We start from the raw sequence: 288,358 nt of genomic DNA on the forward strand, positions 1-288,358 counted from the left end.
GAACCATATCAACTCTGGTGAAATGGGCATAATATGTCCCCTTTAAAGCTGCACAATTCCCAGATTCCCTCATTCTGTCTGCTTTGTAAACAGAGCAGCCAGCTACTTCGATTGTCCGGGATGCTGTTGTTCAGCGAGGAATGATAGTCACAAAAAGAGGCGTAATCCCACTCTGATCACATCCATCTGGTTTGTAAGAGACCTGGAGTTGGCGAGGAGCAGACTCAGGAGCACTGGTCAGTATGGGCTAGACTTAAGCAAACTGAGAAGCCCTACTTGCCTCCCCCATTTCTGTGGTCTTAGGGGTATGTAAGATCTCCGGGGGATAAAAGAAAGGTTGAAACTGAACCCCATGCTGGCTTAAATGTAAACATAGGTTTTTCTGACCTGTCAGTCGTTATCTAACTTTGTTGGTTTCAGACCAGATCACAGAAGTTGAGAATAGTAAATGGTTTGTACAGTATTTATGTTGCACCTTTCTAGTCTTGATGACATACACCCATTCATACATTGCATCTATTAGCAACACTTTTTTGCCCCCTTCTAGCTCAGCATCTTGCCCAAGATCACTTCGGCATGCAGATGGGGAAAACAGGGATCGATCTGCTGACCTTCTGGTTGGAGGACGACCACTCTACCACTCAGCTACATCTGCCACATAATTAATACAGGGAAAAAAAGCCAGTTTTCTTCCTGACTGTCTCATTTGCTGTTGTGGGTCATAAAGAGGCAGCAATATTAAAATGAGACCATTTCATAACCAGTTAAAAAACACTTGTAGGGGCCTTAACAAATCTTTGACATTTTGTCATGTCTTCTCGGGCTTGTATCTCCATCTAGAAAATGTTTCAATTAAACCAAATACAAGACAACTACGTTGTGTTTAAAATTTTTTGTTTTAATTTAGTATTACAATCCACATGAATAACACACAGGTGGTCAAGTATAAGTACAGCTGTTTTAGGTTAGTTACTGTCACTATCTAATATGGTATCTGCTGAATACATAATACCTTATATTGCTTCGTAGTTTCTAAATTAGTACCTTGGCTATGAAACTTATATGCCTTCAAACAAAACATTTGTTTGAATACCACAAACAGTTCAGCCTAAAATAGTAGTAAGGATTACTGCTGATTTGTCTGCAGACACAAAAACATTTAATTAATCAAACAGGTATTCAAACCACTTTCAATCATATTTGACCTTACAATTCCACCGTAAAGCTATGTACTGAGGATATGGTGCCTGATGCAATGGATGGATGGATAGTTAATGGAGATGACACAGAAGACAGGTTTAAAACATACAAAACACCTATTGAAAACTGACTATTGTTGGAGAATCTCGACCCCAATGAATTAAAACACTAAGAGGTCCAAAGTCAATAGCAATGGACCTCTTAAATCTCACAGGATTAGTTCAAGTAACGGCTGTTCGGGGCGGCAGTGACACACATATTTTAACTTTTCAATCTTATGCCAGCAGTTGGTAATGAAACCAGGACCCTGACTTGTTATCAATCTTTTTTTTAACAATTACATTTCCCCCACCTCAAACTGGTCTTTTACATATCGAAACCATAGCAGTGACAGTTTAGATGGATAAAATAGCTCTCAATCGTTTGTGTAACAGTTATTTCTAATTAGAAGGTACTGATTTTTTTAATTTAGGACTGCTGACAGTCAATAAGAATTGACAATTTGATTATGTGTTTGGAGGGTTGCTTGTCAAAGATAGAATGTTAGTCTTAAACGATAGAACATTCCAGCTGCCTGTTGTATTCAGAAGTAATTATTAATCTAGTTTTTATTAAGTCACATGTAACATAGCAAAACATTAACTGTCGTGGCCATTTTGAGCTATGAATAATATTACATTTACTTGCTGCCCATGTCAAAGGTGCAAGATATTCTCAATTTGATATTTCCATAATCTGGATTATGTAATAGTTGCTATGCCCTCAAATTCTGATTGAGGCCCCCCTCCCAGCATATAAAGAAACCGGTTGACCATAATTTAATGTAGCATCAACAGGGACTAGTCAAACCTGTCACCACAACTACAGCTCATTTGGTCATCGCCATAATTAGAAGAGCAAAACTTGCTCTCTCATTGACTGTAACTTGGATTTATGAATAAAAGTTTTATTTACAATAAAAAATCTGTGATTGTCTGACTTGTCTGTCTGTGGGGGTAGTGTTGAAGTGTTGCAAATGTTAAACTATAGAAGGCCAAATTAAATATAATTATACATAAACGCCACTACTATGAATATCTTTTATCACTCTGGCCATCAGTGAGATCATCATCTATCTGCTCAATACTAGTAATATGTTATAGTATTTTGAGCATAATTGGCAAAAACAACAATGTTAAGGGTTTAATTGGCTTTTTCAGGAGCTGCGGTGGAATAGTGATTAGAAAAAGGGACATCAGACTGGAAGGTCCATGGTTCAAGGCCACGAGTGACAAACAAACCTGGACCAGGAGGATGGACCAGACCTGTATCTGTTCGAGTCCAAGAGGACAGATGGACTCTCCCTATTTCACTGTCTAGTTGCCACCTTACTCCCCTAACATCTGCTTCCCTGGCGCTTTCCAAAGCTGCCCACTGCTCCGTGTGGTCAATGTGTGTGCTGTGTTCCGTGTACTGTGGTCACACGTATGGGTTAAAAGGTACACTTGAAACAACTAGCTGACCAGTTCCATGGCCTTGCTCCAGTTAAGTGCCGTGAACTGGCATTTGATTACGCAGAGAAAAACAATATCCCTGTCCCTGCCAATTGGACAGAGAAACAATGTGCAGGCAAGCTAGGGTGTGCAAGAGATCACATGAATCATAATAATCATAAATGTGCTTAATTGACCAATCCCCATGATTCTGTTACTAGTCCAATATTAGTGGTTGTCAATCTAGCTGTCGGGATTTTAACTATTACAACATGTGTTGTTATGGTAGTTTTAAAGTGGAAAAAGTAAGTGGACCACTTTACCCCGTAGTTGGGGTAAAGTGGGACACAATACCACTTTTTTTAAAACAATCATATTTTCACTGCCCTTTGTCCTGAAGACATTCTGATCATTTCCATATCAGAAAACATCCTGAATTAATGGGAAATGTGTAAATTTTACTGATATATCAGTTAAGCTCGCCTAGAGGGGAGCAAATGTAAAAATTTTCCCACATTACGCCGCTCTCCCCTACTGTATATATATATATATATAGTAGGGGGTCCCTGCACCATCTCTTGCCCAGTTTGGGGGTCCTTGGCCTGAAAAATGTTGAAGACCCCTGGGCTAGATTGTTGTTTTAAAAAAATATCTAAAAACACTGAAGCAATACACTTTGTGAAAACCAATACTTTCGTTACTCTCAGAACTTTTGGCCACAGCTGTATTGTGGAAAAAGCAGCCATTTTGTTTCCTTCTGTCCAGTAAAAGCTATGGCCCACCAGCAATCCATAGGGGGCTGCTGAGCCGGACTGTGAACTCTAGTATGCCCTCTCTGCCTCTGCTCCATGCACAGCTATTCTGCCTGGGACAAGGTTTTAAGGTATCTGTTCTCATTGATTCCCGCACAGATACCAACCTGATGGATACTCTACCTCAGGGGTGGGCAATTCATTTTCTCGAGGGGCCACATGAGTAACATGGACAGTTGTGGAGGGCCGGACCAATTAGCTGAGCTCAATTCTACTCATAATAATTTGATAAGCTTCTACAGTTAAGAGTAAATGTTATGGTTAGGCAATGAAAAAGTGAGGCAGGCAAAGTAATAACGCCAACATTATATCACACTTTAATCAACATTCACAACAGTTGTGAACAAAATATGCAATTTTTATGTTTTTTTTCTTGTTAAGTGAGAGAAATCTAGTCTGTTTTGGGCTTGAACAAGTGTACTGAAGTCAGGTTGAATATCTGAGGTGGATATGTGAAGGACAGCTGACAGGTGATCATCAGTGAGAGAGGATCTGTATCCCGGATTTGTTAAACTTCATCACAGAAAATGTTTGTTCATATATTTAAGTAGAACCAAAGAGAACCAACATCTTCTGAGCGTGCCTCCTGAACTCTTGGATGTCCTTGTCTTTTTTTTCACAAAACTCTCCAATCTCTTCTCTCAGGTCCCATACTGTTTTAAGCACTTTGCCCAGACTGAGCCATCTGACAGCTGCGTGTTAGCCTATGTCCCCATGTTCAGTCTCATGCTCCTCCAAAAGCGCAACAAACTGTCTGAGATTCAATGCTCTTGCCCTGATAAAGTTAACTAATTTAATTACAACATCAGTAACATGATTCATTTTGAGCACTGACTTACACAACACCTCCTGATGTATAATACACAGGGTTCATACACATTTTGACCAATGGATTTCCATGACTTTCGATAACTGTAAAACCAACTTACCATGACCAAACATTTTGTATACATTGTTGTGCAATAGTAGTAGTAGATTTGACGTTGGCTAATTATTAATAATCATGAAAAATGATTATTAAAATAAAAATTATTTATCAAAAATTATTAAAAATTATAAAGCTATTAATTAAGAATAGTAAAATAATTAATTAGAAATGATACGGTTATCCATTAATAATAGTTAAATAATTAATGAAAACAATAAGATTATCAATTAAGAATAATACAATCTGTATCATTGCTGATAATTTTTAATTATTTTTAATAAATCATTTTTATTTTAATAATAATTTTTCATGATTATTAATAATTAGCCAACGTCAAATCTACTACTACTATTGCACAACATAAATGGTGCCCCTGCGTGAGGCTGTATCATAATACTGTGTACAATGATCCAGAAATAATTTTGACAAATTTTTTTCTTTGCAAATTTTTTTTTTTGTATTTCTAAATCCCCCTGCGCCTGTGCCAAGCAGGTATACTATTGCCTTGTGTATCCATGGTTGGCTGCTTATTGCATATTAGTGGTTGTGTCATCTCAATGCACAATAATTATAATTAAAAGTTTTTAAGAGAAAAATAATTTTAGAAATGTATTTCTCTTTGAATTTTCTTTATTCTTAATTCCCTTTGCTAAGCAGACGTTATGTATAACTATGGTTGGTTGCTGACTACGTTTCAGTCGGTTAGTAATTTTTTTTTATTGGAGAATTTCTGCATGCTTTGAATTTCAAGGAGACTAACTAGATTTGAGAGACTAGTTTCGAGTAGACTAGTTGTTAACCAACTAGGTCTAAAGGATTGAGCCATCGAGCTATCCTACATAGCGCTTCTATATAGACACAGAGTGAAGCTCACCTGTGCATCTTGTGTAGTGTTTATTAAGTTTTTATCCGCTTTAACCTAAGCAAGCTTGAGTAGCCCACCAGGTGCTTTTCGCACTCAGGAGATGAGTAGCATGGACCACCCTGGGGTAAGGGCTCCCTCAAGGCCAGACCACCTGTCTGAGACAGTCGCCAGTCTGAGCAATTTTCAGAGTAATGCTATAATTAATTTTTATCCGCTTTTATCTAAGCAAGCTTGAGTAGCCCACCAGGTGTTTTTCACACTCAGATGATGAGTAGCATGGACCACACTGGGGCAAGGGCTCACTCAATGCCAGACGACCTGTCAGAGACAGTCGCCAGTCTGATACATTTTTCTAGGGATGAAGTGAGTTAGTTGAGTGATTATGATTTAAGTTAATGCGATCAAAGGATCGAAGAACTGACCATACACCTCAACAACACCACTAGTCAGAAACTGAGTTCATCCCACGTTCTGGGTGACCTGGCACTCCTCTACAAAAGAGGGCCAAGCGACAAGCCCAATAACATGTTGATGCGCTCAGAGTCATGCTAGCAGTATGCCTGGCGGAGCAAGAACATAACTCCCACAATCGGTTTAGATCTCATTATATGAATACCTCTCAACAGAGAAGTTGTTTTTAGTTAATACAGAGATGTGTGGCTGAAACAATGAGAGACATTGTGCCACCTGTTCCTTCAGGCTCTCCTAAGAGACCAGACACTGATCCCCATGGGCAAAACTAAACAAAACTCCCTCTCCCATCCACATCTGAAAAGGGGGGGGGGAAATCCCAACTCCAAACAGAGAGATCACTCAAACCCCTCACATCATCAATAGTTGCATGTCTTAGACCCTCTGTCAGTAAATTGTATAACGTATGTTCAGGTAGTGAACCTTTTTAGACCTCGTTGAGTGAATCTTGAAGTCCTCTACCACTACGGTTATGCAGCCCTCCCGGGTAAACTTGGCAATTCAGTCTAGACAGTGCAATTTCCTATATCGGTAGATCTGCAGAACCTAGGAATAGGATTCATCATAAATTTACAGATTAGCGAACAACAGAACGTGATTCGCCGTTCTAAATGTTGTGGTTTGACAATATAACACATGTTTACCTCAAAAACACCAGCACATACTCAAAATTTCCTTTTGTTTCCTTTTTCCCTTTTCTTTCATTTCACTCTTCACACAAATTCATTGGTACGTTGACCATTACTGCCGGTAAGCATTGTAAAATTGAAAGTGTGTGCCGTGCTTTACATATGTGTTATTTTAGTCTCTCTGCCCAGATTCATGCCTCTGTCTGCCCAGACAAAAGTATGCCTCTCTGTGTCCAAATTATGCCTCAAAGACATTTATGCCTCTCTGCCTCATAATGAACTACTTTTCACTGCTTCAACTCCACTCAAGGATTACCTCTCATGGATTATCACTGGACTCTCGACCATAGATTGCTCTGGAGACCGGGGTCACAGCCCACTCTCCAGACCAAAAGGGGGAATGTAGGGCCAGAGCCCAGAGTGAAATGACCATTAACACAAAGGCCTGTATAATCAAGGCCTTGTGGAACATTCCGATCCACCTGTGAGTACTTTTACCTGGCAGTTTCGAGAAGCCCCAGAAGGTTTCAAGACCCCCCCAGGAACATTAGGACCCCTGCTGGGTCTGAAGAGCCCAGGGGCTGACCACCAGATACTGGAGCCGAGGGTAAGACAAAGGATTGTTCAACTTTTGGAGGGAAAACATTCTCCAGCAGGCCCAAGAGTCACCCCCTGGTGGTGGAAAATGTCCTCGGAATGCCTTGGGACCCCCGCTGAGTCCCAAGTCCCGCCCACTCAGATCGATTCCTGACAATTCAATTGGCCGATGTCCTATGACCACCTCCTCAAGGAGGAGGACCTCTCAGGTAATTTAAAAGCCCTGGAACCCCAAAAATCTTCCTCATTCTCCCTGCTAAGGACTTCAACCAGGGCCCTTCCGGGCCTCTCAGATGTTCCAGCTCTAAAGGGGGCAACTTTAACTTTTAGTTTTATCAGCCATTTCCTGTTCTCTGAAGACGTCAATAGACCGTTCCCGGTCTAGCTAGATGATTTAGTTGCTAAAGGAGGCAATAACCACAAAAGTTTTATTTTTCATCCCTAGCTTCTATTTTCTTTTATCTTAAGTCAACACTTATTTTGAAAGACTATTTTTGTTTTTAACTTGAAAAGGCCGCGCAACAGGAAGCTCATTCGCCGGCCGAGACAAAGACTTTTCTTTTCCACGATCTCCAAAACAACTGTGCCACCGCTGTTCATCACTGCAGAAGAACGACGTCATCCCGTTAAGGAGCAAGACGAATCCGCTCCTATTCGGCCCAGCCGACGCCGCTGCCACAGAGGAACCAGCGCCACCGAGCTTGAGCGGCCACGATTATTCACTGGACTTCCGGAATATCCGCGCGACACGCGCATGCAACACCGTGAAGGTCACAGTAAGAGGCTTATTAATTGTCTGGGCAGAGAACTAGTTTAAATACTTAGCGTGTCATTCATTTGATTGTATGTTTGTTTGGAAGATCGCTGATCTGTTTTAAGCCGTGTAACACGACGAAACGATACGTCACTTCCGGTTCCTTGTTTACTTTGTCGAATGTTTTAAAGTGCCTGGCGCCGTGACAGAGAGTCTCCGGCAGCACTGTTATCGTCCGACTAATGTTTTGCAGAGACTTAACCTGTTAAAAGATCGGTACACAACTCCAATTTGTGTACTGAGTGGTGAAGTCACTGTAGCTTGTCTCAGACGATGTTTCTGATCTCTCTCTCTCTCTCTCTCTGATCTCTCTCTCTCTTTTCTCTTAAACCTGTTGTTACACACGTCCCGACCTACACTTACACATTTCATGTTACGTGGATAAATCTAGATTGAAAAGAGACTTAATTCATCTCGACGCCGTTGGCGCCAGAACCAGGAGATAAGAAATATCTTTGTCTAAAAAGTTCCTTTGTGTAACTGGCGACCGACCGCCATCTTGTCTTCGACCTCATGTCGTCACCGGGGTCATAAACCTCCATCTTGAACGTAACATCTCGATCTCGGCCAGACTACGTCACCACGTGATCTCGTCATACGCCATAGCCACTCCCCTTTCTCTTTCTTACACACACACAGAGACACAGAGAGGCAGACACACACGACCACACACACACGTAGATACTCAGTATTACATGTGTGACAATTGTGATAAGTGCTGCTGCTGCTGTTGTCATCTTTGAAATATTGGAGTTTGTTAAATGAAGAGTCATTGAATAACATTAACTTTATTTCCCTTTTTAATAAATACTTTTGTAATTAAAGTATTTGTATTTCTGTGATTATTTGTACATATGTATGTGAATACAGCTGGATTACTATAGCCTGTGCTCGAACTTAAAACCCTTCATTGTTTATCATATAATCATTAATATTGAATATTGAGATTATTAATATAATTTATATCATTTGAGACTGATATTTAAAGATTGACTTGTTGGTCCCTGTAACCAGGGTGGTGCCCCGCAACGATAAGTAATAATTACAGATTCCAGTTTCATTCTTAATTGATAATTTTATTGTTTTCATTAATTATTTAACCATTATTAATTGATAACCGTATCATTTCTAATTAATTATTTTACTATTCTTAATTAATAGCTTTATAATTTTTAACGTCAAATCTACTACTACTATTGCACAACAGACGTCTGTTGTAACCCATGGCATGTACTTTTCCATTTTTAGCCAAGCATGGTTAAATCAACACTTCCCTGGCATAGTGCATTATCCTGCCTGCTTCCCCACGGAACATTTCAATTAGTACAAGATAGTATGCCTGCTTATATTTTGAGCGTATTTCTTTTAAAAGCATATGAATTAATTAAAACTCAGCGTAAATTACCGACATGAAAATATGAATATAACAAATTTCAATGACTGGAAATCCCAAAATAAGGGAAATAAACATTAAACAATTTCATGACTTTTCCAGGTTTTTCATGACTGTGGGTTAATTTCCTTCACTTTATCTTGCATCCGCTTCAAAAGTCCGACATTTTCCCCTGTCAGATTTGGACAGCCATCGGTTGTAACAACTGCCAGTTTGTCCCATTTGAGTCCCAGCTTGTCCAAGCATGCAGTTACCTCTGTGAACAAATCACTCCAAGTCGTCGACCCTTTTATTGACCGCATTGCTCCCAGCTCCTCAGTAAAGTCAAAGTCTTTCGTCATCCCACGTACAAAGATGAGTAACTGGGCTGTGTCGCGGACATCACAGCCCTCATCCAGAGCCAAGGAGAAAAAGTCAAAATCGACTACTTTCTTTAGCAGCTGAAGCTCGAGATTTCCCGCGATGTCCTCGATCCTTCTCGTTAAGGCCAATGTATGCTTCTCCGTTTTGACGGACACGGACAGATAGGACCGCCTTCTCCAACGTGGAACGCCCTCTCCGGGCCTCTCCGCGGCTCCTCTGAGAGCTTTTCGTGCAGCTCTCATTTTTCTAACTACACGTCGAAATGGCGGAGAGCCCACGGATAACCCTTGGCTGTGATTGGTCAGCTAACGCCAGCATTTCGGGACCTCAAACTTCCTGTTCCATTCCCTACATCACAATAAACCAAAATCCCAACTACGACTCTATGATTAATGTGACAAGTGTGTTAAGCCAGCGGCGTTGTCCGGCTGACGGTGGCTGGTGAGAGCACTTACGGCATGTGTGTACGGTCACATACGGTTATAACAAACTTTCATAGCGGGGCTAGCGGGCTAGCCACCATGCTAACTGCGGTGGGAACAGCGCAAAAACCCGCTGACTTTAATCCCAAGGCTGTCATGACACTGTTTCTCAAACACCGTCAGGTTAGAAGCAAACACTTGGTAGTAGTTAGTATCGGGTGTCCCTGCTGACTGTGTGTGGAAGCTGGGGGGAAGCTAGCTGCCTCCGTGTAGCTTCAAGCTGTTGCAGCTGTTGAATTAGCAACGCAGTTTGGAAACAAGACCGGGGAACCACTGCGTTAAGACACGATAACATAAGCATTTTGACCCGCTGGGTGTCACTTTATTTCAGCAAAAACTGTCGCGTCATCAACATCCTTTTTCTGTTAGTTGCCATCGTTCACTGTGTGTGAGGAGCCGGGAGGACGTAAATAAACCAGCGTGGACTTCTTCTATATACCTCATGAGGTAGGCTTCTCTGAGCTCGACTTCCGTTGCGCCATTTACTGTTCTGGCGGTGAATTGTTTTCACAACAAAAAGGCTCGTAGAACTATAAATCAAAAAGGGTCCGTCCGCTCCGTCCGTCAGTCCGCAACGGACTCGGAGAAGCATATAGAGGCCTTTACGCTTCGTCCGTAAAAGTCTCTCCGTGCTTTGTCTCGTAGTGGCGGTTCAAATTGTAATCCTTAAAAACAGCGATCTTTTCTCGACAAACTAAGCACACAGCTTTCCCTTTGACTTCAGTAAAGCTTTCCCTTTGACTTCAGTAAATAAATACTGAGCAGTCCATGTCTCGTTAAAAATGATAGGATGATGATTGGATGATAGGATGATAGGATGATGATAGGATGATAGGATGATAGGATGATAGGATGATGATAGGATGATAGGATGATGATAGGATGATAGGATGATATGATGATAGGATGATAGGATGATGATAGGATGATAGGATGATGATAGGATGATGATAGGATGATAGGATGATGATAGGATGATGATAGGATGATAGGATGATATGATGATGATAGGATGATAGGATGATAGGATGATGATAGGATGATAGGATGATAGGATGATGATAGGATGATAGGATGATGATAGGATGATGATAGGATGATGATAGGATGATAGGATGATAGGATGATAGGATGATGATAGGATGATGATAGGATGATAGGATGATAGGATGATGATAGGATGATAGGATGATATGATGATGATAGGATGATAGGATGATAGGATAATAGGATGATAGGATGATGATAGGATGAGATGATAGGAAGAGATGATGATGATGGATGGAAGAGATGATGATGATGGATGGAAGAGATGATGATGATGGATGGAAGAGATGATGGAAGAGATGATGATGATGGATGGAAGAGATGGCAAGAGAGATGATGATGGATGGAAGAGATGGGAAGAGAGATGATGATGGATGGAAGAGATGGGAAGAGATGATGATGATGGATGGAAGAGATGGGAAGAGATGATGATGATGGATGGAAGAGATGGGAAGAGATGATGATGATGGATGGAAGAGATGATGGAAGAGATGATGATGATGGACGGAAGAGATGATGGAAGAGATGATGATGATGGATGGAAGAGATGATGGAAGAGATGATGGGATGATGGGAAGAGATGATGGGATGATGGGAAGAGATGATGGGAAGGGATGATGGGATTATGGGATGGGATGATGGGATGATGGGAAGAGATGATGGGATGATGGGATGGGATGATGGGATGATGGGAAGAAATGATGGGAAGAGATGATGGGATGATGGGAAGAGATGATGGGAAGAGATGATGGGATGATGGGAAGAGATGATGGGATGATGGGAAGAGATGATGGGAAGAGATGGGAAGAGATGATGGGATGATGGGAAGAGATGATGGGAAGAGATGGGAAGAGATGATGGGAAGAGATGGGAAGAGATGGGAAGAGATGATGGGAAGAGATGGGAAGAGATGATGGGAAGAGATGGGAAGAGATGGGAAGAGATGATGGGATGATGGAAGAGATGGGAAGAGATGATGGGATGATGGAAGAGATGGGAAGGGGTGATGGGATGATGGAAGAGATGGGAAGGGATGATGGGATGATGGAAGAGATGGGAAGGGATGATGGGATGATGGAAGAGATGGGAAGGGATGAAGGGATGATGGAAGAGATGGGAAGGGATGATGGGATGATGGAAGAGATGGGAAGGGATGATGGGATGATGGAAGAGATGGGAAGGGATGATGGGATGATAGGGGGATGATGGGATGATAGGATGATGGGATGATAGGATGATAAGATGATGATAGGATGATAGGATGATGATAGGATGATGGAAGAGATGATGATAGGATGATGATAGGATGATGATGGAAGAGATGATGATAGGATGATGATGGAAGAGATGATGATAGGATGATGATGGAAGAGATGATGATAGGATGATGATAGGATGATGATGGAAGAGATGATGATAGGATGATAGGATGATGATAGGATGATGATGAAAGAGATGATGATAGGATGATAGGATGATGATAGGATGATGATAGGAAGAGATGATGATAGGATGATAGGATGATGATAGGATGATGATAGGAAGAGATGATGATGATGGATGGAAGAGATGGGAAGAGATGATGATGATGGATGGAAGAGATGGGAAGAGATGATGATGATGGATGGAAGAGATGATAGGATGATAGGATGATGGAAGAGATGATAGGATGATAGGATGATGGAAGAGATGATAGGATGAGATGAGAGGATGATGATAGGATGATAGGATGATAGGATGATGATAGGATGATAGGATGATGATAGGATGATAGGATGATGATAGGATGATAGGATGATAGGATGATAGGATGATGATAGGATGATAGGATGATAGGATGATGATAGGATAATAGGATGATATGATGATAGGATGATAGGATGATGATAGGATAATGATACGATGATGATAGGATGATAGGATGATGATATGATGATAGGATGATGATAGGATGATAGGATGATAGGATGATGATAGGATGATGATAGGATGATAGGATGATAGGATGATGATAGGATGATATGATGATGATAGGATGATAGGATGATAGGATAATATAATGATAGGATGATGATAGGAGATGATGATGATGGATGGAAGAGATGATGATGATGGATGGAAGAGATGATGGAAGAGATGATGATGATGGATGGAAGAGATGATGATGATGGATGGAAGAGATGGCAAGAGAGATGATGATGGATGGAAGAGATGGGAAGAGAGATGATGATGGATGGAAGAGATGGGAAGAGATGATGATGATGGATGGAAGAGATAGGAAGAGATGATGATGATGGCTGGAAGAGATGGGAAGAGATGATGATGATGGATGGAAGAGATGGGAAGAGATGATGATGATGGATGGAAGAGATGGGAAGAGATGATGATGATGGATGGAAGAGATGGGAAGAGATTATGATGATGGATGGAAGAGATGATGGAAGAGATGATGATGATGGATGGAAGAGATGATGGAAGAGATGATGATGATGGATGGAAGAGATGATGGAAGAGATGATGATGATGGATGGAAGAGATGATAGGATGATGATAGGATGATATGATGATAGGATGATGATAGGATGATAGGATGATAGGATGATAGGATGATGATAGGATGATAGGATGATAGGATGATGATAGGATGATAGGATGATAGGATGATGATAGGATGATAGGATGATAGGATGATAGGATGATGATAGGATGATATGATGATAGGATGATGATAGGATGATAGGATGATAGGATGATAGGATGATGATAGGATGATAGGATGATAGGATGATAGGATGATAGGAGGATGATAGGATGATGATAGGATGATAGGATGATAGGAGGATAGGATGATGATAGGATGATAGGATGATAGGATGATGATAGGATGATAGGATGATAGGATTATAGGATGATAGGATGAGATGATAGGAAGAGATGATGATGATGGATGGAAGAGATGATAGGAAGAGATGATGATGATGGATGGAAGAGATGATGATGATGGATGGAAGAGATGATAGGAAGAGATGATGATGATGGATGGAAGAGATGATAGGAAGAGATGATGATTATGGATGGAAGAGATGGGAAGAGAGATGATGATGGATGGAAGAGATGGGAAGAGAGATGATGATGGATGGAAGAGATGGGGAGAGAGATGATGATGGATGGAAGAGATGGGAAGAGATGATGATGATGGATGGAAGAGATGGGAAGAGATGATGATGATGGATGGAAGAGATGATGGAAGAGATGATGATGATGGATGGAAGAGATGATGGAAGAGATGATGATGATGGATGGAAGAGATGATAGGATGATGGAAGAGATGATAGGATGATAGGATGATGGAAGAGATGATAGGATGATAGGATGATAGGATGGTGATAGGATGAGATGATAGGATGATGATAGGATGAGATGATAGGATGATAGGATGATAGGATGAGATGATAGGATGATAGGATGATAGGATGAGAGGATGATGATATGATGATAGGATGATAGGATGATGATAGGATGATAGGATGATAGGATGATTGGATGATGATAGGATGATAGGATGAGATGATAGGAAGAGATGATGATGATGGATGGAAGAGATGATGGAAGAGATGATGATGATGGATGGAAGAGATGATGGAATCTTTCTTGTCTTAACGTGGGCTGACATTTTTGCGGACTAATAGCTAACTCACATCTCTTCTTAACTCCGTTCGCCAACACATCATCTGCTCGCGGGCATTCAGGATGTGCGTCAGGTAAATGTTTAACCCTATAAAAGAAATGTTGTTGTATTCTTTGCATGATGTTCACTTATTTACGTGTGATTCCTAATATTCCGTTGACCTCACGCGGGCCGGTCACAGACAGCCAAAGGGCCGGATGCGGCCCGGGGGCCGTACAATGCCCAGGTCTGCTCTACCTACTGATCAGCTGGACCTTCACCGGGTTTCTCTGGAGAAACCAAGGCCGGCCCTGGCAATGTTAGAGCCCTAGCCAAGATTTCGGATTGGCGCCCCCCCCCACACACAAATTATTTTGTAAAAATCGAAATATATAATAAAAAATATACAAAAAGTCTGAAAACTGCTGTACTGACTGCTAGACTCCACGCCGGTTCGGAAGTAAATGATGATGGTCTTCACAGGTGACTGACCTACGCAAGCCTATAGCCGCCACCCCCCCACAAGAGATTGTGTGCTTGTGTGTGTCTGTCTGTTCAGACACAACTGACAAATATGTGGATTAAGCACATAATTAAAGATGATGAAATTTCATAATGTGGGGGCAAAAGTCGGGGGAAATTGAAACTCCAGGAGAACAGCGGGGAAATCGAAAGTATGGGATGCTTATTCGATAATTTATATAATATATAAATTATATAGTTTAAACTCAATTTTCTGTGTGTATCTGGCCTGATTCGCTCGCGGCGAGCGGAGAAAATAGCACAGACCCAGAAACCATCGCTTCAGATCGCGAGCCGACAGCGGAGCGTCCCGGTGCTTCTCGGGGTCTCACAGTACTTCGCTACCAGTGCGAACAGCCCGATTGATTAACGGGGGCGGAGATGAGGCGTACATCTTTTCGAGACGCTTTTCGGCGCTTCTGCCTCTGGTGTATCTCCAGGGTTAGAGGATGATGGTGTGACGTTACTGCATTGGTCAACATTGCATGTCCCTGAATGGTCGACTCCTGTGCACGGTTACCCACCAGACGGATCCTCTTCGCCTGGGCATATCAGGTAACCACTTTGAGACTATTCCCTTTCACCTGATCAATGCTCCCGCACAACCTGTTGTTGTAGGCTATGCTTGGCTAAGGAAACCCTCATATTCTCTCATGTTGTGTGCCCTAATTCTGCCTGCCCCTCCACTTCCAACCTTTCAGGTCACTCAACACAGCACTCTCATCCTCTACCTCCTCAGGATCAAGTCCTGTCCATCCTTGGTTTCCTGGCTACAGGTACTTTTCAGAGGCGAATAGCAGATTGGGCTGGGATTTCACAACCTTTTCTGAACCGTGTTATCCCGAAGGTTTTAAATGGCATCATTAGGCAAATGCCCCTTTACATCAAATTTCCTTATGATGAACAACATCAGAGTGATGTGAAGAGGAGATTCTATGCCATTGCTGAAATGCCAAATATTGTTTGAGAAATAGACTTTACCCACGTGCGCATTAAGGCTCCATCTGCAGACACCATGCAATTCATGAACAGAAAAAACTACCGTTCAGTCAACGTGCAGGTAATCTGTGATGGTGAGTACCGCATCCTCAACATTGTAGCTCGCTGGCCAGGAGGCACCCACAACTCCTTTATTTTAAACAACACAGTGGGAATGCGTTTGGAAGCAGGAGCTGCAAGGGCTTGTCGGTGAGTATCTTTTGTTTTATATATAATTAAGCGTAAATCCTCTATTTGTTTATGCTACAATGTGTTATTATGCTTAGCTGACTGGAGATATGGCCTTAAACCTTGCTGATGACTAATTTTGCCAATGATGTGTGCTATAATAACATACACGCCCACACATGCGCCGTGATAGAGTGCACATTTGGGCAGCTCAAGGGTCGCTGGATTAGCTTGGACACATCTGGGGGAAAGCTCCTTTATACACCTGAGATGGTGTGCAGAATAATCCTGGTGCACTGTGTCCTGCACAATCTAGCTATCGCTCATGGTATCCACTTACCACCCGGAGCAGAACCACAACCAGACAGGCAATAAAACGCATAGCCAAATGAGGGGCTTCCTGGCAGTGCTGCGGTGCTGTCTCGCTACACCTTAAAGCAGCGTCTTTAATGATGGTAAGTTAAAATGCCTGATTTAAAAATGTCTACTGAATAAAGTTATTATTAATAACTATCGAATGAATTATTCACTTTTCCTTATGGTTTTATCCTAAGTTTTCTGAAGCAAATGACACAAACGCACATTCACTTTATTTATTTATTTGCAAGGACATCAAGTGTTTCATTTATGTTGTTTATTCCTGTAGCTATTTCTTTCACTGCATCCAGGGGAGCCAGCTGGTTTTGCAGATTCTTGTCGGTTAGGACGAGGGCATGCTGACAAACTCCGGGAAAGAGGACTGGGAAGTGGACTGTTTGGCTGGCACTGGCAATTGGGAGTGAGAGGTCGTCTGAGCATCATCCTTTGATCCTGAATCATCCTGGCCAATAAATTATATTGTTTAGCCTAATTAATTGTTTTAAGTAGCAATCCTATTTTCATTGAAATATAAACATTTTCTGATTGAATTGAATTCGTTAATTACAAAAGACACAAGAAATTGCAAATTTCATATTAAGAATTATGAAGTAAGTAACCTGTTGGTGAAGGTTCTTGATGGATGTCATCACTTTCTCCCTCACTCCTAGAGCAGACTCCACTGACCAATTATTGCTGCCAGCCTCTCATCCTGGGCTGTCAGATCTAGTGGTCCTTGTCCTCCCCCTTTTTGCTTATTTTTCTACTGGTCTGCAATTCTTTTTTTGGCATCTACTTTAATGTCAAACCATTTTTTTTTTACCTGTGCCACCGTACGAACCTCAAGGGACACAGCATTCACTCTCTCGGTTACTGCAGCCCAGGTTTCACTCAGGTGCACACGCTACGGAAATGTCAGGGGACACATGATGAGGCGGTGGACTAGTGGCAGACACTTGGACTATGGGCAGAAAAGGTCTCTGGTTCGTCTCTGGTTCGACTCCACGGAGAAACAACAAAAGACGAACAAAAGCTAGAGCATGACCAGAAGCACACATTCAGGTAATGAGTCCAGGTATGACAGGACAAAAGGAAGCTCTGAGCGGACGATGCTTCAATTAAACACAACACTGATGAATATTATAAAGGTGTAATCAATTGTTAAAAAAAAAACGTAAACAGCCCGCTATTCTTTACTTTATGGGCAAACTGTATACACTAAGAGACTGTAGCTCGGTTGTACTCTATTAAGTTTTAGGTCTCTGGTTCGACTCCACGGAGAAACAACAAAAAGACGAATCTGGATTGATCTGTCCAAAAATCCAAGAGGATTCTCCCTACCCTGTCTAGTGCCCCTGAGCAAGGCACCTAACTCCCCCAACATCTGCTCCCCGGGCGCCGTACATGGTTTCTCACTGCTCTGTGTGTCCTGCACCAGATGGGTTAAAAGCAGAGGTTAAATTTCCCTACCTGCATGAGTGTGCCTGTGCATGTCTGTGCATGTGTTTGGGACAAATAAATGCATCTTAATCTTAATCTTAAATACACGGAGCTTCTCTACCCAGCTTCTCCCTCCTTATCACATCAAAGAAATTATCTCATCAATACATGTTACTGACTTGACTTCTACCCCCGAGTCCTTATGGATAATCGTCCGCAGATCCAGGGCCACGGCTGCGGCCACATCGTGGATTATGATGGTGAATTGCGTATCAGAGATCGTGATCGCAATGGCAGATTCTGTATCATGCTGGCTGATCATTATAATAATGGCGGATCCTGTATCTTGTTGGCATCTGATGGTGGTGGTGGACCACGATCACGGTGGCATCTGATGTCGGATCCTGATCAGTGGATAATGATTGTGGACTATGGTGGCATCCGATCTAGATGGTGGATCATGATCGTGGTGGCTGCTGACCATAGACTATGATTACAACAAGACTGCATGATATACAATATTTCTACTCAAATACTTTACTAAACTGACAATAATCCATCAACTCATTGACCTTCCATTATGCTACAAAGTGTTTATTTTAATCAGTGCTGCAAATACCCTTATCTTTCTGATGTTCTCCTTTACACGTGGCATCTATTGCACTTCTGTCCATCCTGGGAGAGGGATCCCTCACATGTGGCTCTCTCTGAGGCTTCTACGTTCTTTTTACCCTGTTATAGTAGTTTTTCCTTACTCTTGTTGAGGGTTAAGGGCAGAGGATGTCACACCGTGTTAAAGCCCTATGAGACAAATTGTGATTTGTGAATATGGGCTTTAAAAATAATATTTGATTGATTGATTGGTTTTTTGAATACATCTGCGTGGCCAAGCGGTTGAACTCTTGCCAAGCCAGGCGGGCACTGTTTTTTAAGCGCTTTAACTTTTCCCTCTACTACCGCCAAGGATCTAAGAACAGCAAACCTGATGACTTGTCCCGCCAGTTTCAGCCAGCTATTTATACAATAGTCACAGAAAGCATCCTTTCTGGTGACCACCTGTCTCATCTGCGCCATTTCTTGGGAAATTGAAGACAAGGTTAAGCAATCGCACACTGAATATCCTTCTCCCAGTGCCTGTCATGATAACCGCTTGTATGTGTTGAGATATCCATGTTTCTCTGTATCTTGTGATTATATTTTACCTATATCCTGTGAACAAATATTAGCTGTTTAATCCATATAATCAATAATGCTACAACTGTTTCTTATATTTGGAATGGTGTATATCCTTTTGACTCAGACGCAGGGTCAGGCCCAGAGCACGACCACAGAAAGAGCAGGTGTCAACCTGAATGTCAATCTGACCCAAAATATAATTCGGAGAAAAGTGTGTGATGGAAGTTCATCTTGAGATTTGAAATAATGAAAGTACGGATGCTCAGAAAAGAGAGAGGACGTGCCAGAACTAATACAATGAGGTGCTTCATGAAACATGGTGAGAAAAAGATATGAAATCCTCCTGAAATGTTTAATCTGCTGGGTCTCTCCACTGTAGCAAGCTCCCTGTTTGCCAAGGCCACAGTAGTGGGACACCTGGTCAGTTGAAAGTGATGTGCTTGCAAAAAACTGCACTTTGAGGAAACAGTGTACATCTGGCCAATGGCTGAATTCCCTCAGGGAAAAAGAACCGCCTCTGTGCCCACCCTGTGTCTGATTATATATACTGTGGACTTAGGATTGAACTGGGCTTCTTCTCGACATGATCCAGTGAACCTGGTGACGTGTCCGGCTTAACCCCAGAGACTCTCTGTAAGTATTTCATTATTTTACAATAAATGTTCAATTTCCAGAACTTCATGTATAAGTGTCTAATTATTCCTTCTCAAATCCTGGATCAACAAACACGTTTGTCAAATCGCCGGAGGCGAGGTCAAGTTTAGTGCTTGGCGACGACATATGTTCCTGCCACCCTGCGATCTCAGGTTTTTCAATGGGGTCACTCATCCAGCTTGCCTGTCACCCTGGAGTGCGACACACCTTTGCCCTGCTGCGACAGCGTTTCTGGGGGCCCTCCATGGAAGAAGACACAGGGAAGTTCACACAGGCCCCCTTTGGTCTCCTCAAACCCTTACCTGTTCCTCGTCGTCCTATGTCACACATCTCCCTGGATTTCGTCACCGGACTTGATAGTAACACATTAATCCTCACCATTGTAGACCGCTTTTGTAAGACTGCCCAATTCTTGACTACCTACTGCCAAAGAAACTGAGAAGATGCTAAATCAGGTGTTTTGTCTGCATGGCCTTCCCAGGGACGTCGTCTCGGTTGGGGGGCCCAAATTTACCTCGGGTTTCAAGTCAGAGCTCTGCAGGCTCCTGGGAGCTTCATTCAGTCTGTCTTCAGGGTTTCCCCCCCGAGTCCAATAGTCATTCAGAACGAATGAACAAGGAGTAAAAACTGTGGTAGGCTGTCTCTCGTCCTGCACCCTTCCTCCTGGTCCAAACAACTCATCTGGGTCAAACATTATATATGATCAAATAGACACTCAATTGAGTAAATGTAGCCTAACATTGCTGACATAGCTTTAGACAAAACCAAATGCACAGTCAAATACACAAATAAACAGTATGTCCATGGGGCATTTATTAATTCCACACCAGGGTAAATAAGGAAAATCTGTAATATTTGCTTAAACTATTCTATCTTGGAACTCTAAACAAATCCCACCCATTCAGGCTATTCTGCTCATTCACTGACCCACAGTGTTGCCAACTTGGCGACTTTGTCGCTTAATCTGGCGACTTTCCAAATCCTCATGGCGACTTATTTTGGCAAAAGCTACTAGCGACAAATCTAGCGACTGGTGTTTTGGAGACTCTCATGTTACTGTCCTCAACGAGCAGCGGGTGCTGCCGTGAGCCCCTCCGCCATCCCAAAGCACTCAGAGGCGGTCAGTCTCCCAGTAGCCTTGCGCATCAGTCCCAGCTGCAGTCAGAGCAGAGAAGAGACCCACGCTCCGTGTCCTCCAGACTGCAAATGAAATCCACGTGCGCAAAGCCGCTGCTGATCTGGCTTACAGAGCGGGATGTAAGTGTCGATGTATCTTCACTGTCACTGGAAAACATGAGTCATTGAGTTCAGTCTCTTCATCGTCGCAGAGTCCACTTCGTGATGCATCTAAGAATCAAGACATTTCCAGATCTCTAGTGTGGAACGTGGTGAAACTGAACCCTTTCAAAACTTGCTCTGCCAGAGTGTCTCTTTTGGATCATTTTGCCGGTCCCAAGCCCGGATAAAGGAGGAGGGTTGGACTTAGAGCTAGCAGTTCCGCGCCACTTAACAGCCTTTTGATTAAATTGATATTCTAACATTTAACAATACAGGACAAAATTGATTTATGTATGTGGGTCATTAAACAGCATTAAAGTTGTTTTGAGAAGTGATGGCCTATTTCAATGGCAAGATAAAAAAATAAAAATAAAGAATCAACAGAAGAAAACGGAAGCGTATTGCATTCACTTGAAAAAAAAAAGTTATGTTTTTATTTTATTTAGAACTTATCTCGAATTTTCCAGATAATTATCTAAAAAAACTGAATTTTGTGAATGCAATACGCTTCCGTAGAAGAAAGCTCATTTTTAGTTCTAAACATATTTAGGGTGTTTATTTCTCACTTTTTGTACGTCCTACAGCGACCATTACAATTCTGCAAATTAGGCAAAGACGTCATTTAGCGACTTCCAGCGACTTTTAGGACAGCCAATAGCTACTTTCCTTAATGAGGAGTTGGCAACACTGCTGACCCAGCCCCAGAACTGTTTGGTGGCCCCCCCTCACCAAACCTCTGGTGTAAACCACAAAGGTGTGATTCCATTTTTCATATCCAATTTTCATAAAGAAAACAATTATTTCAATATAAAACGAGTTCCGACTAAATTCCTAGATTTTGAGAAAAAAATATTGATGTAAAAAATTGATGTTTAACTTGTACTACGTAAAATAATTAAGATCAGCAGTACTTGTATACCCTATCCCTCGGAACCTTGTCAAAGGTGTATAAGCATATGCATATAAGCAATATCAATCTAATTTCCACACCTTTTAGTCAAGTGATGGATTATATCATGGAAATAATACAAAACATACAATTTAAAAATCAAAACACTCACTGCCACATGCCATCCACTCAAAGCAGATAAATAAATATTAAGACTATAAGATACACATTTTTTAAGTCAATCCGGTTACATCAAATGACCTGACCAGCACTGTGAAATATTCAGACAATCAGATGTCCTCTGGAATATCTTGAAGATCTGAAAAACAAAATTCAAAAACAATTTAGTCCAGTTCCCCAAAAGTGACAAGACCATTGTGTCTTGATTCTATAATTAGATACATTTCAAGTAACACAACAGTACGATATAATAATGAAATACCATGTATTTAGGGCTTACACACATTACAATCTGGTTGTTATTGTAATTTGTTTGGTACTGCTGCTTGAATTTGCCAGCAAATAACTTTCAGACTTCACACCTGACCTGAGGGGAGGAGGATGAATGTGTTATAAAGGGAATGGTTTTGTCTTTGATCTAGCCCTTCTGTCAAGTAAAGATATCAGACAAGGAGAGCTGCTACTCGACAAATATCAAGGTTATAGGGTTATTGTAATGACATTGTTGAGATCTTAAATAAACCAATGCTATTGATTGCAGTTACTAAAAATGACAAACCTATAATATCCAAATATTTTTATGCTAATGTAGGTGAATCAATGATATTTTAAAAATAAAAGCTTGGATGCTCAGCATTATTTCATGTATAGCAGTTGTCTGTAGACAACTTCACTCACACACACACACACACACACACCAGGATGATTTGTTATTAGAGGAGCAGTTAAGTTCAGTAACATCGCTGCTATACGTGGGTTCAATAAAGTGCATCGTGTATCTTCAAAGAGGGGGGGGATGCAATATGAAATTATGTGAAAACACGGGATTATCATACAAAAAAGATTGCTAGTGCAGTCGCAATCTTTTGTTCTAAGGTCATTGTGATAAAAGTGACCATAATACATTGAAATGATATTAAACTACGATTTTACAATCACTATTGTAATTTTTAAATCCTTATTAATGGAGAAAATACTATATTTGTGGGTCTCTCTCCCAACTCGCCAGTGATTCGCAAGGTAGTCTGGACAACCCTCAGCCTGAAGTGTGGGTCTAAAAAATCTATGTTTTGAGGGGTATAAAGCCCTATCCCTTAGCCCTACCCCTAAGCCTTAAATCATGGTCATCACACCAGTGAACAAATTCATCAGACCAATGGAATGTTCCCTAATCATAAATTTGCTGATGATGTTGTAATCATCAGCTTACTTTATGATAGGAAAATCTCCGTCTCTTCACATCTCTGATGCAAATGGCTGGGCTGGGCTGTTTAAAATACATTGTCCTGGTTTACTTTATCTGATCCATTTTATCATTGTGTTTTCACAGCCTGAGCCAACACAACGAGGCAGCCACTGCACATTAGGCCGATACTCGTTGCAAGTCCGGATTTGCAGTGCGGAAAATGACGACATTATATATAAGTAACTGTTTTTGTGTTATTGTTTATTTTGCTGCGGATCTTCCAATGGTGATGCAGCGAGGCTATTTCCGTTTATTTATAATATGCTCATATAACTCATGTGGTTTTCCAGCTGCCTGTACTATGACATAAAAAGACACACTATAAATCGGCTGCAGGTCGCAGCCGATGACCTTCTCAGCTGACCGAATGATCCACTGCAGTCTGCCCTTATCCTTGGCAGTGGAGGCAGCGAACGTGAGGATGGACTCAATGATGTCAATGAATTTCTTCGGTTGCCGCAGGAAGAACATCCTCTGCTGGACCTTCTTGATGGTGGAGGTGATGTTCTCCGCCCACTTCAGGTCCTGTGCAATTATAGTCCCCAGGAATCTGAAAAACTCCACTGTTTTATCTGGGGAGTCGCACATGGTGAGGGCGGCGGTTTGGGATCAGCTCCTCTTGAAGTCTGCTACCATCTCTACAGTTTTCAAAGCGTTCAGCTCCAGGTAGTTCTGGCTGCACCAGGAAGCCAGGCTGTCAACTTCCTCTCTGTAAGCAGCCTCGTCCCCATTGGAGATTAATCCAATTAGGGTTGTGTCGTCTGCAAACTTCAGGAGTTTGACAGAGGGGTGGCTGGAGGTGCAGTTGTTGGTGTAGAGGGAGAAGAGTAGAGGGGAGAGCACACAACGTTGTGGGGCTCCAGTGCTGATGGTCCGAGGCTCAGGGACAAGCTTGCCCAGCCACCCACGCTGCTTCCTGTCGGTCAGGAAGTCAGTGATCCACCTGCGGGCTCAACTTGTCTCGGAGAAGAGCTGGGGCGATGGTGTTGAATGCGGAGCTGAAGTTTACAAACAGGATCAAAGAGTCAATGTGCTGGAGGATGAAGTGTAGTCCCATGTTGACTGCGACATCTACAGACCCGTTGGCCTCCTTAATCTCCTTGCCAAACGAGTATTTAGCCAGTCTGAACCTATCCACGTCCCCACTCTTGAAGGCCACCTCTTTCTTCAAACGAAGCTGTTTGAGTTTTGCTGTGAACCAGGGCTTGTCGTTGTTGTAACTGACCCTGGTACGTGTTAGAATACATCTGTCCTTACAGAAGCTGATGTTTGACGTCACAGCATCTGTGTATACATCAAGGCTGTTGGAAGCAGTTCTATAAATGTCCCAGTCTGTGTTGTCCAGGCAGTCACGCAGCTCCTCCACAGCTTCTCTGCTGCTCCAGTTCTTAGATCTCAGCACAGCAGGTTTAGAAAGTTTGAGTTTCTGTCTGTAAGCTGGGATCAGATGAACAAGACCATGGTCGGATAGACCCAGAGCAGCGCAGGAAACTGCATGATAAGCCTTGCTGATGGTACTGTAGCAGTGGTCCAGAGTATTCTTCCCCCTAGTCTGGCATTTGACTAACTGTTTGTAATTGGGGAGTTCGTTATTAAAGTCCCCAAGGACAATAACAGGGGAATACGTGTTCTCTCTCCTTCTCTCCACTCCTAGTATCTACTCGGCGAGTTGACGTTGAGCCTCGCACACATCAGCTTGCAGTGGGATGTAAACTCCGGCTGGGATAAAAGAGGTGAATTCACGGGGAGAGTAAAACGGTCTGCAGGTGATGAAAAAAGATTCCAGGTCAGGAGAACAGGACTGTAAAATCACTTTCACGTCGCTGCACCAGCCACGGTTTATATAGAACCAAATTTCACTGACTAGGCCAGCTGTGTTTGTACAATATTTGTGATGTATGTAAAAAAAGCTTTGACTCAACATATACCTTGTTCATGTTTTTTCCCTGTACAATATGTTAAACATATAACATCAAGCATCACATGAATGAATGTATAATCTTCATTAACTGCAGTGCTTTTGGTAAAGGCTTACTAATAAATAATAATATATATTAATATATAAATTATTAGTAACAACTATGTATTAATTATTATTATTAATATTGTGTGGGAGGGGTTTACCCATGTGTGTATTACAATGACCCAGGGTGACCAATAGCAGCAGATCTACCAGCTAATCACAAGTGACTTTTCGTTTCAAAGGTCTGTGTTTTCATCCAACGGCTTCACTCCAATTCATATGCTAATTAGATCGCACCTTCGCTCCACGTCTCCCCCTTCTCAAATAGAGACTGTGAACAAGATCCATTTGATCAACATAATTGAGTTGGGTACTTACGCTTCTCAGGGGGGGATCAAATTTCTTTTGAATTAGTAATTTCTTATATCAAAAACTGATAGGCATTACACAGAGCAAAGCACTCAAAATCTGAGTGGTGAAATGTATTGAATTTCAAAACTTTGATGAAGGATGAAGTACTGTGAGTAGGGTTTAAACCTATTCGTCCCTTATCTGAATAACATTCCTCAACTTTTCCCTTATGGTCAGCTAGCAATGCAGCTGATCCAGTTTTTCTACCTTACATCCTCTTTAACTTGGTAGACTGACACAAATTTAACAACCAACAACTACAACAGTAACATGATCAGACTGCAAGGTCTGTGTAAATCATTATACCTCTATTCATGTAACAACAAGATAACAGGAGTGGACATCATCCCTGTTTTTTGGAGTAATTCAACAGTTGGTCAGTTCCTACACATTATTACTCTACAGTTAGTAATAGGGAAACATTTTATTTTAAATTAAAAGATTGTGCCATACCTGTTTGACAAACCAAATTATAGCTTCCAGGGTAATTAATATCAGAGGAACCATAACCTAAAAAAATATGATAACTAAGTGATGAATGTTAGTATTCGTCTTGACTATAATCAGACCTTTGGAGCTTGCAGATGCTGTCCCATCATCATCGTCTGATGTCATGTCTACCTCCACATCACTTTCATCCTGTGCACCATCTGATGGGTGGATTGGCTCCTGCCTGGTCCGTAGGGTGTCAGCTATGACACACCTTCCTGGTTGCAGAGATGCAGGCTAAGATAGCAAGAAAGGGTGAAACAGCATGTAGAATCCCTTTTGGTGCTATCATGTACTGTGAAATAAACCTGCTAATGAATGTAAAATGTTTAATTCTTTAGCAAAGTGCTTAAGGAGCAACCCATTTGAGATACCAAAAACAGTTTCCATTTTATGGTTGTACAAGGTCTCATTGGTTCTAGATTTTGTCTGACAGAATAAGAGCCCTTAATTTAACATGATATCATTACAGCTTTCTCTCAGTTTGGGATTGAGAATATTTTAACAAAATTATCTAGATACAAAGTGGGGCTATGGAGTTTGATAGACAAATGTGTTTACTAAACAGGGTGTGCCTGAAGAAACAGAGATAGTGAGTTGCAGTTTGGGAACTGATCAGGTACAAAATGTTGGTATAAATAAGCCTACTGATAGTATCCCTTATTAGTCCCTTTATTTTACTGAACTGCCATACAATTGCTCTTACTTGAGAAGCCTGCTCCTCCAGCTGCTTGGAGTCAGGTGCAGCCCTGTTGCAGACCCTCATGTTTCGAACTTGTCTCTCTAGCTTGGCCCGGGCCTTCTCGCTGTCCTTGAACCGGTTCTCTGCATTCCGCAACCTCAGCAGTTCTTCCTGTAGCAGGCTGTGTTGTCTCTGCAAAAGAGTTAGCTCCCCAATGGTTGATCCTACACTGGTCTCCCGATTTCCACCATCTTGCCAGAGAGGGCGCCATACTCCTCCTACAGCCGGCACAATGGTGTCCTGTAGCAGCAGCTCCAAGATGGAGTCTTGTTTGATGATAGCACCCTGCAGGACATGAGAGAGAATCCATCTTCAACAATTTTAGAGGCTGAAAATTTACATATAAATTAAAACTGAGGGTGCATTTGTTCTGTACAGTGTTCTGATCTCTTTGAGGAAATAGAGTTTTGTTAAATGCAGGGGACAGAATAAGACAGCAACAAAGAATAAAATATTTCCTGGATTTTAAAGTAACAGAGTCTGGTATATATATATATATATATATATATTGTGGCATCACAAGAGGGCAGGTTGTAGAGGGGCATTATGTGCCTTACTCTGGGAGAGGCGGCCTCCCTACAAAATGGCTGCCGGGAGGACCGCATCTCCCAGGAGGCACTGCTGGAGGAGAGGGTCCAAGCTCTCAGGCCTCATTAAAGCTGGAGCACAGGTGTGGGGGCGAGAGAGGAGAACAAAGGAGTGGAGACCTAGCCTGGATGCCAGACGAACTTAGCCCTGCCCACAACATTTTTGGTCGGGCAGTTCGGTCTGGAGTCGCTCCATTGGGAAAAAATTATGGCCCGACCGGGCCAATCAGATTGTCAGGGCGGGCTTTATACGATGATTGACAGATGATCAACAAACCAGGCTGCCGCTGGCGAGCTGAGATGTGTAGATGCTGCCATTGAGTCTGTTTTAGAAGACATCGACAGCGCATTCATTTTGAAAGAGGAACACAGAACGTGGAGGCAACGCCAAAGCACCGCGCTAATCCCTATCGCCCCGGCGCTTGGCTGTTCACAACAGACGCTGAAGCGACGCTGAACCGCCGGGCAGCGCTAATAATATCACCCGTTGATCCAGTAGATCGCTGCACGGCTTTGTGCCAGTCACACCGGAGGCTGAAGCACCACGCTGCGCCAAGGCTGCCTCGCGGTGCTTCAGCCTCCGGTGTGACCGGCACAAAGTTTTAACATGGGAGTGGATGGGTGCCAGCTGTTATTTAAGGCTTGGCGCTGCGCTGAAGCGTCCGGTGTGAGTAAATAACTCACAATGCGTTGCTTAGCATACGTCACATACTACGTTGCTCTGATTGGTTGTAGGTCTATCCAATTGAGCGAAGAGGAATTTTACTTCCTGGTCAGTTGAAACACGCCCCATAATTTTTTCCCAATGGAGCGACTCCAGACCGAACTGCCCGACCAAAAATGTTGTGGGCGGGGCTAAGTTCGTCTGGCATCCAGGCTAGTGGAGACCACCAAGAAGCAGGAAACAGGAGACGTGGACAAAACGACTGTGGAAAGGAACCATGTGAGGAGCAACTGGATGGAGGACATATCCTTATAGTTTGATGAACTTTATGTTTTGCTTCGAGAGAGACTTTTTGTTATTTAATAAACCAGGACTTGGTTTGAAACCTTTTCTTGACTTGTCTTTGCTTCTGTGATGCACTGCCCTACACCCTTTCTAGTGGTTAATCCTCTGGTGATACCACAATATATATATATATATATATATTAGTGCTGTCAGTTAAACGCGTTATTAACGGCATTAACGCAAACCCATTTTAACGCCGGTAAGTTTTTTTATCGCAAGATTAACGCAGAGCTGCCAACTCTCACACGTGTGTGTGTGTGTGTGTCCTCCCAGATAGCGCACCGGTCCGGCGGCTCCGCCCACCGCCACAGCGCACTCGCTCAGAGAGACACAGTGAGATCAGAGCTCGTTCACGTGAAGTCGGTCACGCTCAGTGACTGACTGCCTCTTAACTATGGAAACAGTGAAAACACCGTTTCTCTGGTCTCAGCTGATCAGAGATCAGCGCCTCAGCGTCTTGATCAGAGCAGAGGCTGCAGTTGGTTTCTACCGATCTTCAGTATCTGTGTTCGCCTCCAGTCTGACCTGCTCTTGCTTTTTGTTTTAATATTTCGCCAACTAAAATATATATTTTTAAGCTAATAGGCTGCAGCTATATGTTTGTATTTATTTAAAAATAGGGTACTTCTTATTTCATACATTTTCCACAAATATGGGGAGGACTCAAATAGCCCTACAAAGTTCTGTGTTTAATTTATTTCAAAGTAGGCCGACACTTGCCTGTGTATTTTGTTTGTTTGTTATTTTGTTGCTTGTCTGTTTGAGTAGCTGACTGAAAGCAAAGAAGTAGTAGGCTTACCTTTTATTGGTAACCTAACTGTTACGGTTCATTGTTTCTGAAATAAGAGGCCTGACTGCTATGTTCACAGCAAACTTGAAAAAAATAAAATATTAAGCCATGGTTTAGCTGCGGTATAGGCTGAGTCCTTGTTTACCTGAAATGTGCACTTTATAATTTTATTTTGTATCGCCCTGTTTGGCAATGTTGTTTTTCAATAAAATAAAACATTTGCATAAAGCAAGCCAATTCACTTTTCCATGTTCTTATAAAAAAAAAAAATTATGGAAAAAAAATAAATGAAGGGACATTTAGAATAGATAAAAATTTGCGATTAATTGCAATTAATCGCGAGTTAACAATGAAATAAATGCGATTAATCGCGATTAAATATTTTAATCGTTTGACAGCACTAATATATATATATACTTATATTAGGGCTGTCCAAATTAACACGTAAATACAGGATGAATAATTTGTGGAATTACTGCCTTTTTTTATTGCATTAACACATGCGCAGAATGACCCGCTCAACGTACCAATACCCGCCCCCACTCAATCGCTCAGAGCGGCACACACAGTGAGATCATAGCTCGTTCACGTGACACGGTCAGTGACTTTGCAGAAGACTCTGCTCTCACTTGAACTAATAAACACTCATCACTAGTTATCAGTACCTGATCAGCTTATGAAGTCACTTAGTGTTTGTTTGATTCTGTCCAGAGTTTATGAGGCTGCATTTATTTATTCATGGATCCTAATTGGCGGCAGTGGACAATTACTGTGGACTATAATGGCATCCGATCTTGATGGTGGATCATGATGATTTAAAGCTAAAATAACAAACATCAAACGAGTTTGATTATCACATTTTTAACAGAAGAGGCCTCTGGTTGTGTTTAAGATAATAATGGGCAAGAAAAATACGCGCGACTTTATAATTTTTTTCTGGTCTCCACACAGCACTGCTCTACACTCTATCAGTGCTCAAATGACACACTGATGACCTTTTTTATAAAGCTGTTAACCCCTTTGCATAAATCATTTTAGCTCATAAGGAGTCAAAAACTTAATTAGTCTCAGACATATTTTAAAGCTTCAGAATAGGATCCCATTCATTTAAAAAATCATTAAAATGAATGATTAAATATGTCATTAATGACAGCCATAGCTCTATTGGTTTAGGTATAACCCCCAGAAGTGTGCATTTGGACTTCTGGGGTAACATACTACTGGACTTCTTGGATTCAGGCAGAGTATATTATTTAATAAGCTTCTCTGCTAGATTACTATTGTATCTACTGTCTTAGGTTAACTAGAATGATAGTTGAACTGTTTTGCCTAACCTTGAATTGTATGTGATAGGAGCTTGTTTGTTTATTGACTTTGTTTACTGCTTATAGTTTCACTCAAGTGATTGAGAGTTAAAAAAGGAACCAGCTAAGGTTAAAGTGCTTGATTTATTTTCCAATTCTATTAAAGACTAAGCTCTATTTTACTTTCTAACTTTTGAGGTAAATAGACTTGGTCCAGAAACAGTTTCTGGCAAATTAGGGGCTTTTGTGAAACTCACTGATTAAAGTGACATGTTCCTCTTGTTGTTGAGTTGGCCCATTACTGGCCCATTACCACCAGGTGCCTGATTGCCTCATTAGCAGGGGGAGTGGTCAGCACAGCTGTAGCCAACCATCGTCAACTCTGGTTTAAAACCAGGAATTGTTTGGAGCATCAGCGAAGACTCATCGGATGAAGACTCATCGGATGAAGACTCATCGGATGAAGACTCATCGGATGAAGACAAAGGAGTCTTCGGTGGAGGCTGAGTATAAAGCTGCTGTTTCCTTTTTATCTTGAATATGTGTAGACTTTCCGTGCGCATTACTTCTCGTAGATACTATAGGCCTTGCACTCGTTCACAACCACACCGTAACCTTTCCTCTCTTATCTATCCCACCCGTTCCACACATACCCAGCACCTTGTCACAGGGGGCCTATGGAACTGCCAGTCAGCTACCCACAAGCCAGACTTCATCTCTGGCTTTGCTACACAGCAATCACTTGACTTCCGTGCTCTCACTGAGACCTGGATCACACCGGACAACTCATCCACCCCAGCTGCTCTCTCCACTGCCTTCTCTTTCACCCACTGTGATGGCACATTTTGTATTTAGATAAGTTTGATGAAAGATTGACAAGTATGTATAGGGGAAATTATTACAAGATGCTCTCTGTGTGGTTTAGACTGGTGAAATCCTTTGTGCTGATGTGTATTGCCTGGAGACTCCTGGTCCTGCTGCTGAAACAAAAGGGTTTTCACAGCAGGGGCCATCCTACTGTCTGCAACAGAGTGACTATAGGTGTTAACGGAGCAGACGACGGGGTCTGAGAAAACGGGGGTTTCACTGAGAGAAACAGGTTTCCACACTGAGCAGAGGCCTGATGTAAATGTGTTGTGAGACTTCGAAGGGGTCCTCATTCAGATTGAAGGTGACCAAATCTAAGCCTGAAGAAAACACTCAGAGCTGATTGGATAAACATTCTGCCTCTGTGAAAGGACGGGCTTATTTAGTATATAGCAAATGTGATTTCATTGTTCAGAGCCATTGACTCAAGTCTGAAAGTGACGAGAGTGCTCTGGCCCCTAGCCGCAGCTAGGTTGAATTGTATGAACCAGAAGATAATTCTTTGTCATGTTATGTATTAAAAATCCCAATACACCCACACACCCAGACCCACTGGTAGGGGTGGTGGTACAGGCTTACTCATCTCCCGCAAATGGAGTTTTTCTCTTTACCCACTTCCACTTTTTACCCCCACGTCTTTTGAATTTCATGCTGTGACAGTTCCTCATCCGGTACAATTAACTATCGTTGTTCTCTTTTGTCCACCAGGTTCTCTGGGAGATTTTTTGGAGGAATTAGACGTCCTCCTGTCAAACGTCCCAGAAAATGGCCCTGCACTTATCCTTCTGGGTGACTTTAACATCCAGACAGACAAGTCAACTGACCTATTACTTTTACTGTCTTCTTTTGCTCTCTCACTCAGTCCTTCCCCTCCTACTCACAAAGCTGGTAACCACCTTGACTATATTTTCACCAGAAACTGTTCACCATCCAACCTCACTGTAACCCCACTTCATGTCTCCGACCACTTCTTTATCTCTTAAACTCACCCACTATCTCCAACTGATAACCCTACCACATCCACAGTCTGTACCTGTCCGTCGCAACATTCGTGCCCTCTCTCCTGCCTTGCTAGCCTCCTCTGTTTTATCAGCCCTCCCTTCCACTGACTCTCTCACTCATGCATCCTAACTATGCCACAGACATTCTCCTTTCTACTTTGTCCTCCTCTCTTGACTTTGTCCCCCTCTGTCCTCTCACGTCACGACAGGTCCGCAAGTCCTGCCTAGCTCTGTGGTTGTCTGACTCAGTGCGTGCCGACAGAGACACTGTGCGAGCATCAGAAAGGAAATGGGAGAAATCTAAACACCTGGACGACCTGCTGGCTTATCAGTCTCTTCTCTCCTCTTTTTCTGCCTCTATTTCTTCAGCCAAAACCACTTTTTACCAAACTGCAATTCAGTCCTCATTTTCTAACCCGAAAAAACTCTTCTCCATCTTTTCCAACCTCCTTGACCCCCCCCCCGCCTCCTTCCTCCCTTCTACCAAGCCACTTTGTCAACTACTTTACAAAAAAGATAGATGACATATGCTCTTCATTTTCTGATCCTCCTTCTATAACTACATTTCCATCGTCTTCTTCGTCCCCTTCGCTCTCCTCTTTCACCCCCCTACCACCTGCCCCCTTGACCCAATCCCCTCTCACATTCTCCAGTCTATCGCTCCTGACCTTCTTCCTTTTCTCACCCAACTTATCAACACTTCCCTATCTACTGGCTGTTTTCCTAATTCTCTGAAGGAGGCAAGAATAAATCCTCTCCTGAAGAAACCCACCCTCGACCCATCTGCAGTAAACAACTACAGACCTGTCTCTCCTTCCCTTTGTTTGCAAAACTCTTGAGCGCTAACTTTAATCAACTCTCCTCCTATCTTAACCACAATAACTTTCTTAACCCTCACCAGTCTGGTTTCAAGGCAGGTCACTCAACTGAGACTGCCCTCCTTGCTGTCTCTGAGCAACTTCACACTGCTAGAGCACCCTCTCTCTCCTCTGTCCTTATCCTTCTAGACCTCTCTGCTGCATTTGACACAGTGAACCACCAGATCCTTACTTCCTGCCTTCAGGCTCTGCTCTCTCCCTGCTCTCATCCTACCTCAATGACCGCACTTATCGGGTAACTTGGAGAGGATCGGTGTCTGAACCCTGTCTTTTCACTACTGGGGTCCCTCAAGGTTCTGTCCTGGGTCCTCTCCTCTTCTCTCTGTACACCAACTCTCTCGGCTCTGTCATTCACTCACATGGCTTCTCCTACCATAGCTATGCTGATGACACCCAACTAATCCTGCCAACACAGGTAGCAGCACGAATCTCTGCCTGCCGACATCTCTCAGTGGATGTTTGCACGCCACCTGCAGATTAACCTTGACAAGACTGAACTACTTTTCCTTCCAGGGAAAGACTCTCCCACCCACGACCTGACTATTAACTTGACATCTCCCTGCGACACTCGACAGCCAACTATCCCTGACTGCCAACATTACTGCAACAACACGTTCCTGTAGATTCATGCTGTACAACATCCGGAGAATACGCCCCCTTCTCACTCAGAAGGCGGTGCAGGTTCTGGTCCAGGCCCTGGTCATCTCACACCTAGATTACTGTAACTCCCTCCTGGCAGGTATACCTGCTAGTGCCATCCGACCTTTGCAGTTCATTCAGAATGCAGCAGCTAGACTGGTTTTTAACCAACCTAAATTCTCTCACACTACTCCGCTCCTCTGCTCCCTTCACTGGCTACCAGTGGCCACCTGCATCCCCTTCAAAACATTAGTACTTGCGTACCATGCTGTGAACAGATCCGATCCTGTCTACATCCAGGACATGGTCAAACGTTACACCCTAGCCCGTTCACTCTGCTCTGCTCCTTCACTGCAAGCTAAACCCACATCAAAATCATTACTGTTTGCTGTCCTGGCTCCTAAATGGTGGAACGTGCTCCCCATCGACATCCGGACATCAGAAAGTTTACACATCTTCCGCCGCAAACTAAAAACATACCTCTTCCGACTATACCTTGAATAAAAAAAAAATTACTAACACTTTCTGAAACTAGCAATTTAGTAGCCCTTAGATGGCACTTACTTATAGCACTTTGTAGTTTTGCTTTAAGGAATTGTACTTTCTTGATTATTGTTGTTCTTGGTTTGTACCCTCGGGGTTAAATGCAATTGTAAGTCGCTTTGGATAAAAGCGTCAGCTAAATGAAATGTATAACCATTCTTATGTCTGTCTTATCATATTGTCAATCATGTGTGAAGCACTTTGAACTGCACTAAACTACATGAAAGGTGCTATATAAAGTTTGATTGAATGAAGTGGGTGAAACCTACTCACCTGGAGTGCATGGAGATAGACACTGAGATTCACCAGCCTTTGACAGATCTCCTGTTAAACACAGAAAGCATAGTTATTCCTGAACTGTCTGTGCCACTCATCCGGGGTCATCCGTTTTTCATGAAGAGAGCTGCGTGTTGAACAGTTGAAGTTATAAGAGACGGCCCAAAAAGGTAAAAAAAAACAAGAATCTCACAACAGCACAAATTGAAGGCATCGGAGTCTGGAGACACAAAATACACACTTCTACGTAGCGTTACCTCAAGATTGAGGATGTTTTTTGTTTTTTTTTACAAATATGTTTATTGAACTTTTTATATATTGACATAACAACACTCAGTACAACATTGGTCTAGACAGTCTATACATACACCCAATCAGTGCAATGACAACAAGATAAAGACAAAGAGCCTAAGGCTAGCCAAGGACAACATTCGAGAGCACTGAAGCCACTGTAGAGCTGGAAAAGTGAAGATATGGAGTCCAAATGTTCATAAACTGTCCCTCTGAAGATTGAAGCAGACAGGTCAGGTACTCAAGGGGAAAACATTCCATAATTATCTTGTGCCAGTTCGATTTAGTGGGGGGTTTGTCGCTTATCCAAGACAAAAAGATATTCTTCCTGGCTGCATATGTGAGGATATTATACAGTATGGCAGCGTTGGCATCCACAATAGTATCCTGACTGGTGTAACCCAGGATTAAGGAAATCTTTCAAAACACCCATCCAATATACTTGTATTTTAGGACATGACCAGATACAATGAGTATAGGTGCCCACTGAGATTTTACATTTTAAACATGCAGGCGAGAGTTGAGAGTTGAGAGTCTTTTGTTAGGAGAGATTTGTAAACGGTGCACGATCTTAAATTGCAGCAATCTGGCACGGTTACATACAGATATTTTCTTTGTTTGAGTCCATATCTTAGTCCACTTATCCCCATCAATATCTATACCAAGTTCACCTTGCCACTTCTGCATAACATCCTGTACATTTATCACATCAGTCTGGCTTAAGACATTGTAAAAACGAGTAATGGATTTCTTAGTTGGGCCAAGGAGGAGTAATTGTTCAACAGCAGATGTAGTGGCATCAATATTAACAGTAGTTTCCCTGTTTATGAAGTCCCGGATCTGCAGGTATTTGTAAAAGTCATGCCTGGGAAGATTATATTTTTCTTGAAGTTGTGCAAATGACAACATGGATGCACCCTGAAATAAATCACGCATCCTTTTTATCCCTCGAGATGTCCAAGTGCCAAACCCACCGCCCACCATGCCTGGTAAGAAGTTAGGATTGCCCTGAATTGGAACCAACGAAGATGTTAGACCAGACCTCCCTTCAAGCTTTTGTGTAAAAAAAACCATGCTTTTAAAGTATTGCAGATTATAGGGTTATTTTTACAATGGCTCCTGGCTGACTTTAAGTCCTTGAAGGCCAAAAGGCCTAACAGGGAGCCTGAGGTCTGTGACTTTTCTAAACTCAGCAGATCAGAGGTAGGTTCCTCCTTGACCCATTCTGCTATGAATCTCAAATGGGATGCCAGCTGATACCATCTGATGTTGGGAAGATCTAGACCACCCTTCGAACTGGGAAGTTGTGGTTTCGCTACTTTTAGCCTGGGCTTTCTCTTGTTCCAAATGAAGTCACTCAGCCAGCCATTAAGCAGCTTCAGTACTTTGCCTGACAAGAGTAATGGGATCATCTGTAGGGGGTATAACAATCTTGGCAAAATATTCATTTTAATAATAGAAACTCTACCAAGCAATGACAAGGGGAGTGGAGCCCATCTGTCCAGGTCCCTCCTTATGGAGTCTAGGAGGGGGTTAAAATTGGCCTTATACATTCCATGAAATAAAGGTGTGATATGAATACCCAGGTAAACAAAACCTGTTATGGACCATTTAAATGGGAATGAGGGTAGTGTGTCAGTTCTATCTCTAAGACTTCCCATTGGCATAGCTAAAGATTTTAAGAAATTGATTTTATAACCCGAAAAATATCCAAACAAAGTAATTACATCAACTAGACGTGAAACAGAAGTCTCAGGCTCCACCACATAAAGCAAAACGTAATCCGCATAAAGAGAAATTTTATGTTGGATCCCACCCACATTTATGCCAATTATGTCAGAATCTTGCCTTATGGCCTCAGCGAGAGGTTCTATTGCAAGGGCAAAAAGAGCGGGACTAAGAGGGCAGCCCTGAGGTGTTGAGCGATGAACTGGGAAGTTGTCAGACCTATAGCCATTGGTGATCACTGCGGCCATGGGATTTTTATATAATAATTTAAACCATCTAATAAAATGTCTACCAAATTAAATTTATGCAAGATATTAAACAGGTATGACCATTCGACACGGTCGAACGCTTTTTCTGCATCCAGTGAAATGACCATGCTATCAATTTCCTGTGTCTGACAAATATTGATAATATGTAGGAGCCTCCTAACATTGTAACTAGAACTTCTACCTTTGATAAAGCCGGTCTGATCCTCTCTAATAAGGAAAGGTAGAACTTTTTCGAGACGTACTGCCAATATTTTAGATAGTATTTTGATGTCCTGATTCAGAAGAGCAATAGGCCTATATCCTGAACAGTCCTCAGGGGACTTTCCTTTTTTTTAAATTAAGGTGATATCGGCTTCTCTTAGTGACTGAGAGAGGCTACCAGTGATGAAAGAATGATCCAACATTTCCAAAAAGAGATCTAAAAGCACATCCTGAAATTCTCGATAAAATTCACTGCTCAGGCCATCAGGCCCTGGTGCCTTGCCTGACTGCAGGCCTTTAAGTGCTAACAGGGCCTCCTCCCTGGAGATGGGAGCGTTTAATTCACGTTTTTGAGAATAAGAGATGGTTGGAAGGGTTAATCTTCCTAAAAAGGATTCCACCCTATCCGAGACTCCCTGTGGCTGATCCGATTCATACAACCTAGTGTAAAATTGCCTGAAAGTGTTATTAATGTATTTGTTATCAAAATGACGGGTGCCATTCCCATCTAAAATTAAAGGAATAACTTGCGGGTCCCTTTTAATTTTGGTTAAATGAGATAGATACTTACTGGGCTTATCCCCATACTCATATAGCCTTTGCTTTGAGAAGAGGAGAGCAGTCTTAGCCTGTTGGGTTAGCAAAGTGTCTAGAGCAGCCTGTATTGCGCATTTCCTCTGCAACAGTAATGGGTCTGATGTTAAGTGAAGTGCACCTTTAATATCTGCCAGTTCTTTTTCAAGTTTTAGTTGCTGTTCTAATTGTTTCTTCTTTTTCGAGGCCGAGTAGGCTATAATTAAACCCCTGACGTATGCTTTTGTAGTTTCCCACAGTAAGGATGGGTTGCTAGTAGATTGTGAATTAATAGACAGGAATATCCTAAATTCACTTTTCAGATGAGAGATAAATTTGTCATCTTTTAGGAGACGCGTGTCGAATCTCCAGCGTTTACTTCTTGCAGATTCTATGTCAAGAGACAATTCAAGGAGCACAATTGCATGAACACTAACCACTATATTGCCTATTGAGCAGGAAGACACAAATTGCATCACAGACTGGGGTACGAAAAAATAATCAATCCGTGTGTGGCATTTGTGAGGAGGGGAGTAAAAGGTGAATTCTCTATCAGACGGATGCAATACTCGCCATGTATCAACCAAGTTGATTTCCCCACAAGTCGATAAGAGGGCCTTAGCCTGGTTTGACAGAGGAGAATTTCGTGGGGGATGTCTATCAAGTCGAGGATTAAGTAAACAATTAAAGTCACCTCCCACCAAGGCCAATGGCGAAGTTACTTCAGCAAATTCTGAGAATGCTTTAGTTAATAAGTCAGGGGAATAGTTAGGTGGGCAATAAAGATTCATAATAGTAATTTCTTTGCCATGTATGACACCATTTATAATCACAAATCTTCTGTACTTATCTTTTATACACTTTTTTAATTGGAATGGTAGATTCTTGTGTATCAATATAACAACCCCTCTGCTATTGGTGGTAAAAGAGGAAAAGTACACCTGGCCAACCCAACTGTATTTAAGTTTAAGATGCTCATTGTCCTCTAAGTGGGACTCCTGCAAAAGAGCCACATCCACCCCCTCCCTTTTCAACAAAGAATAGACCTTTCTTCGCTTCACATTACCTTTTAAACCCCTTATATTCCATGAACAGAGTTTTAACTTATAAGGTGGCATCATTCTATTGGTAAATATAATTTAGGCAGTTTATCCAAATACGTCGACATGGTACACTGAATGTGGAAGACCAGTACTGAGCATGAACTACAAGTAACAAAAACAAAACACATGAAACTATAACAGTAAGAAACTATGCATGTAAAAAAAAAGGAAATATTGAAAGAAAAGAAAATGGTTAATGTAGCATTGCAGCAATCCCAATGCAGCAATCCCCCCGCAACCTGGGGAAGGTTGCGGGGGGATTGCTGTTCCGTAAGGCGCCTTCACTAGGGCCAAATGTGGTTCTCACAGCACACAAACAGAAAAGAAATAAAGCAAGTGACATCACCCAGTTAACCGGGGCTCACAGCAACACCCAATTATTACAAGATAAACAAAAGTTTTCAACTAATATAAGCCTCTAAATGTAAATCGTCATCTACTCTTAAATCAGCTGGACTTCCACTGAATGAATACTGGTGTATTATTAAGCAAGGGGGGCACCTTAATACATATAATGATGACGAGTAATCATTCATATGCATGTAAGATGTATCATAACAGAGTATAATCACCAGTATATATGACCGAGTGTCAAAACTTAGCTCTCATATGGTCGGAGAATCCGTCATTCCTGACGTGCTGCACTGGCTGCAAAGGTCAGAGCCTCTGTCGGGGAGAGGAAGGTTTTCTTGGTGCCATTCAGAGATACTTGTAACTTTGCAGGGAAGAGCATGAAGTAATCAGCGCCGATTTGCCTGAGACGTTGTTTAGCTTCGTTAAACTCTTTCCGTTTACGAAGCACTGCGGCAGACAGGTCATGGTAGAAGGATATTTTCCTTTCCTCCAGGGTGATATCCCCGCCCGCTGCTTTTCTCCGTACTGCTGCCATCACTCTCTGCTTGTCCGGGAACGCGTGGAAGCGGATGATGACGGGGCGCGGCCGCTGGTCGGACCCGGGCTTGGGCATTAGAGAGCGGTGAGCCCGCTCCAGCTTCACTCGGCTCCTTTTAGTATCCATGCCGAGAAAATCCGGTAGCCAGTGTTCAAAGAAGTCCAAAGCATTTTCCCCCTCGATATTCTCTGGCAGGTTGAAGATGCGGATATTTTTCTAGCTACTATACGCTACTATACGCTCAGCGTGCGGCTCGTTAGCGGTCTCCAGCTGTAGCACCCGAGCCTCTGCTTCATCCAATCGGTCATTAGCCCTCTTCAGCTCGGTAGTATGAGAGAGAACTGTTTTAGCCAAAGGCTCGAGTTTGTCGTTAATAGCCATCATTAGCTTATTAGTCATCAAATCCAGCGCTTTAGCGAGTCCAGGTTCAAGTTCGGCCTCCTCCTCGTCTTCATCATGCTCACCGCCATGTTGGGCTAGCTCCGTAGCCGTGTTGTCAGTTGGCTGTCGCGACTTATTCTTTCCCTTTGGCATTGTTTGACGTTGTCTTGTCCAGAATTTTTCGAGAGTCATACTACTGCACTGGTTTTATAAAAAGATAATGTAGTTTAAGAGAGAATGCGAAATATATGAAGGGTGTTGGCGGAGCTCCCGCAAACCCGACCGTCTCCTAGTCCGTCATCACGTGACCCCGAGGATGTTTTAATAAAAAGTGTGCTGCTATAACTGACGCGCTGAATGCTGTGTGCTGCACAGAGCTGTGCACTAGAGCTGAGGACATTTCTCCATTCTTAGATGCATGGATGTGGAAATAAACACAATGACTGACATTTACTTTGTGTTTGTTTGATTTTCTAGAGTTTATGAGACATGTTTAAACCTGCTACACAACTGGAGACGCAACGTGACGCGCACAGTCAGACATCTCTTTTAGGAAAATCCACATTTGATGTAGCAAAATCAAACCTTAAATGTTATCTTGACATTAAGATAACTGTACTGTCATACTGCAACAGTTGCTTTCTAAAAGTGAGAAAATTAAGGAATACTTGCATACCAGCTTACCCAGGGGCATTTCAAAGAATACCATGAGGCTCAGAATACTGGTACACTTTATATTAAAACAATCCCAGGTTTCTCTTCAGCACTGTAGCCAGGCTGACAGAGTCACACATGCACCGAACCCAGTATTCCTCGATCCCTAAATAGCAATATCTTATCTGTACCATAGTCCTTTAAAATAGCAGTAATCAAACACCTTCTCAAAAAACCCACCCTAGACCCGGAGCTTTTAGCCAATTACACACCAATATCTAATGAGTCTGTCCTCGTCCTGCTAGATCTTAGTGCAGCATTGGACACAATTGACCATCACATTTTATAACAGAGACGAAAACAGTTAATTAACATTAAAGGAACCGCCCTAGACTGGTTTAAATCTTATTTTTCTGATCGCTCCCAATTCGTGCAAATTAATGAGTCATCTGTGCGCACCAAAGTTAACCTTGGTTTTCCACAGGGCTCTGTGCTCGGCCCAATTTTATTGTCATTATATATGCTTCCACTAGGAAACATTATCAGGACACACTCGGTAAATTTCCACTGCTATGCGGATGACACCCAGTTATACTTATCAATAAAACCTGAACAAAGTAATCAATTAACTAGACTTCGAGCATGTCTCAAGTACATAAAAACCTGGGTGTCCCGCAATTTTCCCTCATTAAACTCAGATAAAACAGAGGTTATAATACTTGGCCCTAAACACCTTAGAGATAGGGGAGAGCGGGGTAATGTGAGACACCCCCTGTATCTAGGCAACGGAACACATTTGTGGTCATGTGCCATTATGTTTTCAAGCCCCTCCCATTCCCCCTTGCCATGTAGGAGAAGTTGGTGCTGGTGCTGTCGTAAGTAGGTTTTTTCACAAAAATTTGTTTTTTGCATGTGAACTTAATCAACTGTTGTGTCAAAACAAATTGATTCAGGTAGAAGAACTTATATCATACATGTTGATGAACTTCCAACATATAAAACCATGTGGTTGATGCTAGCTGAAGATTAGCCTGAATTGCTAAGAGATGTTGTTTTTTCAAAAATGTTGGCTGTGGGGTTAAGTGAGACATGAATCACAAGTTAAGTTTAGTCTTAAACATATTTTAGTGTAATATAATATATAATGTTTTATTTTTAATGTCATAAACATTGTAGAAAAGCCATCATGCCAAGAAACTACACCAGGAAGACAACCTGGGGCCAAACACCGCTCGCAGAGATGGAGAGTGCAGCCGCTGAGGTCATGCAAGGAAAGAAGTCCTTAAGCAAAGCTAGAAGGGATAGAAATATTGACAAGACAACCCTCAACAGATTCATAAAGAAAGAAAAAGGAGAAAGGGGAAGTAAAATCAGTAGCCTGGGGTGCAGTAGCTAAGGCAAAGAGAATATTAACAGATGAGATGGAGGAGGAGCGGTGGTCTAGTGGCAGAAACTTGGACTATGGGCAGAGAAGGTCTCTGGTTCGTCTCTGGTTCGACTCCACGGAGAGACAACAAAATTGGATTGATCTGTCCAAAAATCCAAGAGTCTCCCTACCCTGTCTAGTGCCCCTGAGCAAGGCACCTTACTCCCCCAACATCTGCTCCCCGAGCGCCTGTACGCGGCTGCTCACTGCTCTGTGTGTACTGCACAAGATGGGTCAAAAGCAGAGATTAAATTTCCCTTGCATGTGACTGTGCATGTGTTTGGGATGAATAAATGAATCTTAATCTTAATCAAACACTTGAAACAACTAGCTGACCAGTTCCATGGCCTTGTTCCAGTTAAGTGCCGTGAACTGGCATTTGAATGCCAGTCCCTGTCCCTGCCAATTGGACAGAGAAACAATGTACAGGTCAGCTAGGTTGTGCAAGAGATCACATGAGTCATAATAATCATAAATGTGCTTAATTGACCAATCCCCATGATTCTGTTACAAGTCCGATATTAGTTGTGGAATGTGTGGTCCAGACTGGAATATTGTATATTGTAATTCATTATTATCAGGCTCTAGTAGGAAGTTGTTAAAGACCCCTCAGCTTGTCCAAAATGCCGCAGCACGTGTCCTGACGAGAACCAAGAAAAGAGAGCACATTTCTCCAGTATTAGCATGGCTACACTGGCTTCCGTTTAAATCTAGAATAGAATTTAAAATTCTCCTCCTCACCTTCAAGGCCCTTAATAATATGGCACCATTGACGCCATTTTACCTTAAAGGGGACATATTATGCCCGTTTCACCACAGTTGATATGGCTCCTTGGGGTCTTAATGAAATGTCTGTAACATTTTTTGGTCAAAATACCACAAGGATAATTTAAAACAGCACCCTTTTTACCCTGTCTAAAGCAGCCTTCCTCAGATTGACCCGTTTTGAGTGCCCCGCCCCCCCCCCCTCTCACCGCCCCGCCCCCCCTCTCACCAACAACCCACCCCCCCTCTCACTGCCCCGCCCCTGACACACACACACAGACACAGACACATCTTAAATCTCCCCTCAGCATATTTAAGGTTGTAAAATCATTTTAAGTCACTGTCCTACACATATATTTCTGTATCCGTTTGTTGTGTTTCTTCATTGAAGCTACAATTTTCAAACTACTACACCTTCTGATAAAGATGTACATTATTTAAATATGTAAGAGCCACTATGCAGCAAGTGTGTGTGTATAGTTAAATATTTATGTTGTTTTGATATTTTCTTATATTGTCCAGTTTTTGTAGTTTAAGTTTTGTGCAGTTGAATTATATTTTGTATGTTGTGTTTTCTATATTCAAGTATATTCTGTTTTGAGCGCTTTTTGCGTCTTTTTTGCAACAGTTTGAAGAGGCCGTAAGGCGGTTCTTCATATAGGTGCGTGGTGGAGCCAGCGCGGGTTGGTTAGTGACGCGCATGAAGAGTGGTGAGTGAGGAGTCTGTAGGAGTAGACTCAAACAAGTTTTGACCGTGAAATATACGCGACATTTGTGTGGACTGTGCGGAAAAATGTGAATGACATTTATCTGAAGATGATGGGAAAGTGATTGTTGACGTCAGTGATAATAGATAAAGTGACTTTGTGACCAGCATGGAATTAAGGCACACCAATCTTTGATAATGGATCATTTGAACGGTGTTTCTGAACTGTGCTGGAAAGGAAAATAAAATCCATCACTTCAAGTGGAATCAGCCTCCTGGATTCGTTTAACGTTGGGTTACAACGGGACGGGGTCTGATGTTTGGACACGAGTCAGCTGTGAAATTACTCCTCAGACACAAGCAAGTGGCCATCGTATTGGAACTTAGTGGAGTGGCCACTACAAAATACATGCATTAGATATGTGTGTATACACTGTATAATTGTATGTGTATATTTATTCATACAGGGCATATATTCTGAGCCCGCGCACACACACAGACACACACAGACAAAGGAATCGTGGGGGGCTACAGCTTTGGAGGCCAACACTGCTGCAACTTTTGCGGCACAATGCAATTAAAACCCCGGGTATGAGTTTATTTTAAAGCGAGCAACGGAGGTGGCAACGAGCTGCTGGTGACCGTGACCGGTTCCTGCAGCTCGGGGTGCGTGGAGCAAATCTGGACGGGCCACAAAAGTTATAAGGCGCAGCTCTCTCCCCCCCTCCTCCTCTTCCGCTTCGCCGCCCGGGCATCACAGGAGGGGCTGTCTGCTGAGCGAGCGGACAGCTCGCTTGCTCCTTGTAGCACGGTAGCACGGGTACAATGCAGCCGGAGACCGGGGGGGTCCTGGAACACGTTCCGGTGCTATTTTCTAACAAAGCTCCACAAACAGCTGTTTTAAGTTATACCTGCTGTTTCAACCGGGCGACACACACAGAAGCAACGACTCGGGTTAGCCTCCGAGTGCATTGTTTTCACACACACACACACAAGCTACGACTCCGAGAGCATTGTTCCTCCACTCCGGATCCGAAATGGGATCTCTCCCCCCACCTCCCAGTCCGATGCTTCCCGGCCGGGGTTCCACATGCAATACTGCTGTAAATACGTTCACAAGCAGCCATTCCAGAAAGGGCTGCAACTTTAAACACAAACTAACAGCAAACTAGCGTTAGCCCGCTGCTGCTAACCGTAGCGGGACACACACAGGGGACACACAGGCTGGAGATTTGTCACAGATCGATAATGATCAATGATGAAAATGAGACATACCCTGCAGACGTGGGGAACCCTGAGCCGGTGAGACATGTGCGGCTCTCAGGTGTGTGAAGTCAGCGGGAGCATCGCCAGCCTCGCAGTGAGCCGCCCGGGTACAGCCAGGGACCAACCCGTCACCGAGCAGCCGGCTGCCCGCTGCCGCTGCCACCAACGCCGGCCGGCAAGCCGGGCACTGATTGCTATGAGGCTAACGCCACCTAGCTTCCATGTCACCGTCAATTACCGAAACAAAACAACAGCTTTTCTAGTTGAAGACACTCACTGCGACACGAGACACGCACTGTCAATGCTCCCCTGTCCGTGGGGAGATCCGTCAGGCGGCTGCTGCTAGCCGCCTCGAGCTGAGGAGGGTGCTGTGGCTTGTAACGTAACCCGGGGGGGGGGGGGGGGGGGGGTATGCCATGTAGACCGACTGTGACGTCAATTCTGGTCGTATTCCCATTCGACGCACTCTATCGTATAGTTTCTTACATAGAGAAACCACAACAAATCGCGGGAGTTTTTGGGACGGTAGACATGCCAGATATCCACATTAACGTGTAGAAGCACTACAAACGTCGATTTTTCATAATATGTCCCCTTTAAAGAGCTGTTAGTGCCCTATCAACCCACAAGAGCACTCCGCTCTAGTGGCATCCGATCTGGATGGTGGATCATGATCTTGCTGGCTGCTGACCAAAGATGATTGCAGCAGGACTGCTGGACATATATTATTGAAATTATCCTTCAAAATGTTTACCCTCATCATTGCTGTTAAAACATTGATCTTGATGATGTTTTCCTACACTTGACATCTATTGCACTTCTGTCAACACTTTGTCTGTTTCCCGCCGTCTAGCCTGTAGCTGGACATCTACAGTCACGGTAAAAGCATTTATGTGTGGTGGAGTCTAAGTTAACTGTGATAACATTTCACACAGAAACACACTTTTACAATTTAACTAAAATTGCTTGATTGCAGTGATTGTCTCAGAAGGTTATGCAACAAATTATTAAGTTAAAGGTGCCATCATTTTTGTCCAGGCCATTTTCATTAGTTTGTTTTTGTAAATAATTCTATTAAACGACAATTCATAAGCAATGTTTGATTTTCATTAGTTAATTTTCAGTTAACTTTTATTTATTATTACTTTTGTCAGTTTCAAGTTATTTCAGTGACCAGTATGGGCTTTTCCTCTTTAGCGGAAGGGTACCAACAATTTTGTCTGTATCATATAAATTCATTTAGGCCTGAGCACCGATGTTGGTAGGAATGGAACGGTCCATAGGAATCAAGGTACAGGAGACATGTTTTTGTGGATATTATATACAGTGCCTTGCATAAGTATTCACCCCCTTGGACTTTTTCCCATTATGTACTGTTACTAACTGGAATTCAAATAGACTTAAATGAACTTTTTCCCGTTTGATCAACAAAACATGCATAGTACATTGGAGGTGCTAAATACATTTTATTGTGACACAAACAATAATGAGAACAAAAAAGTTTACATCTGTTGGGTATTCACCCCCCTGTGTCAATACTTGGTAGAACCCCCTTTCGCTGCAATTACAGCTGCAAGTCTTTTGGGGTATGTCTCTACCAGCTTTGCACATCTAGAGATGGAAAGGTTTGTCCATTCTTCTTGGCAAAAAAGATGAAGCTCAGTCAGATTGGATGGAGACCGTCTGTGAACTGCAATCTTCAAGTCTTGCCATAGATTCTCTATTGGATTGAGGTCTGGGCTTTGACTGGGCCATTTTAAGACATCAACATTCTTTAATCCAAACCATTCCTTTGTAGCTCTGGCTGTATGTTTAGGGTCATTGTCCTGCTGGAAGATGAACCTCCGTCCCAGTCTCAAGTCTTTTGCAGACTGCATCAGATTTTCTTCAAGGATTTCCCTGTATTTGGCTCCATCCATCTTTCCCTCTATTCTGACCAGTTTCCCTGTACCTGCTGAAGAGACGCATCCCCACAGCATGATGCTACCACCACCATGTTTCACTGTTGGGATGGTGTGCTCAGGGTGATGGGCAGTGTTGGGTTTTCGCCACATAGCCAACATAGCCATAGCGTTTTGCATTGAGGCCAAAAAGTTCAATTTTGGTCTCATCTGACCAGAGCACCTTCTTCCACATGTTTGCTGTGTCTCCCACATGGCTTCTGGCAAACTCCAAACGGGATTTTTTATGGATCCCTTTCAACAATGGCTTTCTTCTTGCCACTCTTCCATAAAGGCCAGATTTGTGGAGTAGACGACTAATAGTTGTCCTGTGGACAGATTCTCCCACCTCAGCTGTGGATCTCTGCAACTCCTCCAGAGTAACCATGGGCCTCCTGGTTGCTTCTCTGATAAATTTTCTCCTTGTCCGACTCTTCAGTTTGGGTGGACGGCCTCCTCTTGGTAGGTTTGCGGTTGTGCCATATTCTTTCCATTTTCTTATGATGGATTTTATGGTGCTCAGAGAGATGTTCAAAGCTCTGGATATTTTTTTATAACCTAACCCTGCTTCATATTTCTCCACAACTTTATCCCTGACCTGTTTGGTGAGCTCCTTGGTCTTCATGATGCTGTTTGTTCAGTAATGATCTCCAACAAACTCTGAGTCCGTCACAGAACAGGTGTATTTATACTGAGATTAAATTGCAGACAGGTGGACCCTATTTACTAATTATGTGACTTGCAAATGTGACTTGTGAATGCAATTGGTCGCACCAGATCTTTGTTAGGGGTTTCACAGTAAAGGGGGTGAATACATATGCACTCAACACTTTTCAGATTTTTATTTGTAAATAATTGTGAAATCCATGTATTATTTCCCCCCACTTCCAAATGATGCACTATTTTGTGTTGGTCCATTACATAAACTCACGATGAAATAAATTTTAATCTGTGGTTATACCATGACAAAATGTAGAAAAGTCCAAAGGGGGTGAATACTTATGCAAGGCACTGTAGCTGTGGAAAAGCATTTTTGAGGACCTTAGGTATGCTTAAAAAACGCAACAAATTATTTTAGAGTCAACTTTTTTCTCTCGGATCTTTTTGGCAGTGGGGCAGGCCGACTACCTCAAACTTTGTTTTTAACAACCTGTCTCATTTTCATATAATGCAGTGTGTCAGACTTTTGTTATTACTGCATTTTAAGGATCCAGTATATCCGACACCAACACGTGTTCTGAGTGACCGTATGAACCAATTACCTCCTTCAGAGCAGGCCATCACTGTGAAGATGGATAGCGTTTAGATGCTTTTTGATAATGGCAATCTGGACATCTCCTTTGCCCTGGCCACTTTTACATATGTTGTAATGCAAAAGCTAAAACTGTTATTGTGATCACAAACACAATGGGAAAAAATGCTGTTGTCAAGCAAGGTCTCTCTTTCATTGTGGGTTTGAACTACTAATTCAAATATACATATGTATGTATGTATGTATGAACAGTATCTTGTCCATCAGCTCACCTTTGCTGCACAGAAATCATGGGCTCCATTAATCAACAGATCCTGATTACCTGAGCAGAGACAGATATAGCAGCCATTCAGTTGTCAACTAACTAAATTCATATATGTGACTATTCAAGCTAGTGAAACAGAGAAGATGCTGTTTTTACATCATTAAACTTGACTATTACTAGCATGGACCATGGCACAACAATATGTGATTTAAAGCTTAAAATGAAAATTTACATATTGGATGCTGAGGGAACATATGGTCAAATCTTATCTACAGTGTTTTATGAGAAAATATGTGGGACTCACTGGCTTCTACCACGTTGCGGTTGTGATGGCATAGAAGAGGGATGTCCACACTGGAGCCCAGAAGGACTTCACTCAACTTGTCCACTGTTGAAAAACACACCCAGACACACACAAACACACACACACACACACACACACACACATAACAAACAGACATTTAGATGGCATCTCTAACACACCACTAATTGCCTTCTAAATCAATAGTGATAGAAAAACCTGTGTTGATTAAATTATCTTAGGTCAATTAATTAGCCAGGTTAGTATAAAACATAACACTTTTTCGGCCACATAACCTAACTGAGACTGCTTGGAAATAGTTGTGGTTTCAACACCTTTAACAGACAATACCCTAGCATTTCAGAGCAGAGAACACTTCTTGTTTAAAATAACTTTTCGCTGGGTCTTGTGACAACTGAGAAATTGTTGCAGGCAAAGTAATGTCCTGTTGACTTCTTTTCATTTTCACATGTAAGCTGCATTCTCCAACTGACACTATAACACTAACACCAGTTCACCAGTTCACTACACTTTACCAGATAGTCAGAAACCCTAAGCAGCATGCAAGTTTTAACTACTTCTCTGTTATATGGTTGCACATAAAAAGCCAATTATTTGACAATATGAATTTGGGTTTATTCAAAGTGTTGTGGAGCTCAAATTTTTAAATACATATTTTTTGAAAATGCTGATTTGTCCTGTCAAGTGATTCATGAAAGAATAAAAACTGTCAACAATGAATAGAAGCATTTTAAGCTTTGATACAGGTCTTTTTGGAAAGTGTTGCAGTTATTAAAGTTCGTCCTGTCCAGTTGGTCTTTAATATGAACACCTCCCTTGCAAACAAACAGAAAACCATACTTTGTTGTTGATCAGAAACTTGGTGTGTTACCTTCAGCTGTGGCTTCCAGTAGGAGTTTTTCTGCACGGGGAGCTTGGGGTGTGTCTGCCCTGAATAGGTAACGTGTGATGGGAGGCTGTAGGCCCTCCTGACCACTTGACACCTCTGCCAGCTCACAGAATACTGTAACCCTCTCTTGCAGGAGCTCAAGCATTTCCTGGTCCTTGTGATGAAGGTCAGCTGTAGTTAGGTCAGAATGAATTAATCATGAATCTAATGCAAATCTAAAAAACATGAAAACAATTCCTGCCTAATCTTACCCAGTTAACACTCAACGCCTATATACTGCATTGTGACATGATGCACACTCCTAAAACACCCATGAGCATGTATTACACAGCCCTACTACACACATAAGCAATAATGCACTCCAAGGTCTAATGCTTTCTACACAGCGACAACACAATGTGCATCATCACACTCATATGGGGTGCCGTTTGTAAAGTAGCTAACGCTGAAAATAACAGCAACATTTTGTCACATTTAGCTTCAAACCATGTTTAAAAAACTGGTGTGAATTTTTGAGTCACTTTTTTGCACATTTACAACAATATTTGTCAACTTAGAGATATTTTAAATATTTAAATCCAAATGTTAAATGTTACACATAAATGTTAAATCTAAATGCTAAATCTAAATCTAAATGTTAAATTTAAATCTAAATCTAAATGTGAAATCTAAATCTAAATGTTAAATCTAAATCTAAATGTTAAATTTAAATTTAATCGTAAATCTAAATCTAAATGTTAAATCTGAATCTAAATCTAAATGCTAAATCTAAATGTTAAATCTAAATCTAAATCTAAATGTTAAATCTAAATGTTTCGGGTGAATCTAAATATTTAACTAATATGCAAATTCAAATGCCGGTAACAGGAAGCAACAAAATAAAAGCTTGAGGAGGTCAGAGTGTGTTTATTGTGGCAAATAACGAATAAATTTATCCGGGGAAATGGACTCTTGGACATGGATTATCGTGATATTAACTACATAAAATAACAAACACGTTTGGAGAGACTTTATTTGAAGAGTACTTTGAGTTTTTAGTGTCACTTTTATGAAGGATGCGGGACTTATGACCTGTAGCCCCTATAGCCAGCCGATTCATTCATCGACATGTTTGCAGAGCGACCATGGCCGACAGGAGAGTGTACCGGGTGGAGGCGGGCGTACATGACAGATCAGTCAAAGTGCCCCCCCTTGTGGCTGGCTGTAGTGGCTACAGGTCCCGCATCCTTCATAAAAGTGACACTAAAAACTCAAAGTACTCTTCAAATAAAGTTTCTCCAAACGTGTTTGTTATTTTATGTAGTTAATATCCCGATAATCAGTGTCCAAGAGTCCATTTCCCCGGATAAGATTTATCGTTATTTGCCACTATAAACACACTCTGACCTCCTCAAGCTTTTTTTTTGTTACTTCCTGTTACCGGCATTTGAATTAGCATATTAGTTAAATATTTAGTTTCACCCGAAACATTTAGATTTAAGATTTAGATTTAGATTTAACATTTAGATTTAACATTTAGATTTAGATACAGATTTAACATTTAGATTTAGATTTAACATTTAGATTTAAATTTAAATTTAACATTTAGATTTAGCATTTAGATTTAGATTAAACATTTAGATTTCACATTTAGATTTAGATTTAGATTTAACATTTAGATTTAGATTTAGCATTTAGATTTAATATTTAGGTGTAACATTTAACATTTGGATTTAAATATTTAAAATATCTCTAAGTTGACAAATATTGTTGTAGATGTGCAAAAAAGTGACTCAAAAATTCACACCATCATTTTAAACATGGTTTGAAGCTAAATGTGACAAAATGTTGCTCTTATTTTCAGCGTGAGCTGCTTTACAAATGGCACCCCATACACTCATACCATGGCTGCTACCTATAGGAAATAGAGGCTGTTTTTAAATTGTATATTTGTTTACTGTTGGGTTACTCATGGTATGTAAGTTACATCACCGAACTACCGTGAATTGTACCCCGAAATCTAAACGTCTAATTTAACTAAGTTGCAAGTCGAGACGGGGTTATTCATTGTTCTCATGGTTGCGTCAGCTGTTATAACGGGTTAACATTTGGATACCTGTTTGTCTGTGTGCTTACAACATGTTTGTCAAAAAGTTATAACTAACAGCTATAGCCAGCACACCAAAAAGGGTGTAGTTGTTGCCTTCTGTGCTTATCCAAATGTATCAATTGTTTGCTTTGACGAGAGATGTATAAGGTTTTGCTGGTTTGGTGTAAGGCAGACACTCATTTAAATGCAAAGACACATCATGAAATTGTGGTCTAATTCCCAAAACTCTAAACACAAATATGTGACTGCACACTCATCTTCACAAGTGGCAAACTGCAAAGTTAAAACCAAACTCTATAATCAAAATATGAGCAGATATGGATTTCCAATTATGTAATTCCTCACTGTACAGCAGGAACCTAAAGCGAACATTTAGTGAAAAAAGTAATTCTACTGTAAAAAACTATACAACTGATGAAATGGGCAGAATATAGAGGGTCACAGCACATCATCTGCAGAGAATCTCAACATTATTCCACATGAATGCACACGTAGCCAGGTAGATAAATAAAGAGTTGAGTGTGACAGCTGATAGTTTTTTGTCCACTTGCATGAGTTTTCTTAAGTTGCTGTGCGTTGAGCTCTCAGAGCCACCGTAAAATATAGTTGAAGGCTCCACTAGTAATATCAGTACACACTTCTAATCCCTTTGCCTGAGCTAGGACTAGGATAGCCACGATGAACCCCACCTTTAGCATCTGCTAGCGCTTTCATAATGCGGGAGAGGCATGAGGGAGCGATTTCAAGTCCACCTTCCTCTTCCTAATCCGACAGGTTACAAAGATAGAGACACGTGATGGCGCCACTGTTAGTCAGATGGGTCTGTTAGTCATATCTCTAAGCAGCTAGGGTAGCTGGTTGCAACTCTAGCTTTGCCGATAAAAATGCTGGTGGGAAACCCAGCAAGGTTATCAATAATCAGAAAGGAGACAAACCTGAGTTGGTGCACGGTGTACCTCAATATCCTTGTCCTACTGAGAGGTGCTTGCCATGAGGTTTTAAGAGTGAAATAGCCAGCACCCTGGCTTCCCTGCCAATGACCTCTTCAAAAAAATGTAGGCTTTTGTGGCTGAACATTTTCTCTGAGGGGGATCAATTGGTAAGACAAGCATTTGAAAGATATGACTGACTTGACTGCAGTGTATAAGGCCCTGTTAAGACATCTGTCTCTGGTAAGCCGATCATGAGTGGAGAGCTCTGAGTTCATCACTTCACATTTGGCATTTGACTATGTCCATGTGTCTCCTGTGACAACTTGAGATTACATCTAACATTCTTCCTCTATATGTGAACAGTTACACCAGATATAAACAATGATTACATGTCATTGTTTGTATCTGGTCCAACTATGCAAAGAGTTGTTATAATGTGTCTGTATGTAGTAAGGAAGGAATGCATTCTTTTAATGTGGAAAAAAAAGATTATTCTATATGTGGCAGTCAATGTTGATATCAATCAATGCATGAGAAATCCTGAGAAGAGTTAAAGGGGACATATTATGCCCATTTTACCACAAGTTGATGCCATGTAAGATAGACTCCTATTTCGCTTGTGACGAGAGAAGGATATGGAAGCTCATTCGCAGTCACTCAAGCATGACGTATCTGACATAGAGAAACCATCAAAAATCACGGGGGATGTTTTTTTCCAGAGTTTTTGGGTCGGTAGACATGCCAGATACCCAAATTAACGTGTAGAAGCACTACAAAAGTGGAATTTCCATAATATGTCCCCATTAATACTTTCAAATCATAATGAATATGGTGGACCACCACTCGTTTATTTTATTTATTTTTTCAAAGTAGAATAATGTACAGTATCTTTATAATGCCACAGATATTCACTCAGCCAGTCCTGGATCTTTTCTATCTCTCTATCTCTTCCTCTCGTACAAAAATACACAAACACATTGACAACTAGGTGTTTCCGGTACAGGCCTTTTGGTTTGGTACACACATTAAAGCCTCTATAAAAACCCTTTTGTCGCTCATTTCTGCTTTGACATAGTCCAAATAATTCGGACTGTGTCAATGCAGAAATGAGCGACATAGGTGTTTTTATAGCAGCGGACATTTGACCGCTCAAACACACACTGAAAGTAAACAAGCTCCATTACAAAGTTCCCTCTCGTCCGCATTTCAGTCTGCAAGTCATACCAGCCCTTTATAAACCTCTGTCCCTAGCGTGAGAGTGTTGAGTCTAACCTTTGAGTCTCCTCAGATGGGCCTTGTGCTCAGTCTCTATTAGGGGGAACTCCTCTCTTGATGGACACCTAAACACACAAAAGCACAGACCAAACAAATCCTGTTATCAGTGAGGAGATTGATAGAGCATTGTATTGGTAAATGTTATTTTAGATGTAAAAAATGTACTGATACATATTGGACACTGAAACAGGAGGAAGAGATACAGCAATAATGATCTGCTGGAAGAGGCTGCATAGTTAGCATTACATGTGCATGTGTTAATACAGCCATTCATTCAGCTGAGAGCAGCTTGTTGGCTGTGGCCTGACAGAGCCTTTCTGCTATGAGTGACAGCCAAACCTCTGTTCAAACAGACAAATACATGCATGTAGCTCTCTGTAACAGAGAGACACATTCAGCAGGTTATGGCCGTTTTAACATTGGTTTATCAAGTTTACCTATCCAAAACATTACTGATATCAACTTTCGTTATTCCATTTTCAGATATCTACAATTTAATTCAACTAGTGTTCCACCTAGGCCATAATTGAACTTTATGATATTTACAAAGCCATTCTGACCAGTTAAACTTGATTTAAAGTATCTTGAATTGACGCAAATTAAAGGTATCTTGAACTCCAATTTTAATTAGTCCAACTGGAATCATAGTGTCAGGGTTATGTTAAAGCAGGTGGTCCCAAGATGCAGAGTTTTAAACAAAAAGTGTCCTTTTAATGGAAAATGTCCTAACAGAAAGAAAGAAAACACACTAGCAGAAGAAACTACAAAATAAAACAAAACACAGGGAGTGGGAAAACACGAGACACAGAAACAACTCATAAACAAACATAAAGACAGGGATATACATGAAACACAAGGAGGTAATAATTCAACTGAAAACACTCTTCATAAAGCGGCGGAAAATAAACAGTCAGCAATCATGACATAACTATGACACATACATATCTGAAACTGGAATTAGAGTTCAAATTAAGTTGACAATATCCCTAATACTTATAGAAATAGCATTATACAAGAAGATTAATAAGTTGTTTTTATATGTATCGCTGGAAAGGATGTTGCTTTTACCTTTTGATTAAACTAGTTTATTAATAATCAAAGTAATAATCAACACATTTGATTATCAAAGTAGGTGTTCATTACAGCCCTACTATAAAACCCACTCGTTCCTGCTTACTGGTTTATTTTGGCTGATTGAATTGTTTTTTGTTGTGCATAATAGGGTTTTAACACAGTAATGCAGCTCCCCAATGCCCAGGGCTAAGAGACTGAAATTTGGACTGTGCCATCCTAACAGTTATTTACTGGTGTCAGATTGGAGAATGTTTAATGCTTTTCATTTTCTGCCCAAATGGTCAGATTCTGTGGATAAATCACAGTTCCAAACTTGGCACATTAAGAAGTCTGTCCCCAAGGATAAACAACATTCAGATATGTGTCCCCAAGCATTGTGGAGATATGACCATATTTCTGGTCTGTATTTATATGTCACAGTTTTGGAAAGCAAGAGGACCAAATTGCAGGAGCCAGGTTAAACAATCAAGGTGGCCCCGTCCTTAGCAGCACCACTGCACTGAGGCATATTACTCTGTTCTGGTCAACAATTCACCATAATCAACATACATTGTCATGATCAATGCTCGCCATCAGGGTCCACCATCGGCTGCCACCTCGATCATGGTTCACCACAACTATCACAATCATATGCAAACACGATACAGGATCCGGCGTTACAATCACAATCTCTAATTCGCGATCCACCCTCATAATCCACAATGCCCTGGATTTGCAAACGATAAAACACAGGGACTCCGGGGAAGAAGTCAAATCAGTAACATGTATTGATGAGACATTCAATTCTTTGAAGTGATAAGGAGGGAGAAGAGGAAAGAGAAACTCCATGTGTCATGTATTCCACGACATTCTAGAGCTATAGAAGCATAACTAAGAGTAGGTCCAGACAAGCCTGTACCAGCTCTTAACTATAAGCTTTATCATAAAGGAAGGTTTTAAGTCTACTCTTAAATGTACAGATGGTGTCTGCCTCCCGAACTGAAAGTGGGAGATGATTCCAGGAGAGGAGCTTGATAGCTGTAAGCTCTGGCACTTACTCTGCTTTTAGAGACTTTAGGGACGACAAGGAAGCCTGAATTCTGGGAGTGCAGTGCTCTAGTCAGTGGGTTGATATGTTACTATCAGCTCTTTAAGGTAAAATGGTGCCATATGATTAAGATCCTTGCAGTTGAGGAGGAGAATTTTTCATTCTATTCTAGATTTAACCGGAAGCCAGTGTGAAGCTAATCCAAAAGAAATGTGGTCTCTTTTCCTTGTCAGGACACGTGCTGCAGCATTTTGAACAAGCTTCAGAGTCTCTAAGGACTTACTGCTGGAGCCTTATAATAAGGAATTACAATAATCAAGTCTGGACGTAACAAAGGCCTGGACAAATTTTTCTGCATCTCTTTGATATGTTGCTTAAGTGAAAGAAGGCAGACCTAGAAATAAGTTTTAAGTGAAAATCAAAAGAAAAATCAAGATCAAAGATGACTCACAAATTCTTGACTGTTTCAGTGGAAGCAACGGCAATGTTGTCGCAGCTACTGTATATCCTTAGATAATGTATCTTGAAGATGTTCTGGGCCAAGTTTTGGAATCTCTGTTTTATCTGAGTTTAATAGGAGAAAATTTTAGGTCGTCCAGTTCTTTATGTCCTTGAAACCAAACATGCTTGAAGTTTAGTTAATTGATTACATTGTTCCAGTTTATTGATAGGTATAATTAGTTAGTAAATTTAAACCAGGCTAGGATGGTTCCTTGAATGCCAATTAACTGTCTCGTAAAATTTGATGATCAATAATGTCGAATGCTGCACTAAGATCTAACAGGATGAGGACAGACACTAATCCCTGATCTGAAGCTATTAGAAGGTCATTAGTGACTATTGCCAGGGCTGTCTCCCTGCTGGGATTAGATCTAAATCCCGACTGAAAGTCTTGTATAGATTACTTTCCTGGCGAACACACACAGCTGGTTGGTTACAAACTTTTCGAGGATTTTAGACGGTAAGGGGACGTTGGATATTGGTCTGTTGTTGGCTAACATCTCCGGGTCCAAGTTTTTTTTTTTGATAAGGGATTTGATTACAGCTAGTTTAAAGGACTGTGTTAAATATCTTGATGATTATGATATTGGCGCGTCGCCTCTTCTTCAGCAACTAAGTTCAAACCCTGTGTTGCATCATAATCTGCGGGAAGAACTTCTGTCTGCAAGTGTGTGTGTCTTCATACACGCAAACAGATAATCAAAGTTATGTAGTTATTTATTGATGATCCAGATGCGTCACATTACGTCTTGTGTTGCATCTCGTGATATGTGTTTGATAAACTCTAGAGCGAATCAAACAAACACAAAGTAAACCTAAGTAATGTGCGTGTCCTAATAACTTCTCATCAGTGATGGTGTTCAATGTTAAAGTGGAAAGTGAGCGCAGGTCAGAGGGGGAATGAGGAGAAAATAGACTCGGACAGAGCCTCTGACACATACAGGATGAGTAAACCTTTAATGTGCATCTGCTCTGATAATGAAGCAGCGCTGGTTATAGTAAGTCAGCAGAGTCCAAGTCCGCATCGCGATGCATCTAAGAATGGAGAAATGTCCACAGCTCTGGTGGTCACCAATGTGCAGGAGACGTGGAGGGAGACAGGGTAGAGTCTAAGTCTAATCTCCTGACCTGATATTTGATTTTTTTTTTTTCAATCAGTATATTTGTTGACAGGGAAGCCATGCACAAAAAGAAATATAATATACATTTTTTTTTTTTTTCAAAGCATCCCTTTAGTGGTCGGATTGTGGGGGCAGGTGTTACAGACATTGGTGCATCTGCAGAAGAAGCACACATACAGTTAGAAAATGTGCAGGTCAGGTTTTTGAAGTTATTGCACACCATCATGCCCCTGTGGTAGAGGACTGGCCTACCGCGTTTGTCAGCGCCCTTTGGTATGGGGACGTTAACAGAGGGACACATGTCAACAAGTCTAGGAATGACGGGAGGTAGGGGTGCAGCACGTGACAAACAAGTGAAACAAGGGTGTTATGTGCTGAAGAAGGGTGTGATTGAGATGATGGAGCAGTAACTATGCAAGAAGGGCTGGGTGCCAACGGGTTCTGCATAGCTCAAAGGTGAGGAATGTGAAAGCTGCAGGGATGCATCAATAAAGTTCAGAATCTAGACAGGACCCCCCTCCCTATGAACGTCTCCTGACGTTCCCTCGAGGGCGATCTGGATGACTTTGGAATGTCCTGATGAGGGCTGGATCGAGTACATGCCGAGACGGAACCCAGGACCGTTCCTCCGGACCATAGCCCTCCCAGTCCACCAGATATTGAAGACTCCTCCACACAAGGCGACAATCCATTAGACGGTGGATAGAATAAGCCGGACCGCCATCGATGATTCTGGGGGGCGGAGAGGGTTTAGCTGGTGGGACCAGTGGGCCCGTGGCGACCGGGCGTAGGTGGGAGACATGGCACGTTGGGTTGACCCGCATGGACCGGGGGAGTTGGAGGCAATAGGAGACTGGATTAATCTTCCTCACAATCTTGAAGGGCTCCACAAACCCGCAGAGGAAGGTCTCGCATTGACAGATAGACACTCTGTCCAGGACGTAGAGGGGGTGCAGGTCTGCGGCAGCGGTTGGCACGGTGTTGGTTGTCGGACAGACCTCTGCAGGGTAGACTGGGCCTTGTGCCAGACACGCCTGCACCATCTGACAAAGCTCTGGGCTGAGGGAACACCAACCTCTAACTCTTGGTCGGGGGACAGTGGAGGCTGAAACCCAAACTGGCACTCGAAGGGGCTGAGACCTGTAGCAGAGGAGCCCAAAGTGTTATGAGCGTATTCAGCCGAGATCACATACCTGCTCCAAGACGAAGGATTAGAGGAGGTCAGGCATAAGAGGGGGGTCTCTAGGTCCTGATTTAGTCTCTCCGTCTGTCCATTGGACTCTGGATGGAATCCAGAGGAGAGGCTAACAGTAGCCCAAATCAGTTTGCAGAAGGCCCTCCAAAACTGAGCCATAAAGTGGGGCTCACGATCCGAGACCCCATCAAGGGGAAGACCGAAGACCCTGAAGACGTTCTCACACACAGCCGCAGCAGTCTCGAGAGCAGAAGGGAGTTGGGGCAGGGGGACAAACCAACACGCCTTAGAAAAGCGGTTGACAATCACCAGAATAACAGTGTTTCCCTGAGAGAGGGGAAGATCTGTAATAAAGTCCATGGAAATGTGGGACCAGGGTTGCTTGGGGATGGGTAGAGGGTGAAGGAGACCATGAAGGAGGGGGGGGGGGGGGGGGGGGGCAGCAACAAAGGACCTCACATTCATGTTCATTCCAGGCCACCAGAACTCTAGAGTCCTGCCCATTCCTGGGTGGCTGGTCAGACGAGAAGAATGCCTCCACTTCAGAACCTTGGTTCGCACCCCCGTGGGGACATACACCTGCTTGGAGGGTCCGTCCCGGGGATCTGGCTCCCTCTTCTAGACACGCACCAGTGTCTCTACTCCCAATCGGACAGGAGCGACAATCCTCAAGCTCGGCATGATGGACGCTGAAACTCTTTCAACATCCGATCTGTGAAACAGTCTAGAACAGAGGTCTTCAACAGGGTGTCCGCGACCCCTAGGGGTCCGTGGAGGCACTGCAGGGGGGACGCAAAATTTTAGGTTGACAAAAGAAATTATTTCAACCAATTTTTTTCCCACAAATGTAAATGTCTTTAAAAAGACATTAACATGCATCCGACATATTGTGAGGCTGATATGACCCTCTGCCTGACAACCTCCATCCGTCCAAGGTTAGATAAGTTGTGTGCTACCCATCAGGGTCCGACATCTCACTAATGTGGGAGTATGTGTGCCATCCACAGATGGCAGACTGTCTCTTCTACATGTTTAAAATAAAAACATGAATTTGTGAATTATTGTAATAGCCCAGTGTTGCATGCAAGATTTATGTTTATAAATGGCAGTGGCATGGTCGACCTGTACCTTGCACGTGTTTAAATAAAAAACATGAATATATGAACCCGTGTTATATTTGAATAGTTTAGTATTGAATGCACAATAACAAGGTAGCTATGTTTATACATGGCAGTTTAATATAAAACACAATTTCATACAATATATATAGTATGGGGTCCCTGCTCCATCTCTCCAGCAGTTTTTGGGTCCTTGGCCTGATAAAGCGTTTAAGATCCCTGATCTAGAAAGTGGATCAGCTTTTTGGTTCTTTGAACCAGGGCGTAAGGAAAAAATCAAATCAAATCTATTGAAAAAAAGAGCCGACCTTGCCTGCCTGGGGTTGAGACGTTTGGCCCTCTGAATGTATTCCAGGTTTTTGGCCCTCTGAATGTATTCCACAAAAGGGTGCTGGGCCCCTTCCAGCCAGTGGCACCACTCCTCCAAGGCCATCTTAATAGCCAGGAGCTCACGATCCCCCACATCAATTCCTTTCAGCAGCCGAAAGGCAAGCGGAGAAGAAGGCACAAGGACGTAGTTTGCCATCAGACGGACGGTGGGAGAGCACAGCCCCTACTGCCTCCTCAGACGCATCCACCTCAACCATAAAAGGGGAGAGAGGTAAGGTCAAGATAGGGGCGCAAGAAAATCTCACCTTCAGTTCACGAAAGGCCAGCTCCGCCTCTGGAGACCACTTAAAGGGGCCTCCAGAGGCCCCCATGACCGATTGGTGAGATCGGTCATGGGGGCGGCAACAGCACTGAAGTTTCTGATGAACTTCCTATAAAAATTGGCAAAGCCAATGAACCGCTACACCTCCTTGACCGAGGATGGTTGAGGCTAGTCCCGGACGACTTGAGTCTTCTTGGGATCTGTGAGAAGACTCCCCTTGGACAGGATGAAGCCCAAAAAGGACACCTCAAAGACGTGGAACTCACATTTCTCGGGTTTTGACGAAGAGACGGTTTTCACACAGTCGCTGGAGGACGACTCTGACATGATGGACATGCTCATGGAGGGATCTGGAGAAAATCAGAATGTCATCCAGATAGACAAAAACAAAATGGTTTAGCATTTCTCTCAGTACCTCGTTAATGAGCCCCTGGAAAAACGCTGGCACACTGGTCAACCCAAATGGCATTACCAAATATTCATAGTGACCTGTAGGTGTGTTGAAGGCCGTCTCTCACTCGTCATCCTCCCTGACCCGGACCAGGTTGTAGGCGTTACGGAGGTCCAATTTGGTGAAGATAGTTGCCCCTTGCAGGAGTTCAAAAGCTGTGGACATTAAGGGCAAGGGGTAACGATTCTTCACCGTGATCTTGTTCAAGCCCCGATAATCAATACACGGCCTGAGACCGCCGTCATTCTTTCCAACAAAAAAGAATCCGGCACCGGCAGGAGAAGAAAAGGGGTGAATGATTCCAGCTGTTAGGGAGTCCTTGATATAGCCCTCCATAGCTTGGGTCTCTGTGGATGACAGGGAGAAGATCCTTCCTCGTGGAGGGAAGGACCCTGGAAGGAGATCAATAGCACAGTCAAAAGGCCTATGAGGGGGAAGGGCAGTTGCCTTCCTCACATACCTCACTCAGCTCATGGTACATGGAAGGGACTTGGGACAATTCCAGAGGACTAGGAGGCTTAGGCACCGAGGGCACAGCTCTAGTGAGGAGACAAGAAGATTTGCGCTTTGGACCCCACTCGACCAGAGTTCCCCAAGACCAATTGATATGAGGACTGTGGTGAGACAACCAGGGAAACCCTAGCACAACAGGGAACTCAGGAGAGTGGATAAGATTAACCTGAATCTTCTCATAATGTTTCTTTAAAATAGACAAAACAACAGGACTGGTAATATGGGTTAACATACCTTTTCCCAAGGGCCTACCATCGAGGGCTGTCACTGAGAGAGGATAGTCCAGGCTGGTTATGGGCAGGTGAAGGCTGCTGGCGAGGAGGAGGTCCAAGAATTTCCCAGCAGCACCAGAGTCTATAAGTGCCTGTAGAGGGTGTTGTTGGTGCTCCCAGGAAATGGTGAGAGGAAGCTGCAGGCGCAAAGTAGAGTCTGAAGGAGTAAGTCACAGTTCTCCCTTTACTGGAGGGGGCAGGGCTTTTCCCGCAAGCACGGGACACGAGGAGCGGAAATGGTTAGGACCTCCACAGTAGAGACAGCATCTCTCCCTCATCCTTCGGTCCCGTTCTGCCTGGGAAAGGCGGTTTCCACCAAGCTGCATCGGCTCTTCAGAAGAAGGTGGGTTACTCTGAGGCCCTCGAGGCCACTGTGGAGAACTGAAGGTTGAAGCAGTGACTCCAGAACTGGAGCGGCTGTACGGCTCTCGTTCACGACGCCTCTCTCACAGATGGTGGTCGAGACGGAATGTCTGGTCAATTAGGGACTCCAGATCTGAAACAGGACTTTTATCTGCCAGCTCATCTTTGATACCGCCAGCGAGCCCCTGCCGGAACACCGCCCTCAGGGCCTCCTCGTTCCACTTAAACTCAGCTGCCAAGGTGCAGAAGAGTACGGCATACTCAGCAACACTAGCGCTGCCTTGACGCAGCTGGAAAAGGCGGTTAGCTGCATCTCTACCCCCCTACTGGATGGTCAAACAACCGACGCATCTCGCACGGGAAGGTGTTGAAGTCATCACAGCCCTGCTGTTCCCAAACAGCTTTGGCCCATGCCCGGGCCTTTCCGATCAGGAGAGTTATGACGTAGGCAATGCGAGCGCGATCAGTACGGAAGGAGGAGGCTTGAAATTCGAAAGTGAGAGAGCATTGGGTTAGAAACGCCCGGCAGTTCCTGTGGTTGCCGTCATACCTCTCGGGAGCAGGTAGTCGAGGTTCTGCAAGTGGACGTAGATCACGTGTTGGTACTGGAGCTCCAGAGGGGACCGGTGGTGGCATGCGAGCCAGTACATCCATCAAAGTCTGTTAAAAGCCATGCAGGGCTTGTTCTTGGAGAGTGAAGGCAGCCTCATGGTGGGTTAGGCGAGCCTCGTGACGAGACACCGTGGCATCATGACTGACCACTGCCACGTAGAGTTGATCCGCCGATGTCGGTGTCCGTGGGGACTCAGATGATAGGGGAGCCTTTGCCTCTGCTGAGTCTGGTTCCATGGCTGAGTCTTGCTATAAGGATCAGTCGGGATTTGAACCTGGGTCTCCCGTGTGGTAGGCGGATTGTATTTCTTGTATTGTTTGAATTCACGCACAAGCGACAGTCATGTTGAATGTGAGGAAAAAGTGTTCTGACTTATACCTCGTTGCCTGTTTTTGTTAGGTTTTCCACTTAAATAGACTTGCATAACAATGGGTAACTTTGTGACAAAGGGAGTAACTTCTCGGTGAACCGGTACTACGAAAGGAGGTTAGGTTTAACCCAGGGTGTCCCATAGGTGATTCTCAACATATGATCAATGTCACATCAGTTTCATCATGATCAATAATTCTGTGGCACCTACTGTCACTAAACTGCTGGATGCATATGTTCTGTTTAACAGTTTAATGTAATCGCATATCATCTGCAGTATAAAATACTTGGTCTATATTCTAATATGTGAATTGGTAGTTCTACAAACAGAACATATTTTTCTAAAGTAGGGGTTCTCAAACTTTTGCAAGCTGGGCCCCCCCAAAGCTGGTTAGGGGTAGTTGGTAGTTTGTTGCAACACGTGAATGATTGAAGATGTAAAGGTAGGTGTTAAGGAGAAAAGGACTAGCTGCAGTTGGAAGCAGTTAGCTAGCTAGAAGGCTAGCTCTTGGGGCTACGAGCTTTCTAAAAAGACTGTGGAGCAAATTACTCCTTAGATTAGCCTACGAATAGGCCTACTGCAAGTGCAGGAAGATATTACTCAGGAAGGATGGAGTCTTTAAAAAGACTGTTTATAAAGCAATGAATATCTGAATGATAGAGGAAACAAGAGCAATCACACAAACTCTGCAGGGTGTCGTCTCAGTGAGGGTGAGCGCTGACGATGCCTGCGGTTACATTTATACTTGGAAGCGTACGTGCAACTCTAGTTCAAATGATAACACTCCTCTTTTGATTGGTGGATCAGGAACGAAACTGCAAGTGGCAAGTGGCGAAAGGCATTTCGAAAGGCATTTCGCCACTGAGGGAGCTTTCACTAACCAGTCATAGGTTGGCCGTCGTTTTTTTGAATCAGCTTCATAATAAAGGCCCTTGGGGTGTGAAAGGTATGGATAGACGAATATATTGAGGAAATGCTCACTTGTAGATTTCCTGTAATTTAAAAATCGTGGGCTTGAATCCATTTCCACTTATGATGACCTAATATGCATTGTCTCTGGGAGATGAATATATATGAAAGTAAATCTGTGGTGCCAGAGACAGGGGACTTCTCAGGTGTTTACTCAGATATGCCCGAACATCCATATTTCCAATAATGACAGCCTCCAAATTTTGTTTGACATTTTCACTTCCAGCTGGAAGATTATTTTTTGCTAAAACATTTGATGTAGATAAAATGTTAAACTATTCACTCATATTCTACCTAGTTTTGGGGAACTTAAGCATTGGTAACATTCAGCTTTTCAGGTTAGGAACAATTGTCTAGCCTCAAAAGAAACTTAAACCGATACATAAAAATATGCAAATATGAATGATATTCCACAATTACTATTCTGATCACACTTTCTAGTGTTTAAATAAACAGTTTTTCTCAAGTCTAACTGTATGACTGTCAATGACGTGGACACACTGTGTTGGTGCATTTGCTCACTTGCTGACTGTGTTCTCAATGTGGCGTATCCAGACATTCTTGTTTTCCTTGGAGGCAGCATGAATCTCGTACATCTCAGGAGGAGAGGAGTCGCTGATGAGGAACATGCCTCGCTCCTGATTGGCTATATCTCTCACTATAAGGTTCTGGAGGGACAGTACTGGAGATTTGTCCTAGGACACACAGTAGACAGATAGACAGGGGAAAGGTGAAAGAACAGCAGTATGAAAAGCCATTATTTCAATCACCTGCACAACAAATGACCATCAGAGAAATCACTTTTAATTTGGACATGTATGAGTGTGACTACTTTTTCTTACCAAACTTGGAAAGATGTACCTCTGGTCTTTCTCTTGCAGAAACACCAGGATGTCTGTCATCAGTAAGACGTGTATATCTACAGACACACACACACACACACATACATACAATGTTACCAGACATTCAATTGTTTATGTGAAACCTAGTCACAAACTACCCTTAAACAAAGTCTGAAAAAGCTTTTCTACAAATTTTGTGGTTATAATTTAAAGCACACAGTCCTGTTAAAAGTCTGGAGGTTTAGGTTTCCCCAATTATTTGCATTGTTGTCAAACAAGAAATACATCTTGAACAAGTGGAAAATGTTCACAACCCTGTAAAGGAACAAAGAACAGAAAAAAATCAAAGTTACCTGTCACAAAGAAATATAGTGTCATATGATTTCACACTATCAAAACTTCACAGGAGACAAGGTATGTAATGTATGGCGGGATCAGGTTATTTAATTTGACACGTCAAATGATTAATTTCTGCATGCGCAGAATGACCCGCTGCATGTACCCCGCTCACTCGCTCAGAGCGACACATGCAGTGAGATCGTAGCTTGTTCACGCATACGGTCAGTGACTTTGTAGAAGAACAGTGAAATACAGAGTTTCTCTGGTCACAGCTGCGTCATGATCAGAGCAGAAGCTGCAGTTGGTTTGTAGAGAGCTGGAGTTTCTGAATATAGTGAGTTTGGCCAAGTCGCCTGTCTCTTTCCAGATTTCATCATGTTTTCCGCCTTTCTACAGCATTTTGTCATCTTTATCTTGTATATTTACAAATTTTTTACAAATGCAAATCAGCTTATCGCTGTGTCTTCGCGTGGCAATGTCTCATACATTTGTCCTTCCAAAATACTGGCAAAGTCAGCACCATATACACATGTCCATGGCACACTCAGCTTTTGACTCCACTGGCATTGCCGCATTATTTGGCATTAAACTGTCCTATTGTAGTTATTACATTTCCCCAGTATTCCATTAAAACGGGAGAGGCGGTGGACTAGTGGCAGAAAGTTGGACTATGGGCAGAGAATCCAACGGTGGTCTCTGGTTCAACTCCACGGAGGGACAACACAAAAACATACCTGGACGGACAACACCTGGATCTGTTCCCCACTGTCTAAGTGCCTACCCCACCCCACTGTCTAAGTGCTCCTGAGCAAGGCACCTTATTCCCCCAACACCTGCTCCCCACAGCGCAGTGTGCAAGGCTGCTCTGTGTGTCCTCTTGTGTTCACCAGATGGGACAAAAGCAGAGAGAAAATTTCCCCCCATTTGCATGTTGTGTGTGGGACCAATAAATGTATCTCTTTTCTTATCTCTTAAAATGCCCAAATGAAAAACATGATAAAGAACGTCTTACAGCCAACCCGACCTTGCGGGCTCAGGCAGCAGCATTGAAAAGTTCACCCAGGAGGGGGCAGGGCAGACTGCTTGTGGCAGATGACATGGATCAATCCTTCCACAGCCAGGAGCACGCAGATCTGTTTGCCTCACTTCAAATAAGACTAGAAGCTACACTTGTAAAGGTCACCTAAGTGCACTTTATGTATCAATAAATGTACATATTTCAGGGGTCAGACGCCTTCAAATTATAAGGATGAGGGAAGGGATCTTTGTATGTATTTGTTAATTATATGTGTTATGATGTACATTTGGGTTTCTGTAACAACAAATAGGATAAATATGGGGGAAGTGACGTCCCGAGGGGGTTCTTTGTTTTTTGGTGCGGGTTGGCGGAGCGACCAGAGGTTCGAGGGAACGGCGATCACTTAAAACCTTCATGGGATTTTCTGAAGAAGCGGGATTATTGCCTGAGAGACTTTTAAGGGATTACTGCAAGTATTGAACATTTTCTTGGCTCCTGGAAGGGGTGAGGACATCGTGGACACTGTTGGGACGGTTTGCGACAACTCACCACGCCACACCTGCTTATCTTTCGTTTGTGGGGACGTCGCTTCGGGATTATGTGATGAACTTGGGGTGGGGAAGTATTGATTGTTTGTGGGTTATGTTATGATCCGGGGGTGGGGAAATATTGATGTTTGGGATCTGTATAAATAGCGTGTGTCCGATTTTGTTTGCGGGGACGTGTCGAGGTGATGTGTGGGGGTGTTGTTGTTTGGTAAATACAGATAATCGTACGCAACTTGTCTTGATTTTATTTCGTTTATATATATATTATTTTATGTGTGGTGGGACCTATGACAAGATTATCGGGCTAACCAGTGATTATTCGTTTGTTATAAATTGGGTCGGCGGCGAGCGCCGTACGCAGCGGGACTAATCCACCCGTGCCTTGAAAATAATGCGTAGTAATTTTCCCCTGGGGTTTTAAACAGGGCGAATTGTTACACACTGAAGTACACAGCTACACACCATAGACATCTACACACTGGAGCAGATTCTGCCAGAGGGCCCCCAGAGAAGGCAAAGAGACGTTTCAAGCTTCACCTGATTTCTTCTACTGGCTAGGCATTTTGTGTTTGTCCACTATCTGTGTTGTATGTAAGTAAAGCTTTGACTCTACCTATAACTTGGAAATGTTATATCACAAATAAATTTATATAAACATCATTGATATAGTGTACAGGATAATAATGACATATTAGTCCACGCTAAAATAAGTTAAATGCGTTATTAACGACGTCAACATTTTTTTTGCGAGATTAATGCAGAGCTGCCAACTCTCACGCTTTGCCGTGTGACGCAGGCTTTTGCATGTTTTCACACGCACTCACGCCACATCGAATTTCTCAAGGCAAAACAAATAACGGATCTTGAAAATAAAAACTATGACTAAATCTATTTTAACTTTCGTTGACGAGACGAGACGAAAATGTTGGTGGTTGACTAAGTCACAATCATTTTTTTAAATTGTGATAAATTTTGAGTTAACTATGACATAAATGCGATTAATCGTGATTTGTATCGTTTGACAGCACTATATAACATCAAGCATCACATTTGTATATGTATAGTATACAGTATCGCAGTGCTTTTGGTGTAGGCTTACTAATAACAGGGTTCATACACATTTTGACCAATGGATTAACATGACTCGTCAATACATGTTACAGACTTGGCTTCTTCACCGGAGTCCTTGTGCTCTATCTTTGCAGATCCAGGAATGCAGCTGCAGCAACATCGTGGATCACTGTGGTCGATCACGAATCAGAGATTTTGATTGTATTGGTGGACTGTGTTGGCTGATCGTGGTCTTATTGGCGCATCCTATATCGCATAGGCAGCTGATTGTGGATCACAATTGTGGATCTCAATATTGTCAGTGGATCATGATGATGGATTGTGGATTATGGCGGCATCCGATTGTGGTGGTGGATCCTAGTTGTGGTGGCAGTTTATCGTTGACTATTATTTTCAACAACACTGCTTGATATACAATATGCCTATTCACGTTCCTATCTACTCTTACACTCTACCATTACTGTCAATAACTCCTCAATTCATTTACTTTCCATTATGTTACAAACTGTTTATTCTCATCAATGTTGTGTAAATACTTTTATTTTGCTGATATTCTCCATTACACGTGGCATCTTTTGCACTTCTGTCCGTCCTGTGAGAGGGATCCCTCACATGTGGCTCTCTCTGAGGTTTCTATGTTATTTTTTCCCCTGATAAAAGCATTTTTTGGTAGGCCTTCCTTATTCTTGTTGAGGATTAAGGACAGATGATTAAGCACTATGAGACAAATTCTGATTTGAGATTATGGGCTATACAAATAAAGTTTTATTGATTAAATTGAAAATAAAGCATAAGGATTGATGCCCCTAAGTTGAATTTTACTCATGACTGTAGCCATTAAAAATGTATGACACAGTACAATTTTCACTTTATTAAATGTGTAATATCAGACTGCAGGATTTTGCTTTGTGCAGGAATTAACACTGTCCTACTGTTCACACAAACAGATGTACCTTTGAGACGGGATCCTGGAGTTTTCCAGAAAAGTGTGCCTTCAAGTACTAGTTTCCGGCGAAACAATTCTGCAGGCTTGAAAACTCCACCAAGCCTGACTCGGGCTTCAGCCCTTGGGTCCAACTTGGCCTGGATCTCTTGGAGCCGTTGCATTTTCTCCATCTCCCCCATCTGCCAACAAGAATAAAAGTCTTCGTCCATTTTTAGTGTAAAAGAGAGAATTAATAAACATGAATGAACCAAGCCTATTTAATAGAGTTTATGTAGTAGATAGAAGAAGGCTTTATAAACAATAGGTTAAACATAAAACTGAATGCATATGTATCAGGGTGGAGGTGAATCTGACACCTCTGAGAGATTTAATTTAATACTGCTTCTTTTTTTATTACTATAAGGGTGCTGTTGGCCTTTGACAAGGCCAGTTTGAGACAAACAGGAATCACGGAAAGATAAAGGTTCCTGGTCTGAATTAAAGCAGAGAGTGTTAGTGTGGTTACATGGTAGGTGGTCCCAGATAATTAATTTACCCGGAAACCCTGAAATTCAGGATGTACATCTCTTAGAATGACACTAAAAATAATGTATTTCAAAGCTATCAACCAGTGGCGGGTGGCCAATAGAGGGCGCTAGGGCGCCGCCCATATTTTATTTATTTATTGAAAGTATTTATGTGTTTAAAATTCACAATAACGTGTGTTGTAGCAAATATAAATAAATATGTTCAGTGGAAATGTGTGGGAAACGAGTGCTCAGGGTACAGTCTATGGTTCAGGGGCACTGGAAACACTGCCTGTAGGAGCCAAATTAACCTTTATGTTGACTCTTATGCTATCTTTCTTTATTAGTACGTGCATGTGTGTGTATGTAGGAATGAATGAGTGACACTATGTCTGTAGGTGTTATTACCCCCGGTGTTATTAACACCTGAGCGGGACCTAAGAGGCTGAAGGTGGAGCCAAAGGGGGAAAGGCCTTAGGAGCCAGCAGAGAGCATATGGGCGTGGCTGAGGAAGGCAACAGTTTTTTGACCGTGTGCTTTGACATTTGCCAGGAGAACTGTGATCTAAAAAAGACTCTTTAGTTTAATATCTTTTAGTTTATTTCCACCAATTTGTAATCCACCTTTTTACAATAAACGGTCAAAGGAACCAACTGGACTCACCTCTACTCCTCATCTTTTCTACACGTGTCAGAACCAAGAACGAGCTCAGCCACCAGTGGTAGTAAAGTAGAATTTGCTGCTACATTGCCCATAAAGCAGAGATGAGTAGCCAACAAGGGACTGTTGCTGGGGAAGATACGCCTATAGCAAAGTAAATTTGGCCAATCAACAAATTTGGCCAATCAACAACGTTCTGTATGTCTGCTTGCCTGGATTACGGACTTTTGATCTTGTGCCTTTCCCTGAATGGACTTGTTTGCTTCTCTGACTGCCTACCCGTGTATGACCTCTGGATTGTTGCAGTAAAGTTTTATTTTGTACTTTATTTTTTTGTCACCCGTGCTGTCACAATGAGTCTACGAGGGAACACCTGGAAAATACAATGAAGCTATCCATGTTAGCCATGTGAGCCTCATCATGCAGCAGGCAACAACACATACACATGTTCCCCTGACCCAATTTTTGTTTATAGTTTACCTCATAAGATATCCAGCAGTATATGGCACCTCCTTTTATTTAGTCTTAATAGTGTTTGTTAATAGTACTGTATGCTTCAGGAATGTGTACTTAGTAAAAACTAGTAACCGGACTCAGTTTGTAGTCTATACAAGATGAATACTCTACTAATTAGTAGATGAATACTCTTCTAACTATCCAAGCGCAAGCGCAACAACTAATAATAATGTGCCTTATTTATCAATCGGCTAATTATTATTATTATATTATTGTCCATATTATTTTGATATCGTTTTCTAAGTTTAGTTTTTTAAGTTAGTTTGTTCAGAATGCAGTATACTGTTAGCAATCTACTTTAATGTAAAAATGACTGACATGTTAATTATTGTATAAAATAATTACCTACTATTACACAAAGAACTGGTATCCTGCAATTCTTGTTAAATCGTAGTGGGATTGTTACTGAAAACTGAGTATTGCACAGCAAAGCCCCACCAAGAATATTTTGAACCAGCCGGCACTGCCCTAAACCTAACAGGGAAGCCACTTTTTGGAAATAATTGGTTTAATTCTGCATGCCTCGCACTTTGATAAACTCATAGCAATGCATTTATCTGATTGACTTAAAATGTTACAAGTCTAATTTAAAGACTTTCACAATATTCAACTGCAAAGGTTTTTAGTTTTTATATCAAAGGGCATGTCTGTAGCATGTCTTGCCCTGCCAACATGTAAAAGCCAACAGTGAATCATAGTCATAGCACCACCTACTAGCAAGACGAATTTATCAGCTGTACACTTCTTACAGGTTTCTGAGATCTTTCTCAAATTTTGTCAGATATCTTTTTAAGTCCTCAGTGATCGAATATTCTGAAGTGTTGATCAAATGGGGTTCGGGTTCGGCTAATTTCCATACTCGCGCCATCATCCCTTTCCTCTCTCTTTTTTCACCTTGGTTCCTCTTTGCTGTTTACCCTCCCCTCTCATGTGAGTCACCTGCTTGGCCTACACAACTGTGACTCATTCACCTTATCATCCTCAGCTGCATTTAAACCCGGCTCTCCACTAACCACTCAGATCGTTCTGTCACTACTATGCATATCAACTCGGCTCTACTTTGTTTGCTATTTGCGCCCGACAGCTAGCTTTAACTAACTGCCTGTCTCTGTGTTCCAAGATCTGATGTCAGAGCGACCCTGACCGTAGAACACCCAATTCGAATAAGTTAATCCTTCACTCCAGCTGAATATTTGTGCTCAAAGTAATAATGTTCCCATGGTCATGTGACCATGATCTTTGACCTTCAAAGCATCAAAATAGACATTTTGTAGAAGTGAACGTTTGTGAAACGTTTTGACAAATTCCCTCATGGGATATCTGAGCTGTTGTGTTCACAAGATTATATACAATGTTTTGTAAGGTCAAAGTGACCTTGAACTTTGACTTAAGGCCATCAAAATCTAATCAGTTCATTCTTTAGTCCTACTGAATGTTAACGGCAAATTTGACAGAATTTGCCTTCGGGTGCACTTGAGAAAGATGTTCATAAGGTGACGGATGGAAGGACAACTCAATAACATAATCCCTCCAGCTACTAGCTGTTGCTGGCACAGAGGCATAAAATACCCCAAAAAGTCCCCTTACATTCTTGTATTGATGCACAAAATTTTGGCTGTGGCCTCATCAACGCATTTGAGTTGTAAAATGCATCACTTTTGCCCCATTAAAAGAAAGAGGCACTCGCTTGGGACTCGGCAAAGAGCGTGTCCCTGCTTACTAATTATGTCACATGATTATGCTAGGATGTCGTGACAATTTCCGGTTTAACCTATGTTGTTTAAGCCAGAAGACTACTTCCTGTTTCCAGCAGGTTGCGCTGTTTAGCCATTTTGCTTCACCAGCCAAATATTGTCCTTGGGATGTATTTACAGTGCCTTGCATAAGTATTCACCCCTTTTGGACTTTTCTACATTTTGTCATGGTATAACCACAGATTAAAATTTATTTCATCGTGAGTTTATGTAATGGACCAACACAAAATAGTGCATCATTTGGAAGTGGGGGGAAATATTACATGGATTTCACAATTATTTACAAATAAAAATCTGAAAAGTGTTGAGTGCATATGTATTCACCCCCTTTACTGTGAAACCCCTAACAAAGATCTGGTGCGACCAATTGCATTCACAAGTCACATTTGCAAGTCACATAATTAGTAAATAGGGTCCACCTGTCTGCAATTTAATCTCAGTATAAATACACCTGTTCTGTGACGGACTCAGAGTTTGTTGGAGATCATTACTGAACAAACAGCATCATGAAGACCAAGGAGCTCACCAAACAGGTCAGGGATAAAGTTGTGGAGAAATATGAAGCAGGGTTAGGTTATAAAAAAATATCCAGAGCTTTGAACATCTCTCTGAGCACCATAAAATCCATCATAAGAAAATGGAAAGAATATGGCACAACCGCAAACCTACCAAGAGGAGGCCGTCCACCCAAACTGAAGAGTCGGACAAGGAGAAAATTAATCAGAGAAGCAACCACGAGGCCCATGATTACTCTGGAGGAGTTGCAGAGATCCACAGCTGAGGTGGGAGAATCTGTCCACAGGACAACTATTAGTCGTCTACTCCACAAATCTGGCCTTTATGGAAGAGTGGCAAGAAGAAAGCCATTGTTGAAAGGGATCCATAAAAAATCCCGTTTGGAGTTTGCCAGAAGCCATGTGGGAGACACAGCAAACATGTGGAAGAAGGTGCTCTGGTCAGATGAGACCAAAATTGAACTTTTTGGCCTCAATGCAAAACGCTATGTGTGGCGAAAACCCAACACTGCCCATCACCCTGAGCACACCATCCCAACAGTGAAACATGGTGGTGGTAGCATCATGCTGTGGGGATGCTTCTCTTCAGCAGGTACAGGGAAACTGGTCAGAATAGAGGGAAAGATGGATGGAGCCAAATACAGGGAAATCCTTGAAGAAAATCTGATGCAGTCTGCAAAAGACTTGAGACTGGGGCGGAGGTTCATCTTCCAGCAGGACAATGACCCTAAACATACAGCCAGAGCTACAAAGGAATGGTTTGGATTAAAGAATGTTAATGTCTTAAAATGGCCCAGTCAAAGCCCAGACCTCAATCCAATAGAGAATCTATGGCAAGACTTGAAGATTGCGGTTCACAGACGGTCTCCATCCAATCTGACTGAGCTTCATCTTTTTTGCCAAGAAGAATGGACAAACCTTTCCATCTCTAGATGTGCAAAGCTGGTAGAGACATACCCTAAAAGACTTGCAGCTGTAATTGCAGCGAAAGGGGGTTCTACCAAGTATTGACACAGGGGGGTGAATACTTATGCACCCAACAGATGTCAACTTTTTTGTTCTCATTATTGTTTGTGTCACAATAAAATTTATTTTGCACCTCCAAAGTACTATGCATGTTTTGTTGATCAAACGGGAAAAAGTTTATTTAAGTCTATTTGAATTCCAGTTAGTAACAGTACATAATGGGAAAAAGTCCAAGGGGGGTGAATACTTATGCAAGGCACTGTATGTAGTGACTCTCACCATACATGTCAAGTTTTAGGCAGATTGATGTGCAGTGTTGTTACAACCACTTTGTGTGTGTGTTAGCATTCCATTCAATGTCGGAAGGATATTGTCAAGTCCTTTCCTGTCCGATAGTTTGTTGTTTTGAAGATGGCAGCATGTTAGGTTGTATGTGAGTTTGTCTCTCTGTCTTTGTTAATTTTTTGCGCTATTTTGTTTCGGCTACTCATTGAGCACACTGGATTTAAGGATATTATCATTCATCACATGAAATGAATGCGGACTACCTGGACTCTGAAGGGCTAGAACAAAGGCAGCAGTAGCGGCCTTGCTAACTCCCAAGGCCTCAGCAGCAGCAGTAGCAGCCTTGCTAACTCCCAAGGCCTCAGCAGCAGCAGTAGCAGCCTTGCTAACTCCCAAGGCCTCAGCAGCAGCAGCAGTAGCAGCCTTGCCAACTCCCAAGGCTCCAGCAGCAGCAGCAGTAGCAGCCTTGCTAACACAATCAAGGCCTCAGCAGCAGCAGCAGTAGCAGCCTTGCTAACACATCAAGGCCCCAGCAGCAGCAGCAGTAGCAGACTTGCTAACATCTCAAGGCCCCAGCAGCAGCAGTAGCAGCCTTGCTAACACCTCAAGGCCCCAGCAGCAGCAGCCTTGCTAACGTCTCAAGCCCCCAGCAGCAGCAGCAGCCTTGCTAACATCTTAAGGCCCCAGCAGCAGCAGCCCTGCTAGCATCTCAAGGCCCCAGCAGCAGCAGCTAGCATAGTAAACTCAGTAATTTAAAGACAATGGCATTTTTCTTAACTTTAGTATGTTTGTTGACATTTTGGGACCTGACTCCAAGGAATTGCCCCTTGGTGAGTACCACTAGCTATGTGTCGAGCATGCAAGACACTTACTACAGTGGCACTAATGCTAATGTTGCCGGGCATTTTCAGCAACCACAGTCTGATTTGGTCTGGGCCTCAAACCTGTGGTCGGACCCACCTAGGGACTTACCTAAACTTCTACGTTTTTTTACATTATATAATCTTACTCTTTCCCTTAAGGAAAGGCATTGCCTGGCTTTAACACATGGAAAAACTGCTTCAAAATGTAATGTGAGACGAGCAGTGATAATTGTACTACTCTTACTTCTGTCTGGAGATGTGCAATCAAACCCTGGTCCTGAATTGCCAGACTCCCGCTGATTTTAAATGAATGTCTGGTCTCAAATGTATTCATCTTAATGTGCGCAGCTTATTACCAAAGATGGACATGGTCAGAATTTGGGTTAGATCAACAGATGCAGACATTGTGGTCATCTCAGAAACTTGGCTGACAAAATCTATTACAAATGAAGACATTAGCATACTCGGATACAATGTTTATCGTAGTGATAGGCCCAAGAAAGGCGGTGGTGTAGCCATTTTCGTTAAAACAAGATTTGACGCTTCAATTGTTCTGTCTGAGTCTATCTCTAAGCAATTCGAATTTTTGGCATTGAAGGTGGAAATAGCAAAGTCCCTCTCTATGACTGTTGTCGGGTGCTATAGGCCTCCATCTGCCACAAAGGAGGCATTATCGTCATTGCAGCATCTTTTGTCCAAATTAAATTATAATGAGCTTTTAATGGCTGGAGATCTGAATTGGGACTGGCTAAATGCAGTTTCGGATGAATTTAAATCTTTCTGTGACTCTATTAATCTTATCCAGCTGGTCAACCTACCTACAAGGCCAAATCTTAAAAAATCTGTCCACTCTGATTGATCTAATTCTCACAAATGTTCCTCATAAATTCTTATCCTTGGGAGTTTTCTGCAATGATTTGAGTGATCATTGTGTTGTTGCTACTTGCAGGGACACAAAGATCCCCAAACGTAAACCACGCATTATTTTCAAGAGGAATTTAAAAATGTTTAATGAACAGGCTTTTCATCATGATTTGTCTTTGGTAAATTGGGGACACATAGGTCTTTTGCCGGACGTGGAGTTAGCTTGGACATTCTTTAAGGAACACTTTGTGAAAATTGTAAATAAACATGCCCCCATCGGGAAATTCAGGGTTAAGGGACGAGATAATCCGTGGTTTTCCCCAGAGTTGTCAGATACCATCCATCGACGTAATGTGGCATGGGCCAAAGCCAGAAAAAGTGATTTTGCCTCTGACTGGTCTATTTTCAGGCAACTAAGGAACAAATGCACTACTCTTATTAAAAAGGCTAAATCTGAATATTATTTATCTGTCACAACTGAGAACCTTAATAATCCACAGAAATTTTGGAAAGTAATTAAATCTATATCTGTAAGTAAAAGTCCTCCGGCTCTTCCGATATTTGTTCTAAAAGACTCGGTCCCAGTCTATGATAGAACTGAGGTTCTAAATTGTTTTAACAATCATTTTGTATTATCTGGTTCTTTGTTTGATTCTACGGAAGCTGCCCCTGTGTTTCCCTGCACAGAAGCTCCAAGGTTTTCAGGAGAACCCTTTAATTTCTTACCTTTTACTGTGCAGCAAGTGCATCAAGCCCTCAAAACGTTGGCTAGCAGAAAATCCCCTGGACATGATTCAATAGAGCCCTACTTTTTAAAAATAGCAGCTGATTTTGTAGCACAGCCTCTTACAATCCTTTTTAATCTCTCAATTGAAAACAAAGAAATTCCATCTGTTTGGAAGTCAGCTTTTGTTACCCCCTTATTAAAAGGAGGTGATCCAGCAGCTTTAACCAACTACAGGCCAATATCAAATCTGTGTGCCTTGTCTCTTGTGTGTGATCAGTTAAAAGAGTTTCTAACATTTAATGATCTTCTCTCAAAACTGCAATCAGGCTTCAGGAAAAAACACAGTACCATCACTGCAGCTACAAAAGTGATCAATGATATATTAGTTGCTCTTGATAAGAAGCAGCACTGTGCTTCACTTTTTATTGATCTGTCAAAGGCTTTTGACACTGTGGACCATGCTGTTTTAAAGCATAGGCTTTTTTGCTTGGGTTTGTCAAATCATGTAGTTTCCTGGTTCACAGATTATTTGAGTGACAGGACTCAGTGTAATAAATATGATGGTCTGTGTTCTGAATTTGTGAGTGTCCACAAGAGCGTGCCACAGGGTTCAATATTAGGACCCCTCTTGTTCATTATGTACATTAATGATTTGGGAAAAAACGTGTCAGATGCTAACATGCATTTTTATGCAGATGACACAATTATTTACTGTTTTGGATCAACTCCTGCTAGAGCTGTTGAATCTCTGCAGAAAGCTTTTGATGTAGTCCAGCACACACTCCTGCAACTAAAATTAGTCCTCAACACTGAAAAAACTAAACAAATGTTGTTTTTAAACTCTAAGAAAGTACCTCAAACTGTCCCCACAGTGTCCACTCTTGAGGGAAATGTCATAGAGATGGTTCATATCTATAAATATCTTGGTGTCTTGATTGATGATTCCCTTTCCTTCAAACCCCACATTGACAATCTTGTGAAGAAATTGAAACTTAAATTGGGCTTCTTCTTCAGGCACAAATTTTGTTTCTCTTTTGAGGTGAAAAAGCGGCTTGTCACTGCAACGTTTTTATCCAGTTTAGATTATGGAGATTTGATTTATATGAATGCCTCAGCTAAATGTCTAAGTAAGATTGATGCTGTTTACCATGCTTCTCTGAGGTTTATTACTAACTGTAGAGCCCTGACCCATCACTGTGAATTGTATTCTCGAGTGGGTTGGCCCTCTTTGTCCACCAGGAGGCTGGGTCATTGGTGTACTTTTATTTATAAGGCCATGCTTGGGCTACTGCCATCATATATTTGTAATTTAACCACACAGAAAAGTGTTGCTTCTTACAGTCTGCGCTCAAACAATCAGATGCTTCTGTTAGTTCCATTTACCCGCACTGAATCAGGAAAAAGGGCATTCGTCCACTCTGCTCCCACCACATGGAACTGGCTGCAAAAAGATTTTAAATTAACCGAAATGATTTCTTTGAACGCTTTTAAATCTACGATGAGAGCATTTCAGACCACTTCTTTTACTTGTAGATGTTTTTTATGAATTTTAATTTACTTGTAACTGTTTTTTATCATTTTAATTTCTGTCTATATGTTGTGAGTGTAATATTGTGAGTGTACATATGTTATTTGTTGCTGCCTCTTGGCCAGGACTCCCTCGGAAAAGAGGTTTTTAATCTCAATGGGACTTTCCTGGTTAAATAAAGGTCAAATAAAAAAAAAAAAATTACCCTGTGTGGTCATTAATCATGTTCTCTGTTGTGTTTACCTACTCATCTCTCCTCTCGTTTCAGACTCCTCAGTCCCTCCCTCGTGTGTGTTCCACCTTGTTGATTGTCAGCTCCTCCCACGATTGTTTGCACCCGTTCCTCATCACCCAATGTATTAAGTCTGTGTGTTCCTGTGTCGCGTTGCCAGTTCGTCTTAGTTTCTCCATGCCCCTAGCGTTCCAGCATTTACTGATAGGTCTCTGGTTGCCGATTTCTGCCTGTTTAACGGATCACGTCTCTGCCTCTTTTCCGGATACTCTGCCTGATCATCGTCTGCCTGCCCGTGTACCAAACTTGGACCAAACTTACTACGGACTCTGCCACTGCCTGTTCCTTTGGATTTGCTTACTTGTGTATGGACTGCCTATCCTTGTACCAAACCAAAACAGTTGAGTTTTCTATAGCACATACCTTTGTCTCGGAGTCGTGCAATTGGATCCTCAGACTACTCTGCATCCTTCACAAATATCCTGACCAACTTTGAGGTGCATCAAATGAAAAAGTATAAAACATGGTTCTTCTGACCAAAGATGGTCACTATTATAGTATATTTGCATAAATATGTGTTCAGGGTGGGACCCTTATTACTAATGAAGTTTGAGAGTGATGAAAGCAAAAAATGGAAGTTGCAGATGTTTGGAAGTTTCATTACGAGACATCAAAATTGGCCGCCAAGCCTGACTAAAAACTCACAAGTTTCATGGTATGGCATCACTAACTCCTTTATGCTCTCCTGACCAAATTTCACATGCATCGGGTAAACGTGAGAGCCGCAGGACATCAAAATGTAAAAACATTGCATTTCCTGTTACAGGTAGGAGGCTCTATGACTATCATTGAATACAATCAAATCAATCTGTTCAGGGAGGGACCTTTGTTGTACAAGTGAAGTTTTAGGTAGATTGAACAATATCCATTGAAATTATAAGGAATCCCTGTTTTCTGGCAAATTAACAGAATTCATTCATCTAAAAAAGTCCAAAACATGACATATACCAAATTTGAAGTTGATGAAATCAAATCTGTAGGAGGAGGATTTTGTAGTGCGTGTGAAAACGCAAAAATTCACATGTCCAATTCGAAATGGGCGACTTCCTGTTGGGTGGGGTGAAAAGTGGCAGGAGGATTTGATACATGTGTGCCAAATTTTATTTCTCTAGATTAGAGTAACTGACTAGGGAGACGCTCTGGAAAAATTTGTAGGGGCACTATCGAGCCATTTATAGACCCACTTTTCCCAGCAATTCCAATAGGGTCCTCACACTGTTAAGGCCTGCGCATGCTTCTGCAACTGCGTCTGCGGCAGTGATGATGGTAATGCATTACTTAGTAACGCGTTACTCTAATCTGACCACTTTTTTCAGTAACGAGTAATCTAACGCGTTACTATTTCCAAACCAGTAATCAGATTAAAGTTACTTGTCCAAGTCACTGTGCGTTACTATTTTGGTATCTGTGGTTAAACCGCTTGGCACGTGCCGCGGCTGGGGGAGCAGTTGCCCCGTCCTCCTCCTCTCCATGTGGCCGGAGGCTCGGTGTGCGGCACGCCGCAACGTTTTTTTTGGGGGGGAGGAGGTCCTCGTCCGCGCCGCCTCACGGCGTCGCTGGTGCGGGGCCTATCCTTCTCTTGGGCCGCGGGGCGGTGTCTGTCGGTGGTGCGGAAGGCGGGCCGTTGGAGGGGACCGGGTACGGCGGTCAACGGCAGCGGCTCTGGACGCGTGTTGTCCCTTCTCGCGAATCACCTCAGCTACGGCGCCCGCTGTGGGAACCCTCCGTTCACGCAGGGGGGCCCCCTCCGGCGGCTTCTAATAAAGTGAGTGTTGGCAAAACCGGTTGTCATTTTTATGTTGAGGCGGCGGGGTTGTTGTCTGCAGCTGCTGAATGTAACTAATAAAGTAACTTGTAATCTAACTTAGTTACTTTTCAAAACAAGTAATCTGTAAAGTAACTAAGTTACTTTTAAAATCAAGTAATCTGTAAAGCAACTAAGTTACTTTTTCAAAGTAACTGTGGCAACACTGGTCTTGTTGTCATTCATGTTTCTCCAAGCGTTCCGCGTGCTGCAAAGCAATTCACCACCAGAACACTAGGCGGAGTAACGTTTTTTGTCAAAGACGGCCTTAGAGACTCCTTCTTTGTGTGTGGCAGTCGTCGTCGACTGTTTATTTACATCGTCACTGCGGCTCCTCATAGCCTTTTTCTGGCGGACAAATCCGCCAGTCAGTGACGGGTTATACAAGTGGTCATACTTTCGAATCTCTTCTGCCAAACGCTCTTCTATTTAGTCCATATTCGTTCTTCTAAATCTTCCATGGTTTGTGCCGGTATTATGGTGCATGAAACTGGAAATGCGACTCCGGAAAGAATGTAGTTAGCAGACCAATCACAGCCTTGCGGGCTGCGTGAGGCTTGCGGAGCTTTGCCGTATAGTTAGAAAAATTGGGCGACGCACGCAAGCAGCTCGATGCCGCACACTGATGCACCTTCCAAAAATGTATCTTGTAGTGGACACATCTGATGGGGAGAACTCACCAAAGCCTGTTTGATGAGATTTGTGCAGATATGTGGTTTGCACTGTTAACCGTTCCTTGCCATGGTAATAAGGGCACCAGGAGGGGTTAAAAGAAGATGTTTTGGTGACACAAGGATGTTCTGTTGCTGGAAAAAGTCGTGAATATACACAATGAGAGGTGCAGAAAATGTGATAGCTCCCGACTAATTCTTCCCAATGACTCCTACATCGCAGACCGCAAGAGCTGTGATTGGTCAACTTGGTAGCATCGCAATTCCGGCAGATTCACCACCATTATTGAATTGAGACGAATGAACGAACACAGCCGAAGTCTTTCTTTTCTTCGTTGCTGATTTAAAAAATTTAAATTGTTCCTCAACATCTATCAGCTCCAACTCCAACATGATCCGCTTAATAACACTCGACATTGTTCTGAAGTAAACAGAGACGCCAGAGAATTTGTAAACAAGCTGGCCAGACACTCATCAACAGCATAGAAACTCTTTCTCCACTAGGGTCCCGGTGGATTATTGCCCAGAGACTCACGCACACCTACGCTCAACTATGAATGCTCAGCCTCTGCGTAGGCTACGTTTGTACAAATGGTGTATCTTAGATGCAGAAGCATGACTTGGATTTTATTCAAATGTAAGGGTAGGAGTGGGTTGCTCATTCCAATACTGAGAGAGATCTTTGGTACCTGCTGATTTATTGAACTGAGAAGTTCTCTGACCATTGTAAGAGCCTGTGCCAGAGAAGAGACTTCTTCCTCATCCTCTGGAAAGAGAAACAAACAAAGTGGGTTATTTTAAAACACATAAAGCAAAAGAGACACTCTTATTTAGCTATTTACAATTAAGCATAATTTTGTGATTACTGCTTATTGACAGCTGAAATATTATGCCCTTTGAATTTACCGTTGCTTTTAGAGTGGCTTCACTTGGTGTCTTTTATATAGGAGGACATGTGGCAGCCACAGCAGCAGCTGCCCAACCGTCTCCCCTGGTAAAAGGCCCAAAGCCTGACAAAGATCCTAACTTTTTATGGTTTCTTTATCATTTGCTTAACACTAAAATCTCTTTGTAGATATATATTTTTTGACGGGGTATTTATGTCTGAACATCTTAAGAATTTAGTTAATTAATGTTAGTAGTTAGTACAGTCCTTCTTTGTGTTTGTCTAGGACTAGTCCATGTGTTTATAAGCTCCCAGTGTAATTTGTGAGCAGGTCAGTTTGGTTGTTTGTTTGAGTTAAACTTGTGTTCTTTATTGCTTAGTCGACCTCTTTTTGAGTAAGTGCCCTTCATTTTGTGGCTCTTTTCTAGTTTCTTATGTTGCACAGAATTTATTAACTTTTTTGACTTGCTAGCAAATTTTTAACTCGTCCAATATTAAAGGAGAAAATATCTTGTGCCTTTTTTTAATGGTCCCTGAAAAGACACTAAACTGAGTTCTAAGTGTTTACAGTTCCACTATGACGTTATTTATTGGCTTTGGCAACTAATGGCTTCATTGATGCTTGATTTTAAAACTGTAATAATAACCTAGACAATCAAACTTTCTTTAACAGTATTTGATTTTGCGTTGACGTTGTGTTGATTTATAAAAAGGAAACTGGTAATTAAGTGATTTTGAGGGTTGATTCACCAGTGGTGTTGTCCAGAATGCGCTGAATAAGGACAGGGTACTTGGAGATCCGCTGAGTCACCAACAAGATGCACTCCTGAACCCCATGGCAACGCAGCAGTGGCCCACGACTCACCCGCTGCCCAGAGACAGAGAGAGACAGACATTTGTCATTTAATTTTTATTGTATCTGAAAGGGCAAATGAGGTTAATAAAAATCCTGCTGTTGCAACATAAAGTTAAATAGACAGATCAAAATAGGAGAATCATATGCAACGCAATAATAAATATATTTGCAACTTTCATACTATTTTCTGTTTGGATCCTGGCTTCCTTTGCTTCAGTATCCCTCAGCTTTAGTGTAAGATGGTTAATGAAGGTATAGGGAGAACTTTGAGACAGCAAAAGAAATAGGAAAAATAAGCTAGCATGTTTCAGTGCCAAAATTCCAAATGGCAAGAATTAAAATATAATTTGAATTGGAAGTTTGATATTTGGCTATCAAATTGATATTGAAAACCCAATATGAAATTGTGGCTAGGACAACATCTAAATAACCTGTAGATAATTTCTCTAATGTAATTGGTTATAATAATGCAGAATACAAGTGCATTACTACAGTTTATGGTAGTGTTACCATAGTACCCTGACAACATAGTGTACATATCAGATGGTGGTAGTTCTAGTCAAATTTCCAAATGAAATTATGAATGACAAAAATTACAAATCAAATCTTGTTGATTAAAAATTTTATAATCAAATTGTTTAACTTTACACAACTTATTTATATAATAATCACATAGCTCAGAATAAAGTGGTAAAATAACAGCTCAATACAATTCACATCCTGTGTTTAACCTACCCGTATAAAGGACTGGAACCTCTTGTCTCTGGCCAGCAGTTCCTTGTACAATTTTACAGCCTTTAAGTGGCGGCTACAGAACTCTGCATATGTCTTCTGCATGTCATCTGCACACTGGCCTGAGAACTGGCAGAAACATACCTTCAAGTTATTATGTCTCTCAATATAGGTAACAGAGACAAATGCTATTGTGCTATGTGAAATGTCAATGTTTGTTTATGTTATAAATGTTGATGTTTTTTAAAATGTATTACATGATGTAGTTTGTTTTGTTAAAATCTTGCTGGCTCCGTTCTGGGAACATTAGCTAGGAGAAAACACAGCAAGCATCAATGACACACACACATCAGTGATTCTTGAGAAATGGGACAAAACATTCCAGCAGTTAAAACTGCTATTCGGGTTTTCGAATGTCGATGTAATGTGGGATTGTAAAATGTCAGCATGTTTTTGTAAAATGTCAGCATGTTTTGTAAAATGCTGTGATTATGAAATGTATCCGTTTGTATGTACGTGGAAATGCTTGGCAGTCACCTGCTGTAGTAGAATGTCTCCCAGCTGCCGAATGGTGAAATTGTAGCTGGATCCAGACTCCAGGCTATTGTTACGCCGGAGGAGCAGTTGTGCCAGGAACTGAGAATGCATCCTGATCAATGGCTCTAAACAGGGGAAAATAGCATGCACACTGCTAGGCTCTAGCTGAAGCTCCTCCAGCATGCCCTGCTGAAAAACCCTCTCCATGATATGCAGCGTTCGCATGTGGTGTAGCTCCGTCTGAATAAACTCTGAGAATAACACACGTGCACACAGATATGAAAGTCATGTAAGACAAAGCAGAAGTCATAGAGAACATGCAAGAGGTACTGCATATTTTTCATCATGTGTAGCTACACTAAATAGTGGCTATGTATGTTGTTAATCTAGATGTTACATGTTCAGCACTATGTGGAATATCTGTTCTAACGATCAATAAACTACAAAAAAATTGAAGATGTTATCACCATAGATGACATCCTGCCTCTTGATGACGTTTTTTCGATGTGTCAGCAAATAGCGACTGTCCACAGCCATGCTCCAAGAATCCGCCTTAAAGTCCTGGCCCTCCATCTCAAGTTCCTCCAGCACTGAATTATAATAGATGTCTCCTAAACAAGAGAAAACCATCAGCATGCAAGATATCTGGTTGTAAAAGTTATCAAGGTCAGCAGGTATTTTGGCTGCACTGCAACATCTGTTGCCATCTGTGACTGATGAAGTTACACTTATGGACACAATTGCTGCATAGCTGTGAGACGAAGTATGGAGTTGTTTATGCAAAGTGTTGTCAATATGGTGCCTTAGCCACTACATTATTCTTTTCATAAAATCGTATAGCAACAAATCATGCACATGCCACCTCATTGCCTGCCTCCTTCTCGGCTCAACAAGCTAGCCGTTTAAGCAAGCTGTACATCGATTCTACCTGATCGTGGATCCCATCCCAAACCTGACCCAAGCCGGCTCCCCCACCGCGTCTGTTTGCAGCCACAAAGGACCAACAAAGTAGCTTCTTCTAAAGCCCCCCCACCGAAGGTACAGTGCCTTGCATAAGTATTCACCCCCTTTGGACTTTTCTACATTTTGTCATGGTATAACCACAGATTAAAATTTATTTCATCGTGAGTTTATGTAATGGACCAACACAAAATAGTGCATCATTTGGAAGTGGGGGGAAATATTACATGGATTTCACAATTATTTACAAATAAAAATCTGAAAAGTGTTGAGTGCATATGTATTCACCCCCTTTACTGTGAAACCCCTAACAAAGATCTGGTGCGACCAATTGCATTCACAAGTCACATTTGCAAGTCACATAATTAGTAAATAGGGTCCACCTGTCTGCAATTTAATCTCAGTATAAATACACCTGTTCTGTGACGGACTCAGAGTTTGTTGGAGATCATTACTGAACAAACAGCATCATGAAGACCAAGGAGCTCACCAAACAGGTCAGGGATAAAGTTGTGGAGAAATATGAAGCAGGGTTAGGTTATAAAAAAATATCCAGAGCTTTGAACATCTCTCTGAGCACCATAAAATCCATCATAAGAAAATGGAAAGAATATGGCACAACCGCAAACCTACCAAGAGGAGGCCGTCCACCCAAACTGAAGAGTCGGACAAGGAGAAAATTAATCAGAGAAGCAACCAGGAGGCCCATGGTTACTCTGGAGGAGTTGCAGAGATCCACAGCTGAGGTGGGAGAATCTGTCCACAGGACAACTATTAGTCGTCTACTCCACAAATCTGGCCTTTATGGAAGAGTGGCAAGAAGAAAGCCATTGTTGAAAGGGATCCATAAAAAATCCCGTTTGGAGTTTGCCAGAAGCCATGTGGGAGACACAGCAAACATGTGGAAGAAGGTGCTCTGGTCAGATGAGACCAAAATTGAACTTTTTGGCCTCAATGCAAAACGCTATGCGTGGTGAAAACCCAACACTGCCCATCACCCTGAGCACACCATCCCAACAGTGAAACATGGTGGTGGTAGCGTCATGCTGTGGGGATGCTTCTCTTCAGCAGGTACAGGGAAACTGGTCAGAATAGAGGGAAAGATGGATGGAGACAAATACAGGGAAATCCTTGAAGAAAATCTGATGCAGTCTGCAAAAGACTTGAGACTGGGGCGGAGGTTCATCTTCCAGCAGGACAATGACCCTAAACATACAGCCAGAGCTACAAAGGAATGGTTTGGATTAAAGAATGTTAATGTTTTAAAATGGCCCAGTCAAAGCCCAGACCTCAATCCAATAGAGAATCTATGGCAAGACTTGAAGATTGCGGTTCACAGACGGTCTCCATCCAATCTGACTGAGCTTCATCTTTTTTGCCAAGAAGAAAGGACAAACCTTTCCATCTCTAGATGTGCAAAGCTGGTAGAGACATACCCCAAAAGACTTGCAGCTGTAATTGCAGCGAAAGGGGGTTCTACCAAGTATTGACACAGGGGGGTGAATACTTATGCACCCAACAGATGTCAACTTTTTTGTTCTCATTATTGTTTGTGTCACAATAAAATTTATTTTGCACCTCCAAAGTACTATGCATGTTTTGTTGATCAAACGGGAAGTTTATTTAAGTCTATTTGAATTCCAGTTAGTAAAAAAGTCCAAGGGGGGTGAATACTTATGCAAGGCACTGTAAGTAACACATCGTCCTTCACCCATGCTCCTGCACCCACTTCAGCTTTGGCCTCACCACCGACCTTGGAGTAGGGACAGGAGCAGGAGATGTTGGAGCGCCCATCGGTTCCTGGGTCCAATGTGCCCATGCAGCGGAGCCCACCTGCCCGTCCTCCGGAAAGACGCCACATGAGGCAGCACCCACCGGCTTGACAACTGGAGACCCTAAGCACGCGTGCGGGCTGGCTTCCTCTAATGTTTCATGATGTTTAAATGCAGTCTCATGAACTCTGGAGCGAATCAAACAAACACTAAGTAAACTTAATGTTCTGATCAGGTCCTGATAACTAGTAATGAGTGTTTATTAGTGAGAGCAGGTCAGCAGGAGAATGGAGAAGGACACAGTGGCTCTCTTTATCTCACTGTGACTCTCTATGCTCCTTTGATTAGAAGGTTGGAGTGACCACCTCAGAGGGACACCTGACTTCGAAATTTGGCCGGGAGCACATTACAATATAAAAATCCAACCTTAATGGACTAGACAGGGATCCGTTTAACGCAATATGTCATGACCCTGCTTTACCCAGTTTATATTCCAATCCAGCAGTTACATTTTCATTAAAAGGCATTCGCTCTCTGTCCTGCACGGAATGCTGTCAGTTCTCAGAAATAGCATCCTCTCCCCGATGCAGTATTCCTATTGAATCTATTGATTTCCTCTTTCCTATATTCGCCCGACATTAACACTGTCCATTAGAATCAAAGATTTCTGAAACCCTGATAGTAAGTCATGCAAATAACTGGTGTTGGTTTACTGTATTATCTGCTTTTCTGTTTTCAAATTGCACTTTACTCACTGGTTGCATACACAGTCTTCACGACCCCATGGTCTGCGGACACCATACGGTCTGCGCAATGTATGTATTGTGCACTGCTCTGTTTGTTATGCTGACTTAAATTTATTTTCAGTCGTCGGACCTTAGAATTTTTTTGGGCAGTGTATATAATTTTGTATTCGGATCTTAATTTCCGTTCGGTCGGATGACCTTTTACTTATATTATGCCCATTTTACCACAAGTTGATATGGTTCCTTGGGGTCTTAATGAAATGTCTGTAACATATTTTGGTCAAAATACCACAAGGATAATTTAAAACAGCACCCTTTCTACCATGTCTAAAACAGCCCTCCTCACCAGTTTTGAGTGCCTATTTCTTTAAAAGCTAATGAGCCAGCTCCCCTTTCTGTTAAGTCTCTGTACCATTTTATAATTTCTTATTGCATTTTATATTATTTGGTCTTTGAACCTTATTTGTTTGAATGACATTTATTAAAATGTGGTCCTTGTAGTACCTTTATTTAGTCCTACATTTAGATCTCACACTCAGCATCCTATTTAAGATTCGGTCAAATTACCCTAATTTCTATTTGTTATTAATGACGTTAATTTCTGACTTTGCCTTGGTTTCCCTGTATTTAGATTTGTGTTTGGTTTGGTTGTTGTTTCTGAGTTCTCTGTTTTCTCCACCTTACTGATTATCTGCACCTACGCCAGGATCCTGTTTGTGGACTTCAGCTCCGCATTCAACACCATCTCCCCAGCTATTCTCCGGGACAAGCTGACACAGCTGAGCGTGCCTGAGCCCACCTGCAGGTGGATCACTAACTTCCTGACCGACAGGAAGCAGCGTGTGAGGCTGGGCAAGCTTGTCTCTGAGACCCGGACCATCAGTACTGGAGCCCCTCAAGGTTGTGTGCTCTCTCCTCTCCTCTTCTCCCTCTACACCAACAACTGCACCTCCAGCCATCCCTCTGTCAAACTCCTGAAGTTTGCTGACGACACAACCCTTATTGGATTCATTTCCAATGGGGACGAGGCCGCCTACAGAGGGGAAGTTAACAGCCTGGCTTCCTGGCCGCCGCACATAAGTTAATAAACATACATCTGTCAATGTATCAGAGCTTGGAAAAGCTCTAAAATATGGCCCAAATCATTGTCTTGTTAATTATTTAATCACTGGTTTGGTCCAAGGTTTTCTGGCGGATTTAAGTGTTCAACCAAAGTATACCATGTCTGTAATAATCTCCTATCAGCTGTGAAAAGAACAGAAATAGTTTACAAGTTACTGAGGTGGAGAAGGACTACATGATGGGGCCATTTGATGATCCTCTCTTTCCCATATATTGCATAAATCCTGTCTTTACAGCAACTCAGTGTAATAAAGTGTAATAAAAAGAAAAAAATTGAAATGATTATAGATTTGTCCCCACGATGATAGTGCTCCCATCATTAATATCCTCATATCTACACTATGCAACTGTTCATAATGCTACACCTTTTCAGTGTCTTTCTAATTTGCATTTTCAATACTATTTCAGAAGCCCTTTGTTGGATATTACTCAATTATAATTGCAACTTGCCATTTGTTCTTCACCTACTTGATGATTTCCTAGTCGATCATCCTAACGCATTACTAAGTAACGCGTTACTCTAATCTGACCACTTTTTTCAGTAACGAGTAATCTAATGCGTTACTATTTCCAAACCAGTAATCAGATAAAAGTTACTTGTCCAAGTCACTGTGCGTTACTATTTTGGTATTTGTGGTTAAACCGCTGGGAACGTGTTGGGCTGGGGGAGCAGTCGCCCCGTCGCCCTCCTCTCAACGCCGCCGGAGGCTCGGTGTGCGGAACGCCTTGATGTTTTTTAGGGGGGGAGGTCCTCGTCCGCGGCGCCTTACGGCATTGCTGGTGCAGGGGCTTTCCTTCTCTTGGGCCGCGGGACGGTGTCCATTTTTCTGTTTGTTCAGATAGCGAAGTCCTCGTCTTGAGTTCTCTTCCTCATCACCTCTCAGAACAGGCAGCAGAGCTCATCGCACTCATGGAAGCATGCAAACTGGCTACTGGTAAAACACTCACAGTCTACACTGACTCCAGATATGCGTTCGGTGTAACTCATGATTTTGACGCCCTTTGGCAACACAGAAACTTCCTCACATCCTCTGGTAAAAAGATAGCACACCATGGTCTCATCACAGATCTTCTATCAGCCATTTTGCGCCCAAAAACGATGGCTGTATGCAAATGTGCTGCACACACACGCAGGGCCGGGTCTAGACAGGCATGTATGAGGGGGCAGCCACAAATCTTGAGGGGGCATTGTGCTCCAGCACCTTTTACCATGTCTAATTGACAAATTCACTCACTAGGATGCGGGTACACTGAACAAGTGCCTTGTAAAGTACTGTGGTCTCAAATGCTTGGCACACTTATTTCATTGTAGTTATTGTTGTTAGACTAACCATATATGAACTTGGGTTGTTAGTTGTATGTCCTACCCTCAACCTAAACTGACTGCACTTTGTCAGGCCTCTACCCTAAGACCTGCCCAACTTGGGTGTCCCTATGAAGACTAGCTTCTGTTGGTATAGCTCTTAGGGTCACTGAGGCACTCAAACCTCCTGACCACGATAAGGTGGCAATCCCTCAGGAGGATGTTTTTGTATTTTTTTTGTATTTTTTTGTATTTTTGTATTTTTATAATACCCTCAGGAGGATGTTTTTGTATTTTTTAGTATTTTTTTATTTTTATAACACCCTTAGGAGGATGTTTTTGTTTAGTTTTTTAAATAAAAATTAAAGAAATAAAACAAAGGCTATTAGCCTAGAAAAAACAAACAACGTTGGCTAACTACAGCATTTTTCCTGGCCACTAATTTTAGTTAAGTTCTCCTAGGTCTCTAGGTCAACGTCAGCCTCCTGTTTCCCTTGGCAAACTCCCTCACAAATTCGTCCATGTCCAGCTTGTATGTAATTGACTTTTCATGGGCCAAGATAACCAGGTTCCTCTTTCTGTGATGCAGCATAGTTCTGCGAAAGGGGGTTAAGACACGGGACAGTGTGGAGAAAGAGCTCTCACATGCAGCTGAAGAAACCCCAATGACCAGTGCTGTAATGTATAACTTGTACAACAAGGGAAATGCTGCCTTGTAGTGCTGTAGGGTTTTGCACACTGTAGACAGATCTGGTTCATTGGGGCATTCCTTAAGCAACATGGGCTTTGCCACCAGGATTTCATTATTCAGACATCCTGCATCAGTGCCAGCCAGCTCAACCAAAGGATGCAACAGAGCTCCATGGAGGAATGTGCCAGATGTAGGCACAAGGCTGGACGTGGCCTTCATCAGCTCCAAATTCTTCTGGCAGAATCTTGTCTCCAACTCGGTAATTGCCCGGTCCAGAATGTTTAGTAGAGGTCTTTTAAGTGTCTTATGGGGGGGAACACTGTCATCTGTGTCTGTGTGGCCCACTGTTGTAATTACAACACTGTCACTGAGGTGCCTATTCATTGTTCTCCTTCTCTTTGCTGGAATGTCATCCCCAGCTGCGGTGTGATCTCCCTCTCCCCACTCATCGCTGTGATCCCTCATGGCCCTCAAAGAATCCAGTGCTGTACCAACCTCGTTTGAGGCTCTGCACATATCCACAGACTGAGACTGTAGTATGGCATTTGCTGGTTTCAGTAGACCAAGCACTTGCACCAGAAACTTGCCAATTTTAAAGAAGTGCTGCCTCTTAATCTGGCAGAGCAGGCCTGATGCTTCAGTGCACAGATCCACTGCAGCATCATCATCCGTTGCCACCTCAGACAGAACAGTGATTATTTGATCTTCATTCTCAGTAATGCAACGTGTCACCTCATAGTGGCTAGTCCATCGGATTTGAATTAGCCTCCTAAGATTAGGAGCATCATATTTTCTAGTGATGTAGTGGTGCTGAAAAAAGTTGTACAAGGAAGAAGACAGATCAAAAAATCTTTTAGTACATTGTTCGCTCTGCATGGCATGCACAACTACCAGGTGCAGTTGGTGGTTGTAGCAGTGAATGTAGGGTATATACTTTCCCAGCTTCTGTTGGAGCAGAGCTTGAACACCTCCTCTCACCCCACTCATCACTGAAGCTCCATCATAACACTGGCTCAGAATGTTGTCAGCACTGTAACCAGCATCAGAGAGGCACTTCAGGATCTCAGAGGTTATGTACTGTGCATCTAGTTGGTCGAGGTCAAGCAACCCAATGAGATGCTCCTCGGGTAGGGAAGCACTGACAAACCTAATCATAACTGACAGGTTTTCGACATTACACCTGTCCCTGCTCCCATCACTCTTGAGGCAAAAACCCACAGCATCAGCATTTTCATATTTTTTTTTTATCTCTCCAAGCACCATGTTTGCCAGTGTGTCAATAATTTCATTTTGTATGTGATTTGATGTATATGATGCATTCCTTGGGATACCCTTGGCGATGCTGGCTAGTTTTTCATCTTTCTCAAGGGTATATTCCATTAACTTAAGAAAAAGCCCAGAAGCAATATCATCATCATCATGACCAGCAGCATCACGCCTGTGTTCCGTTGTTCCACGTAGACTCAACTCATTGACACAGAGGAACTTCACAGCGTTGCCCACACTCTTAACATAGTACCGTTTTTTCTCTACCTGTGTCTTGCCAACCAATAATGTGTCAACATTTCCCCCAGTAGCCTCTCTCTTCTGGTGCTCAGCCCAGAGAGTAGAAGCATGCACATGGTTGTGGGAGGACACATGCCTCTGCAGCCCTTTGTCACTTTCCAGTGCAACTTTCCAGTTGTTGAAACCAGTCAGAGTGAACACAACATCCCTCTCATTCACAGTACTGTATTTGCGACAGGGAAAGCAGAAACATGCATCCCGTTCAGCAGAGTATTCAATCCATGGTCGTGTGCGGTACCAGGCAGGATTGAACGACCTCAGTTTTTTGCTAAATGCACGTTTTGGGTAGCTACTTAATAATAGCTGAGATGGTGCAATGGTGGTTAAGTCACTGGGTAAAATGGGAAGTTTGGGGTTAACTGTAAGAACAGCTGGGAAAGGAGGAGGTAGAGTAGAAGTAGTGCTTGATGGTGTTATGCTAGCTACTGCTGGAGTGATGCAGGCAGCAGAACCACTACTAACGTTAGCTGATGCGCTGCTAGCTACAACACTGGTAGGGGTAGGTGTAGCGCTAGCTGCTGAGGTGCTAGCTAGAGCATTGCCACCATGATCTCCATTGGTAGGGGCAGGAGGAGTATGTTTTTTAAAAGCTCTGAAAAACTGATGCATTGTATATGTAACCTCAGAATGATCAGCAGAATGGAATGCAAGCAATCTCTACACTAGTGTTGTATGTCACTTGTTTACAAGGCTGAGTCCCTGAGGAGAATGAGATACACAAGGTTGGGACAAGTCTGCTGAAAGTTTTACAGGAGTGGAAAAGTGAAGATGGGATTGTAAAATAGCAGCCAGATTGCAGAAATTGGGTGGGGGCGGGGCTTTCTTTAGGGGTCTGCACGCACAGATCATTTGTGCTCAGTCTGTGGCAGGGAGCGGACAGTGCTCTCTCCCCGTGCTGTGACACATGACAGGGACTGTGGGCCCACACACCCTGATCTAGGAGAATAGGCTACAGCTTAGCTACTACAAGAATTTGGTTATGTGGTTTTGGTTGTTGTTGTTGACTGAGCAAATAAAGATTTTCAAGAAAAATATTAACTCTTGTTTTTATTATGTTATTAGCAATTAAGTATGTCACTACACAAAACACTATGACCGAATTTAACAGAGCTCCTTTGCTTCGCAGTTTACTGCTGCAAGCTGCTATTAGAAACCTGACACTAGCTCATTTGCATACTAAAGGGTGATTGGAAGTTGGGCAGACAGCTATCCCTCACAGTGAACCGGCAGCAGGCCGATACACTGAGCAGAGCGAAAAGGGGAGATGGAGCGGAGGTGAGAAACATGACATGAGAAACAACTTGATATATTTTATATTTGAGGGGGCAAGCAAGACATTAAGACATTAAGAAGTGGAGCGGAGGAGAGAAGCATGAGATAATAAAAAATATATGAAATTTAATATATTTTGGGGGATTTAGTTTGAGGGGGCACAACATTTATTTGAGGGGGCCAGGCCCCCTCTTGCCCCTGCCTAGACCCGGCCCTGCACACACGTGCTATGGATGTGGTGTCTCGGGGAAATGCCAAAGCAGACACAGCGGCTAAGGCTGCAGCTCGCTTACCGCCTCCTCTTTCACACACACAATTGGCTGCACTCACATCTGACATGTCCTCCTCTCTCTCTGCAGTACAGCTGGTGTGTGGTATGGTCCTGACAACAAACCCTGTTTGCCAAAACATTTCTTTCCCCATTATGCTAAGTTAACTCATTACAAAGATCACACATCTAAAATGGGGATGTTATCTATGATAACAGAACATTGGTTTACGAAAGGTTTCTCCACCTATGCTCAAAAACATGCGTAATCTGCGCCACACACAATGTTGGCAGGCCAGTGGCTGTAGCCAGCCAGGCAGCACACCCACCAACTACTCAACCTTTTGAACATCTGATGATGGACTTCATAGAGCTGTCATCATCAGAAGGTAAATCTCACTGTTTAGTGATGGTCGATATGTGGTCAAAATGGGTTGAAGCTTTCCCTGCCTCAAAACAAACTGCAAGTTTGGTCACCAAAGCATTGTTAAGAGACATTATTCCACGATAGGGAATTCCTAAGAGGATTTCCACTGACAACGGCAGACACTTCTTGAACAAAGCTGTCAAACAACTCGGTTCTCATCTAGGTATGGATGTGCGAACACACTGTGCATATCATCCAGCCAGTGGTGGAGCTGTGGAACGAGAGAATGGCAAGCTCAAAACTAAACTGTCAAAGTGCTGTGAAGACACAGGTCTTGCATGGACAAAAGTCCTGCCTCTGGTGCTGATGTACATGAGGATGAGAAAACGAACCAGGTCTTTCACCTTATGAGATTCTTTTTGCAACTCCTCCCCACATTGCTGTGGCTCCTCCGTCTTCTCCGCTTCCATCCACAGACTTGTGTGATGATGACATGTTGTCCTATTGTGCTAACCTAACTTCATCTCTTTCAGACATCAGGAGACAGGTGACATCCCCCCTTCCTCATCCAGCTACTGAACCGCTTCACAACCTCCAGCCAGACGACTTTGTGGTGGTCAAGGACTTCCGGAGAAAGAATTAGCGCTCACGCAGGTTGGCAAGGGCCTTACCAGATACTGCTCAAAACCTACACAGCCGTGAAAGTTGCTGAAAGAGCCACCTGGATCCACGCCAGCCATTGCAACCGAGTACCAGCTCCATCGGACCAGCTGACGCCTTCAACTGAAACCACACACACTGATACTCCCACTGATTGAGAAGCACCGAGAGTGGTGTATGATTAACTACACAAGCGTTCTGTCACAACACAGAAGAAATTTGCCTGAAAACTGAAACGATGGACAGGCCACGGCCTTGGCATCCATTTCGTCATCCAGGATGTGTGTTATGCATGATCTCCTTGATCGTAGTTTTGCCCATTGTTTTATCTAGACACACTTCTGTTAAAGTCTCTGATGATGTTACGAACTCCTCTTTTCCTGCAGTGTCCTCTAAGACCCATCCAGCACATGCCAAATTGACACAAGAAAAGTGATTCAGGTCCCCTTGATCCATGACTTATTCCCCATCCCTCCTTACCTGGACACTGACAGCACAGATGATTCTGATTACGATTCTCAAATTTAGTTTTATTTTACTCTTTTTATTTTTCATTTTCATTTTTTTATGTTATTTTCTCCCTCCAGCTTGCTTATGTGTTTCTTAGTGATTTCACTAGACAAAAACAGCTACTGCAATAATCCTTTCAACTTCATATTTTATGATGCCTTAATAAAAATCTCTTCATTTTTAAGGTTGTTACTTAATGAAGTTTGTACATACTTAATTATATATAGATACCACTTCTGTCCATCCTGGGTGAGGAATCCCTCACATGTGGCTCTCTCTAAGGTTTCTACTTATTTTTTTTAAGGGTTTTTGGAGTAGTTTTCTTCCTTACGCTTTATGAGGGCTAAGGGCAGAAGATGTTACACCATGTTAAAGGCCTATGGGACAAATTGTGATTTGTGAATATGGGCTATACAAATGATGTTTGATTGATTAATCAATTTTACTTCCTTACTTGAATTTTAACATTTAACGTTTTATTAAATTTTATTATGAGTTAGTTTTGCCAATCAATACAGTATGTTACATTTTGATAATGGTTAAGGTGATAACCTGATTTTCTTATATTTTCATTTTAAATGCTTGCTCAATTACAGGAAAATTACTTTTTTTTTCTTTCCACAAAAACAGCAGCGGCTACCTATTGTGGCTCATCGCCAGTGACTCTGTATGTAGGATTGCAGACTCTACGATTTTTTTCTATGATTGGATGTTTAGTACTGATGTTGATTATGTTTCTTGATTATTTTTCGTTAGATGATCAAATGGGGGAGTGTAATAGAAAATTCCACTGACCAGTGTCTAAGGTATTGGCAATCCCCTTACTAGGTGTCTCACTGCTGTGATACTGTCTACCTGACAGGATGGAACCCTTATTTGGAGATGTTTTTCTTCTAACTTGTACCAGGGAAGGTAGGGTGAGGTTTTTCTTCTAACTGGTACCGGGGACGGACGGACACAGCAGATAAGACATAGATGATGATCTCATGTCTTTCATGTCTTTGATGTCTCTCATGTAACGCCTCTTTGTATAAGGTCTGGTTTAGCAAGTTGTTGTGTTGTGGTGATTCTTTGAGCACCCGTGCAGGTGAACTCTGCAGAGCTTATTATTATAAAGACTCAAAAGCAACTCCGGTCTGAGAATTTCATTATTTCTAATCTCAAGATGAATTTCCATCACAATAACTATATTTGTATATATGTTTGGATTTTCCTGCATTTTCCAAAAGAGAGGATGGGAGAAGTTGCCATCACCTGCATTTTTACAGAAAATTTGTTGATGGAGAGAAAATCAATAGAAGCTTGGTGGTATATTTTAAGAAAAAAATAGCCCTTCTGCTAGATTAAAATAGAAATGGCACTTCTAGAGACTGAAAGGTTGCAGGCCATAATTCTGTCACTGGCAGAGCCAGATATTGCCCTCAGGGGGACCACAGACACACGTAACTAGCCAAATAATGGTAACTTTCTGACAGAAGTAGAGGTCATGGCTAAGTTTGACCAAGTCCTGAAGCAACATGTTGCTATCCCAGCCATACATCCTATTTAGGAAAAACATTTTAAAATGAACTGATTGCATAATTGAAAAGATTATGGAGCATATGGTAGATGAAATAAAAGAATCCAAATACTTTTCATTACTTTGGATTGCACTCCCAATTTGAGCCATATAGACCAACTTTCAGTTATTATACAAATTGTTGCAATGGTGTACACAACCAACACACCCATAAAAGAAGATTTTATGGGTTTCCTTGAGGTTGAAGAGTCCACTGGAGTAATTCTCTCTGCCCTCATGTCTCTGTCTGGCCGGTTCTGAAGAGACTAGAAGAGCTCAACATCCCTTTTGAAGACTGTAGGGGTCAGTCTTATGGCAATGGTGCTAATTTGAAAGGCAATGGGAAGGGAGACCAGGCCAGACTTCTGGATATAAATCAGAGAGCTTTATTTGTGTCATGTAGAGCACATACATTGAATCTGGTCGAAGCTGATGCGGCAAAAAGCTCAGTAGATGCCACTTACAGAAACTTTATATATTGCTCTCTGCCTCCACTTAAGGATGGACCATCTTAAAAAGCCATGTCAACACAACTCTGAAATCCTGGTCAGATACCAAATTGGAGAGTCAGATCAAGAGTGAAGAGGCTGTAAGATACCAAGCTTCAGGAGTCAGAGATTCACTTCTTAAGGCGAGGGACAAAGCCACAGATCCAGTCATCAATCATCATCAATTAAATTGTATTTGTATAGCCCATATTCAGAAATCCCAATTAGTCTAATAGGGCTTTTACAAGATGGGACATCCTCTGTCCTTAACCCTCAACAAGAGTAAGGAAAAACTACACAAAAAAAAAAAACTTTTAACATAGAAACCTCAGAAAGCCACATGTGAGGAATCCCTCTCCCAGGATGGACAGAAGTGCAATAGATGCCATGTGTAATGGAGAACATCAGAAAGATAAGGGTTTTAGCAGCATTGATTAGAACAGGGGTGTCCAAACTACATCTGTGGCCCGCCATCCATTTTAAATTGGCCCGCCTCAAAAATATAAAACAAAAAACAAAAAAAACTAACAATTTAGAAGCACTTAAATGGCAATTACTTTCAGCACTTTGTAGTTTTGCTTTATTTTTGAAGGAATTGTACTTTCTTGATCGTACACACATGCCGTCAGGGCTCTAACCAGCCACCGTCAGCCGGACAACTTAACACACTTGTCACATTAATCGTAGAATCGTAGTTGTTTTTGGGTTTATTGGATATAGGAAATGAAACAGAAAGTTTAAAGTCCGGAAATGATGTCGTTCCGAAATACTGTCGTTAGCGGAACAATCACAGCCAATGGCTATCCGTAGGCTCTACGCCATACCGACGTGTAGTTATAAAAATCAGAGCTGCACGAAAAGCTCTCCGTGGAGCCCGGAGAGGAGGTTCCACGGCAAAGAAGGCGGTCCTATCTGTCCGTGTCCGTCAAAACAGAGAAGCATGAATTGGCCTTGAGGCGCACTGTCAACGGTCCGCTCCAGGGCAGGGGGGCGTGGTGGTGTGAGTGGCCCAGACCTTCAAATTTTTTTCTGTATGTGGCCCTCGGGATTAAAAGTTTGGACACCCCTGGATTAGAATAAACACTTTGTAGCATAATGGAAGGGCAATGAATTTATGGATTATTGTCAGTAATGGTCAAGTATCTGAGGAGAAATATTGTATATCAAGCAGTCTTGTTGTAATCATAGTCCATGGTCAGCAGCCAACACGATCATGATCCACCATCGAGATCGGATGCCACTATAGTCCGCAGTCATTGTCCACGGCTGCCATCAGGATCCACTATCAGCAGCCACCTCAATCGTGGTACTCCACTATTATCAAATGCCAACACGATACAGGAACCGCCATTATTATCACGATCAGCCAGCATCCACCATTACGATCACAATCTCTGATTCGTGGTCCGCCAATATAATCCAAGATGTGCAGCCGATAAATAATGGTGTTGCAGACTGGCTCATTTTCACACAGTCAACCCAGGAGCCTTGATCTCGTACGCTTCCAGCATTTAGGTCTCCAGAATTCATCATTAGGATTATGAAACAAGATTATGTTTCCAGTGTATGAAACTGGAAACATAATCCAGTTGCTCAAATTATCCAACATACAAAAAGGCCTGCTTCTCTTAGTGTCAAGTTCAAGAAGGCTGTAGCAAAAAATTTGCAATTATTAATAAAAGCATTTTCCCTTGAAATACTGAACAATTTCATCTGTTAAGGTGAAAAATCCAGGGCACATGTATTGATGAGATATTAATCTATTTGATGTGATAAGGATTGAGAAAAGGAAGGAGAAGCTGGGAAGAGGAGCTCCATATGTCTTGTGCCCCCCGACATTCTAGACCTATAGCAGCATAACTAAGAGCAGGTCTAAGACAAGCATGGACCAGCTCTAACTATAAGCTTTATCATAAAGGAAGGTTTGAAGCCTAGTCTTAAACGTACAGATGGTGTCTGCCTCCCGAACTGAAAGGGGGAGGTGATCCACAGAAGAGGAGCTTATAGCTGAAAGCTCTGGCTCCTACTCTACTTTTAGAGACTTAAGGGACGACAAGTAAGCCTGAATTCTGGGAGCGTAGTGCTCTAGTGGGTCGATTAGGTACTATCAGCATTTTACCTTTTGTTTGGTAAATTTAAAATCAACAGAACTTTGGGTCTTTGTTTGAGATCTGTGTTAACAGTTTTGAAAAATGTGTAAATGTAAAAATGTGTCAACACATTGTTGAGAAAAGTTCTGCTGTGATGAAGGTGATGATGAAGATGAAGTGGATCCAGTTTCATCAAGTTAGTACTTTAAACAACAGCTTCATACACATATGTAAGAGCTTTATAGAGAATATCTGAATTCATTATCAGTGATTAAAAAGAAAACGTTAAAATCCATCCAGATGGATTTTGCATAGGGAAATATGCATTAATATATAAAGTCAAGGGTAAGAGAATGAGAGTAAGTTTGATTTAGTCTCTATGGTCGTCTGTGTCTCTTCAGCACTGTAGCCAGGCTGACAGAGAGTCACACCTCCACCGAACCCAGTATTCCTCGATCCCTAAATAGCAATATCTTTATGACCTTTTTTAATGATAAAATTCTAACTATTAGAAATAAAATCAACAATCTCCTGCCCTCAATTGGCACTAATACCCTCCCAACAACAGAGATCTCAAAAACGGCTGAGAATCCTACCCATTACTTAGACAGCTTCTCTCTGATCACCCGTGATCAGTTTACCAAAATAATATCAGGTTCTAAACCAACAACCTGTATCTTTGATCCCATTCAAACAAAATTACTTAAAAAAATTCTGCCCCTAATTGATAGTACGTTACTTAACACAATCAATCTGTCATTATCATCAGGTTATGTACCACGGTCTTTTAAAATAGCAGTAATCAAACCCCTTCTCAAAAAAAAACACCCTAGACCCAGAGGTTTTAGCCAATTACAGACCAATATCTAATCTCCCCTTCATGTCTAAAATCTTAGAAAAAGTCCTAGCCAATCAGCTGTGTGAGTTTCTCCAGGAAAATATATGAAGACTTTCAGTCTGGGTTTAGAGCCAATCACAGTACAGAGACAGCCTTGGCAAAAGTCATTAATGACCTTCTAATAGACTCAGATCAGGGACTTGTGTCTGTCCTCGTTCTGTTAGATCTCAGTGCAGCATTCGACACAATTGACCATCAAATTTTATTACAAAGACTTAAACAGTTAATTAACATTAATGGAACCACCCTTAACTGGTTTGAATCGTATTTTTCTGATCGCTCCCAATTCGTGCAAATCAATGATATGCGGATGCCACCCATTTATAATTGTCAATAAAACCTGATTACCTCAATGTAAACTTCGAGCATGTCTCAAGGACATAAAAACCTGGATGACCCGCAATTTTCTCTTTTTAAACTCAGATAAAACAGAGGTTATAATACTTGGCCCTAAACACCTTAGAGATACATTATCTCATGATATAGCTGCGCTAGAGGACATTGCCCTTGCTTCCAAGGAACTTCGGAGTGATCTTCAATCCTGATTTATCCTTTAATAGTCACTTACAACAAATTTCTAGGACCGCCTTTTTCCACTTGCGTAATATCTAAAAAATCAGACATGTCCTTTCGCAAAAAGATGCAGAAAAACATCGAGACTGGACTATTGTAATTCGTTATTATCAGGTTCCAGCATGTGTCCTGACCAGAACAAAGAAAAGAATTCAGACCTACTTGTCGTCCCTAAAGTCTCTATAGGTAGAGTAGGAGCCAGAGCTTTTAGCCATCAAGCCCCTCTGCTGTGGAATAATCTACCACTTTCAGTTTGGGAGTCAGACACCATCTGTTCGTTTAAGAGTAGGCTCAAAATCTTCCTTTTTGATAAAGCTTATAGTTAGAGCTAATTAGTGCGGCAGAACATAACTTGTTCTATTTTCTAAAATAGGAAGCGTTTAGTCTTAAAAGGCATAGAGGTATTGATGGCTGATCTACTGAGTGGGCCACATGGTTTTCTTCGTACTATTATACAAACCAGTAGCCAGTCAGATATACCTTGAGCCTCAGTGTAGCCCCAAGTTCGGCCAGTATCATTGATTACAAGGCAAAAACCCCTGATGACTCTAAGACGCAAAGGGAATTAATGACACATGACACACGGAGCTTCTCTTTCCAGCTTCTCCATCCCTATCCCCCTTCCCCGGAATCCCTTTGCTTTATCATCCGCAGATCCAGGGCCTCTGTGGCCGCCCCATGGATTGCAGTTTGTGGATCGCGCATCGGGGGTTGCGGTGGTGGATCCAGTCTGGTGGATTCTGTGTCGTGTGGGCTGATCGTGGTGGTGGTGGCGGACTCTGTGGCATTGGGTACGGGCGGAGGACCAGGACCGCAGCGGTGGCTCGTGGTGGGTCCTGGTGGGCGGCGGTGGACGGTGACTGTGGACTGGAGTGGCGTCTGGTCTTGATGGTGGATCGTGGTCCTGCTGGTTGCTGACCATGGACTGTGATTGCTGCGGGACTGCTTGGCATGTCATGTTGGGGTTGTCCTTCGGGATGTTTACCTTCATCAAATGCTGCTAAAAACTTTAATCTTGATGATGTTTTCCTACACATGGCATCTATTGCACTTCTGTCCATCCTGGGAGAGGGATCCCTCACATGTGGCTCTCTCTGAGGTTTCTACGTATTTTTCCCTGTAAAAGGGTTTTTAGTAGTTTTTCCTTACTCTTGCTGAGGGTTAAGGACAGAGGATGTCACACCATGTTAAAGCCCTATGAGACAAATTGTGATTTGTGAATATGGACTATACAAATAAAATTTGATTGATGATTTGATTGAATTTAAACCTTACACTCTGCTTGTCTTCTGCACCACCAATGACCTGTATCCTGCAGAGATTTTGTTACTGTTACGAACGCTCTTATGAATGTACTCAGTCAGTTGTGTGTTTTAATAAACCTCATTGTTCGCTGTGAAAGGTTCACATTTCACTATGAAACTTTCTTTAATCTCTTCAAATCCGCTCAGAATTAACGTGCACTCTTCCTCTGTGAAATATAGTGCACTTCAGTTAACACTAACTTATCAGACCAACTTCTTAACCAGCTTTGTAGTACAGACTCCTGTACAATAACCAAAACCTGTCACTGAACTTGCTGAAACACTGTCCATTCAGATCACCTGAAAACCATCGTCATCAATCTACATGATCCTGATAGGGACAAAAGAGTTTATGCCACAGTAAAGTGAGAAATAATGATTGTCATCTGATATTTTTATTGGCAAAGGCAATCTTTTTTCGTACCAGACCTTTCATGTATCTACTCTCGATTTAAAACAGAGGGAGAATTTATCACCCTAATCAATCAATCATTTAAATTTGATTCGTATAAGCCATATTAACAAATCATAATCTGTCTCATAGGGCTTAACAAGGTGCGACATCTTCTGCCTCTGGCTCACAGGATCCCTCACTGTGAGCCACCAGTGAGGGATCCTTCTCCCAATACAGACATTATATATTTTTTTTCTACATAATACCTGAGAATATTGATGCTTATAGTCTTATTCTATTGCTGCATTTCAGAACATGAAGAAAAATAAAACTAAGGGCTTGCTTGCACCAGCCTAGTTAGTACGGTTGAACACTGGTCTCGAGCTAACAACCGCACTCTGTTCTGCTTCTAAGAAGTGGTCTTGGACCGCCGTCAAGTGAACTCTGGAGCCGTTAATTTCTGGTGTGACACTGTACGAACCGATAGCAGGAAGCGTACTAGTATATTTGTCATTTCATTGGTTTAAAAAAGTTTTCTCTTTCTGTTTCGATGACCGGTGAGCTACCAAACCAAGTGTCAAATGGCAGGGGAGAAACGTGGACTCAGGACAAAGTGAGATGCGTCCTGGATATTTGGGCTGAAGAGAACATATCACAATTACTAGATAAGGTGCACAAGAACACAAAGGTATTTAAAATATTTAGCAAGACAATGAAGTAGAGCGGATTCCAGCAAACTATTGAGTGGTATTGAGTGAATGTAAAAAAACTGCGTCAACAGTACATCAAAGTATATATAAGGCTTTGCAGAAAAGTGGTAAACCTGCATATGAAAAGTACAAATTTGTTCCAGATCAACATCAGCATAAACAGAACCTGACAGGGCTCTACGATGGTAGAATATTAAGGTGGAAATTCGGGGTGGGCTTGTTGAATTTTACATGCCCGATTGAATGACCAATAATAAAGAGAGACGTTTCCACCACTTGGCTTTTGTTTACACTTTCTGAGCTGAAGCTTATCATACATGCCATGGGCATGTTGAACTTGCTTCATAGTACAGGCCCAAGGACTTTGAAGATAAAAACCCACAGCAACTTAACATCAGGTTTGAGTCTCTTTAGATTTTTTAATCTCAAACGATGCAAGCTGGAAAATGCTGTATGCCTGTTTTGTCTCTTTAAAACATAATTACATGAAATTAGTGAACTCTCAGCAGTTAAAACTACTTTAAAGTTAAAAGACTTCAGAAAAACTTGTGTTTCAATAAAATGTTGACATTCACTGTTTTTCTAACGTGAAATTACCAAAAATAACCATATTAGGTTAAGAAGGAATACATGTTAATTACACTTGAGTACTGTGTGATGTTTTTGAATGAATATTGGGAATGTTCTAATACCATCATCATTGAGAGACTCCACTGACATAGCTCTGGTCCTGAAACTGAGGGAGTCTGTGGACTGGGATAGGATCCTGCGCAGCCCCATGGGAGAGCCATCAATAAAGGTCCTACAAAACACACACACACACACACAGATGGAAAAATTTGGTTAGGAACTATTTAACTTATATAAGTAAGCATCAGTCAATATTTCTGGTTGTGTTTTAATAGGATGTTATAAGGTTTGGAAAAACTCCTTAGAGATCTTCATGAAATCTAGTGGAAATATGTGAGCAAAGGATAAAATTCCTTTTTTGATGTGTCATGGTTTATGTATTTATGATAGTGCTTGACTCCTGGTGGTATATTTTGATACAGCAGGTCGTTGTCTCTTGGTTTTTAAGATTTCCAATATTGTTTTGTGACTGGCCCAAATATGTCACTTGTCCAGTACAAGTATTTTATTGTTGAATAAACCTACGCAGTCTTGAAGCTTACACTCAAATGTCAAACTATCACAGATGAGTGAAACTATTTTCTGCTCCTTTTTTATGATTGTTGTTGTTTTCTTTAATATAGTGTAACATTTTTTTTTCTACAGGTGAACAATATATAATGATACAGGGTAATCGAATATACTTCAGAAATTGAAAAAGGCACAAAGCCAATTTGCCGGATTAAGATCAGCATCAGGAAGACAGGCATTGTGTACCCATGCCTGTCTTCCTGATAACAGGTTACTAGCAAGAACATAAGTCTTTGACAGGGAGCATGAGGAACTGACAGGTATAAACACCTGACAGAACTAAATAAACAGAATTGATGAGGGTATGAGTGATAATAAAGAATGCACAGACAGGAATTGTGACATGTGTTCTTGCTTATAAGCATTGTCCTTGTCTACATGGTCTCAGCAACATCACCCCGGAGGATCTTTCTCCACGGTTTGCCTTTTACAAAAGCACAACACAATGGGAGGTTCTCTGCTTAGACGCATTCGTAACAGTAACAAAATCTCTGCAGGATACAGGTGATTGGTGGTGCAGAAGACAAGCAGAGTGTAAGGTTTAAATTCAATCAAATCATCAATCAAATTTTATTTGTATAGTCCATATTCACAAATCACAATTTGTCTCATAGGGCTTTAACATGGTGTGACATCCTCTGTCCTTAACCCTCAGCAAGAGTAAGGAAAAACTACTAAAAACCCTTTTAACAGGGTAAAAATACGTAGAAACCTCAGAGAGAGCCACATGTGAGGGATCCCTCTCCCAGGACGGAAAGAAGTGCAATAGATGCCACGCGTAGGAAAACATCATCAGGATTAAAGTTGTTAGCAGCATTGATGAGGGTAAACATCTTGAAGGATAACTTCAATACGATATGTCAAGCAGTCCAGCTGCAATCATAGTCTATGGTCAGCAACCAGCAGGATCATGATCCACCATCCAGATCAGATGCCACTTTAGTCCACAGTCATTGCCCACTGCCGCTTATTAGGATCCATCAAGAGCCGCTGCCGCGGTCCTGGTCCACCGCCCGTGTCTGATGCCAACGCGACAAAGGATCCATCATTACTACTATGATCAGCCCACACGATATAGAATCCGCCATACTGGATCCACCATTGCGACCTCTGATGCGCGATCCACAAATCGTAATCCATGGTGCGGCCACAGAGGCCCTGGATCTGCGGGCGATAAAGCAAAGGGATTCCGGGGGAAGGGGGATAGGGATGGAGAAGAGGAAGGAGAAGCTGGAAAGAGAAGCTCCGTGTGTCGTGTGTTATAAATTCCCTTTGCGTCTTTGCGTCATCAGGGGGTTTTGCCCTGTAATCAATGATACAGGCCGAACTTGAGGCTACACTGAGACTCAAGGTAAATCTGATTGGCTACTGGTTTGTATGATAGTACGATGAAAACCATGTGGCCCACTCAGTAGATCAGCCATCAATATTTCCATGCCTTTTAAGACTAAACACTTCCTATTTTAGAAAATAGAACAAGTTACGTTCTGCCGCACTAATTAGCTCTAACTATAAGCTTTATCAAAAAGGAAGGTTTTGAGCCTACTCTTAAATGAACAGATGGTGTCTGCCTCCCGAACTGAAAGTGATAGATTATTCCACAGCAGAGGAGCTTGGTGGCTAAAAGCTCTGGCTCCTACTCTACTTTTAGAGACTTTAGGGACGACAAGTAAGCCTGAATTCTGGGAGCGGAGTGCTCTAGTGGGTTGATAAGGTACTAACAGCTATTTAAGGTAAAAAGGCGTTATATTATTAAGGGCCTTGAAGGTGAGGAGGAGAATTTTTAATTCTATTCTAGATTTAACTGGAAGCCAGTTTAGCGATGCTAATTATTGCTCTCTTCTCTTTGTTCTCGTCAGGACACGTGCTGCGGCATTTTGGACAAGCTGTAGAGTCTTTAACGACTTACTGCTGGAGCCTTATAATAATGAATTGCAATAGTCCAGTCTCGATGTAACAAAGGCTTGGACTAGTTTTTCTGCATCTTGTTGCGAAGGGACATGTCAGATTTTTTTTATTTTATGCAAGTGGAAAAAAGCAGTCCTAGAAATTTGTTTTAAGTGACTATTAAAGGATAAATCAGGATCGAAGATCACTCCCAAGTTCCTGACTGTTTCATTGGAAGCAAGGGCAATGTCGTCTAGCGTAGCTATATCTTGTGATAATGTATCTCTAAGGTGTTTGGGGCCAAGTATTATAACCTCTGTTTTATCTGATTTTAATAAGAGAAAATTGAGGATCATCCAGGTTTTTATGTCCTTGAGACATGCTCGGAGTTTAGTTAACTAATTACTAGGGATGAGCGAGTACAGCATTATCTGTATCTGTATCTGTATCTGTTAACCATATGAATTATCTGTATCTGTATCCATACTCGGAGTGGGCGGGGGCTAACCCGGAAGTGGGTGTGATTTAACCCGGAAGTGGGCTGGATTTAACCCGGAAGTAGGCCGGGTTGTCTTGAAACGGGCGGGGCTTTAATAACCAGTTATTTTAAGCATTCAATTGATATTGGTTGATCAGAAATTGTTATATTTATTGCTGATTAGAAAACTATTACAGGACAGCATCAGCATTGAGCTTCAGATCAATGATTTTGATCACAATAGCAAACGAACTATTTACAGAACAAGTTTTGCAACAATGAATACAACACATGCTGTTGCAATTATTAAGTGAAATGTAATAACAAGTGTTTTCATACTCAACATAACTTTCTTTTTTAACTTTGAAATTTTTTTATGATTTTTTTTAAATTTATTTCCACACCAGGTGTGTGTGTGTGTGTAGCTTAATTTGTAATATTTTTTATACCACTACTCCTAGAAAGTGTCAGACACTCAGTGCGTGAAGTAAAATAAAACTGGTTAGAGCCAACTGACGGTTTAAATTTTTTTTAAAAACTCCAACGAACGGCAGAGAGAGGGAGAGAGAGAGAGAGATAGAGAGAGAGAGAGAGAGTAGCCAGACGCTGGAGAGTAGTCAGACACTCAATGCGTGAAGTAAAAAAAAAAAAAAAAAAATCTCCGACAGGCAGAGACGCAACGCGAGTCGCTTTCTACCAGCACCACGTCTTAACGAACCCACGTTTAACAGAACTCTACTGGTTAATAAGTAAGTACAAACTGAAATAAAAACAAACTTCAAGCTGAAGAAACCCTAAACGTTAACGGAAAAGACCCGCGAACCTGAGTGACTGAGAGACAGAGAGCTGTTCTGTGAGTGAGTGAGCAGAGCGGTGTGTGAAGGGGAGGAGCACTGTGACGCTGTGTGAGGATTTTCATTAAGTCCGAGCACAGATATTGACTCGTATTACTCTTATAATAATTTCAGCAGAGTATCCGGCTCATCTCTACTAATTACTTTGTTCAGGTTTTATTGACAAGTATAACTGGGTGTCATCCGCATAGCAGTGGAGATTTACTGAGTATGTCTTGATAATGTTTCCTAGTGGAAGCATATATAATGATAATAAAATTGGGCCGAGCACAGAGTGCTGTGAAACACCATGGTTAACTTTGGTGCGCACAGATGACTCATCATTAATTTGCACGAATTGGGAGTGATCAGAAAAATAAGATTTAAATTAGTTAAGGGCGGTTCCATTAATGTTCATTAACTTTTTAAGTCTTTGTAATAAAATGTGATGGTCAATTGTGTCGAATGCTACACTGAGATCTAACAGAACGAGGACAGACACAAATCCCTGATCTGAGGCTATTAGAAGGTCATTAGTGACTTTTGCCAAGGCTGTCTCTGTACTGTGATTGACTCTAAACCTCTGCGTCTAGGGTGGGTTTTTTGAGTAGGGGTTTGATTACAGCTATTTTAAAAGACTGTGTTACATAACCTGATGATAATGACAGATTGATTGTGTAACGAACTAATCAATTAGGGGCAGAATTTCTTTAAGTAATTCTTTAGGAATGGGATCTAAGATACAGATTGTTGTTTTAGAACATGAGATTATTTTGGTAAATTTACAGGGGTGATCAGAGAGAAGCTGTCTATGTAATGGGAAGGATTCTCAGCCGTTTCTGAGATCTCTGTTGTTGGGAGGGTATTAGTGCCAATTGAGGGCAGGAGATGGTTGATTTTATTTCTAATAGTTAGAATTTTATCATTAAAAAAGGTCATAAATAGGGATGCACCGATTTATCGGCCAAACATCGGTAGCGGCCGATATTCGCCCCGTTTACTGATATCGGCTTATCGGTAATAAACTTGACTTTCACCGATATCATTGGCCGATGTTCATATTTGTTGTAAAACCGCTGGGCACGTGCCGCGGCTGGGGGAGCAGTCGCTCCGTCGCCTTCCTCTCCGCGCCGCCGGAGGCTCAGTGTGCGGCACCGGGAGGTCCTCATCCGGTGCCGCATAACGGCGTCGCTGGTGCGGGTGCTTTCTTTCTCTTGGACCGCGGGGCGGTTTCCATCGCCGGCGCGGAAGGCGGGCCGTTGGAGGGGACCGGGTACGCGGTCAGCGGCGGCCACTCTGGACGCGTGTCGGGCCCTTCTCGCGGATCACCTCAGCTACGGCGACCGCTGGAGGAACCCTCTGTTCGCGCGGGGGGGTCACCCTGCGGTGCGCCTCGGCTGGCGCCTAGCAGCTGACTGAGAACTGGTGCGGACCAGGGGAATCCGACTGTTTAATTAAAACAAGCATCGCGAAGGGGCACGGTGGGTGTTGACGTGATGTGATTTCTGCCCGACACTAAAAACAGGTCAAACTGAGGAGGGCTTGTTAAGTTATCTTGACTCACGCAGTGTAACTTGTCGTAAAAAGTATGAGCGTAGCGTCTGTTAAAGTACTTTATTCTCATGTGCATCGGCTCTATTCATCCGTCTCATGCACAGGTAACAAGGGAATTGACAACATACGTCATACACACAGAAGCCGTAACACATCTAATAAACGGGCAATACTGCTACCATAACTCAATGAGAAGAGCGTTCTCTATAATGATACTTTAACAGGGCTGTTTTAGACAGGGTAAAAAGGTGCTGTTTTAAATTATCCTTGTGGTATTTTGACCAAAATATGTTACAGTCATTTCAATAAGATCCCGAGGAACCATTTCAACTTGCGGTAAAATGGGCATAATATGTCTCTGTTAAATAAAGTTTAGTTAAATCAAAGATTGTTTCATAAATCTGATTCAATTTGTGCTCATTAAAAGATAAGAGTGATGAAGGGCTGAATTTTTTTAAATAGTGCTTTTTAAATAATGATTTAATTATTTTTCTGGCACAAAAAGGTGAATGAATAATAACAAAAAGAAAATAAACAAATATCGGTATCGGCTATCGGCCAGATTGTTATTTTAAATATCGGTATCGGTATCGGCCAAGAATTTCCACATCGGTGCATCCCTAGTCATAAAGATATTGCTATTTAGGGATCAAGGTATATTGGGTTCGGTGGAGGTGTGACTCTCTGTCAGCCTGGCTACATTGCTGAAGAGAAACCTGGGGTTATTTTTATTCTCTTCTATTAGTTTTGAATAGTAGGCAGCTCTTGCTTTGTGGAGAGCCTTTTTATATTCTTTAACACTATGCTTCCAGTCTATTAGATTTTCAACATGGTTGCTGGAGCGCCACTTCCTTTCTAGTTTTCTGGATAATTGTTTTAACTCATTTGTCTGGGAATTATACCACGGAGCTAATTTACTATGTTTGACATTTTTCTTTTTTAGAGGCGCTATTGAATCTAATGTTAATCGTAATGAGTCTGCAGAGCTATCGATGAGGTGGTCGATCTCAATGGAGCTCGGGTTTTTAAAGAATTTGTTCTTTATATCTACGGATAATACGGGTTTAAATGTAATTGGAATTATTTCCTTAAATTAAGCTACAGCACTATCAGGCAGACATCTAGAAAATGGTCAGATAGAACTGGATTGCGCGGAAGTACTGTTAAATGTTCAATTCCGACACTGTACGATAATATAAGGTCAGGTGTGTGGTTACAACAAAGAGTAGGTTGATGTACACACTGACTGAAACCAATTGAGTCTAGTATCGAAATAAATGCTACGCTAAGGCTAATTTTATCGGTCTTTAGGACTAGGTTTGATAAAAACTCAGGGAATTCCATAAAAAATTCGGTATAAGCCCCCGGAGCACGGTAAACTACAGCAAATATGATTGGCTGTTGGTGTTTCCTGGATTGGCGTGGAAGACTAAGAACAAGACATTCAAATGAGTTATAGCTGAGTTTAGGTTTAGGATTAATTGATAGACTTGAGTTAAAAATAGCAGCAACTCTACCTCCTCGCCCAAATTCTCTGGGAACCTGTGAATTTATATGACTGGGGGGAGTAGATTCATTAAGACTGACATATTCATCAGGATGCAGCCACATCTCAGTGAGTGACAATAAATCTATGTTGTAATTGGAGACTATTTCATTAACTAAAATAGCCTTAGTTGACAGTGATCTAATATTTAAAAGACCACATTTAAAAGTCTTAGTTTCCTGTGTTGTTTCAGAGGTTGTTTTAATTTGTATTCGATTTTTGTGTGGAGTTCTCGCTCTGTTATTGTTTCATTTCAATAATTTAATCGGACGGTGGACAGACACGATCTCTATGGGGCAGTGTGACTGATCCAGAGGGAGCGCAGTGAAGTGTTTAGCACTGCAGCTCTGCTTCCTGGTCCCAACTATGGGTTGTCATGTTATAGACTTAGTAATATTCCTAGATAAGAGAGCTGCTCCATCCCAAGTGGGATGAACGCCGTCGCTCCTAACAAGACCAGGTTTTCTCCAAAAAGTTTGCCAATTATCTACAAAGCCCACACCATTTACAGGACACCACTTCGACAGCCAGCGGTTAAAAGAGAACATGCGGCTAAACATTTCATCACCTGTTGTATTAGGGAGCGGGCCAGAGAAAACTACTGTGTCGGACATCGTTTTTGCGAAAGCACACACCGACTCAACATTCACTTTAGTGACCTCCGACATGCGAAGCCGGGAGTAATTTCTGCCGATGGGGGAATTATGATTTTACTGTATTTAAGTTTAGTTTTAGCCAGCAACTTCAGTTTAGATTCGATTTCGCCGGCTCTGGCCCCTGGGATACAATTTACTATGGTCGCTGGTGTCGCTAACCTGACGTTTCTCAGAACCGAGTCGCCAATAATCAGAGTTTGTTTATCAGCAGGTGCGTCGCTGAGTTAAACAAATCTATTTGAAATGTGAGCTGGTGGCTCTTTAATCGTGGGCTTTTTAAGACTAGCACTATGCCCCCTCCGGAACTTCACCCAGCAACCCTGGGCTCCCTGCTGCACGGGACAAGTCAGGGGACTGCTAGTTGAGGCTAAGCTACGTGCTTAGCTAGGTGGCTCCGCGGCTAGCGGGAGCCGGCTAACTACAGCTAACGGAGGTTCTAAGCTGCGGAGCCGAGCTACTAAGTCGCTAAGACTCGCCTCCATCGCTACCAATACACTATATTTATTACAAGTACCACTACTGTTAAGGGAGGCAGAGGAGTAAGTAAACATAAGACAACAGGGGAGAGAGAGAAGACATCGTTGCTATAGAGCTACGAGGGTGAGCTCAAACAGAACACAGAATCACTAAGCACGATAGAGTAGGGGTTGGTATGTAAGGGTGTTTAACTAGAGACCGGTTTTTAGCCGTAGTAATACAGAGAAACAGCTGTGTTTAGCAGAGGAGCTAGTACAGAGAGCGACCACCACCAGCGGCATGAAAACAGGAAATGACGCAGCACGCTTACCGTAATGATGCCTAAATTCAGCTTTACAGCGCATCAACATCGGTGTCAACTCTTATAAACACAAAATCTCTAAACATCTTAATTTGTGTCTCCTGTGTATGTAGCACCACTTTGTCATATTTGTATTCTTGTGTTGTGTGTTTTGTTTTGCATCAATTGCAAGGAAACTGCGGGGCATCTCACTCAGTGTGCGGTACAAGAAAAGGAAGGAGGCTGTGACCTGATCTCATTCACTCTCTCCAGACTACCTGATGTCTGCCTGACTCTCACCTCACATTTTCAGGTACTTTCAATCTGCTGGTGATCCATGGCTTGTTGTTGGGGAAGCAACCTACACTCTGGGCGGGCATATTTCCGTTTTCCCAGAATTAGATGTACTTTGAGATTCAGTCTGTCATTTTGTTAATTTCCTCCCTACGTGGCTCACAGAGTACATCCCATTCTGTCGACTCAAAGCAGTTCTGCAGTGCCTGATTAGCCTCCTAAATCAACCACAGGACAATTTTTTTTATCAGATCTGCCTGGTGGGGGGAGGACAGTAGAATTTGCAAACAGGAGGTCCAGTGTTTAATGGTCTGTATTGGGGAAGTAAACACACTGCTATAAGTTGGGTAGTAATTAGTCTAGTTTTACAATAAAATAATAAAATCTTCAGCGACAACCATGAGGAGTTTTGGCTATTGTGTCTGTAATGATGTCAGCAGCTCCCTCTGAATCAGTGGTGGGAGGGATGTAAATCCTGATCACAATCGCGGTTCACTGTCCGGACTACAGAGATGTTCCTTCACATTAACATATCTGAGATTACAACACCTCTCATTCACATGAAGTGCAATCCCCCCTCCCTTCTTCTTACTGCTCTACATAACATCTCTGTCCGCTTGAACAGGCCCGAAGCCGCTATGGACCAGGCATATTTAAGTGCAGCCACTTCTCCGTAAAACACTAAATGCTGCAATCTCACTATTCCTCCTGTATTGATGAGCTTGTCTGTCTCAATCCCCATGAGACTGTATGTTCCCAATGATGATAGTGTTGTGATCATTTTTGCGCTATCACACATTCATATCTTTCCATTGACACAATTCTTCTGCCCTCGCCATGTGTTGTGCAATACATGGTTTACACAGCAAGCTACCACTTCTGTAGAAAACACCTAGGACATGAGCCAAATTTTAAGTGTTTTAGGGAAGAGACGAAGAAGATCATCCTGATTGAACTTACAGTCCTTTGGGCAGAAGGGTGCAAACAAGCCTTTGAAAGGAAGAGTGCCAAATACCAGGACCTTTTGGAAGACTGCAGGCATGCCTGCAAAGGAATGCAGGCCTGGCTGTTTCCAGTTGAGGTTGGCTGTAGAGGATTCCCGGCCCAGTCGGTAGGGAGAATGCTTACAGCCATAGGAATGACAGGAAAGAAGACAGTAGATCGCAGGATGAGGGAGGCAGCAGAAAGTGCCTCTTGCTTGTCATGGAACAGGAGAGAGGAACTAAGCTAGAAGCCAGTAGGAGGAGATGGCAAGGGATTTGGCCAGAACTGTTGGCCTGCCAACCTGAGGGTGTTACGGTTTAGGGTTGAAACACCCAATGAACGTTGGACACTATCTGATAACAACTCTTCCCTGGCCAAGGCTACATCCACCAAAGGTGAATGAAGGGTAAGCATCTTTTAGATATAATTATTCTCAGTGTCTGTGCTGTCCTTTGTCATTGTACGTTCGTGATTGTCACCTCACGTCATTTGACTTTCCCACGTTGATGGTTTGTCATGCTTTTTTGCTCTCTAATATCTTCTCAATGTTTCCAGTGTCTTCTTATTTTATACTGATTTTGTTTTTTCAGTTTAGCCTTTTGATTGTTTTTTCTCCAAGTAATGTTTCTGTTTGTGGAATATTGGATTTGTTTTTTTAATTGTAAATTTAACTTTTGTTTTACTACTTTATTTGCTTCTGCATTTTTGGGTCCATCTGCTCCTTAAACTCAGACAGGATCATGATGACGGATTGTGGATTATGGTGGCATCTGATTGTTGAGGTGAATTCTGATCGTGGTGGTAGCTGAACTATTATTTTAGCTGCTGATCACGGATTGCTTGTTAATATCATAAAATATGTCTACTAACATACTCTACCATTACTGACAATAACTCCACAATTTTTTTTTACTTTGCTATATGTTACATACTGTTTTTTCTAATCAATGTTGTAAATATTCTTATTTTGTTGAGATATCCCCCCAATGTTTAAATATGGTCAAATTGTCCCCCCCAATAAACTTAATTGTAAACTATTTTCAATATCCCTTTTCCGCATTCGATTTTCCACAGGCCAGTGCCATTCAAAGAGGGTTAGGGTTAGGGTTAGCGCTAACTTTAAGCAGAACAACAAAACATTGGCCGATACATCAAATTTTAATGAATGTTGCTTGTGGCTTTGGTTTTCTGTTTTCGAGCATACACATAAACATGTCTATATAACCACACATTGGACTTACAATACAGTATTAAACATTCCTTTTAATAACAAAATACATAAAAATTTATTTGCGACTTTGGTTCCCCCCAGTGGTTTTATTTACCCCTTTAAAATATTTGTTTGTAGGTAGTTTTTCCTTACTCTTGTTGAGGGCAGAGGATGTCGTTAGAGGATCCGATAAATTGTGATTTGTGAATATAGGCTACACAAATAAAATTTGGAAGTGGACCCAGGCCCTTTTCTAGCTCAGCCCAGAAACAGTGAATTTATGTTTCCTACTATTTGCCTTCAGTTTAGCTCCAGCTCTGCAGGCATCTTCTCAGCACCTTTGGGATTTCAGGCTTTGCTCTGGGCAGCAACACAGGTTCAAATCAGCTGTCCGCATACTTATAAAATGTTCCAAATGACCTGTGCAAGACTTTCTACAAACAGAAACCAAAGTACCAGGATCGTCCGCAAACCAGGGCCGCGCAGCTGTGGCCACATCACGATCTGTGGATCGCGTATCAGAGATTGTAGTGGTGGATCCAGTATGGCGGATTCTGTATCATGCTGGCTAATCGTGATGATAATGGCGGATCCTTTATCGTGTTGGCATCTGATAATGATGGTAGACCATGATCTTGCTGGCTGCTGACCATAGACCCTTACCCTAACCCATATGATTACAGCAGGACTGCTTGATACATAGTATTTCTCCTCAGATACTTGGCCATTACTGACAATGATCGATCAATTCATTTACCTTCAGTTATGCTTCAAAATGTTTACCGTTATCAATGCTGCTAAACCCTTTATCTTTCTGAGGTTCTCCTTTACACCTGACATCTATTGCACTTACAGTTGCAATCAGAAATATTCAACCCCCCAAAGATTTTAAGGATTTATCAATTAAAGTTGACAGAATCTTGCTCTTTGAGCAAGATTCTGCTTCGGATGACTTCTTTATGAGTTGAGTGATACAGAAAATCAACACGGAAAATGCATGATGTATTATTTGTGTGTAGCAGTATATTTTGTTAAGATAGCCATGTCACAATTATTCAACCCCTATATAATATTGTTGTTTTTAAAGCTGTCTGACAGTTTTTTTGGTCCTAAAGTTGAGTTGAAACATTATTAAGCCTTTGGGAAATCTATACTGATCCTTCATTTGCTTCAGCTGTGATGCATATATAAACCCTACCCATGAAGGTATTCAAGTTGAGTTGCAATCATGGGAAAGACAAAGGAGCTTCCACAAAAGCTGAGAGAGGAGATTATTTCATCACACCTGAAAGGCCTTGGGTAGAAGAAGATTTCCCCCAAAAATTATATTCCAAGAGACACAATTGGGAACATTATAAGGAAGTTTAAAACTGATGGAGGAGCTTCAAACCTGCCTGGCCGTGGAAGAAAGCCCAACATTTCATCAAGGACCCTCAGCAACTTAGTCAGAACAACTCAGATAAACCCCTGTGTGACTGCAAGACACCTACAGGATGACCTGATGAAGGCTGGTTCAAGTGCGTCAGTGGCAACTATAAGACGTGCACTGAATAAAAAAGGACTTCATGGCCGGCTTCAAGACACACTCAGCTCTTGACCACAAGGAACATCAAAAGTCGACTAGAATATGCAGGAGGAATTTGGATAAGACTACTGAGTTTTGGGTGACAGTTCTATGGACTGATGAAACCAAACTGGAACTGTTTGGATGTATGGACCAGCGGTATGTCTGGCGTGTGAAAGGCCAGGCTTATGACCAGAAGAATACCATCCCCACAGTCCAGCATGGAGGTTGGTCAAAGATGATGTTGGGCTGCTTTTCTGCGGCAGGAACTAGCAATCTTTATTGTGTACATGGCATCATGGATTCACAGAAATACCAGGCCATTTTAAGGAGGAATGTGATGCCTTCTGTTGACAAATTAAACCTTGGTGATCATTGGACTTTCCAGCAAGACAATGATCCAAAGCAAAACCTACAAGTCCACCAAAGCTTGGTTGAGAAAAAGATCCTGGAACGTCCTGGAGTGGCATTCACAGTCACCAGATTCAAATTTGATTGAAAATCTTTGGTGGGATTTAAAGAAGGCAGTTGCAGCATGGAAGCCATCAAACATCACTGATCTAGAGGCTTTTGCACTTGAAAAATGGGCAAAGATTCCAATCGAGAGGTGTAAGAAGCTTGTCCGCACTTACCGAAAACATTTTTTAGAAGTTATAAAAGCTAGAGGATGCGCCACAAAGTACTGAAGCTGGGGGGTTGAATAATACTGAACATTCACATGTGTTGAAAGAGTTACATTTTTCATTTGAACTTCAAAGTTAAGTCAAATTCTGTTGTCAAAATAACTAAAATACGAATCAATAAATATCTTTTGTTGTTTGATGAGGTTTTTTTTGTCATTTATTGTCATTATCTGTCATCCACATCACTATAATGTCTATTGAGGTGAGGGGGTTGAATATTTCTGATTACAACTGTATGTCCGTCCTGGGAGAGGGATCCCTCACATGTGGCTCTCTCTGAGGTTTCTACGTTCTTTTTACCCTGTTAAAAGGGTTTTTAGTAGTTTTTCCTTACTCTTGTTCAAGGTTAAGGGCAGAGGATGTCACACCAAGTTAAAGCCCTGTGAGACAAATGGTGATTTGTGAATATGGGCTATACCCAAAAAATGTTTTATTGATTTGATTGATAAAACAGAAAGCCAAGTGGTGAAACAAAAAGTTGCCACACAGCCATTGTGTCAGTGATGGGGGTCAGTGAAAGAAAAAGACAGACATAAAAGTTACACAAAAAAGACACCGGGAGCTTATGCAATAGGCTGCCACTTGGCACAGCACCATCTTGAGTTTTGCCTTCTATTGTAGTAGTTGGTCACTGTAAGTGAGGCTCACCCTGAAATGTTGTTGGTGGAGACACTCTTAGACAGGGACAGACTGGAGCGACCTCGGCGGGATCCCAGCAGGGACTGTCGGAAGCTATCAGAAGGGTAGATGGCCGAACTTGGGCGTTCACGCATTCCTGGAGCTTATGAAAAATGATGATGCAGTTAGAGGATTAGGGAAGGGAGGGCAAGACAAGGGAAAAAACAAACTGTAGTAGATGGAGGAAAAAGAGTTTGATAATGAGGACCACATTTTGTCGGCTGTGACTGACGGGGTGGAGCGGTCTTACTCTAACCACAAGTTCGATGATTGGATCCCAGTCTTCTCCATCTGCATGTTAAATTGCCCCTCTTAGAAAAAGTGCTGTCCATAGATGCACAATATGAATGTGTGTGTGAATGTGTAAATGGCAATCAACTGTGCTTTGAAAAGACTTAAGTGGTCATCAAGACTAGAAAAGAGCTATATAAATACAGACCATTTCATTTACGTTTTGATGAGGAAGAGAAATGTGTCAAAAGGAGTAATGAATGAGATAGAAGGAAGAGACTGAATATGTCTTACTTTTTGCACGCAGAGTGATATTCTGCAAGGCTGAGTTATTCTTCAACAGGACTGTCTTCTGCTGCTGTGGTAATAGAGGACAAACAAACTATGTGTGATGTTTCAACAGTATATTGAAATTTGTATTTCAACATAATGTATGACATTTTATTGCTATTTTTACCATCTTTAAAACAGGAAAACACCAATTTCTTGTGAAGAGGAGAAGAAAATACACTGGCATGTGTAAGCCTACTTTGAAATAAATCAAACACAGAACTATTTAGGGCTATTTGAGTCCTCCCCATTTTTGTGGGAAATGTATGAAATAAGAAGAACCCTATTTTGAAATAAATAAAAACATATAGCTGCAGCCTAATAGCTTAAAAATATATATTTTAGTTGGCGAAATATGAAAACTAAAAATGAGAGCAGGTCAGATTGGAGCGGACACAGAAACTGAGGCCCGGTACAAGCCAACTGCAGCTTCTGCTGTGATCAAGAAGCTGCGGCACTGATCTCTGAGCAGCTGTGACCAGAGAAACCCTGTGTTTTCACTGTTCCGCAGCTCATCCAGAATGCAGCAGCTCGACTGGTCTTAAACACTCATCAAAATCAGGACTGTTTGCTTTTCTGACTCTTAAATGGTGGAATGAGCTCCCCATGGACATCCGTTGAGCAGAAAGCTTACGCCGGCTTTACACCGGAGCGCAGCGCAGCGGCATTCTCAAGCACACAGGCTCCTGGCTGTTCACACGGGAGGCACATTTGCGCCGTCCTGCCAGGGATTCTGCTTTCTCCGCTTGATGTTGTTTGTAAACCGTTCAATGTAGGGGTTCGGGGTAACCCAGCGTTACACATCTTCCGCCGCAAACTAAAAACACACCTCTTCTGACTATACCTTGAATAAAATGCTAGAACAAACAATTTAATAGCACCTAAATGACTATTACTTATAGCACTTTGTAGTTTAGCTTTTTTAAAGAAATTGTACTTTCTTGATTCTTGTTTTTCTGGGTTTGTACCCTGAATGCACTTATTGTAAGTCGCTTTGGATAAAAGCGTCAGCTAAATGAAATGTAATGTAAGGTTTCCACTGTTAAGAAGCAGCCGGTAAGTCACTGACTGGCTGCTTCATGTGAACGAGTTTAAATAGATCTTCATTTTCACTGTGTGGTCTACACTTGATGGCATGGACCATCATGCCGGATTAGTGTTTGTTTTTGACACGTTTATCCTTCCCCCAATGCACAAAACGCATGCAACATGGAGCCGTTTCGCTCGGCCCCTGTTCGCCCTCACCTGCAGCCACAACAGATCCCTGTAACGGTCTAACAGTTAAGATTTTGTAAAAGTGTTTTCCCCACGTCTGCAGGGTATGTCTCATTTTCATCATTGATCATTATCGATCTGTGACAAATCTCCAGCCTGTGTGTCCCCTGTGTGTGTCCCGCTACGGTTAGTAGCAGCGGGCTAACGCTAGTTTGCTATTAGTTTGTGTTTAAAGTTGCAGCACTTTCTGGAATGGCTGCTTATGAACGTATTTACAGCAGTATTGCATGTGGAACCCTGGCCGGGAAGCATCGGTCTGGGGGGTGGGGGGAGAGATCCCATTTCGGGTCCAGAGTGGAGGAACAATGCTCTCGGAGTCGTAGCTTGTGTGTGTGTGTGTGTGAAAACAATGCACTCGGAGGCTAACCCGAGTCGTTGCTTCTGTGTTTGTCGCCCGGTTGAAACAGCAGGTATAACTTAAAACAGCTGTTTGTGGCGCTTTGTTAGAAAATAGCACCGGAACTTGTTCCAGGACCCCCCCCCCCCCCCCCATGGTCTCCGGCTGCAGCCGACAGCCTCTCCTGTGATGCCCGGGTGGCGAAGCGGAGGAGGAGGAGGAGGAGGGGGGGAGAGAGCTGCGCCTTATAACTTTTGTGGCCCGTACAGATTTGCTCCACGCACCCCGAGCTGCACGAATCGGTGCCGGTCACCAGCAGCTCGTTGCCGCCTCCGTCGCTCACTTTAAAATAGACTCATACCCGGGGTTTTAAGTGCAATTCGCCACAAAAGTTGCAGCAGTGTTAGCCTCCAAAGCTGTAGCCCCTCCATGTTCCCTTTGTCTGTCTGTGTGTGTGTCTGTGGGTACGTTCATCGATGAAACTATTGCATGTTCGCTATGTGGCAGAAGGTCGGGATATCCGAGTTACCCTGAACGCAGCACAGCGATGACGTTAGCAGCTGAACGAAGCAGCCCGGAGCTAAGCCTCCGCTGCTCGGCTTCATGTCCGCACACGGACCGTCAGTCCACGCGGAGGGGAACCCGGAGGAGTTGCGGGAGTGAGGGCGTGACAACAACCGGACTGAGACGTCGAGAACCGTCAAATCGAACTAGCTCTCAGCGGCTCTCATCTGGGCTCGAGAGTACAGCAGCACATATTTTAAGTGTAGATATGTGTGTATACACACATATCTACACTCTACTGAATGAGTGTAAGAATATGTAGACAGAGTGTGCAAAAGACAATATTATTGTATAATGATATATAATATCAATATGGTTTATATGTTGGGCCAGAGCCCAGCGGGGTGCCACCAGACACTGGAGCCGAGAGGAACAAAGGGTTGTTAAACTTTGGGCGGGAAAACATCCTCCTGCAGGCTCAAGAATCTCCCCCTGGTGGTGGAAAAATGTTCTGGGAATGCCTTGGAACCCCCGCTGATTTCCAAGCCCAGCCCACTCAGGTCCAGCTCTGACACTCAATTGGCTTAAAGCCAGCATCATCCTATGACCAACTCCTCAAGGAGGAGGACCTCTCAGGTAATTTAAAAGCCCATGAACCCCAAACATCGCTGCCATTTTACCCTGCTCTGAAGACAACACCAGGCCCCCTTCGGGGCCTCCCAGCTGATTTAGTTGCTAAAAGGGGGCAACCTTAACTTTTAGTTTATCAGCCATTTCTTTCATTTCTTTTATTTCTTTATTCAGTCGACGTTTTTATTTTCAAAAGGACTTTTGCTCTTTTAACTTGAAAAGACCAAACAGGAAATTGCACACGGAACAATCTCAGACTGTTTCAGGTTCCCCACGGACTTTTTCTTTTCCCAACGATCTACAAACGGCTTCCACAGCCGTCCCCTGCAGAAGCGCGAGATTCATTCCGCTGAGGAGCACGAGCTCCACATCCCTGAAGAAGAAGGACGACGTTCATCCCATCGAAGCAGCACGAGCAAATCCGCTGTTTGTCCGGTCCAGCGGCCGAAGACCGCTTGAGAGACCACGTGATTCACTGGCCCGACGCGCACGCACACCGCGAGGGTGGTACAGTAAGAGGCTTTATTGTCTGGGCAGATGTTAATCTAATACGTAGCGTATTGTTTTAATACTTGAATGTATTTGTTTTGTATGAGACCGCCGAGTCTCTAATGTTTAGCGGCGACTCGCCACTTCCGGTTTCCGGTTACGGCCTTGTGCCACAGTTTTTAAGCGCCGTGAGCAGCGTCTCCAGCTCATTGTGACCGTTTGAACAACTTTAAAGAGACTTTACCGGTCAAACCTCAGCACACAACGCCACTTGGGTGCTGAGTGTTAAAGTAAATGTAACTTGTCTCTGACGGTGCTTTTAAGAGCTTTGCTCTCTCCTTGTATGCTCTCTCTCTCTCTCTCTCCTTCTAAACCGACCTATACACACATCCGATCTGTATTTAGAATACAGTTCATGTAACATAGTTAAATCTATATTCAGAGAGGCTGGACACATCTGGAAGCCATGCGGCCGAACGCCAAAGCAGAGACAAAGAATTCTCTTTGTCTGAAAATCCCTTTGTGTAATTCATGTGACGACCACCAGTGTGAGCTCCGGCCACATGGTGTCATTAACATAGACTCCATTTTGAATAACGCAAGTTAAACCACCATTTTGAATCTATTATTGCCACGCCTCCTCTCTCCCTCTCCTCCCATTCTGGCTCTAAATTCATAACGGCTCCGCCATCTTGTTTTGTAGTCAATCCGCCATTTTGAGAGTTTTTAGGCCTTGATTCCACGAATCATGATCGGCCGCCATCTTAGATGTGACGTCACCAAGTGACTGCGTCATCGCCACGCCCCCTTCTTTTTCTCTCTCTCTCTCTCTCTCTCTCACACACACACACACACACACACACAGACACACACACACAGACACACATTGATAGACACAGACAGATACACACACAGATACACATAGAGGAATACATGTGTTTTTCTAAATTGTGATAAGCGGCTGCTGTTGTTATCTTTGAAATATGGGAGTTTGTTAAAATGATGAATCATTAAATAACACTAACTTTATTTCACATGCATACACATAGACACACACACACAGAGAGACACTTTGACACAGACACACACACACACACCGAGACAGACATACATAGGTAGACCGCCGGTTTTACATGTATTTTCTGAAGTGTGATAAGTGCTGCTGCTGTGTTTATCTTTGAAATATCGGAGCTTGTTAAAATGATGAATCATTGAATAACATTATAACTTTATTTCCCCTTTTTAATAAATGCTTTTGTAATTAAAGTATCTGTAGTCTGTGATTATTTGTACATATGTATGTGATTGCAGCTGGATTATGATTGCCTGTGCTCGAACTTAGAAGCCTTCACTGTTAATTAAATAATTATTAATATTAAATATTGAGATTATTGATTTGACATTTATCATTATGAGACTGATATTTATAGATTGTATCGTTGGTCCCTGTAACCAGGGTGGTGCCCCGCGACAATAAGCAATGATTACAGATTTGTATTATTCTTAATTGATAATTTTATTGTTTTCATTAATTATTTTAACTATTATTAATGGATAACCGTATCATTTCTAATTAAATGTGTTACATTTCTTAATTAACAGCTTTATCATTTTTGATTATTTTTAAGAAATAATTGTTATTTTAATAAATCATATTTCATGATTATTAATAATTAGCCAACGTCAATTCTACTCCTACTATTGCACAACATATATTAACACATATCACATATGATGTGAAGTAAGTGTTCCAGTATATGGAGCGGAGTGTTGTACAGGGTACACAGTGCAAGGAGACAGGTATATTTAGTGCAGTTCTGTGATGGTGGCTCTGACAGAGGTAGATGAGTTGTACAGTCTTATTGCGGTTGGGAGGAACGATTTCCTGTATCGTTCCTTAGAGCAGCGGGGTTGAATGAGTCTGTGGCTGAAGCTGCTCCTTAGCTTGTCCAGTGTTTTGTGGAGGGGGTGAGAGGGATTGTCCATGATTGCCAGTAATTTTGCCAGCATCCTGTCCTTCACCACCTCCTCCAGGGTGACAAGCTTAGAGCCAACCACAGACTCTGCCTTCCTGATGAGTTTTTTCAGTCTATTGGCGTCCTTTGCCTTGATGCCCGCACCCCATTACACCACAGCAAAGAAGATGGTGCTAGCCACAACAGACTTGTAGAACATCTGCAGCATCTTGTTGCAGACATTGAAGGACCTGAGCCTCCTCAGGAAGTAAAGCCGGCTCAGGCCCTTCTTGTAGACGGACTCTGTGTTGGTGGACCAGTCCAGTTTATTGTCCAGTGTGACACCCAGGTACTTATATGCAGGTACCACCTCCACATCCGTCCCACCGATGCAGACAGGAGAGGGCAGGGGCTTGTTCCTCCTGAAGTCCACCACCATCTCCCTCGTCTTCGCCACATTGAGCTGCAGGCAGTTCTACCCACACCACTTCACAAAGCGGTCAACCACGTCCCTGTACTCAGCCTCCCTACCGCCCTCAACACACCCCACAATGGCCGTGTCATCAGAGAACCTCTGCAGATGACACGACTCAGTGCAGTGCTTAAAGTCAGCAGTGTATGTGGTGAAGAGGAAGGGGGACAGTACAGTTCCCTGGGGGCCCCGATGTTACTGATCAGACGATCAGACACACAGTTCTGTAATCTCACAAACTGTGGTCTGCCCGTCAGATAGTCATCGACCCAAGCGATGAGGGGAGCACTCACCTGCGTGCCCTCCAGTTTGGCCTTCAGCATTCTGGGCTGGATGGTGTTGAAGGCGCTGGAGAAGTCGAAAAACATGATCCGGACTGAGGTGTTGGGTCTGTCCAGGGAGGAGTAAGCCTTCTGCAGCAGGTAGATGATTGCATCATCAACCCCAACATGGGGCTGATATGCAAACTGCAGGGGGCCTTATGATGGGCACACCAGCGGTCTGAGGTGTGCCAGGACCAGTCTTTCCATGACCTTCATGATGAGGGAGGTCAGTGCCACCGGCCTGTAGTCCTCCAGTGCAACAGGACGTCCTTTTTTGGGCACTGGGACCAGGCAGGATGTTTTCCAGAGCACTGGTACTCTCTGAAGGTGTAGGCCCAGGTTGAAGAGGTGCTGGAGAACTCCACAGAGCTGGCTGGAACATGCCTTCAGCACACGAGGGCTGATGCGGTCCGGTCCCGCAGCTTTCCTCAGTTTGAGCCTCTCCAGCTCTCTCCTAACCTGGCTGGCTGTGATGTGGAGTCCAGACTGGGGGGTGGGGGATATCAGTGGTGGGTTTGAGGGTGGAGGTGATGAGGGTGGTGCAGAGAGGTGTGTGTTGCAGGAGGTGGTGGGGGGATGTGGGTGATGTGAGGGGGTGGGAGGTGTGAAAAGGTCTGTGGTGAAAGCCAGCGGGGGGGAGGTGGTGACGGGGGTGGTGGGGGGCAGGGGGTGATGGGGGAGGTGGGGGGTTGTTGCTCGGAGTAGAGCAGTAGAGGCAGTCGTAGAAGCAGTGGAGGGTCCGCTGGGGGTGGGGGGTTGGAGTTGAACCTATTGAAGAACATGTTAAGCTCGTTCACACGTCGTTCATTCCCAGCTGCTCCCCCACCTCTCCTCTGGAAGCCGGTGATCTCCTTCATCCCACTCCAGACATCCCTGGTGTTGTTGTCCTCCAGTTTGTGCTCCAGTTTTCTTCTGAAGTTGTCCTTGCTCTCCCTGATGCTGCGCTTGAGCTCCCTTTGTACCCGTTTGAGTTCTGCTCTGTGCCGTGATCTAAAGGCCCTCTTCTTCTCGTTGAGAAGGGCCTTCAGGTCGCTTGTTACCCACGGCTTGTTATTTGGGTAACAGCGGACCTCTTTAGTGGGGATGGTGTTGTCTATGCAGAACCCAATGTACTCAGAGACACAGTCAGTCAGGCCATCAATGTCCTAACCATGTGGCTCATACAGAGCATCCCAGTCTGTGGCCTCCAGCGCTCCACGCAGTGTTTCCTTGGCCTCAGGAGACCATTTCCTCACTGTCCTCACTGTGACTGGGTGCTGCTGAACCACAGGCTTGTATGATGGTGAGAGCAGGACTAAGTTGTGGTCTGACCTGCCCAGTGGTGGCAGGGCAGTGGAGCTGTATGCATCCTTAACATTTGCATACAGCAGGTCCAAAGTCTTATTTTCACGGGTGGCACATTTGACCAACTGGAAGAAGGTTGGGAGTGTGGATGAGAGGGAAGCATGATTAAAGTCACCTGTGATGATGATGAAGGCCCCGGGGTGTAATCCAGCAGTCACAGTGTGGATGACGTCACACGCTGCTTCTGCGTTCCCAGATGGAGGAATGTAAACAGTGATGGCGAAAACATTGGTAAACTCCCTCGGCAAATAATATGGACAAGTCCGACGGCGACGAGCTCGATGTCCAGGCTGCAGACACGCTGTTTAACGGTGACGGGCCCGGGGTGACACCACCTGTTGTTCACAAGCACGACGAGGCCCCCTCCTTTCTTCTTGCCGGTCGCGGTGGTGTCTCTGTCGGCTCGAACCGTCTGGAAGCCGGGAATGGTGACGTTGGAGTCCGGTATCTGCTCGTGCAGCCACATTTCCGTGAAACACACAATACTGGACTCCCTGTACTCCCTCTGTGTCCTGATGAGCACTTCCAGTTCGTCCACTTTATTTGCCAGCGACCTCACGTTTCCAGTGATGACTGCAGGGATGAAGGGCTTAAACTTCCTCGTCTCCATCCTCCGTTTAAGCCCCGCTCTGCAGCCCCGCCGTCTCCTCTTTAGCTCCTCCGGGATGGTGGGTCTCTCTCCGGCCAAGAGGGTGGTGTGCCTCAGGGCCATCAGCTGGTCGCGGGTGTAAACAATGCCGGCGTGTATTGCAGGCATGCTCCCAGTGATCCGAAGAGACCGAAGTGCGGTTAAAAAGATATAAAAGTGTCCAGTCAATTGCAAAAGCATCTCGTCATTGTGCGGTACGAAGATGCACAGAGCAGTGCAAAAATAAATATAAAAAACAAACAGCAAACGTAATAAAAACACAAAAAAACGACAGTAATACCAGGGGGGCCTGTTTTGGGGGGCCTGTTATAAGGTTGGGTGTAAAAATGAATGACAGAACCCTCACACTCTCTCGTCTCCCTCCACCCAGTCCCAGTGCATCATTGAGATGCATCTTCACCTAACCCACTTCACATCCATTAATTTTTCCTGAATATCATAGTATTACATTTCCATTCATACCTTTCAATTACATATATATACAAAGTAATTTAAAATCAGTATGAAGATAATTTTGATAAAGTATTTAATCTTACTAAAGAGTGGAAATAATACATGTTAAAACATCTGTCAATAATTTGAGATTTTTGTAGCCTGTATCTTACCCTCTGTTTCATTTTGGCGCAGTTGGGCAAAGCATCTCGACAGCGGTTGTGAATAGTGATGTTGCATGCTAGAAAAATGACATTAGACATTAAAGCAAAGACCATAAACATATCATATCTCTTTCACTCTTTTTTCTCTTTTACAACTGCAGACATTGATTATGACCAGACAAACCAGAATAACTAAGAACTTTTACTATTTAATTACTTTGTTAGATTTTACCACTTTAGCACCATTCAGTGTATATAGCAGTAGAAGTGCACAAACTCTTACTTACTCGGGCAGCTGAGGGCCTCCTTGGCAGTAATACTCTTGCTACATGCTGTGCAGAGTGTAGTTCCTGAAACTGTCAATGACGTGAAGAGATGACCATTGCTGAAACGTGCCTCCCTTTCCCTTGCTGCCTTCTCTTGCTCCCTCATGTGCTCTCTCTCTTTATTCTGGAGAAGAAATAGAAACAAAATTGAAAATGAAGCCGACTGTCGAAATAGCACCACTGCTAACGCCCAGGCCAAACTGTTATCTCGCTCTCTCTGTCTCACACATACACGCACACACACACTCACACATCCCAACCAGTGTGAACAACTGACAACCGAAACATGCAGCAGCTTGCAGTCAGTGTGGCCCGGGTGAAAGGTACCAGGCTAAATTGAGGCACCAACACCAAGGAAGCATAGTCACAGGCACGAGCTACTAATAATAACAATATTCTTCTTCTTCTTAACATTATTATCATTAACAATAATATCAATAATAAATGTATCGCTTAATTGATCCCTGTAACAGAGTTCAAAAGTCCTATACATAATACAATGTAAGGGCTCTCAGCTTGTTGCTGTCTTTGGTGTATTGTGTTATTGTGACAAACATTTGAGACTGCTAATTTATGTTGTTCTGGGCTGCAAGTACCTCCGGCGTTAGATGTCGCGTGACATGCATTGCATTGGATAACATGCGATGCGCAGTCCTCAGATACAATGCTCAATGCATGGACACATTTTCAAAAGTCTTGGGGGAATATTTATTGGGACAGTATCTCCAGATTGATTTGCTTTTGGAGCTTATCAGTCAGATGACACATGATACACTGTTACAGAGCAGGGATTGTCTAAAGCCATTGTATATCTTTATCTAGAATTAAATCCTTACATCTGATCATAGAATAGTGCTTTTTCTCATAAAGAGCCTGATGCTGCCTTGCATTCATGTTTAATTCATGCCCTCTTGTGGTAGTAATCAGTCTCTTGATCGCTGCATATACATTGAGGATCAAACCTGGGATGTCTGATGCAGTCTGGCTACACACTGAGTCCTTGTCAAGCTGACACTTTCTCTTCACTATACCAGAGGTGTAAAGTAACGAATTACATTTACTCACGTTACTGTAATTAAGTCGTTTTTTGTGTACTTTGTAATTTTTTGAGTAGCTTTTGAAATGGGTAATTTTACTTTTACTTAAGTAGATTTTGACTGAAGTATTGTACTTCGCTACATTCGAAATTACATCCGTTACTGAGTAAAAAAAACAACATAGTTCAAGTCGCAAGGCAATTCTCACTGCAGTGGTAGATGCTGCATAGAGTGGATGACGTTCCCTCACGTGCACGTTCAACATGTGAAAACTGATCGTAAAGTTCACTGTTCGCGGAAAATATGCGCGACATGCACAACACTGCACCGGTGGCCGACTCCTGGCTCCGGCTAAAGAGCGATTGTTTACTGCTCCGCCGTAAAAGAGTTGCGGACGTCAAAACATTAGTTCAGCTAGAATATTAGTTCCGCCCCGCATTTTCCCCTCCCGGTCGCGCACGCACATGTTATGCCTCCGCGCAGTTTGAGAATCACTGCATTACACAGGGCCGCCCCCCAAGACTGCATTTCTTTTCAAATAAACACAACAACGATCGCAACTACATGGTGCAAGCATTCGATTTAGACAGCGTCTCTCCTCAGGAGAAGGAAAACATTCCGTAACGTTTTAGCTAGACCTCAGATAATATGAACCTGTTCACCGTTCAAATTCAATATTTGTCATTACGTTTCGTTCAGTTCAACGTTCTCATAAAAATTAACGTGTTCAATGAACGCGTTCTTTTGAACTCGTTCATGCACAACACGGCCTGAAACTCAATACGGCCTACCTGCCTTGGCCGCCTGTGCTGGATGCTGTTCACTGCACAGCGAGCCCGGATGAGCTCTACTCACCTTGAAAATTAGCTGCTGCTCAAACTCAACAAGAAGTTTGTAGACTAGTGCTCTAAAGGTGGACCAAAGTTGAACCAAAAGTTTAAATATACAGTGGGACAGCGGAATTTTAACTTTTTATTTTAGCTGTCATGTGGTTCATGTCTTGACATGATCCTCCCAAAAGTTCTTAAATGTTGTGTTGACATGTTTAATGTCATTGCACTTATATTTGTAAAAATTCTCCTTTAATTAAAAATAACTGTTATTGGATTGGATTTATGACCCCTTGTCCTTTTTTGCACTGTATAGGAGCGGCCCCCATCAAGTTGTTGGAAGTAACTAAGTAACCTTTACTTAAAGTACATTTTAAATGAACTACTTTTTACTTTTACTTGAGTAGATTTTTAGATGGGTACTTTGACTTGAGTACAATATTTCAGTACTTTTTACACCTCTGTACTATACTGAGATAAGGTTACTTTCATTTTTATACAAATGTAAACAAAATGATTAGTATTTCTTAGTGGTGCACCGATGTATCGGCCGTACATCGGTAGCGGCTTTATTAAAGTCAACACAAACATGTCACACTCCTTGTTCCTTCTCCGACACTCCACACATCAACAACCGTCTTCTTCACTACCCTTCCTTATTCACCCCTGACCCCTAACAAACCAGCCAATGAGAACCTGTCGTCCCACACAACCCCACCCTGTTGGTCTAGAACTGTCACGTGCACCAGCCCGACCTGTTCACTGACACTCAGGACATCTCAAAACTCCTTTAACACGGTATCTTAACTGAACATAAGTCATAACAAAACATAAGCATAAACCCAGTCCTCAAAACAGGTCAATCTGAGGAGGGCTGTTTTAGACAGGGTAAAAAGGGTCCTGCTTTAAATGATCCTTGTGGTATTTTGACCAAAATATGTTAGACATTTCATTAAGACCCCAAGTAACCATATCAACTTGTGGTTAAATAAAGTTTAGTTAAACTAAATATTGTTTCATAAATCTGATTGAATTTGTGCTCATTAAAAGATAAGATTGATAAAGGGCTGAAATAATTTAAAATAGTGCTTTAAATAATGATTTAATTTTTTTCCTGGCACAAAAGGGTGAATGAATAACAACAAAAACAAAATAAACAAATATTGGTATCGTATCGGCCATCAGCTAGATTATTGTTTTAAACATCATATCGGCCAAGAATTTCCATATCGGTGCATCCCTGGTATTTATTCTACTTGCTCATTAGAAAATTACAACAACTGTCTTTTCTTCCTCAGTGATGAGGCAATAAAAGTCCTGTGCCGAAAATCAAGTCCCGGTCTTCGACTTTATAAATTGATACACAACACTGAGCATACGACACAAAGGATAGACCGGTTACATTGGGGCCGTCACCCGGATCCATCGTGTATCAACACCCGCTTGGTCACCGAAGGTTGCTGAATGCCATACCAAGGTTGTTTTATAAGTTTGCACTGAAGTGACGTTGTCACAGTTAAAATAACTTTATCTTGAAGTGAAGTTGTCACATTGGAATTCCGGGAATTTTTTTTATTTGTTGCCAATTGTATTTTATTATATATTCTTTTCCATTGCCTAATGTGAAAGAACATTCTCAGGTATTATTTTCTTTGGCACTTGCCTTTGTGTTTAACCAGAAGAAAATGACATACAATGTGGGAAGGGGAAACATATGAGAAAGAGGGGTGTGTGACTTGAGGCGCAGTACGAGGCTACCCAAAGCTAATGGGTAAAGCTAAAGACGTAGTGACGATAACCTTACGTAACAACCCATCACTGAAACCCCGTGAGAACCCAAAAGAGATAACAAATGTACTGAAACAACATTTCGATGATGCAACATGTTCAAGTATGCCTCTTGCTGACTTCTATAGCACAGTGCCTGTAACTGGAGAGAACCCAGTTGAACATTGGATTCGCCTTAACAAGGCTGTGTACGCATCTGAGGAGTGCTTGAGGAGACAAGGATGAGGTAATGGTTTTGTATTTATATAGCGCTTTTCTAGTCTTGATGACCACTCAAAGCGCTTTACAGTACTGTTTTACAATCACCCATTCATACAGTGCATCTATTCGTAGCACTTTGTTATTCTACTGGGGGGCCATTCAGGGTTCAGCATCTTGCCAAAGGACACTTCGGCATGCAGATGGGTCAGACTGGGGATCGAACTGCCGACCTTCAGGTTGGAGGACGACCACTCTACCCCTCAGCCACAGCCGCTGACCATGATGTTTGTAAAGTATTGCTAGTGAAATACAAGAGCAGGTTGATCGTTATCAAATTGAACTGAAGGAAAAGTTATTTACTGAGCCAAGTTGCCTTCCATCAGCTAGATATGTGACAGCTCATGTTCAAACAACTGCAGTCGATGTGTATCTATCACGGTTTGATATTCTCTATTTGTTTAGGTTCGCCCTCTGTTTGAAGTGTTTTCCGTTTATTTAGTAAATCTCTGTGTATGTTTAAGTAAATTGTAAAAAAAATTAAAAGACGATTCCAATTGCTAACTATTTATATCTCCAGCATTGCATTAGTGTTTTTTACAAGCTTTTCTCTCATTTTATTCTACAGGACAATACCATGTGCACTCTCTCATCTGTTGGGACATTTCACCCCAGCCAATGTAGAAGGAAAGGCTGTGTACATTTGCAAATACTGTGCAAAGACCTATGTTAAGAATGCCACAAAGATGCAGAAGCATATAGTCAAGTGCCCAAAGTTTCCTCAGGACTCACATCAGCTTATGACAAAACAAAATGTTTATATCTATGTCTGTATATGACAAGGTAAATACAGTTCCCACAAAAGTTCCAGTTTATCCTGTTAATTCCCGTATATCCCCGTTAATTCCCATGGAAAGTTTCCAACTTTGAATATTCCCGGAATTTTGCAACCATAGTCAGAGGCTTATCACAGTATGTTATAACAGTCTACTTACTGAATCTGATTAAGTTGGGGAAGATGGTGTTCAAGTTGCCTTTCGTTTAAAGGTACAGTGTTTTCAGACAAAGAGATCCACACAAGGGTATGCATATCAGTCTTATCCGCTCCCACTATCATGTAACAGAGTTGTGAAAACATTTCTTGATGCTCATGACCAATTGGATTATGCCACAGAGTGTAGAGCAGCTCAGTTAGTCCAGTCTGTTCAGCACCTAGTACCACCAGGACAAGACCGGTTACCTACTTTCTCCCTGGAGGAGCTCCGACAAAGCCAAGAGCTGGACCCTATCATCTCAAACGTTCTGCCGTTTCTGAGTCAGAAAAGGACACCCTCAAGGAGGGAGAGAGTCGGTTTGGACACAGGGGCCTTGGTGCTCATCAAGCAGTGAGAGAGACTTAAAGTTCTTGATGGAGTACTTTACAGTGTTACCAAGGATCCCTTAACTAAACCAAAGAGACACCAGTTTGTTTTATCTCGATGTCTGGTAGAAAAGGCCTTGTGGGGTGTGCATGATTTAGCTGGACATCAGGGACAGGCAAGAACAATTCAACTGACAAGAAAGCGATTCCTTTGGCCTAGGATGGAGTATCAAATAAAAGACTAAGTCAAATGCTGACAGTGTAAGGATATGTGGAAGTAGAGTAGGACCCAGGATGCAGAGGTTTTAACAAATTATATTTAATATAAAGAGTCTTTAACTAGACAAAAACAAAACATAACACTAAAGGGGTAGACAAACTGGATAACACTGAAGAGTGAAAACTGGAGAGATAAGAACAAGAGGAAGAAAACACAGGTACACTGGGGAAGTAGAGGAGCAGAAGCTGAGCGGCAAGGCACAGAGGGAACACAAGAGATCAGGACGGGAAAGCAGACAAGACAGCAGGACACAACATCACCTTGAACGACAGCGGGTAGAAGACCAAATGATCCGACAGAGGACAAAGGGAAGCACAGAGACTTATATACACACAAGGAAGGCAGGGGCAATTGAACACAGGGTTAACACATGAGGACTGGGGAGAGCCAATCACAGACAGGAAGTGACGACACACAAGAAGCAGAAAACACACACAAGGAAGTGAGACTACAAAATAAAACAGGAAACAGAAAACACTCTTAACAAAAAGACTGAACTCAACAAACTAAAATGACAGAACATCCTGGCTAAGACACCTGATCCATCCGCCAGAGCTCCTCTCGCAAGTATCAGGACCTAAGCTCCTATAGAGTTAGTGTGTTTGGATGTTCTTGTTTTGATAGATCACTTCACAAAGTTGGCAAATCAGACAGCAAAGCAGGTTGCTAAAAGGTTATGGGATAACGTCTTTTGTGTCTATGGATTTTCAGAGCACATCCACACAGATCAAGGGGCCAATTTTGAACATGAGCTTATAGCGGAACTACTCAGGTTATCAGGAGTCTCCAAGTCGCACACTACAGCATACCACCCAATGGGGAATGGAGGCTCTGAGAGATTCAATAGGACTCTGGGTAATATGCTTTGTTCGTTGCCATTGAGAGAGAAGGCCAAGTGGCCCCAACAAATACATACTGCATATAATGCAGCGGTGCATGAGACAACTGGATACGCTCCCTTCCATCTCATATTCGGCCGTGTTCCGAGACTCCCTGTTGATGGAGCCACACATGGCTGCCACGTTGTTGCGCTCTCTCGTGCTTTTCATGTTTTTGTTTATTTGTATGGTCTCCAGCACTCCCTCTACGATTACTTTTTCTAGAGAAGAACTTATGAATGTCCGACGTTCCATTCCTCAAACCCTTTCACCGGACTTTACAGACCCAGACACTTTTTTGGAGATTTTGGTCGGAGGAGCCACAGCTCTCTGTGGAGCTTGGAGGAGACACAGGCGAGGGAAGCGCGCTGGAGCGCTGGTTAGACTGCGAAAGCGGGGGTTCTGAACTCCGCTCCCGGCGTTACACCTGGCAAACGTCTGCTCTCTGCCCAACAAAATGGATGAACTGCTGCTCCTAAAGAAGATAAACAGGGATTTATCAGGATCTTCTGCGCTGTGCTTCACTGAAACCTGGCTTGGTGAGTGCATCCCTGAAAGCATCCTTCATATGCACTCCTCAGCTAGAAGCCATTTCCATAAACTGCAAACAATTTCAATCACCGCAGGAGTTTTCCTCCTTTATTCTGGTCGGCTTGTACATACCACCTCAAGCCTTTCATTTCTTTCTTTGTCTTTTATCTCAGTCGACGTTTTTATTTTCAAAAGGACTTTTGCTCTTTTAACTTGAAAAGACCAAACAGGAAATTGCACGCGGAACAATCTCAGACTCAGTTTCACTTTCCCCACGGACCTTATTTTTCTTTTCCCAACGATCTACAAACGGCTTCCACAGCCGTCCCCTGCAGAAGCGCGAGATTCATTCCGCTGAGGAGCACGAGCTCCACATCCCTGAAGAAGAAGGACGACGTTCATCCCATCGAAGCAGCACGAGCAAATCCGCTGTTTGTCCGGTCCAGCGGCCGAAGACCGCTTGAGAGACCACGTGATTCACTGGCCCGACGCGCACGCACACCGCGAGGGTGGTACAGTAAGAGGCTTTATTGTCTGGGCAGATGTTAATCTAATACGTAGCGTATTGTTTTAATACTTGAATGTATTTGTTTTGTATGAGACCGCCGAGTCTCTAGTGTTAGCGGCGATTCGCCACTTCCGGTTTCCGGTTACGGCCTTGTGCCACAGTTTTTAAGCGCCGTGAGCAGCGTCTCCAGCTCATTGTGACCGTTTGAACAACTTTAAAGAGACTTTACCGGTCAAACCTCAGCACACAACGCCACTTGGGTGCTGAGTGGTAAAGTAAATGTAACTTGTCTCTGACGGTGCTTTTAAGAGCTTTGCTCTCTCCTTGTATGCTCTCTCTCTCTCTCCTTCTAAACCGACCTATACACACATCCGATCTGTATTTAGAATACAGTTCATGTAACATAGTTAAATCTATATTCAGAGAGGCTGGACACATCTGGAAGCCATGCGGCCGAACGCCAAAGCAGAGACAAAGAATTCTCTTTGTCTGAAAATCCCTTTGTGTAATTCATGTGACGACCACCAGTGTGAGCTCCGGCCACATGGTGTCATTAACATAGACTCCATTTTGAATAACGCAAGTTAAACCACCATTTTGAATCTATTATTGCCACGCCTCCTCTCTCCCTCTCCTCCCATTCTGGCTCTAAATTCATAACGGCTCCGCCATCTTGTTTTGTAGTCAATCCGCCATTTTGAGAGTTTTTAGGCCTTGATTCCACGAATCATGATCGGCCGCCATCTTAGATGTGACGTCACCACATGACTGCGTCATCGCCACGCCCCCCTTCTTTTTCTCTCTTTCTCTCTCTCTCGCTCTCTCACACACACACACACACACACACACCCACACAGACACAGAGACAGAGACACATTGATAGACACAGACAGATACACACACACAGATACACATAGAGGAATACATGTGTTTTTCTAAATTGTGATAAGCGGCTGCTGTTGTTATCTTTGAAATATGGGAGTTTGTTAAAATGATGAATCATTAAATAACACTAACTTTATTTCACATGCATACACATAGACACACACACACACAGAGAGACACTTTGACACAGACACACACACATACACATAGACAGACATACATAGGTAGACCGCCGGTTTTACATGTATTTTCTGAATTGTGATAAGTGCTGCTGCTGTTGTTATCTTTGAAATATGGGAGTTTGTTAAAATGATGAATCATTAAATAACACTAACTTTATTTCACATGCATACACATAGACACACACACACAGAGAGACACTTTGACACAGACACACACACACACACCGAGACAGACATACATAGGTAGACCGCCGGTTTTACATGTATTTTCTGAATTGTGATAAGTGCTGCTGCTGTGTTTATCTTTGAAATATCGGAGCTTGTTAAAATGATGAATCATTGAATAACATTAACTTTATTTCCCCTTTTTAATAAATGCTTTTGTAATTAAAGTATCTGTAGTCTGTGATTATTTGTGCATATGTATGTGATTGCAGCTGGATTATGATTGCCTGTGCTCGAACTTAGAAGCCTTCACTGTTAATTAAATAATTATTAATATTAAATATTGAGATTATTGATTTGACATTTATCATTATGAGACTGATATTTATAGATTGTATCGTTGGTCCCTGTAACCAGGGTGGTGCCCCGCGACAATAAGCAATGATTACAGATTTGTATTATTCTTAATTGATAATTTTATTGTTTTCATTAATTATTTTAACTATTATTAATGGATAACCGTATCATTTCTAATTAAATGTGTTACATTTCTTAATTAATAGCTTTATCATTTTTGATTATTTTTAATAAAATAATTGTTATTTTAATAATCATATTTCATGATTATTAATAATTAGCCAACGTCAATTCTACTCCTACTATTGCACAACAGTGGCAAAGAGGAACTACTCTGAAAAGCTGAAAAACAGGTTTTCAGCTAACGACCCTGCATCCGTGTGGAGAGGCCTGCAGGACATCTCTGACTACAGGAAAACCTCCCCCCGCCCCATGGAGAACCCTAAACTGGCTGAGGATCTGAATGTGTTCTACTGCAGGTTTGATCACCCCACATTAACACCTCTCACCCGCTCCAACCCAGACTTCACACAACCATCTGCACCCCCTGTTATCACCTCCCCCCTCCCCCCTGACTCCCCACCAGCACTGACAGTCCTTGAAGAGGATGTCTGCCAGCTCTTTCAGAGACAAAATACAAGAAAGGCATCAGGCCCAGACGGTGTGTCACCCTCCTGTCTGAAAGCCTCCTGACAGATCAGCTGGCCCCCATCTTCACACGGACCTTCAACAGATCTCTGGAGCTGTGTGAAGTCCCTTCCTGCTTCAAACGCTCCACCATCATCCCAGTCCCTAAGAAACATTACATCACCGGACTGAATGACTACAGACCCGTCGACCTGACGTCTGTGGTCATGAAATCCTTTGAAAGACTGGTGTTGATCCATCTGAAGGACATCACAGGCCCCCTGCTGGACCCCATGCAGTTTGCCTACCGGGCAAACAGGTCAGTGGATGATGCTGTCAACATGGGGCTGCACTTCATCCTGCAACACCTCGACTCCCAAGGGACCTATGCAAGGATGCTGTTCGTGGACTTCAGCTCGGTGTTCAACACCATCATCCCAGAAGTCCTCCTCACCAAACTCATCCAGCTCACTGTGCCTGCCTCCACCCGTCAGTGGATCAAAAACTTCCTGATAGACAGGATGCAGCAGGTGAGGCTGGGTAAAATAACATCCAGCACCCGGTCAGTCAGCACTGGTGCACCTCAGGGATGCGTGCTCTCCCCACTGCTCTTCTCCCGCTACACAAATGACTGTATCTCAGGAGATCCATCTGTTAAAATTTGCAGACGACACATCAGTCATTGGCCTCATCCAAGATAATGATGAGTCTGCATATAGGCGGGAGGTCGAACATCTGGTCCTGTGGTGCGGTCGCAACAACCTAGAGCTTAACACACTTAAAACCGTGAAGATGACAGTGGACTTCAGGAGGAGCCCCCCTGCACTGCACCCCCTCACCATACTCAACAGTACTGTGTTGGCTGTGGAATCGTTCAAGTTTCTGGGATCCACAATCTCCAGGAACCTGAAATGGGAACCCAACATCAACACAATTCTCAAGAAGGCCCAGCAGAGGTTGTACTTCCTGCGCCAGCTTAGGAAGCACAACCTGCCTCAGGAGCTGCTGATCCTGTTCTACTCTGCAGTCATCAAGTCTGTTCTCTGCACATCCATAACTGTCTGGTTTGGATCGGGCACCGAATTGGATAAAAATAGACTCCAACGGACAGTCAGGTCTGCAGGAAAGATCATCGGTGCCAACCTGTCCACCATCCAGGACCTGTACACATCCAGAGTCAGGAAACGGGCAGGAAAAATCACTGCAGACCCCTCTCACCCTGGACACAACCTTTTCAAACTATTCCCCTCTGGTAGGCGCTACAGATCTCTGTTCACCAAAACCACCAGACACAAAAACAGTTTCTTCCCCCTCGCCGTCTCACTTCTGAACAGCCAACCCACTGTGGCACTGTGCAATAACTCTGGATCCTTATAATAACCACTGTACAGTTACTCCAAAAATTATATTATATTATATATAATATATATTATAATTATATTTAATTATGTTTACTTATTTCACCCTCACTGGATAATTGTAATATGCACACCTGCACTTCTTTTCTTAGACCGAGGCACTGTTCAGACTGTTTGTACTGTTTGTATTGTTTTGTTTTGCTTTGTTTTGTTTTGTTATGTTTGTTTTGTGATGTGTATTCTTTGTAAGCAACTGAGAGCCACTTTACCGAGTCAAATTCCCTGTTTGTGCAAACTTACTTGGCCAATAAACCTGATTCAGATTCAGATTCTGATCAATCATCAATCAATCAAATTTTATCTGTATAGCCCATATTCACAAATTACAATTCATCTCATAGGGCTTTAACAGGGTGTGACATCCTCTGTCCTTAACCCTCAGCAAGAGTAAGGAAAAACTACTAAAAACCCTTTTAACAGGGTAAAAATACGTAGAAACCTCAGAGAGAGCCACATGTGAGGGATCCCTCTCCCAGGACGGACAGAAGTGCAATAGGAAAACATAGGAAAACATCATCAAGATTAAAGTCTTCAAGATTAAAGATTAGAGTCTCTAGCAGCATTTGATGAGGGTAAACATCCCGAAGGACAACCCCAACATGACATGCCAAGCAGTCCCGCTGCAATCACAGTCCATGGTCAGCAACCAGCAGGACCACGATCCACCATCCAGACCAGAACGCCACTCCAGTCCTCAGTCACCGTCCACCGCCTAGCTATAAGCAAAAAGGAAGGTTTTGAGCCTACTCTTAAACGAACAGATGGTGTCTCCCGAACTGAAAGTGGTAGTTTATTCCACAGCAGAGGAGCTTGATGGCTAAAAGCTCTGGCTCCTACTCTACTTTTAGAGACTTTAGGGACGACAAGTAGGCCTAAATTCTGGGAGCGGAGTGCTCTAGTGGGTTTATAAGGTACTAACAGCTCTTCAAGGTAAAAAGGCGCTATATTATTAAGGGCCTTGAAGGTGAGGAGGAGAATTTTAAATTCTATTCTAAATTTAACTGGAAGCCAGTGTAGCGATTCTAATACTGGAGAAATGTGCTCTCTTTTCTTTGTTCTCGTCAGGACACGTGCTGCGGCATTTTGGACAAGCTGTAGAGTCTTTAACGACTTACTGCTGGAGCCTGATAATAATGAATTACAATAGTCCAGTCTCGATGTAACAAAGGCGTGGACTAGTTTTTCTGCATCTTGTTGCGAAAGGACATGTCTGATTTTTTAGATATTACGCAAGTGGAAAAAAGCAGTCCTAGAAATTTGTTTTAAGTGACTATTAAAGGATAAATCCGGATCGAAGATCACTCCCAAGTTCCTGAATGTTTCATTTGAAGCAAGGGCAATGTCGTCTAGCGCAGCTATATCATTAGATAATGTATCTCTAAGGTGTTTGGGGCCAAGTATTATAAGCTCTGTTTTGTCTGAGTTTAATAAGAGAAAATTGCGGGTCATCCAGGTTTTTATGTCCTTGAGACATGCTCGAAGTTTAGTTAATTGATTACTTTGTCCAGGTTTTATTGATAAGCATAACTGGGTGTCATCCGCATAGCAGTGAAAATTTACCGAGTGTGTCCTGATAATGTTTCCTAGTGGAAGCATATATAATGAGAATAAAATTGGGCCGAGCACAGAGCCTCATCATTAATTTGCACGAATTGGGAGCGATCAGAAAAGTACGATTTAAACCAGTTAAGGGCGGTTCCATTAATGTTAATTAACTGTTTGAGTCTTTGCAATAGAATTTTATGGTCAATTGTGTCGAATGCTGCACTGAGATCTAACAGAACAAGGACAGACACAAGTCCCTGATCTGAGGCTATTAAAAAAGGTCATTAGTGACTTTTGCCAAGGCTGTCTCTGTACTGTGATTGGCTCTAAACCTCGACTGAAAGTTTTCATATATATTATTTTCCTTGAGAAACTCACACAGCTGATTGGCTAGGACTTTTTCTAAGATTTTAGACATGAAGGGGAGATTAGATATTGGTCTGTAATTTGCTAAAACCTCTGGGTCTAGAGTGGGTTTTTTGAGAAGGGGTTTGATTACTGCTATTTTAAAAGACTGTGGTACATAACCTGATGATAATGACAGATTGATTGTATTAAGTAACAAACTATCAATTAGGGGCAGAATTTCTTTAAGTAATTTTGTAGGAATGGGGTCTAAGATACAGGTTGTTGGTTAGATTATTTTGGTAAACTGATCACAGGTGACCAGAGAGAAGCCGTCTAAGTAATGGGTAGGATTCTCAGCCGTTTCTGAGATCTCTGTTGTTGGGAGGGTATTAGTGCCAATTGAGGGCAGGAGATGGTTGATTTTATTTCTAATAGTTAGAATTTTATCATTAAAAAAGGTCATAAAGATATTGCTATTTAGGGATCGAGGACTACTGGGTTCGGTGGAGGTGTGACTCTCTGTCAGCCTGGCTACAGTGCTGAAGAGAGACCTGGAGTTGTTTTTATTCTCTTCTATTAGTTTGGAATAGTAGGCGACTCTTGCTTTGTGGAGAGCCTTTGTATATTCTTTAATACTATTCTTCCAGTCTATGAGGTTTTCAACAGGGTTGCTGGAGCGCCACTTCCTTTCTAGTTTTCTTGATAATTGTTTGAACTCATTTGTCTGGGAATTATACCGCGGAGCTAATTTACTATGTTTGACATTTTTCTTTTTTAGAGGGGCTATTGAATCTAATGTTAATCGTAATGAGTCTGCAGAGCTATCGACGAGGTGGTCGATCTCAATGGAGCTCGGGTTTTTAAAGAATTTGTTCTTTATATCTACGGATAATACGGGTTTAAATGTAATTGGAATTATTTCCTTAAATTTAGCTACAGCACTATCAGGTAGACATCTAGAAAATGAGTTTTTTATTAGTGGCATATATTCAGTTATTGAAAAATCGAAGGTTATTAAATTATGGTCTGATAGAGCTGGATGGCGCGGAAGTATTGTTAAATGTTCAATTCCGACACCGTACGATAATATAAGGTCAAGTGTGTGGTTACAACAATGAGTAGGTTGGTGTACACACTGACTGAAACCAATTGAGTCTAGTATTGAACTAAATGCTACGCCGCGGCAATCTTTCTTATTATCAACATGTATATTACAGTCACCAACAATAATAATTTTATCGGTCTTTAGGACTAAGTTTGATAAAAACTCAGGGAATTCAGTTAAAAATTCAGTATAAGCCCTGGGAGCAAGGTAAACTACAGCAAATATGATTGGCTGTTGGTGTTTCCTGGATTGGCGTGGAAGACTAAGAACCAGACATTCAAATGTTTTGTAGCTGAGTTTAGGTTTAGGATTAATTGATAGACTTGAGTTAAAAATAGCAGCAACTCCACCTCCTCGTCCAAATTCTCTGGGAACCTGTGAATTTATATGACTGGGGGGAGTAGATTCATTTAGACTGACATATTCATCAGGATGCAGCCACGTCTCAGTGAGGGATAATAAATCTATGTTGTAATCGGAGACTATTTCATTAACTAAAATAGCTTTTGATGACAGTGATCTAATGTTTAAAAGACCACATTTAAAAGTTTTAGTTCCCTGTGTTGTTTCAGAGGTTGTTTTAATTTGTATTAGATTATTGTGTGGAGTTCTCGCTCTGTTATTGTTTCATTTCAATAATTTAATCGGACGGTGGACAGACACTATCTCTATGGGGTTTTGTGACTGATCCAGAGGGAGCGCAGAGAAGTGTTTAGCACTGCAGCTCTGCTTCCTGGTCCCAACTATGGTTTGTCATGTTATAGACTTAGTAATATTCCTAGATAAGAGAGCTGCTCCATCCCAAGTGGGATGAACGCCGTCTCTCATAACAAACCAGGTTTTCTCCAAAAAAGTTAGCCAATTATCTACAAAGCCCACGCCGTTTACAGGACACCACTTCGACAGCCAACGGTTAAAAGACAACATGCGGCTAAATATGTCATCACCTGTTGTATTATGCCGGGTTCACACCGGACGCGGAAGCGACGCGGAAGCGTGGCGTATGCACAGCGCCAAGCCTCTGGCTCCCATCCACTCCCATGGACCTTTGTCCCGGTCACACCGGACGCTGAAGCGCCGCGCCACCCCGCCGGGTTCACCCCTGGGATACAATTAACTATGGTCGCTGGTGTCGCTAACCTGACGTTTTTCAGAACCGAGTCGGCAATAATCATAGTTTGTTTATCAGCGGGTGCCTCGCTGAGTGTAGAGAATCTATTTAAAAGGTGAGCTGGTGGCTCTTTAATCGTGGGCTTTTTAAGTCTAGCACTATGCCCCCTCCGGACCGTCACCCAGCTGCCCTGGGCTCCCTGCTGCACGGGACTAGTCAGGGGGCTGCTAGTTAAGGCTAGGCTACGTGCTAAGCTAGGTGGATCCGCGGCTAGCGGTAGCCGGCTAACTACAGCTAACGGAGTTTCTAGGCTGCTGAGCCGAACTTCTAAGTCGCTAAGCCTCGCCTCCATCGCTACCAACACACTACATTTATTACAAGTACCTCTACTGTTAAGGGAGGCAGAGGAGTAAGTAAACATAAGACACTCGGAGCAAGAGAGAGCAGTGGAGCAACAGGGAGAGAGAGAATACATCGCTGCTATAGAGCTACGAGGGTGAGAACACAGAATCACTAAGCAAGATAGAGTATGGGTTGTTATGTGTGGGTGTTTAACTACAGACCGGTGATTTTAGCCGTAGTGCTACAGAGAAACAGCTGTGTTTAGCGGAGGAGCTATTACAGAGAGCGACGGCCGCCAGCAGCAAGAAAACAGGAAATGACGCAGCAATAAACCTGATTCTGATTCTGATGTCATGTTCAAACAGGTGTTACAGGACCCTTTGGTTGTTGGCTATAGCAGCTATGTGAATACACTCGTGTTCCAACATCTAAGAGGCAGTAACTATAACGCAAAAACATTGCATCAAAGAGCAGAAAAAACAGGCCAGGGGTAACAATAAAAAAGTCAAAGGAACTTATCTGAACAAGGGTGATAGAGTACTCCTCGCCAACAAAGGTGAGAGAGGAATGAAGAAGCTTGCAGTCAAATGGGCGGAGACAGTATATATATACCGTCATAGACAAAAACCCACAGACACACATATTTAAGCTGGAAGAGGATGAGGGGAACACAAAAGTAGTACATCGCAATATTATCCCATGATATCAGTTTCTTGCCCATTGAATCTGCTGAGGGAGACACGAATGTAGCTCATTTGATGATTCTGAATAGCAATCTAATTCAGTGGATCTTGTCAACTCTTTCAGGGAGGATTCAGAGGGTAGGACAAGTGCTTGGGGGCTGAGTTGGACAGGGGATGCCATCAGTCGCAAATCCTGGGTTAGTGATGAAACAGACATCAATCAACCATGTCAGGAAGGTGTTGAAGTTGGGAGTGGAGAAATAACTCACAAAGACGCACAACTCTCTCAGTGTACAGACTGATGTTGATGTTGCTACAGATAGTGACAGTTTTCTTGCAGTACCGACAGTTAACATCAAACACAACCAAGATAGGCAAGCATACACACAACTATACTCACAAAGTGTAGTTAGGACACGTGCTGGTAGAGTTGTTAAGAGGGTAAACTGTTTCTTATACACAATTTTAGGGGGTTTGCAAATTCCATCAGTAAGAGATCACAGTCTTTTCTTACCCGGTTTTATAGGGGTTGTTTTGTTTGTTTATTTTTTGTTCAGTTTATCTTATTGGTTTGAGATACGGTTTCAAACACTTTGGGACTCAGTAGGTCGGGTGGTTTGGTGTACAAGGCACCATACTGTTCTATGAGAGATTTGAGGCTTGATCACACTTTTTATTTCTCTGAACCTGGTTAACAGGTAGCTTATACAGCTGAAGATAAAGATTGTACTCTTTAGGGCAGTGGTGTCCAAACTACGGCCCGCGGGCCATCTGCGGCCCGCCATCCATTTTAAATTGGCCCGCCTCAAAAAAATTAAAATTAAAATTAAAAATAAACTAATAATTTCGTAGCACTTAAATGGCACCTACTTATAGCACTTTGTAGTTTTGCTCTATTTTTGAAGAAATTGTACTTTCTTGATTCTTGTTGTTCTGGGTTTGTACCCTCGGGTAGGGGAGAGCGGGGTAATATGATAATTTTTTTTACATTTGCTCCCCTCTAGGCGAGCTAAAATTATATATCAGTAAAATTTACACATTTTTCCATTAATTCAGGATGTTTCCTAGCAATGGAAATTATCAGAATGTCTTCAGGACAAAGGGCAGTGAAAATATGATCGTTTTTAAAAAAGTGGTCTTGTTTCTCACTTTACCCCAGCTTAGGGGTAAAGTTTGAGACAGACCAGAGAAATCAAGGGGGTAAAGTGATCCACTTACTTTTTACGCTTTAAAAATACCATAACAACACATGTTGTAATAGGTCAATTAGGCACATTTATGATTATTATGATTCATGTGATCTCTTGCACACCCTAGCTTACCTGCACATTGTTTCTCTGTCCAATTGGCAGGGACAAGGATATTGTTTTTCTCTGCATTTTCAAATGCCAGTTCACGGCACTTAACTGGAGCAAGGCCATGGAACTGGTCAGCTAGTTGTTTCAAGTGATTGGCAAGCTCCTCCTCCATCTCATCTGTGAATATTCTCTTTGCCTCAGTTACTGCACCCAGGCAACTGATTTTACTTTCCCTTTCTCTTTTTTCTTTATGAATCTTTTGAGGGTTGTCTTATCAATATTTCTATCCCGTCCAGCTTTTCTTAAGGACTTCTTTCCTTGCATGACCTCAGCGGCTACACTCTCCATCTCTGCGAGGGGTGTTTGGCCCCAGGTTGTCTTCCTGGTGTAGTTTCTAGGCATGATGGCTTTTATACAATGTTTTTGACATTAAAAATAAAACATATGTAATGTAATATTACACTAAAATATTTTTAAGACTAAACCTAACTTGTGCTACTTGTCTCACCTTACCCCACAGCATTTGTCTCACTTTACCCCACAGCCAACATTTTAGAAAAAACAACATCTCTAAGCAATTCAGGCTAATCTTCAGCTAGCATCAATCAAATGATTTTATATGTTGGAAGTTCATCAACATGTATGATATAAGTTTTTCTACCTGAATCTATTTGTTTCGACACAAGAGTTGATGCAAGAATTTTTTTTGTGAAAAAACATTCTAACCACAGCACCTGCACCAACTTCTCCTTCATGGCAAGGGTGGAATGGGAGGGGCTTGAAAACTTAATGATCACATGACCACAATTGTGTCCGTTGCCTAGATACAGGGGGTGTCTCACATTACCCCGCTCTCCCCTTCCCTTGAATGCACTGATTGTAAAATCGCTTTGGATAAAAGCGTCAGCTAAATGAATTGTAATGTAATGGACTATGGCCCACTGTATTGTACTTCTCAGTTTTGACAGTAGGTGGCGCCACGCCCCCCGCCCTAAGCGACACGATTGAGGCGCACTTTCAACAGTCCGCTCCAGGGCAGGGGGGCGTGGGGGCGTGAGTGGCCCAGACCTTCACATTATTTTGGAATGTGGCCCTCGGGACAAAAAGTTTGGACACCCCTGCTTTAGGGGGACCCGTTTCAGTTTTGACAGGATGTCAGTTGTCTCTGTTGTACATGTTTTATCCAGTTAGGTACGCAATCAGGATTTTGGTGTAATTCAGGAGGGGTGAATGTAGCAGGTATTAGAACTAGGGATGCACCGATTTATCGGCCGAACATCGGTAGCGGCCGATATTCGCCTCGTTTACTGATATCGGCTTATCGGTAATAAACTTGACTTTCACCGATATCATTGGCCGATGTTCATATTTGTGGTAAAACCGCTGGGCACGTGCTGGGGGAGCAGTCGCTCAGTCGCCCTCCTCTCCGCGCCGCCGGAGGCTCAGTGTGCGGAACCGGGAGGTCCTCATCCGGTGGCACCTCACGGCGTCACTGGTGGGGGGGCTTTCTTTCTCTTGTCCATCGCCGGCGCGGAAGGCGGGCCGTTGGAGGGGACCGGGTACGCGCTCAGCGGCGGCCACTCTGGACGCGTGTCGGGCCCTTCTCGCGGATCACCTCAGCTACGGCGACCGCTGGGGGAACCCTCCGGCTGGCGCCTAGCAGCTGACTGAGAACTGGTGCGGACCAGGGGAATCCGACTGTTTAATTAAAACAAGCATCGCGAAGGGCCACGGTGGGTGTTGCCGCGATGTGATTTCTGCCCGACACTCAAAACAGGTAAAACTGAGGAGGGCTTGTTAAGTTATCTTGACTCACGCAGTGTAACTTGGTGTAAAAAGTATGAGCGTAGCGTCTGTTTAAGTACTTTATTCTCATGTGCACCGGCTCTATTCCTCCGTCTCATGCACAGGTAACAAGGGAATTGACAACATACGTCATACACACAGAAGCCGTAACACATCTAATAAACGGGCAATACTGCTACCGTAAATCAATGAGAAGAGCGTTCTCTATAAATATACTTTAACAGGGCTGTTTTAGACAGGGTAAAAACGTACTGTTTTAAATTACCCTTGTGGTATTTTGACCAAAATATGTTACAGACATTTCATTAAGATCCCAAGGAACCATTTCCACTTGCGGTAAAATGGACATAATATGTCTCTGTTAAATAAAGTTTAGTTAAATCAAAGATTGTTTCATAAATCTGATTCAATCTGTGCTCATTAAAAGATAAGAGTGATGAAGGGCTGACATTTTTTTAAATAGTGCTTTCTAAATAATGATTTAATTATTTTTCTGGCACAAAAGGGTGAATGAATAACAACAAAAAGAAAATAAACAAATATCGGTATCGGCTATCGGCCAGATTGTTATTTTAAATATCGGTATCGGCCAAGAATTTCCATATCGGTGCATCCCTAATTAGAACTTATAATGCATTCCACCAAAAATCCCTCCGCTTTTGTTAATTATTGGTTTATTTTATTGGGTGTTTTACATGGGTTTGGCGCCCTCTTTTGGTTGCGGGTGGACATTGTGTTTGTTTTCCCAGCCCTGGTCAGAATGCATTGGAGCTGGTTTAGAGCAGTATGTATTTTGTACAGTGCGACTCTAATGTATACATTTCTTAGCTGAAGGTAACAGTAAGTGTTTAGAATGATTCATTTGTATTGTAATATTATAGCAGTCGAGCCGTTTCATGTCTTTATGGTTCATTTTCATTTGTGAGTTAGTTCACAGTGTTTCAGCAACCTAACAAACATGTGTTATATTTCTGTGCATGTGCGTTGGCATTTGCCACTTTGTGTCTTGAAATACGCCTGTTGAACCATATATTTTTTTATGTTAGGCATGTGACCAAATTACCAACGCTGATTTATTTTCTTCTGCTGAAACTCTGAACAGGTATGTTTTGTTGCAAAGGACTCTTTTTGTTGTAATAAATGCGAATCTTTTCATGATGTGTCTCTGGTTTGCATGAATGTGATACATTCAAAGACAATTGTAAATTATAGTTTTGTTATTTATTTTTATGAATACTTAAGTATTTTGGCATTTATTATTTCTTATTTTTTTGTTTTTATTAGGCAAGATTTGTAAATGTACTAAGAATGCATTGGAGCCGGCTGAGAGCGGCATGTGACCAATTTTATTTTCTTCTGCTGAAACTCTGAACAGCAATAAAAGTCCTGTGCGGAAAATCAAGTCCCGGTCTTCATCTTCATAAATTGATACTAAACACAGAGCATACAACACAAAGGACTGACTGGTTACATTAGCATGATACATTTGTGGGACATATAAAATTTCTCTTGGCGAAAGCAAATGAATAGGAGGAACCTTGGTCAAAATTTGTATTGGCCGCTTTTGAGCTAATTAACACACTTTCTTGAGCACATTAAAATACATACTTAAGGGAATTTTTTAATACGTTGAGGCCCCGAAAAAGGCGAATTATTTCGAAGAAGAAGAAGAATCGGAGCAATTCCAATTAGGTCCTTGCACTGTAAGTAATCAGGCCCTTGGAATCGTCCTTACTTCCCTCCCCTTAGGCCACCTGCCTAATATTATGAAAATTCGAAAAATCTTGTCTCAAAAGAATGCTGAGAAATCAGTCCATGCATTTGTTACCTCTGGACTAAGCAAAACCAAAATGATTCAGCACAAGTTCTGGCAGGAACTTGAAGATGAGCTATTACTCCTGTCTTAGCATCTCTGCATACATTTTCTGCAAAATTCAAGAATAGAATTCAAAATCAATCAATCAAATTTTATTTGTGACCATATTCACAAATCACAATTTGTCTAATAGGGCTTTAACAAGGTGTGACATCCTCTGCCCTTAACCCTCAACAAGAGTAAGGAAAAACAAAACAAAAAACACTTTTAACAGGGTTAAAAGAACGGAGGCACAGAGAACATCAGCAAGATAAGGGAATTTGCAGCATTGATTAGAATAAACAATTAGAAGCATAACTGAAGGTCAATGGAAATCCTGCTCCTTACATAAAAATCCCTTACCGATCAAGACCCATCATATATTAAAGAGTTCACACTGCACCCTAGTATCCCAAAAAATCACTTTGCTCCCTGAAAGCTCACTTTTAGTTCCTTGAGTTTGCAAGAGTAAAATGGGAGGTAGAAACTTCAGCTAACAGACTCCTCTTCTTTGGCACTAGCACCCACTTTAAATGTTCCTCTTTGATAAAGCTTATATTTGGGGCAGGACATCCCTTAGTTATGTTGCCATGGGCCTGGACTGCTGGGGGAACTCATAATGCATATACCACACCATCCCCCTCTCAGACTGCATGAAGGGTCCAGATCTGAGACTTCTCAACAATTATTATAATATCATTATTATTATAACTATTTATATTATTATTATTATTATTATTATTAACACTATCAACTGATGTTACTATCATTAATTACATCATTACATTTATAAATTGTATTTATTTATAAAGCGATGTTCTTGTCTCTTAGCCTGGATGCCAGACGAAGCCCCGCCCACAACATTTTGGTCGGGCAGTTCGGTCTGGAGTCGCTCCATTGGGAAAAAATTATGGGGCGTGTTTCAACTGACCAGGAAGTAAAATTCCTCTTCGCTCAATTGGATAGACCTACAACCAATCAGAGCAACGTAGTATGTGACGTATGCTAAGCAACGCATTGTGAGTTATTTACTGGGTTCACACCGGACGCTTCAGCGCAGCGCCAAGCCTTAAATAACAGCTGGCTCCCATCCACTCCCATGTTAAAACTTTGTGCCGGTCACACCGGAGGCTGAAGCACCGCGAGGCAGCCTTGGCGCAGCGTGGTGCTTCAGCCTCCGGTGTGACCGGCACAAAGCCGTGCAGCGATCTACTGGATCAACGGGTGATATTATTAGCGCTGCCCGGCGGTTCAGCGTCGCTTCAGTGTCCGTTGTGAACAGCCAAGCGCCGGGGCGATAGGGATTAGCGCGGTGCTTTGGCGTCGCCTCCACATTCTGTGTTCCTCTTTCAAAATGAATGCGCTGTCGATGTCTTCTAAAACAGACTCAATGGCAGCATCTACACATCTCAGCTCGCCAGCGGCAGGCATGTTTGTTGAAAACGAATTCAACCCGAGGGCACTGTGATGACGTGGTTGATTACGTTACCGTTGATCATCTGTCAATCATCGTATAAAGCCCGCCCTGACAATCTGATTGGCCCGGTCGGGCCATAATTTTTTCCCAATGGAGCGACTCCAGACCGAACTGCCCGACCAAATTGTTGTGGGCGGGGCTAAGTTCGTCTGGCATCCAGGCTACTTGTCTCTACTACTCGCAGACATTCTTACAATGTATCTATGGGCACACTTATTTCTGGCATTCAGTATCTTGCCCAAGGACACTCAGGCGTACGGAGTGGGAAGGACTGAGAACAAACTGCTGACATTCTGGTTCGAGGACAACCTGATCTATCCCCACAGCCGCCACTCACACCATTATTTTCTTCTTAGCCCAACAAGTCAAGGCAGATGGCCGCCCATAGTGAGTCTAGGGATCTGCTAGAGGTTTATTCCAGTTAATGAGGGAGTTTTTTCTCTCTACAGTCGCCAATGCTTGCTTGTGGTGCGAACTGTTGGGTTTCACTATAATATTGTAAGGTCTAACCCTAAAGTACCCTGATATACTATAATAGTGAACAACACAGTTGAATTTGACTCAAACCTTTTCAAATCTGACAATAGTAAGTAAATAAATCACCATAATGTTGGGGTAGAGTCCAGAGTGCTGGAGACTCCACACTAAGGACCATCAAACTGCGGCCTGTAGGCCCTGCTGAAATCAGTTTTAGAGTTTCTCACATCCAATTGAGCTTAAAAGTGTTCCTCTGAGTGGAGGAGCAGACATCTCCAGTGTCCCCAGGGAGGACCCCCACCTTTTAGTCGCTCCCTGAGATTTGACTTCTGATATCAATTGGCTGATGCCCATGACCAACTCCTCGAGGAGGCGGGCCCCTCCTCAGGTTAATAAAACAGCTGGGCTCACTGAAGACCTCTGCTTTTTCCCTGCACTGATGACCTCTCCAGACCTCTCCAGGTCTCCAGATGATTTAGTTGCTAAAGGGGCAACCACAAATGTTTGTTTTAATTTCATTTTCTTTTATCCTTATTTTAAGTCGACTTTCTTAGTTTGAAAGACTTTTGTTATTTTAACTTGAAAAGGTCGCAACAGGAAGCTCACTCGCTGGCCGAGATCACAGACTTTCTTTTCCACGATCCCCAAACAACTGCCCCACAGCTGTTCATCCCTGCAGACTTTGAAATATTGGAGTTTGTTAAATGAAGAATCATTGCATAACATTAACTCTATTTCCCTTTTTTTAATAAATGCTTTTGTTATTAAAGTATCTGGATTCTGTGTTTATTTGTGCATATGTATGTGAATACAGCTGGATAACTATAGCCTGTGCTCGAACTTAAAACCCTTCATTGTTTATTATATAATCATTAATATTAAATATTGAGATCATTAATTTAACTTTTATAAACTGAGACTGATCTTTAAAGATTGACTTGTTGGTCCCTGTAACCAGGTTGGTGCCCCGCGACGGTAAGTAATAATTACAGATTGTATTATTCTTAATTGATAATTTTATTGTTTTCATTAATTATTTAACTATTCTTAATTGATAACCGTATCATTTCTAATTAATTATTTTACTTAATTTTTATTTTAATTAATAGCTTTATCATTTTTAATTTTATAAGAATTTTTTTTTATTATTTTAATAATCAAATTTCATGATTAGGGGAGAGCGGGGTAATGTGGGACATTTTTTACATTTGCTCCCCTCTAGGCGAGCTAAACTGATATATCAGTAAAATTTACACATTTCCCATTAATTCAGGATGTTTTCTAGCAATAGAAATGATCAGAATGTCTTCAGGACAAAGGACAGTGAAAATAGGATTGTTTTTAAAAAAGTGGTCTTGTGTCCCACTTTACCCCAGCTACGGGGTAAAGTGGTCCACTTACTTTTTCCACCTTAAAACTACCATAACAACACATGTTGTAATCCCGTCAGCTAGATTGACAACCACTAATATCGGACTAGTAACAGAATCATGGGGATTGGTCAATTAAGCACATTTATGATTATTATGATTCATGTGATCTCTTGCACACCCTAGCTTACCTGCACAGTGTTTCTCTGTCCAATTGGCAGGGACAGGGATATTGATTTTCTCTGCGTATTCAAATGCCAGTTCACGGCACTTAACTGGAGCAAGGCCATGGAACTGGTCAGCTAGTTGTTTCAAGTGTTTGGCAAGCTCCTCCTCCATCTCATCTGTAAATATTCTCTTTACCTCAGCTACTGCACCCCAGGCTACTGGGGTCTACTTTCCCTTTCTCTTTTTTCTTTATGACTCTTTTGAGGGTTGTCTCGTCAATATTTCTATCCCTTCTAGCTTTTCTTAAGGACTTCTTTCCTTGCATGACCTCAGCGGCTGCACTCTCCATGTCTGCGAGGGGTGTATGGCCCGGCCCCAGGTTGTCTTCCTGGTGTAGTGATGATGGCTTTTCTACAATGTTTATGACATTAAAAATAAAACATATATAATGTAATATAACACTAAAATATGTTTAAGACTAAACTTAACTTGTGCTTCATGGTGGGGTAAAGTGAGACACTGTCCCACTTTACCCCACAGCATTTGTCCCACTTTACCCCGAAGCCACAATTTTAGAAAAACAACATCTTTTATCAATTCAGGCTAATCTTCAGCTAGCATCAATCACATGGTTTTAGATGTTGGAAGTTCATCAACATGTATGATATAATTTTTTCTACCTGAATCAATTTGTTTTGACACAACAGTTGATTAAGTTCAAAGCAAGAAAATGTATCCTTCATTGCAAGGGGGGAATGGGAGGGTTTTTTAAACATAATAGTCACATGACCACAAATGTGTTCCGTTGCCTAGATACAGGGGGTGTTTCACATCACCCGATGTCCCACTTTACCCCGCTCTCCCCTATTAATAATTAGCCAACGTCAAATCTACTACTATTGCACAACAACAAAAAGGCATCTCCTCAGAAATAAGTCAGAGCTTCCCGCATGCTGCAACTGAATGTAACATCTGTCTGCATTGTTTGTCTCTCTTCAGCTGTAGGCTGGTACTCAAAAAAGAGGAATTCTTGTCATGATCACATGAACACACATGCAAAAGCAGAAGTGACAGGAGACTTATTGCTCCAGCAATGACTTCTCACTTGTATTGTTATATCAACACAACATAACATAAAGTCTTTCAGTGTTTTATATGCATATAAATGATAAAATGGTTTTAAATTAATTCCACCCTTTCAGAAGTTGTAGTGTTTTCTGTTGTGCAGTGTATTTAATAGTATGAGTAATGCTTAAATTGCTACCAGAATGTTAAGATAATAACTTGAGGCCAGGGGCATCAGCTGGACAGTGAATCATCTGGGGCTGCGCCCAGAGCCGGGACGGGGGAGACCCTGATACATTTCAAAGAAAGTAATTGTATGTTATACTCCATCACGTTTATTTTCACAGCTTTAGATCCTTTAAAATTGAGATTTTAATCAATCGATAATAAAACAAGCTGTTGAAACATGTTGTTAAAGACTAAATCAGTGGTTTTAACTAAATAGTAAATAAACTATATATTTTTTTCAAATGTCTGAGTTGTTTTCCCTTCTGAAGGTCTCCAATGATTTAATGAACGAGTAACTCACCACAAATCAAAGTGTGAAACAAGCTCTCACAAAACATCTATTGTCTCTGTTTATAAACACCCATATGTCAGTCACTGCAGCACAACAGCCAAGCAGAACAGCAATATCTATACTAGCTATTGTTGAGATTTAATAGCTATTGTTTCTACTGTTGGCCAATCACTACTGCCACTCCCACCTCCTCCACTCCTCTTTCCTTTCTCCCCTAAAGTCCCCTAATTGGTTTTAATGGAGAAAAATTGCATAAGATCTTCCACTCTATATACTTGGAAAGAAAGTAGCCACAATGGCATAGATTTGAGCCTCTGCGATTACGTAATACAAGGCATATCACGTCTGTGGGCTTGATGTTCATAGTAATCAAATATTAAAGAATCAGTCCTATATAGGGCTTTTCTAGTCTTGATGACCACTTAAAGCGCTTGCATATGCATTATTAGCTAATGCATATCAGCAAGCCACATCATTTACACAAGTCTTCAGCAGAACATTTTCTTGATCTTTTTGGGAGGCCTGGCCTCCCATGGTCTTATATTGGCACTGCCTCTGAATAAGACCCGGTGTTAGATTTTGCCTGCGTACCTGAGATATTTTTCATGGGTGAAATCCACAGATTTTGTTCAAGTAAGTTTTTATCTTTTAATAGGCTTATTATCATCAAACATTTCTGACACACCTCTCTTCTCATCTTCACTTAAACAACATCACATGATATAAGAACATTAAAAATCGAATTAATCCCAAATTTGACACATGACACTGTAACAGATTAGGGCCCATGCGGATGGAGGTGAAGCGCATGGAAAATATAAACCGGCACAAACTCACAGACACCTCCTAGATGGAGCTTTTTTAGTGCTTGTCGCTTATTGCTTAGATACACAGCCTTAAGCTTGGTTGTACGATGACTACTCTATCATACATGAATCAAACAGAGGTTGCGCGTTACCTAAAAAGTCACCCATGAGTTGGGAGACAGAGGAGGAGTCCGCCATTGCCCTTGTCCATAGCAGGTCCAACTAAGTTTACGCAGTCTGATGACATTGCGTAGCTTGTTTCTAGGCAACTAAGAATGTCTTAAAGGTACATTCCACAATTTCAACTCTTACAGCACAAAGCCGATTCATCAATTGTTAAACAAAAAGAAGACTTAAGTGCAACAAATTGCAGTAAAAAATGTCTGGTGTGAGTAAATGGTTTGGTAGACATCGTCAATATATTTTTTGAAAATGAGTTTAATTGTAAGTTGTAAAATCTTTGATCAGTGTTATGCTACCTACTGTTAGCCTTTACAGCTAGAAATGTTACTGTTGCTTGGCAACAACTTTTATTGTCATAATTATAATCAAAATCCTCCAGATTTTCACTTCTAAATATTACAAACATATGACGTTGTAAAGGAAGCCCTGATAAATCAGCAAACACTTTTGGAGATGTAAGACATACACATCACCAAAGAATCAAGGTATTGGTACCAACCAAGGTCTAGACCACATATCTCTTCCAATTATCATGAGGGGTAAATCACAGATATAGCCTAAGGCCCAAAACTCTTGAGAATTAGAGTTTCATCCATTTGGATGTATTCTCAATGTCTCCTGTTCTCTGGATTCGGCTTTCAATATGTTGTTCGCAGGGGTACAGCCATTAAAATGCAAGGCAGTTTGAAACTATTCCTTTGACGTTGTTGTCATACATTGTACCTTCATACATCTGCCAATATCTCACCACAAATGACACAGTCAGTTAAACTTGTTTCCATTGCTTCTGTTAAGCCGAGGTCATCTTAGCTTTTCAAAATAAATAAAAAAAGAGAGCTGTCAGAGGTGCAACAGAGGAAGGGTGGATGGTGTATAACTGATGGCTCATATAAAACCACTAGATTATGTAATCACTGGTGTTCACATGAATGCTTTTTTGTATTTTTATTTTGAAACATTGAGGCCTACAATATTCACAAAGAAAGCAATAATATCACACACACCCACTTGTATTTCCATGGCAACAGTTGCTGTACTCAAATATCCCATTTGAAGCACACTGTGTACAAGCAAAGACATATAAATAAACATTCCGCATTATCCTTCATATTCTAATAAGATGTACAAGTGCAGATATAAGGTCCTTTGGTCTGACGGGCCTGTAATCTTGTGATAAAGAGCAGGCCCTGTCCAGGAACAGGAAGGACACAGTGATATAGAAAACAGGGGAAGTGACAAAAACAGAAAGGAAACCAAATAAAACAATGTACGATACTAATATATATATATATATATATATAGTCAGCGAATTAACCTTTTCCTGTAATCAAACACGTCACACCATTTTAGACAGAAGTTGTCCGATGATTTCAACTCACCCGCAAGCTGATCTCCCTCATCCTTTCTTGCCGCAGTTTTGACAGATTGGCAACTCTTGACATTGTGACAGTTCAGATTTTCTCACAATGACAGGTTCCAGGAAGATTCAGGCAATCAGAAAGTCAGAAAATTCAATATCCAATATTAATGTTTATATGCTTCTCTAGATCCTCAGAAAGCGAAAAAACTAAAACCTTTCCTCACTGGCCATCTGCAATGTACTTCTGCTTCTAGGGAAGAGGCTGTTTCTGTGAAAAATCTGACTTCTGAATCATCACCGCCCCCTCACACACACACACACACACACAGAAACACACCTACACACACACACACACACACACACACAAACACACACACAGTGTTCAGCTCTCTATGAATGCCTGGTGCAGACAATTATTTGCTCTTTACTACATCAGAAACCATCTAAAAAGCGCTTTTGTTATTTTGTAGTTCATCAAAATGTCATAGCACATGTCTCTGTTGTAAGGATCTCAGAATACATCTGAACTTCCTGTATTCAATGGGTAACCTATCAATTTATATGGTTAATATTAATGTATTATTCATAATAGGGTAACTCTATACTATATAACACTATGCTCACCATACTTACTGTAAGCTGTACAGAATCATATATTGATTGGTCTGAAAAACATTTACCTGAGTTGTAATTTACAATGCAATGGATGTAGGATCAGGCCCTTTGCAGCCTCTGCACTATAGTTAGATAATATCTTTGGTTTAACTTTGTTGCTTTATAACTTTACCCTTTATTTAGTGTTAATACTTGGATCTGAGGCTTTTATATTTAAAGTAGTCTTTTTGCTGTCAAGGAGTATTTAGCTCACTCCTATTTTCTAACATACAGTGGGTACGGAAAGTATTCAGACCCCTTTACATTGTTCACTCTTTGTTTCATTGCAGCCATTTGCTAATTTGCACCCCATCTTGACAGAAAAAAAACAGAAATGTAGAAATTTTTGCAAATTTATTAAAAAAGAAGAACTGAAATATCACATGGTCATAAGTATTCAGACCCTTTTCTCAGTATTGAGTAGAAGCACCCTTTTGAGCTAGTACAGCCATGAGTCTTCTTGGGAATGATGCAACAAGTTTTTCACACCTGGATTTGGGGATCTTCTGCCATTCTTCTCACAGATCCTCTCCAGTTCTGTCAGGTTGGATGGTGAAAGTTGGTGGACAGCCATTTTCAGGTCTCTCCAGAGATGCTCAATTGGGTTTAGGTCAGGGATCTGGCTGGGCCAGTCAAGAATGGTCACAGAGTTGTTCCGAAGCCACTCCTTTGTTATTTTAGCTGTGTGTTTAGGGTCATTGTCTTGTTGGAAGGTGAACCTTCGGCCCAGTCTGAGGTCCAGAGCACTCTGGAAGAGGTTTTCTTCCAGGATATCTCTGTACTTGGCCGCATTCATCTTTCCTTCAATTGCAACCATTCGTCCTGTCCCTGCAGCTGAAAAACACCCCCATAGCATGATGCAGCCACCACCATGTTTCACTGTTGGGATTGTATTGGGCAGGTGATGAGCAGTGCCTGGTTTTCTCCACACATACCGCTTAGAATTAACGCCAAAAAGTTAAATCTTGGTCTCATCAGACCAGAGAATCTTATTTCTCATAGTCTGGGAGTTATTCATGTGTTTTTTGGCAAACTCTATGCAGGCTTTCATATGTCTTGCACTGAGGAGAGGCTTCCGTCGGGCCACTCTGCCATAAAGCCCCGACTGGTGGAGGGCTGCAGTGATAGTTGACTTTGTGGAACTTTCTCCCATCTCCCTACTGCATCTCTGGAGCTCAGCCACAGTGATCTTTGGGTTCTTCTTTACCTCTCTCACCTAGGCTCTTCTCCCACGATTGCTCAGTTTGGCTGGACGGCCAGGTCTAGGAAGAGTTCTGGTCGTCCCAAACTTCTTCCATTTAAGGATTATGGAGGCCACTGTGCTCTTAGGAACCTTGAGTGCTGCAGAAATTATTTTGTAACCTTGGCCAGATCTGTGCCTTGCCACAATTCTGTCTCTGAGCTCCTTGGGCAGTTCTTTCGACCTCATGATTCTCATTTGCTCTGACATGCACTGTGAGCTCTAAGGTCTTATATAGACAGGTGTGTGCCTTTCCTAATCAAGTCCAATCAGTTTAATTAAACACAGCTGGACTCCAATGAACGAGTAGAACCATCTCAAGGAGGATCAGAAGAAATGGACAGCATGTGAGTTAAATATGTCACAGCAAAGGGTCTGAATACTTATGACCATGTGATATTTCAGTTTGTCTTTTTTAATAAATTTGCAAAAATTTCTACATTTCGTTTTTTTTCTGTCAAGATGGGGTGCTGAGTGTACATTAATGAGAAATAAGATTAACTTTTTTGATTTTAGCAAATGGCTGCAATGAAACAAAGAGTGAACAATGTAAAGGGGTCTGAATACTTTCCGTACCCACTGTGCATAGCCCTTCTACATTCTGTTCTCACTAGGCCTTATTAAAAAAACGGCTTCTCAATTTCTTAGTTTGTTATAATGTCACCTAGTGCTGCCACTTACTGTTGAGATTTAAAGCTTCACAGGAAAATGTGTACAGGTACATTATTGTGCACATATTTACATACATTTATATCATATGTTCATGTTTGGGTTTATAAAAAGTATATGACCCAGTTTAGCTTCCTCTCTTTTTAATCAAAACATCATAAGGGTTTGACTGGCCTAGTCAAATTTTTGCCAGCTTCTTGACTCTTATTGTAATGTGTAATGTAATGTAAACTGTTAAAATGTTTATATGACATTTGTACTGGACCTCAGGAGGCACAGTCCACTGTATAGTTAACTGGTTGGTGTAACATAATCCTGCAACTTGTCGTGTTACACTATGGTTAGTTTAGAACAGTGGTTCTCAAAGTGGGGGGCGGGACACTCTCCGGGGGGGCGCAATGTCACAGACAAAAAAAAAAAAATGAAAAAGACCGACCACCTGTCACTGGTTAGTGAAAGCTCCCTCAGTGGTGAACTGCTAGGGGCTGGACTGACACAAACAAATCAAATACTGTTTCGTTCCTGATCCACCAATCAAAAGAGGAGTGTTATCATTTAGACGCGAGTTGCTCATATGCTTTAGAGTATAAAAGTAACTGCAGGCATGGTCAGCGCTCACCCTCACTGAGACGACACCCTGCAGAGTTTGTGCGATTGCTCTTGTTTCCTCTATAATGTAGATATTCATTGCTTTATAAACAGTCTTTTTAAAGACTCACTCCTTCCTTAGTAATACCTTCCTGCACTTGCAGCAGGCGGGGGGGCCCCAACTACCCCTTACCAGCTTTGGGGGGGCCCAGCTTGCAAAGTTTGAGAACCCCTGGCTTAGAATATAATTTGCCAGTTAGATCTGAGTAAAACATTTTTCAAATGTTTGTGCGTTTTGACATGTATATGTAGGGGGATATTTTTTTTTATTTTTTCCATTAATGGAAACTTTTCCTGAATGCATTCAAATGGGTCTTCTTAGGCTGGTTAGTTGGAACGTTACCGGACTCGTGAGCCAAATAAAACATTTCAGAGGTTTTAATGCAACCTTTAGTTTGAGTTTTCTCTTGATTCGATTTTTTCTGTGTTTAAAATTAATTGAATACACTATTATTATTGATTTAGTACCCGGTACTAAGAAACAATGGAGGTTTAACACATGGCTGCCAGCAAACAATGAGTTCTGTGATTTTATCTAAAAGAAGATGAGTATTTCTCTTGAGTTTACTAGAACAGAGTCGACTTCCCCCACGTTGTTTTAATAAACTTTAAAGGCTGTATTAGGAGGACAGATTATATTGTATAGCACAAATATGGCCAGAAAAAATAAACAAAAACATCACAAACTAATTCTTGCCATTCTCAGCATAGACAGAGAGCATCTCTCCCAGTCCAGTAGCCTCATTTACAGATCAGTGCGTAGAATTCATACAAAAGGCGAAAATGGCTTCTGCAAAAAAATTGCAGTTTTAGATTTATGTATAAATTACATGTATAAATTACACTAAACATGCGTCCATGGATCTGCCTCATACTCTTCCCTCTATATGCCCACATCCTACCATAAATGGTCAATGCAAATTTATTCATGAATATTAAAGAATCCTGATGACCAATGGGTCTCTACCATGAATCATGGCATTAAGCGGTGAATCACCTTAGAAACCTAGCACACATATCTGTAGTACTTGTGTTTGTAATGGGATGGTTTGGTTCCGTCGGGTAGGTCTGTGTAGAATTGCACTCAGTTCAACACGAAGCTCTATAGAATCTATATCAGCTGATTAGTCATCATCATTTTCAAGCACAATGTTTTTGTATGGCTTTGCCTTGAATATGGCCACACAGACAGAAGGATAAGGAAGAAACGATTGTTCAGTCGTCACAACGATTTATGATATTTGTTTCATTTGAAGGTTCTTCTGGAGCAGTGATGTCGCGCGAGCACAAATAACGCTTTCGGGTTTAATGTTAATGATGAAGTGGATCAATAATCTGGCTTCAAATCCCCTTCTCACTTTATCACCTTATGGCCATATTCAAGGCATAGCCTATGCAAAAACCTTGTGCTGGCAGTAGCAGCCCCTCTGCAGAACATATTGTTGAAATGAGAAGCTTAATATTGTGATTAACAGATGCTATAAATATGAATTGATATAAGTGTGAATATTGTGCATTGAATAGATAAAGTTGCATAAATGCCTTGTTAGTGTATATTTATTCTTGTACATTGAGCCTTTAACAGAAATTGCTCAAATAATAAATATGATCCTCCTAGGAGGGTTGTTTGGAAGATATTTGGGTGGTGTAGCTCGGGTTACGTTTGGAATTGAAAAGTGACATTTGGCTTGAAAAGGTGGCCACTGGTTAAAATAATCTGGATTCAGGTAAGAAGTAAGTTTTGGACAAATCTTTACAATTACAGGAAGTACCTGTCTTGACAACTTGCCCCTTTATTATTGGACATGGCTCTCTCCCTCCAACTCCAAACCAAGCTTCAATTTTCCCTAAGGTTTTACAAGGTCCTTTTATTTTCATTAATCTGGAAGCCTCTGTGGAAAAGGTTTTTCACTGTCACCTGTCGTTACACAGAAAATCCATTGTGATCGGTCGACCCTCTTAGGTACATCTGCTGTCACTGAGTCACTTCCGGTGTGAGCTGACCAGCAAAGATATGGTGACTACAAGTGGAACTGCTGCAAATCCGTTGATTTCTTTACAAAAACACCCAAACAAGGAAAAAAGAGGATAAAGGAGCTTTGTCCGGACTGACCCTATTTAAAGAATTCAGCAGCCGGCAGGTGATGAGGACCAACATACACCCGGGGCTCCTCCCGCTCTTCATATGAGAAACAGAGGTTGCTAACTGGATATGGTGTAAGTCTTTTATTGCTTCCCCTGTTTGCTGTTTCAAAGTTTCGGCATGGAGGTACAATGCACTGTAAAAAATAATTTGAGGTTTTAGCTGTCTCAGCTCATTGTCCTTAGTTAGTTCAACTAAAATGTGGGGTGTACTTAAAATATTCAATCAGAGTAAATGTTCAATCAGAGTAATACAGCTATATGTAGCCTAACATAGGTTAGAAAAAGTTTCATATACTGACAGTACATGCTTAATTAGTGAATACACCTGCGGTAGTGGGATGTGATCAGTGTACGCTGCAGGAGTGAGAGAGTTGGGATGGGGTTCCTGGATCAGTGCCAGGGAGAGAGTCTGGTTGAGCACACCACATTACATTGTTTAAACATGCAACACAAGGCCTATGATAAAAAGAAAAAGGCCTGTAAAGTCACAGTAAAAACACAATGCAGATGATCTCAAATTGTTCTTGTGTAGAATGTTGTAGTATATTCTATGTTCAGAGATAAGCTTCTACTTAAAAGTTTGTGCATTTAACTACAGCACTACAGGTTTTGCACTAAACTTTTATATTTCAGCATTTCTGCTTTTATACCTTGACCGATGTTCTTTTATTGTAAGAACACAGTTCCAAGACTATTTTGCATATAGTTTTATGAGATAAATATCAATAGCTAGAAAATGTGTTGAAACATGAAATGTTGTCACAATACTCAGCTATGCACAATTTTGAAATGAAATAAAATAGCATTCTGAACGTTCACAGTTCACTTTATGAATGAACTTCACTTTGCAATTAAGATGAACTATTCCTGAAAAAGTTAACTGGATGCCTTAAAGGGTAAGTTAATTAATTCAGCAAGATGTTTAGTTGAGCCAGCTTTTATTTTCATGTTTATGAAAATAAACCACTTTGCAGCTAACTCTAAATTCTTTTCAAAAAATCAATAAGCAGAGCTTCTTAAAATCATTGCACAACTGGAGTCTTCCACATGCTCACTAGATCTAATACCGACTAAACTTTTTAAAGAGGTTTTAGACTGTTTTATTCTCGATCTTTTAGACCTTTTAAATTGCAGGTATCTTTCCAGATGCACTTAAAACAGCTCTGGTAAAGCCCCTTCTTTAAAAAACTATTCTTATTACTTTATGCTTAACAACTACAGACCCATTTCCAACCTGCGTTTCCTTAGCAAAACTCAAGAAAAGTCCATATTTAATCAGTTGGAAGAATTCCTACTTATAAGTCATATATGGGTGATTGACGTGACGCCTATATTATCTGTCCGACTATTGTCTTCTGTTAAAAAAAGGTTTAAATACATAAAGAAATACCATATATATGTAGTATCGGTCCCATATATGTATCCAAAAACCATTCGTTATTTAAATGTATCGTGTTTTGTCAAAATATCATGTGGTGCAACAGTCCGGCCATGACTGCTGTTGTAAAAACTTCTTTGAAATTACTCAAAATCTATTCAAATTAATTTTCTGCCATATTTGGCATGATTTCCAAAGTCTTTTGTAATCATGTACAAAATATCAAAGCAATTGCATTTATATTTCCATTATCTTATACAAACAAACTTTGTCCGATGATGTCCATTTTCTGAAATATCATGTGATGCGACCATCAACAAATGACCAATTTGGGACTTTTCTGTTGAAATCCATTCAAAGACAGGAAGTTGCATCATAAACCATTTTGCCAAAAACTCACTTTTTCATAGCTAGTAGGTAGTTGCCACATTTGGATATGATGTGGGATGACCTAAAAAAAACCGATGAATTCTAATTTCATGGTAACCTTGCTGCTGACCTAGAAAGATATCATTTGCTGCGACCATTGCAGAGTGTTTTATATGATAGATATATATATCCTAGATTGGGAGTTTTGGGGCTTTTTTTAATTTAATTAATGATTTATATAAAGTACTTTATTTTAGTATTATTTGGAAAATATTTCTATGCAATTAGTGTATTTTTTTCAAATATTTCAGAAAACAACGGTTTATGTCAAATGTTTGTACAATATCATGAATAAATACCACCCCAAACATGTAACATGTAATTTTATCTAGGTTATTATTAATTTATTATTAATTTATTATTTATTTATGTTTATTTATTTATAACTGTTTAAATTTATTTTAACAGACGCCACGTCCAGGCAAAATATGCATCAGGTTCATTCTGACCCTGTAGCATGAGCGGAGATCCTTGCTCAGAGAAGGGAAAGGTATGTTAAAACATTTTAAAAAGGAAAACTACAAATGAAGCAACATGAAGTACATATTGCTCTTATGTGTTTTTCATTACTGGACGAAATGCATATTAATGCATTAAAATGTTCATATATCATTAGTCCTAAATAACTTGTTGAGTAATGGTATGACATAACATATTTTTGAGAGAAGTAAACAGCAGGGAGAGATTCCATATGCCAAGTCAAGTGAGTTGACAGAGAAAGAGAAAAACGAATCAGGAAGAGAACTGGAGGGCTGCATCCAGAGCTTACAGAGACAGGAAATTTTTGTCTTCATGAAAATTCTATGAAATTTGAATAAAATCTGGTTCAAGTCAAATTTTTTATGGAATTTATTGTTTATTGACCTTTGTAAACGATAGGAGGTTTTCATATCATAAAATTTCTGTGGTTGAAATATTAATTACTGATAAAGTATGCTTAAATGAATGGTATTTTTGATTTTTTAAATAAATTTTATGCACTTTACCAGAAAAATAAGTCTGTTAACTACATTTAATAAGCGGTGACATTGACATTAAAGAACAAAAATATAAAATCATTTTTTACAATAACTAAAGAAATGCAACTACTTTGTTACCAATGACTTTATATTAATTGAGAAATTGTAAAAAAAAAAATTAAGCATATTAAAGGAATTTATTCATTTTAAGATAAATAACGGTCGCACCACATTACATTTTTTAAGGCCACTGCCAATTCATCTATATGAAAAAACACTAAAATCAAATAATAATAATAATTTTAGTATTTTAAAATTGGCCTGTAAATCCTTATACGTCAATGACCCATATACGAACTATTTCAGTCTGGTTTCAGAAATGGACACAGCACCGTTTGTTAGACTTGACTCAGAACTAGATTTTAATATACACACGAACAAGGTCCCAAAGATTGCGTTTTATAATTTAAGAAACCTTGCAAGATTAAGAATCAATCTGGAAGATGCCAAAAAGATGACTCATGCTTTTATACTTTCTTGCCTGGACTACTGTAATGCGCTATTTTCAGGATTATCGAAAAAATCCATTGATCGACTACAAAATTCAGCAGCCTGCGTTTTAAAGGTATAGCACTGTCATACATCTCTGACTATTTATCGGAATATGTTACAAACCATTCCCTCATGTTGTCTACCGGGAGCTTGCTCAGTATCCCAACAACAACTCTCGATATGCACCAAAGGTTTGGAACTCCTGCTACACATCAAACAAGCTTCTTCTGTTGATAGTTTTAAGAAACAGTCCAAGACCTATTTCTACAATCTTGCTTTTAATTAATTGTATTTATTGTTATATTTCTATTCTTACATTTGTATTTATAAGTCTTTGTTTTATTGCTAACATATTCTTATTGATCTCTTATTTAATGTCTTTGATTTTGTTGATTTTAATGTTAAGCACTTTGTGCTGCATTTTATGTAGGAAACGGGCTGTATAAATAAATGTATAATTATAATTATTGTAATTATTATTATTATTATTTGTACAACTCAAGATATTAATACAAGTTTGTCGGTTTTTATTCATTATTCTATGTTGTCTTTACTAGGATTAAGGTTTGTACAACTGGAAATTATTTGTTCACTAAAAGCATTGTGGATTAAACCTAAAGTATAGAGTTGGTGGGACTGTTTTGTCAGTATAATTTTTGCTATCCCAATTATTTGTTCTAAGTTTAAGGAACTGACATTTTTTAGCTTGTCTAACTCGAAATTTTAAGGCAATCAGGTTGCAAATTATTTAATGTTGAACCAGCTTGTTCTTTTTTACAGTGTGGATAAAGACGGGGGTGTTGGGAAAGTATTTCTGTTAAACCACAGGCCTCCTTTTCGGCCTACATGTAGACAAAGCCTGGAAACAAGCATGGTCTTTGTTCTTGAGAAAGCCAAGGAACTCAGTTGCCAGGATGCAGCAGGTCCTTTTGTTCCGGACAGTTTCACCCAGAGGTGTGAAAAAGCCACCTGGGTCAACTCCAATTGGTCACTCTGGCCCATGACCTGTGAGGTCACCGGGCCAATATAAGGGGACTTCTGCCCCTCCTCACTCTTTTTCCATTAACCTTCCAGAAGGACAGCAGGCGGCCAGCCCTTTTCTCCTGCATCGTTGAGGGGGGGGGGCCTGGCTTCTCCAGCACATCTTCTCTTCCCATCTACGTGAGGATCGCAAAGGTCTAGCTTCCAGCTCATCTTCTCAAGGAAACCTCCTCTCAAATCAAGCTTTTCCAAACTCCTAGCAGCGACTCGATGTCCGGCCGGTAAGATTCAACAAGCAAGAGCCCCACAGCTGAACAGAACCGCGAATGCAGAACCTTACAACCAACCAGAAGGCTTCACAGAACTGCAAACTGAACTACAACTTCTTTCTCCCTTTTCCTCGGATTGGTCACATAAACTGGGCTTAATAATGATACATGACTAAGCAAGACTGTTAGTTGGATTCTGTGTGGTGTTTATAAGTTTGATATATGCTGTGATATTGTAGTTATAAGTTGAATGAAAGTTAATGCTAGTTAGGCTTGCCACAGGCTTTCTCTCTTCTGACTCTCTCATTATCTGAGTAACATCTACACAGACACACGTATAACACTTCACCTACTTATCTCCTCCCCCCCCCCCCCCCCCCTCAGAAGAAGAGGGGGGGGGGCTGTTAACTTTAGGGGGGCTTAGCGACCATTTTGAAAGCATGCTAATCAAGTTGTGAACCGTGGCAAGCCACCATTTTAAGAACACCTTGATTTACATAGACACCCACACTCACATACATATCTTTGTTTAGCTAGTCCATTGTTAGTAATTTGTGTTTTTATACTTTATTATACTCATAATAAATGTTTTCTTTCACCAGTGTTCTTTCATTAATGTTGCATAAGTGAATTTTGCCAACCTTTACACTGTCAAGATCTCCATGACCTTCACTGTTCATTATATATCTTTAATAGTAAATATTGAGATTTCTAATTGAACTAGATCTAAATGAGACTGATCTTAATCAATAAATAGGCTATCTTTTCCCTTCCTTTGAAGGGTGGTGCCCCGAGATAACTTTAACCAATTAAAGTTATGATTTAATATTAATATTTTAAAGATTATTGTTTTATATTTTATTTTGATAACTAAATTTATTGAATGCCTAAGGGCACAACATTCAATGGTATCACTTTTTAACCATTATTGCACAACAGGGGCCTAAAACATCTCTTTGAAATATGCAACGGCATGTTGACTGTCACATTTCTGTCTCAAGCGTCGCAATAAAGGTTACACTCTTCTTCCACCTGTGCAATATAATAAAAAATTGATTGACAGAAGGATGCTGAGAAACTAGTCCATGCATTTTTTAACTCTAGGCTGGGTTACTGTAATTCTCAATGATCAGGATGTCGCAGTAAGTCTGTTAAAAGCCTCCAGTTGGTATAAAATGCTGCATGAGTGCTGACAGGAACTAGAAGGAGAGATCATATCACTCCTGTCTTAGCTTCTCTACATTGGCTCCCTGTAAAATCAGAATACAATTCAAGATCCTGCTCCTCACATATGAAGCCCTTGAAAATCCAGCCCCTTCATATATTAAAGAGCTCATAGCATTGTATTGTCCCTTAAAAGCACTTTGCACCCAAACACAGGCTCTCTTGTCATTCCTAGAATCTATAAGAGTAGAATTGGAGGTAGAGCCTTCAGCTAGCAGGCTCCTCTCCTGTGGAACCAGCCCCCAGTCTGGGTTCGGGAGGCAGACACCATCCCTACATTTAAGGTTAAACTTAAAACGTTCCTTTTTGATAAAGCCTATGGTAAGGGCTTGATGCAGGATCCAGACAAATATTTATATTGTTATCACATTATTATTATTATTAATAATTATAATAATTTATAATAATAAAATTGATATTATTATTATATGAATTGTTGCTGCTATCATTAATAACATCTTAACATCCATAATTATCACTCTTATTGTTTTCATTATAACAACTCTGTCAGAGCTGAAACCTGATGGTACACAACTGTTCCTGGTCTCTCTCTCCCCCTCTCCTACCCCTCTCTTCTCTCCGCTTTTTCCCACACATCTCTCCTCTCCTCCAAATTTTGGTTGTTAAAGGAGAAAGGTTGTTAAACTTAAGAATGTCGCCGCCCAATTTGAAAACGGAAAAATGTGTGCGCCCACCCACACCTTTAATCACAACTATATGATCCACACACAGGACTATAATTATCTATATATATATTACCAACCATATTATTCTAATTGTATATGAACGTAGGCATATGCTGTGCAAATCCAAAACCTCCACATTTAAGCGTAACAATTTGCAAAGCAACCAATGTAAAAAGATTGGAGTGCAAATAGTGGATTGTTAAAATATATTCTTGCTGTTTATATAACAGAGCACAACAAGAATATCAGGGAGAAGAAAAACACATTTGAGGCGTAACCAAATATGCGTTTAAAGCGATTTAGTCAAGATTTAAAATCCAATTGCACAGTTATGCACATACTTGATTATTTCACAGCGTTGTGGAATTTTGAGCAGAATTTTGTTCTCTAATTCTACTTGGATAGAAACTTTTCTTGAACCTGGAAGTGCGGGTTTGTAAAGACCTGTAGTGCCTCCCAGAGGGCACCACAGTGAAGTTCTGTTTATTGTTTTTTTTTCTGTTCTATTTACTTCCTAGATTTGTGTGTTTCCCTCCAGTTTTTGTTGCCTTGATTTGTTTCACCTATTTGTCCTGGGCCACCTGTCTCTAAAGTTTGTATTTAAGTCGAGTCCTCTGTCTTTGTTTACTCGTCTGTTTAGTTGCGGTCTTTTTTGTATCTGCCTGTTTTGTCTCCATCATCTCAAGTCCCTTATCCTACCTTGTTTTTCCCTGGACAGTTTCAGTTTGCCTGTTTTGTTTCCTGCCGGGCCTGCGCCTCATTTTTAAATTGTTTTAATTGAACCTGCCTCCTGCCTCACTCCTGCATTTTGGTCCACCTGCTCTCTACAATTTTGGCATAGAGCTGGATGGAACATTGAGTTTCTCTTTAAGCCAATGATCTCTTACTTTATGTAACAGACCCAATTCAATGAATAAATTATATTTTACGCATCCTTACAGCCTTAAGGTTATGGAAATTGATCTGCCTTGAATCACTGGAATTTGCTCCCCCTCACTCTCTCTGATGGGCAGAATTAGTTCCCTTACATTGAACATCCTGCACAAACTCCTATTTCTTTTCCCGTGTCTTTCACTGTTTCTACCGAAATCATGTATTCACATACAAGATAAAAATATTCAAAATTGGAAGAAAAAAATCCTTGGGGCTGGTGATGGGCGGATGAGTCAAGTATACATGCGGATTCGGATGTCATCACAGCCGTTACGCGCATGTCTATTGCATGCTTTTCATCTGCCACACAAACCAGGAGACGTAATGTGTCCAACACAGCCAGGTTATCAGGGTTAAAGTGACCGGAACGATCCCGTTTCAAGATCCAATATATGATTGTCTGTTTGTGTGACAGACACGATCACACACACACACACAAACACTCCTAGTGGAAACGCTGGAATACTAACCTCATTTAAGAGGGATCCCTCACATGTGGCTCTCTCTGAGGTTTCTACATATTTTTACCCTGTTAAAAGTGTTTTTAGTAGTTTTTCCTTACTCTTGCTGAGGGTTAAGGACAGAGGATGTCACACCCTGTTAAAGCCCTATGAGATGAATTGTAATTTGTGAATATGGGCTATACAAATAAAATTTGATTGAAATTTGATTGATTTAAGACAAAGCTAAAATCTCCCATCCTGTTTGCCGTGGTAACATATATCCTGAGCCAAATTTTTTATGAGAAATTTTTGTTTTTGTTCAGTGGGGGCTTATTTTTATTAATGTTTTATTTATTAAGGATTATCAATATTTTTTATTGGTGATTCTCATTTGTGATATACCACAGGTGAGTCATAATGTGTTTCCATACTGATTTACAGCAAAGGGTGCCAATATAAGTGACACAGCCAGCTTTAAGTTTTTCTATCTCCCCCCCACATACTTTATTGTTTTAAATTGTTGTTTATCATTTGCTCTTTAGTATCAAACACAAATTTTCTATAGAAAAAGGTGTTTCACTTGATTAATTTCTATAGAGATATTCCACTTTATGTACTTAAACTTCTTGGGTGCCAATAATGGTGAGCAGGACTGTAATAGGTGTATTATTGAGGTGCCGAAAGGCGCACCTAGATGAAACTTACCTACAGGATTCCCCAAGGAACATGATTACAAGCCATTTCCAAATACACAGACTGGGTGGTCATATTCCCATGACTCCCATAGCATCTCAGTGAGGGTATAATGTTGGTTCACATATCCACAGATAGGAAGAAATCTGCATTGCTCCTGCTGTTACAGAGGTTTGACAATCGATTGGAGCCTCCATTCCAAGACTCTGGAGAAGACTTTAACGGGGTGGCTTAAAAGCCTCAGTATGCTACTTTCAAAATGTTACATCAAATATACCCCGCAAAAGTAATTACAGATATTTATAATTAATATAAAATATTATTGCACCCTCTTTGAACTTGTATATGAAACACAATTAATACACTATATGTACACAATTATGTTTTGTCGTAAAACTGAAGAAACAATTAATTTTCAGGTTCTACAGGAAAAATAAATGTGTCTATGTTTCGACAGTAATGAGATGGTAAGATATAATATTCTTTGCAGAATTGATTTTATTATTGGGGAAATTCTACTTTCACAAGAAGATATGGATGCACTCCAAACCAAAATGTGACACGGACTTTTCTATCAAGAACTATATCAAAATGGCATCACATTTACAGGAATTAGGAATAAGAGGGCACTTTGAATTTACTATGTGTTTGGCAATTATTAACAGACTTTTATTTCCTTAAGTGGTGAGATGCACCCCTAGTACCTGACAGTCTTTGTGTGTATGTGCTGCAATTGTATCAACATAACGCTTGATTTCATAATGTATACGCAATGATGTTTGTTATTTAATCTTTTTCAATAAAGTTTTTGTAAAGAATTTGAGCAGCTTTTTTATGGCTTCCGCTGAAATACTTCCGGGTCATCTCACTCAAAATCTTTAGAGGCAAAATAATCTGTTCGACCGCAGTACGAGTCAAATTGAGCCTGTGAACGTGTACATAAAAAATTTAAGAGAAAAGGTTTCAACACATGGATTTTTAACAATTTTTACAGACAATTGTAGCAGTCTTACGCTGCAGCTGGTGGCTCTATTCACCCGCCCGCTGCAATTCGCCATTAGAGGAAGAAGAGGAATAAAGACGAGGAGGAACAGGAAAGGGGGTAAAGGTAGGTGAGGATAGATCTGCCATCTTCGTGAGGTCGATCTTTGCTGTGCAGGGTATTACTTTTAATTTATGTATATATAATATCATCAGTTACTTTATGGTGTCCTTTGCGCAGGACGCCGTAGGGTTTAGTTTATGTTAACGTTGCCTGTGGTCCCGTCCCGCGAGAGCTGCTAAGTTTCATACGTGACGAGGCTCAGCTTGTATAAAAACTATGGGGACAGCCTGTTTCTGAGCCGCTCTCCTCCGACTTTCAGGACGCAAATACATTTTTTTTCAATCGTGACTTCGGTTGGGTTCCACTGTATGCAGCTGTGCGCAGCACACTAATGTATGCAGGGCCTTGTGGAGGCTGGTAACTCGAAAATATGTCTGACTTTTTCCAGTTACTGTATTTAAACATGGTCACTGTACACTTTAGTTTACATTTTCAGCTCTAAAGACAGTTGAATTCAGGACTTTGTTGGTGTAAAATAAGAAATGCGCTTATAGGTTGTGTTCTGACCATTTAGATTTATTTTTCTCGCTTTTCTTTTTTAAATTGAAATGACATTATACATTAAGATACATTATAGCATTCACATTGCTACTCTTTGAGGAAATAAATATAATTCATAAACAAGGATACATTTTCATGTCGAAAAAAGAGACAGGTTTTGTTATGAAAGTACTTTTTTTTTATGAATGCTCTAAATCAAGTGGCATATATTACTGAAAGATAGATATCCATAATTCATAAGATAAAAAGACAAAAGCAAAATTTTACCCTTCCCAGCTGTTTATTCAAGGGCAACTTCTTGCACAATGCTGTTTCTAAATGTATAACAGACATCTGCAACTTAGTTATGGTAATTCCAGATTCAGACATCTAAAAACGTTATTCTGACTAGTCATAAGCCAGATTCAAGATGTCCTAATTCAAGTTCATGATATCTGAAGCACCACACTGACTAGTTCAAACACAATTTTAGGTAACTTTAAGTTAGGTCATTTCATAAGACTTGTCACAATAAATTGGAGATATCTGAAACTGGAGTTAAATAATATAATATAATATGATTTAATAATATAATTCAACTGAATTGCAGATATATGTAATGAGAAATTATACACACACATGAATGACAAAAGTAGTTTGAATCTTAGTATGTAATTGCAGATCTTGAAAGAAGTGTTTTGACTAGTTTGAATGATATATCTTGAACAAAAATCCTTGGTAGTCACAGTGAAAGTGATTTGTCAAGATGATATTGTAAAGTTAATTCTGGCTGTGCCTCTGTTTGAGGGAGCTGTCTGTGTCACCGGATGTCTGTCTGTCACTGCCATAGTCTCTGTCTCTTAGAGCAGACAAGCTGCACTGGGCTAAACTCATGTCTGTATTTACACAAAACCTTCCAGCTGGTTGTTTCCTCTGCTTTAGAAGATAACTGCTGTGAAAAAATCTGAAAATTATGTTTTGTGTCTTTATTTTACTGCTTTGTGTTCGGTATCGGTGCTCCCTCTTCTCTTGTCTTTTCCCCTATGAACCTGTTGTTTACAAGTGATTATAACTGAGAAAAGGTTTGATCAGTCTTCATTGTTGGATCCCTTGACATGCCATAAGAAGTAGAAAGTGTCCGAATTAATGACTCTCTTTTTAACTGCAGCCACTGGCAGATCACGTCGACGGATCAAGTCAGCCGCAGTCAGACCAAGTCCATCTCTAACCTACCTCTTACCACACAAATCAATGAACAAGCCAACGACTCCATCAGGTGGTGACACATTTGTGAATATATAGAAAGGTATTGCATTCATTTGAGAAAGTAATTATGCTCAGTACACAGACGAAAATGCCATAAGAGTTTGTGGTGATAAGAGTCAATGCCATTGACGATGTGCTGCAAACAAAATCCTATGATATCCACAGCAGGGTCATAGGTTTCATTTATAACCAAATCAGAATGGTGAATTTCAGATCTTTGTGGCCCAAAGGTGTGACAATTTGACATATAATGACCCATTTAGGCTGTAGTTTGCTGTGATATTGAACTGGACTACATTATTGTAAGACGTGATTCTAATGTTCGGCCCACTCAATTTACTAACTGGAGCAGGCAGAAATATTAGACGCTCTTATCAAAGAACCACAAACATTCAGACTGAATTATTCTTATATTTGTAATCAACTACATGTCAAATAACATCAAAATGCAAAGTCACATCCTTTCCACTCTACACTGTCACTTACAGATGCCAAGACATTGTTCAGCAGGTGGCTGCAAATCCCGGGACAACCGTGAAACTCGTAATGCTGGGATCACCTTTCACAGGTGAGAATTTTCCACATTTTGTAAAACATCAGGGAGTAAGGAGACCTTCTACAGAGGTTTTCTTTCACACATACACAACGCAGCCTCTGGAGGATTCAGCTGAGGGGTGATGGAGCATGCAGTTGCAGGTCGTAAGTAGGGCTACAACTAACAACCATCCTGATAGTCGATTAATCTATCGATTATTGAAAAGATTAATCTACTAATCGGATTATGAATCACACAAATACTCAATGGCTGTTATTTAGCTTTTAAATTTTGCTTGTTTGGGGAGAGCGTGGCCTAGGGGATAGAGCGGGTGTTCTGCAACAAGAAGGTTGCCGGTTCGAATCCCACTCTTTCCCATCTGCATGCCCAAGTGTCCTTGGCAAGATACTGAACCTCTAAATGGCCCCTCATAAATGTTGAGTGTACTAAAAATGTAAGTCGCTTTGGACAAAAGCGTCAGCTAAATGACATGCAATGTAATGTTTGCGGCTTGTGATGAATGAAAATAAAGACAATAAAGATCGATACTTCATCCAAAAATGTCTTTCAATAAACTTTGCTGCATATTCGGCTACTATTGATACAAAAATAAGGACAAATTAAGTTTTTGTCCATTTAGGCAAACTTGTAATTAAAAAAAAATGTTAATCCAGGTTTCCCTTTTTCCTGTGAACCAAGAACCGGCAAAGTGCAGATACAAAAAATTAATTCAAAATCAGGTATCCATTTTTTCTGTAAACAAAAGGACAGGGAAAGTAGCAACAAACAAAACTCCAATCTTCTTCGGATTGCATAATTGTGATTAAAAAAGACGTTTGTCAGGCAATAGGATAACGCTTTTAAACTCGTTGAAACTCGTTTTTTCAACGAAACTCGTTGAAAAAAAATCAACATTCAAACCATATTTTGTAATGGATTCTAGAATCCTGCACACAGGCATTGAGGGAGTTGCCAAGACAACTCAGTTTATGTATCAGGCTCGATAACAGGCTATCTTACCGAAACAAGTCTGCATCGTCTATGTTACGATGTCCAACGTGCCTCCTCTTCAAATGCTCGTGCACAACGGACATGCTCCCATGGAAAGCAAAGCAAAACAATACAATTGAAATCAATGGTGAGTCCTTCAGACGGAATAAAACCACAGAAAATACATAACTTCAAGCCCCGACATTCATAGTCGACTCGAAACAAGGTAATTTACACCATATTTTTTCCTAAATGTCCGCTGATATCTTCCGACGAGGTGCCTTAAGGGACCGTCAGAAATGCTAAGCTAACTCAGACACTTCTGGCGGACTTTTAGACTTTGAGGTCACTAATCAGTTACACTGTTTACCCCTGAAACTCCAGAAGTGTTTTGTGGACTCAAACACCTCACCCATCCCCCATCGACATAGGGTCGAATAAATAAGTGAATTTTCATTTCTGGGTGAACTATCCCTTTAAGATTTTATAATCAAACCTTTATGACAAAGAAATGTAAGTGAGGCTTGATATTTTACAGTTAAACAATAAACTAATCTGAAATGAACCCTTGGATTTAATAGCTGTTGGAACCCCCTTTGGCAGCAATAACCTCACGCAGGTGATCTGGTAGCTGCAGATCAGACCTGCACAATGTTCAGGTGGAATTTTTGACCATTCTTCTGTACCAAACTTTTGCTCAGCCCTATGAGGATGTCTGGTGGGAATGACTCACTTGAAGTTATTCCACTCTCTATTGAGTTATGGTCAGAGCCCTAGCTATACCATCACAGAAGGCTGATTTTTTAATTTTTTTTGCCATTCTCTATCTGCTTTACCACGATTTTACAGTCATTTTCCTGCTGCATCACCCAATCACTATTAGGCTTCAGTTTGGGGACAGGGACAACCACCCTGACATTATCCTGTAGCATGCCTTAATAAACTTAAAGGGGACATATTATGCCCATTTTACCGCAAGTTGAAATGGTTCCTTGAGGTCTAAATGAAATGTCTGTAAAAAAATTTGGTCAAAATACCACAAGGATCATTTACAACAGCACCCTTATTTCCCTGTCTAAAGCAGCCCTCCTCAGATTGACCTGTTTTGAGTGTATTTTCTAACAAAGCTCCCCACAAACAGCTGTTTTCTATTTATACCTGCTGCTTCAACCGGGGCGACACACACACACACAGAAGCTACGACTCGGGTTAGCCTCCGAGAGCATTGTTCCTCCACAACGGACCCGAAATGGGATCTCTCCCCCCACCTCCCAGTCCGATGCTTCCCGGTTGGGGTGCCACATATCCCTAGCCTGACGTTGTCAGACTCACAATTCTAGTCAGAATGTGAGTCTGAGACCGCTCCATTGGGCTGTGATTATGGGGCGTGTTTCAACTGACCAGGAAGTAAAATTCTTCTTCGCTCAATTGGATAGACCTACAACCAATCAGAGCAACGTAGAATGTGACGTATGCTAAGCAACGCCTTGTGTGTTTTTACTAACGCCGGGTTCACACCGGACGCTTCAGCGCAGCGCCAAGCCTTAAATAACAGCTGGCTCCCATCCACTCCCATGTTAAAACTTTGTGCCGGTCACACCGGAGGCTGAAGCACCGTGAGGCAGCCTTGGCGCAGCGCGGTGCCAATGTAGACACACTGTGACGTAAATTCGTTTCTGACATAGAAACGGTAGACATGCCAGATACCCAAATTAACGTGTAGAAGCACTACAAAGGTGGAATTTTCATAATATGTCCTCTTTAAATGAAGTTGAATTAATTTTCCCCTTAATGAGCTGTCAGGCCCAAGGCAGCAAAGCAGGCCTATGTCCTGATTCTCACCCACCGTTCTTGAGTGTCTGTTTGTAAGCAGTGCCTTTTTATGCTAAACAGTGTTTTGTGTTCTTCCCCAAAATGTTGTACTTAAGTTTTATCAGTCCAATGAATGTTTCCCATGCAGCATTGTGGAGTGTCAGGGTACAAAAGTTTTTTTGAGAACAGTGGCTTACTAAGTGTTGTCCATGGCAGGACTTTTCAATGTTTTGCATACGGTTAACTCCTGAATACTGCTGCTCCAATGATTCCTTTAAGCTTTAAGCTGTTACTCAAGGGTTTCTTTTAACTAATTAAGGATTCTGCATTTGGTCTTTGGAGTCCTCTTGGCTGGGTGCCTACCTAGCAAACGTACTAAATTCTTTCTCAAACTTGGGATTCGACTTGTGGTTATTTTCTGCCAACAAGATCACCAACGAAGATGCTCAACTGTTCAAACTACAATGCTTGCAGTGTGAAGTTTCTATATTGATCTTAAATGTCTCTCAATTTCACATGAACTTGAGTAATAAAGTGACAAATGCAATGATAAGATTAAGATTATATTATATTATGATCAATAATAATTCGTTTTTTAACGGCCAGATTACCAAAAGGTGCCACTCGGAGGAACCTCTGGATCACCAACTCCCACCGTGCAGGCTCCTGGGATCCTCAGACTGACTTTTTCTACTTCTGTTCCAAACACTTCAGCCCAGAGAGCTTTGAGCTGACCGGATGCAGGTCTGTAAACTCAGTCAGGACATTAAGATATCATAGAAACCATCAATCATTTAACTCTTAATCTTAGTTTGTGTCCTGAAATGTGTTTGGTCTTTTCACTCACAGTGGAGTCCGAAGACTAAAAGAAGATGCGCTTCCTACAGTTTTTGATTCCTCTTCAAAAACAAAATGCAAAAGGGCAGGAGCAGTGCAGAAACAAGAAGACATCCTTGTCAGGTAAAAATAGTTTGTACAGAGTGACATTTTCTCATTTTTACTCAAGAGTTAATTCTGGGAATACCATCCTTGTGTGTTCACTCAACAGAGAATATAAAATATTCTGAGCCTTGAAAATTATGCCCCATGTTAACACTGTGCCAAATCCTATCCCTTGCCCTTGCCCCAGATATGACATGCCCTTCGCTGGTAGGGTCCCTATCCAAACAGAGCAACAATCCAACATTCTGTCTTTGTTCATGTCCATAGACTCACCCGCTCTAAAAATGTTACGCCATGAGCAGGGAAGTTTTTTTCACACGCAAAACGAAGGGGTTGGGCTAAGGGGTGAATTAGGACAGGGCAAATGTGTCACTGCTGTTCCCTAATGTTGTACTGTAGCTGACCTAATAGTAATTAACTATGTTGAGTATAACATACAAGACCCAGTGCAGAAGAAACACAACAATAACAAGTGCAGTACTGTACAGCATCAGCTGTAGAGCTGATAAGGGCACCGAAGATATAATGATCTGGTTTATTTTTTTGTTTGTTTACTCTTTGCTTTTTTCCCCCAGGTGTAAGTTGTGACAATGGGAAAGTAACTCTTTTGTTTTGTCTCTAGGCAGAGTCCCTGCTCAAGTAACCAGGAGCTCACTCCGCACGACACAGATCAGTATCCTCCTTCAGACAAAGTCACAGTCCAGAGGTCAACAGAAGCATGTGAGGAGACTAATGAAAAGAACCCTGCATCTCTCCAAGAGCCATCAGGGGTGGAGGACCTCTCACAGCAAGAACATGCTTTTTCACCACTACCAGAGTCTCGTTCCATCTCCCCATCACGTTACATGAGGCGCCTGCCCCCTCCTCCAGGCTTCTACTTGTCAAAAGAACACAGCTACGCTCAGCACTGCCCCCTGCTGTGGAGGAGACGGTATGACCAGGCTGTTGACTACCTAGAGAAGGCATTGCGGCAGCTGCATGCAGCCAGGCGCAGGGAGAACCGTTTGCGGAGCACTGTGCTGAGGCTCCGGGATAGACGGATGAAGAACCCAATACTGGTTTCACAAGATGGTAGTAAACAGAAGGGGACAGTAGGGGGAAAGAAGAGACGAGAGAAAGAATGTTGTAACGAAGGTGAGAGCGAGACTGATGCTAAATCAGAGGAAACAGGGTTGTTTGAGGACAAATGTGTCGATCCCATGGAGTGTGGCCGTCATTTTCTTCCAGACACTAACAGCTGGTCTGAGGAAGAGAAGGGATACTGTTTTTACTGTGGGAGAGGGCAGGTTCAGGTTGGTGGTCAGGTAGCATTCACACTTTCAAAGACTGAGAAAGATGTCGAGTCCACATTGTATGAAGACTCAGAGAGGATTCAAAGAAGTGTTAAAACCAGTATATGTGTCAGAGCCGAAAATGCCAAAGGCATACAGAAATTTAGGCCGGAAAGACCACTTGAAAAAACGGTAGAAACTAATGATCCAGGTATTGCACATTCCCAAGTCCTGGTCCAAACTCCACGCCTTCAACATGTAATCCCTGCTTGTGTGTCTGTGCCTGCTACTCACCATCAGAGTTCACAGTTTCTACACTCTCAGCAGAAGCTCTTCATGTCTGATGCATATGAAGGGAATTCAGAAGCTGTGGACCTGCAGCATCAGCTGTTTTTTATTCCGGACAGTACTGAGGGCCAGGTCATTGTGGTCCCTGCTCCTGCTAAAGAGAGACTACAAAGCTTTCTCACGACAGAAGGGGTCGCTGAGGAAGCAAAGACTATATTGGTGTCAGAACTGGATCTTAAAAGATACTTAGGATACACGACAAGGAACAGTGAAGGTGTGGGAAGAGTTGAAACAGCCTGTTACTATGAACACAGTGACCAGCATTCTGTTATCAACAGTGCAATGTTAGAAAGGAGAGAAGATGTGAGGGAGAAACTTAAAGAACACCTGGAGGGATTTCATCTTCAGCTGAGCAGCGAGTTTATAAATTGACAGCATGTTCTGAATGAAAACTAAAATTTGTAATTACAGAGTAGATAATTAAATGACCTGTGCTTGTCTTTTCTGCTAGCAGAGTCGAACATGTTGAATGAGGTGTAAACCTAATTTATATTAAGATTAAATATATGACACCACACCTTGTGCAGCAACACATTTTTATATAACCTATTTTTTATTTATTCAGGAAATACACATTTTTTCTAAGATGTGCTTTCAAAAATAATCAAGTTTCCTTTTTCTTCCATCTGTAAACTCTTTTTTATCAACAATCTCAACCAATTTTCTAACAATTTTAACACATAACAAGTGAACAGCTTTAGCACCTGCTTTTCCCTTCCTTTATTTTCCTGTAACCAGTGCAGTGCCCATTGTGAACATGCGTATTTGGAATGTGCTGTTTACCTTTGGTAATGCCGGTTGCAGCTTTCTATCTGAAACAGCAGAAGTGACCTGTGGTAATTGAGCTGCATCAGGTAAAGAGAAGGCTGCAGAACTCTGAAGCTGTGCCACAAAGAGATGTTCACCTGTTCATTTGAAATCCAGTGATGCTTGACTATTTAAGCAGAACATGCCCATTTACAACAGCTTGGTACCGCTCAGCAACCAGGCTCCTCTCCTGTGGAAACAGCTCTCACATTGGATTAGGGAGGCACACTCTCTACATCTGATAAAGCTGATAGTCAGGGCTGGCTCAAGTTTGCCCTTAGCTGCTATGGTCCTAGACTGCTGGGGGAAGTCCCATTATGCACTGAACACTTCTGTCTCTTTGTATCGCTACCCCTGACCCCACATATATTGTAATCACTTAACTACATGTCACCTGTCCTCTGAAGAATGTCTGGAGGATCGGGTCTGAAATTTCTCTGGAGGTTGCCTTTCAGGCATGCATAACATGCAGGTGATTCTCGGCTCAGTTTGTCTCTAGAGTATATATCCATACATTATTGTAGTAATAATATAATATGATGATGTAATTGTGCTTTAGCAACACATTTGTGTCATGTCATGCCATTAAAGCCTATTGAAATACAATTAAGAGAGAGACAGATCTGTCTTGAGTCAAGGTGGTGACTGCTGGACTGGATTCATACATTCAGTTCTAACTGTTACATTCAGTTTTAAATGCAAACTACAATCCCCTAATAACAGTAGAAATTAAACAAAGGTGAGCAAATATATATGTTAATACTGAGGACAGGATAAGAAACAAAATACTAAAAGGTTGATCTGTGTTTTCTGGCATCATTATCACAACCCACTGGAGAACTAAGGAATGCTGTCTCTTCTCCATAACCACGTGAGTGGCCCCAAACATGAGGTGGTTCAGTTTTCACAGTCTGGACATTAGTTAGGACATGTTGGAGCATAATGAATCAAACTTATCAGATGCTAGAGAGGTGCATTATTTTCAATAATTAAATTGGGAAATCAAGAGTTACTCGTGACTTCGGTGTGTTGACCGGGCAGCTAGGGTCTAACAATAACCCCTACATACGTGTGTGTATACACCCACATACATTGTTTCTAATAGTTCCCCAAATTTTGAAACTTTTTCTTTAAGGTATTTTCTTGGGGAGCATTATGTTTTATGGTAGGAATGTTCACTGAAATGTTAATGTGTGTTACTTTTATAGATTCATGTCTGTGTATTAATGCAAAACATCTGAAAACAGCTCAGTGCAGTGTCACAGAGGATGAAACAGTGGGAAACGATGATGTTCTCATACTGAAACAATTCACTGTGGCTTCTTCAATTGGGTGTGGCATCAACTCCTCCCACTCAGATATTCAAGTTCCTGGAAGAGAAGTAGGGATAGGGAGGTGGGACCCTGATCATTGTAATGACACACTCTTCACCCTGAGGACGTCAGCTGCTGTCGACGGTTACCTACATACTCTCTTTTGAGTTTACACTGCAGATCTGTTTGAGGTGTGCGTGTGCAAGTTTTTTTCCTTAGATAAAGTATTGTGGTTACTTTGAACAACTTTAAGCTTTCCTCTAACTTCTGCACCTACCCCAATGACTGTTTGAGGTCATAAACTTAATAGAAAGAATGTGGTCACGCCAGTTTCCTTCTCCCTCGCTGTCTCTCCCTCCATTTTAAGTGTAAAAAAAACCTCCTTTCCAACTGGCATTTCCCACAGTCTGAAGGTCTCACATGAAGTCTGAATCGGTTTGTGTTTAAAGCTGCAGTATCACAAGTATCTGGTGTCATATTACATTACATTTCATTTAGCTGACGCTTTTATCCAAAGCGACTTACAATAAGTGCATTCAACCATGAGGGTACAAACCTAGAACAACAAGAATCAAGAAAGTACACTTTTCTTCAAGGGAGCCAAACTACAAAGTGCTATAAGTAAGTGCCATTTAAGTGCTACTAAAATTCTTGTTTAAACTTAATATATTAATATATTTTTTATTCAAGGTATAGTCGGAATATATGTGTCTTTAGTTTGATGTATAGACTTTCTGCTGTCCTAATGTCATTGGGGAGCACATTAGCAGCCGGTAGTGAAAAGGTTAAATAAGTAACAGTCTGGAAGAGAAGTAGAATACCAGCCTAAACTTGCATGCTGTTATTGCGTAAAACAATAGTGTCCAGTTCTTACTAAAGGTTTCCAGATGTGGAATGAGTTGCCTGGTGTATGTGAGCTGAGCTCCAGTGGAGGATCCAAACTTGTCACGTGCTTATTTTTATTTTTTTTTATCTTGGAATTAAACTTTTCCTGAAAACTGGACTTTCCACTGAGCCTGATTTAAGAGATGGCTTACATTGCAGTACATGTAGAAATATAGGCTAAAGCATCTGAAACTGAATGTTGCATCTGATCATTTCATGGTTGCAATACCGTGTCTGATATGGGCGGTACCAGTTATTGGTTTCTTCGGTTTTCTCGTGCCACTGAAGGAATGGTTTAGAGTAGACAGTGTCTCGTTAACCAAAGCAGGCTGGAACCTTTAGTTTACTCTTGAAGTGAATGCAAAGTAGTCATTCTTATATCAATGAACATTGGTATTCTGGAGCACAATGGTGTTGATTGACAAAAGGTATCGTAGTGCCGCCTCGGCTCTCCGCTCCTTCCTGGCTGCTCCCATGCTGTGGGAGGATCGAGGACAGTTGCCAGCTGGTGACAGAGCAGCTCCACTGACACACAGCAGCAGCAGCAGCAGCGGCAACAACAGGCTACTGTAAACGCAGGAAGAAAACTCCCAGTCGACATGTCTCAGGTAAGAACTGATACGTAAACTCTACTTTTATCACTGACAATCAAAACCTGCTAATGAGGATTTATTTGTTTTACTTTGTATTCAGTTTAGTCGGAAGGAAGCATTTTTTTCCTTCAACTTCCTTCATATGGTCGAACTTTTGAAACTGTATAAGACACGTAATCAGAATCGGGATGAGGCATTTACCGAAGGTTTCCCATTTAAACCGTTTCAGGATTAATAATTACACAACATATAGGGAAGCTAGGGTGCAGGAGCCTCGAGTTCTTACTTCAACTTATTTTAATGGAGACGTTGAAGACGCGGCCCCTCCCTGAGAACCATTACTGTGGAGCAGTCAGTGTTGACACAAGAGCCCACTCTTCACTCCCAACCTCAACTGCACTAATCTGTGACAACTTTATAGTGGTAACCGACAAAAGTAGAACACTTGTATGGCTGTGATTAAAGAAAACAGCCGGTTATGGCTCTTTTGTAAGTAGAGCCTAGGTGAAGCCCAGGCAGGGATCCAGGATTGTGCAATGCAGCATGACATCCTCTTTATTTTTAGGAGCTTCCTGAAATCCTCTGCTGCATATTCTTCATTATAGCTTCCAGGAGGCAGTGTGCCACCTCCATACCCCGAATAATAATAATTTGACTCATTTTGGTTTTTTATACTAACATAATCTGAATGTAATATTTAGTTAATGAGGTGTTCAAATGTTGTACAACAGTACAACATGATGCCCTGTCTACAGACAGGATAATGGTGCAGTCTGGGAGGGTTTTTAGTTGAGGTAAAGAGGGCTTGCAGTGGCTTGTGGTACATCCGTCAGAAAGGGTGTGGTTTTGACAGAGCTGTTGGCCCACATGTATTGAATAACTGTAGCAAAAATGGAGTGTTTTCCTCTGAGTGGAGACAACCAACTTATGTTCAAATCCACACTTATATCGACACTGACTCAATTAACCATATTACAAAATATATTCTTACCAGCTCCAAAGCTCTATCCTGATTTTCAGTCTTTTTGCTTGTAGTTTTGGTTTTAAAGCTTATTAAAGATTTGTGTCAACCTCTTCATCTGTGTAATTTCCAGCAACATTTTTTGTAGAGAAACAGCTGTAAAAAGGCACTGTTCCAAAACATTCCACAAGATATGAAGTATCAAGCCAGTGGGAAAAGTAGCCAGCTAGGGGGCGTCTAGGCCAAAGAAAAAGACAAATTTGGGGCCTCTAATTCTGTCTTATAACAGCCAATAACAATTGGAACTGTCTAATAACAATTCCAATTGTTATTATTTCATATTTTATATTTTAATGTGTTTCTCTACCTGATAATAAACATGTAGTTGGTTATTTGGAGTTGGATAATTGGGAATTACAAAATTGAGAAAGAACACTTGTTTCACACAAGGCAGGAGAGAATGACAGGATAAATCACAAATGTGATACATGGATACAATTTATGATAGTGAGAAACATATTAATCATAACTGTTACCGCAGGAAGACCCATTTAATAATATTTTATTTATAAAACATGATTTGTAGAATCTGACCTAACAACTAGTTACTGTTTCTAGAGGAGCAACTGCAATGTTCACAATAGCAAATTCACTCTTAACTGAAATATGTGTCACTGAAAATCTAAAAATGTCCTAGGTGAAGTTTAGACTGATTGAAGAACTAAAACATCAGGTGAGTTTCTCTCAAAAAATAAATAATGTATGTTGAAGGCTCTGAAAAAATATTGAGTACACCAGCTCTGGTTTTAGCTTCTCTTCAATGTTCAATTTACTATTAGCTTGACCAACATGCTGTGGTTGTGTAAAAACTTGTCTCCTGGAGACTGTGGACTTAACAGTGGAAACTATTGATTTTCTACAGGTGTTCGATAGAGTACTTAATTGGCCTTTTGCTGCATAAAAACTAACAAGCATTGTTACTTTGTCCACTATGACGTCCCCACTTTGATTACTTTGATTACTTTGTGTGTGTGTGTGTGTGTGTGTGTGTGTGTGTGTGTGTGTGTGTGTGTGTGTGTGTGTGATTCTCATAGTTGTACCATTTTTACATTCTTCCTGCTCATTGGTCGGTACCTACATTTGTTGCCTCTAGGCAGCCGTAGCTTTAGGATGAAGAGACAATTAGGAAGCATGTTAGGGGGCAATGTCCTTTACAGGGCCGGCCCTAGCACATTTGGCGCTCTAGGCAAGCTTCACTACTGCCCCCCCCCCCCCCCCCCCCCCCCCCCCCCCAAAAAAAAGCTTAAAAATAAGCCTAAATGTGCTAGCATGTTCTGACAACACCAAGGAGGTACGTACCCCTTCCATTTTTCGATTTTTGACTCATTTTACCCTAATGTCAAAATATTGGTTGGAGATATATGTTACGGGTCCAAAGATTGATACCCCAGCAACAAAGTATATCTGTAGAATACAGCAGCAATGACGACACAGAGCCTTCAGTTCCTCATCCGGACTGCATCTTATTCAAATTAAACACAATTTCAAGTACAAGCATTTCTCTGCATTTTAAAGTGCATAAAACATACATTCAATTATTATGGTGTCTCTTTACTTCAAACATCTTAATATACATTTTCACTCATAAAGAAATATAAACATTTACAATATAGACCTATTGAACATTAGCTTATAACTGGTCTTTGTAAGGCGCAATGACAATACATTACTTAATTACAGAGTCTGTGTGTGCCGGAGCTGAACTACACACTGTAAAGTAAACAATATACTATCGCGACCCGCCTGCAAGACGAAGTGCAGGTAAAATAAACACATATACAGGCGAATGTAGCCCCGCCCACCTAGTGGCGCAAGTGTCTCCCGCCTCACTGCCCAGCGGAGTTTCTAAGTTTTACCAGTCTAAGTAGATAATCAAAACGACATCAATATGTCTCATTGACACCCGTGGTGATCAAGCTAAGCTTTAGGAGCTAATTTAGGTGACTCTCACCCACTACTAACCTGTAGAGTACAGTATGAATGCAGCAGCAATAAAGACACGGAGCATTCAGTTCCTCATCCAGACTGCATCTGGCATGTGGGCGGACGTTAACCCCAAAGAGACAGTACGGGGTGCAACTGCTTCCGTGCCAAACGTTCCACTTGAGTGCTGCTGTCATCAACGGATTTCTCTAATTAAACATAAACCCACGTGACTATCACGTACATTATTAGGAATAATCTTAAATTACGGTCAAAGTAATTAAATACAATATTTTGGGGCATACCACATATAGAAGGGGCAACAAAAACTTTTTTTTAATTTTTTTTTTTTTTTGCTGGGCGCAGTTTTTGGCGCCCTAGGCAACAGCCTGTGTCGCCTGTAGGAAAGACCGGCCCGGGTCCTTTAAGATAAAATTGGTATTTGTGTGTGTGCTGATGTCAATCGTAATCTCTCTTGCTTCATTTTTTCCTTTCTCTTCTTCTCAGCAGTTCTCAGACCTGGAGACGGCCATTAACACGCTGGTCACACAGTTCCATTCTGCTTCAGCTGACAATGGTCCAACACTGAAAACTGATGAATTCAAAGGACTTTTGTCCTCCCAGATGCCAAACCTTGTCAAGGTAAAATTCTCATTCTCCATGTGTGTCACCCTCAACTGGGTCTGTTGCTGTCTGCAGTAGCTGGGTGTGGTAACACATCTCTCCTCACAAACAGACAGTCAGGTATAACAGAGTCACACTGGCCTCATACATGCACTAGTGAACAGACACTATGAAGTTGTTTACAAACACGTAAGAACTAGCCTCTGTTGACTGTTGGGAAATGCCATCATCTACCTTTACGTTTGATATTGTCTTTTTAAAGGATTGAATTATGTCTTGGAAGATGGCTCCAATATTTATGGCTTATACAAACAGCCTTTATGTGCTGGTAATATGTGGGAGGACCAACTGTAGGAGCAACAAACAGATACTGTTTATTCAGTCCTATTCTGGTGACAATATGACTATTTGGAACACACCAGGTAAGAATGTAGAAGATAAGTGGATTAGGTTGCAGATGTAGTGTAAAATCCACTGAATATCTGAACCACATAACAGCTGACTTTCTGCAAGAGGCACTCTGGAAATATCTCCAATTCTCCAATTTATGTCTGGTACACACGGGGGGATATTCAACTCTTGTATAAAGCTTTGGAAAGTGACATTTACTGGTTCACTACGGGTTGTTGATAATAAAGGTGGCATGTACAGCAGAAACCGGATATAGTGATCAAGGATATTAAAGCTGCACGATATATCGAAATTGTATCATCATCGCGATATCATCATAAATGGTGTTGCATGTGCCATGCATTCAAACTCTACATTTCATTATATTTTGGCCAATCAGATGGAGCCCTGCTGCCCTAGATAGTAAATTAGAGATATTCAGATCACCGACAGGTTTTCCAGCAATTAATCCGTGTCTTAGAAGACAATAAAGAGAGAAAAAAGAACTGCCTCTTCCTCCCGACTAAATGGTATATGAAAGCTTCTAGTGATCACGCTTGTCTGGGGGTCAAATCCATTACATTAAGTGGTAAAAACAATAGAATTTGTATGTAGAGCCGTAGGAGATGTAATCTTTTGGGTTGCCGCGGTTAGCGCAGTGCGCAGAGGGAATAATAGAGACACAGAGGAGCAGTAAGTTACTGACAGAGCTGCTAAAAGCTGTTATACTAAATTTAGTTAGTAAGACCCAAAATTAACACTGTAATTTGACTCAGTGGAGCTGTGCATGGCTTCCTGGTGTCTGCCCCGGACTTGGTGGCGCTGTGGCTGTGGAGCCGTCAATGGTCTCTGCATCCCTATAGCCAGGTGGAAGTTTTTCAATAAAACCATGTTATTTGAATTAGGGGTCGGCAATTTATCGAATATATTCAATGTATCGCGGCTTTGACCACGTGCGATGCATACATTGATTTTATCGCGACCATCAAGTATAAATTGTCAGTGTTTTGGGCAGCATGTAATTCTGTTTGAGTTTCTCTTCTCTCTCTCTCTCTCTTCTCATGCCTGTCTCACAGGAGACCCCACCAGAAAACTCTGGACAGGAGGGGTAGTGAAATTTTTGTGTGGTAAATTGTTTGTATTTATATAATGCTTTTCTAGTTTTGATGACCACTCAAAGCGGTTATTTAGAAAAGATTTAAAAATATCAAGATATATATCGTCTATCGCGATTTAGCCTATAAATATCGCAATATTTGTTTTAAGGCATATCGCCCAGCCTTAGTTGGAATGGAAATAATGCTTTATTTTATTTAAAAACTAAAGAAAAAAAACAAATGTACATTTTTAAGTCCCAAGATGCAACTGCAGCTCTTATTTTTCAGTGTTTGCATAGGCTTCTCACTGTATATGGTCTATGTTAGCAGTGAAATCAATGCACAAATACTTTAACGATGGGTACTTAAGCAATTGTTTATTTATTGCAAGTCATATGGTCATCGCAATAACAATGTTATCACATGTTTTCCTAATATCAGGCAGCCCTAACAGATACAGTAATCAAGCCTTCAAAAAGCTTGGGATTGAATTGTTCTTATACAAATGCATTCTTAAACTGCAGAATTATTCACATCTGTGTTATTTTATCGATGAGTGCGATGTCTTTGTAAGTTGAAAGCACTTGCCAGTTTTTCCCAATTAGCATAGGTAAGAGCGCTGCGAATGCCCATAAAAGGGCATGATACTGCAGTGCCATACAGTCTATGGTACACACACAGAAATGACAGAAACTGAAAAGAACATTAAAGAAGCCAGGAATGATAGAGCGAAAAATCTAAAGACGGCACCATACTGCAAAGAAGCAGTGGACACAAAATACCACAAAATAATACATGAAATACAGTTACATGTTCAGTGAAAGCTGTATCAGAAAAGAGCTGCATAGTTGAAGTAAAAAAAAAATTTTCATCTCAGCTTGGAGGTCAAAATATATATTGTCAAATTTAGAAGAGAAAGGGGTAAGGGAAAAAACTAATAATCTGAGCATGAAAACACAGCACTGCATGTGAACCCTCAGCTGACCATTTGTGGATACTCAACCTGAGCCTGACGGAACCCATTGTATCCTTAAATTAACAGATATGAATATTGTTTCATACTTGTTGATGCACTCTTATTTTAAAATATATGTGTTACACTGCCCATTTCCACTTCCCAAGGACTTAAGGTGAGGGAACTTGGTGCAGTCCCCTTCAGCAAACCAGAAAAAGGCACAGAAAAAATACAAACAGAACAACATTAGCACCGGCTTGTTTCCTCCAAGAGCCCCGCTTCAGGCTTGTGCGTACTAATTTGTCTTGAAAAACACAGTTGCTGAGTTTTTCATCTCTGTAATCTCCCTTTAGTATCCATCTGAGAATCTCTAAGCTCCTTTGCTTCATTAATCATATTTAGTTGCTTTTGTGAGTTGATATGGATGTAACTGATTGTGTAAAATTGGAAGATAATGTCTCATATCAATTGAAGGCCTATCACTCATATTGACTCATATTGTATTAGGGCAGATTTTGTGATATGCAAATATCGTATAGTTGTCCAAAGAATCGATATATTGTATTGTAATGAAACTGAAGATTTACACCTGTATTGTCTTTACCACTTATCTTTTAAGGGTTGCAGGGGGGCTGGAGCCAATCCCAGGACAGGTTGCTAGCTCTATGATACATGGATTGGACAAAAATAATAGGAACCTCTGTCAGCATTATGCAAGTTAAATGAATAGAACTACTGACTGTAGCCTCCAAAATGACCATAAAGTTCCTCAGCATTAGACAGGAGACTCCAATACAACTGAGTTAAGGTCCTAATAATGAGTGAAACAAAACTATTCTGTAAAGTTGTCAACATTGTCCACCTTTTGTTGCTGTTCTCTGTTTTGTACCCTCGAAAAATGTGATTGTTTTTGAAATTTTGTCATACAATTTTTTTTCTGATTCTCTGAATTTGGATTTTCACCACCCGAATGACATTTCTGTGAATAAAGCTCATCATAGAAAAAGATAAAATTATCACAGTTTTGGTCAGAAATGACAGTGGGGTGTTTCTGTTACAGAGAAGATTCTGTCTCTGTCATCTGAGTGCGATCTCTTCTTTTCTGACTCTATTTACTGACATCAGAATGTTCCCATTTGCCTGCTGAACTTAGATAAGTACAGTGTTCTAAATGAATGACAATAAGAACCAATTCGAAATTAACCCGAATGGTCCTTTAACATCGGAGCTAGGTTTTAGGAAACAAACACGAATTGTTTTAAAAAGTATTGATGTTGTGTTGTGTTCCCACAGGGCGTTGGCACAGAGCAGGGCCTGGGCAAGATCATGCAGGAGATGGGTGTAGGTGATGGAGAGGGCATCTCTTTCAAGCATTTCTGGAAATTAATCCAGTCATTAGCCAGCTCGCAGCATGGCCTCCTCAGAGGCCAGAAGGGCACCTCATGCAGCTGCATCCTCCTGTGAAGAGCAGGCTTTCAGCCTAACACATCAGCAAGCTCTGAGTTTCCAACCCGGAATTTAACCAAACTCAGTAACAATACGTAAATCATTCTCCTATTCAGGTGTCGGACAGAATACAAGGGTGCAAAGTTTTTCTGCTCACAACAAGCTGTTCTCAACATGTAGGATTACAAAAACATTACAAGTTCTCATGTTGTGGTCTCCATCTGACTGGTTTCCATATCATGCCCCTGCCTGTATACTGCCCAGCTTCCTTTGCACCAGTTAAAGTACAATTCAAGCTAGTTTCAATTTCTCAGATTGTCCTGTGATGAAGCTAAACAAAGACAGTTTCCGGATCAAAATGACACAGGTATCAGCATCAATGCTCTAATGGCTTCAATATGTTTGAAACATACAATGTCATTTATAAACACACACATGCACACACAAATGTGTCCAACATCAATTTCAATATGCATTAGTGACCCATTGGTGAGGAGTGAAGATTCTCCTTTCTTAGAATGTGCACGCTTGCTTTCTCTCGATCTCAGGTGTACTTTATTTCTCTCTTTCTCATTTTTGTCTCAGAGTGGGTCTGAATGGGCTATAATACCTCTGCGTTAACATGTGGTCTGACTAGTGTGACACATATTTGATCTGAATTTGAATTAACTGGTGCAATAGGCCGCTGGACATTATTACAGTAAATATTATCACTTTACATTATTTGCTCTAATTTAGTTTTGAATTATTTTTACAAATGTAATGTAGATTGAGGGGGCCTTCTGTCACAAATAACTGGAGGGTGAAATACCCAAAGTTGTTGCATCCACATCTTCATTAGTAAATCGTCAAACAGCTCAAAGGTCACAAGATGTGAGCTTTCAAATGAAAGCAATATCTTAAAATTGAGAAGATCATCATTTACAATTTTAGAAAAGGGAATATGAGCAGGGTCTTTTGGTGTCAGTGTTTATCACTAGTTAACCACTTAAATGCAAACCATATAGTTAATCTACAATAATATAGTATAATCACCTTTGCATGTCAGACATGTTAACTCAAGTCTTTACCAGGCACAGCTGTGCATTCATCACCATTCGCGTGAAGGCCAGATCATTATGAAGAACCACTGATTGACTTTCAGACACTTTAAAATATTTAAATACAATTCCTTTGTGACTCCATAATACATAATAATTGACAGTTCACAATATCTGTAATGATCATATCGTAGGTATTAGCCCTTTTCAGTGTAAACATTGTTTGAGTCTATGTTATTGTAATCATCTCAATTTAACCTTATATGCATTAGAAGTTGAACTAAAACAATTATTTTTTTATATATTTCGGATGTCAGCATGTTAATTCTGTTTCATCTGGAGAAACCTCCCAAACAGAAACATCTAAACATGTGTGGTTTGAAAGTTTCAAATAATAATGCTTCATCCTCTGTGATTCTGCATATTCTTTGTATTTATATTTTGTAATTCTCTGTATTCTGACCTTTGTGACACCATAAGAAAATTGTATGTAATAAACATATAAAAAAAGGGGATTTTTATTGATGAATAATTTATTTGATTCATGAGAAGAAAACAGTAGTTATAATTAAAAGATCGTTTTCTGATGTAACAGCTATTCTATTGCTTTTATTTAGTATGTAAAGATAATTTCCATTCTATTTTTGCAAGAAAGCTTCGACTATATCAGCGTCAGGCACATCTGTTCAAAATAACAGATGCTATAAATTACATTTGTGTACGTTAGGCCAATATTACAGATTTAGATTTTCATTGAATGTAGGTGTACATCCTCTCTTTAGCTTCTTTCCCTCAGGCGAACCTCGAAAGAATTCTAGATAAGATGAGAAAACGTACTTATTCATGACTTTGACCCGCCCAAAGATTTCCAGTTCTGTTTGCTCATCGTGGTTGACAGTGTTCATCATCTGCTTTGATTTGATGTAAAGTGCATTTTCCTTTGCAACAACTTGATCTAACCAAATCTGTCTGTTTTGTGGAGCCATTTCATAGTTGTCAACAGTGCAACCATAGAATCCCCGATTAAGATGTTCAGTCCAGGGCTGCTCATTAACCATGGGGTGGTCATCTCCAACAAATGCTGTGCATAGGGGGCTGTCAATCCCCCGTGAGCGGCCTACTTCACAGCCTATGACACTCATGAGAAAAAGTGAGAATGTTCTGAAGTTACGCACAGATGCTGAAAACACTGCTGCCATGAAGTAACGACCCCATCTTTCACAGTTATAATTACACTGCTGGAACTGGAAAGTCTGTCGACAGAAGTCATTGAATTTGTATGCTTTGAGACCCTTTCTCAGCTCTTGCAGGGAGGACTCATTCTGCTGCTCATTGAAATTCTGACGGAAGTGTTCAATCTCAGCCTGATTTCCTGTGCTAATAAACTTGCCTACCAGACTTACACTAAGATTGCTCCTGTTTACTTTGTAAATGCATTCATTGAGAACATAGTACAGGTCAGTTGCAACATCCTCTCTGGCATTGTATCTTATCTCCACTAGTAGATCCTGAATGTCAACAATATGCTTGAAGACAATGTTTTCTTCTTCTTCGGGTCCTGGCTTTATAAGCCATATTGCCCTCACGTGTCTTAAATCATGGTCTGGGACATGATCAGGAGCCCGCCTTCTTTCATTCTCCTCAAAGAACAAGCTCCAAGTAAGCCCTTCAAGACAGTCTATATAAAGGTACTTTTTGCGCAGTTCCATTGGAACAAACATTTGAGGATGGCTCGGCCACTCAAATGTCTGAAGAGACAAAGCATTTCCTTTATAATCAGGGATCACTGGCCCTGCGCAGCCAAGTTCCACTTTGGTCAGCAGGTTGCAGCAAGTATGGTCAAGTTCAGCAATTACTTTTCGGCTGAGGTCATGGGACCTCCAGATCCCATCATTTCTGGTCATGATCTCACCATCAGAGCTCACAGACAAGAAGGAGTTGTAAAGGTGCAGCTTTGTTTCTATATTTAGAGACCGGAGAACTTGTAGTACCTGCAGCATAAAGTGTTTGTCATTTCCAATGTTGCAACTAATGAGACTGATGGTGCTAAGATGACCAAAGGTTCGTAGAGTTTTTAGGATTGACACAAATCTGGCAAGATTCTCTGAGTCATAACCAGCCAGCCGGGTTGTTTCATTGGTAACTTTGCTGCCATGGCCTACCAGTATGACACCATGATCTTTACTAGGAAAAAAACTGCTTCCTCTGAGAACAGACAGTGTCCCCTCCTTGTACCAAAGCAGAGTTGATGCACTGGGATTTCTCTCATACAGGTAAGTGGCTGAATCAATAACTGCAGGGTCCTCTTCCATAATAACTATACTCTCATAGCTGTATTTATTGTCTGTAAACAACAAATCTACACTATGACTAGACTTGGTGTCCCTTTTAAGAGGAGCCTGCCACTTTCTAGCATCTCCCGGATCAGGTCGGTCGATCCTTGGAGGAATCATCTGAAGGTAGACCCTAGAAACAGAGTGGTGGATGAATAATGAGGAAGTAAATCAACTCCCAGTGATCAATTATAGCAGTATTTTACTTGAATGAATTGTAATATGCTCTTTGATAAATGCAGTGTTTCATTTAATAATGTTGATATTTCATTGATGATGAAGTATATAAAATAAAGTAGAATGAAGTGTATGTACAGTCTAAAAAGAAACCAGTCACAGGCCCAATCGTGGCTTCTTCTTCCCAATTTTTTTACGTGTTAATGTTGAATATCCTGAAAAAATGAATCAAGTGAAACTACTTTTTTCTATAGAGAATTCATGTTTGATACAAAAGAGCAAATGATAAATAACAATTTAAAACAATAAACAAGGGGGGGGGGGGGGGGGAAATAGAAAAACTTAAAGCTTGCTGTGTCACTGATATTGGCACCCTTTGCTGTAAATCAGTATGGAAACACATTACGACTCACCTGTGGTAAATCACAAATGAGAATCACCTGTGATAAATTGTCTGTGCCCATATGACATTTATTAGCCAATGAATGATGACTTCCATGTTTTAAAAAGCCACCTGTTATTCCCTGTTCCTTTGTCAGAATGGTGAAGACAGAGGAGCTGTCTGAGGACATCAGAAGGGCTATTATTAGTATACACAAGACCTCCAAAGGGTATAAGGCCATCTCCAAAGACCTTGGTATCCCTGTTTCAACAGTGTGTGGTGTTATTAAGAAGTTTGCCAAGCATGGAACTGTCAAGAACCTCCCTGGACGTGGGGGGAAGAGAAAAATTGATGTTAGAAGTCTTCGAATGTTGGTGCGAATGGTGGAAAAAACACCACGTCAAACATCCAAAGACCTGAAGGCCAACCTGGAACAGTCTGGGGTCATGGTTTCAACAAGTACAATACATCGCACACTAAACCAACCAGGGCTTTATGGGCAAAGGCCAAGGATGACACGATTACTGAAGAAAATAAATAAAAAGGAACTACTGATCTTTGCCAAAGAGTACCTGGACAAACTGCAGTCCTTCTGGGAAAATGTTCTGTGGACAGATGAAACTAAAAAATAGCTTTTTGGCAATGCACACCAACAGTTTGTTTACAGACGGCCTAATGAACCCTACAAGGAAAAGAACACCCTACCAATAGTTAAGCATGGTGGAGGATCCATAATGCTGTGGGGCTGCTTTGCTGCATCTGGTACTGGAGGCCTTGACTGTATCACAGGAATCATGAAATCAGAGAATTATCAAGAGATTTTAGAACGAAATGTCCTACCCAGTCGAAGAAAACTTGGTTTGAGAAGATCATGGGTCCTCCAGCAACAAAAAGACCCAAAGCACACATCCAAAAGCATGCAGGAATGGTTGAAAAGGATAAAATGGACTGGTTTTAAAATGGCCAGCAATGAGTCCTGATCTCAATCCGATTGAAAATCTTTGGGGTGAGCTGAAATCTGCTATTGGGGAAAAGACCCCTGCAAACATTCAAGAGCTTGAACAAATTGCAAAGAGGAGTGGGAAAAAATACCAGCTGAGAAGTGCAAGAAGCTTATAGATGGCTACAAGATTCATTGGAGGCTGTCATCACTGCCAAAGGGTGTGCAACCAAATATTAAAGAAGGGTGCCGTAATTGCTGCACATAATGTTTTTTCTGTTTCTTCTTTGAAATTACAATATGCACGTTGAAAAAAAAAATGTCTTTGTTCGATTTCTTTGAACTTTCAATTAAAAGATCCTGATGATATAAATTTGGTACATTTCCATTTATTTCTGAAGATATTGTATAGGTTATGCAAAAAATGAAGGGGTGCCAATAATGGTGAGCAGGATTGTATATGATTTAACCCCTGGGCCACACTGGGTGTGTATACGGTGTTATTTATCATCTATAGAGTATTGTTATTGGGTTATGGGGTCTGTTCCCCACATAGTAGAGTTAATTCTGTGAGCACGTTTTAACAGCTCTCTGAGAATCTGCTTCAAGCTAAATGCTAATGACTGCATTCATGTTTCCTATGTTAATCATACTAATGTGGAACACTTAAACCACATGCAAATATCCAATTATCTTTCTGATGTGACTTTTTAAATAGATACTGTAACTGTAATACTCCTGTTCTTTATATTTTTTACTTTCAAGTTGAAGTAGTTATGACAGATAGTAATATTTATTAATCCCATTTACACAATGTTATTTTACAGTAGCATATAGTAACTTCCCACTCAAGATCATAAGAATAGTCCAGTTCTGAGAGAGGCTTAAAAACAGCAGTGTTATTACATGATATGATGTCTCACCTGGTGCCTACATTCAATCTGCATGGAGTTCGCTGAATGCTCCAATCTGTAAAAACAAAAACACCCCAACAGATAAAACTTAATGTGTCAGTCCACTGGTTTTCAGTCGTTAGTGTAAAATGCTCAAAATGTTCAAATGTTTTCGAAGTGGAGCAGCCACAGTGTAATTTGGAACATGGTTGGTTTTAGTTATCTATCTTTAGTTGTTTTTTTCAAAATGTATAAGGAGACATTTTAAAACATTATCATCTTTCTATATTAGAACTCCTTGAAAAGAGCAATGATCTTACCAGAAATCATGCCTGCCGCCAAAGACAGCTGAATGATGAGGTAAAATCCATAGGGATTCAGCATAGCTGTAGGATTCTGTGAAGAGCAGCTGAAGTAAAGATCATTGTGAACTCACTAGGCATAGGAGTGTCTTGTCATATCTCCATCCACATTTGGTTAGATAAGAATGGAAATGTCAAAATAATTGAATGAGTCCACAGTTCATCAGTTACACATGACTGCATAAACTGAACAAACTTTATACATGTATAGTACATACATACATACAAACATACATATTTAACAGCAGGCAAGGTTCCAATCCTAAACATGACAAGCTTTAAACCCAAAAATCAGTTTTTTTTAGCAAGAACAGCTCAATCAATGACTGACACTTTGTGTTTCTGATTCTCCACTGCATTCCATGAAATCTACCACCTCGTAATTTACTCCCTTTCATTTACTGAAGCAGTGGTTTCTTCATGCATGTAATAACGCCTATGTGGGACATGTGTGAAACTGTTTTGATGATGGAAAGAAGCTATTTCTGTAGAGTACAATATTACTTAAGACAGTCACTGCAATCTGAGAAAGTCACCTTGACAATGTCTTATCAGTAGGGGAGAGCGGGGTAATGTGAGACATCGGGTAATGTGAGACACCCCCTGTATCTAGGCAACGGAACACATTTGTGGTCATGTGACCATTATGTTCTCAAGCCCCTCCCATTCCCCCCTTGCCATGAAGGAGAAGATGGTGCTGGTGCTGTGGTAAGTATGTTTTTTCACCAACATTTTTTTTTTGCATGTAAAAGTAAATTTTCTTGCTTTGAACTTAATCAACTGTTGTGTCAAAACAAATTGAGGTAGAAGGTAGAAAAACTTATATCATACATGTTGATGAATTTCCAACATATAAAACCATGTGATTAATGCTAGCTGAAGATTAGCCTGAATTGGTAAGAGATGTTGTTTTTTATAAATGGTGGCTGTGGGGTAAAGTGAGAAAAATGCTGTGGAGTAAAGTGAGACATGAAGCACAAGTGAAGTTTAGTCTTAAACATATTTTATGTGTAATATTAAATTACATATGTTTTATTTTTAATGTCATAAACATTGTAGAAAAGCCATCATGCCAAGAAACTATACCAGGAAGACAACCTGGGGCCAGACAACGCACACAGAGATGGAGACTGCAGCCATTGAGGTCATGCAAGGAAAGAAGTCCTTAAGAAAAGCTGGAAGGGATAGAAATATTGACAAGACAACCCTCAAAAGATTCATAAAGAAAAAAGAGAAAGGGGAAGGAAAATCAGTAGCCTGGGGTGCAGTAGCTGAGGTAAAGAGAATATTCACAGATGAGATGGAGGAGGAGCTTGCCAAACACTTGAAACAACTAGCTGACCAGTTCCATGGCCTTGCTCCAGTTAAGTGCCGTGAACTGGCATTTGAATATGCAGAGAAAAACAATATCCCTGTCCCTGCCAATTGGACAGAGACCCAATGTGCAGGTAAGCTAGGGTTTGCAAGTGATCACATGAATCATAATAATCATAAATGTGCTTAATTGACCAATCCCCATGATTCTGTTACTAGTCCGATATTAGTTTTGGAATGTGTGGTTGTCAGGATTTTAACTATTACAACATGTGTTATTATGGTAGTTTTAAAGTGGAAAAAGTAAGTGGATCACTTTAACCCCTTGATTTATCTGGTCTGTCTCACTTTACCCCAGCTTAGGGGTAAAGTGAGACACAAGACCTTTTTTTAAAAAACAATCATATTTTCACTGCCCTTTGTCCTGACGACATTCTGATCATTTCCATTGCAAGGAAACATGCTGAATTAATGGGAAATGTGTAAATTTTACTGATATATCATTTTAGCTCGCCTAGAGGGGAGCAAATGTAAAAAAATTCTCACATTACCCCGCTCTCCCCTATAAGTACATTATTATATTTATAGTATATTAATATAATAACCCCCCACAAACCCACATACACACACATTCACCCTGACCCTAACCCTACTATTTAGCAGTTGTTGCACACACTAAATTAACCAAATACTTGTTCAACAATGAATTGAGCACCAAACCTTATTGACACTTCACAGGAAAACGGATGTCACTTCCATGTTATCAGGTTAGGGTTAGGGTTGGTGTTCACAATTTAAAACTCTTTGCTCACTATCAACCTGTGAGCAAGTACCTTCATGTTTGATGCTTGGAGGTGTATAGCCTGTTACACGTGGCTGTTTCCAGGTCACTGCTAATCCTCTCCAATCTTCTTTTCTCCTCATTAGCCATTAGCCTTACCCACTCATTTCCCTGCTGCTCTCACCTTGAAGCCTGTCTATTACTAATTTTACACGCCTTAGTTTGAATCTAAATTTTTCATTGCAGATACTGCTGGATTCTAATCTGAAATGGTGTGACACAACAGGAAGACAGACAGATATTTTTGATCAACAGCAGAACTCTAAGATAAAGCTGGATGGTGAATAAATAGAAGTAGCTTTCTGAAGAACCAAGGAAAGGACCGTCTCAGAGAGAAAAATCCAATTTGTGACTGAAATTATTGTGCATGTCAGTATGCTTTAACCAATTCTGAACTAACAGTTTGTATGTGAAGGACCGTGAGGAGATGATATAACCTGTTGGGGTACAACATCAGAAGATTCTTCAGCAAAATATCAAGACAGGGATTAAGGACAGCATCAAGATACCCAACAGGTACCTATACAGATTATCCTTAATGTACTGTTACTTAACTGTTTCAAACATTATTTCCCTTTCCAAGAACACTGTCGTCCATGTATGATAATATTACAGATGATGCACCAATAGTTCATCACTTAAGGAGAAAGAAATATGGAGATAGTCATTTTCAAAATTATTTTAATTCAAGGTCTTCTTACTTTTTTCCCAAAATCTACATCACACACTATTGGTGAATGTATCTCTCTGAGCTCTAATCAACTCTAAGAGATACAAGCTCTTAGGGGAAAAACTAGTAAGTGGGCCTTGAGTTGAATATTAACCTATAACCCTAATACCCTGTATATGACACAAAGCCTATTTAAAGCAGGTAACTGAGTTTACACATGTAAATTATCTTTTTGACAGTCATAATATTCCCAAATTGAAATGTTTGCAACTCTAACAGGAAGCATTGCATTGTTTGATTGCTAGTACATACTGTGGATAGTTTTCTTTCTCCATTATTTGCCCATTTAGGGCACTACACATGTACCACCTATTAACTGGAGTCTTTTATATTTATTACCTAAATCAGGGCCTTGCCTTTTGCAGGGCTGAGTGTGTGACCGCTTTCTTGTGTGAAAGCCTACTGTGACATGAGTGGTCATGTACTATGGGCACCTGTCGGAGGTGGGCATGTCTTTTGTGATTGGATGGGGTGACTTAGATTCAGTGGCACACCCAGAAGTGGCTCAACAGTTTTATCTTAGATAGATAGATAGATGGATACTTTATTAATCCCGTGGGAAATTCAGACCAGATTCAGACCAGAGAGGGGTCAAAACGACCCAGGCTGCGATGTGCAGGGCGCGCCTCTAGGTGGAGCCTGGAGCCCGTTGGACCTTCAGATGGGAGGAGGCTCCCAGCCTTTGTTGTTATAGAATAGGCTTAACCACGGTCAGCGTTTCCTTCCCACCGGCTAAAGTGTCTTCTGTCCTATTTTCACCGGAGCAGAGACAGCGAGGCAGAAGACTGCAACCTGTGTGTTCGAGCGGTCAAGGAAGAAGAAGTGGGGAGAGAGGAACAACAGAAGCCACCCGCGAACATGTAAGATCACAGCTCTGCATCAGCTGGAGGAGTGTTGTTTTTCTGGAACATTTACAGACAAGAGGACTTGCTTAATCTGACGGCCGATTCCTGTTGCACAAACAAGAGAAACCACTCTTTCTGAGAAAAGGGAGCATCAAGGTGAACCCATAATGCACAGCCTGAGTGTTGGAGCAGGATGTGAGGCTCAATGCGGAGATAAAGGTCGGCACCACGTGTTTCAGTATCGGCACGTCCTTTACAGATAACTGATAGAACACACACACACACACACGCACTCTTTCTAAAGTTGTGAGGACCAAGCTCGACATAATGCATTCCCTAACCCCTTACCCAAAGCTTATTTATAATATATATATATATTATATATATATTTACCCTAATCGTAACTACAAAACCATGTCGTAACTATCAAATAGTTGTGAGTACTGATCACAATTTCCTCACAAAAAGGGTTTTGAGCTAAAACTTTTTTACTTTCATAGTCAGTCGTTCAAATTCAAATCAGACTCATCAGATTCTGAAATTTAAGCCTTTGAATTTCTAGCACTGAATTTCAGTATTCACATTATCAAAGTATTATATTCAACTGTTAAAAATTCAGTTGCAAAAATTCAATTGCAAAAATTCTGATTTAACATCCGGGATACCAGGAAATGTAATCGATAGTGTCACATCGAATCAAACCTCAGACCACTCAGGTCATGTGACGTCAGGTGATGCTTACTAGAACGAGAAGCGCCATACTGTCAGCTATGCTACTAGACATGGCATCAAACCAGCATGAGGTTTGGTTCGAAGTGAGAATATCGTAAATTTTTGCCTCTGAATTTTTGCAGTTGAATATTTTACTTTGAAAATTTTAATACTGAAATTCAGTGGCAAAAAATACAAATGCAAATTTTCAACTTAAAAAAATAACACAGACTGTAAATAAAGATGGACGACACATCTTTACTTCATCCCACTATCCAGAAATGGAGCCAAATATCCTTGATATGAATGTACCATCTTGCGCAGCTGATGTAATCTGGAACCACAGTCTGCACAGTAGGGATTGGGGGATAGAGGCACAATATTGCAATCCAGCTTAACCAATTGCTTATCAGTCCTTTAATCATGACATTAGCCCCATTTTAACAGCTTCACATATATAATTAAAACCAAACCTAAAAGAAAAATCAACACTTGAACATAGCAAACTTCAGTGTGACACAAACTACTTAAAATGACAGAGACCGTTTTTGAGAAACAAAAAAAATCAAGTGTATTTTGACTTTAATTTAGTCCATATCCCATCCACTAACATTTATGAGGAGGGGTTCATGACCTCTACTGTGCCCAGCCATCAGGGGGCGATCAAGATGCTTTGGCTTCACTTTTGGGAACACCGTCCATCTTTATATACAGTCTACGGTATAACACTTAAAATGGTACCTGTAACTAGCTGCTTTCAGAACATGAGTGACTGCTGCTAACAAGCTGCTTGTGGCATATACCAGCAGGAGATGTCGATACATATTTCAGGAGTACTCCATCTGCATATGGAACATGAGTGACATTACACATGGCAGTAATTCAGCAGCAGTCAACAGTGATACACTGATCATCTGTTTTTAATGTTGCCTTAAATCACAAAGTGGCACAGTACCATGACAGCTTCTATCCATTGCTTGTTGGATATTTGGAAATATAGATAAATTAAATAAATAAATACAAATTTAAGAGGTAAATTATAATTGAATGCAGTTTTGTTTTAAAGAGCACAACCTGCTGATAGACAACTGATGGCTTAAGTGAACATAACAAATGGTAAAACTGTACTTAACTTTTTAGAGACCAATACAGTTCCTGTCTGGACTTTAAATAATAATTGAACCTAACGTGTGCGTGTGTGTGTGCGTGTGTGTGTGTGTGTACGTACGCAGCCAACAATGATCTGCTGCACAAACCAGAGTATGTGGCTTCAGCAGGGACCTCCACCCCTCCTACAAAGTCTTTGATAAACTGGGGGAGCATCAGACCCAGTGTCACCCTGTGACCATAAATGTAACTGAGGTCAGACTCCCTCATTCGTGCTGTAATGAAGACTCACAGCCTCCTGTCCCTCACTGTGACCTTGCTGGGTTTTCTGAGCCAGTGTCTGACAAGGCTCACTCCCAGAGTCTCCTTCCCTATGGGTGAGTAAAGTCTTGTCTTTCTTTTTCCTGTTGGCAATTTAAGATGTGATTTAAGCATAGGGATGTGCTACATGTTTTTGTGAAATGCCTGGATTCATTAAGCTCCATCCCCCACTAATGGGCAGACTGCAGATAACCAAGTGGGAGGTACATCTCCAAATAGGCAAGGCTTGAAAAAGGGATTGAGTGAAAATCAAGGTTTTTACTGTTATTTCTCTGTGTTGCCAACTTAGTGCTTTTCTACCAAGTTTCCTGCAACTGGACTTGTTGACTTAGGCAAGGCAGTGATTGTAGTTGGTACTCTATTTTTCACTTGGTGGCAGTTACAAAAATTTGTCCCATAAATTGTAATTGATGATCAACCCTGCACATCATTTAAAACCATACTTGAGACGGAAGGCACTTAGCAGAGCAGCAGCACAGTACAAGTGTATTTGATGCCCAGCTCGTAAAAATATAAAAAAGGATTTTGGTTGAGGACTAATTGTAACCTTTATCATCTATGGGGCCTGTACGATGGATCAAGATTTGTAGTTTTCAAGGATTTTCAGTCCTACGAAGCTGGTTTTCATTGCACCTCTATCACCAGAGGAGGTTAAGTTCGAGATAACAGCTTAACTACTGACCAAGAGCACTGGAAAACCAGCATAATGATTCTACATAATCATGAAAAGGAAAATAGAGTTGTCAAGTCAGATATTCTAAAGAGAAGCAGATATAGTAGCTTTAATGAATTCTTGCCAGGCTTGAATAATGACTGTTTTTCTATCACTACATTCAAAATAACAATAAGAGAAATTTAGGACACAGATTTATTCTATACTTGAATGATCCACACACTATTCAATTGTTCCATGATTACTAATCAACATTTCATTCAGACTGAGCTCATCACACATGAATTACTTCTCTTCTCTCTGCTTTAGCAGCAGAAACAACATAGTTCATCATACATTTTTTTATGAGGCAAAAAAGCATTACTCGGTAAGAAAATCAGTAAAGTTATTATTTAAACTATCCCTCATTAAATTTATTGCTATTGGATGTCACTATATCCGACTCTGCTAGCAGGTGATCTAACCCTGAGGTCTTGGTTGTACACATCTCATTTCATGTTGTGTATAGCGGGAACTGCATGCGCACAAAATGTTTTAATACATTAACTTCAGGGAATCAAACAAATGCAAAGTATTGTTCAGTATTGTTTAGACCCTTAAAACTTGTGATTAGTGATGGTGTTTATTGTTGACTGTATTGTTAATTGTGAAGTGAGCGCATTTCAGTGGGGGATTTAGGACATGCGGAAGGGTGATACAGCTGCAAAATTAACATGGGGGAAACGTGTATTAGGTGCTTAATTCATGGTTCTTACGATGTCTGTCATCCTGGATAGCCAATGTTAGTTCCAATGAATCCAGATAATGAAAGATATTCTCCGTATCTTGAACTTGCTCCGTACTATAGGCCCCTTTTCTAACATAGATGAGGCGTTCTCCTACATGAAGGTTGTCGGTTCAATCCCGACTCTTCCCAATCTGCATGCCGAAGTGTCCTTGGCAAGATCCTGAACCCCTAAATGGCCCCTCATAAAATGTTGAGTGTACTGAAAATGTAAGTCGCTTTGGACAAAAGCGTCAGCTAAATGATATGTAATGTAACATGTAATGAGTTGTGCGTGAAGTGAATAATCTGCTGCTGTCTATAGCTCCTTCAGTCCCTTGTTGCCTTATTGTGTTTGCAAAGTCACATTCACCTTTTAGAGATACAATCAGATAGGGCTGAATTTTCTCTAGATCAGCAAACTGCTTACCTGGATGCATTTAATTGTCTGGGGAAACTGAACGAAAAACAGAATCCCTGTGTTAACTGCTGTGCTGTGTACAACAGGAAGTCCTGGGAGACATCTCACCCGCTTCAATAGCCATGATGTCAGCAACACCACCACATTGCTGCTCAGTGAGGGTGGAGACATGCTGTATGTAGGAGCCCGAGATGCGTTGTTAGCACTGGATGTAAGCCACAAGGACGCCATCATACTGAAGACCAAGGTAGGCCAATGATCAGATGCTGACCATTTACAGGATACTGCAGTTTTGATAATCATTACTGAAAAGCTGTTTATAAGAGGTTTTAAACATTAATGTAGGCACTAACAACTACTTTCTAGTTTCTATGTAAAGATAAAGTCGAGTAATGGTGTCCTGAGAACCGAATGAAGTCTCACTCCCTCTCTGGGTGTTGTGATCCAAGAAAAATGGGCACCAACTCCTATTTGAGCAAACTTATAGAATTGAATTAATCTTCTCAGATCATGAATTCTCAATTCAATGGATTCTCCGTTCTCTACTTTAACAGAACACCAGGGCATCAACCAGATACATAAAAGTGAGATTTCTTGCCTAATATCTTCTTTGAAGGAATATATTTACAATGATGATAATGCAGATAATATGAACCGTTTTATTCTACAGTCACAAAGTAGTGCTCATTAGTGTCACTGCAGCACAACCACTACAAAACAGGAAAAACAAGGAACTTCCTCTAACAGTATAGCCTTTATCATCCAGAGAATTGGGTCTGGACTTTACCCGCTGTTTGCTTTTCACATGTGCACAGCGCAGCAGGAGGTTCCCTGCACAGACATTATTCAGCAAAGAGGTGATGCAGCTTGGTACAGAAGGCAGAGGCAGGAAGTTATGTATTAATCTCGCTGCGGAGATCACATGATTTTGTTTGCAGCACATTGACACCGTCGTCGGTGTCACCACAACCTCTCTTGACATCTCGGTCTGTTTCTTCTACATGAGTGGCTCCACTTGTTCATCGGGAATATGAGATGTGTGTATATATATATATATATATATATGTATGTATTTTTTTTCTTTCTTTCGTATGTCACTTGTTAGCCATTCAGCCATTCCCTTCGCTCACAGTGAATCTAGCACGGGAACTCCTGCTTTTCACTCCCACCGGATTCTTTCTATCTATTTAATCTATAGATGCCTATATTAAAGGAGGTTTGCAACTCACATATTTAAAAACACTTGTGGAGCTCTTACCTCACAATGTTTATTGAAGAGGAAATTGCAAAAATATTCACATTGGTTGACCTTGGACAGATAACACTTCCACCTACTTTAAAATACAGGCTCATACAACGCTGGGCCCTTTTTTCTCACTGACACCTATTGTTGTGAAGTCCCTTTGAAAAGGTTCGCTTAGATCTGCTAAAATACAACTAGACAATGTTGGCTTTAATTAATGTCACATTTCTACCACACACCTGCATCACAGCTTTAGTTTTCTGGATTTGATCAAAGTCTAAGCCATGAATACTAACAGAGCAAAGTGTAAGAAATCAAAGTTGTCTCACTCTTTGAAGAAAATTGACAAGTCCTAATGTAGTGGAGGGCTGTCAGTGTCCCATTCATCATCAATGTGCTGTGATGGTCACAAAACTCATTCTATTATCGCCTGTAGCATAGGCTACAAACTGTGGTTTTCATGTCAAAGTTGTGACACTTCTAATATAGCATTACATTACAACAGAAATGCAGTTTAACATTGTGTCCTTTAACTTATAACTGGGGATGGCTGTAGGTCTCAAAATTGCATTCTGTATCACATGCTGGCAGTTTAATAAATACAGCTCAACTTCACACTGCAGTAAATTCCAAGATGACGTGATTATTGTGAATCAAAGTCTTAGCACAGAGTCAGGTAACCTGGCTTTTTAATTGTCATGCTAGAAAGTAATATCCAAGTGGAATAAACAAAACAATCCCACTTCTCATTAAATCTCTCAGCTGTGTAAATGTTTGTGTTTCAATTAAGGGTTACTTCTTTTCTTTTTTGATATACTTAATATTGTTAAATCTGCAGACTATTGTTTCTTATAATGTCTCTGTATTGTATTCAGGGCATCTTTGAAAAAGAGTTTGTCGCCAGTGGACTTGATAACAAAAGGTTTGAAGTGGAAGTGGTGGAGACAGTTGATGTGTGTGTACTGTAAGCAGCTGAAGTGACAGTTAGTATGGAAGCACAGTCAGTTTTGTTTCAATTTGTGTGAATTGTTTAGTGCTGAGTGAAAGCATCTTAAACAAAATAAATTAACTTGTGTTAGTGAGACAGTTGAGTGGCTCCAGCATCTAACAATACTTCCTAAGATGATTTTTTTCTGGAGTTCAAAAGGAGACCTGAGATGGGGGACATGTCGACGATGGGGAAATACTGGTGGGCACCTTAGCCATAAGAACCTATGATGCACATTTGTATTCTAAAGCACAAACTATATATCAAGCATTGAAAAGATAGTTGGGCATATTTTTAATTAATTAGAACTGCACTCACTAGAGTGCATACATCTGCTTAGGCTCAACAGTGCCCTTTAAATTCAATCATGCCACACCAAACGGATATCAGCCCCCCGAATATGTCATTTTTTTTTTATCAAGATCTACAACTCTTCGCTAGAAAGATTGTTGAAAACAATCTTTCTAGCGAAGAGTTGTAGATCTTTGGCCTAGTCATTTTCTTCCACCAAGTTTTCTTTGGATCTGTTCAGTAGTTTTGTTTAATCCTGCTGACAAACAAACACACCTTAGCGGAGGTATCAGTCAAATGATGATTGGATATGTGTCAGCTCGACTCGTCTCGACCTCTATATTATGATGCCATTTGATATCAAGGTTTAAATCACGATTGATTCTCTATTCAATTAACAGCGAAGGCACAGTTCCTGGCTGTGACTCTACTGTGCCTTATGTGTGATATGAGATGTGAGTGGTCTTAATATGAAGTACATGGTCAGTGTCTGAAACAGTGACTGTGTGAGAACCGTATTTCTCCCAGTATTTCCTGCTACAAAACAAATACAACTGATGCACAAACACGTTCTGATCAAATTTGTAAAAGGTTTTTGTATGTCTCATCAGTGTAAAAATATTATTGCACAGAATTCTGAACATTTACCCAGATCTTCTCCTCCACCACTTTGCAGGAATTCTAGCTTTGTAATAGGGATGTAAAGATGTGTTTGCATCTTTACAATCCCTATTTTTCATGGTTCAGATCTAGCTTGTGGTTAATGAATCTCTGTTGAGTGTAACTCTTCTCTTCTTTCAGCGGGACTGGAGCCCTTCAGACAAAGATGTTGAGCAATGTTCCATGAAAGGCAAGAAAATGGCAAGTAGCTGATTTGCACAGATGCACAAATACTTCAAAGTTCAAAACAAGGGACTCCAACTAAACCAGACAAGTCAAATTGTTCAAGCATAGTGATGACACTGTAAACACTTATTATATATTATTCAACCACTTTGAATTCATAGTAGGTGAAGCATACTATGATAATAGATTCCTGTCTGTTCTGTAAACATTTGGATTAAAGTCCTGCATTAGGCACACACTGCTTGCTGTTGGGGAAACATCTAACTTGTTGTTCTTTATGTGCTTGTTCTAGGCTGATTGTCCTAATTTCATCCGTGTACTGCAGTACTTAAACGCCTCCCATATCTATGCCTGTGGAACATTTGCCTTCAGCCCACGCTGCACCTATGTTGTAAGTTTGTTGCTCAAACATTTTAAGTCATTCGAGCTGATTGATTTGTTCAACATTGTTGCAGATGGGTAATGTTGATGCATTTTAATAGTTTACACTGAACATGTAGTTTAAATTAGTTAATTAAAAGTTGTGTGAATTGATTGATTGATTCTTCTGTTTATCAGCTTGACTTTGTCCTTTTTCTTTTCAGGACTCAGAGACGTTATCGATGAGTATCAACCCTGATGAAGGAAGAGGTCGTTGTCCCTATGACCCCTACCAACGCAACACTGCTATCATCGTAGGTAAGGCAATCACAGCTGCTGGAATACAATGTAAGCTGAGGCTAGTTTACTAGAGATGAAGTCTGTTCGGAGTTGTATCGATGTGCCTCTTTTCTTGTCTTGATGACCACTCAAAGCACTTCACAATACAGTTTTGCTATTCACCCATTCACACACACATTCTATTTATGCCTTTACTGATTTCTAGTTGGATTAGACTAAGAAATAGTTATCCCGCTTGCATATAATGCAGGAGGATATGATGATCGGTATGTCACTCTCTGAAAATCATTACAACATTTTTCATCGAGCTTCACAATTATGATGACTAGGGGCCTTATTCTTAACCGTTGGATACACACAAAAGTGGGTATGAAAGATGCGCACGCCACCTCTCATGCCAAAGTTAGCATCCATAAATTCAAACTTTGGTGGGAGAATGTGCATACTTGTATGCTAACTAGCATGCGTACAAACATTTTTGGAAAGTGGTGATGCAGACGTGAGCTGATGAATTAAACTTAGGTTATAGATCCATTTTATTATAAACATTAAACCGACAGTGTTATTTTAGATCGCACGATAGAACTGTTCCATAAAAACCTTCAATTGTAAAAGATATAAAACAACAAAGGTTTGATGCACAGACAGTCACACACTATAGATACTAGAGAGAAGCTTTATTAGGATGGGTGCAAATCTCACATCAGCAGCAACATCAACATGATTTAGAAAAGGGATGTATAGATTCACTGACATTGAAGTGAACATACAGTATACTTGCCACTTTACCTTGATTCAATATATGCTCACAAAATGTGTGTATTGGGCTCCAGGTACAAAGCCAAGGCATGATCAATAGAATGCATTTTGACTACAGTTCATCTTGATCTGAAAAATGGGATTAATTTCCCTACAACAGTTGAAAAAATGCAAATTTTTTATTGTTTTCAGGTAAAAATGAAATTTGTTCAGTTGGAGTGATTTCTGTATGGAGATTCAATTCAATTTTATTTGTATAGCGCCAAATAATACTATACATTATCTCAAGGCAGTTTACATTGAAGGTCAAGACCTAAACAATTTTTATAGAGAAAGCCAACCGTTCCCACAGCAGCACTTGGAGTGGAGAGGAAAAACTCCCTCATTAACTGGAAGAAACCTCTGGCAGAAACAGACTCAATGTAGATGGCCATCTGCCTTGACTGGTTGGGGTGAGCAGGGAAAAATGGGGAGGAGAAGAGAGATGAGTAGAAAAGAGGGGAGAGAAGATTGATAGATTTGAAACACCCCCCCCCTTTTGAGAAAAGGTCAGGCTGGGCCCTGTCCTGTCCCAGTCCCTGGAATATTTATGTTTTCATGCAAGAAACCATCAATTGTTCTATTTTCTATGTGTTGGTCTGTTTCTCAGATGGAGAGCTGTATACTGGGACAGTGGCAGACTATAGGGGGAACCGACCAGTTATCTCCCGGCATCTCAGTGAGGGCAGGCGTGTTGACCTGAAGTTGGATGACACATTAGGATGGCTGGAGGGTGAGTCTGGTGTCTCTAAGATTAATATAGCAGTTTTCAACATAAGCGGAGTAGCTTACTACAAGAACAGATGAACACGATTCAATTATATTTGTTTTTGTATAGTGCCAAATCATGACATACATTATATCAAGGCACTTAACATAGTAAGGTTGAGACTTTATAAAACTAAAGAGACAATGTGGTGACTATGGATTGATAAAACTTCCATTTTGGTCAAGGTATGTTTTTATTGAGTTTTCAAGCGACATACAGACCTAACAAAGATAACACAGATACTCTAAATCAGTGTTCACCAACCTTTTCGAGCCCAAGATCTCTTTTTAATTCCAAACGTAAGCCGAGATCTACCACCCTGATATCTTCTGAAAAACCCACTTAGAAGGGTCATATTTATTATTTTTAGCAATGTCTGTTAAAGTCTGGATGTATGAGCATAAATATACACAAAGAAAGGCGGTTGTGCAACTTTATCTATTCAATGCACAATTTTCACATTAATATCCATTAATATTTATAGCATCTGTTCAATGCACAATATGTAGCTTCTCAGTTCAACAATATGTTCTGCAGAGGAGCTGCTACTGCAGCACAATGTTTTTACATATAGGCTTTGACTTGAATATGGCCATACAGTATGAAGCTGTGCATCTTCTGCTCCTGCAAATATTTCAAAATAAAAAGACCTTACTAACCAATGGAATGGATTTCATCAACAGAAACACTGGAGTGCTTTTATTATTGCCTACAGATAGTGTAGCAAACTCCCTGTTTGCCAAGGTCACAGCAGTGAGACACCTAGTCAGGGGGTTTCCAGAACCTTAGACACTGGTCAGTGGAATTTTCCTCCAGCGAGTTGATTGTTATCAACAGATCGGATGATGCGCATCTTCATACCGTAGAGTCCTGACATTTAGTTTAGTACAAAATTTTTTCGAAGGAAACGCAGGAGATAAACCAGCAGCTCTGCCACCAGTAGCGGACAAGCAGCATGTGTGAAAAACAGCCAACAGACACACAGCTGATCTGGGGCACGACGACAGCCAGTAAGTCTAGAGAGTTCTGGGATCGACAGTGATGAATCAAGGATTGAGTCAAACAACCCACATAAGAAATAGAAGGCTGCCACACTACACTAAACTTCGCAGTAGATGCCTGCAGCATTTATCTTATTTTTTCCAGTTTAAGAAGGTGCATGACCTCACAAATCCGTCTGTCAAAGAAGGGGGGGGGGTGATCCCCCTTCCAATTCAAGAGAGTGAGTCTTCTTGCTAAGAGGGCTGAGTAGGCCATACTGTTTAATTGTTCTTTTGTCAGGGTAAGATCCTCTGATGTTACACCAAAAAGTCCAAGAAAAGGGCATGGTTCAGTTGTCAGAGATGCAATCTCAGAGTAAATCTTATATAGAGAACCAGAAGGTAGTTGGGCTGGGTCATAATGAAAATGTGTGGTAAAGGCTGGCAGGTGCCTGCTTATGTCTATCACAGGTAGGGTCAGCCTTAACCTGTGCACAATCTTACACTGAATAGGAGAATCCCTTGCAAAAATAGATGAGGAGAAAGTACTTTTAAGTGTCTTAGCCCATTGATCATCTGATATTTTAGTCTCCGAATCATTAGGGTGGTGAATCTTCCATATTAAATATAGTTGTATATAGCCTGGATACTATTTCCTTTACCTCTGGTATGGCTTCTAAGATTAAGTAAAGTTGAGCTTTTAGTAACAGGGACGGAAATTGGGGAAACTGACGTTGTATAAAGTTCCTAATTTGAAAAGATTATGTGTTGGTTATCATTCTTGATTTGGTCATATGACATAAAATGCCGTCTTTATACATTACATGTCATTTAGCTGACGCTTTTGTCCAAAGCGACTTACATTTTTAGTACACTCGACATTTATGAGGGGCCACTTAGGGGTTCAGTATCTTGCCAAGGACACTTCAGCATGCAGATGGGGAAGAGTGGGGTTTCAACCGGCAACCTTCATGTTGGAGAACGGTGGTAACTGTGAAAAAACATGCTGTCACAACTTTAATTCCACAGCTATCATGAGACTGTTTCTCAAACACCGACAGGTTAGAAGAAAATACTTGGTTGTAGTTAGTATCGGGAGTCCCTGCTGACTGTGTGTGTGGAAGCTGGGGGGGAAGCTAGCTGCCTCCGTGTAGCTTCAAGCTGTTGAATTAGCAACGCAGTTCGGAAACAAGACCGGGGAACCGCTGCGCTAAGAAACGATAACATAAGCATGACGACCCGCTGGGTGTCACTTTATTTTTAAGATTAAGATTAAGGTTAAGGTGCATTTATTAGTCCCAAACACATGCACAGACATGCAAAGGCACACTCATGCAGGTAGGGAAATTTAACTTCTGCTTTTGACCCATCTGGTGCAGGACACACAGAGCAGTGAGCGACCATGTACGGCACTCGGGAGCAGATGTTGGGGGAGTAAGGTGCCTTGCTCAGGGGCACTAGAAAGGGTAGGGAGACTCTTTTTTTGGACAGATCAATTCAGGTTCGTCTTTTGTTGTCTCTCCGTGGAGACGAACCAGAGACCCTAGACCACCGCCTCTCCGCCTTTATTGAGTTGCCATCGTAGACTGTGTGTGTGAAAAGCCGGGAGCAAGTAAATAATGAACGTGGACTTCTTCTGGGAACTCATGAGGTAGGCTTCTCTAAATTCGTCTTCCGTTGCGCCACCTACTGTTCTGGCGCCCAATTGTTTTCCGCAACGTAGAACTATAAATCAAAAAGTGTCCGTCCGTCCGTAACGGACTCGGAGAAGCATACATTGGCCTTGAGTTCTGAGCACGGAAGATGATTCGATCTAGAGACATGCCGTCTTCTCCTGTTAAACTGAATAAACAGCGCTAACAAGTAAGCCCCTGTTTGTGAGGCAATGTATTGTCCATAGTGTGCAGGGGTAGGAAACATTTACTATCAAAAGAGCGAATGGGCGGGGTCGGAGCCCCGGGACCTATATACAGTCAATGCCCGGGACCGGAACGCCAGTGTTGCCAACTTTGTCGCTAAATCTGGCGACTTTCCAAACCCTCATTATACTATAATTCCACTATAATTCAGCCTTAATTCGTTCTTCTAAATCTTCCGTGATTTCCGCATATTATGGGGCATGAAACCGTAAACTAGACTCCGGACGGGATGTAGTAAGCAGACCAATCACAAGCCTTGCGGGCTGCGTGAGGCTCGCGTCGCTTTGTCGTATAGTTAGAAAAATTGGCGGACGCACGCAAGCCGCAAGAGGGCATGGGAGGGGCCTGTTGTGTGTCTTGCGTGCATGCATGCGTGTGTACAACCCGACTATAAATCGGCCTTCAGTGCAGAGAGGAGACCCACGCTCCGCGTCCTCAAGACTGCAAATGAATCGCGCATGCGCAAAGCCACCGCTGATCCTGCCCTGGCTTACAGACCGCGATGTAAGTGTCAATGTATCTTCACTGTCACTGGAAAACATGAGTCATTGAAATCAGTCTCTTCATCGATGCAGAGTCCACATCATGATACAGCTAAGAATCAAGACATTTCCACACCTCTCGAGTGGAACATGGTGAAACTGACCAAATAAAAACTGAATACTAAACCAAACTTAATCAATAAAATTTTATTTGTACAGCCCATATTCACATTACATTACATGTCATTTAGCTGACGCTTTTATCCAAAGCGACTTTTTTTTAGAACACTCAGCATTTATAAGGGGCCATTTAGGGATTCAGTATCTTGCCAAGGACACTTAGGCATGCAGACGGGATAGAGTGGGATTCGAACCGGCAACCTCCTTGTTGCAGAGCACCCGCTCTATCCCCTAGGCCACGCTCTCCCCTCTTCACAAATTACAATTCATCTAATAGGGCTTTAACAGGGTGTGACATCCTCTGTCCTTAACCCTCAGCAAGAGTAAGGAAAAACTACTAAAAACCCTTTTTAACAGGGTAAAAATACGTAGAAACCTCAGAGAGAGCCACATGTGAGGGATCCCTCTCCCAGGACGGACAGAAGTGCAATAGATGCCACGTGTAGGAGAACATCATCAATAATCAAAGTCTCTAGCAGCATTTGATGAGGGTAGACATCCCGAAGGACAACCCCAACATGACATGCCAAGCAGTCCCGCTGCAATCACAGTCCATGGTCAGCAACCATCCAGACCACGATCCACCATCCAGACCAGACGCCACTCCAGTCCTCAGTCACCGTCCACCGCCGCCGCCCACCAGGACCCATCACAAGCCATCACTGCGGTCCTGGTCCACCGCCCGTGCCCAATGCCAACGCGACACAGGGTCCGCCACCAGAAGAAAAAAAAAAAGTTGCTCTGTCAGAGTGTCTCTTTTGGATCATTTTGCCGGTCCCAAGCCCGGATAAAGGAGGAGGGTTGGATGTAGAGCTAGCAGTTCCACCCGACATAACAGCCTTTTGATTCAGTTTGAAAAATTGATTTATGTATGTGGGTCTAGATAAATTAAAGTCATTTAGTTATTTTGAGAAGTGATGGCCTATTTCAATGGCAAGATAAAAAAAAAAAAAAATCAACAGAAGAATAAGGAAGCGTATTGCATTGACTTTTTATTTTTTGGGGCATTTATCTCGGAATTTTCGAGATAATTATCTCAGAAAAACAGAATTATTTTTTGTGAAGTGAATGTAATACGCTTATGTAGAAGAAAGCTTATTTGTAGTTCTAAACATATTTAGGGTGTTTTTTTCTCACTTTCTGTACGTCCTACAGCGACCATTATCATTATGCAAATTAGGTGATCATTTAGCGACATCTAGCGACTTTTAGGACAGCCAATAGCTACTTTCCTTACTTAGGAGTTGGCAGCACTGCGGAGCACTCGCTACACACACACACACCCACACAAACACTCGCCCGCTCCTGGTATTTCATGATGACCTGATACGATGATGATTACAAAAATTAACGTGACGTTCACTCACGTTCATCGTTATGTTCACGTTAATAATATGAAAACTGATTCGTTAAGTTCAGCGTTCGCGAAACATATGCACAACATTGTACTTTACAGCCACTGCAGAGCGGCTGAAGAGCCGCATTCGGAACCAAATTTGTATGGTGTATTGGACGTTTTTGTGTCTCCTGTGGCAGCAGTGTCCATCACTTTTAGCTGTCCTCTGGAAACACTTCCGTTGTGTTCTCTCCTCTACTTGTAGCGCGTTTGTCTATTTGCTGCGCGTTTCTCTATTTGCAGCGCGTTTGTCTATTTGCTGCGCGTTTCTGTAATGTGTTGTGTTGTGAAATTGATGAAGTTGTTTTCTTACTTTGCTTGTGTTTTGTTAACTTGCATGAGTTTTCATAAGTTGCTGTTCGTCGATCTCTCAGGGCCACCGTACTTTTCTATATGTCTTTGTCATTAGCTGGACGATTAAATACCATTAAGATGAGCCTCCTCCCTCAATTCTCATAAGAGCGGGCGTTCTCCAACATGAAGGTTGCCGTTTGAAACCCCAGTCTTCCCCATCTGCATGCCGAAGTGTCCTTGGCAAGATACTGAACCCCTAAGTGGCCCCTCATAAATGTCGAGTGTACTAAAAATGTAAGTCGCTTTGGACAAAAGCGTCAGCTAAATGACATGTAATATAATGTATAAAGACGGCATTTTATGTCATATGACCAAATCAAGAATGAGTTTGCTTAACCAACACATAATCTTTTCAAATTAGGAACTTTATACAACGTCAGTTTCCCCAATTTCCGTCCCTGTTACTAAAAGCTCAACTTTACTTAATCTTAGAAGCCATACCAGAGGTAAAGGAAATAGTATCCAGGCTATATACAACTATATTTAATATGGAAGATTCACCACCCTAATGATTCGGAGACTAAAATATCAGATGATCAATGGGCTAAGATACTTAAAAGTACTTTCTCCTCATCAATTTTTGCAAGGGATTCTCCTATTCAGTGTAAGATTGTGCACAGGTTAAGGCTGACCCTACCTGTGATAGACATAAGCAGGCACCTGCCAGCCTTTACCACACATTTTCATTATGACCCAGCCCAACTACCTTCTGGTTCTCTATATAAGATTTACTCTGAGATTGCATCTCTGACAACTGAACCATGCCCTTTTCTTGGACTTTTTGGTGTAACATCAGAGGATCTTACCCTGACAAAAGAACAATTAAACAGTATGGCCTACTCAGCCCTCTTAGCAAGAAGACTCACTCTCTTGAATTGGAAGGGGGATCATGTATATGTTGTAAATATTCTGGTTAAGTTACAACGTCACGTTATTCTAACTAGAATTTATTTCTGTGTAATGTTCACACAGTTAATTGCAACACAAAAGTTAGTTTCAAGCACTTGATTAAGCATTAGATTAGAAGATTAATTCTAGAGCATTTTTAAGTCTAGGCCTAAATAAGTGTGTCCCAGAGCTGTATCAGTATTTCAGGATTTTAATATCTCTCCCATTGTAGTTTTGTGGTAAGAGTATTAAACTGTGATGATGGCAAGGAAGTGATTGAATGCTAACGTTATCCTTGTGAGCAAATGTATGCTAGCTACATAAAAATGATTTTAAGCTGTTCTTCTAAGCAGAAGACAGAAGATAATGTTATTTCAGAGCCTTAAAGGGCTGCTGGCTCCATCTCGCTCAAACTCACCCTGAATCTGGGTCTGCAGATGCCTGTACTCATGGCAGGCATCTTCACTAAGAGACACTGACTCACCTAAAATATATTTGACTGCAAGAATCTAAGTCAAGATGATGGTTATTGCACTGATGATTAGATTTGACACTCTGATATATTTTCAATCCCTAACTGAGTTGAAAGAGGACATACAAACATGGTAATATGCTGTATTATATAATTTTGTTTTAATGTAAAAAATTATTGGCGTTAATGATGATGACATATTTCCACAAATTATATTTCTGAATACTTTGCCATCTGCTTGCTTTAGATCCAACCTTCATCAGCTCCAGTTTCATTCCTGATGAGGAGAAGATCTACTTCTTCTTCAGTGAAGTGGGCAGAGAGTATGACTTCATCAACAAATTTATTGTCTCTCGTGTTTCTCAGATCTGCATGGTAAGTGCAAAACAACAAACTTGATGCAACAGCCACTCATACAAGGAGATTAGTTATTTGTCATTGTCATAGAGGTATTAATTCAAATCTGTCGTATGGTATTGAAGTCATAGTCAATGGTGGTGTTGTACAGGACTGCATTACATTCAGAAATGTTATTATTAATCTTATTTGTGTACTGTATGTTAATCCCAGGGAGAAAATATTGGAAAGACATCTCAATATCTGGTAATGTTCCAATAAAAGTTCTACTGTACATCAAATTTACAGAAGATGTAAGTTAATAAGAAACCGACCATATGAGCTTCATAAAGTGTCACTGAGTTTATATATACAGTGGATATCAAAAGTACACACACACCTGTTAAATTTCAAGGTTTTTGTGATGTAAACACATGAGACAAAGATATATCCTGTCAAACTTTTCCCACATTTTATGTGACCTATAACGTGAATAATTCAGTTGAAAAACAAATTGAAATCTTTTAGGAGGATAAATAAAAAACTTACTATAGCCGGGTTGCATAAGTGTGCACACCCTTAACCCCTAATACTTTGTTGAAGCACCTTTTGATTTTATTACAGCACTCAGTCTTTTGGGGTAAGAGACTAATAGCATGGAACATTTTGACGGCAATATTTGCCCATTCTTATTTGCAAAAGGGCTCCAAATCTGTCAGATTGCGAGGGCATCTCCTGTGCACAGCCCTCTTCAGATCACCCCACAGATGTTCAATTGGAATCTGGGCTTTTGCTGGGCCATTCCAAAACATGAATCTTCTTCTGGTGAAGCCATGCTTTTGTTGATTTGGATGTATGTTTGGGTTTTTGTCATGCTGATAGGTGAAACTCCTCTTCATCTTTAGCTTTCTAACAGAAGCCTGAAGGTTTTGTGCCAAAAGTGACGGGTATTTTTTAACTGTTCATAATTCCCTCCACCTTGACTAAGGCCCCTGTTCCAGCAGAAGTAAAACATCCCCAAAGCATGATGCTGCCACCACCATGCTTCACTGTGGGTATGGTGTTCTTTGGGTGATTTGCAGGTTGTTTTTGCGCCAAACATACCTTTTGGAATTATCACCAAAAAGTTCAACCTTGGTTTCATCAGACCATAACACATTTCCCCAAATGCTTTTTGGAGACTTCATGTATGTTTTGCAAAATTTAGCCGGGCTGACATGTTTTTCTTGGTAAGAAAAGGCTTCTGTCTTGCCACCCTACCCCATAGCCCAAACATACGAAGAATACGGAACATTGTTGTCACATGTAGTACACAGCCAGTCCTTGCCAGAAATTCCTGCAGCTCCTTTAATGTTACTGTCGGCCTCTTGGAAGCCTCCCTGACCAGTTTTCTTCTTGTCTTTTCATCAATTTTAGAGGGACGTCCAGTTCTTGGTAATGTCACTGTTGTGCCATATTTTCTCCACTTGATCATGGCTGTCTTCTCTGTGTTCCGTGGTATATCTAATACCTTGGAAAATATTTTTTACCCTTCTCCTGACCGATACCTTTCAACAATGAGATCCCACTGATGCTTTGGAAGCTCTCTGCGAACCATGGCTCTTGCTGTAAGTTGCAACTTAGAGAGTGTCAGGAAAATCCTACTAGAACAGCTGAACTTTATTTTGGATTAATCAGACAGACTGACTACTATTTAACATGAGTTTGAATGTGATTGGTTTACTTTGAATATAGCCACATCCAAGTTATAAGAGGGTGTGCACACTTATGCAACCACATTATTTTCGTGTTTTATTTTTATTTCTCCCTTTAAAAGATTCCAGTTTGTTTTTAAAACTGAATTGTTCACGTTAAAGGTCACATTAAAGGTGGAAAAAGTTCAGACAGGATTTATCTTTGTCTCATTTGTTTACATCACAAGAACCTTGCATTTTAACAGGGGTGTGTAGACTTTTTATATCCACTGTACATCATGCATTAGTTTGCTGTGGAGTGGTGGAAAATATTGTTATGGCTTCAGAGACCTTCCCATTTTACACGCTTGTTTGATTTTGCAATCAGTTTAAACTCAACAACCCATAATGGCTCAATGAAGACATGTTTTTTGACATTTTAGGAAATCTCTCAGGTAAAACAATACTCGTACCCTTAATTCAGCGCTATGCTTAAGGCCCTTTGTTAGCTGTTAAAGCAGTTTATTCTCTGAAGCTCCGTCAGATGGGATTCGAAGTGTCTGTGAGCTGATGTCTTCAGGTCTCTCCATTGTTGTCTTGGCTGCTACCTTGGGTCAGTCTCTTTTTGAATGGTAATTTATTGCCTTACCCACTGTATTTAGCCACATTTATCAATCATTTCAGAAAATTATATTTTCAGTAGTACTTAGTCAAGCAGCTGACTCCAGTCTTTGCAGACCTCTGAGCTGTTAGAACACCTGACAGTGTAACATTACATGCTGAAGGCTGGAATATTCTCTATGTGTTTTGTTGTTGTTCACTCCTCTGGGGGTTGAGGTGCTGCATCTTCAATGGGTTAGATGAAACACTGTGGGTTCTTACCAGCATGTAACAGTGCTGCATTGTGCTTGATGCCTTCTGCCCCTCTTTGTCAGAGTGACATCGGCGGCCAGAGGACCCTGCAGCGACGCTGGACAACATTTGCAAAGGCTCAGCTGTTGTGCCAGGCTGACAATGAGCTACCCTACAATGTGATCCAGGATATTGACACCCTCCCACCAGCAAAGGGAGCTTCTGCAGATGACACTCTGTTTTATGGCATCTTCACCTCACAGTGGTTAGTAAGCTTAAAGGCCATGACATGAATTTGTCTCCTTTACCTAAAGCTCTGGTGGCCTGTGTTCCCACTGCATCACGGTCATTATGCCTCCGTGCCAGTGATAGCCATTGGCCGGAGGCATTTTGTGTTTGTTTTTCCGTTTGTCCGTCTGTCTCATTCTCGTGAACGCGATATTTCAAAAACCCGTAAGGGAATTTCTTCAGATTTGGTACATACATTTACTTGGACTCAAGGATGAACTGATTAGATTTTGGTGGTCAAAGGTCACAGTGGCCTTACAAAGCACATTATATGTTGTGCTGAAAGCAGATAAATGATATGTTTCCTAAGGTGGGTGAACTTTGAGGGCAGCCACGTTGGCCCCAAATTGTATTCAATATATTAGCTGAGAATTAGTTCAATTACTTCATCACATAAAACGATGAGTGGAGTGATGTCATTAAAATAAAAACCTACTATTATAAAATGCATATACAGTTTTAACTGTTGAAAAAACAACATACTAAATTTGGACAAGGCAGAGTGGCAGTTTTAAAAAGCAGAAAGGATACACTATGTAAACCTCGATCAGCAGGAAACCATAAAATCTTCGCACTGCTCAGACCAATTTTAGTCATTCCTATTTTTCTTTACATGAGATCCACATGGTGTGGATTTTGTCAGTTGTTCTCATTCGTTGAGTCTTTAATGTTTATCTTTTTTTCCTAGGTCTGTCAATTCTGGACAATCAGCAGTGTGTTCATTCCGTCTGAGTGACATCAAATCAGTTTTCTCTGGTAACTACAAAGTCCTGAACCGAGACACGTTACAGTGGAGCACACGTGTTCAAGAGAAGGTCGCAAATCCAGGAGAGGTAAATGGTCACTCCTCATTTATATGGGAAGGGACAGGAACAAGACCGCTCACATAGTCCTTGAATGGAAAAAACAAGAGTCTCTCTAAGAGTTTGTAAAACTATAAGCCATGCAGGCAGATGTATTGGCCATTACGAGCCGAACTCACCTAATTTGTTTCAGTTTCATATAGTTTTAAAGTGCCAAAGATTCAAGTTATAAGGTTTATTTCATATAGGGCCTTTTTTTAACTTTTGAACACAATGACATTGTACTCAGTAAGTGAATAGCTGAGATCTGTGAGCACATCTTTACCAAAAAATGAAGAAGGACCGACCGGATTAAAACAAACCTGAGACAAAAAGTGAAGATGAACAATTTAAATGATAACACATGTCTGTTATTATCACAGTTTTATCACAGTTCACAGAACTCCTCAATTAGATTGAATAATAAAGAACATGATAGGAAAAACTATGACAATAAGACAGAGGGCATGCTGAATTGGATAAATGCAGTTCTACATGTAAGAATCATTTTAATACAATAAAACTGTAAACAAACTTGTTTCATTTGTACTACTGTCTAATTGCCTTGTTGTGTGGTAGTGTGGACTGCACAATGCATCAGACAACGCCCTGCGCTTTGTCAAAGAAAATTTCCTGACAGACGACAGTGTTCGGCCAGTTGGAAGAAGTCTGACCATGGTGTCTGCTGAGCATAAGTACAGCCACCTGACTGTCCAGAGAATCCAGGCTGCCAACAGCAGAGACTACACTGTCCTGTTTCTGCTTACAGGTAGGTACGAATTTAGCGGGTTTGAGTGGGGTGCCAGCCACGTCAGAACAAACAAACTCATTGCACTGCACACACAAGCACTGTTAATCTTGCAGTTAATTTCCAGACTGATTAGGCTGCATCGCAAACTGGAGTGAGTGTTTTCCAGTAATTATCTAGATTTTGTCAGCCCACCATATTCAAATTTTTTCTGTCAATAATTCTCAATGAACCAAAACAAGTTTAACATTCATACAATAACACAAGAAATCTCTAACTTGGTTTGTGTCGAGCTATTTCCGATGTGCTAGCCCAACGGTCCATAATGTTTTTTCTGTCAATGCAGACAGTCATCCCTCATAGTTTCAGTGCAGCTGTGTAATACAATGGAGTTCTCTCTCACACACACAATAACTTTTATTTCACTCTTTAGTCTGTGTACCTGTCACTCTGAATCTTTTGTGTCTGAGAGTGACATGCACATGTACCCTGTTACCGCCATAGATTGAAGCAGTACTATGAATTGTTTTTTTTAATTGTGAATTTTCAGACATCTCCCTTCTGTATTATACACTGTCGGAATACTGTTTTTTGTTGCAGTTATTCTAGCTTTTTGTTTACTTGCTGCTATATTTGGTGTGTGCGGAGGGTTAAGGCGTTGGTCATAGAACCATCTCCTTTGAATGGTTTTTGGCACCTAATTTAAATTATATTTTTGACTAACTCTGACTGGCACCGGGGATTAACAGCTATTAACCATTACATAAAAAATGGTACCCCAGACTCAAGGGACTAGTATTCAATAGAAATAGTCACAGCAGGTGGCTGCTGAAGGACGACAATAGCAGTATGTATAAGAAGTATGTTACTGCTCCCAAACGTCCCCAGACAGTTGTCAGTCCCAGTCGAAAGGCCTTACAACCACCTCCCAGCCAATCATCAGAAGAAAAAAAACATCAGTTCTCTGTTGGCCACATGAAAGCTCCCACCCACCTTAAGTCTGCTCAACAGCAACAGCACCAACTTCAGCTGGGTTCTCTGCTGGAAGCAATTCTATAGTGCTTTTATTTAAAAACACAGCCAAGAATGAAAGCTTTCTTTTTCTCACCTACAAGACCTCTACCATGTCAGTTGTTCGTGACTTTAACCATTGGTCTGGAAAAGGGGAGGCCCACAGTGGATGCTGGATCATCATACACCCTACCGAGTGAAGAGTTTTGGGGATGTTTTCAAACGGGGAAGGTGTGGATCTGAATATATTTTTAGGAAATGCTCTATACCTGGCTGATGGCAGAGGAAGATGGCCTTTAGGATTACATGAGATAACATTAACATTACAGGGTCACACATGCACTTTACCTGTAGTGGTCTTGCCAGCAGTAGCCCTTGCTTGTGCCATTGTCTAGGGTCTGGATTTCATGTGTATTATAGGCACGTAGATGTACATCGGACATAACCAGTGCTGGGAAATATATTTTGAGATGCACACTTACCAACCCGGTTACTGGGGCTGGAGAAGACAACTCTGATTCTTCTCTGCCATCAACCACTGAGGGTCAGTCAAGTCTGCCTAGGCCAGTATTGACATGGAGCTTCTCCACAAAGTATTTGAAAAAACCCAGTGTGATATCAATGAGAAGAATATCCTCCACTGGCTCAATGGGAACAGTTATGTGTGCACAACCAAGTTGAGGTGCACAGAGGTGCGCCCCATAAAACCTTTGTGTGGCAATAAAGTAAAAACCACATTGGCTAGGCCAACTACAGCTTAAAGGTTTAGTTCGCCATTTAAGCCTAAAAGTCCACATTGGAAGTGGCAATGCTAGCAGGCCACGCATACCCATGAGCGAGTGTTTGCATTTTCAGCTGTGACTGTGCGTATCAACATGCATCCGAGGAGGACTTTAAGGCTAAAAACATGTGTAAATGACACCGTTTCGAGTTATGTTTTTTTCTGTTGTTTCTTACATCTGAAGAAGGGGGTCACATTTCATTTTACTGGATTTGGCTGCTACACAATTGAAAACACGAGCAGTTACTACCGTGGGTTGAGGCAGCACGGAACACACGGGACACAGAGCAACGTTTTAAATATGAGTCTTAAGTCCTTGCTTAATGTCCGTACCGCTCATTTGAGTGTGTGTCAGTCTGGAGCCTCCTCTTAGTTCAGTTGCTACTGCATTTAAAGGAGTAGATGATTAGGCAATTCAATGCAGCTGTGTCAATCACCTCACTGTTACTGCTCCTGCTGAGCCAGCTCTGCACGTTCCTCCTTTAAGGATAATTTCTAGATTCATTTTCAGTGAATAACAAGTCAATTTCAGAAATTGAGTACATACATAGATTATAATTCAAGTATCCTTATAGTTTTGGCATATTTTTAGTGCACTTACATGTCAATCCAATGACATATTAAGATTATAGAGACCATACGTGACAAAAATATTTCTCTTATGAATGACCAACATCTTAGCCAGCTTTGTAGTACCATTTAACATGAGTCAGGGTTTGTCAACCCAGACGTTGTTTGTTAAACCTGAGTTAAATCAGAGAAGATTAGATGAGCTTAAACTCTACTGCACAAGTTGGCATGGTCACTAGACTGGAGACCTTATTTTAAATCAATACTACAGTGGATTGGACTGTTTTTATGTAATTTTACACCAGCCAATAATTATCCATACACTATACACCTTGTCATTATTCCTGGTGAATAGTGTTACTGTTATGAACATTGTAGGAACTTTGGTGATGTAATATTTGTTAATTTCAGTCCTGAGATGTTGGATTGAAACTCAATGCAAACGGATGTTTCTGTTAACTCTGTTGTACAATATGTCTGTCTACTGTATTAACATTATCTTTAACTTCTCACTAACTGTGTTTCAGAATCTGGTTATCTACACAAAGCAGTGCTGCTGCCAAGTGGGGCCCATATCATTGAGGAGGTCAAGGTCTTTGCACAAACTCAACCTATCAAGAGCCTGAAGCTATCCATACCCAAGGTAAACACTGAGAGGGCCATTTACTCCATGTGTCCTGTATGAGACAATAACATGACATGACTAAACACATTACATGAAAATATATTGTATAATCATATGACATACAAAAAGTGTCAACATTTAAAATTAATAGAAGAGAATAAAGGCAAATAAGACAAAAAAAACCTCAAGAATGATACAAAATAAAGTATAGTTGGTATAGATAGAAAGATATTGATTCAGCCATTAATAAAATGGAGGGGTACCAGGGCTTATCAATCTGTATAAGGAGTGAGCTCTCATATGTCCTTTACCCTTGACTAGGTGAGGCATCCCTCTTCCTGGATGGACAGAGATGCAGTAGATGTTGCGTGTAACAGAGCACATACAAATAAATTAATATTTAAAACATTCATGAGAACAGACAGGGACTAACATACATGGAATAGTGTATCAATGTTTATAGCAATTATGCAAAATTTGAAAGCGATTTAAGGGAGCAGCAATGTCATTTGTAATTAATAACAGTGGTATTATCAGTAATAGTATTGGCAGGAACATTATATATCTAAACAATCTAGTTCTAATCATAGTCCACGATCAGTTGCCACCACAATTCACAAAGTAGCCACAGCCACATTCCTGGATCTTCAACGGTAAAGCACAAACACTCTGGGGAAGAGGTCATCTACGAACATGTTTTGATTGGACATTAATGTGATCAAGAGGGAGAAGGGTAAAGAGATGCTCTGTGTCCCCCGACAAACTTTGCCTATAGCGGCATAACATATATTATCGTATTTTCATATTTTACCTTGTAATACTATTGTGTGTTATTTTTATATTGTGTCTTTTATTTAACTTTTTTTATAAACGGGATGCAGGCACAATAACACATTCATCTTCATTTGATAGCTGAAGGCTCTGGCTCCTACTCTTTTTTTTTTTTTTTTTTAACTTTTTATTTTAGTCTTTTCACATTTTTAAAGGACATACACACAATACAAGTACAATAACATAAACAATAACGAGGGGGCGCACCAGTATAACAGTTTTATACATATTTTCTTTGATTGTCCAAAGCTTATCCTGATAGTGAAGCGTCATCTAATTCTTCAATAAAGGTAGTCCATTTCTCCCATTTACTTGGGAAAATCGCTCCTCTGGATCTGAGAGAGAAAGTAATTTTTTCCATTGTCTTAATCTGTTTTACTATGTCCATCCATTGTTTGAGGTTTGGAGTGTCCGCTTGATACCAGTTCTTAGTGATTGTTTTCTTACAGGCCATGAGCAATATTTTACACAGATACAAATCTTTTCCTGAGATGACATCCTTTAAAATACAGAAGTAAAGCACCTTTACATTGTTTGTGACTTCATATCCCAGAATCTTACTTAAAGACAGACATATTTTCCCCCAAAATATCTGAATTTTTGGGCATAGCCAAAAAATATGAGAGTGATGGGCGTTCGTGTTTCCGCACAGCCTCCAGCACGGTTCCTTTAACTGAATTTGCTTACTTTTAATATGTGGTGTTATAAAATAACGAATTGAGTTCCTCCAACCAAATTCTCTCCACTTCCTTGAGCTTGTGGATGAATGCTGTGCTTTCCACATAGAACACCAATCCTCCTGTGATATTTCTATGTTTAATTCCTTCTCCCATTTTGCTTTAACATATCCTGTATTTTCTCCATTTTGTTTCTGTAGGCCCTGATATATTTTGGAAATAGTTTTATTACTCTTTTTTTTATAAGCTTCAACTAGGATTTCAACCACTGCATTACCCTCTACAGATAGTTCTGGTTTAATTTTTTTATCAAAGTAATCCCTAATTTGCAAATATCTGAAAAAATCTTCATTATTTAGATCAAATTCCTTTTGTAATTGTTCAAAACTCTTGAAGTGCCCACCCTGTGTGAGTGTACATATAGCTGTTATACCCTTGTCCCACCACTGTCTGAAGCCAATATCATTTGTTCCTGGTTTAAATTTGTGATCCAGGGCAGGCCAAGTCAAAATCTTTGCATCTCCCTCCATTTTGTAGTCTTTCACCATCTTATTCCAAATACCCAGGGTCTGTTTGATAATATCATTGTTGCTTTCTTGGCGCATTTTATTCGCTGTGTCCCCCAACACTGCTTGGATTGGAGAGGTCTCTATGTTGACTTCAATGTCTTTCCATCTGGCTTCATATTGCGGGCAGCTTCTGCATACTACAAATCTAATTTGTGCTGCATAGAAATATTGTCTCAAGTTAGGCAGTGACACACCACCCTCCTCTTTATTTATTTGAAGTGTTTTATACCTGATCCTTGGTCTCTTGCCGGCCCAGATAAACCTAGAAATCAATTTGTCCCACAGCCTGAATTGTGCTTCTGGGATCATCTGTGGAATAGATTGAAACAGATATAGTAGTCTTGGTAGTATGTTCATTTTCACTATATCTATACGTGTCCCCATATCTAGGTTAAAGGCTGACCACCTCCTGACATCTGTTCCAATATTTTCGTTGACCTGTTTATAGTTGATTTCAGACGTGTTGCCAAGAGTTTTTGTTAATGTCACTCCAAGATATTTTAATACTTTAACCTTCCATTTAATTTTGTATTTTTCTCTGGTTTCTTTATTAGGAGAGTAATTGAAAGTGAGGATTTGTGTTTTTGCCATGTTTAATTTATAGCCAGAGTATTTACCAAAGTCATCTAATATTGCCATCAGGTTAGAAAAGGTTCTATCTGGGTGCATCAGAGTCACAATAACATCATCGGCGAAAAGTCCTATGATGTGTTCCTGTTTTCCTATTTGGATTCCCTTCAGACTGCTATCCTGTCTGATCAGCTGTGCTAAAGGTTCTATAAATATGGCAAATAGAGTGGGGCTAAGGCAGCATCCCTGGCGAGTGCCTCTTTGTAGATTGAAACTATTGGTTAAGTGGCCATTGATTTTTATCCTTGCTGTGGGTTCTTTGTAAAGGCTTTGGATACATTGTATTGACTGTTTCTGAAAACCTAATTTGCGCGTGTCGTTGCCATGGTCGTTGCTGAAGCGGTGCTCCTCCGAGGTCCCTCTCTGCGCTGCCACTCCATCGCCGCGGAAAGCCGTGTCTCCAACCCGGTCTCCTCCGTGTCGCGAGCCGGTGTCGGTTCAATGAGTCCGCGTTTCACCAATTCCTCCTTCACTTCCCTCGCGTCGTTGTAGGTTCGGGCTCCCGTGCTCCAGTGGACTATCATCCTGGTGAATGGTGTCTGAAACCGGATGCCTTTTTCCTTCAGGACTCTTTTAGAATCGTTGTATTCTTTCCTCTTTTGAACAACCTCTGTCGCATAATCGTGATCGAATGACAGAAGTTTGTTTCTCAGCTGTATTTTGGTTTTCCACGCGTCCCGTAAGACTCTCTCTTTGGTGGTGAATTCCAGGAAATTAACGATGATAGGTCTCGGCTGAGCGCCGGCTGCTGGCTTGGGTGCCAGCGATCGGTGCGCTCTTTGTATTTGGAGATTTAAGTCATCCGGCAGTTGAAGTTCACGCCTGAGCATGTCTTGCAAAAACTTAGCTGTCGATTCGCCCTCTTCTCCCTCAGGGACCCCATAGATGCGGAGATTATTTCTCCTCGACCTCGACTCCAAATCAGTTTGTCTTGCAGGGTTTTCTGTTCTTTCAAAGAGGTAATGAGAGCGTTGTTTGCCTCCAGTGCCCAAGATTCTAGCTTCTCCAGCCGCGTCTCTGCCTCGTTTAGCCTCCCGCTCTGCAGCTGCTGTTCAGTGCCAAGTTTAGTGAACTCTTGGTTAATTCCTTTTTTGAAATCATCCAAGTCTCGTTTCACGTCCCTCCTCAAATCTTCACCAAATGCGCGGAATGAGGCTTTCATTTCTGTTTTTAAGTCCTTTATGTCCTTGCTAATGTTTGCCAGACCCGAGCGTATTCCAGCCTCGCTGTCGGCTAGTTCAAAGCAGGTAGTTTCATGGCAGCCATCTTCTTCCATCTCGAGGTCAGCTAGCGCGTTTTCAGCTTCGTCTTGCGCCGTATTTTCAGGCTGATTAACCGCAGTTTTCCTACCCTTCGAACCTCTCCCCCTTTTCATTACAGCAGAGATGATTTCTAGCTCTGAATATTCGAGTTTTCAGGGGTATTAGCACCTGGCTATCGGGAGCTCTGATACCGTGCGACCTATCCCTCCATGACGTAACCGGAAGTCCTGGCTCCTACTCTTAAAACGTTTGAGGCAACAAGTAAGCCTGGATTCTGGGAGAGCAGTGCTCCAGTGGGGTGATATGGTACTATGTGCTCTGTAAGGTATGATGGGGAAATCTAAGTAAGGGCTTTAAAGGTGAGGAGGAGAATTGTATGTAGAACATTTAACTGAAATCCAGAGTAGAGAAGTTATTACAGGAGAAGTGATCTCTTGTTCTGGTTCTAAGTACAATTGCTGCAGCATTTGGACAAGCTGCAGAGTTCTTAGAGAGTTAGTGGTGGAGCCTGATAATAAGTAAAGGGTCTGTATTTGTATAGCATTCACACACACATTCATACAGTTCACCCATGGGCAGCACTTTCTATGAGAACAGCACAGCTGTCAGGAACAGTGTGGGGTTCAGTAATTGGCATTTGGAATGGGGAGGACTGGGATTGAATCGCCAACCTTCTGGTTAGAGGTCGCCCGCTCTATTAAGACATGCCTAATTTTTGTAATCATAAAAGGCAGTCCTTAAAATTTGTTTTAAATGTGAGTCAAAGCACTTGTCCAGGTCAGAGATAACTCTCAGATTCCACACAGTTTATTTGGATGCAAAGGCGATGCCATCCAGAGAAGTTATATCCTTATATAATGCATCTCTAAGGTGATAAAGGCAAAGTATTACAACTTCTGTTTTGTCTGTTTTAAAAATGGATAATTGCATAATATCCAGTTTTTTTTTTTTTTATACTTTATTTTTAAAGAAACAAAGATACATTGAAACATACATACATACATACATAAATGGAACAAAAAGTTGGTCACTTATAAATTTAAACTGATGGTTCACTGATGGAAGTAAATGTCAATTTACACAGTAACAGATCAGGGATGATCCTGTGAGGTCACAAACACAATCCATTTTTCCCAATACCGCAAAAATGTATCAAACCGTAGATTCAGCGAAAAAGTCATTCTCTCCATATTTTTTATATCAGTTACAATATCTGTCCAGTCAGTCTCTGTTGGGGGTTCGGCCTGTAGCCATTTTCTTGTTACAGCTTTCTTGCTGGCTGCTAACAATATCTTTAACAAATATTTGTCCTGCACCAATAGGTGAGCTGCGATGTTGCCCAAATAGACTGTAGAAAAGGAACAGTCAAATCCATCTCCAAAAACAGTCTTTATTACTTGTATTACCACCTGCCAGTATGGCTGAATGGCTGGGCAGCTCCAAAATATGTGGAAATGATCTGCCAGCTGTTCTCCACATTTCCCCCATAATTTGGGGGTTATGAAATATCTAAATAGATTACGCCAACAGAAATCCCTCCAAAGGCCCGAGCTGGTGGAAGTGGACTGCACAGAGCACATATTTGACCAGTCCTCCTCCGAAATGACAAGTCCAGATTCTTTCTCCCATTTTAATCTAACCTTATCTGTTGAGTGTTTTCTACTAGATTGCATACTTGAGTATAATTTTGAGATAAGTTTCCTGTTATCCATATTTTTATACATGTCAATAAATATGTCAATTAAATTGGCACCACATTTCTCTTTGGATTTAATCTCATTATTAAAATAGGTCCGGGTTTGTAAATACCTAAAAAAATCCAGTTTTTCTAATCCATACATCTCTGACATTTTCTGAAAACTATCCAGTTCTCCCTTTGATGAAATTGAACAGTAAGACGTAATGCCCATTCTATGCCAATACCTAAACCTCCCATCAATCCCCGCCGGCTTAAAGTCCGGATCAAAAGCGGCATATCTCAACAGTCTAGACCGTCTTTCAAGTAGTGGTGATCTACATTCCTTAAACCAGATTTTAAGAGGAACTTTAGTCCATTGATTTAAACTTTTAACATGCTGCTCATACAAGATTCTGTTACCTAATATGGATTGTAGCGGTATATCTAGCTGTGAAGTTTCCAAATCTTTCCATTTTGCTGTGTACACTGGGTTACAGCAGCATGCTAGTGGTCTTAATTGTGCCGCCTTGTAACTGTCTGTTAAACATGGTAATGATCTACCCCCTTTTTCTTTAGAAAGTTGTAGTGTTTTAAATTGAATTCTTGGTCTTCTACCCCCCCATATGAATCTTGATATCCACTTGTCCCATTCATTAAATTGTTGCAGTGGTACTACAGCCGGCAGGGATTGGAAGAGGTACAAGAGTCGGGGGAGTACATTCATTTGTATCGTTTCTATTCTATTATGCATATCTAAGGGCAGTTGAGACCACCTGTCGTTATCTGCCTTGATGTTTTTACTTATGGGGCCATAATTGCTATCATATATTTTGGAAATGTCTTTAGGTATTTGAACTCCCAGATACTTAATATCTGATGAGGTCCATTTGAAACCAAATCTATTTAGCATGTCTTTCTGAGGGGTGTAGTTATAACTTAGCATTTGCGTTTTTTGCACATTTAATTTATATCCAGAGTAAGTTCCAAAATCTTTTAGCGAGGACATCAGTCTGGGAATGCTGACCTCTGGTGTCGTAACAAAGAGCAAAACATCATCTGCATATAGACAAATCTTCTGCTCTGAACCTCTAATCATGACTCCTCTTATCACCTCATCATCCCTGATTAATTGTGCCAGGGGCTCTATAAATAAAGCAAAGAGGGCGGGGCTGAGGGGGCAGCCTTGGCGGCAGCCTCTCTCCAAGTTGACAACCTGAGAGAGGTGTCCATTAATCTTTATTCTGGCGTTTGGTGAGGAGTATAGAGTTCTGATACAGTTAATAAAATCATCCTTAAAGCCAAATCTTCTCAACACCAAGTACAGATAGCTCCAACGAACCGAATCGAACGCCTTTTCCGCATCTAAGCTAATCACTGTGGCTTCAATATTTCCCTTATTCACATGATTGATAACGTGTAGCACCCGCCTAATATTGTCTTGTGTCTGTCTTTCACGCACAAAGCCAGTTTGGTCTGGATCCACTAGTTCTACTATTATATGCTCCAACCTTTTTACTAATATTGACGCATACAACTTGTAGTCTATATTGAGTACAGAAATTGGTCTATATGCGCCACATTCTTTTCTGTCCTTTCCTTCCTTAGGAATAACCGAAATGATTGCTTCCCTCCATGTACCTGGTGGTTCACCTTTTTTAAGTGTATAGTTAAAACATTCATAAAGCATAGGCACTATTTGATCCTTAAAGGCCTTGTACCACTCGGCTGGGAAGCCGTCCGTACCCGGTGCTTTATTAGCTTTTAATCTAGAGATTGCTTTCCCTATTTCCTCCATTGTAATCTCTGCCATCAGGGCTTTATTCTGTTCTTCAACTATAGAGGGTAGATCCAATGACTCCAGAAATGAATTTATTTCCTGAGGGCTAGTTGTATTTGGTTCCTTATATAAGTCTCTATAGTAATTTTCAAAAATATGTTCAATGTCCTCTAACTTATGGCAGACTTTTTTAGTTTGAGGGTTCCTGATTTCATATATGGAGCTGTCCGCTTGTTGTTTCCTCAACCTCCATCCCAGAAGCTTCAGGGCCCTTGGTCCATTTTCATAATATCTCTGCTTTGCAAATTTGGCTTTTTTCTCTAATTCTTCCTGATATAGTTTGTTTATTTCTTTTCTGACATTTCTTATTTGATCTAGAATATAGGGTTCCTTACTTTCAATGTGTTCCCTCTCTAAAACTTTAAGATTCTCTTCTAAATCAGACAGTTTTTTATATCTTTCCTTTTTTCTATTTGAGGTCAGTGCTATAAGCCCTCCTCTGATCACTGCTTTTGCCGCGTCCCACAAAACACTTGGCGATACTTCTCCATTATTGTTATTGTCCATATAATCTTTAAGTTCCTTCTGCACATATTCCTTGCATGTCCTGTCATTCAAGATGCTTGTATTAAGTCGCCAAAGCATGTTTTTCTTTTTATTATCCAAATGCATAGTTAAATAAACAGCTGAGTGGTCAGATATGTCTCTGACCCCTATCCTACAATCCTTAAGTCTGTGTCTGTCTGAGTTGTAAGTAAAAAAATAGTCAATTCTTGAGTATACCCTTTTACTTGCTGAATAGAATGTAAATTGTTTTTCTTTTGGGTGGAAGTAACTGAATGTTCCAATCTCCTCCACATATCAAAACACCAGAGGCCTCAGACGCTATCAGATCAAAAATGTCCCTAATACAAGAGTTGTCCTGCCCTGGTGGAATATACACATTAACTAATGTGACTTCTTTCCGGTCAAGATATCCTTTAACAAAGACATATCGACCCTCACTGTCACAAAATTTAGAAACCAGTTTGAAATTTACTCTGTTAGAAATCAGTATCACCACTCCTCTCCTTTTCCCTTTCTTATAAGACGAATGAAAAGTATTTTTAAACCCTAGTTTTTTTAACTTTTCATGTTCCGTGTAGTTAAGATGGGTCTCCTGCCAAAACATTACATGCAGCTTTTCCTTTTTCATCTTTGCAATTACCTTACTCCTCTTAATTGGATTGTGTAAACCATTTACATTTAGGGTAATTACCCTATATTCCTGACTTTGCATTTAAACCCACAGTTAACATAAGAGTTGTGTACCATTAGTGACCAACCTTGAACTATTCTTGAACCATAAAATGAACTCAACAAGTGAATACAAAACAAAACAAACAAACATATCACAAAACTCAGGTAGACCTCCATTTGGAAGTAGAAAACCACTTCTTTTTGTGGGGGGAGTAGTCTAGTTAACCCCCAGGGCCCCCCTTCAGTGCAAACTATAATACCCCTACTTAATGAGTGTATTTTGTGCACTTTGTGTGTTACCAGATACCTTACCCATATTCGGTCAACTATATGCACTCTATAAGCTAAGGGCGAGCCAATGTAATTCAAATAAAAAATAATAAAATGATCTTATATTGTTTATAGGAAAAATGTATTCCTCTTAGTAGGGTGGATGAGGTTGAAAGGGAAGCAACAAACAGCCCCCACGCAAGCACATCAAGGGCATACAGTTCCATCCCTTACAACAAATGTCATTAATAAATGTCCTTAACTGGGCAGTAATCTTGCTTACCCGATTCTTTGCCGTTTAATATGAATAGACGTGTGCCAGTTCGTTACCTCCCGTTCCCCCTGTCTCTCTATCTTGGCCGCTGGAAACCTCGCAGCTTCTCCTTAATCCGCTCTTGGCGTGTCTGTCGGCTGGGTGTAGTCCCTGCTCGCTGCCAGGCCCTCCTCATCCTCTCCGGGATTCCAAACTCATCAGCCGGCTTCTCCAACTCGACGGGGATTCCCCTGGTCTTTAAGTCCCGTGCCGCATCTGCCGCGCTCCCGTAGGTTATCAGCCCACCTTCGAAGAAGACTCGTAGCTTGGCTGGCGGTGGTGTTTGGAATCGTATTCCTTTTTCACGTAGAATTCTCCTTATTTGCACATACTCCTTCCTTTTTGCCAAAGTTTCAGCGGGGTAGTCGTGGTCGAAGTAGATCCTCCTGTCGCTGTGGTAGATCTCCTTCTTCTTCCATGCAGAGTGTAACACCAGTTCTTTAGTTTTAAACTCCTGGAAGTATGCAATCACTGACCTGGGCTGCGCATCATTGGGTGGCCTGGGGCCGAGCGCTCTGTGGCATCGCTGTATACCAAGTTCAGCTTCGGCGAGGGGCTCCAACTCTTTTTTTAATGAAGTTATCAATAAATTGCTGAATGTTGTTTCCCTCGGTCCCCTCCGGGATGCCATAAATGTGAACGTTGTTACGCCTCGAGGGAGCTTCCAGGTCCATAAGCTTCATCTGTAAACGTTCCTGAGTTTGTAGTGACCTGCTCAGCACCTCCATAAAGTCAGCGTTACTCTCCTCCAGGTCGGCTACGCGCGTCTCCGCTTCACCCACTCTGTCAGTCGTGGCCTTGAGGTCGGCTACCACTTCGCCCAGCTTCCGTTTAATCTCCTCTCGTATGTCAGCTAGCTCCTTTTTCAAATCTTCTCTGATTCCGTTTTGAAAGTTGCCCAATTCGGACTTCATCTCCGTGACCATATCTCTTATATCTTCACGTGTGGCGGCGATGCTACCCTCCATGTCCTCCGCAGCTAGCGCTAGCTCGGTGTTTTGGCTGCGTCCGCCATGACACTCTCAACGTTCGTCCATGGTGGCCCCTTCAGTCGCCGTTTTACCAGTTTTATCCACTTTCCCGCATGGCTTTCCCTAGCTCTTCTTGTGTTTATCCCCGTCCATCATTATTGAGCACAAATTTTAAAAGTCATTCGTATTTAAATTGGGGAATAAACTCCGACCGACCAGGAGGTGTTGTTTATGCGGCCGTGCGCGCCAGTGTCAACGCCGGAAGTAATATCCAGGTTTTTATTGTTAGACCTAATAAACATTTTTATTCAATTCAACTCTTCAACTGAAACAGACTGCAACCGCCATTATATTTACACCACAGCATAAACCACTACACCTAGCCGTCTTCAAAACATTAGTACTTGCGTAACGTACTGCGAACGGATCGGGTTCAGTCTACATCCAGGACATGGTCAAATGTTACACCCCAGCCCGTTCACTCCGCTCTGAATCTGCTTGTTCCTCCCTCACTGCGATGGACAGCTAGCCTCTCAAGTTAATAATGACGGTTTGCTGTCCTGGCTCCTAGGTGGTGGAATTAGCTCTGCATTGACATCAGGAGAGAAGAAAGTATATACATCTTCTACCACAAACTAAAAACACTTCTCATCTCTTCCGAATATACCTTGATTAAAAGTTTAAACTAACAATTTTGTAGCACTTAAATGGCACTTACTTATAGCACTTTGTAGTTTGGCTCTGTTGAAGAAATTGTACTTTCTAGATTCTTGTTGTTCTGGGTTTGTACCCCATGGTTGAATGCACTTACTGTAAGTCGCTTTGGATAAAAGTGTCAGCTAAATGAAATGTAATGTAATAGGCGTAACCCGCAGTCAAAGCATAGGCTAAAAGGGGAAACTCCTTTACCGTAAAGTATAGAATAGAGGGGATATTCATAAGGGGATAACAACCTCTGTCTCTTTTAGTCAAAGAAATAATAGGTGATACTTTTTGGACATTTTGGAATTTTACAAAACAATGTCATCCAGTGACCATAAACAAGATTTTGTGCATTATTAATGCTAAATTTATCAACAAGACATACCGTACTCCAGCACCCTTAAACTGCTCATCTAACGAATAAAAGCTATAAAAGCATGCTGGATCTACCTTTGACATTTTACCACTTGTACTCAGCATGATTTCTTTCAATTTGTTGTACCAATATAGTGATGCATCTGCAAGACCATATACACATTTCTTTAGTTTCCATGGAATACTCTCTCTGCCTGCTTCAGGTTGCGGCCAGATATAAATATCTCTGGACAGTTCCATGCCCAGCAAAAATACAGATTTGATGTCCATAGAATAGTTTTACCACTGATTTGACAGATTACTGCCAATGGATTCTTAGAGATTCTGAAGCACAGGTTGTGGATCTTTCTGTAACTTGTTGATATTGGCCTCTCAAAACCTCTTGCTACAAGTCGTGCTTTAGACACAATACCACAATAATTTTTGACCTGCAGCTTCAACTTCTTCAAAAACATCATTATTGTGCCGGTTATTTATTTCTTCAAGTTTGGCTACATTAAATGGCTTTGTTAAATGGTAAATGGTTATGTATGTATATAGCGCTTTTCTAGTCTTGACGACCACTCAAAGCACTTTACATTACAGTTTTACATTCACCCATTCACACACACATTCATACAGTGCAACTATTAGCAGCATGTTTTTGTTCTATGAGAGGCAATCCGGGGTTCAGCATCTTGCCCAAGGACACTTCAGCATGCATTTGGGGAATACTGGGGATCGAACTGCCGACCTTACCGCTCTATCCCTTAGCCACAGCCTGTCCTAAAAGAGATGTCTTTAGTTATAAGTACATAAGCATTTATGTTTTCTGGTTCAATGTTAAGACTATCAACGGTTGACAATACAGAAGGGAGGTTAGGATTCTGCCAAAATACCAGTTGACGAGGGTTGTAGTCATGAACATTGAGCATACTGTCCTCAGCCATAAGGGCCCAGTCTAGGGTAGTGTGCCAGTCACATCCATTTTCCCGTTTCACTTTATAGGTGACTGCTGTGAGTGTCTGATTGTTTCTTTCCAGTATTCCCTTGCTCCAGGCACTGTATCCTTCTGTTTTGAAACAAAACAGGTTCAAAGAGGTTCATGTAAATATAATCTTACAGTTATGTTAAATTTGCTTTATCCTGTTCTGTCCCACTGCAGGGTGTGATATACGTTGGTACATCAGAGGGTGTGGTGAGGGTTCCAACGGCAAACTGTTCCTTTTACTGGACATGTGCTCAGTGTGTGCTGGCCCGAGACCCCTTCTGTGGTTGGGACAATGCCAACAGGGCCTGCGTGGAGGCATCTATCTCCCAGACCAGTTTGTGAGTACAATACATTTTTTCCATTTTTATTTATTTTGTTAAAAATGTGCCCTGTTGAGTCCTTTGATGAAAAATATGTTGATATAATGAAAATGATAGCACTGGTCTATTGAAATTGGTTTATTAAGCTGTATTATTTTGATATTTTTCTCTATGGGGTGTAGATAACATGTGAGCTTTTTGTTTACAGACTTTACTTTATTTAAAAGAAATGCAAAGCTTTTTGTGTTCAAATAAAAAGGTATTAAAACAACAGTAAGTAATTTACCAAGTAGTCAAGAAATAATACAAATTTAATGCAAAAAAAATGTTACTACTCCCATAAATCTATACTATTGGATATTTTTACAGGAATAGGGGATGTTGTTTATATTGAATTCAATTATTTAACACATTTTCCGATGGTCTGTCCTGAGAGACATGATGGTGTTACTTAAATAGTGTTGGGGTAGAGAACCAGCGTGCTGGCCACAACACAAAGAAAATCTAACTTGAGGCCGTGTGGGAATTTCTGATCCAGCTTAGGAATTTCCCAGCAGGCCTAGGAGTCTCCCCCTGGTGGTAGAAAATGTCCTGATTTTCCAGCCGCTCCTTGAGAACTTATCTTGACAATTCAATTGGCTGATATCCCATGACCCCTTTTCAAGGGGGCAGATACCTCTAAGGTGATATAAATACAGGAGAGCTCACAGAGCTCTTGGCTTTTCCCATCCACCGAAGATAGAACTGACCTCTCCAGTTAGTTGATCCGGCGGCCTTAAGGAATCAAATTCCAAAGACGTTTGTTTTAATTTCATTTTCTTTTATCCTTATTTTAAGTCGCCTTTTTTTTTTTGAAAGACTATTTTGGTTACTTTAACTTAAAAAGATCGCAAAAGGAAGTTCACTCGCAGGCCGAGATCACAGACTCTTTCCACACGATCTACAAACAACTGCGCCACAGTTGTTCATCCCTACAGAAGGACGAAGGATCATCCGTCGAGGAAGAACGACGTTAATTCCGTTCAAAGAGCACAATAAGAATTCGCTCTTTTCCGGCCCAGCACGACTCCTGTTGTAACCAACCGACCCAGCATGGAGCACTGCTTGAGCGGCCACGATCATTCATTGGACTTCCGGAAAATCCGCGCAACCCAAGCATGCGCCGGCCTTAAGGCCGATTTATAGTCGGGTTTTACGCACGCACGCAAGACACGCAACACGCCCCTCGCGTGCCCTCTTGCGGCTTGCGTGCGTCCGCCAATTTTTCTTACTAAAGGCCGAAATATAGTCCTGCGACTGCAACTGCGGAAGGCCACGCAGTTGCATCGACGGACTCGTTTTGGTTTATGCTTCTCTAACGTGTTGCGCGTGTTGCAACGCAATTCAATGCCAGAACACTAGGCGGAGTAACGTTGTTTGTCGAAGACAAAACACACAAAGAAGAGACGTCTTCTTCTTCGTTGGCACGAAAGGGGCGTGTTGCGTGTCTTGCGTGCATGCGTGCAACCCGACTATAATTCGGCCTTAATTGACAAAGCGACGCGAGCCTCACGCAGCCCGCAAGGCTTGTGATTGGTCTGCTTACCACATCCCGTCCGAAGTGTAGTTTCGGGTTTCATGCCACATAATACGCGGAAATCACGGAAGATTTGCAGTATTGCATGCGGAACCCCGGCCGGGAAGCTAACCCGAGTCGTTGCTTCTGTGTGTGTCGCCCAGTTGAAACAGCAGGTATAACTTAAAACAGCTGTTTGTGGAGCTTTGTTAGAAAATAGCACCGGAACGTGTTCCAGGATCCCCCCCGTCTCCGGCTGCAGCCGACAGCCTCTGCTGTGATGCCCGGGCGGCGAAGCGGAGGAAGAGGAGGGGGGAGAGAGCTGCGCCTTATAACTTTTGTGGCCCGTACAGATTTGCTCCACGCACCCCGAGCTGCACGAACCGGTGCCGGTCACCAGCAGCTCGTTGCCGCCTCCGTCGCTCGCTTTAACATTAATTATGTTACTATTCTTAATTAATAGCTTTATCATTTTTAATTATTTTTAATTAAAAAAATTTAAAAAAAACATATTTCATGATTATTAATAGCTGGCCAACGTCAAATCTATTGCACAACAATAGTTTATGGAAAAAATAAAAGGAGCTGAAGGGAGAAGTACAAATGCCTATCTTATTTAAATTCACAGCTGACTAATCACTGAGTCAGGTGGGGGTGAATGTCCGATCACCTGAAGTAACAAACACGATTAGGTACCGGGGGTCTCTGAAGCTACCAGAGTTGTGTTGGAGTGTCAATGCCCCTTCAAACACTGTCAGTTTCAGTATGGCAGGCCCTTCTGTCAGAGGGAAGATGTCACATTCAGGTTAAGAGTAACACAGTAAGATTGCCACTATTCCTTTAGTTAACCCTCATCCCTGAAACTATTTTGTTTGTTTGTGTCTGTGTTACTTTTTTAGCATAATGAACTGAAACCACTGCAAGCTCAATGAATGGTCATAGACAGAAACTAGAATATTATTATTGACCTGTAATTATCTGGTATAGTCTAAGCTTAATGCTAATCTCCAAAATGTAATGAAGAATTTTTAAATGGTAAATGGTCTGTATTTTTACAGTGCTTTTCTAGTCGTGTCTAAAAAGTCCTACTGATACAGTACAACATAAACATGTTATGCTTGCTTGGGATATGGACTAGTGTTCAGTCAAACTGTTTGTTCCAGGTTTCATACAGATTAATACAATGCACAGATACCAACACATATTGGGTTAAACTGTGTCACTCACTCTCACCGCCCACATTGAATCTGGTTCTCCTGGAGAATTTGTCCAGTTAATAAGGGAGTTTTTTTGCACCAAAGTCACCAAAGTGTTTGCTTGTTGTGGTAACTGTTGGATTTCTCTATTCTTGACTGATAATATATGTTTTGATTTGGTGCTGTACAAAATAAAGTTAATTTAAAAAAAAAGAAAATCAGGTTTTTGATGTAGAAATGTTTTTCTAGGTTGTAAAGCTGGTGGGCCATTTTTTTGTGGGGGAATTGGAAGAAAGGGAGTAGTAGGTGACTGATCTTAACTGCTTTTATTCTATAGCTACAAACTTTTCAAAATACGCAAAATATAATTAAAACCACAATATGGGACCGTTTTTGAGCAAATGGAAGTACCTTTTCACTCAGGACTCAAGATGACAGTCATCAGTAGTAAGTCTGTGGCAACTGTACCAACCTCTCTGTTGACTGTAGTTTTACCTCTGCAGATGCCAGGATGTAGACAGAGGGAATGTTGAGGAGGCATGCAAAAGTGTAACATTACCACATCGAGCCAGATTCGGACCAACCAAACTGTCTGCAGGTAAGTGTCACTTAGCTGACATTACAGTATTCCTTCTAGAAATGTTCTTCAACAAACATTGTGTGCATGAATTGGTTCAAACCAAGGAAACTGAATACTTTGATTATGTAAAATGTGTAGCCCACAACCCATATCAGAGCACTTATATTTATAAAGCACTTTTCTAGTCTTGATGACAACTTAACATGCTTCAGAGTGCAGTTTTGCCCTTCACACACACACACACACACACACACACACATTCATGCAGTGCATATATATGAAGCACTTTCTCTTGTCACACACTGCCAGCACAGCTGTCAGGGGGTGTTTGGGTTAAATATCTTGCCCAAAGACACTTCAGCAAGTGGAATGGTGGAGACTGGGATTGAACAGACGATGATCCACTCTACCTCCTGAGCCATGGCTGCCCCTAATATAATGTAATGTAATGTGATGTAGAAATGCTTATTTTACACATGTATGCATTTACTGAATGAGCAGCAGATGCTTTAGCAGGTTTAGACTACTGCTGGAAGTTTTCATATCCGATGACAATGTGAATAATAACATGGAGGCTCCTTGTGTATTTTGGGCTCTGTTGAGTTGTAATCTCTGTGTCAGCATCATGTCCTACAGGTGAGCTGGTGTCTGTAACTCTAAATGAAGTGGTGAGACTGAAGTGTCCCGCAGCATCACAGCTGTCCCAGCAGATGTGGGAGCGTCCTAACAGCCGGCTATCCACCGACCTGTACCTGCAACTGGGGGACGGGAGTCTAAGCTTTGTGGCCACCCCTGCCACGCTGGGCCACTACCTATGTCTGTCCACTGAGAATGGCTACCAGCAGACTATGGCCATCTATCATGTAAAACAGAAGAGCAGCCCAATGGCTCATACTTCAACCAGTTCCACCCGGTCTCAGACACAACCCATAACCACCATGCAGACTGTGTCTAGAGGTGGACTTGGATTGCACACCTCTGGGACTCAAAGAACGGAAATAAGAAATGGAGAGATTGAGCCAACACGGTCAAGCAGGGAAACTCAGGTCATCACTAGGCAGCAGGGCAGGAACCTGACAATGTGGACACATCAATCTGGGCAGAAGGAGGTTGGCTTTCAGGATGGGGAGCCTTTGCAGTTGGTTCCTGGCCCCTGCTATCTAAAGGAGCTGGTGGCTGTATCAATTCTGCTGGTACTCTCCATCAGTTTACTGATCACCATGCTTTTGTATGTCATCAGACAGCGGTGCCACAGCCGAACAGCCCCGCATGCAGGGACTCCAACCAGAGACTCAGACAGAAGGACCCCTGTGGAGCAGGAGGCCCTCGGGGGGAACCAGTCTCTGAGTAAACGCAATGGACAAAGCCTGAACAGTGGACAAGCCAGTGGTTCAGGCTGTAAAGGAGCACTCACAGGCTCTAATGGACATTTGCCCAACACACCCATCTGAACAGTTCCTGAAATTGTAGCTATTACAGATAAGACCGGATGAGAGTGGGGTAGGAGGTGAGGTGGGTGGTAATTCCATTGGTACATAACTGCAGGCATATACTTCTTCTTGTGAAAAACAGGCTGTGATGTTCTGGATTTTTCACTTACTAGAAGGTGAAAACTGATCCAGTACAATTTGTTCCTTCTGGGTTTTTACAGTTCAGTCAGTCTTTGATCTAGGGCAGCATAATATAAGGAAAACATGCGATAACTGACTATTGCAATGATGATATGACTTAATAATAATAATCAAATGCTTGAGTATACGTGGTTAAAGTTATTCTGCTTCAGTTTCCCTGCGTAAATAGATCCCATACAGTGAGTAGCATATGTAGACTCTGGAAAATAATTATAAGCATTATTGTGTTTAGCATGCGCTCCTGTGCAAAAGAGCTAGCGTTACGGCTGATGAACTCATTAAGAAAAGCATCGATCAGTGTTGATATTGTGGAGTTATTTCAAACGAAACATTTATTACTTTCCTTCAGGTTCTGGGGTCATAAATAAGCTGAACAAATCTTTTATATAATCAACTGCACGTAGTGAAGATTTTAACTCGGGACAAATATGATCAATAGAAGTTTCCACAGTGAAATTTAGCCCGGAGGAGGCGGCACAAGATTTGACAGAGCTGCCTCACACTTCTCTGTTCTCTCTCTATTCTCTTCTTTCGACAATGATGGTCATTTGAATATCTTTTATTTATTATCTAGGGCAGCAGGGCTCCATCTAATTGATATCCTGCAAGTTGATATTATGATGACGATACATTTTCGATTTAATGTGCAGCCCTACTTAGATCCAAAGTGACTGACAGCTAAAGTTATGTATCATTTTATATGGTAACATTGTCAAGAATTCGTCCAAAACAAATAGCCATTATGATTTGCAATCTTTAGAAGTCTGAGCTCATGTTCAGCACAATTGTTCAATTTCAAAATTTTCCCTTCAAAGAATTGTATAATAACGAGGAGTCATTAGTGGGTGAAGGTTATCGAGGTGGAAGACCACACATCATCTTTAACATGATCCAAACACCCCTTGATCAGAAATGTTCTGCTGACTGATCTGATGCTACAGATGGTGTTTGGGACAACAGCTGCAGTTCAGGTGTTCTTTTACTATTAAGTTTATAATGTTATTTGTGTTCCAATTCACCATTTAGTCACAATGATTGGATCAGTGGAAACTCTTGGCCTAATTGATAAATGAAGCATAAAAAACTTTCTTTAACCTGTAATGTGTTTAAGACACAGAGAAAAAAGTCTGTAATCTTTCAGCTTTGAATATTGAAGTTGTCTTTTTTTCTGTAAATCGTTTCCGCGCTCCCTATGAGATATATTCAACTAAATCATTCTAAAATATCTTAACCTGTATACTTCATAATGACTTCACAAGCACATACCTCAAGCATTGATGGCTTTGTGTTTCAGTTGTTTGAGCAGTCCCTTAATAAACTGTGATCTGAAAATTCTGTTCAATCAAAATAAAAAAGCAGCTTTCCATTGGTTGCGTAACGGAGTCCAATTTGACAAAGTTGAAGTGGATAAAGTTAAGTGGCAACACTGTATCCTTATTTGTTTGTAGTATATGGCAATACTGTGCAAATAAAAACTCCAAAGTATCTGCAGACTGACAGCTGATCTAGCTGTTATCCAATTGTGCTTTGTCTTCACAAAGTGACAAGTCTTCAGATGACTGTTCAGAGTAAAAACCGCTGATATGTCTTAATACATGTTTCATCAATTCCTCTCTTCTCACATCTTTACTTGCATCCAGGAGCCGAGCGAAGGAAACAAGGAGATTTTTTGGGCAAATGAGAAGCAGCAATTCTCTGTGCTCACTGGAGAGGAGATGAATATGATTTCAGCAAGTTTTCTTCAGGAGAACAGCAAAAGTGTTGGCCATGTATTCCTACATTGGAGAGGTTAATGATTAACTGGTAAAGGATAATGGAATAATTCTACTGTTTCATAGAAAATCAGCATTTTCTTATTCGAGTTTTTTATCCCTTCATAAATAAGGTGTGGTTTATAATACAATTCTTGCCTTTATAATACTTTCAACTTTTCAAGGTTTTGACCACTGTATTTCTAAATTATGTCACTTTGCTCATCACTACTTATTCAGATGATTCCATTTTTGATGCAATGAAAATCCAGAATGGATAAAAGTCATCTGTCATATCAACAAATGCATTTTATTTTTTTTGTCAGACTATACACAACCTTTTGCAGTCAAAATCCTTCACAATTCAAAAATGTTATGCTCATTCTAACAGTTATTGATTGCAAAGGTGGGGAAATCTGAAAAGCTGGAAAATAGTGAAGTCCTCTAAAAAGTGTTCTCTCAAAGACATTCTGATATGGTTCTTTTCATTCACATTGATCTTTTTATATACAAAGTCATATTGAACCTGATATGAAAGTTTTTCTGAGCATTTGTCATGAAGCACCGTCTGTCATTCGGTGATTGGTGAGATATTTCATTCAATGCTAAAAGATCTGGATGCAATTTTTACCAGCGGTTTGACCCAGATACTGACCACTGCATTAGTTTATCATAGGACGTATAGAAGAAGACGTGTTCAACTCGGTCCAGACTCCAGGCACACTGCCCCACCCCCAGGGATTTCTACAGCATGTTCATCCAATTTTATACCAATATTAATATTGATGGCTTCTTCATGCAATTTACAACATGTATGCTTTAAAATTGATTAGATGAACAGTTTTCAAGATATGCATTCCACAAACAGACTGACAGACAAACGTTCGTGGAATTACTAGATAGACTAGGGCAGTTCTCATTCATAATCTGTTTGTTTGGAATGCTCCGTTGGCTTGGCCTGCGGTGATGCTCAGGAGCCTACTTCAGATTTAATCCTTAATCCCCGACACAAAAGTAACTGAATAGATTTCCACCTGGTATAAGGATGGGTTTTTTTTCACTTTCTTTAACTTTGCGAGATGGGCTGCTTTTCAAAATTTGCACTGTTTTCCCAGGGAATAATTCATGGATCTTGTTTAAATCAGGCCTATATCAGAACTGATATCTATGAGTATGTGTAATTTGGTGCAGCCTGACTCCATTATAGGGGACTGTTGGGTCTTGTTAGAGGTATGTGCTCTACTGAGTGCCATTCTACTTGTGATATTGTATCAAACCAGCTGCAGCTTCCCTAAATTTGTGATCTCTGAAAAAAGTGAATTTTTCTAGTTCCACAACATGACACTGAACACAGCTGTTGCAACAAGACAAGGAATTGCTGGCTGCTGGGATAGCACACAGTGCTTGCAAGATGAAAGACAGGCCTTTTGTACCTCAACCCACACATTTAAGGCATCACAACTAGCCCTACATTTGACTCTGACCAAGACACTTTAGCTGCACTCTGTTGCTGTTGGCTCAAATATATTGAACACACTACACCATAGAGCTTAAAATACTTCACATATTAAGAATATTCTGTTAAGATGTGAGTAAGCGTTGAAGAAGTCAGGGTAAGTGGTGCGTTTGCCTGAACTTCAGTTCTTAAACTGTGTGTGCATCAAATCCAATATAAGGCAACTTTCTGACGATCATAAGACTAAAGAATTGAACATGACCTAGGCCTACACAGACCCAAAATACCAAAGACTACAACAACATTTAAAGTGTCAGTAATTTCCTATTTTAGCACCGAGGTCATACTACTGTTCGGCTGCTGTAGGAACCAGTGCTGACAAACACTGTTTTAGCACCACCTTGTGACGGAACAATTCTTTTATACTGAACCCTACCCTTCCCTCCCTTAGAACATCACAAATGGCAGAGGGCTTTGTTTGAGGCCTAACAGAGGAACAATGAGAATATTAAAAAAAATTGCCTGCTGTATCATTATTACCCAGATTCTAAGGATATTTCACATATTGTATCTCAGTACCCCAACGCTGTATATCAAATTTGCTATTAATTAAGCCAAAATCCAAATGGTCATTAATTTTAAAGGAATTCATTTGAATGTTCTCCACACTATGCAAATTAGCAAAAAATCCAATATGGTCCAGCCTGCATTTTGAATAGGATATTGAGTCTGTACCCGTATTTAAATATTATTCTTACAGTGCCATCATGCCAAATTCATTCATTATCTACTCACCACTATGCCGATGGAGGGGTGGGTGAAGTATTTGCGTCTACAAAACACTTGTGGTGTTTCAGGATTAAATTAAATACGTTTGAGGTACCTGGTGACCACAAATGTAAAATAAACTACAAAAAACAAACATATATGCCTACATGCTGCTCCTGTGGTGTCATTCAAGTGTCCGTAAACTCAGAAATTCTGATATGTCCTGAACCGGCATAATTTACGCCATATTTTTAGCCTAAGTTTGTGTTGTCATCCTTATGCCTGGAGGCAAATTCATGATAGTGCGCACAACCGCAAACGAGCTATTCCCCAAGGGTTTGCAAGGTCAATCAGCTAGAACTCGTGAAATTTCTGGTAGCATCACTAGTTCCGGTAGCATCACTGCAAAGCTGCAGTAACTGCTGAGTAGCGCTGATGTCGTCATGTGTCCCCTGGGCGAGGGCATAGAGGCGCGAGCTTGTGCAGTGTGTTTGCTTGAACATGCACGCATCTCCGGATTGAAGATAACAGCGGACATTTAGGCTTAAAACATGGTATAAATGACGTAGTTACGAGTCGAATTTGAATGTCGGGGCTTACAGACACTTGGCATTTGGCAAAGTCTCACTTTTCAATATGCCCAAATTTTCATGGACTATTTGCTTAATTGTATTTGCACCTTTTCGGTATTGTTTCACAAAAAACCCTATCTGAGCATTAATCTAAGTCCATTATGCAAGCTGCTAAATAAATTCAGCAGGGGGCATCTGTTCCAGTTGTCTCTTTTCCTGGTAATGTGTCCCATTGTCTTTGTAAATTGAAAGCACATGGAACTAATTCCCAATTTAGCACAGGTAAATGTAACCCAATGGGCTACTGAAATGTTTATTAATGTAAGTACTTTGTTGTTCTGATAGGCATTAGAAATATATTCTCAAGCAATTTCTTTGCTTATGTAGTTGTTTGTTCGGAAAGAATATTATTTGTGATCATTTATCTGTGAGTGTAATGTGTAGCGTTTTGGTAGTGTTTCCAAAGTGCACATGAAGTGCACACAGAAGGAAGATCGAGAGAGCAAAGGAAAACAAGTGTCTTTTACCACGCCATGTGGTACATTGAATGCGCCTGAGTTTTAAAACCTTAAAACTTTGTTAGTCGACAGCAACACACAACATTTATTTTACCTTGAAGGAGTTAACGTTGCTATGACTTCACATCTCATTCACAAGGCATAACGTGTTTTGAGAGGTCACGGTGACCAGGGCGCCAATTCAGAGAAGCTAATACAGGAGTAAAGTGATCTGTTCTTCTAGCTCCTGTTAGTGCTTATGCAGCATTTTGGATCAACTGTTGGCTTTTCAAAGACTTACTGGGACATCCTGATAATAAGGAACTACAAGAATCCAGTCTAGTTCAGTAACACTGCATCGACTAGTTTCTCAGCAGCTTTTTGAGAAAGGATGCGTCTAATTTTTATGATATTGTGCAGGTGGAGGAATTCTGTCCTATGTTCCCTTGATTTGCCAGGCAGCATGCAAAGACAAAACAGGGAACACATGTAAAGCCCCCAGTGGTTGTAGCAGGCCCCCTGGTTGTTCGTGTTTTTCGCTTTTCATAATCAGCGGCCGCAAGCGTATGGGCCCCCACATGATGAAATTTCCACATCTTTAATTATGTACTTATTCCACACATTTGTCTGTTGTGTCTAAACACACACAAGCCCACAATCTATTCTGCGCAGGTGGCATCTATAGGCTACTGCAGTAAAGTGAGCCGTCATGTGGGAAGCCAGCCGCAACCGGGGTTTTTTTGCGCGTCTACTTGTGGCTTTACGGTAAAACAGCATGTTTGGCTGAAACGGCCTAAAATTACGACAAACACAACTTTTTTTTTTATTTTTTTTATTTTTAAAATCTTCATGGCGTATCTGCTCATGTCAATTATCATGTATTTTTACTGCAAATTAAAGGGCAAGTCTGTAAAAAAAAGTATGTGTACATAATGTAACCATATTTGGATGCTGATTAAAATTTTTCCTTGAGAGGTTATAAGTGACTTTGAGTGGATTCCTGTTCATGGTGTCTCTGACAATGCGGATACACATTTTTGTGTATTTTTACTGTAGAATAACTGAGAAAATTAAAGGGAAAATCGGTAAAAAGGGACCAATGTATTCATAATGTAACCATATTTGGAAGCTTATTAAAAATATTCCTTGAGAGGTTATAAGTTACTTCGAGTGAATTCCTGTTCATGGTGTCTCTGACTATGCTCATACAAATTTGTGTGCATTTTTACTGCAGAATAACTGAGAAAATTAAAGAGCAAATCTGTGAAAGTGGCCCAATGCATTCATAATGTAACCATATTTGGAAGCTTATAAAAAATATTCCTTGACAGGTTATAAGTTACTTCGAGTGGATTCCTGTTCATGGTGTCTCTGACTATGCTCATAACCTCTCAAGGAATTTTTTAAATATCTATCTATCTATCTATACCGCTTTACCGTATGAGGCATTAGTAGTCACGCAACAAAACCCGAGTGGCGGTCGGTTTTCCACATGACGGCTCACTTTACTGCAGTTATAGGCTTCAGTAGGTCAGTCACCTGTGAAAACCGTTATCATTTACCCCCGAACTGGCGCAGAGAAATGCGCTTCCTGTTTACGGCTTCTCACACGAGAATTGCACATCATTAATGTTTATTTTGTCGACATGAATAGCTAGCTAGCTGTCAGTACAGCAGATTTCAGACTCTTTTTATATTTTTATTTTATATTTTTATAATTTTTTATAGCCTACATTTTTGTCTGAATGATAATTTGACAGGCTATTTGAAAGCATGTGAAATAAAAAATGTGTAGCATTTCCTCACGTTTTACATATCCAGATGTCAAACACTGTTATTATTGCATTAAAATGCAGAAACCAAGTGGATTCTGATGTGCATTTTACACAAATCCAGTATTTCATCTTTTAAATATTTTTTTTGTTAAGTGGTTTTATTAACTATTGAATGTAACCAATCTGAAATCTCGCCTAGGACTCCAACATTGCCAAGGCCGGCCCTGTCCGTCCTGATGCCAAGGTATTACAGTTCTTAGAACCCCTTGAGGCATTAAATATATGTATAAAATTATCAGAAATAAGATAGCTCTCTTTGCCAGTTGGCAGAATAAGTAATTGGCAAGTACAGGGTATATAGCATATTTATTTATTTTGTGTATAAACTTAGTATTTATTTACATTAATTAGTAGCATTTCCACAGAATCTGGATTTTTTTTGGGGGGGGGGTTCAACTTGTTTTTAAGATTTAGCGTTATGCAACGGTCAGGTTGCTGGAAGCTGCAGTCATGCTTTTGGAATGCATCAGACTGCTAAGTCTATAAAAAAGTGGCAGCATCACTTTGCTGCAGTGACATCCAGCTCTTGAACACACCCTGCTGCAGCCTCCAGAGGAGCCACACTGAGCACATTCTGCGGTGTATCATCACGAGGAGATTCGTCGAGCTGCTACAACACAGCTGAGGTAAGATGCTCTGTTCACCGCATTTCCTCACGCAGGAGAAACAAGGACAGGTCGTCTGAGACGGGACGGAGTGTCCTTGGAAACAAGCGTCAGTGTTCATTTTGCGTAAATGTTTGTGTGTATATGGAAACATTACTTCGGATACTGATCATGTATATCCAATAAATCAACGTGGGACACCTGGACATTTCACATTCATTTGTTACGTCGCGTCGGCTCCTGGAGCGGTGCCAGGTCCGCTGCGCACTCATCGGAGATCATGTATGCTCATCCTAAACTCCATGAAGGACTGGATGTCAACTCTGTGTTTCTGCTCTGAGTTCACAGAAATACTTGTGCTATGGCCGCTGCTGTAGCCTACAGAGGTCGTTCTGTTCATACATGCATTTGGGCTGCTAGAGAAGCAGAGGTCCTTGGTTTTGCTGACTCATGACTGTTTGCCTGTCAGAGCTGGGAGTCAGTCTGCAGGCTTTCTTCACAAAGACAGGCCTAGATGAGACATTTCCACATCACCTGCATGCAGCGTGTTTATTATCACACCAGTGTTTATAGATGCTATTGAAAATTATCCCATTTTGAAAACGCTCACTAATCTCTGAGGCAAGAGATTGAGTGAGATCATCTCAATAACATTGTGGTCACAGTCAGACTAACACATCGTATGGTAAATGTATGGTAAATATATCAGGGGACAACATAACTGCACCTGGAAAAACATCCTCAGCCGAATTGTTCCACAGGGACAAAGTGACATACATGGTGTTGGGACATAACACTGCTGTTTGTTCATTCCAGCTCACACTAAATGATGTAGATGCATGATTTATTTTTCTATTCAGTTCAGTACTTCATTGTATTGCTATGAGAAACGTGGCTTGCAGCAGTAGACCGATGCCAATATGCATATAGCCTACATTCATCAGTAACACGACAAAAATATTAATAATAGAGAGGTTTTTGTGAAGGCACAACAACAAAAAATTTAGGAAAAAAATCAAGTGCTGTAGTGTATATTGTGTTAAATTTGATTACTTTGGCGACCGTGCAAGCTCAACACACTGCAGTTTAAGAAGATGTGCAAAAATACAATATACATACTAATTCCACAATGTCTATCTTTCTTTGATTTTGATAAGAGACTGCAGCGTTGGTGATTATATTGAGTTATATTCCTTTGGATAAATGTTCAGGCTTGAATAAAGTCCTTATGTCAATAGAAGTGTCCTTATGAGTTAGTCCATCTGACAAAAATTTTGTACCAATGTCAATCCATTATTTTTTGTATCTGGATTTTTTTTGTAAGCAAAACATGCTTGTGCTCCAGATTATGCATGGATGTAAAGAGAAATTATGCTTAAGGGTTCATTATCCAAGCTTCAAGGGCTTGTTTTTAAAAACTGCTGAACTTGAGTTTGTTACTCTTGGATAAGAGAAATCTTAGACAATGCAGCACACTTAAATAATTATTGCATTAAGAATATAAAACCACTGACAGTTTTTGACAAACATTGTTTAAGGGATAGTTCACAGAAAAATGAATTATCTACTCAGCACTATGCCATTGTATGGGTAGGTGAAGTGTTTGAGTCCACAAAGCGGTAAACGGTGTAGCAGCCAGTTAGCAATAAAATAGAACTGAGATATTAGGGACTTCAGACTTAATAAAACAACAGAAAAAACATAACATGCCTCCATACTGAGCCTGTGGTGTCATCCAGGTGTCCACAAGCCGGACATTCATATTTGACTCTAGACAAGGTCTTTTCCAGCGTGTTTTTGCGTCTGAAAGTCGTATGAGTGAAAAGATCAAAACTGACTAAATAAAAGATATAAACATCACCATTATTTGCTTTCAGCATTGAAGACATTAAGTCTGTGTAGGGCAGAGGATGTCACACCTTGTTAAAACCCTGAGACAAATTGTGATTTGTGAATATGGGCTAAACAAATACAATTTGATTGATTGATTGATCGAAAGTAGAGTCGCTTACGATTTCCTTTGCCTATAGGTTGCTGTAGTGTTCAACCCAAAGTTAAGAAATTCAATTTCTGAGCCTAAACCTGCATCTCACAGTACTCGAAGTTGAAACATCAGTCAGAGTAAGGATCCTGAATTATCTACATACCTTTTAGAAATCAGCATTTAAATACTTAATTATTAATTTGTGTATTTATTTGTTTTTGTCTATTTGTGTTTATTTGTGCTTGACAGTTGGGTTCCTGTTGTGTTTATGCACCATTTGAAGACCATATCAATTTTAAGTCACAGGGCTTCTGTGTCAAAGTAACCCTGTGGATTTTCTCCCTCTAGTGGCGCTGTAGAGCCGCTCTCTCTGTACATGCAGACAAGGACACACATGTGTTAAATCATTTTTGACCATACTCACACATTACTGTATATGCCACTATATATTATGTTTATTGTATATTACACATTATATCTATACAAGATAATTGTGCAGAGCATACCACAACACAAAGCAGGTATTTGCTCCGAGTAAACCCCGGCTTGTGAGTACTCCTAAAGATAAAGAGACACTATTAAGGTGTTTCTTTCCTCTTGGAGCATATACCGTTGGTACATCTTTCAGTTAGTAGCTGTCCCTCCCTTGTGTTAGTAATCAAGGTATATCTTCCTCATTAGCATGTTCCTGCCAGCACCTAGTCGAATTCTGTTAAACCAAGGCACATCATTAGACAGACCAGTCTCTGAGGTCAATCATATCACCGTAGCTATATTTTACCTAACTTACCCATTACTTTCTCTTGGACTCAATACATCTCTATCTACTGTTCTGTTAAAAGTGTCATTTGTCTTTCTTCAGCAGGATGGCTCTTAATGATAAAGACCCAATACCTGCAGTGGGGACCCTCTCCCCAGGCCAACTGCAGTCCCACCTCAAGATGGAGCCCAAGACTCTGGGGGTGAGCATTGAATTCAATTAAAAATCAATTCAGTTCAATTCATTTTTATTATCTTTAATTAATAGTATCTACATCGTAAGGTCAAGACTTACAATATTATTGAGAAACCTAATAGTTACCACAACGAGCAAGCATATAGTACAGATTCATTCCAGACCAGATACAAAATATGCTGTCAGTCAGTGATTATTATCTCTATTATCTGTCATATGAGTTTGTTAAACAAAAAGCTATTTCTGTTCTGATAAGGCTACATGCACTGTCTTCCTCCACTTTTCCCCCACTCAGGCGATCCAGATTGTTATTGGGGCTTTGATTCTTTGTCTCAGTGCCTCTGTGCTCCAGATCCATGAGGTCCACTTTACAGGGGATGTGGCCCTTTTCCTGATTGTTGTCATACAGGTCAGTTAAGCTGCTTTCGGATATGTACTGAACCCTTTAGAATCTCTGGAAATTCTCTGAAGGAGCTCCATGTGAGAACACAAATGTCCAAGGGAGAGGCTCCAAACTTTCTGGCCAGCCCCCGAGTAAAACTTTGAATAATGTCCGTATGAGCCCATGTGAGAAAAACTGCAAGAGATCCTTGTGGATTTACTGTGAGCGATTGGCAGGGTCGTAGCACAAGATTCTGGGCCCTATACACAAGCAGTCTCTGTGGGCCCCCTTCCTCTCTCGATTCATGATGTCCCTAATGTATATAAAAAAAAAGAATTCTGCAAATAACAGTGTCAACTATACAAAGGAATCTGTTGTGTTCATAAGGGTAGTCACTAATTAACAGTAGATACCAAATAATAATAAGTAATAATAATCTGATATGCTTAATTTTGCACAATATGAAATCTTGCCACATTTCAATTGCCAAAAAAGAAAATTATTTAACATTTATTCGAGTAATTCCCTAAAGTATAAAACAAACCTTAAAAATACCATCTTAGATTTCTAAGCCTTACATTGATAAAAAGCTCCCTGTATAAACACAGCTCCGCTGTAGAACAGGTAGATCATCACCCTGTGTGAATGTCAGCTATAATATTTAGTTGCCTTATTGTGAAAGGTTGTTCAGTGAATTTGTGTTATTAGCAGTGTATCTGTATGGGACCTTTATTGCAAAGTGGTTGTTGTTTTTGAGCGAGATCTGACTATGTGTGGAAAAATAAATGGACATGTCGTTCTGGTTCAAGTCCACATTCTTATTTTACTATCACCTCTCACCTTTGTGTGAAATTAAATAAGTCAACAGTCGTCTGCCCTCCGTTTGCTTTCTTTCTCTTTCCTTTTTTCTTTTCTTTTCTTATTCCCTGACCTTCCTAACATATTGAAAATCACTTCTCCAGCAGTCAGTCACTCCCTTCAATTGCATGCTGCAAGGACTAAACCAGTTGTTTGTAGTGGTGAAATAGCAGTCCCATACACATAGAAGATATTGACGAAGATGTCAAGAGAACTTTTGGTGATTAAGGCAGACACCAGTGTCAATCGGCTGTAAAAAATATACTCCACAGCGAAATTCATCCCTTAGTCTTGCCTCTGCATGCTGCGCCACACCTTATCTAAATGCTACGAAGGTTTCTTTGTTGTTCGACCAGAGGATGTCCTGCTACGTTGTGCTACCTAATTGTGTGGACATCCTCTGGAGTTCATGTCTGTGAATGGCTTTAGAGCAGAGGTCTTCAACAGGGGGTCCGCAACCCCTAGGGGATCCGCGGAGGTACTGCAGGGGGCTTGCCAAATGTTTGGTTGAGTAGACAATTTTTTATAATTTGTATAATCTGATTTATTTTCTAACCAATTTTTTTCCCACAAATTTATATGTCTTTAAATGCACATTAACATGAATCCGACATTTTGAGAGGCTGATTTGACCCTCTGTCTGACAACCTCTATCCGTCCAAGGTTAGATAAGTTGTGTGCCACCCATAAGGGTCCGACATCTCACTAATGTTGGAGTATGTGTGCCATCCACAGATGGCTTGAGGATTCACTGTCTCTTCTACATGTATCTTTAAAATAAAAAAATGAATCTGTGAATTACTTTAATAGCTCAGTGTTGTATGCAAGATGTTTGTTTATAAATGGCAGTGGCATGGCCACCCTGTACCTAGCACATGTTTAAATTAAAAACATGAATATATGAACTCGTGTAATATTTGAATAGCTTCGTATTGAATGCACAATAACAGGGTAGCTATGTTTATACATGGCACTAGGCCCAGTTTAAAATAAAACACAATTGTATACAATATATATAGTATGGGGTCCCTGCTCCATCTCTCCACCAGTTTGGGGGACCCCGGCCGGAAAAACGTTGAAGAACCCTGCTTTAGAGCCAGGGAAACTGTGGGTAGTGTTAATCAATGCATAGGTATATCCCACCTCAGTTAACATCTGCCTCTTATTTTTGTCAGAACTGCATGATGATCGACTTGACTATAGACACTCACATTTCTTCCAAATTCTGTATTTAAGTGTGTTGTATTGTAACCCCTCTAGGTGACCCTGTCTGGTTCTGTGTTGGTCCATAGTGGGAGGAGACCTACTCTAATCTGGGTAAGTCTGGCTTCTACAGAAGCAGAGCTTTGTGATACAGTCTGGACCTTTTCAAGTACTCTATAATGATACAGATGAGCCGATCACCCTTCAGCACTGAAGCTTTGAGTTTCACTGTGATGAAGTGGTAGTAGCAGCAGATAGGGCTGCAGCTCTGTGTGTCACTATGGTCATCAAATTGTTGGGGGAGGGCAATTAACAGAAATATCCTGACATATATATATTGTGGCATCACAAGGGGCCATGTTTTAGAGGGCTACATTCCCATTCATGATCGGCTGCCACACCACAAAATGGCCACTGATGCACAAACTACAGCTCCCAGAATGCCTGCATAAAGGAAAGAACAGAACGGGAATGAGAACTATTCAGAGGAAGAATACCCTGTAGCTTGAGAAAAAGTGGACACTTTAAGTTGAGTTTTTCAAATTCTGTGCAGTTGAAAGAATCTTTATCTCCTCTGGAATGTTTTTCGTTTGTTCGTTGACTTTGATTTTGAAAGAGAATTACCTGAGTTGCCTGTTTATAAGAAGAATACATCCTCACCTTTTTTTTAACCTTCTTTTGTTGTTCTTAGATATATTGCACAACCCCACCCTAGCCTGTCCTAGTGACCTCTCATGTCATAACTAAATATATATATTTTCATTACATTACATTTCATTTAGCTGACGCTTTTATCCAAGGTGACTTACATAAGTGCATTCAACAATGAGGGTACAAACCCAGAACCGCAAGAATCAAGAAAGTACAATTTCTTCAAAATAAAAGATAAACTACAAAGTGCTATAAGTAAGTGCCATCTAAGTACTACTCAATTGTTAGTTTCAAAATGTTATTCAAGGTATAGTCGGAAGAGGTATGTTTTTAGTTTGTGGCGGAAGATGTGTAAACTTTCTGATGTCCGGATGTCGATGTGAAGCTCATTCCACCATTTAGGAACCAGGACAGCAAACAGTAGTGATTTTGATGAGTGTTTAGCTCACAGTGAGGAAACAATAAGCTGATTGTCAGACACAGAGATGAGTGAACGGCATGGGGTGTTATGTTTGACCATGTTCTGGATGTAGACTGGACCTGATCCGTTCACAGCATGGTACGCAAGTACTAATGTTTTGAAACAGATGCGGGCAGCCACTGGTAACCAGTGAAGGGAGCGGAGGAGTGCGAGTGAATTTAGGTTAAAAAACAGTCGAGCTGCTGCATTCTGAATGAGCTGCATAGGTCGGATGGCACTAGCAGGTAGACCTGCCAGGAGAGAGTTACAATAGTCTAGGCGTGAGATGACTAGGGCCTGGACCAGAACCTGCATCGCCTTCTGAGTGAGAAGGGGGTGTATTCTCCTGATGTTGTACAGCATGAATCTACAGGAACGAGTTGTTACAGTAATGTTGGCAGTAAGGGAGAGTTGGCTTTTGAGTGTCAACCCCAGGTTCCTAGCAGTCTGAGTGGGGGTTAACACAGAGTTGTCAAAGTTAATAGTCAGGTCAGCGGTGGGAGAGTCTTTCCCTGGGAGGAAAAGTAGTTCAGTCTTGTCAAGGTTAATTTTCAGGTGGTGTACAGACATCCACTGAGAGATGTCGGTCAGACAGGCAGAGATTCGTGCTGCTACCTATTTTTCAGATCGGGGAAAAGACAGGATTAGTTGGGTGTCATCAGCATAGCTATGGTAGGAAAAGCCATGTGAGTGAATGACAGAGCTGAGAGAGTTGGTGTACAGAGAGAAGAGGAGGGGACGCAGGACGAAACCTTGAGGGACCCTCTACTACTACATATATATACTCAGAGTGTAGTGTCTCTAACTCTGCTTGATTTAGGTTAAGGGATAGGCATTTAGTTTGGATGGTTAGGGTAAGGGGCCAAGGACTGTGTTATGCCAATGAGTGTCCTCACTAGATAGCTGTGAATGAGAGTGAGTGAGTGACAGAGTGAGAGAGTGAGAGAAAAATTAAAGGATGTGGTGTTTGTACTGTGGTAGTAATAAAGACAGTATTTAATATATGTTACCAAAATAAAGATAACAAACACTATTGTACGTGTGCACTGTTTTCTTAATTTGCAGGTGAAATGCACGCTCGTGCTGCATCTCATCAGTGCCGCATTTGCCACTGCTGCACTGGGTCTGATGTCCAAACACCTCCCCTACCGCCAGGACTCTTACCACTGTGAACACTGTCGCAGACTGGAGCTACATGCCGTGGTAATGTCTTTATAACTGTGCTTGTTTTAGAAAATATAAGTCTTGCCTGGTGCAAGACTGAAACAATGTTTGCAGGACGGAAATGTATCCCTAAATACATAAAACACTTTTCTCTATGTCTGTTAGCTTTAATCACACTATTTATGTCATATGTCACTGTGAAAACTACTGTTACTCATTTGTGATAAACATTTATTTCATATACACAAATAACTAAATGATCACGATTAGTTGATAGTGTCAGTCTTTGCCTATGATATGTTGGACTTTAATGTGTCAACTCCGCTGATTATAATTTTAAAAGTGGAGTCAATTATTTTGTCTAATATTGTTTATTATTATTATTGTGTGACTTCAAAAACTGATTTAAAAAAAAAAAATGAGCCTGACTGAAATTTGAAAAAAAGAGGGGGCATTATTGGACATTTGACCAATGTAAGGGACTATACAATTTCAATAACAAGTGGAATTGCAATAATACAAAAATCAAATCATTGGGGGTCATATTCAAAACCTCCAAGCTAAACATAGCTCCTAACTGGCCATGTTGACACTGACTTTCCTCACTATCTTTGTCTTTCTTTCTCACTTGTTCTGAAATATCAATCAATAAATACAATTTTATTTGTATAGCCCATATTCACAAATTACAATTCGTCTCATAGGGCTTTAACAGGGTGTGACATCTTCTGTCCTTAACCCTCAGCAAGAGTGCGGAAAAACTACTAAAAACCCTTTTAACAGGGTAAAAATACATATAAACCTCAGAGAGAGCCACATGTGAGGGATCCCTCTCCCAGGACGGACAGAAGTGCAATAGATGCCACGTGTAGGAAAACATCATCCAGATTAAAGTTTTTAGCAGCATTGATGAGGGTAAACCTCCCGAAGGACAACCCCCAACATGGCATGCCAAGCAGTCCCGCTGCAATCACAGGTCAGCAACCAGCAGGACCACGATCCACCATCCAGACCAGACGCCAATCCAGTCCTCAGTCACCGTCCACCGCCGTCCACCAGGACCCACCACGAGCCGCGGTCCTGGTCCACCGCCCGTACCCAATGCCAACACATCACAGGGTCCGCCACCAGCACCACGATCAGCCCACATGACACAGAATCCGCCACACTGGATCCAACACCGCGACCCCCGGTGCACGATCCACAAACCGCAATCCATGGTGCGGCCACAGAGGCCCTGGATCTGCGGGTGATAAAGCAAAGGGATTCCGGGGAAGGGGGATAGGGATGGAGAAGAGGAAGGAGAAGCTGGAAAAAGAAGCTCCGTGTGTCATGTGTCATAAAATAGAACAAGTTACGTTCTGCCACACTAATTAGCTCTAACTATAAGCTTTATCAAAAAGGAAGGTTTTGAGCCTACTCTTAAACGAACAGATAGTGTCTGCCTCCTGAACTGAAAGTGGTAGATTATTCCACAGCAGAGGAGCTTGATGGCTGAAAGCTCTGGCTTCTACTTTACTTTTAGAGACTTTAGGGATGACAAGTAGGCCTGAATTCTGGGAGCGGAGTGCTCTAGTGGGTTTATAAGGTACTAGCAGCTATTTAAGGTTAAAAGGCGCTATATTATTAAGGGCCTTGAAGGTGAGGAGGAGAATTTTAAATTCTATTCTAGATTTAACTGGAAGCCAGTGTAGCGATGCTAATACTGGAGAAATGTGCTCTCTTTTCTTTGTTCTGATCAGGACACATGCTGCGGCATTTTGGACAAGCTGTAGAGTCTTTAACGACTTACTGCTGGAGCCTGATAATAATGAATTACAATAGTCCAGTCTCGATGTAACAAAGGCGTGGACAAGTTTTTCTGCATCTTTTTGCGAAAGGACATGTCTGATTATTGAGATATTACGCAAGTGGAAAAAGGCAGTCCTAGAAATTTGTTTTAAGTGACTATTAAAGGATAAATCAGGATCGAAGATCACTCCCAAGTTCCTGACTGTTTCATTGGAAGCAAGGGCAATGTCGTATAGCGCAGCTATATCATTAGATAATGTATCTCTAAAGTGTTTGGGGCCAAGTATTATAACCTCTGTTTTGTCTGAGTTTAATAAGACAAAATTGCGGGTCATCCAGGTTTTTATGTCCTTGAGACAAGCTCGAAGTTTAGTTAATTGATTACTTTGTTCAGGTTTTATTGACAAGTATAACTGGGTTTCATCCGCATAGCAGTGGAAATTTACCGAGTGTGTCCTGATAATGTTTCCTAGTGGAAGCATATATAATGAGAATAAAATTGGGCAGAGCACAGAGCCCTGTGGAACACCATGGTTAACTTTGGTGCGCACAGATGACTCATCATTAATTTGCACGAATTGGGAGCGATCAGAAAAATACGATTTAAACCAGTTAAGGGCGGTTCCATTAATGTTAGTTAACTGTTTGAGTCTTTGTAATAAAATTTGATGGTCAATTGTGTTGAATGCTGCACTGAGATCTAGCAGAACGAGGACAGACACAAGTCCCTGATCTGAGGCTATTAGAAGGTCATTAGTGACTTTTGCCAAGGCTGTCTCTGTACTGTGATTGGATCTAAACCCTGACTGAAAGTCTTCATATATATTATTTTCCTGGAGAAACTCACACAGCTGATTGGCTACAACTTTTTCTAAGATTTTAGACATGATGGGGAGATTAGATATTGGTCTGTAATTGGCTAAAACTTTTGGGTCTAGGGTGGGTTTTTTGAGAAGGGGTTTGATTACTGCTATGACTGTGGTACATAACCTGATGATAATGACAGATTGATTGTGTTAAGTAACGAACTATCAATTAAGTAATTTTGTAGGAATGGAATCTAAGATACAGGTTGTTGGTTTAGAACCTGAGATTATTTTGGTAAACTGATCACGGGTGATCAGAGAGAAGCTGTCTAAGTAATGGGTAGGATTCTCAACCGTTTCTGAGATCTCTGTTGTTGGGAGGGTATTAGTGCCAATTGAGGGCAGGAGATGGTTGATTTTATTTCTAATAGTTAGAATTTTATCATTAAAAAAGGTCATAAAGATATTGCTATTTAGGAATCGAGGACTACTGGGTTCGGTGGAGGTGTGACTCTCTGTCAGCCTGGCTACAGTGCTGAAGAGAAACCTGGAGTTGTTTTTATTCTCTTCTATTAGTTTTGAATAGTAGGCGGCTCTTGCTTTGTGGAGAGCCTTTTTATATTCTTTAATACTATTCTTCCAGTCTATGAGGTTTTCAACAGGGTTGCTGGAGCGCCACTTCCTTTCTAGTTTTCTTGATAATTGTTTTAACTCATTTGTCTGGGAATTATACCACGGAGCTAATTTACTATGTTTGACATTTTTCTTTTTTAGAGGGGCTATTGAATCTAATGTTAATCGTAATGAGTCTGTAGAGCTATCGACGAGGTGGTCGATCTCAATGGAGCTCGGGTTTTTAAAGAATTTGTTCTTTATATCTACGGATAATACAGGTTTAAATGTAATTGGAATTATTTCCTTAAATTTAGCTACAGCACTATCAGGTAGACATCTAGAAAATGAGTTTTTTATTAGTGGCATATATTCAGTTATTGAAAAATCGAAGGTTATTAAATTATGTCTGATAGAACTGGATTGTGCGGAAGTACTGTTAAATTTTCAATTCCGACACCGTACGATAATACAAGGTCAAGTGTGTGGTTACAACAATGAGTAGGTTTGTGCACACACTGACTGAAACCAATTGAGTCTAGTATCGAAATAAATGCTACGCTAAGGCAATCTTTATTATTGTCAACATGAATATTAAAGTCACCAACAATAATAATTTTATCGGTCTTTAGGACTAAGTTTGATAAAAACTCAGGGAATTCTGTTAAAAATTCAGTATAAAGCCCTGGGAAGACGGTAAACTACAGCAAATATGATTGGCTGTTGGTGTTTCCTGATGTCGCCAGTAATTTGAGTTTTTTTATCAGCAGGTGCCTCGCTGAGTGTAGAGAATCTATTTGAAACGTGAGCTGGTGGCTCTTTAATCATGGGCTTTTTAAGACTAGCACTATGCCCCCTCCGGACCGTCACCCATCCGCCCTGGGCACACACAAACACTATCATTGGACACATGTATACTGAGTGAAAACATAATTTGGTCGGTGCAAACACAAATGACGTACTTTATTAGTTGCATATAGAATGGGGAAGTGAGATCTAATCACATGTGGAGACACAAACAGGACACAATTTAATGCCAGGTGAAACAAGACAAACTTAATGCAGTCCCCTTGTGATCTGATCACTTAGGACAGCAGTCTTTGGCTGAGTTTGGTTGCTAACAAGCTGCTGTTACAAGACCATATTCTGACAATGTTATTCAGGTCGATTTTGTGGTGAATGAGCAAATAGCAAATACACTGAAACCTTATTCAGAGACATTTATGTAATATAGTAATATAGTAAAAAATTATGATTTACACAGGATGATTTGGACTTAAACTTTTTGTTTTTAAACAGATGTACCATTTCTAGAAATACAGTCTGTCTTGGGGGGAAATATAAGGGATCTATAAGGGAGAATTTTTTTCACTTTTTCACCTATTTTGTAAATTAATAGGAATAATAAAAACTCCAGTGGCACTCAATTAGAATGCTTACCTCCACCAAAACCCAACTGTCCCCTTATGAAACCACATTTCTATTCACTAGATCCAGATTTTGGTCTGGATTTGCACCAAATTGCACACACTCATAAATATCAGTCCCCTAAAGAAGCTTTTATGTGTATTTTTTTTTTTTAAATCAAGATCCATGAGTTACTCAATTAAACAATTAAAACAAATTTAAATAAAAAAGAAAGTAAAATAAATTCTTTGATCTTTTCCCTGATCAGGATGTACCCTAAAATGTAATAGGGTCCTTGGGTCATGTTCCACTCCTCTACATCATTTCATGGAAATTGGCTGTGTGTTTTTTGTCTTTGGTTGAGGTAATGAGTAAACCTAGCTTGTGTACACTGGCTATGTAGTATACACAGAGACATCACTGATGTATGACTGCACATAAATGAACCAGATGAATTTATAGTAGACACAACATGTTGTGAAAAAGCACACTCCATGTTTCTTTGTCTTTACTATTTACTGCAGCAACATTGTTTCAGGAAATGCACCGGGCTGATCGAGCAAAAGTGTAAAGTAAGTGACTTACTACTGTTACAAGTTACACTTTGGTCAGATAGGTCATGTTGATGTTATGTCTTGATCAGTGCATGTAGAAGACAAAAATGCCATAAACTCATAAAAAACATGTCCTGAGACTTTCCTGTTTTCTGACTACACTTAGCTGTTGATTGACGGGATCCTGGGGACGCTGGTGGTCTTCCTGGTGTTGGAGCTGTTGATCTGTATCACTGCTATGCTGTTTGGACTCAGTGTCCTCGCTGCTGGTGCCACTCAGGTGAACTTGATATCTTAAGCCTCATCAAGTTATATTTGACTTCGAAGGGGCAGGGAAACTTCTCAATTTAGTAACACGGGCCGCACACAATAAACACAAGGCCTCGCCCAAGGGCACGTGAAGGGTGCATTGCTACTTTCGCTATAACACTTTTGGGCTTACAATATGGTGTAAATGTTGCCTTTTCGAGTCGAATTTGAATGTTTGGGCTCACGGACACTTGGACCACACCACAGGAGCAGTATGGAGGCATTTCTTGGTTTTATTAAAACACAAACGTTTGAACAGAGAAGACATGAACACTTAAGAACATGTTAAATTTGACTTCATATTAATTGAACAAAAATAACCAAAGAATAGGAAAAGGTCTGTGTGTGTGTGTGTTTCCCACAGTCCAATGTCCAGTGTTCAAAACGTATATTTTAAAACTCCAGTCTGGGAGTTTAACTGCGGATCTTCATCAACCAACAACTCAGGAATATAAACAGAAAGATAAGCGCCTGTTTCGCAGCAATAACAACTGCGTTACATTACATTATATCTGCACATATATGTAATTATATTCTGTATAAATCTGTGTGTGTCCATCCCGCCCAGGCTTCCAGCCAGAGACCTGTCTATCCACAGACCCGCCCCCCACTTGCTCCAGCTGTTCAGGCTGCTGCAGCTGAACCATCTCAGGTAACATTTAATATGAACGAAATACATTTTTGTGGATGGCCATGACTACCATCATCCCCTCCATAATACACTTTGTATGGTATCACATATCTCTGATTTGTGCTCTGAATGACAATAGAGCATTTCAGTTGTGTTCACACCTGCTGCCTGCTCTTCAAGTCAAAGCAGGAAATACCTTACCTCACAATACTTTTGCTATACCTCCAAAACTTTTCTTCAATTGCTTCAGAGCCATATGTAGCAGAGTGCAGCTCAGGCAGCATTTTCTATCTGAACCCATCCAAGCCCAATAAAAAACTAGCCAAGCCGCCACCTGAGCCTGTTAGGTCCAAACGGTTCCTAGCGGGTTTGGGTCAGTCATCCACATTTAAATATTTTTCGTGTATAGTTGTGTATAATTTTCTGTAAAATTATATTTTACAGAAAATCTATATTTTTGATCTAATTAATGTGCAGGGATGATTGTCTAGAAAACATAACACTCATAAACATAAAACTCCTCTATGTATCTTTTCGGGAACATTAACATATTTAAAAGGAAAGACAACTTTCTGAAAAATTTCATACAACTTAAGGGGCTTTTCGATAATTAAGTTGAAAACAACTGTGTTGTCCACTTCTGTCAAGTGTAACAGAAATACTAAGTTAAATGTCATAGTGACACCATTGAATGTTACAAATCAATATTGGAAATTAACTTTACATTGAGCAACATTGAAGGAGCACATCATCAAAACTCCCTCCATATAACAGACCTTCTGTATTACATTCTTGACAGCCTTGTACAGTCATCACTTGCAATCACTTGCAATATCAGTGGAAGACATGAAGACTTTTTCAAAAGTCTTTTCGATATTAGGATCCAACTTTCTCAATGACAGAGTTGGGATGTCAAGGAGGTGAAAGTCAGACAGTGAGTTTCTCAGCTTTCACGTTTAGATTCATCACACTGAAAGTCTGCTCACAAAAGTAGGTACTTCCAAAGAGGGACAGCATTACCTTTGCTTGTTTGCGGATCTTTGCATACCTGTCTGATGGAACACATCTGTAGAAGACAGTAAGGAAAGTTCTCTGAACTTGTTTTTCAAAAACAGTTGCATTGTCTCTGAAATCTTGAATGTGCCTGTCAAACTCCTGCACAAGATTGCTGAGAATATCCATATATTCTCTTCCACCAAGCCTATCTCTCTAAGACTGGGGAAATGGGCCAAATTCCCTGAATGTCGATAACAAAAAAATAGAACCATGTAAGAAACTGGGCATCTAAACACAAGCATGCAAAAGCTGAGGAGAAGAAAATGGCCAGGAGTATATTAAACTATGGCAATATAATAAAATATAGTTTAAATAAATAATTAAAAGATGGGTTAATGGAAATGAAAAAGGCCCCAAAAATAATATTATACATAAACATCACTTCAATTTTATGACTTTTTGTGGTCATTTGAATGTTATAAGGAAACCTGTTTCTCTCAGACCCCTGTCTTCTAAACATAAACATTGTAGAATCGCCATCATGCCAAGAAACTACACCAGGAAGACAACCTGGGGCCATACACCCCTCGCAGACATGGAGAGTGCAGCCGCTGAGGTCATGCAAGGAAAGAAGTCCTTAACAAAAGCTGGAAGGGATAGAAATATTGACAAGACAACCCTCAAAAGATTCATAAAGAAAAAAGAGAAAGGGAAAGTAAACGCAGTAGCCTGGGGTGCAGTAGCTGAGGTAAAGAGAATATTCACAGATGAGATGGAGGAGGAGCTTGCCAAACACTTGAAACAACTAGCTGACCAGTTCCATAGCCTTGCTCCAGTTAAGTGCCATGAACTGGCATTTGAATACGCAGAGAAAATCAATATCCCTGTCCCTGCCAATTGGACAGAGAAACAATGTCCAGGTAAACTAGGGTGTGCAAGAGATCACATGAATCATAATAATCATAAATGTGCTTAATTGACCAATCCCCATGATTCTGTTACTATTAGATTAGATTAGATTAGATTAGATTAGATTTCTTTATTTATCCACACAATGGGGAAATTCACTTGTTACAGCAATAAAGGAAAACAGAATTAAAGTAACAGTGCCGAAGCACAAATAAAAAAGATCACAATATGTACACTACTCAAACTACACATAATAAGAGTACAGATAACGAACAGATAACAAACAACCTGCAAAACAGACACTGTGCAAAAGCAGGTGCTGGGGATAAAGTGGAATGATGTAAGTGTTATTGTAATGAAAACAAAAATATTATAAGTAATATTTCAACAGTAGTGACCATGATACAGAAAAATAATTCAAAAAGTAAGTGACCATAATATAAATAATACTACAACATAGCATACTGGAAATATAAATAATGCAATGTAACCATTTTAAGTGACCATGATATAAATATAGATGTAAAGTGTTGTAAATAAATATTGTGCTTGGTAGTGGACTGAGTAAAACAAAAATACAAACATAAATAAGAAAAATAAAAATACAAATACAGCTATGGTGAGAGGTTGAGTGGAGATGGAGATAATCGACAGGGACTACAACATTATCAGGTGGTGCTGGTGTTGTAGAGCCTGACTGCGGCCGGGATGAAGGACCTGCGGAACCTCTCCTTCTTACACCGTGGGTGTAACAGTCTGCTGCTGAAGGAGCTGCTCAGGGACCCCACAATGTCATGTAGGGGGTGAGAGGTGTTGCCCATGACGGACGCCAGCTTGGCTAACATCCTTCTGTCCCCCACTTCCTCAATGGAGTCCAGAGGACAGTCCAGGACAGAGCTCGCTCTTCTTATCAGTCTGTTGAGCCTGCTCCTGTCTCTGTCCGTGCTACCCCCCCTCCAGCAGACCACCGCGTAGAAGATGGCTGAGGCCACCACAGAGTCATAAAAAGTCCTGAGGAGAGCCCTGCACACTCCGAAGGACCTCAGCCTCCTCAGCAGATGGAGGCGGCTCTGGCCCTTCTTATAGAGGGCATGTGTGTTGTCCAACCAGTCCAGTTTGTTGTTAAGGTGAACACCCAGGAATTTGTAGCTCTCCACCACCTCTATGTCCAATCCCTGGATGTTCACTGGTGTTAAGTAGGATGCTTTTTTCCGGAAGTTCACGATCATCTCCTTCGTCTTGCTGGTGTTCAGCTGAAGCTGGTTCAGCTCACTCCAGCTGACGAAGTCAGTGATGACCGCCCTGTACTCCAGGTCATTCCCCTCCGGAACACATCCAACGATGGCTGTGTCATCAGAGAACTTCTGGATGTGGCAGTGTGTGGTGTTGTGGGTGAAGTCGGAGGTGTAGAGGGTGAAGAGGAAAGGGGAGAGCACCGTACCCTGAGGGGCACCTGTGCTGCAGAGCACCACGTCAGACACACAGTGATGGAGCCTCACATACTGTGGTCTCTTTGTGAGGTAGTCCGTTGTCCATGCAGCCAGGTGTTGGTCCACTCCCACGTTCTCCATCTTCACTTTGAGCAGTGAAGGCTGGATGGAGTTGAATGCACTTGAGAAGTCAAAAAACATGACCCTCACAGTGTTCCTGCTGTCCTCCAGGTGTAGCAGGGATCTGTGCAGCAGGTAGGTAACTGAGTCGTCCACCCCAATCCCAGGCTGGTAAGCAAACTGCAGGGGGTCCAGCTGTGTGCCCACCAGCAGTCGTAGGTGTCTCAGGATAATCCTCTCCATCGTCTTCATCAGGTGAGAAGTCAAGGCAACTGGCCTGAAGTGGTTTGGCTCCTTGGGGCGCGGCGTCTTCGGCACCGGGACCACACAGGAGGTCTTCCACAGGGCTGGGACTTTCTCCAGGCTCAGGCTTAGATTGAACAAATGCCTGATCACACCACAGAGCTGGTCAGCACAGTCCTTGAGCAGTCTTGGGCTGATACCATCCGGGCCCGGGGCCTTCCTAGCCTTGATCTTCTTGAGTTGGCTTCTCACCTGATCATCTGTTATAGAGAGGGGGGTGGAGGATGATTGGGGTGGGGGTGTGGGGGTGAGGAGTGGTGAGAGTATCAAGGGGGGATGATGATCTGGAGATGGGGTGGGGGTGGGCTGGTGGGGGTCAGGTGTCGAAGGTGGCAGGCTGAGGAGGGGGGGGGGGGGGGCTGGCCAGGAGAGGTGTGAAGAGGGGGCGGGGGGAGGGGAATCAAATCTATTGAAGAACAGATTCAGTTCGTCTGCCCAGTCCTTGTCCCCGCTGGGTTGTTGTCTTCCCACACCTTTTCCGTGGCCTGCGATGGTCTGCAGCCCTCTCCAGACGTCCCTGGCGTTGTTCTGCTCCAGCCGCTTCTCCAGTTTCTTCCTGTAGCTGTCCTTCCCCTTCCTGATCATCAGCCGGAGTTCCTTCTGGACTCTGCGCAGCTCCTCTTTGTCCCCCGAACTGAAGACCCTCTTCTTCTCGTTCAGCAGGGTCTTTATCTCGGGGGTCACCCAGGGTTTGTTGTTGGGAAAACACCGTACCAGCTTGGAGGGCACAGTGTTCTCCTCGCAGAAGTTAATATAATCAGTGATACAGTGGGTCATGCTGTCAATATCAGTGCCGTGGGGGCTGCAGAGTGCATCCCAGTCTGTAGTCTCGAAGCAGTCTCTGAGCCTAGCACTGGTCTCCTCAGACCACTCCTTAACAAGCCTCTTCACAGGTCGTTGTTTATTCACCACAGGGGTGTAGTCCGTGACGAGGTGAACGAGGTTGTGATCCGAGCGACCAAGCGGGGGGAGGGGGGATGAGGTGTATGCATCCTTGATGTTTGCATACAGTAGGTCCAAAGTTTTATTTTCTCTAGTGTGGCAGTTCACGTACTGGGTGAAGGTGGGAAGAGCAGAGGACAGAGGGGCATGGTTGAAGTCACCGGAGATGAGGAGGAGGGCTTGGGGGTGCTGGCTTTGAAGATGCGAGATAACTGTGTGGATACGATCTGAAGCTACAGCAGCGACCGCCGAGGGGGGGATGTACACAGTCACAACAATAACATGTGAAAACTCCCTCGGGAGATAGTATGGCCGCATGCTGACCGCTAACAGCTCCAAATCTCTGGTGCAGAGTATCTCCTTCACGCTGATGTGTCCCGGGTGGCACCATCTATCGTTAACCAACACAGCGATCCCCCCTCCTTTCTTCTTACCGCACTCCGTTGCTTTTCGGTCCGCTCGTACGAGTTGGAAGCCGTCCAGATTTACGTGTGAGTCCGGAGAAAGTTCAGTCAGCCACGTCTCTGTGAAGCACATGAGGCTGCATACCCTGTATTCCCTCTGCAGTCGGGTCAGCGCCGTCAACTCTTCCATCTTGTTTGGGAGAGATCTTACATTCCCCATGATGACAGACGGTAAACATGGTTTAAACCGTCTTTTCCGCTCCCTGCGCTTCACTCCCGCTCTGCATCCTCTTTTCCTCCTCCGTAACTCCTCGAGGATCTCCGGCCGCTCCGCGCAGAGAAGGGGTGTGTGGCGCAGGCCCAACAGCTGATCACGGGTGTAAACAATGGAGCCTTGGTTGAATGGGTTCCCCACAGCCACACCAAAAAGTGCCGAAAACAGCAAGGAGCAAACTACGAATGTTAAAATGTGAACATCCATAGCTGCGCACTTGCTTAAAGTGTCAATGAGGTAAAAAAAAAACAACAAGAAAAATACACTAAAAACACTATTTACACACTAAAAAGAGGTACGGAAAGTGAGAGCTGCTGTAACAGGCTGCCACTCACGCAGCGCCATCTTGGATAGAGCCTACTAGTCTGATATTAGTGGTTGTCAATCTAGCTGTCGGGAGTACAACATGTGTTGTTATGGTAGTTTTAAAGTGGAAAAAGTAAGTGTCCCACTTTACCCCGGCTACGGGGTAAAGTGGGACACAAGACCACTTTTTTTAAAACAATCATATTTTCACTGCCCTTTGTCCTGAAGACATTCTGATCATTTATATTGCTAGAAAACATCCTGAATTAATGGGAAATGTGTAAATTTTACTGATATATCAGTTTAGCTCGCCTAGAGGGGAGCAAATGTAAAAAATGTCCCACATTACCCCGCTCTCCCCTACTGTGTGCGACTGCCTTGACTGCTCCATCCTAACTGACTGACGCTAAGCACACACGGAGCACGTACGCACTTCTTTAAACATTTAATTTCAAAATAAGATACAAAATATAAAATGTCATAACTTACCTTCCAACTAAGAGGGGAATAATCACAAGCTATTAAAATGCCATGGAGGGCCAAAACAAAGGGAAGGCCTGAATCTGGTCTGCCACTTCAATCCAAACTGCCTTGCGATCATTAAATCCCTGGGATTAATACATCGCTATGTGCACAGGGCACCGACCATGCCATCCCGACTGTGGTGTCTAACCGGCCCTCCGTCGTACAGCCACGACGTGATCACAACAAATCATCAATGCTCTCTGGAAAGCTTCAAAAAACTTCGGAAACACCAGGATATGACATTTGGCCTCCGTTAACACTCCACCCTGCTTTAAGTGTGGTTTATTTTTATCCTGTTTTGTACAAAAAAATATTATCTTTTGTGTTTTGTCCCCATGGAAACATGTAAATCGACCTCGGGTGTGATATAAAATCTAGCTATTATTATTAGAGTAGGATTTGAGCGTCAGTGTTCTCTCAAAGCAAACACAACACACTTACACGACTTCCAATTAGTGCATTCAACATTTATGAGGGGTTCAGCATCTTGCCCTAGGATACTTCGGCATGCAGATGTTTGTATTTTCTGGAAGCCATGTTCACACTTCATCTTTTGTTTTGTGTGTCAGCAGGTGGCTGTAGTTGTGACTGAACCAGATTCAGAGCAGATGGAGGACATCTCCACCCCACCCACTGAACCCCAGGTGGAGCCTATAGAGGCTGTGGCTACACAACCCTGAACTCAGCACTCACTGCCCCTTGTGTCATGTCATGTCAGACATAGAGGGAATATGGATGTCAACTAGGAAAAACTACTCCTGTCAGCCCTCTGGTCATTATAATTAAGACTTGTTTATCCTGATGACACATGCATCATCTCAGGTGACAAAGTGACTCGAATCAGTGTATCAAATACTCAATATACCATATCCACAAGATTGCCATTTTCCTCTGAAATCACACTTAGAGTGGGAAGCTAAAATGCTATTATGGACAAAATAATGTTGTACTGCTGTGATTCAGGCTTATAAATCATATAAACACAGGGAATCTGACAAACTGTTATAATTTCATAGATCGATAACCAATCAGTTACTGAAAAGACAATGGATATCTGGTACACAGGGGACCTGAGCGTAATATCAGAGGAAAGTGGCAGCGGTGTGAGTATGGTCTATTTGCTGCACGTATAAAGACCATGTTCTCATAGTAAGAAGAAAGCAAATGGGGTCTAGGGTATATGCACTTCACTAATAGAGTGTTCACATTTAGTGTCAATTAGAATGAATGTAGATTCTATTTGTAACCATGTACTATTTTGCCTTTAAAAAGTCTCAAATGTATTTAACCAAAACATAATTCATTGCTGAAATAACTTGTTTCTCAGTTATTAAAGTAACATTGAGTTTATATAATGGTATTCTCAAGTCTTCTTAATGCCAGTCTACAGTGAACTGATGAAAAAGTTACAGCAGCCAAGCAATGTTGGGAGACTCAGAAAAAACAGATTAAAACAGAATGTTTAAACTGTTAGCAGCAGAGGCTGAGGTATGGGAATATATATCTATCACTTTTCATGGATACAGTCAGGGATGGGCAAAAATACATCAAAATGTATTTTGTTACAAAATACAAAATACCCCTCAAATAAATGTATCAAAATAAAATACAAAATACTGGTGCCAGAAAATGTAACAAAATACAATACATGTATTTTGTATTTAAAATATAGAAAATACTTTTTCTGGATTTTCCGTTTTCTCACAATTTGGTATAGTAGAGCATTCAGGTTTGGGCTATACTGTACACAAAGCTCTGCTGAACCCCACAAAAAAGGAAGAACAGTCACAGAATGTCAGTGTTACAACAATTTGATTGATTATGTATGTATACAGTACTGTTCAAAAGTTTTAAGGCAGGTGTGAAAAAATGCTGTGAACTAAGAATGCTTTGAAAAATGGAAGTGTTAACGGTTTATTTTCATCAATTAACAAAATGGAAAGTGAGCGAACAAAAGAAAAATCTAAATCAAATCAATCTTTGGTGTTACTACCCTTTGCCTTCAAACCAGCATCAATTCTCATTGGTACACTTGCACAAAGTTAGGGATTTGTAGGATTATAGTCTGGTGTATGATCAACCAATTATACCAAACTGGTGCTAATGATCATCAATTTCACATGTAGGTTGAAACATAGTCATTAACTGAAACAGAAACAGCTGTGTAGGAGGCTTCAAACTGGGTGAGGAACAAACTCTGCTTCCAGTGTGAGGTTGTGAAAGACAGTTTGATGTCACAGGTCATAGACCATGGCAAGACTGAGCACAGCAACAAGACACAAGGTAGTTCTACTGCATCAGCAAGGTCTCTCCCAGACAATGATTTCAAAGCAGACTGGGGTTTCCAGATGTGCTGCTCAAGCTCTTTTGAAGAAGCACAAAGAAACGGGCAACTCTGAGGATCATAGACGCAGTGGTTGGCCAAGGAAACTTACTGCAGCAGATGAAAAATACAACAAGCTTATTTCCCTTCGAAATCGGAAGATGTCCAGCAGTGCCATCAGCTCAGAACTGGCAGAGACCAGTAGGACCCATGTACACCCATCTACTGTCCGGAGAAGTCTGATCAGAAGTGGTCTTCATGGAAGAGTTGCAGCCAAAAAGCCAAACCTCCGACATGGAAACAAGGCCAAGCGACCTAACTATGCACGAAAACATAGGAACAGGGGTGCAGACAAATAGCAGCAGATGCTCTGGACTGATGAGTCAAAAGTTGAAATATTTGGCTGTAGAAGAAGGCAGTTTGTCTGCAGGCAACACTGAAGCATGGTGGAGGTTCCTTGCAAGTTTGGGGATGCATTTCTGCAAATGGAGTTGGAGATCTGGTCAGGATTAATGGTATCCTCAATGCTGAGAAATACAGGCAGATACTTATCCATCATGCAATACCATCAGGGAGGCGTATGATTGGCACCAAATTTATTCTGCAGCAGGACAACGACCCCAAACATACAGCCAATGTCATTAAGAACTATCTTCAGCGTAAAGAAGAACAAGAAGTCCTGGAAGTGATGGTATGGCCCCACAGAGCCCTGATCTCAACATCATGGAGTCTGTCTGGGATTACATGAAGAGACAGAATGATTTGAGGAAGCCTACATCCACACAACATCTGTGGTTAGTTCTCCAAGATGTTTGGAACAACCTACCAGCCAAGTTCCTTCAAAAACTGTGTGCAAGTCTACCTAGACGAATTGATGCTGTTTTGAAGGCAAAGGGTGGTCACACCAAATATTGATTTGATTTAAATTTCTCTTCTGTTCATTCACTGCATTTTGTTAATTGATGCATACTCGTGAACCATTTTTTGATTCGTACAGAAAGTATTTTGAGTATTTTAAATACAAAATTACTCCACTCTAAAGTATTTTGTTACAAATTACATTCAATTTTTTATCGGCCCTATCAAATACAAATTACAAAATACTCAAAGTACTTGAAATGCGTATTTCAAATACAAGTAATAGAAATACTGCCCATCTCTGGATACAGTGAGATATGTATTGTATGTTGTGATCACAAAGGATAAATCATTTGTGATCTATTATTATTATCTACTTACAAACTCTGAATAACAAAGCTATATGTGAAGCCATTTAAACAGGAAGCACCTATACTGAGCTCACATTTAGATGAAAACTGAGATTATTGTGGCACTGCTCTCCTCACTTTCCTGGTGAGAACTTTTGTAAAGAAGTGATTCTATATCTAGCCTTCCTCTACTTTGTCACACTCATTTCACATACAATTTGAGAGGCTGAGACTCGTAATGTCAGTATTCTCTGAAATTTACTGAGCCTCGTGTCACAGTTTTCCTGCACAGGCTTGTTGTATTTGTGTAAACCACAGGATGGCATGATTTATTGTAAATGAATATAATGAACATTTTAATCAATGCAAATAAATAAATGGTAAATGGAAAACACTTTTCTATTCTTAACAAGTAACAACCATTCAAAGCATAATGTCTAACTAAACGAGACTGAATGTGACATACCATCAGAATGCTGATTAATGAGATAATTAAAGTTATAATGGCGTCGTGCTTTTAATATTAATGTTTTATTTTTTTCCTAGACAATGTTTTACCCTTCAGCACTGGCACAGAAATAAAACAGTGTGTGGATAGGTCTGACTGCAACACTTAATGTTATAAGTATAATAACGTTATTATTATATAATATTAGCTGCTGAGCTCGACCCTATGTTTTCCCTAATCTTTGGTCACAATCTAAGCTAACATTTGCTAGAATTGTTGGCAGAGTGGAAGAGAGGCATCCATTTTGTTATAAATATTAAATATTTAAGGGTGCTCCAATCCAGTGACGCCTTGCGATAAAATGTATTGGGGGAGTGGGAGCAGTGTTCGGGGGAAAATAACAAGTTTAAGCCAGATTCAACAAAAACGACACAGCACACAATATGCTGCAAAAATGTAGCCTCATTGTGTTGTTAATGACTGTGGCAACTTTAATGCCGTTATCATTTTTCAGAGAGATATTTTAGGTCTTGCACACACGTTGTTGTCAACAGTACCCCCGTGCCGACACTTTGTACCAGCAAACAGAGGAAAAGGGTGTTTTAGTAAAGAAATTACCGGATTGGCCGTGATCCACTTGAAGTCGTCATATCTTAGTCGTCAATCCAAAGCAAAAGTAACTCAGTGACGGCAGATGTGGGTCAACCAATCACATTAGATAAAAAATAAATAAAAAAATCATTACCTATTTGCTGTAAATAAAAGTGGAAAATCTGCAACAACCAAATAAAAAGCAGCCCCATTTCCTGTCGTCGCCAAAAGTTTAAGGACTTATTCAATCTAGTTTGGCCGTCGCCCCACACCAAGAAGTAAATGGTAAATGGTAAATTGTTTTGTAGTTACATAGCACTTTTATAGTCTTGATGACCACTCAAAGCTCTTTAGCATACAGTTTTACATTCACCAATTCACACACATTCATACAGTGCATCTATTAGCAACACTGTGTTGTTCTATGGGGGCAAATTCGGGGTTCAGCATCTTGCCCAAGGACACTTCGGCATGCAGATGGGGATAACCCGGGATCGAACTGCCGACCTTCAGGTTGGAGGACGACCGCTCTACCCCTCAGCAACAGCCGCCCATAGAATTATGTATTTAGACAGAAATTAACCAAATCCTATTTAAAAGCATATTGTATTTAATACTGACAGGCACTTACGGTTTACCAGGAGCATTATAATAGTAAATTATTATCTAATGAATTATGTTAATATGTTTATGTAGGCTTTTTTTTCTCAGGATGTTCGATGGGTGGTGCCCCATATTAACCAGCCGACACTGCTCCAATCACTCTGCCCAAAAAGTTATCAGCAATTGAAGCCTGAAGGCCTCAGTATGCTTCTCCGAGTCCGTTGCGGACTGACGGACGTACGGATCGGACGGACCCTTTTTGATTTATAGTTCTACGAGCCTTTTTGTTGTGAAAACAATTCACCGCCAGAACAGTAGATGGTGCAACGGAGGTCGAGCTTAGACAAGCCTACCTCATGAGGTATATGGAAGAAGTCCACGCTGGTTTATTTACGTCCTCCCGGCTCCTCACACACAGTGAACGATGGCAACTAACAGAAAAAGGATGTTGATGACGCGACAGTTTTTGCTGAAATAAAGTGACACCCAGCAAGTCTAAATGCTTATGTTATCGTGTCTTAACGCAGCGGTTCCCCGGTCTTGTTTCCAAACTGCGTTGCTAATTCAACAGCTGCAACAGCTTGAAGCTACACGGACGCAGCTAGCTCCCCCCCCAGCTTCCACACACAGTCAGCACGGACACCCGATACTAACTACTACCAAGTGTTTGCTTCTAACCTGACGGTGTTTGAGAAACAGTGTCATGACAGCCGTGGGATTAAAGTCAGCGGGTTTTTGCGCTGTTCCCACCGCAGTTAGCATGGTGGCTAGCCCGCTAGCCCCGTTATGAAAGTTCGTTATAACCTCATGTGACCATACACACATGCCGTAAGTGCTCTAACCAGCCACCGTCAGCCGGACAACGCCGCTGGCTTAACACACTTGTCACATTAATCATAGAGTCGTAGTTGTGATTTGGTTTATTGTGATGTAGGGAATGGAACAGGAAGTTTCCATTCCGAAATGCTGGCGTTAGCGGACCAATCACAGCCAAGGGCTATCCGTGGGCTGTCCGTCATTTCGACGTGTAGTTAGAAAAATGAGAGCTGCACGAAAAGCCGCGGAGAGGCACGGAGGAGTTCCACGTTGGAGAGGGCGGTCCTATCTGTCCGTGTTCGTCAAAACGGAGAAGCATACATTGGCCTTTATAGACAACATCAGAGCTTTAATTCGTCTGTTGAGACTTGCTATTTCTCTGAAGAATTACAGACACAATGTGATGAATCAAATCTCTACTTCATGCGGCATAGAACCACTGGGTTGTTCTTTGTAAGACTTTCAGATTGTCTCATCTTGTATAGTCTCAGTAGAACATTTGCTGACTCATAACATGGTTGATTAAATGGTACTTCCAGGTGATCAGGCCTACCTTGGTACAATGGCCTTTTTATGTTATCTCTCAGTTGATGGTCAGCTCACTGTCATCTGGCTATCTTAAAGGGGACATATTATGAAAATTCCACTTTTGTAGTGCTTCTACACGTTAATTTGGGTATCTGGCATGTCTACCGTCCCAAAAACTCTGGAAAAAAACAACTCCCGTGATTTGTTGTGGTTCCTCTATGTCAGAAACGATACGCTAGAGTGCGTCGAATGGGATTACGACCAAAATAAACGTAACCGGGCCGGTGGCTAGGGGAGCCCGGCTCGCGGGGCACTCAAAACAGGTCAATCTGAGAAGGGCTGTTTTAGACAGGGTAAAAAGGGTGCTGTTTTAAATTATCCTTGTGGTATTTTGACCAAAATATGTTACAGACATTTCATTAAGACCCCAAGGAACCATATCAACTGTGGTAAAATGGGCTTAATATGTCCCCTTGGGCGAGAGCTTGTGCATTATATAGGTAAAGTTGCAAAACTGCCTTTCTTTGGTTTTATTTATGCTCGTACATTCAGCCTTTAACAGAAATTGCAAAAATAAATAAATATGACCCTTTTAAGTGATTTTTTGGAAGGTATCTTTAGATCAGAAGGGAAGAGTAAATGCATGAATGATTGCCATGAATGATATTAGTAGGAAATGGCATGACTGTGCGTTGAAGAATATTTTCTTCACAGTTGTCTGATGAGGACATTGATGAGGACATTGATGATGACTGGATAAAGACACTACTCTATGAGCCTCAGATGTTCATACTTGAACAAGTCTCTCCCAAGGTAGGTACATAGAGACACAATCAGGTACTCAAATGCCTTGCAGCAACCATACAAACCAAAAGAACTTCTACCAATCGCTTGCCATCCATAACATCAAACCTATGAACAAAGGGACAACATTTGTCCGTGAGGGGGAACAGGGACAGAGAGGGCCTTCTCCACTGACCAGGAGTGGTCAGTTGGAGCAAGCCCAAGACTGGGAGAAGTTTATGGACGTGGACACAATTTTCATCATTTTGGCTCTGTACACCACCACATTGTATTTGAAATGAAACAATCAAGATGTGCGTTAAGTGCATACTTTCAGCTTTAATTTGAGGATATTTACATCCGAATCAGGTGAACGGTGTAGGAATTACAACAATTTTTTTATGTGGCCCTCCCTTTTTAAGAGCCCAAAAGCAATTGGACAAACTAACATAATCATAAATGTAATTGTCACTTTTAATATTTGGTTGCAAATCCTTTGCAGTCAATGACAGCCTGAAGTCTGGAACCCATAGACATCACCAGACAATGGGTTTCGTACCTGGTGATGCTCTGCCAGGCCTCTAATGCAACTGTCTTCAGTTTCTGCTTGTTCTTGGGGCATTTTCCCTTCAGTTTTGTCTTCAGCAAGTGAAATGCATGCTCAATTGGATTCAGGTCAGGAGATTGACTTGGGTATGGCAGAACATTCCACTTCTTTGCCTTAAAAACTCTTTGGTTGCTTTCGCAGTATGCTTCGGGTCATTGTCCATCTGCACTGTGAAGCACAGTCCAATGAGTTCTGAAGCATTTGGCTGAATATGAGCAGATAATATTTCCCGAAACATTTCAGAATTCATCCTACTGCTTTTGTCAGCAGTCACATCATCAATAAATACAAGGGAACCAGTTCCATTGGCAGCCATACATTCCCACGCCATAACACTACCTCTACCATGCTTCACTGATGAGATGGTGTGCTTTGGATCATGAGCAGTTACTTCCCTTCTCTATCAATCAATCAAATTTTATCAATCAAATTTTATTTGTATAGCCCGTATTCACAAATTACAATTCATCTCATAGGGCTTTAACAGGGTGTGACATCCTCTGTCCTTAACCCTTAGCAAGAGTAAGGAAAAACTACTAAAAACCCTTTTAACAGGGTAAAAATACGTAGAAACCTCAGAGAGAGCCACATGTGAGGGATCCCTCTCCCAGGACGGACAGAAGTGCAATAGATGCCACGTGCAGGAAAACATCATCAAGATAAAAGTCTTCAAGATTAAAGATTAAAGTCTCTAGCAGCATTTGATGAAGGTAGACATCCCGAAGGACAACCCCAACATGAGATGCCAAGGAGTTCCACTGCAATCACAGTCCATGGTCAGCAACCATCCAGACCACGATCCACCATCCAGACCAGACGCCACTCCAGTCCTCAGTCACCGTCCACCGCCGCCCACCAGGACCCATCACGAGCCACCACCGCGGTCCTGGTCCACCGCCCGTGCCCAATGCCAACGCGACACAGGGTCCGCCACCAGCACCACGATCAGCCCACATAACTCAGAATCCGCCACACTGGATCCAACACTGCGACCCCCGGTGCGCGATCCACAAACCGCAATCCATGGTGCGGCCACAGAGGCCCTGGATCTGCGGGTGATAAAGCAAAGGGATTCCGGGGAAGGGGGATAGGGATGGAGAAGAGGAAGGAGAAGCTGGAAAGAGAAGCTCTGTGTGTCATGTGTCATAAAATAGAAAAAGTTACGTTCTTCCGCACTAATTAGCTCTAACTATAAGCTTTATCAAAAAGGAAGGTTTTGAGCCTACTCTTAAATGAAAAGATGGTATCTGCCTCCCGAACTGAAAGTGGAAGATGATTCCACAGCCGAGGGGCTTGATGGCTGAAAGCTCTGGCTCCTACTCTACTTTTAGAGACTTTAGGGATGACAAGTAGGCTTGAATTCTGGGAGCGGAGTGCTCTAGTGGGTTTATAAGGTACTAACAGCTCTTTAAGGTAAAAAGGCGCTATATTATTAAGGGCCTTGAAGGTGAGGAGAAGAACTTTAAATTCTATTCTAGATTTAACTGGAAGCCAGTGTAGCGATGCTAATACTGGAGAAATGTGCTCTCTTGTCTTTGTTCTCGTCAGGACACGTGCTGCGGCATTTTGCACAAGCTGTAGAGTCTTTAACGACTTACTGCTGGATCCTGATAATAATGAATTACAATAGTCCAGTCTCGATGTAACAAAGGCGTGGACTAGTTTTTCTGCATCTTTTTGTGAAAGGACATGTCTAATTTTTTTAATATTACGCAAGTGGAAAAAAGCGGTCCTAGAAATTTGTTTTAAGTGACTATTAAAGGATAAATCAGGATCGATGATCACTCCCAAGTTCCTGACTGTTTTATTGGAAGCAAGGGCAATGTCGTCTAGCGCAGCTATATCATTAGATAATGTATCTCTAAGGTGTTTGGGGCCAAGTATTATAACCTCTGTTTTGTCTGAGTTTAATAAGAGAAAATTGCGGGTCATCCAGGTTTTTATGTCCTTGAGAAATGTTCGAAGTTTAGTTAATTGATTACTTTGTTCAGGTTTTATTGACAAATATAACTGGGTGTCATCCGCATAGCAGTGGAAATTTACCGAGTGTGTCCTGATAATGTTTCCAAGTGGAAGCACATATAATGAGAATAAAATTGGGCCGAGCACAGAGCCCTGTGGAACACCATGGTTAACTTTGGTGCGCACAGATGACTCATCATTAATTTGCACGAATTGGGAGCGATCAGAAAAATACGATTTAAACCAGTTAAGGGCGGTTCCATTAATGTTAATTAACTGTTTGAGTCTTTGTAATAAAATTTGATGGTCAATTGTGTCGAATGCTGCACTGAGATCTAACAGAACGAGGACAGACACAAGTCCCTGATCTGAGTCTATTAGAAGGTCATTAATGACTTTTGCCAAGGCTGTCTCTGTACTGTGATTGGCTCTAAACCCCGACTGAAAGTCTTCATATATATTATTTTCCTGGAGAAACTCACACAGCTGATTGGCTACAACTTTTTCTAAGATTTTAGACATGAAGGGGAGATTAGATATTGGTCTGTAATTGGCTAAAACCTCTGGGTCTAGAGTGGGTTTTTTGAGTAGGGGTTTGATGACAGCTATTTTAAAAGACTGTGGTACATAACCTGATGATAATGACAGATTGATAATGTTTAGTAACGAAATATCATTTAGGGGCAGAATTTCTTTAAGTAATTTTGTAGGAATGGGATCTAAGATACAGGTTGTTGGTTTAGAACCTGAGCTTATCTCCTGCCAATTGAGGGCAGGAGATGGTTGATTTTATTTCTAATAGTTTGAATTTTATCATTAAAAAAGGTTATAAAGATATTGCTATTTAGGGATCGAGGAATACTGGGTTCGGTGGAGGTGTGACTCTCTGTCAGCCTGGCTACAGTGCTGAAGAGAAACCTGGGGTTGTTTCTATTCTCTTCTCTTGCTTTGTGGAGAGCCTTTTTTATTCTTTAACACTATTCTTCCAGTCTATTAGATTTTCAACATGGTTGCTGGAGCGCCACTTCCTTTCTAGTTTTCTTGATAATTGTTTTAACTCATTTGTCTGGGAATTATACCACGTAGCTAATTTACTATGTTTGACATTTTTCTTTTTTAGAGGCGCTATTGAGTCTAATGTTAATTGTAATGAGTCTGCAGAGCTATCAACGAGGTGGTCGATCTCAATGGAGCTGAGGTTTTTTGAAGAATTTGTTGTTTATATCTACTGCTAATACGGGTTTAAATGTAATTGGAATTATTTCCTTAAATTTAGCTACAGCACTATCAGGTAGACATCTAGAAAATTAATTTTTTATTAGTGGCTTATATTCAGTTATTGAAAAATCAAAGGTTATTAAATTATGGTCTGATAGAACTGGATTGCGAGGAAGTACTGTTAAATTTTCAATTCCGATACCGTACGATAATACCAAGTCAAGTGTGTGGTTACAACAATGAGTAGGTTTGTGCACACACTGACTGAAACCAATAGAGTCTAGTATTGAAATAAATGCTACGCTAAGGCAATCTTTATTATTGTCAACATGAATATTAAAGTCACCAACAATAATAATTTTATCGGTCTTTAGGACTAAGTTTGATAAAAGCTCCATACTCTTCTCTTCCCATCATTCTGGTACAGGTTGATTTTTGTCTCATCTGTCCATAGGATGTTGTTCCAGAACTGTACAGGCTCTTTTAAATGTCGTTTGGCAAACTCTAATCTGGTCTTCCTGTTTTTGAGGCTCATCAATGGTTTACATCTTGTGGTGAACCCTCTGTATTTGCTCTGGTGAAGTCTTCTCTTGATTGTTGACTTTGACAAAGAAACGCATACCTCCTGGAGAGTGTTCTTGATCTGGCCAACTGTTGTGAAGGGGTTTTTACGGAAGCGTATTGCATTCACTTGAAAAAAAAAAAAAAGCTCTGGGTAAAAAAAAAAAAAGTTAGGAAAACAGGATTTTTCCTGTTTTTCGAACTTTTTTTTTTTTTTCCTGTTTTTCCGAGATAAATTCCTGTTTTTCGAACTTTTTTTTTTTCTGTTTTTCCGAGATAAAATCCTGTTTTTCGAACTTTTTTTTTTTTTTCCTGTTTTTCCGAGATAAATTCCTGTTTTTCGAACTTTTTTTTTTCTGTTTTTCCGAGATAAAATCCTGTTTTTCGAACTTTTTTTTTTTTTTTCCTGTTTTTCCGAGATAAATTCCTGTTTTTCGAACTTTTTTTTTTTCTGTTTTTCCGAGATAAAATCCTGTTTTTCGAACTTTTTTTTTTTCTGTTTTTCCGAGATAAATTCCTGTTTTTCGAAAAAAAAAAAATGTCATGGTAGTTTTACTGGGATTCTGAATGACGCTCTCACTTGTTGGAGATTCGGTGGAAGCAACAATGTCCCGTCTGCTTACTTTAATCAGGTTTTATTTTGTTTTGGGCTTGAGACACTGGGAAATACTTGTGTCTTTAAGTAATATAGATGGTGTTTGTATTAGTTTGTCGACTTTGCGCAGGCACCTCAGTAGTCTGCGGTTGTTCAGACGGAAAGACTATTCCGATCTGCTGGACGTTGCAGTTTTCCTACAGGATCAGTTGAGCGAATATGGAATGCTTCACGGATACAAGATGATGCATCTGAAAAGCATTCAGGTCGGCTACGTGGTGACTCAAGAGACAATCAGGCATTTGCTGAAAATACTGGATCCCCGCGGAGTGGAACTGAGACGCCGTAAACGCCTTCGACGACGTTTGTATCAGAATCCCGGTCCGAACTTTTTATGGCACATAGATTCATATGATAAACTCAAACCATATGGAATCTGCATCAATGGTGCAATAGACGGGTTTTCAAGGATGTTGGTGTGGCTACATGCATACTCTACAAGTAGTGATCCAAAGGTAATCGCTGGATACTTTATTGATGAGGTGTCATCGAGAAATGGGACTGCTACTCGAATTAGATCAGACCTTGGGACAGAGAATTGCTTCGTGGAGCAGATGCAAATATTCATGAGACATGATCATATGGACGAATTTTCGAACAGATGCTTTTTGTACGGCTCAAGCAATCATAACCAGCGGATTGAGCAGTGGTGGGGTTTTTTGAGGAAGCAACATGCACAGTTCTGGATGAACGTATTTCAGGATTTGAAAGAGTCTGACCACTTCTCTGGTGACTTCCTCGACAAAAGTCTGATACAATTCACATGTCTCGAAATAATAGAGGTAAGAACTACTTTTTTTCGCTTTTGAAATGTAGCCTATAATTCAAACATTTTTAATTCATTATTTTGTCCATGGTGTCATATGTTAAGCAAGTTAGTGAGGTTCTTCTATATTGCCAGCAACAAAAGTGGATTCCAGTGTTAAAAAATGAAGCACCAAAGGAGGTCCTTAAAAAAATATTTAATACCAATAAATACCCAGAAAATTATAAAGGACTAGTAGTAAATGTTAATGTTCACTGAGATAATGGGATGGTTTAAGAATAGAGTTCAGCTGAGTTAGAAGGATTGTTGTTTAAGTAACCGAGTTTTCCAGAAGGTCAGTGAACATGTCAGTGTTTGGGCACGTGACACTGCTTTACATGTGTCGCCGATAATGCCTGTGGGTTCGGGAATTTGGCGTGCTTCTCATTTCCTGGGAGACAGAGGTTGTCCTCTGACCACAGGGGTGATCTTGTGTCACGTCGCGCTGTTCTCTCCCCACTAGAAGCGCAGCGGCCACTGGGGCGCCCGTGTTGTTGTTCTGCTTGGTGGGTGACAGAGGGGGGTCTTTTCAGATAGTTTTGTGATCAAATGGTTTTGAATCTGAAATTTCTAACAAAGGCTGTCAGACAAATTCAGTTGACGGTATTTGCCTCTGAGATGTAGGGGAGTAAAAGAATAAAGTTGCACAAAATACCCTAAATGCAAATACTCAAGACAAGAACCTAAATTGTATCTTAAGTACGTTACAGTCGTTGAGTAAATGTAGTAAAATTCCCCCACTGCAGACAGTTGTGGTTGGGCTTGGGACAAAAATCACATTTGAAGACTAATTATTTTCGAAGAGGATTAATGCAGCATATCCCCCGAAAGATGATCGAGACTCTAACTCATGTTTTGGTGGTTTATTTGAGCCTTCCTTAAATAACACCGTACAACACCTTACAATACCGTAAGAACTTGTGCCTCTTTGGAGGTCATACAATGAAATTGTATGACTTTAAATTGAGCAAATATTACGCAATAAAATAACAGAAAGACACTTCAAAAATATTAACAATAACATAGATTGGGCTATTTACAATTAACATGCACCCTTTTCAGGGTATATGCAATGAAAATGTTGTGAAAACCCCTGCTCTATTGTGGACAATAACCATTTATTTTGCCTGCAGATGGTTTGCCACGTTTACTAATTTTCTCACTTCCCCACTCTTTTCCCTTATATTTAGAGAGAACTGCAGGATGTTGTTCACCTCTGGAACACTCACAGAATTCGCTCATCCAGAAATGCGGTGTCCCCAGGAGGACGTCCGGTGATGATGTACACCATACCCCAACTATTTGGTGCTAGAGAGTACCTTAAAGAGGTATCCCAACAGAAGATACAGGCATGCAGGGAGGAATGCCTACAGAGAGGACCGTGTCCCTGTGACAATACTGTGTTTGACATTTGTTGCTTTGTCATGGCAGAAACAAATCTTCATCCACCCACCTCTCCAGAGGAAGCAATTGAGCTTTATAAGTTTTTACGGGCTTACATATATGCCCATATTTAATAATCACAAGTTGTTGTACTGGATCAGATGATTGAATGTGAGCACCCATCTTCAACAAAATAACGCTATGTTTGCATTTTTTCTATGGGTGGAAAATGTAATGTTGACTGCAAATTTCAGTTTAAATGATTAACAGATGTATTGTCTCTAAGTAATGAATAATTAACTCCTCTCTGAGCTTCATATCATCTCTTTTCATTCATCATTATGGAAAAGTTATATACTCAACAAGGTCACTGGGGCTGTCCTGAAAATAAACGTCTCACATTTCTGCTTTACAAAAAATGTCAAATTTGTCCTCATTGTGGAACTATGTAGCATGACTGAATGTCATCTGACACACTGTGGTTATTCTTGCATAATCATCCATAAATCAAACATGTTATAATATCTTATGATGATGGGTGTCTATGGGCTGAAACTTTAAAACTCCAGTGGTGTGTGGCATCAGACAAACCTGGTAATACAGAGAATAATTTAATTTAGTTTAATTTCTCCCCTATGTGATTGAGTGTTTATACACTATTTAAGCATTTATGAAATTCCTTCCTCTTTGTGTCTTTCTCATCAAGATATTTCAACTGCCACCAAATAATGACATAGCATTTGGTGATGTAGAGGATCTTAGGTGTTGAAATATATTATTATCTATTATTTGTTGCTGATAATTCAACTATCTTTTATCGTTTGAATAAAAGCAGGCCATCTTGCCTATGTAGCCTAATAAAATGTGGTCTGTCATCCTAATATCTTTTTCATTGGCAGTGTGGTTACCATGACACCATCAACAAATAAAGGCTAATTTCCACACTAATTAAAGTGTGCCTAGATTTTTTTCCTTTTTCAATTAAACCATGTTTGGTCACATAAACATTTCTAGCTGTTATGTTCGTGTTTCGAAGAATGAGGCTTAGTTAAAGTCCCAAAGTAGCTTTATTGCAAGATGCCCTAAGCAGCATATATGTGCATCTTTGTGTTTTCTTACTCTAATCTTTTCTGCTTCTTTAATAACTCATATTTAACAACTGCTGCCACTTAGTGTATAAAACATGCAGTAGCATCTGATCACAACAATAAGTAACAGGGAAATGTCTCCTTAAAAGATTATTTGTGAAGGGATTTGATGGATAATATAAGTTGTATCCATTGCTGTTATCCAAAGTCAGCAATTCTGCTCTGTGAGAAAGGGTCAACCAGTTTTAGAACAAATAAATGCTTACAATAAATAGTCAAGTACCATTTGTGGCAATGGATAGTTAAACTTATCTGTAGTAAAAGCACAATTAATTTGATCACAAAACAAGAGAGAAACCAATGCTTTTTATTTATAAACAGTAGGACACTTTTGAGGTACTCCTTAATGTATATTTCAAGAGATTAACAAACAAACACAGCCAGTAATAAAAGCTAACATGAGCAAGAAGCTCCAATTCAATTATAATTTCTCAGAAAAAATTGCAACTGTGTGAGAACCATTTCCAAAAAGATTCTTCTCCAACTGATAACAGACAACGTAAATCAAAGTAAATTTGAAATAGATGTTTCTTAGTCATTTAAATAACAAAATGTGTGCAAAACATGACTTTTGTAAAAGGCTCAATTTGTTTATAGGTCTAGCTTCTTTATAGAATCACAGGGTTCAACAGATGCTCTGTAGAGTGTCATTAATAACACTATAAAATAAATGAAAAGCTTTTCAAAATAATTCAAGAAATTCGAAATTAGTGACATGGAAAAGCCCAGCCTGTTCAGGCATTATAAACATCAACATTTTTCAAAAACAACACATCCAAAATATTTCAACTCTACTTCAGTGTAAAACCTTGGACACCTTAACACAACAGAATGCACAAAATACTTCCTGTTAACATCATCAGAAAGGTTTAGAGGATGATGTCTTTTGTATCACTTAAACACTTTCACATTGTCTACAAAACTGTACTGAGCTGTATATTTAGCTGAAAAAAGTACGCAAAGCAGTAAACTATTTTGCAAACTATGTGCACATTTGTTTTTTGGTGTAATAGTCCTTCAAGTGCATGAACATACTGTTCATAAACCATTTGTTACAAACAGTTTAAGTGAGGTGATGACTGTTTCGATAAAATAGAAAAAGCCCCCCCCCCCGAGCTCATAATACAGCTCCTGAACTAATTACCACATCTTCCCCACATTAACTCTGTCTCACAATCACACTGTTTGGATCTTGACTGTCGGCTCCAATAAGGCTACAACCGTACAAAAATTTAACAAGAAAGGGAAAAGTGTGTACATGTGAGTGAGTGATAGAGGCACTCCTATGCAATGTCCATTGTGAAGGAGTTACTGGACAGTATAGACTCTATTTCAGAGCGAAGCTCAGGATAGCTGTTGTAAGTTGACGGCAGCTCTAAAGTTGGGCCACAAGTATGTGCAATTGGCCGCCGTGCCAGCCCTTCCAACGAGGTGAATATGACTTCAATTTTCTTAACGCAGATGACATCAGACCCAGTCATAAATCTTAATATTTTCCGGAGGCCTATTTCATCCAATCCCCTAATGTACTGATGTAAAAACCGCAAACTTTGGTTCTCTGATGCTGTATTTGGAGAGGCTGTGATCAGCTTTAACACCTTTCGCGTTGTTGGTCTAAGATCATCATACATCTTATGGATTTCAAGCACACTGGGGAAAAACTTCCTGAGAGTTGGCCCTGCGACTGCTGCAATGTTATCTAGTGCATATTTCGGTTGCTGGATTATTTGCTTGTGGGCCACTTGAAGAAGCACAGCCTTCAAGTTTTCTTGTGTTGGTACTGTTCTTACTCCCATGCGATCCATAAGATCAAGGAACTCATCTTCATCATCACCAACTAGAGCCTCTTGCAAAGCAGTGGACAAGAGATCACGCTCAGACTGACTAAGATACAACATCAGGGAGTCAAACAGTAAATCAGGTGAGACCGAATGTTCACCAAATGTGACTGCTGCTGTAAAGGCTTGAGCGAGCCGAAAAGGGAAATATCCATGGTCCTCCAATCCCTTGACCATTATTCTACCAAGAGATCTCCATTCTTCTTCTTGCCATTTTGGGGACAGCGATGGAACCCTCATATCTGCACCCTCTGCTGCACAGTCTAAAAATTCTGTCCAGAATGCAGCATATACGTCCCTGGACACACCATCCACATCTGCACCAACTTCATCAATGAAGCTGTATTTCACAGAGTAGCTAATCATGTCTTCATCCTTGAATTGAGTAATCAGTTCTTCTAAGAGATTTACTCTGTGAAGTTTCACAGTCACATGCAAAAGTTCAAAAGAAGGACTTCGTGAGGCAGCAGGAACTGTTTCAGAATGAATAGGAGTTGAGGTGAATGTGTCAGTGTTTATTTGTGCGTCTTCTATTGGGAGGATAGGCTCAAATGGGACTGTATCATCGAAAACACCTAAAAATGCGTCACCTTGCATAGTGCCAAAAATGACTTCCGATGTATTGTACAAAGATGTAAGATCGATAATCTCAGATGCAGTAGAGACTAACGCTGACATTTTGTTGGTACTTTGCCCATCTTCTTCCACAGTGTGTGATTGCTGTTTACTGTCTGGTGTTTTCTGTCTCAGCTGCTCAACATTCTCTGCTGTCTTTTTTTGTTGTTTGTCTTCGTCGGTCTGTTTATCAGCTCCCTCTCCCATTTCTGTGATGTCTTCTCTATTGGTCAGATGCTCTGTGAAAAGGTAAAATCTTAACACCCCAAATTTCTGTGCCTCATAGAGTTCTCTCACACTAATACTGTCTTCAAGGTTTGCTTCCTGAAAGTCGACAATATCGTGACTAAACTCTTCCCAAATTCCATGTATCGATTTCTCATTTGGGAAAAATAGCCCCTTAGCATGTGACAGAATGTCTTTCTTTGTGGCTGTCTTGGAAATATCAAGAAGTCTGGTTCCTCCACCATTGCGTTTTCTCACCTGTCTCTTATCATTTATCCAGCCTATCTCTATTTTTCTTGTCATCTTTGAGGCCCTTCTGTTATTTCTTAGATGCATGTTAGAATGCTCTTCCTCAGAATCTTGATGCCTGTCTTTGTTGCTTTTTGTATACATTTTACTTTTTAGTTTTTCAAACATGGACAGTCTTTTTGAATCAACTCCACCTGTTGTCTTTTTTTCCATACAGAACCGCCTTGTAGCAATTCTATCACCATATGCTGGAATGTAGGCAGCCAAAGTGTCATCATCAATTTCTTCAACTACTGAGGTATCAATCTGTAATTAAAACAAAACAACATATCAAGACAAACATCGTTAACTTAAGTGTAAGAGACTGGCTTAAAAATACACCTGAAGTATAACTATAAACTATTGTTATTGTTTATTTCTGTGCTGAAATTATCCTCTCCCTGTTCTGAGACGTACACGATCCTGCAGCATTTTCTGAATATTCTCCTCAGGAATACCCCGACTCTGAAGAAATTTCCTCAGACCTTCATCTTGTGGTTGGGGTGTATTTGAGGATGTAGCCATTGCTGGTTCTGTACAAATGTAGGAAAATGCAGAATCTATGAACATTTTTTTTGCATCAACAAATATGAACAAATTTAAGATGATAACATGAAAATGTAATCTTTAAACTTTTGTAGTTGTTATTTATAACAAGCAGCTTGCGGATCAGCAGCTCCGTAGATTTCTGGTAGCGACGGATCTCTCTCAGTGCCTCGGTACCGGGCAGATAGCGGTGAGGCTTCTTAACGCCGCCGCCGGCCGGGGCTCTCAGCTGCATCCTGGGGGATTTGCCTCCGGTGGATTTACAAGCGGCATTTGCGGCATTTCCATAGATTTATTTAGAGAGTGTATAAACTCGTGAAACAGAGAAGGAGGCTACCATCATGTTATCCATTGATTTCAACAATGTAACTGTATTCTGAATATCATCCGAATAACCCCGGTACATGTATTCCGTTACTCCCCAACACTGCATGAAGCACGCTGAACAAGGGCTCTATGCGAAACGTCCATGCAAAATGTAACTTCATCAAAATACTAGATAGCTTATAATCAGGGGCTCGAACACAGCTAGCTGGATCGTGCCTTAAGGGAGACAGGTTGCCGTCACAGTCGTTCGCTCTCTTTTGTTACATGTGGTCAAAAGACGTAACAGAATTTGGCATCTTACATGTAACCAAATACTTTCCTTACCTGTATTGACACCGTTGAACTCGAAATCATTTAGCACTGTCGGTCTGATGCAGCAGCAACCATAATC

At 41.2% G+C, this 288,358-nt stretch overlaps 7 protein-coding genes across 18 annotated transcripts in view; 5 read left to right on the plus strand and 2 right to left on the minus strand.

Moving 5' to 3' along the window:
- Positions 1–20,847: 20,847 nt before the first annotated feature.
- On the minus strand, positions 20,848–156,224 carry arhgef1a (Rho guanine nucleotide exchange factor (GEF) 1a). Of its 3 annotated transcripts, none has more exons than XR_008342281.1 (22): positions 155,952–156,223; positions 127,331–127,493; positions 127,053–127,120; positions 118,434–118,497; positions 117,879–118,011; positions 104,277–104,386; positions 84,800–84,943; positions 84,333–84,583; positions 83,799–83,924; positions 82,958–83,075; positions 82,011–82,087; positions 69,378–69,549; positions 65,449–65,525; positions 65,129–65,301; positions 54,365–54,432; positions 50,054–50,242; positions 49,165–49,248; positions 48,868–48,917; positions 35,146–35,196; positions 27,219–27,539; positions 26,593–26,730; positions 20,848–22,542 (listed from the first exon to the last, which is right to left on the minus strand). XR_008342281.1 is itself a non-coding variant. In XM_053446597.1 (22 exons), the coding sequence occupies exons 1-22, from the start codon at positions 156,012–156,014 to the stop codon at positions 22,514–22,516; spliced, it is 2,685 nt and encodes an 894-aa protein (XP_053302572.1). In that variant the 5' UTR covers positions 156,015–156,224; the 3' UTR covers positions 20,848–22,513. The 3 variants fall into 3 exon arrangements, 2 of the variants coding, with proteins under 2 accessions (XP_053302572.1, XP_053302571.1); XM_053446597.1 differs by having other exon boundaries at positions 26,593–26,749; positions 118,434–118,494; positions 155,952–156,224; XM_053446596.1 differs by having other exon boundaries at positions 26,593–26,749.
- Positions 156,225–170,671: 14,447 nt separating this feature from the next.
- Positions 170,672–179,101, plus strand: thap7 (THAP domain containing 7). Of its 5 annotated transcripts, none has more exons than XM_053446600.1 (6): positions 170,672–170,943; positions 172,589–172,696; positions 173,175–173,254; positions 176,630–176,767; positions 176,873–176,983; positions 177,588–179,101. In XM_053446600.1, exons 3-6 carry the CDS (start codon positions 173,175–173,177, stop codon positions 178,954–178,956), a joined length of 1,698 nt encoding a protein of 565 aa, XP_053302575.1. In that variant the 5' UTR covers positions 170,672–170,943; positions 172,589–172,696; the 3' UTR covers positions 178,957–179,101. The 5 variants fall into 5 exon arrangements, with proteins under 5 accessions (XP_053302575.1, XP_053302573.1, XP_053302574.1 ...); XM_053446598.1 differs by having other exon boundaries at positions 170,673–170,943; positions 172,589–172,726; XM_053446599.1 differs by having other exon boundaries at positions 170,936–170,995; positions 172,589–172,726.
- A 2,936-nt stretch (positions 179,102–182,037) lies between these two features.
- Positions 182,038–191,193, plus strand: s100v2 (S100 calcium binding protein V2). Of its 2 annotated transcripts, none has more exons than XM_053446604.1 (3): positions 182,038–182,197; positions 185,637–185,768; positions 189,486–191,193. In XM_053446604.1, exons 1-3 carry the CDS (start codon positions 182,189–182,191, stop codon positions 189,654–189,656), a joined length of 312 nt encoding a protein of 103 aa, XP_053302579.1. In that variant the 5' UTR covers positions 182,038–182,188; the 3' UTR covers positions 189,657–191,193. The 2 variants fall into 2 exon arrangements, with proteins under 2 accessions (XP_053302579.1, XP_053302578.1); XM_053446603.1 differs by having other exon boundaries at positions 182,041–182,197; positions 185,634–185,768.
- Positions 191,194–199,311: 8,118 nt separating this feature from the next.
- Positions 199,312–243,084, plus strand: sema4ab (sema domain, immunoglobulin domain (Ig), transmembrane domain (TM) and short cytoplasmic domain, (semaphorin) 4Ab). 4 transcript variants are annotated; one of them, XM_053446775.1, is made up of 16 exons: positions 199,312–199,714; positions 201,439–201,690; positions 203,578–203,738; positions 206,815–206,874; positions 207,152–207,250; positions 207,444–207,537; positions 208,928–209,050; positions 216,005–216,132; positions 216,328–216,360; positions 218,702–218,883; positions 219,595–219,739; positions 220,328–220,517; positions 223,386–223,501; positions 235,922–236,085; positions 239,322–239,416; positions 240,020–243,084. In XM_053446775.1, the coding sequence occupies exons 2-16, from the start codon at positions 201,594–201,596 to the stop codon at positions 240,847–240,849; spliced, it is 2,517 nt and encodes an 838-aa protein (XP_053302750.1). In that variant the 5' UTR covers positions 199,312–199,714; positions 201,439–201,593; the 3' UTR covers positions 240,850–243,084. The 4 variants fall into 4 exon arrangements, with proteins under 4 accessions (XP_053302750.1, XP_053302753.1, XP_053302751.1 ...); XM_053446778.1 differs by having other exon boundaries at positions 203,582–203,738; XM_053446776.1 differs by having other exon boundaries at positions 199,312–199,510.
- Positions 243,085–248,405: 5,321 nt separating this feature from the next.
- si:dkey-81h8.1 (uncharacterized protein LOC100034657 homolog) lies at positions 248,406–272,340 on the plus strand. Of its 2 annotated transcripts, none has more exons than XM_053447546.1 (8): positions 248,406–248,534; positions 251,363–251,459; positions 251,748–251,861; positions 253,953–254,009; positions 256,072–256,209; positions 261,507–261,620; positions 262,218–262,301; positions 269,062–272,340. In XM_053447546.1, exons 2-8 carry the CDS (start codon positions 251,364–251,366, stop codon positions 269,167–269,169), a joined length of 711 nt encoding a protein of 236 aa, XP_053303521.1. In that variant the 5' UTR covers positions 248,406–248,534; position 251,363; the 3' UTR covers positions 269,170–272,340. The 2 variants fall into 2 exon arrangements, with proteins under 2 accessions (XP_053303521.1, XP_053303520.1); XM_053447545.1 differs by having other exon boundaries at positions 248,423–248,534; positions 251,360–251,459.
- Positions 272,341–280,583: 8,243 nt separating this feature from the next.
- Positions 280,584–283,946, plus strand: LOC128461802 (uncharacterized). Its single transcript, XM_053446916.1, has 2 exons — positions 280,584–281,574; positions 282,788–283,946. The coding sequence occupies exons 1-2, from the start codon at positions 280,705–280,707 to the stop codon at positions 283,112–283,114; spliced, it is 1,197 nt and encodes a 398-aa protein (XP_053302891.1). The 5' UTR covers positions 280,584–280,704; the 3' UTR covers positions 283,115–283,946.
- A 1,358-nt stretch (positions 283,947–285,304) lies between these two features.
- The window catches only part of LOC128462122 (uncharacterized), a 3,233-nt gene continuing 179 nt past the window's right edge, over positions 285,305–288,358 (minus strand). Inside the window, exons 1-5 of the mRNA XM_053447414.1 lie at positions 288,292–288,358; positions 287,512–287,627; positions 286,637–287,361; positions 285,678–286,012; positions 285,305–285,342 (exon numbers count right to left, since the gene is read on the minus strand). The exon at positions 288,292–288,358 is cut by the window's right edge and continues 179 nt beyond it. Of these exons, the coding sequence (XP_053303389.1) occupies positions 285,305–285,342; positions 285,678–286,012; positions 286,637–287,361; positions 287,512–287,627; positions 288,292–288,358 (1,281 nt within the window). The remainder of the gene's footprint in view (positions 285,343–285,677; positions 286,013–286,636; positions 287,362–287,511; positions 287,628–288,291) is intronic.

This window comes from Pleuronectes platessa, chromosome 18 (genome assembly GCF_947347685.1).
Source record: "Pleuronectes platessa chromosome 18, fPlePla1.1, whole genome shotgun sequence".
Taxonomy (NCBI): domain Eukaryota; kingdom Metazoa; phylum Chordata; class Actinopteri; order Pleuronectiformes; family Pleuronectidae; genus Pleuronectes; species Pleuronectes platessa.

Excerpts from the sequence above, each read along its gene's own strand:
- sema4ab (XM_053446775.1), top strand. The coding sequence starts at position 201,594 with ATGAAGACTCACAGCCTCCTGTCCCTCACTGTGACCTTGCTGGGTTTT. Across the intron at positions 209,051-216,004 it reads CACATTAGGATGGCTGGAGG|ATCCAACCTTCATCAGCTCC; the intron begins GTGAGTCTGGTG and ends TGCTTGCTTTAG. Across the intron at positions 216,133-216,327 it reads GTGTTTCTCAGATCTGCATG|GGAGAAAATATTGGAAAGAC; the intron begins GTAAGTGCAAAA and ends TGTTAATCCCAG.
- LOC128461802 (XM_053446916.1), top strand. The coding sequence starts at position 280,705 with ATGACGCTCTCACTTGTTGGAGATTCGGTGGAAGCAACAATGTCCCGT. Across the intron at positions 281,575-282,787 it reads CATGTCTCGAAATAATAGAG|AGAGAACTGCAGGATGTTGT; the intron begins GTAAGAACTACT and ends CCTTATATTTAG.
- s100v2 (XM_053446603.1), top strand. Across the intron at positions 185,769-189,485 it reads AGATGCCAAACCTTGTCAAG|GGCGTTGGCACAGAGCAGGG; the intron begins GTAAAATTCTCA and ends GTGTTCCCACAG.
- si:dkey-81h8.1 (XM_053447546.1), top strand. The coding sequence starts at position 251,364 with ATGGCTCTTAATGATAAAGACCCAATACCTGCAGTGGGGACCCTCTCC. Across the intron at positions 254,010-256,071 it reads GGAGACCTACTCTAATCTGG|GTGAAATGCACGCTCGTGCT; the intron begins GTAAGTCTGGCT and ends CTTAATTTGCAG. Across the intron at positions 256,210-261,506 it reads GACTGGAGCTACATGCCGTG|CTGTTGATTGACGGGATCCT; the intron begins GTAATGTCTTTA and ends GACTACACTTAG.
- thap7 (XM_053446600.1), top strand. The coding sequence starts at position 173,175 with ATGCCAAGACATTGTTCAGCAGGTGGCTGCAAATCCCGGGACAACCGT. Across the intron at positions 176,768-176,872 it reads TTTGAGCTGACCGGATGCAG|TGGAGTCCGAAGACTAAAAG; the intron begins GTCTGTAAACTC and ends TTTCACTCACAG. Across the intron at positions 176,984-177,587 it reads CAAGAAGACATCCTTGTCAG|GCAGAGTCCCTGCTCAAGTA; the intron begins GTAAAAATAGTT and ends TTTTGTCTCTAG.
- arhgef1a (XM_053446596.1), bottom strand. The coding sequence starts at position 156,014 with ATGTCAAGAGTTGCCAATCTGTCAAAACTGCGGCAAGAAAGGATGAGG. Across the intron at positions 84,584-84,799 it reads GAGGCAGGATGTCATCTATG|AGTTTATTCAGACGGAGCTA; the intron begins GTGATAACATCT and ends TGTTATTCTCAG. Across the intron at positions 83,925-84,332 it reads GAGACATTCTACTACAGCAG|TTCTCAGGCCAGTGTGCAGA; the intron begins GTGACTGCCAAG and ends TGTTTCTGCCAG.